The sequence below is a fragment of the Sus scrofa genome, chromosome 5 (genome assembly GCF_000003025.6).
Source record: "Sus scrofa isolate TJ Tabasco breed Duroc chromosome 5, Sscrofa11.1, whole genome shotgun sequence".
In the NCBI taxonomy this organism is placed as follows: domain Eukaryota; kingdom Metazoa; phylum Chordata; class Mammalia; order Artiodactyla; family Suidae; genus Sus; species Sus scrofa.
The window spans coordinates 57,672,880-57,950,544 of NC_010447.5; the positions used below are offsets into that span (position 1 = coordinate 57,672,880).

Sequence of the window (277,665 nt, forward strand, 5' to 3'; positions counted from 1 at the left end):
GTGTTGTAGCTCACAGATGTGGCTTGGATTCTGTGTTGCTGTGGCTGTGGTATAGGCCAGCAGCTGCAGCTATGATTCAACCCCTAGCCTGGGAAACTCCACAAGCCACAGGTGCAGCCCTAAAAAGTAAAAGCAAAAAAAAACCAACCAAAAAACAATATCTGAGTTACTTCTATGTTGGTTTCGATTGGTTGATTATTCTACTTATTTATGGATCATAATTTCCTAATTCTTTGAACACTGAGTAATCTTTTATTTGATGCCAGACTTTGCAAATTTTACCTTTTCATGTGTTGGATATTCCTGTATTTTTGTTAAGTATTCTTGAACTTTGTTCTGGGATGCAGTTAAATAACTTGCAAAAAACTTGATCATTTTAAGTTTTGTTTTTAAAACGGGACCGATGCAGTATTTATCCTCAGGAAAAGCATTTCTCCCACACTGAGACAAGACCTTCTATATAGTACACTCAATGTGTCATTACTGGAAGGTAGGAATAGACAATAATTCCAGCCCAGAGTCAGTGCCAACTACTGTTCCCTCTATTCCACTTGGACCATCAATTCCCCACATGTATGTGCCAATCAGTTTTCTGAAATATATGTGAGGGATGCCCTCCACAGATACCCCAAGACCCTCTCTCCTCTCCAGTATTTTGTCATGTGAACCCTAACTACCATATTTGCCCAAGACTTTCAACTCCATCTCACCTCAAAATGTCCACTTGGTTCCATCTTGGCTCCTGCTCCCTGAGCCATGGCCTGAAAACTTTCTTAATAAAATAAGTTATGGCGATCACAGGGTTCACTTAGTTTCCCATCTCTAAGAGATCACTCTTTCATTATTCGATGTCCAGAGACTTGAAAACTATTGTTTTATAGGTATTGTATGTTTCTTTAGTTGTTTCCAAAAAGACTGTAAATTCCACCCCTGGGACTCATTATTGGCTAAAACTCCATCATCAGGCACAGCTATTTCAAATGGTCATCCCAGTCTCAGAATTCCCTCATAGACTTGGCTGAGGCATTTATTGCAATTGCATAACAGTTCAAATGCCCTCTCTGCCTATTCTTACTGCCCTAACCCTTCTCAGGGTATACCCAAGAGTACTCCCCAAAAAAACATCAGCATACAAATTTCCAAGTCTTAAAATATGTTTCCCAGGAACCAGATCTATGACAGCCATTCAGATAGTAAATTGGGGGATCAAGATCCTCTAGCTTCAGACCTCTTATTTTATTTATTACACAACATAGATTCACAGTTTTGGAGCTGGCACGGAGTTCAGCAATAACCTAATTCAACTCTCTCATTTTAAGTTGAGTCATTTGAGAACTTAGAAGCTAAATGATTCCTTCAAGGGCAGGTATTTTTTTTTTTTTTTTTTGTCTTTTTGCTATTTCTTGGGCCGCTCCTGCGGCATGTGGAGGTTCCCAGGCTAGGGGTCGAATCGGAGCTGTAGCCACCGGCCTACGCCAGAGCCACAGCAACGCGGGATCCGAGCCGCGTCTGCAACCTACACCACAGCTCACGGCAACGCCGGATCCTTAACCCACTGAGCAAGGTTAGGGACCGAACCTGCAACCTCATGGTTTCTAGTCGGATTCGTTAACCACTGCTCCACGATGGGAACTCCCAAGGGCAGGTAATTCTAGTCTCTTAAGAAAATCACTTGTCCTGAACACATAAAATCTAATTTCTTAAGACAATATTTTTGAAGGGCTATTTACGAATGGTCCATATATTTACATCAATCTCCCACTGTGTATCGTTACACTTCCCCATCTAATGAAGCTATTTTTAATGTAGTTTCCATTTCAGTCAAAATTTTATTGATCTACTTCTCAGTTCTGTTTCTTTTTTGATAAAGTTTGTTTTTTTCAGAGCTAAGACACATGAAGTGATAGGTTACAGGTCTTATTTTCTTCCCTTTTCATGATCTTGGTAATGCCTTTCATGGAGAGGTACATCCTAGAAACCAAGGTGTGTTTAAACATAGGCAGAGTGCTCTGCTCCCTTCCCATAAAAGCAATTTAGCATTTTAGCTTAGCATTTGAGAATAAGGTCTTTGGGACTAGCCTCCCAGTTCTACCACTTTGAGCTGTGAAAATCTTGGTTAAGTTAATTAATCTTACTGGGCTTGAGTTTCCTTATCTATAAAGTAAGATGATTCTGGTTCTCACCTTAGAATTGTAAACATTAAATAAATAAATAAACATATGTAAAGTGCACAGAATACTACCTATCATAGAGTAAGTATTTAATAAGTGTTAGCTGTTTCTACTGTTATTTTCCATTGTACTATTGCTATTACTGTAATGCACAGTACTCTGGATATTAAGAAATGACAATCCCTCCTTGGGGATTCACATTTATACCTTGAAAGCAGCCAGCAGGACTTATATCCAAAAACTATTAATAGCACTGGCCAGCCTATCCCCACTCCACTCTTCCTCTCTTCTTATGTTGATGAAGCATGAATTTTTCAGAAGACTAGGCCAGAGAAATTCATTTTGATTTAAGGAAAATTCATGATCCTGGCTTTCATGATTAACTGGGTTTGGAATTCTTATAGCCGTACTTTTATGTAATAGTAAAATATCCACATTGGAATGTAGTTAAAGTTAGATACTTATATAGCAGTAGTAGCAGTATGTTCAAGTACTATTTTCATCTGTACATCTACCTTTTCAATCACAGAAACCTGCAAGTAATTTGTGGTTCTACATCTGAGTTCTTGAATACCTTGATTATCATTAGGAGTCATTCCTTAAATTCCTCAGTCCTACTGCTCCTGGCCTAATTCCTTGCCCTAATATAGAATTCTAATGAAAATAAATTCTATCCTGAACTCTTGATATGGAGCTCTAACTTTGCCTTAGATTGCCCCTGGCTTTTTGAATTGTGAAGTAGGGTTCTATTTCATCCTAGGTGGCCCTTCTCTGGACCCCAGAACTTGTTCCTCTCTGACTATCACCAGATATACCTTCTCCCATGCCCCTTCCCCCAGAAAGAATCCTTTGCAATCAATGCTACTTCACAACAAAGTACATTAATCCACCATGCTTTCCCTACAAGAATGGGGCACATTTATCCAGGCCGTGCTATACACCTTAAACTACCAAGCATTATATAGTGGTACATCTCCACTAAGAAGAATACATGGATCTGAGAATGAAGGTATGGAAGCAGGAATGGTTCTGCTTATTATATTTTGTAACCTACATGAGGAATGTATATTTTCTATCCTTAAAATTCTAACATCTGTGGCCCTGAAAATCCTGGTTCACAGAGAGAAAACAATTTCACCAGGGATGTTGGGAGCATCTTGGTTAAGCTCTAGCTGCTCCCTGGTCACTTCAGGCCCTTTATAAGAAGAGACCAGTTAACAAGTAAAGGATGGGGTTCCCCTCAGGGCTCAGCGGCAACAAACCCAACTAATATCCATGAGAATGTGGGCTGGAACCCTGGCCTTGCTCAGTGGGTTAAGGATCCAGCATTGCTGTGAGCTATGGTGTAGGTCACAGATGTGACTTAGATCCCAAGTTGCTGTGGCTGTGGCATAGGCCAGTAACTGCAGCTCCAATTCAACCCCCAGCCAGGGAACTTCCATGTGCTATAGGCACAGCCCTAAAAAGACAAAAAAAAAAAAAAAAAAAAAAAGAAGAAGTAAAGGAGTAATTTCCTAAAGGGAGGAATTATGCATGTTCATCAGGATAAGATAGAGCTTTTGAATCTAAGAAGGGGAAAAATGCATTGCTATCCAGGTAAACCATTGATCTATATCTCTCTGCCCAGTGGTGATAGTAAATGGGTAAGTATATAAGCCAAGATCTGAGAAGGGACCAGCTCATAATTCTCAGGAATGAAGATGTATTTCTCTTACCAACTTAGATACCTAGACTACAAGATGTGCTAAGAGGGAATCCATATACTCAATGAAATACTACACAGCCATAAAAAAGAATGAAATAATGCCATTTGCAGCATCATGGATGGACCTAGAGATTATCACACTAAGTGAAGTAAGTCAGACAAAGAAAGGCAAATACTATATGGTATCACTTATAGGTGGAATCTAAAATACCACACAAATGAACATGTCTATGAAGCAGAAACAGACTTCAGACATGGAGAACAGACTTGTGGTGGCAAAGGGAGGGGTGGGGAAAGGAGGGAGTGGGAGTTTGAGGTTAGTGAATGAATACTAACATACATGGAATGAATAAGCCACAAGGTACTGGTCTACAGCATAGGGAACTATATTCAATATCCTGTGATAAACCATAATGGAAAAGAATAGTTAAAAAGAACAGAGTTCCCGCTGTGGCACAATGGAATCGGAGGAGTTTTGGGAGTGCTGGGACACAGGCTCAATCCCCAGCCCAGCACAGTGGGTTAAGGATCCTGTGTTGCCGCAGCTGCAGCATAGATCACAACTGTGGCTCTGATCTGCTCCCTGGCCCAGGAACTCCATATGCTGTGGGGTGGCCAAAAAAAAAAAAAAAGAATGTGTATATGCGTATGCACATATGTATGTGTGTATGTGTGTGTGTGTATATATATAGATATAGATATGATTTTGCTGTACATCAGAAATTAACACAATGTTATAAATCAACTATACTTCAACTTTATTTCAATAAATAATAAATAAATGTATACCGACATAAATACATAAACAAAGAGGAAGGGAATCTAAAATCGTTAGTTAAAGAAGAATAAAATGAGTTTTAGTAATGGCTTGCAACCAGCTCCAGCAGCAGGGGCTTCATTTACTAACTTGCTCTGGGAACAAACCAGATTTCAAATGTGAATATACCAAATTACAGAGCTGGGAAAGAGGAAATCGTTGTTACGCTGAAACTGGGAAATACATTTCTATCGAACAGCCACAGCATCCAGCAAAGTGTGACTAGAACCCACCGATAGAAACTTTTTCCTGGAAAAGGGACCAACCAGAATCCTGGAGAAGCTGTCCCTGGAATATACTGTAAGCAAGTGGATGTAACAGAGTAAATATGGACTGTAATTGATTCTGTGGTGCTTTGCCCAGATCCCTTCTTCAGGACTGAGGCACTTGTTCCCTCAGATGCTGGCAGCTGATGGCTTTCAGGAGGCGGAGTTTCTCTCCTAAAGTTGCCCTTAGCTAAAAAAGAAGCTTGTCCCTTTCTAGAAACAGCCCACATCTAAAAATGGGTTGATGCAAGAGCATAAAGACCTAGCCCCCTTCCCCTGATGCTGACATTTTTTAAGTCTTGTGATTACTTACTTCTTTCTTATCTCCCTTCTCCTGCCACCTCAATGTTAAAGAGTCAGAATGTGTCATGGTTCAATGGCTCAGTTTATGAATATATGTATATCTCACACACACACACACACACACACACACACACACACACGATAGGGAAAGCTCTTGGTGAACTCTAATTTCTTCCTAGGATTGAAATAAGCCCCAATTCTTCTGAGTTTAAAATGTAGCTCCCTCCCAACCAACTACCCTCAAGTGAGTTGACGCCAGAGAGGACATTATGAGAGTCATCTCTTCGTTTCTTTAAAGAAATGAACTGGGTGACCCGTAGGGGTTTTTTTCCATCTCTCATTTCTCTGAATTCAGGCATTGAAAGCTAACCAACAAACAAGAAAGCCAGGAACATAAGTCATCTAGGGTTGTTAAAACATGAGGTTAAGCTTTGAAAATACCGTTCAAGAAATGTGCCCTTTTCTCAGTTAATACAGAGATTTTTATGGTGTTTGCCTAGAAACACTCTGACTCCTTTACTTTGGAGAAAGCAGTGTGCAAATTTTGCTTCTACCCATTTCTTCTAAGGGTAATGACCACTCCTTTGGACAACAAACCTGTGAAAAAGTGGGAAAATAATCATTCATATGAATGAATTAGTCCTCAAATATGAGAGTATATGAAACATTTTAGAGCTGAGAAAAAAGAGATAAATCCTTTTTCAGGCTGAATAATATTCAATTGTATATCACGTTTCCTTTTTCTACTCATCTGTAAATGGATAATTGACTTGTTTCCACATCTTGGCTATTTTGAATAGTACTGCATGAGCATGAAAGTACAATTATCTCTTCAATATCCTGGTTTCACTCTGTAAGTGGGATTGCTAAATCATATGATAATTTCATATTTAATATTTTTGAGGAGCCGCCATACTGCTTTTTTAATAGCTGCACTATTTTGCATTCCCACCAAGAGTGTGCAAGGATTTCAATTTCTTCACAACCTCACCAACACTTATCTCATGTCTTTCTGGTAATTACCGTCTTGACAGTTATGAGGTGATAGATCTGAGTGCTTTTGATTTACATTTCTCTAATAATTAGTGTTAGTATATTTTCACTTATCTGTTAGCCAGATGTTTGTCTTCCTTAGAGAAATATTTATTCAAGACCTCTGGCTATTTTTAAAAATCAATTTATTTATTTATATATTTATCTATTTGCTATTTAGTTCTAGGTATTTCTTACACATTTTGGAGACTAATCTCTTAACAACAATATGATTTGTGAATATTTTCTCCTATTCCCTAGGTAACCTTTTCACTCTGTTGATTTCTTCCTTTGTTGAACAGAAACTTTTTAGTTTGATGTAGTCTTAATTGTCTATTTCTGTTTGAAGTACCTGTGATTTAGTGTCATATTCATGAAATTATTGCCAAGACCAATGTCATGAAGATTTTCCTCTATATGTTCTTCTAGAAGTTTTTAACACATTTTGAATTGATTTTTGCATAGAATGTAATATAAGGGTCCAATTTCACTCTTTGGTATGTGGATATCCAGTTTCCCAAACACCGTTTATTGAAGAGAGAATCCTTTCCCCCATTACATATTCTTAGCACCTTTATTAAAGAATGATTGACCCTATTGTCATAGATCTATTTCTGGAATCTCTATTTTGTTCCATTGGTCTACATATTTGTCTTTATGCCAGTAACATACTATTTTGATTCCTATAATTATGTAATATATTTTGAAATCAGGAAGCATGATACTTTCATCTTTATTCTTCATAGGGTTGATTTAGCTATTCATGGACATTTGCAGTTCTTAGAATTTTCCCCTTTCTTTCTTCCTTCCTTCCTTTCTTGTGCCACATCTGTGGCATACATAAATTCTTGACCCAGTGATTGAACCTGAGCCACGGCAGTGACAAGGCCAAATCCTTACCCCCTAAGCCACCAGGAAACGCCAGAATTTTTATTTCTATCCAAAATGTCATTGGGATTTTTGATAAGAATTGCATTGGATCTGTAGATTTCTGTGGGTGGTATGAACTTTTTAACAATATTAATTCTTTTTATCCATGAACATGGGATGACTTTTCATTTGTGTCCTCAATTTCTTTCATCAATATTTTACAGTTTTCAGCATACAAGTCTTTTACCTCAGGTTTATTCCTAAGTGTTTTATTCTTTTTGGTACTATTATAAATTGTATTGCTTTCCAATAATATTGAAAAGTAGTATTCCATTGCGTGTGTGTGTGTGTGTCTGTGTGTGTGCACGTATATATATATATATATATATATATATATATATATATATATACCTTCTTTCCATCTGTCTGCAGATGGCCACTTGTTTAATATCCAGGTCTTGGCTCTTGCAAATAATGCTGCTATGAACATTGAGATGAATGTATCTTTTTGAATTATTGTTTTTGTCTTCTTTGGATAGATACTTAGGATTTCTATTTCATGTGGTATTTATGGATCATGTGGTATTTCTATTTTTAGTTTTTTAAGAAACTTCCATAATGTTCTCCATAGTGGCTGCACCAATTTATAATTCCAACAATGTACAAGTATTCTCTTGCTGTACAGATTATCCTAAGTTGCAGGTTTTTCCCTTTCAATACTTTAAAAATATGCCTTTTCCTTCTGGCCTGCTAAATTTCTGCAGGAAAATCAGAAATCAGCCTTATGAGGACTTCCTTGTATATAACTCTTTGTTTTCTTCTTACTGCCTTTAAGAATTCTCTCTTTATATTTAATTTTATTTATGGTATATCTTGGTGTGCTTGGTCTGTTTGGGTTCATCATGTTTGGGCCCCTCTGTGCTTCATGTTCATGGATATTTATTTCCTTCCTCAGGTTTGGGGAGTTTTCAGCCTTAACTTTCTCAGATACATTTTTTATTCCTTTCTTTCTCTCTCTCTTCTCCTTCTGGGACCCCTATATTGTGAATGTTGATATGCTTAATGTTATCTCAGGGATCTCTTTAAGTGTTTTCTTTTTTTTTAATTGTTTTTCTTCCTGCTGTTCTGATTGAGTGATTTCCATTATTTTATCTTCCAGATCGGTTATGCATCCTTCTGTACCACTTGACTACTGTTCATTTTTTTCCTAGTGTGTTCTTTTTATTTCAGTTATTGAACTCTTTGTTTCTGACTGGATCTTTTCTTACAACTTCTAGTTCCTTGCTAAAAATTTCACTATGTTCATCAATTCTTTTCCCTAATTTAGTTAACATTCTTATGACCAGTGCTTTGAATTCTTTGTCTGGTAAACTGTTTATTTCTGGTCATTGTTTATTTTTTTCCAGGTGTTTACTCTTGCTCTTAAAATTGAAAGCAGTTCTCTGCCATTCTATTGTTCTTAACTTTCTCTGCCTCTGTAAATTTAGGTGTAACAGTTACCTATTGAGGTTTTGAATCTTTTTTTTTTTTTTTTTTTTTTTTTGGTCTTTTTGCTATTTCTTTGGGCCGCTCCCTCGGCATATGGAGGTTCCCAGGCTAGGGGTTGAATAGGAGCCGCAGCCACCGGCCTATGCCAGAGCCACAGCAACGCGGGATCCGAGCCGCGTCTGCAACCTACACCACAGCTCACGGCAACGCCAGATCATTAACCCACTGAGCACGGGCAGGGACTGAACCCGCAACCTCATGGTTCCCAGTCGGATTCGTTAACCACTGCGCCACGACGGGAACTCCTATTGAGGTTTTGAAAGTGTCTTCTTATGTGGGAGCCTCTCTGTAGAGACAGCATGTGCCAAAAGCCTTTGGTGGGAGATATGTTATATGCCAGCTCCCTGGGTAGCCCCAGAGAAGTTGGAGTTCTGGGTACATGTACCAATTCTTGTCCTCCCCTGGAGAAGCTTAGAATCTGGTTATCCTGTGCTAAGCCAGGGAGAGGATTTCTGGCATCTACCTGCCCAATCCACCATCTCCATTCTCCCCCAGACAACTAGACTCTGCCCAACCCATCAACCCTCCAAGCCTGGCAAGACTGGCACAGGTTAGTTCTTTTGGAAGCCGTGGGAAAGTCTGGGGTACTAGAACATAGATCACTTTCATCTTCCTCAGGGTATAGCTGAAAGCTAGAATTTTTCATCCTATTCACTCTGTGTTGAGCAGGGAGAAGGATCTTTTGCATCCACCAGCTCAAGCTGTCATCTTTCCTGTCCTCTAGGCAGCTAGACTGTCCCAGACCTGTCAGACTTCCAAGATTAACAAGGCAGAAGAAGCCAGCCTTCTGCATTGTCCCCTCAGAAAAGCCGGGGTGCTGGATGTACAGGACAATGGCTGTTCTGGGGACAGGGACCTCAGTATGATGGTGTCCCAAGTCTCTCTATCAGCTTCACTGAGCCTGATTGTGTGTTTGCCCAGCATGCTGGAGCCTTCTCATTAGTCTGAATTTCTCACAAAGAGAATTTGCCTGTGAATTGTTGCTGAATTGGTGAGTTTGTGGAGAGAAGCGTCCAGGGCTTCCTACTACATCATCTTGCTTATATCACCCACCTCAATGCATCTGTTCCTGAATATATTCTAGTTTATCTGTATCTGTCCTATAGGACCCAAGCTGAAGCACAACACATTGTCTGGTGGTCTCAGAATGGAGCTAACTGTGACTTCTCACAACCCAAATCTTGTTGCATCTATGGGGAGTCTCAGCCTGCCTTTGTTTCTCTCATGGCCTGTTAAAACTTTTACGTGTTTTTAACATAAACCACTAGTAAGTCACATCCCTCATGTCCTGTCCTTGTGAGCACATTTTATAATCTAAATGCAAAGTATATTTTATCCCTTTTAAAATGTCATCTTGTTGGAAGTTTCCATTGTAGTTCAGCAGGTTAAGAACCTGACTGGTATCTGTGAGGATGTGGGTTTGAACCCTGGCAATCTCAGTGGGTTAAGGATCCAGTGTTGATGCAAGCTGTGGCACAGGTTGCAGATGCAGCTCAGATCTGGTGTTGGCTGGCAGCTGCAGCTCCAATTCAACCCCTAGCCTGGGAACTTCCATAATGCCAAAGGTGCAGCCATAAAAATAAAAAGAGAAAATGTCATCTTCTTGGATTCGAAAGTTGAATAATTTGTCATTTATTGTGTTGACTCCTTCATATTTGACTTACCTGAAAATCTGATGAGTATATCTTTATCTACACCTTTGAATAAAATGTATCCATCAATAGGAATTAGCGACAGATTTTTGGGGAGGAAAGAGCCAAAAGGGCAGAGTGAGAGAAGGCCTTGTCAGGCACCACTATGAAAGAGGGCTTGGCAATAAAATGCACTTCAAAGTTATTGCATCACCTGTTATGGCACAAGCATCCACATTAGTCTAGCATGCAACATGGGAGATCCCAACACAGATTTAGGGGAGCCCATAAGTTAGTAACACATGTTTTAAGTTCAGTCACTTGGCCCTTTTTGCTTTATTCCCTTATCATTCAAAATGCCGAACTGAGTTATGAGGGGCTACATAATGATTAGCTAACATATCATCCAGTATAAACCCAGCTAACTGGGCCAAGAGAACAGAAGACAAAGAAAGATCATTAAAAGTTTACAGTGAGGACTCCCATTGTGGCTCAGTGGGTTACGAACCTAACTAGTATCCATGAGGATGTGGGTTCCATCCCTGGCCTCTCTCAATAGGTTAAGGAGCCAGCATTGCTGTGAGAAGTGGTGTAGTTTGCAGACACAACTCAGATCCCACGTTGCTGGGCCTGTGGAGCAGGCCTGCAGCTGCACCTCCAATTCAACCCTAGCCTGGGAACCTCCGTATCCTTCGGGTGTGACCCTAAAAAGTTAAAAAAAGAAGAAGTTTACAATGAGTCAGATGAAGTTTCCTGGACAAAGGGCTATTTAGAGGATTTCCTGGGCCAGGACTTACTCCCTCCTCCCATTCCAGAGACTTAAGTCCACGTTAGACATTTCCTAACATGTGCTTTGCTTAGGATGACCTGAGACCAGGTCAGTCTGAGATAGAACTATGACAAAGAAAGAAAATATTGTCTTAAGCTTCCACACTTCTCCTTTCCAGTTTTTCTTTTTCTACCTTCTCCCTCCCCACTAGTGGCCAAAACAAGTTTGCCTTTGTCTTTCTAAGATGTCTGCATTTTAAAAATAGAGTTTGGAGAGGACTATGTTGACACACACACAAAAATGATTCTCAAATAGTGTCCTTAAAAGGCAAGACAAACTCCTAAACAAAATGTTTTGGGGGGCGTGGCTCCCAGAGTACCTCTCAGATCGTATTATTCATTAGCAACCTAGTCTACTGACAAGTAAAAGCTCTTCTTTGTCAGCTGAACTGCTAGACAGGTTTCTCAAGCTGTAAATTAAGAGTAAAGGAAAAAGATTCTCTAGATGAGAGGAAACCTGAAGATTATCTGGACCCCTGGCAATTGCTAGTTTTGTTAGGCTTCAGGTTCCCTTCAAGGAGATTAAACACAATGCATCTCTCCAAGACAAGAATTACCAGACCTTTCTCATGGCCCCACCCATCTCATTATAATGGGCCTTCCTCACCTTAAGCAACCAGGCCTATTCCTTCCTCCTCCTTACTGGGAAAGGTGAGTGGCCCACTCTTCACCCCACTTCTATGGGGGCAATAAGAACCCCCACAGGTACAACATCAAGGAACTCTCTGGGAAACTTCTCTATAACCTGTCCCACATGCAAATAAGGTATCCTGCTGGAGACCAGTCGGAAGATCAAATATGCCCCATACGGAGACCAATCAACACTCAGCTTTTATGCACACACAGTGGGCCAGGTGGGAAGAATCAGAAGTCTGGGGCAGCAGAACTCAGGCCCCCACTGAGAGCTGCAGCATAGGTATATAAGAAAAACCCAGCTGTAAAGCAGAGCCAGTCCCTACCCTCAGAGCAGCCTGCTCTTGCTCTGAGAGTGTACTTTCGCTTTAATAAACTTGCTATCACATGCCTATCATTTCAATTCTTTGCTACGGGGCAGGGCAAGAAATGAAGAAAACAACACAGCTCTAACAGTTTCTGGAGTCCCTGCATTTTCCCCTTATCTATAAAAAATCAAGATTGATTTGAAGATGCATGAAAGGCCTAACCTCTAGAATGTCAACTATAAATACAGGTCTAGAATAGAAATTGTATTTGCACATGTGTGCATGTGTGTGTGTGTGTGTGTGTGTGTGTGTGTGTGTGTGTAAAATGAAAGAAAAAGGAGAAGTAATTTCGGTGCAAACCAGTTCAAGGTCTTCTCACAAGCTTGGTCCTTATTTCTGCTCTAAGAGCCCTGGATTTTTTCTTTTATAAATGGATTTATTTTAAATGTTTTCACATAGATACAGTATTTCTGCGGTACTAACAGCATCTATGGATTGTAGGCAAAGTAAGAATTATTATCCATAATCAAGAGGTGTGAAAACTAAAAATTTTCTAGGTTAAAGTCATCTGTAAAATAAAAGCAAAACCAGCACTGGAACTCGATGTTCAATACCTATTTCCTTATTGACTATAGGTAAGAAGCTTTGGAAGTCTTTTTGCAAAAGAAAAAATTAGGGTTGAAGAATGTCTGCAAACTGACCAGACCTTCAACTGCACGGTAAAAGAGAAGGCCTAGCCCTAATGCCCCAAAAAAAAGTTTTGAAAGGAAAAGCTCTTGATAGTCATCTTTCAGTTTCTGTTAATCCTTCCTGGAGAACCACAAAGTCACAAGTCTGAAATCAATCTGAAAAACATTTTTCATTCCGTTGTTAACCTCCTGACTTACAACAAACTAGATCACTTGGACAAAATCAAATAATTCAATTTCAGTCTCTCAAGAGAGGAACATAAACCTGTTCTTCAAAAACATGTACCGTGTTGGGTTGGTTTTTTTCCTCTTTGCACTCAATGACCTGGAAGATGAAAAGAAGGCTTCCAGCCAAACCAAAATAGATCCATGGTTTTCCACAAGCTGAACTGGGGTTCTCCAAATGTTGCCCTTAGAAAACTTCAAAGTCTTAATTCCGGTTTGTGCCCGCCTGGTGTACACAGGCCTTGGAATTCTAAACAATGGCATAATTTATCACTTTCATCTTAAAAACAAACAGGTATTACTTGCAGAGGCTAAGGAGGATCTTGATGGATAAATGAGGTATTTAGATACTCAAGCTCTAGAATTAGCTCTATGTATATATTATGGTTTTTCCAGTATCCATATTTATAAGCCTCTAGGTTTCCAAGAACTTTCATACCTCTCTGTACCTCTGTAAGCTTAATTGAGATTTATTTGCAGTAGCCCTCTTCGGGTCATTTTCTACCTCAGTCGCCTGAACCAGAGTGTTAAAGTTAGAATCTAGAGCAGACACCCCCCTCCTTTGTTTGACCTCTCCTCACGGTATAATCTCAAGCAACCCACCATCCCCTTCAGAAAACTCAGATGTATGTGGCCCTTAAAACCCAATGGCTATCGGAGTTCCCGTTGTGGCTCAGTGGTTCACGAATCCGAGTAGGAACCATGAGGTTGAGGGTTCAATCCCTGGCCTTGCTCAGTGGGTTAAGGATCTGGTGTTGCCGTGAGCTGTGGTGTAGGTTGCAGACGCGGCTTGGATCCCACGTTGCTGGGATAGGCCAGCGGCTACGGCTCCAATTCGACCCCTAGCCTGGGAACCTCCATATGCCGCGGGTGCGGCCCTAGAAAAGGCAAAAAGACCAAAAAAATAAAAAATAAATAAATAAAATAAAATAAAAAACCACTGGCTGTCTTTATATTAGCGTATTTTATGGCTCTGTTTTACACCCCAGAGATGAACTCAGGAAATCAGGAGCACTATGTCCAGAGCAGAACAAACATGAAAAACAAAAGGAGTTTAAGCTATATGACCAATGTTTGCTTTGGAGCAAAGAAGGTATGTATTATGTATAACATCTAAATACAAACATGCAGGACATAGCCTGTAGGCACAGAAAAGACTTACATGTTATCCTAAGGGTAGGACTTATGAACAAAGGTAGAATAATAGAGGAAGAAAAATTTTTTTTCAATGAATATAAAATTAAGGGACAGCTTCAAATTTTTAAAGGGCTGTGGATCATCTCATCAAGGAATATGGGTATTTTTTTAAAATTTTATTGCTACTCCCAGGACATACGGAAGTTCCCAGGCCAGAGACTAAATCCAAGCTGCAGCTGCAACTACGCTGCACCTATGGCAATGCTGAGTCCCTTAACCCATGGTGCTAGGTAGGGGATTGAACCTGCGCTTCTGCAGCAACCTCAGCAGTAGCAATCGGATTCTTAACCCTCAGGACCACAACAGGAACTCCTCATCGTGGGATATGTTTAACATTGCTTGACAGGGAAAAGAAAAGGGGATTCCTGAGTGGATTGTCACATAGACCAGATGAACCTTTAATTTTTAATGTTTTATAATATTTATCTGTTCTCAACAAGGATAGATTATGGGAAGTCAATACTTATCCCCATAGGAGTTCCCATCATGGTGCAGTGGACTAGGAACCATGAGGTTGCAGGTTCTATCCCTGGCTTCGCTCAGTGGGTTAAGGATCCTGCGTTGCTGTGAGCTGTGGTGTGGGTCTCAGACGCAGCTCAGATCCCATATTGCTGCGGCTGTGGTATAGGCTGGCAGCTGTAGCTCTGATTAGACCCCTGGCCTGGGCACCTCTATATGAAAGCAAAAAAAACCAAAAAAAACCAAAAAAAACAAAAGCTAAAAAACAAAAAACACCTTCTCCCCATAAAATTAGCTGTTAGTTTCATTTTGTTCAGAAAAGGGAAAGGATTACATAGGATACAAAAAAAAAAAAAAAAAAAGGCTGAAGGAATTAAGTTATTACAGGACAGGTAGAATGAGCGAATGAAGTTAGTCAAATAAGGTGATGATCGTAATTGATCTGTTAGATTGCTGAATGGTCAGAGAAATAAAATTTAGTGACTCTTGCGCATTGTATTTTGATTTGGAATTTGACAGCTTAACTCTTAATATGCATAGATAACATATCTGTGAGATAGGCTTTTTTGGAGCCTGCATTTTCTTTTTCAGATGACTATTTAATTCTTTAGGTTTCATTGTAACTATAGCCTGGGGGTTTGAATTAATTGTGGTCAAATGCAGGTAAGGAAGGAAAGAATTTCTATTATTCTTTAAGCAATTCATGTCCCGTAATTTTAGGTGCAATTAGACTTTAAAAAAATGTATTATACATTTTATTTTGCTTTGGTTCATGCCATGTAGTAGAAATTAGTCTAGGCTTAAAAATAGTAAACAGGGAGTTCCCATCATGGCTCAGTGGTTAACGAATCCGATTAGGAACCATGAGGTGGCAGGTTAGATCCCTGGCCTCACTCAGTGGGTTAAGGATCCGGTGTTGCTGTGAGCTGTGGTGTAGGTCACAGACACAGCTCAGATCCCTCGTTGCTGTGTCTGTGGCGTAGGCCAGCAACTAGAGCTTCAATTAGACCCCTAGCCTGGGAACCTCCATATGCCGGGGTGCAGCCCTGGAAAGGACAAAAAAAAAAAAAAAAAAAAGTAAACAGTAGGAGTTCCCTGATGGCTCAGCTGGTTAAGGATCTGGTGTTGTCACTGCTGTGGATTGGGTCATCTCTGTGGCATGAGTTTCGTCCCTGGACCTAGAACTTCCACCTGCCACTAGGGGAGGGCAAAAAAAAAAAGTTGTAAACAGCAGATGTGGGTCTTATGCCTATTCCTAACATTCATTAGTTATGTGTAACTTAACAAAGCCACTTAGTCTATTTGACCCACATCTGGAAAAAAAGGCTAATAATGCCCATTCTACCTACTTTAGTCCTATTATTAGGATCAAATTGGATAATAAGAATTTTTAAACTGCTGAGTGCAAATTTAGTATATGAGTGGGGAAAACATGTGTGAAAAGAATTCTTGACCTAGGTTAGATATTTTTGTATACACTATTGCATACCTCTAGATATAGAACTTATAAAAATATACACTAGCTCAACCACCTTTTAGCAGACCATAAATCACTTCTCTTTTTAAAAGTTTCTAACACCAATCTTTAAAATGGGAGTTTTCTCTATGCTCTACACAGAAACATGAAAATATACTAATTCACATTTATCTGTTTTCTCATCATTCAATACTTCTCAATCTGAGAATGAAAGACCCTTCATCATACAAACTCAAGGTAAAAATCCCCAAATACTTTTTCATTTCCCTTCTGTCTATGCTTCCTTACATCATCACACCTTACTTCTAGATAAAGGGTGACTATGTGTCAATCCCTCTAACCACACCCCAATCAAAAATCTGTTGGGAAATAATCTGGGATCAGTATTGGGGACCTTGTTACGTGAAAGTCAATGCTTCATGCTTTTCACAGACACTTGCCTTTGGAAATGTATCCATAACTACAGACTGAAATCCTAGCTCTGTGTCATTTAAGGAAGATCAGGCATAAATGAGATGGTGGAGATCATGTGCTTAGTTGCCCAAAGCTTCTTTTTCAGCTGGCTCTTAAACCTCACAATTCATATCAATGAGAGAATTATAATAAGCTGTCCTGCTCAGCTAGTAAGTGAGCAACACTAAGCCTGAATCTTTGGTGTAAGTAGCTGTTTTCCCGACCATTAGCCATAAAATGTCAATGTTTATTTAACTACCATCAAAATCCAGAGGCACCAGCTTGTCCAAAACTTTCCTTCTCAATATTACTGTACAGTTCTGTTTTTGTATACAACTTACATGAATGTAGAACTGTGTGGTTATACTAAGTTGGCCGGAAAATTATGTTTTCCTTGACAGCAATTAGGGTTTTGCCCAAAGATCTTCCCTCCTGAAACAACATTTAAAGTCATATTTTTAAAATTAAGGGGAAAAAACTATCAATTGAGCAATGAAGCTGTACACCAGGTACAGAAAACCTATGTTATACATCAGGGAAAATATTCTTACTGCTCTCTACATGGGAACCATGATATAGTGTCTATCAACTAGCAGTTTTGTAATTAAATATATTAAATATTTGTTGAAATTACAAAAGATCTATTTGCAAAATGTACTATATTTTCTTCTATGAGAAAAAAATAATAATCCTTTAAACATTCATGGTTGCTTAAAAGAAAGAAAAGGGAACAATGATAAAATGTTGAGCGGTTGCAACTTAAAGGAATTATGTAATTTAAAATTTAAAAGAACCCTGGAGTTCCCGTTGTGGCGCAGTGGTTAACAAATCCGACTAGGAACCATGAGGTTGCGGATTCGATCCCTGGCCTTGCTCAGTGGCTTAAGGATCCAGCGTTGCCGTGAGCTGTGGTGTAGATCACAGACGCGGCTCGGATCCCACAATGCTGTGGCTCTGGCGTAGGCCAGCGGCTGTAGCTCCGATTCAACCCCTAGCCTGGGAACCTCCATATGCCACGGGAGTGGCCCTCAAAAAAAAAAAAGGCAAAAAGACCAAAAAAAAAAAAATTGAAAGAACCCTAAAGACCCCATTTCTGATGCTTGAATCTCTTTTACTTCCACTCATCTCCCCAAGGTCTTTGCTAAGCAGTCAACTGATTAAGTACAACTTAATCTATAAAAATGAGGATATGAAAATGTGAGGTCCATTTGTTAAAAAAATTATTGTGCAGATAGATGATTTTGACCGGTGTGATCTGCTGATGAGTCTATAGTACTAAGAACAATAAAGAAATAAATTTTCATCTAGACAACCTCCCTCTAAACAATAATAATCATAGTAATACAAGCTGTAGTAATAACTGCCGTTTGTTGAGCACTCCCTGTGTAACAGACACTGTCTTAGATACTTTATAAACTTGTTCACTCAGTCCTAATGGTGACCATTTCAGGTGGATAGTATTAACTCCATTTTCCAAAAGTGTAAGCTAAGACTCAGAGTGCATAAGTAATTTGCTCAGTGTTATCAGACTAGAAAAAGCAGGATCAGGGTTGAAGCCCACATCTGCCGGTCTCTTGAAAACTATATCCTTTGATCATACAGGACTCGAAAAACACAATGAACTTAAACATCAAAACTATAGGGCTGGCCAAGTTTAAAATTGTGTCCAGAATTCATCAAGACTAGATCAGAGAATCCCAAACCCTGCCCATCAGGGTTTGTGAACTTGACAAACCCCAAACCCTGCCCATCAGGGTTTGTGAAGTTCAGAGAAATAAGCTAAGTCAGAATGGAGCCACTAGGTACCATATTCATATGGTAATCAGAAATCTGCTAGATGCAGAAGGAAAAAAAAAAAAAAAAGCCACACAGGCTTGTACCACCACTTCAGGAAAATAAGATTCAGTATGCAAGAGGTCATAAACTCAAGTCAGGACAGTATGGACCAAACCCACCTCCAGGGGCCTCACCCCAACAATGGATCTGAAGAACAAGACGTAACAAAAATGAGGAAGAAGGTTGAAAGTTCCTTTAGTTCCTTCAAACCTCAGTTTCTTAGTCAACCTGGAATATTGATAATACTATTATCAAAAAGGGCTTTAAGGGAGAATTAAACATATACAGTACTTGGCACAATATCTGGCTTATTAAAGTTTCAATAAATGGTGGTGGTGGTTTTGTTGTTTAAGAGAGCCGCATTCAGCTTTCCAACACAGTGCAGTTTAATGCAAATACTCCTTGACTGGGAGTCAGAAGACCTGGTTGCAATCTTGTTTGCTGGGCATTTAAGAACCGTTTTAATTATTTAAGGTGAAAATATCTTTTGAATTCGACTGACAAGTTGTGACCTTGGTTAAGACATCTGCAAAATTAGGTACGTTCACACCTGGTTGAGCACCAGGTTGATGCATCATTAAAGAGAACTTGAAAATGCATAATTTTCAACCTACAAGGAAATTTCTGCCCAGGAATCGTTCCTTAACCCTGTGCAATTTTTAACATTTTCATTAAAGCTTTGATGAAGATATAAAAAGAATGGCATTCCAATTTTTGCATGAAACTAAACCAAGAGTCACACTTCATATTAGAATTAGGATTTTTGAAGTTATCAGCAGGTTAGAATAAAGGGGCTGATGGGAGTTCCCATCGTGGCCCAGCGGAAACGAACCCGACTAGGAACCATGAGGTTGCGGATTTGATCCATGGCCTCGTTCAGTGGGTTAAGGATCCGGTGTTGCAGTGAGCTGTGGTGTAGGTCGCAGACGTGGCTCAGATCCCATGTTGCTGTGGCTGTGGTGTAGGTGGTTGCTACAGCTCCAATTGGACCCCTCTCCTGGGAACCTCCATAATGCAGCAGGTGTGGCCCTAAAAAGACAAAAGATAAGTAAATAAATAAATAAATAAAGGGGCTGAGGATGCATAAATGTAAGATTCTAAAAATGAGCTTGCTTGGGAGTTCCCGTCGTGGCTCAGTGGTTAATGAATCGGACTAGGAACCATGAGGTTGTGGGTTCGATCCCTGGCCTTGCTCAGTGGGTTAAGGATCCAACATTGCCATGAGCTGTGGTGTAGGTCGCAGACGCGGCTCGGATCCCGCGTTGCTGTGGCTCTGGAGTAAGCCGGCAGCTATAGCGCCGATTAGACCCCTATATGGGAACCTCCATATGCCGCAGGAGCAGCCCCAGAAAAGGCAAAAAGACAAAAAATAAAAATAAATGTAAAAAATTAAAAATAAATAAAAATGAGCTTGCTAAATCTACTTCAAATTTACATGTGCACAGAATTGGCAATATCTGACTTAATAATAGAAGTTCATGTCCAAACAACTTTATGATTTCTTTTTTTTTTTGTCTTTTTGCCATTTCTTGGGCCACTTTCCTGGCATATGGAGGTTCCCAGCCTATACCACAGCTCATTGGCAACACCGGATCCTTAACCCAGTGAGCAAGGCCAGGGATCGAACCCTCAACCTCATGGTTCCTAGTCAGATTCGTTAACCACTGTGCCACGACGGGAACTCCCATGATTTCTAATAGATGCAAATTCAGCAAGCCAAAACCATGATATGGTTACCCAAAAAGCTGCTTCACCTTAGGCTGCATCAGTGAAGAAGAATGTTCAGAACAAAAGAAGTCTTTAGCCCCATTAATTGGATACATATGTGGTGTCTTCTTGCCACATTTCGCAAGAGTCACTGACTTACTAGAATTTAGAAAAGAAGATGGCCAGGATGATAGGGAGTCTGAAGAACATCTGAGCCAATGTGTTAAGTCTGTAAAGGGAAACCTAAAAGAACAGAACAGCATCGTCAAATATTAGAAAAGATCAGAGGCAGGGGGTGGGGGTGCGGGACACCCCGCACTGTTATTTTGATCTTTGGCCTCCATAGATCAAAACATAGTGAATGGCTTGGGATTCGATGAAACTGATAGAATAATATGTGTTATTTGATACATTATAACATTTGGGGTGGAGAAAACCAACATTTTCCCCTCAGGTCAAACAAAAAAAATGAATAATTAGAGAAATTTGATGTATGTTTGTACCCTTCATTGTCAGTTAATATAAGATTTGTAACATGTCTCAGAGCAGGAGAAGAGCAAAAAGTTCTGTTAGCATAAGGACAGGGTTATGAATTTCATAGAATAAGCCCAATATTATGATTGTGATTCAGATATTCATTTTTCAAGTAAAATATTAGTTTTTTCAAAGAAAATTTTTAAATTGGTGAAATACCAATTTAAAAATTTGACTTCAGATATTCATAGAACTTAGGAGGGAAGTGGCTTTCACATGATTGCTGCTTTATCCTCACCGTCATCCATGAGAAGATGGCTCAGTCTTCCTATCTCTTGAGGACCAGCAATGGACGTGTTAGCCACACTTCACCTCCCTTCTCAGGGAGGTGATACTTGGGTGGAGGAGAAAGCCCATCACTTTTTAGGAGAGGAAAGAGCTTCATATTTTTCCACATGCAGCCAGGACTGAGGGTACTAGAAGTAAATTATATTTCTAGGGAGTGGTTTGTGATCCCAGAGAAACAGGAGATGGGATCTGAGCTGTTATCTTTGGTGGGTAATAAGTCAAAAGAAAACTTCAAAAGGCAGACTTCTGTGCTACAGGATGCATTGATTCACTGTGACTATTGGGAGAAAAATAAGGTTCATCCTCCCTGAATTACACCCTTCTGCCCTGAGTATTAGAAACATGTCATGTAGAAAGTAAAAAGAAGGGCTCAGTCACACAAGAAACCTGGTAAAAAGCCCTCCAGGCCATTATATCTTAATGAACAGGTGTAAAGAAAAGATTATTGAATGTAAAGAGTGGAGAATGTGCAGAAAATGAAGGAATACAGCTCAATAGAAAATATTGTGGAGAACACTTGCCCCCAAAATATTATGTTATACCACACAACATAATATTTTATGAATAGACACGCACACTTCATACACACACATATTTTTTAATCCCTGTGGTCAAAGAATGTTGCCTGCCATATCAGTAAACACGGGATGTTTTTATCCATCATGCCATCAGTCACCGTAGCCACCCCCAATGCTGCACCCAGAGGGGATTCAGGATGCAGAGAACAAGATAGATAGTTAATTTTGATTTGCATTTCTCCAATAATTAGTGATGTTGAGCATTTTTTCACGTGCCTATTGGCCATCTGTATATCTTCTTTGGAAAAATGTCTGTTTGGGTTTTCTGCCCATTTTTCAATTAGGTTGTTGGGTTTTGTTTTTTGGGTTTTTTTTTTTTTTTTTTTTGCTGTTGAGTTGTACAAATTGTATATTTTAGAGATTATGCTCTTGTCAGTTGCATCATTTGAAACTATTTTCTTCCATTCCATAGGTTGTCTTTTTTTTTTTTTTTTTTATGGTTTCCCTTGCTGTGCAAAAGCTTGTAAGTTTGATTAGGTCCCATTGGTTTATTTTTGCTTTTATTTCTGTTGCCTTGGGAGACTGACCTAAGAAAACATTTGTATGGTTGATGTCAGAGAATGTTTTGCCTATGTAATCTTCTAGGAGTTTGATGGTGTCTTGTCTTATGTTTAAGTCTTTAAGCCATTTTGAGTTTATTTTTGTGCATAGTGTGAGGGTGTATTCTAGTTTCATTGATTTATAAGCAGCTGTCCAATTTTCCCAGCACCAGTTGCTGAAAAGACTGTCTTTTTCCCATTTTATAGTCTAGCCTCTTTTGTCAGAAGATTAATCGACTATAGGTGTCTGGGTTTATTTCTGGATTCTTGATCCTGTTCCCTTGGTCTGTATTCCTGTTTGGTACCAGTACCACTCTGTCTTGATTACTGTAGCTTTGTAATATTGCCTGAAGTCTGGGAGAGTTATGCCTCCTGCTTGTTTGTTTGTTTGTTTGTTTGTTTGTTTGTTTGTTTTTCCTCATGATTGCTTTGGCAATTCTCGGTATTTTATGGTTTCATATAAATTTCTGGATTGTCTGTTCTAGTTCTGTGAAAAATGTCATGGGTAATTTGATAGGGATTGCACTGAATCTGTAGATTGCTTTGGGTAGTATGGCCATTTTAATGAAATTAATTCTTCCAATCCAGGAGCATGAAATATCTTCCCGTTTCTTTGAACCCTCTCTAATTTTCTTGATTAATGTTTTCTATTTCTCAGTATATAAGTCTTTCACTCCTTAGGTCTATTCCTAGGTATTTAATTTTTGGGGGTGCAATTTTAAAAGGTATTGTGTCTTTATATTCCTTTTCTAATATTTCATTGTATACAGAAATGCAAATGATTTCTGAATGTTAATCTTGTATCCTGCTACTTTGCTGAATTCATTGATTAGTTCAAGTAATTTCAGTCAGAATGGCCATCATTAAGTCAACAAATAACAAATGCTGGAGAAGGTTTGGAGAAAGGGGTACCCTCCTTCACTATTGGGGGGAATGTAAATTGGTACAACCACTGTGGAAACCAGTATGAAGGTACCTCCAAAGACTAAACATAGAAGTACCACATGACCCAGCAATCCCACTCCTGGGCATATATCTGGACAAAGCTTTCATTCAAAAAGACACATGCACCCATATGTTCACTGCAGCACTATTCACAATAGTCAAGACATGGAAACAACCTAAATGTCCATTGACAGAGAAATGAATTAAGATGTGGTATACATACACAATGGGATGGTAATCAGCCATAAAAAAAGAACAAAATAATGCCATTTGCAGCCAAATGGATGAAGCTACTTACTCTCATACTAAGTGAAGTTAAGTCAGAAAGATAAAGACAAATACCATATGACATCACCTATGTCTGGAATCTGATATATGGCACAAATGAACGTTTCCACAGAAAAGAATCTCATGGACTTGGAGAATCGACTTGCAGTTGGCAAGGGGGAGGGAGTGGGATGGACTGGGAGTCTGGGATTAATAGATGCAAACTACTGCATTCAGAATGGATAAGCAATGAGAACCTGCTGTATAGCATGGGAACTATATCTAGTCACTTGTCAAGGAACATGATGGAGGTTAATGTGAGGAAAAAGAATATGACTTTTTTGACGGGTCACTTAGCTGTACAGCAGAAATTGACAGAACATTGTATATCAACTATAGTGGAAAAATTAAAATCTTTAAAAAAAAAAAAAGAAAGAGTAGCTAAAGAAAAAAAAAAAGATAGTTAAGATGCATGTCGAAGGAAGAATTTCACTGAGCCTAGACTCTTATTTCTTCCCGTACAAAGAGAAACGCTAAATTCATTAATTTAAGATGTCTGGTTTTCTCATTAGCAGTAACTTTTTGATGTTCTTACTACTTATTTTGTTGCTGTTTGCAAAAACTTCTAAATATCTTTATCCCGTTAGAGCAGTGCCTCAGAGCTATCTGAGAGACTATCTCCCCAGGCTCAAGTCCTCTGTAAGTCTGACAAATAAAACACAATTCTCAGCTCCTAGGTTCTACTGTTCTGTTTTGTGTTTTCAGTTTCCACCCCCAAACAGAAACATAAGAAACCTCATGGAGTAAAATCGCACAGCTCTTTGTGTTCCAAGGCCACCCTTTCCTTGCTCCCTCTCTTGCTTCTGCTGTCCTTACTTTCCCACAGGGGAGTCCATTCATTCCACCCCTGAGAAGCCCAGCCTGCTCCCTTCCCACCTGCTATACATGCTGCCTCCTATGGTGTGTGATGCAGGTGCCTTCTATTGCCATTCTCCCCATCCAGGAAATGCTTTCAAGACTTACCTGGGATCACAGATCCTCTCTAGTAATAGACTTAACTTTTAGTACTTTCGATCCCAACTAGGTCTTCAAAATTTTGTAGCTTCTACTCCCTACCAAAAACTGATTATCTTGGGAGTTCCCATTGCGGCTTAGTGGAAACAAACTTGAATAACATCCATGAGTATGCAGGTTCCATCCCTGGCCTCACTCAGTGGGTTAAGGATCTGGCATCACCCTGAGCTGTGGTGTAGGTCATAGACATGGCTCAGATCCCACTTTGCTGTGGCTGTGGTGTAGGCTAGAAGCTATAGCTCCAACTCAACCCCTAGCCTGGGAACCTCCATATGCCTCAGGCGCAACCCAAAAAAAAGCAAAAAAAAAAAGATGATCTTGGAATGACACCTCATTTCTAATCCCCATGCTGAAGTTAATCTGACTAGAATTTTTTTTCTCTTTTTTGGCATTCCTTTTGAAAAATGGAGTTTATCGCCTGAATTTCTTCCTAACTGTTAAGTGCCTGTTGCCTATAAGCTGACCTTCAAAATAGCATATGTCTAGGTTTCGTGGGTGCCAAGACCATATCTGGCTGTTTTCTGCTGTATCCCTAGGACCTCACACAGAGCTCAGTAAATATGTCAGAAACAAATGCATAGGTGGATGGCAGTTCCCAACCTGGTATCCTCAACTACTCTGTCCCAGCCAAGTAGGGAGCCAGTTTGAGTTATGTTAGATCTTCTGCTGCCCTTTGTATGCCCAGAGTTGTGAACGAACCAGCCAAAGTCCTCGGACCTATGCTTTCAGAGCTTCTTGTGGGCCACTAGGAATTCTGTCCTATCTGTCCAACCTCAGGCTCCTTCTGCCTTCTCCTCCTGCTTTAAGTGTCCTGGCCACCCAATCTCCTCCCAAACATTGCTTCATCCTCAAAGACAACACTGCCTATCAGAGAAAGACAAATACTATATCATACACTTACATTGGCAATCTAAAAAATAAAACAAATAGTGACTATAGTTTGTTTTATGGTAAATTTACTAGTTAATACAACAAAAAAGAACCATACAGATATAGAGAACAACTAGTGGTTACCAGTGGAGAGGGAAGGGGCACAGCTGTGGTAGGGAATTAAGAGGTACAAACTATCATGCATAAAATAAGTAAGTTGGAATTCCCATTGTGGATCAGCAGGTTTTGAACCCAACTTGTATCCTTGAGGATACAGGTTCATTCCCTGGCTTCGCTCAGTGGTTTAAGGATCCAGCATTGCCGTGAGCTATTGTAGAGGTCACAGATGTGGCTGTGGTATAGGCTGGCAGCTACAGCTCTGATTCGATCCCTAGCCTGGGAATTACATATGCTGCAGATGTGGCCCTAAAAAGCAAAAAGCAAAAACCAAAACAAACCCATGAAATAAATAAGCTACAAGAATATATTGTTCAACACAAGGAATATAACCAGTATTTTATAATAAGTGGAATAAAAATCTTTAAAAATTGCAAACCACTAGGTTGTACATCTGAAACTTACATAATATTATACATCAACTATACCTCAATTTTAAAAAAAGATACTCATTTCACCTTTATGGCTCTGGAGCTATTTCAGGAACTGGAAACCAAAGCTGCCCCTATAGCTCTGATCACTTCGGACATTACAAAGGTTTTAGGAGCTGTGTGCCAGGAACCATGGACAACACCAAACATATATTTATTATAAACCAAAATGAGAGGGATGGAGGAGGCACAGGTGGTTGTAGAAGTCCCAGTAAAGGATCACAGATAGAGAGGGACATCTAGGGGATGTTGGGAGATCACCTAAGTTAATAAATTGCTCAAAAAAGCCATCAGAACAAAGCAGACTTGCTTGACTAGTGTAGGAGTGAGACTTGCCTCAGGTTGTTGGGTTGAGGGTAGGATGAGGCCAGTATTCAGATTCAGACCAAGGGCAGGAGTTTGAGGACTGCCCTTCTGCTGACTTGAATACATACCTTATGGATACCAAGGAGGAGCTACTACCCCCAGAAAGGAAGAGGTGGGCTTTTCCGACCTCCGCTCCCCTGGGATGATAAAACTGTAGCCCACCTCTGGGCTGAGCTTCCTTGCCTGCCCTCTCGCATTTCTCACAAGCAGTCTATCCTAATAAATCTATTTCTCGCCTATCACTTTGTCTCTCGCTGAATTCCTTCCGCGTGGAGGCATAAAGAACCCGAACTTCAGTTCAGTCCGAACACAGGGTGAGTGATTCTACTTTAAAACTGTGGGTTCAAGTCCCAATCTGGGTTTTGGCCGGGTTTGAGTCCTGGCACGTGGGTTCAAGTCCCAATCTGGGTTCTGGCTAGGTTCAGGCTGTTAGTGCTGTCAGTTTCAACAGTATCACAGAACACACACAGCAGGTCACTCTGTCAAAAAGGTTGAGAAGGAGGTTCACAAAGCTCTTTCCCATCACTAAGACCCTACGCTTTAAAAAAAAATTTTTTTTTTAGTAGAAATGAGGAAGGTTAGATAACATGCTTCATAATGAAGCAATTGCTCTAAGAGCTAGTGTTAGAAAATACACTGAAACAATGGATGCAAGTGCCTCCTGAGAAAAGCACATCATTTCTGTGATGTCCCTGCCAAAACCTAACCCGAATCTAACAACCAGGAAATAACGGGCGAGCCTCAACTGAGAGACATTCTACAGAATAACTGACCTATAATTTTCAAAAACATCATGGTCAGAAAGCAAAATAAGTCCTGAGGAAATGTTTCAGTTTAAAAAAACCAAAAGGACCTGACAATGAAATGCAAATTGCGGTTCTGGAAAATTCCTGTAAAGAGCATTATGGGAAGAATTGATAAAACTGCCATATAGGCTATGGATTAGATAATAGTACTGGACAAATGCTAAATGTCTAGATATTGGCAATTGTACTGTGGTTGTGGCTGTATAAGAGAATGTCCTTGGAGTTCCCGTCGTGGCTCAGTGGTTTGCAAATCCGACTAGGAACCATGAGGTTGCAGGTTCGATCCCTGGCCTTGCTCAGTGGGTTGAGGTTCCAGCGTTGCCGTGAGCTGCGATGTAGGTTGCAGACACGGCTCGGATCCTGCGTTGCTGTGGCTCTGGTGTAGGCCGGTGACTACAGCTCTGATTAGACCCCTAGCCTGGGAACGTCCATATGCAGTGGGAGCGGCTCAAGAAATAGCAAAAAGACAAAAAAAAAAAAAAAAAAAAAAAAAAGTGTCCTAGACTTTAGGAGTTAAACCCTGGGGTATACAAGGGTAAAGTACCTGAAGGGGAGCAAGATAGGTCTCCCCCAAATGTGCCTCTTTGGCATGTGAATTGTTCTGAGCTGAGGGCAAACAAGACACTGCAGACTTTGACCTCTCCCTCAACTGGGCTGAAAGGAATTACATAGAGGACCTGCCAGAAAGAGAATTATTACCAGAGATAACTTTGTATCTGAAAGATTTACCTGCAGGGCAGGACAAACATCTCATCACCAAGCATCTGCTTTTCTCATCTTCCTGTGAACTGCCCTCCTGCCGCTTGAAGCCATGCGGCCATATCCCATTTCATAGCCAGAAGGGCATACGCATCTCACTTACCTGACAACTTTGGGTTTCACATTTTTTATAGGAATCCTTATGCATACAAAATTAAATTTGTTTTTCTCCTGTTAATTTGTCTTATATCAATCTGATTTTCAGACAGGCCAAAGACTCTGGAAAGGAAGAGGGAACATTTTCCTGCTCCTACAAATGTTAAATGCACTAAACAAGGAGCTGTGAAGCTGAGGTGGTGGTACTACCTCAACAGCCTATGCAAGCCAACCAAAACCTGAGTCTGTCCAGGCCTCAAGACTGAGCAATCAAAACCCAAGGACGACCCATCACAAAAAGCCAGTGAGGCCCATTGAAGCCACGTAAAACAAAAGCTTCAGCGACGGCCAATCAAACAACTTCCTTGCTTTGCTTCTGCCTTTTCTCTCTGTCTCTCCCCATTCCCATCAGTGAAGCATTCCTAACCACTTTAGTCTGCCACTGCCCAATTTGATCTGATTTTTGCTCAAACTCTTAATTTTTTTTTTTTCCTTTTTAGAGTCACACCTGCAGCATATGGCAGTTCCCCAGGCTAGGGGTGGAATCAGAGCTGCAGCTGCAGGCCTAGGCAACAGCCACAGCAATGCCAGATCCCAGCCACATCTACGACCTACACCTCAGCTTGCAGCTATGCTGGATTGTGACTCACTGAGCAAGGCCAGAGACTGAACCTGCATCCTCATGGATACTAGTCAGGTTCTTAACCCCCTGAGCCACAATAGGAACTCCTTAAATTTTTTTTTAATACGTCTCAGTTTATCTATTAACAAGGAGCATAACATTTGCAGCTTACTCAAATGGCTTAAAATAAAAAAGAGAGAGAATGATAGAGCAAGTGGGGCACAATATAAGCAATCCATGAATGTGGATGGTGTTACCAAAGCTAAGTTTGTGTGCTTGATACACAGTGAGAGCAAACAAACCAAAACATCAGAGTTTGGACTAGAGAAAGGATTACTGCAGGGCCATGCAAGGAGAATGGGTGGCTCTTGCCCCCCAAAACCCCCAACTCCTGAAAGGGTTTCAGCAAAGGCTCTTTAAAAGTCAGGTTGAGGTGGGGGTGGTGGGGTCGCAGGATATGTGATCAGTTCCTGCAAGGTTCTCTGATAGGTGGATGCTGAGGTAGCAGGGCAGTTAACATTATCAATCCTTAAGCACCAGATCATCAAGCCGTTATTTTTTTTCCAGTGTGGCAGCTGTTTTTAGCATCTGAAAAACTCAGGACATATGCATGAGAGACCATTATCTAGGTGTTTCAGAGAGGAGCTATAGCAGAGGACATGGGGGTGGGGTCTGTCCCAGGAAGGCCCCGTAGGGTCCTGCTTGGTTACAATCGCCATGGGACTTTCTTGGACATATGTATGTTCCTTGTACAGAAACCTGCAATGTGTCTATAAGTTTAAATTTTTAGCTAAATAAAAAGTCATAAAAAGATGAAATAATTGAAGAAGTTTTGCTCACTTCTGTAAGGGTTTGAGGGTAAAAGAGGACGAGTTAAAATGGTAAAACCATCCTGACCAACTTAACTTTCTCTATCAAACTACTTTTCTTTGGATAACAAGGACTTCTGGCAATACCCCCATTAAATTAACACGGATCCAGGAGTTCCCATTATGGCTCAGTGGATTAGGACACAATGTGATCTCCGTGAGGATGCGGGTTGGATCCCTGGCCTCACTCAGTGGATTAAGGGTCTGGTAACTCTACAAGCTGTGGCATAGCTCACAGACCCAGTGTGGACATGGCCTTGCCATGGCTGTGGCATAGGCCGGCAGGTGCAGCTCCAATTCGACCCCTAGCCTAGGAACTTCCATATGCCACAAGTGCAGCCATAAAAAGAAAAATAATAATAATACAGGTCCAAGGGAGTTCATCAAGATCCAAATAAGAAGCATCAAGAGGGAGTTCCTGCTGTGGTGCAGTAGAAATGAATCTGACTCGTATCCATGAGGATGAGGGTTCAATTACCAGCCCCACTCAGTAGGTTGGGGATCCGGCATTGCCATGAGCTCTGGTGTAGGTCACAGATGCAGCTAGAGCTGCTGTGGCTGTGGTGTAGGCCAGCAGCTGTCGTTCCAATTAGACCCCTAGCCTGGGAACTTCCATACGCCGTGGGTGCGGCCCTAAAAACAGAAAAAATAAAAAGGAAGAAGAAGAAAGAAGAAATACCAAGAGCCATTTCCAAACCTTGAGTCCAGTGGCAAGAGATACACACCCCACTCTGCTCCCACCTTCCCCTAAGGCCCTCTAGTGACCACTTCAACCCGTGCTCTGAAAAGTAGCTTTAGAAAACTAGTCTAGAATGTCCAGAATGTATTCTAGAAAATTAACATGTTTTCTTAAACATCTGTCTATAAAAAATTTAGTAGAAATTAACTTTCACTTCGTTAAACACCCTGTGATTTGTTGGTCTTTCAATACCTAAGTAGCCAACAGCTTTGGGCACCTGCTAAGTGTATGTGGCACCCAACTGAGGAAAGTGCAGAGCAAAGAGGTTAAGATACTGGCCCAGGTCAACTGTTAAAGAAGTGATAGAGGAGTTCCCGTCGTGGCGCAGTGGTTAACGAATCCGACTAGGAACCATGAGGTTGCGGGTTCGGTCCCTGCCCTTGCTCAGAGGGTTAACGATCCGGCGTTGCCGTGAGCTGTGGTGTAGGTTGCAGACGCGGCTCGGATCCCGCGTTGCTGTGGCTCTGGCGTAGGCCGGTGGCTGCAGCTCCGATTCAACCCCTGGCCTGGGAACCTCCATATACCGCAGGAGCGGCCCAAGAAATAGCAACAACAACAACAAAAGACAAAAGACAAAAGACAAAAAAAAAAAAAAAAAAAAAGAAGTGATAGAACACAGGATTGAACCAAGGTGTCTTTCTCAAGAGCCCATGTTCTACCTACAGTACCATCCACAGATCTAGTCCATGATGTTTTACAGAGTATCTCAATTTCATTGTCAACACAACCCTGCAAGAGTGGTGGTGTTATCTCTTCTTTTATATATAAAGAAGCTAAGAAGAACTAACATTTCTTATTCAAATTCACAAACGCTGGGAAGTCGGAGGTAAAATGCCAACACAGTTCTGTGCCACTTCAAAACTCATATATGTTTTGCTCATCGAGACAGCAAAAATGAATTTCTTTTTGAAGAACCGTGTAGCATCAAGAAAGTGTTGAGTGGGCCCCTCACTCTAAATTAGCTAATATTAAATTACCTCCTAGGAACTTTAGTAAAATAGCCCTCAAGGCAAAAGATGATTCCTTTTTCAGGGACTCTAAACATTGTCAGAAAACTTTTTAAATTTTTAATCAAAAATGTACACACACTCACACTCCAGACCTGCAGCCTTTCCCTACCCCAGATAGGATTGTTGGTGTTCTCCAGCTGCCCTCCTTCTTCCCCTTCCTCTGTCTCTGTCTCCTTTCTCTTCTGCCTTTTCTCTCTGTCCCTACCTCCCCCTTTTCCCTCGCTTCCTCTCCCCATTCCTTTATTCCAGTGGAGACGTTCCCTTTGTGACTCAGCGTAAATAAACCCGACTAGTATATCCCTGAGGACGCAGGTTCGATCCCTGGCCCTGATCAGTGGGTTAAGGATACTTTGTTGCCCTGAGCCATGGTGTGGGTCACAGACGCAGCTCAGATCCCATATTGCTGTGGCTGTGGTGTAGGCTGGAAGCTGTAGCTCTGGTTCGACCCCTAGCCTGGGAACCTCCATATGCCGCAGTTGCAGTCCTAAAAAAGCAAAAAAATAAATTCCTAAGGCGTTGTAGAACAAGGTTACAAAGCTTCCTGCTGCCCCCTAGTGGTCATATTTTGGAAGTGGCAGTCACTTCAGGAAAATTAGGGAAATCTTGGAGTTCCTGTCGTGGCACAGTGGTTAACGAATCCGACTAGGAACCGTGAGGTTGCAGGTTCAATTCCTGGCCTTGCTCAGTGGGTTAAGAATCCGTCGTAGCCGTGAGCTGTGGTATAGGTTGCAGACGCAGCTCGGATCCCATGTTGCTGTGGCTCTGCCATAGGCCGGTGGCTCCAGCTCCAATTAGACCCCTAGCCTGGGAATCTGCACATGCTGCAGAAGAGTCCTCAGAAAAGGCAAAAAGACCAAAAAAAAAAAAAAAAAAAAAAAAAAAAAAAAAAAATTATTAGGGAAATCTTTATAGACAGTAACAGTAAAATGATTCTTAGAGCCCTTTAGAGTTCTTCAGAGAGAGTGGTCCATGGAGGTAAGAGGAAAGTGTCTGTGATCCCTGGGGAGTTATTTGCCCTTACAGGGTTTCAGCTTTCAGCAAATGCCCCCATAAAGTGGAGGTTAAAATACCTCCTCATAGTCCAATTGTGGGTTGAAATAACATACTAAACGGTCTTGAAGCACAGCATTCTTTCCAAAAAAGTAATTATTAGCACATTATTTATTTTTGACAACTCTGTAAGGTTAAGGAAATGGAGACTCAGCGCAGCTTGCAAGGTTTTTGTTGTTGTTGTTTGCTTTTTAGGGCCACACCTGCAGCATATGGAGTCGAATTGGCGCTACAGCTGCCAGCCTACACCACAGCTGCAGCAATGCAAGATCTGAGCCACATCTGCCTACACCACAGCTCATGGCAATGCCGGGTACTTAACCTACTGAGTGAGGCCAGGGATCAAGCCCACATCCTCATGGATACCAGTCGGTTTTAATTTCCGCTGAGCCACAATGGGAACTCTCCAGGGTTGTTTTTTGTTTTTGTTCTAACTCTGCTATCAAGCTATAGAATTAGACTCATAATCAATCCAAGTTTTCAGACTCTAATTATAGTTTTTTCATGCAACCTCAGCATCCCAAATTAACAGTCGATAATGAGAAATCTTAAGAATGATTACAATCTTAAAGGGATATTTTTATACACTAATCCCATTTTCAATGATGTCCAAAATATATATACATTTCATTGGTCAGTGATCACATCTCTAAAATTGCCTTAAAAATTGCAAGAAGAAAAGCACACAAAGATATATGTCCAGGAGTTCCCGTCGTGGCGCAGTGGTTAACGAATCCGACTAGGAACCATGAGGTTGCGGGTTCGATCCCTGCCCTTGCTCAGTGGGTTAACGATCCGGCGTTGCAGTGAGCTGTGGTGTAGGTTGCAGAAGCGGCTTGGATCCCGCGTTGCTGTGGCTCTGGCGTAGGCCGGTGGCTACAGCTCCGATTCAACCCCTAGCCTGGGAACCTCCATATGCCGCGGGAGCGGCCCAAGAAATAGCAACAACAACAACAACAAAAGACAAAAAAAAAAAAAAAAAAAGATATATGTCCAAAACATATTCACAAGTTGTTCTTTATAACAATACCAAGTGGAAAGCAGGCTAAATATATTTATTCAATAAACTTTGGTACAAATAATAGTAATTCTTTTTATTTATTGAACAATTTCTCAGTGCCAGGTGCTGCGTTAAGGGTTATAAATGTATCAGAGCATTCATTGAAGTAGGTATTATTATCTCCTCTTAGCAAATGAGGAAACTAAGGGACAGAGAATTTTGGCATGAGGTCAAATGTTGGAGAGGAGAGCCAGGAATTGAACTGAGGTGTCTTTCTCAAGAGTCCATGTTCTATTTACTAACTAACCTGCTTCTGAAATAATATAGTCTATGCATCCACCCCATGTTTAATCACATGGTAACAATGATGGTAGAATATTATACAGCCATAAAAGAATTATGTTTTCAATAAGTATTAAGTTATATGGAGATGTGCTTACATTAAAACATTAAGGGAGGAGTTCCCCTTGCTGCTCAGTTGTAATGAATCCAACTAGTATTGATGAGGACTTGGGTTCAATCCCTGGCCTCGATCAGTGGGCTGGGTTCTGGCGTTGCCATGAGCTGTGATAAAGGTCCCACACGCTGCAGTGTAGGTCGAAGATGCGGGTCTGATCTGGCCTTGCTGTGGCTGTGGTGTAGGCCAGCAGTTGTAGCTCCAGTTTGACCCCTAGCCTGGGAACTTCCATATGCCATGGGTACAGCCCTAAAAAGACCAAAAAATAACAATAATCATAATAATAAAAGGGAAATCAACTATACTTCAATTTTTTAAAAAGAAACATAAGACATAGAAGAAAAAAAATTAAGAGGGAAGAAAGCATGCAAGATCACATTCATTATTTCTGTGCTAGAATGTGTGTATGTGTGTGCATATAAAACCAAAACCTAAATCTAAATAGTACCTTTATCCAGATGATGGGTCAAAAGTAATTTTATTTCCTCCTTTATACTTGTCTAGATATTCTGAACTTTTGTAATGAGACATAGCTGCTGTAACTGTCAGAAAATTTAAATTAAAAATATTTTCACGGAGTTCCCATGGTGGCGCAGTGGTTAACGAACCCGACTAGGAACCATGAGGTTGTGGGTTCAATCTCTGGCCTTGCTCAGTGGGTTAAGGATTCGGTGTTGCCGTGAGCTGTGGTGTAGGTTGCAGACCTGGCTCGGAACCCGCATTGCTGTGGCTCTGGCGTAGGCTGGTGCTACAGCTCCGATTAGACCCCTAGCCTGGGAATCTCCATATGCCGCGGGAGCAGCCCTAGAAAAGGTAAAAAGACAAAAAAAAAAAAAAAAAAGTATTTTCAGGAGTTCCCTTGTGTCTCAGCAAGTTCAGGATTCAGCATTGTCACTTCTGTGGCTTGGGTAACTGCTGTGGCATGGGGTCAGTCCTGATCCAGGGAACTTCTGTATGCTGTGAACATGGCTGAAAAGAGAGAGAGAGAGATAGATAGATAGATATTTGGGTACTGAAAAAAAAATACCAAAATTTTCAGAAAAAGATTTAGTTTCTCATCACAGTTAAATAATGAATTGGAATGTATAAGTGGGAAATACTTACAAGAATAATTACCCCAAGGGTTGGGAATAGAGGAAGGATGTTCAGACTAGAAAGGGATATGCCTAAGAGAGGGTTTTTCATAGGACATTTGTGCTGAATGAACTTGGCACACATAAAACTTTCTGGCAGGATGTCACTTACTTTTGAGTTTGAGTACTGAGTACTGTCAGATGTTCAGAGGCTGTCTTTTTTTTTTTTTTTTTTTTTGGCTTTTTAGGGACATACCCACAGCACATGGAGGTTCCCAGGCTAGGGGTCAAATTGGAGTTGCAGATGCTGGCCTGTACCACAGCCACAGCAATGCCAGATCCGAGCCACATCTGCGACCCACACCACAGCTCACGGCAACACAGGATCCTTAACCCACTGAGCGAGGCCAGGGATCAAACCCGTGTCCTCACATTTACTAGTCAGGTTCTTAACCCACTGAGTCACAACGGGAACTCCAGAGGCTGTTTCCTGACAGTAGTCATTTCAATTCATTACAAACTAAGCTAGTGTGGATTGAGACTCTGGTGCCTTCAGAAAAGAAAACAGAAGATCTGAGACCCCAACAGGTATGATTTCTGGAGTGGACGATTTTAAACGTTCAGTAGAAAAGCAGTAGAAGCATTCATGTTGTGGCTCAGTGGGTTAAGAACCCGACATCGTGTCTGTGAGGATGTGGTTTCAATCCCTGGCCTCACTCAGTGGGTTAAGGATCCAGCATTGCCATGACCTTCAGCATAGGTCACAGAGGCGGGTTAGATCTGGTGATGCTGCGGCTGCGGCATACACTGGCAGCTGCAGCTCTGATTCGACTCCTAGCCTGGGAACTTCCATATGCTGTACAAAGGAAAAAAATAAAAGTTAAAAAAATAAAAAAGAAAGAAAAGCAGCAGAGAGAGTCTTCTTTTTGATAGGAACTCTACTGTAGTACTTTGTGACAGCTTTTTCTGGGCAGGGCCTACCAGCAGCACCAGATAAGCCCACCAGAGATCCACCTTGAACTAGCATCTTCCTAGTGACCTGCATAACCCAATCCTATCACCCCCAGTGGAAGCTGCAGCTGAAGATAAGGCCACTTGGCCCCAGACACTGCACAGTGTGTGCTTTTCCTGCTTAGAAAGCCTGAACTGGTGAGGCTGACCCTTTACAAGCTAAGAAAGGCCAAGCTCGTGAGCCTGAACCTTAACAAGCTCTTGGAATTCATACAGACTAGAGCAGGATTTTTTTTTTCTACTGGAAACTAACGCATTCACTTTTAAAAATACCTTATTTGGTGCACAAGTCTGGCTATTTCACAGAGATTTCAGCTTTCCAAGTGAGCTGGAGCTCATCTCTTCCCTTGGAAGAGCTCCTATTTGATGGTGGTCAGCAGAAGTCTCAACATAGATGTGGGCAAGGAAGGTTCTCACTGAGACTCACCCAAAGAAAACCTCCAAGGAAGAGAGAGTTCATTTCAGGATGAAGTTGCAAGTACGAAGAAGTATTTTCAACCCAAGCAAAAGCCGTCCATTGACCCACAGAGGCAGGAGGACTCCTCTTCCAACTGCTGCAGCCCCTGAAGTGAGAATCTGGCTCCTGAAGGGACCACTGCCTCTCCTGCTGCTGTGCTCGAGTCTGCAGAGCCCCACGGTGAGTTCCCAGGTAGGAGGCGATCTCTTCATGATCGGAGCTTCCATACGGGGGTGCTCCTGGTGACAACTTTTAGTCCCTTGGAATGTGATTCCATTTAGACATTTTAACAAGGAATGCTAGCAAAGGGGTTGAAAACAAGGTTTAAAAATTGTGGAGTTCAGAGTTCCTGTCGTGGCATAGTGGTTAACGAATCCTACTAGGAACCATGAGGTTGCAGGTTCGATCCCTGGCCTTGCTCAGTGGATTAAGGATCCGGCGTTGCTGTGAGCTGTGGTGAAGTTTGCAGACTGCAGCTCGGATCCCGTGTTGCTGTGGCTCTGGCATGGGTCAGTGGCTACAGCTCCGATTCGACCCCTAGCCTGGGAACCTCCATATGCCGCGAGAGTGGCCCAAGAAATGACAAAAAGACAAAAAAAAAAAAAAATGTGGAGTTCTACAGTTCATATTGTGGCTCAGTGAGTTAAGTACCTGACATAGTGTTCCTGAGGATGCCGGTTTGATCCCTGGCCTCGCTCATGGCCATAAGCTGTGGTGTAGGTTGCAGGTGCAGCTCAGATTCCATATGGCTGTAGTTGTGTCGTAGTAGCTATAGCTCTGATTCAACCCCTAGCCCAGAAATTTCCATATGCTGTAAGTGTGGCAAGAAAGAAATAAAAGAAAAATTTCAGAGTTCTTTGCAGTTCACAAATGTGGCATCATGAAAGCTAGAGGCATAGCATTATTTTCTTGATGATCCATAAAACACTAAGTAAAACACTGTGTCTGTAGGACAAATAACATGAAATAAACCAAGTCTATTTCGCTTTCGCCTGTTCACATGGCTCAACTCAGAAGAAGCATTATAAAGTTCTATATAAGGAAAAATAACTCATATTAAGAGATAATGGAAGACACACTTGAGATCTAGTACTATACTAAAGTTTGAGAGTTCACAAGATTTAACAGAAAATGATATTTTTTATTTTGTTTTGGCTTAAACAGATTCTATAGAACTATTTGTAAACCTGCTTTAGTTATTAAGTCATTTAAGCAGTCTTAAATGTTTCTTTTAATTGATGTATAGTTGATTTACAATGTTGTGTCAATTTCTGCTATAGAGAAAAGTGTTTCATATATATATTACATATATACATACACAAACACACACATGTATATATATACTTTTTAGATTCATTTCCATTGTGGTTTATCTCAGGATACTGAATATAGTTCCGTGAATATAGCTTATACTAAAGCAGGAAGCATTCGTAAAATTTTATTCATTTTCACACAACCGGATGACTTCTCAACATAAATAACATAAATGGTATGTTTTTGAGTTCCAGCTGCAACATTGTTGACATTCACTGAGTGGAATCTTATCTCTTACTATGTTCCTTCACAACTACTCTTTATTAGAAAAGCATCATTTCTTTGCCAAGAAAGAAACATCTTGGAATTTAGATAATTGAAAATATGGCTCGGAATTATGAAATGATACTTAGTGAATTTGTATTCAAATCTCTAACGTCAATTTAATATGTGCTAGATATCAATAAGTAATATTCAGTTGGGTACCCATGAAAAAATGTCTTTTTCCCACTCCTGTTTTCTAAGAGGAAGGATTTTCCCAGGAACATGCTTGATCACTGTTTAACCCTTTCCTCACATGGCTCCCTTGGAGCTGGGTGAATTTACCTAATTGGTAACGTCAGAGAGAATAACTGGATGTGCTGAGTTTGACTCTGCTCTTCTTCCTCTTGGGAGTTAGAGTGATGGCAAAAGGCATGAGTTCTCTGTTCCTCTGTGATAAGAATCTTACCTGGATAGGCTGCAATCCAATACTGCCTACAGTAGGTGGGCAAGTCAGCCTCCTTCTGGGTTTACCCTTAACAAGCCCACCAGCCATCAGACCTCAAAATGTGTGCCCCAACAGGGCCTCATTCAGCAGTAAAAATAATATTTTAGCCCTTGCATTTGTTCTTTTTTTCTTCTCCCCTCATTTTTTTTAGGTCCCAGGCAGAGGAGAGGTCTGTCATTTACGGGGGATCCCCTTGGAGAACCCAGCATTACTCATCACTCAAGTCTTTTCTTAAATAAAATCCAGAGACTTAATACAGGCTTTAGGTGTTCCTGAAAGAGCTACTCCTTAAAACCCACTTGTCAAAGAATGTGAATGGGATCAGGAAAGAAAACAGAAAGTATAGTTAAATTTTAAGGTTATTAACTTTTTTCTTCAGAAAACTCAATATGCAAAAAAGACTGTTTTCAGTGATACAAAAAGAGTCACTTCCTCCCTGGGGAGATGAAGTTTTTTGGCGCTTTCAGTAACATTTGTCAAACCCAATTCGATATCTAGCACAGGTCACAGACACAGGAAGGACTGTCGCAATATAATGGTTATGAGTGAAACTTACGTCGGCAAATAGTGATTTTTAAGCAGAAGATGTGGTTTTAGAGAGTATAGCATATGGCTATGACGTAAAAATTTAAAAAAAGAAACCTCCACTAAATAGTCAGGAGACCCATAGGGGGAGCTCTCACACCCAGTGGCACAGCAGAGCCCAACAGAAAGACTTCTCTTCACCAAACCCATACCCCACCCCATCCCCGCCCCTCAAGGACTCAGCCCATGAAAAGCCAGTAACTCTTGGCGTACCATACCCTCCCATCTTCCTTTTCCTCTCTATGAAAGCATTCTCCTGCCCCTACCTATGGAGATTTGCATGTGGCTCTCCAGGGTTGCAAACTCTGGGTTGCAATTCTCTGCTGATTCTGAATAAACCCATCTTTCTGGAGAAATATCTAGCAATCTATGTATTTCCAGTCAACAAGATTCATCATCTGATATGGAAAATTAAAATCAAAATTTTTCTTTCCTGATAGGTTGCAGTTAAAATCGACTTTGACTTGGCACCAGTTTCCTTTGATGATCAGTACCAAGGCTGCAGCCAACAGGTCTTGGAGGAGCTGATTCTGGAGGATTATTTCACAAAAGAACTAGCAGCCCACGAGTACCACAAGGTCTGGCAACGTGCCCTCTTAGCCTGGTTGAACCAAGCAAAAGCACCCCCCAAGGACATGGCCATTGCACATGCTGTGGCCATCTTGGTTTATTCATCAAACAACAGTGTCCGCTCAGATTTCATCAGAGCCATGGCCAGTGCTGCCAGGTCTTCCCAGCAATATAAAAATTCATTCCATTTCAAATATCTGCACTACTACCTGACCACGGCAATCCAGCTGCTGAGGAAAGAGATGGTCAGGAGGAATGACTCTTTGTGTTATGAGGTGCACCATAAGGTAGAGGGTGTTTACTTGAGTGCCAGCACAGGTGCCACCATACGCTTTGGCCAATTCCTCTCCACTTCCCTCCTAAGAGAAGAGGCACAGAAGTTTGGGAAGCAAACTCTATTTACCATATTAACCTGCCTGGGTGCACCAGTACAAGACATCTCTCTCAAGAAAGAGGTCCTGGTCCCTCCCTATGAGTTGTTTGAAGTCGTAAATACGAGCTATCACCCAAGAGGAAATTGGTTGCAATTGCGGTCAACTGGGAACCTGAGCACGTATAATTGTCAGCTGCTGAAAGGTATTATTATGGATCCAAATTGAGTTCACTCTTACCAGGATGCAGGCCACTATTCTTTTATAAGTTGTTTTTATAGGAGTTCCTGTCGTGGCACAGTGGTTAACGAATCCGACTAGGAACCATGAGGTTGAGGGTTCGATCCCTGGCCTTGCTCAGTGGATTAAGGATCCGGCGTTGCCATGACCTGTGGTGTAGGTTGCAGACTCGGCTCGGATCCCACGTTGCTGTGGCTCTGGCATGGTTTGGTGGCTACAGCTCCAATTAGACCCCGAGTCTGGGAACCTTCATATGCCACGGGAACGGCCCAAGAAATGGCAAAAAGACAAAAAAAAAAGCTATTTTTATGGAGTTCCCACTGTGGCTCAGTGGTAAGGAACCTGACTAGCATCCATGAGGATGCAGATTTGATTCCTGGCCTCGCTCAGTGGGCTAAGGATCTAACATTGCTGTGAACTGTGGGTAGGTCATATATGCGGCTCAGATCTAGTGTTGCTGTAGCTGTGGCATAGGCTTGCAGGTGCACCTGCAATTCAACCCCTAGCTTGGGAATTTTCATATGCTGTGAGTGCGGCCCTAAAAAAAAAAACAAAAAAAAACAAACAAACAAAAAAAAAAAGCTGTTTTTCTGAGTGGGCTTGGGAGGAAAAGACCAAAACCATGGAAACAGGCCTTCAGTAATGGTGCAACTGACAGATGAGAGAAAACCCACCTTATGTCTTGGTTTCCCTTCTCTTCTTCCTCCTCAACCACCTCTTGGAAACTATGTCTCTGCAGTGGCACTAATATATGGGGCATTTTAGACAAAGAAAGTAGGTTATCGCTACTGGAAAAGACAGCGCATAAAATATGGCATTTTACTTTCTCCCTCACACTCTTTTTTTGTCATGGTCATTTCAAGAATAAGGAGTGCTAAAAGTAGAATAGGAGGTGTCATTTATTTATTACTCATCTTTTTTTTTTGGCCATGCCCAAAACTTGTGGAAGTTCCAGGGCCAGGGATAGAACCTGCACCAGAGCAGTGACCTGAGCCACAGCAGTGACAACACCAGATCCGAAAGCCACTATTCCACCAGGGAATTCCCATTCATTCTTATCTATTAACTGTCTTCTGTGTTTCAGGAACTAGGATAAGTGGACGTAGGAGATAGAGAATGAATAAAGCAAAATCACCATCCTAGGAGGATTTTTAGTTGAATGAGAAGTGGAAACATGAACATATGTCTACACACAAAAGTACTAAGTAATACGCCGGATTTAAGCAATGGTGGTGACTCAGTGCAGAAAGCTACTCATTCTCTCCGGGGCAAGTGAGAAGGCTTCACAATCAGGGGTCACATGGGACTGGACATAGGAATGGGGGGTTTCAGTGAAAGAAGAGAGAAAAAGTCATTTCAAGCAGAAACGCCATATGCTGAATCCCAGAGATTTCAAAGAGCCTGGTGTCTTGGGGGAAACTTGGAAATTCTGGAGGGCGGGAGTGTAGGAGGCGTGGGATGTAGGAAGAGGCCAGGAGAAAGGAAGCAGCAGATGCATTGGGGCTGGAGAATTCTGAGGTGTCGAGGTTGTAAAAACTCCTGTATCTCTAAGGGCTTTTGAATGTAGTGCTGTTAAGTAGTGAGAAATCGTGATACGTTTGTAAGGAGTGGGACATCTATCAGATCAGTATTTTAGCAAGAGCTCTGATGATAGTGTGAGAAATGAACGGAAACAGGAGAAATTAGAGATGTCATAGGACCAAAAAATAAAAAATAAAAGTTCTTCTTTAGAAAAACTGGTGACGGATTCCATTTTATCCCTGTATGTTACCAGCCACAGTCATTTGACAAAGCAAGTGCTGCTCAAATTCTGTAGTAAAGGCTGTGTCCTATTTAATTCAGAAGGAGGAAGACCATCCTTAACCACAGGTGCATTTGTTCACACTCAAAGTCAAATGCAACCCAGCTACAGGATCTACCTTTGAGAGATCCCTGAATCTTTCCCTACTCCATCATCACTGCTGCTGTGACTAATTCAGGCTGTCAGCCGTTCTCAACATTTCCACACTGCAGCTTTGCAAAGGTCCTCACACTGGCCTCCACCCTGAGGTCAAGGTCCTGCTCACTTGGGCCTATCTGTAAACACAGACACCCCACCCCACCCCCGAACCAGGGGAGCGGCGACCTATGAGGACTTTAACCCCCGCCCTCCTCTCCTTGGTAGACAGCAATAGGAATGAAATGAGTTTCTGCTCTACAGACTCAAGAGATGAGTGTTTGTAGAGGAGAATGAAAAACTAGAGTAGGATATGACCAAAACAGTGAGGTGTTTTTTTTTTTTTTAACTTTTTTCTTTCAGTTTTATTGGGATATAATTGACCTACAGCATTGCACAGGTTTAAGGCGTACGATGTTAAGGATTTGACTTACAAACATCATGAAATGATTATCATAAGTTTAATGAACATCCTTCATCTCATATAGATATCAAATTAAATAAACAGAAAAAAATTTGTGTGTGATGAGAATTCTTAGGATTTTCTCTCCTATCAATTTTCATATATAACACACAATAATGTTAATAATATTTATCATATTATACATTACAAAAAGAAATATTAGGCTCCTCCCTATAATTGTGACTTGTGTCAAATTCTCCTTTGCTATTTTTCTTTTTCTTTTGGCTGCATGCGAAGCATGTGGAAGTTGTCAGGCCAGGGATTGAACCTGAGCCACAGCAGCGACAATGCCAGACCCTTAACCCACTGAGCCATGAGCCACCAGGGAATTTCTAAAAACAGTGAGCTTTTGATAATAAATGAGAATATCTGTAGTCAGATTCCAGAATTCTTTGGAACTATACCTGCTTAGGATACTATTGAATTTGGGATGGATAATTTCTCTATTAGGTTAATAAGCACAGTAAAATATATTAAGTAAAAAAAAAATCATAATATTTATGCCCAGAGGCAGAAAACTAAGGGAGGGGAGACTAAAAGAGAAATTATTCCCCATGTTCTATTACTGTCTAAACTCCAAAGAAAAATACTTCAGGACCCTGATCCCTCCCCAAAAGGGTGATCTTTGCTTTTCTGGGATGAAACTACTCAAACACAACTTTAACTTGGTTTTGAGATGGCTTATCTGGGATAGCCACACAAACTACCAGCTTCTGGAAGTTTGGTTGATCTTGGGATATTTGACATTAGAAATCATACTTACATGAATCAATCATCCTGTATTTCTCTATAAATTCTTTGTGGGCAGGGGCTTGACTACATTGTATTTAAGAGCTTCACCTGGGGTTCCTGTTGTGGCTCAGTGGTAACGAACCCGACTAGTAGCCATAAGGATGCAGGTTCGATCCCTGGACTTGCTCAGTGGGTCAGGGAGACAGCGTTGCCCTCAGCTGTGGTGTAGTTTGCAGATGAGGCTTGGATCCGGCATTGCTGTGGCATAAGGCTGTGGCTAAAGCTCCATTTCAACCCCTAGCCTAGGAACTTCCATATGCTGTGGGTGCAGCCCTAAAAAGATTAAAAAAAAAAAAAAAGAGCTTGGCCTGAAATCCAGGCCATCTGACCCCAGATCCACCCTGTCTGGAACCATGCACCACTTTTTAGCTGTGTTCTCAGGCGAGTTGCTTAACATCTAACATAATGAGCAAAATGATAGAGCCCCATGGGACTCTTATGAGGATCAGATAAAATAAAATACCAAATTATTTCTACATTCCCTAGCACATAGTAAATGGTAAATAAGTGTGCACTATTATTGACTTTAGCCCCTGGCACATATGAGTGTCCAATCTATGTTGGTTGGATGAGAGAATGAAAAAGTAAAGCATTCTTTTTCACGCAGCTGAAAGATTTGTGCCTTGGGTCAGAGGACAATGTAGCTTAATTGAATAAAAAGAGTTCCGATTGCAAAAAGGGAAAATATTCTAGAAGGTTCAACCCCTAGTCTATAGTAAGGAGCTCTTGCTGCAGTGTAAATAGCCTGGAGTGGGGTCACTTGCAGCGTAAGTCACCGTATCTCCATTTTCGTTAGAAATTCGCCACTGAGCAGTTTTGGGAAAAGAGACTATAAATGCAGAATAAAAATAGCGCTGACCTTGGAGGGTAATATTTTTGTCGGAGACATCATGTGATAGGCAAAGAGCTGGCACTGGAGGATCTTCCTAGCCTGCACAGCTATAAAACTATCAGAAGGGAGGGAGTTCCCTGGTGGCACAATGGGTTAAGGATGTGATGTTGTCACTTCTGTGGCTTGGGTCGCTACTGTGGCATGGGTTCAGTCCCTGTCCCTGGGAATTCTGCAGGTCATGGGCCAAAAAAAAAAAAAAAAAAAAAAAATTTCCAGGAGAGGGAAGGGTAGAGCAGAATAAGCTGAAGTTGCAGTGAGGGCTGTGCTGAAAGTTGCAAGGGAGCCAGCTCCCTCCTCCGCTTCCACCATCCCTAAGCTTCACAGGGAAGCCATTTGAGGGAGGCCTCAAGTCTGCCTTGGCTATTTGTTGGCACAGACACAAAGGACCATATGGTCTAGGACTGGACACAAGCAATATTCACCTATCTCTACTGATTACAAAAAATAAGTCTGACTGACTTCAGAGTGCCTTCACCTGTTCACTGCAGCATTTTTTTTTTCTCAAGAGCTAAGCCTTTTGTGAAATCTGTCTTAAGTCACTTTTTTTTTTTTTTTGTCTTTTTTTGGGGGAAAGGGTGTCCATACCTGCAACACATGGAAGTTACCAGGCTAGGGGTCAAATCAGAGCTGCAGTTGCCGGCCTACACCACAGCCACAGCAACACAGGATCCAAGTTGCATCTGGAGACCTATCTACACCTTAGCTTGCAACAACACCAGATCCTTAACCCACTGAGTGAGGCCAGGAATCAAAACCATGTTCTTATGGATACTAGTCAGGTTCGTTACTGTTGAGCCACGATGGGAACTCCCTTAAGCCATTTCTATTAACTGCTAAGTAACCTCTACTTGTTGCAACATCCCAGAGCAGCATCAGATTGATCCATCCGTGAATGGTGGGAGGAGGGTGGTGGCGCGTTTTTCTTATCTGGGAGTCCTTCACTGGGACGGAGTCAGATTAGCATTTTTCTAGATGGCTGCTATGCCCACTTCACTTCTTCCATCCAATACCCGGAACCTCAGCCTAGGGAAGCCCAGAATCTAATTCCTCATGAAATCTGAATTCTCTCAGGAAACTGTTTCTTATCCTTTCAATTGTCTTACCCTTTCAACTGTTTCTTCCCTTTTCAGTTGTTTTACTAGCAGGACACACAGGCTAGTCTATGTCCCCCCAAATCCTCTAAGAGCCAGAGACTTTTGTTTACTCCATGGTTGCCTCTTAATCTGACACAAGCAATATGTAAGAAACAACATAAGGAGGCTTTTAAAATTGGTCAGCCAGGGCACTGCAGTTCTCCCAAAAGAGGAGATGGCAGGTTCAAGAGCACTGCTTCCCCAGCCCTTCACATATTTCAGGATTGCTTCCTCGAACTTGTAACTGTGGTTCTCAGATTCAAAGAGTTCCCAGAATCTGTTGCCTTCAGAATCAAGAGGTCAAACTGGTAGCATAATACATTGAAGGGAGAGAATTTGCAAAAGAAATATTGTTTAAGACATTCTAAACTAACAGCTTTTTCCCCTAATTCTTCTCTCACCCCTCACATGACCTATGCTTGTTACCATGGGAACAGCTGTTTTCATGCCCATTGAAAGACTTAAAGTATGTTAATTTGTCCTTAAATGTTGCTTCTTTCAGCAAAATAATCTGTGCCAAAAATCTGTACACACACAAATACATGCTCTGTTGTGTAAACACTGGATTCATAAAAAAAGAGGGGTTTATTTGTTAAAATGTTTCACATAATCGAAATTCTTAAGCATGTTTCTAGAAAAAATACAGTCAATTGTTTGCAGTAAGCCTGGTTTTACACATAAATCTTGCCAGTTCCTAGCAGTGAGAATTTAGGCAAATGGCTTAGTTTCTCTGTGCCTCGGTTTCTTTATATGTAAAATAGGAATGCTTTTTAAAAATGAAACCTACCTTAAAAGATTCTGACAAGGATTAAAAAAAAAAATGAATGCTTGCAAAAGCTCTTAGAACATTTGTGATGCATCTAAGTAAGTACTCAAAATTCTTTAGCTACTATTACCTTAAAATTATTTATTTAACTAACTTCCTATTTCCTATTTTCCAAATTTGGAGCTTCACGTATCCCAAAGTGGTTTTCCCCATTTGCAGCTTCGCACTTACCTTGAAGCTGAGTGTCTGTCTCAGACAAATGGAGAATTAAATGAATCTGGGCACCACGTGACAGGATGGGAGGAATAGAGACAGAGGAGCCATGTCTGTCAATAGAGACATTGAGCAAATGACAGCCCCTGAGCCTGTTTCTTCATTTATAAAACGGGGCAGTACTTGCCTGGAGGAAATGTAACAGCCCTTGGTACCCACTAACTCCAACACAATTGAAAAACTCCGGGGAGTTCCCGTCGTGGCGCAGTGGTTAACGAATCCGACTAGGAACCATGAGGTTGCGGATTCAGTCCCTGCCCTTGCTCAGTGGGTTGACGATCCGGCGTTGCCGTGAACTGTGGTGTAGGTTGCAGACGCGGCTCGGATCCCACGTTGCTGTGGCTCTGGCGTAGGCCGGTGGCTGCAGCTCCGATTGGACCCCTAGCCTGGGAAGCTCCATATGCCACGGGAGCGGCCCAAGAAATAGCAAAAAGACAAAAAAAAAAAAAAAAAAAAAAAAAAAAAAAGAAAGGAAAAAAAAGAAAAACTCCGGGAATGTACTTTGTACATGGAAGCAGGATAATAGTTTAATGGTGCCAATGTCTACTTCAGTGATATTCACGGGAAGAATAGAAAGAAAGGAAAAGACGGAAGAAAAACTGCTTCTGTGCTTGTAACCCACTTTTTGAGTGCCAACTTCTTCCAGGGTAACACTTTAAAAGATTAACACTCATCACTCTGAATTTTGACAGAAAGAGACTATGATTGCATTTGCCACCAAATACAAGATGAATTAGATATACCGCATGCCAGTTTTGCCTTTTCCTCGAAAAATTGAATACTTCTGTCTGAAAAAGCTGATATAATACACAGATTCAGACTTTGTGAGATAAAATATATAATAATTATCCAGTTTCCTCCAGACCGTATACCTAAGGCAGACATAACCAGATTTAGGCTGTAATACATCATTAAAATGATATTTGAGGGAGTTTCTGTTGTGGCTCAGAGGAAACGAATCTAACTAGGAACCATGAGGTTGCGGGTTCAATCCCTGTCCTCACTCAGTGGGTTAAGGATCTGGCATTGCCATGAGCTGTAGTGCAGGGCGCAGATGCAGCTCAGATCCCCTGTTGCTGTGACTGTGGTGTAAGCCAGCAGCTATAGCTCCGAATCAACCCCTAGCCTTCGAACCTCCTTATGCCGAGGGCGTGGCCCTATAAAAAGAAAAAAAAAGGATATTTGATAGCAATTTAGTTTACAAAAGACTTTCACACGCATTGTCTGTTTAATTCTTACAACTAACCTGGACATTGGAGTACTGACATCAATACTGAAATTTAGAAAGATTAAGTGGTTTCTGTAAGATTATTCAAACATGCTATAAATAACAAAAGTAGAACTCTTTCCTGTGTTTTCTGATAGAAATTCCAGAACAATTCTCTTTATAGGTTGCTTTCAGGAAACATACTTGTTCAAAAATATTATTGAGAACCTATCATTGTTTTCAATCTTCTGTGACAATAATTGCATTATAAACACACTTCACATTCACATAAATGTACATACACACAAATGCATATACAACAAGATAATAGTTGATCATTTCACATGCATTGTAACACTAGCGTTTTTGTTTGGTTTTGTTTTTATGCCTACACCTGTGGCAAATGGAACTTCCTGAGCCAGGCATTGAATCTGAGCAGTAGCTGTGAGCTGTGCCACTGAGGCAATGCCAGATACTAACCCACTCTTCCCCGGGCTGGATATTGAACTCACACTTCCTCAGTGACCCTAGCCACTACAGTTGGATTCTTCACCCTCTGTGTCAGAGTGGAAACTCCAGTAACTCTAGTGTTTTTTATTTTAACCTATGTTATTACATTATTAAAGATTGATGTTATTACATTATTAAAGGTTTTAACCTATGTTATTACATTATTAACCTATGTTATTACATTATTTAGTACATTGATGATGTACTAAACTGATGTCACATACCATTAATGGATCACGACCTCCAATTTGAAAAGTACTATACTAGGGGACCAAGGGAATAAAAAGCATGAAATAGATAGTCTAGAAGAAAAGACAAATACAAAGTAAAATTAACATGAGTTATCCTCAAATGAGAAATTTTGTAGATTGTAATGAATTCACAGATGGTTTTCATTTATTCACCTAAATATATTGTCTGGGAGTTCCCATTGAGGCACAGCAGAAACAAATCCCACTGGGAACCATGAGGTTGCAGGTTCAATCCCTGGCCTCGCTCAGTGGGTTAAGGAACCGGTGTTGCCCGTGAGCTGCACGGTGTAGGTTGCAGAGGTGGCTCGGATCTGGCATTGCTGTGGCTGTGGGTAGGCTGGCAGCAACAGCTCCGATTGGATTCCTAGCCTGGGAACCTCCATGTGTTGCGGGTGCAGCCTTAAAAGGACAAAAGCCAAAATATAAATATATATATTATATATATATATATATATATATATACACACACACACACACATATATATATATACACACACACATATATATATATATAGTCTGTGTGTGTAAAAAATAATAATAATATGAGATAGAAATTTTAATGGCTGTAAAAGAAGTAGAGAAAAAATAGGAGAATTAGGAAAGAAAAGTGACTTTAAGCTGATAAAATAAACTTAAAGTAAGCTATTTTTAATATCCCGGTTATTATAAAGAGGGCTTCAGAGGTGGTTTTGAAGGGTATGATTACAACATAGTAATGTTTCTGTGTTTATCTCTTTTGCAAACATTAGCACAAACACAGTGAAGCAAAGTAGAGATTAGTGGTGGTGATCGCAGTATTTCCCAAAACCTGGAGATGCTGTCATTTTACAGATGAGAAAACTGAGACCCAATGAAAGTAAGATGATCAAACATCTAGGGACAAACTTCAACACCAAAGGCCATCACCCCCAAACCATAATCTTTCTCTGTTATATTTTTTCCTTGTCTATCAATTTTCTAGTAACTCTTCAGTAGAATCTTATCCCATGAAAACAATGAGAAAGGGTGGGGTTAGAGATTCTTATGATCTCCAGCCTTAATGAAGCAAAAAAAAAAAAAAAAAAAAAAAAAAAAACAGAAAATGCTTAAGAATCATTCTAATGAGTTACCTGCTAAAGTGGTATTAATGGTTACTGGTTCTCAGATAATACAATTTTAACATAAACTTTGATAAAAGCTTAGAAACACATATGCGTTATTCACTTTTCTTGTCCAAGAAAATTGGAGGTTTGAAAATTACTATTGGTATATACAGAATTCTAAATAGAAATTCCAGGAAACTCAATGGATCTTATATATTATGTGAAAGGAATGGAAAAATATTTCCCCACAATCTGCTCATCTTTCCAGTCAATATTATTGTCAAATATTGAGACAATCAGGAAGTTGAATGGCTTCCTCTCCCAAATGTCTTTTCTATGCTAAATAATCAGTGAAGCTGATTGAAAATATTCTTTATCTAGAGTATTTTTTAAAGATTTCCATCTTCTACCTCATTCTATATACTCATCTCATTATGTTCCCAATTAATAGTTATATATGCAAATAATTCTTTGTGTTTCAGTTTTGCTTCCATCAGCCACAGCTTACCAACTGCTAACCTTTCCCGTGAAAATTGTGTACATGTAGGCAGCACACGTACACACACATACACCAAGCAGGATTATCTGAATACTTTTTGCCCACTTTGTAATAAAAGAAATTTAATGAACATGCAATACATGGAGAGACAATCAGTAGTTAAAAATGTGAGTTGAGGAGTTCCCGTCGTGGCGCAGTGGTTAACGAATCTGACTAGGAATCATGAGGTTGCGGGTTCGATCCCTGGCCTTGCTCAGTGGGTTAAGGATCCAGCGTTGCCATGAGCTGTGGTGTAGGTCCCAGACACGGCTCTGATCCGCGTTGCTGTGGCTGTGGCATAGGTCAGCAGCTACAGCTCCGACTAGACCCCTAGCCTGGGAACCTCCATATGCCACAGGAGTGGCCCTAGAAAAGGCAAAAAGACAAAAAAAAAAAAAAAAAAGTTGAACCATGTTACTATCTAAGTTTGACTGCTGCCTATACGACATACTAGATATGTGATGTTTTGCAAATTTCTTCACATCTCAGCGACATAGTTTTATCAACTAAAAAAACTGAGGATAATGAAAGGATAAATACCTCATAGTTTCGTTGTGTGGACTAAACAAGTTCATTTATAGCAAGTGTTTAAAACAGAATAAGCTTTTTTTTTTTTTTTTTTTTTTTTTGTCTTTTTGCCATTTCTTGGGTCGCTCCCGCAGCATATGGAGGTTCCCAGGCGAGGGGTCAAATCTGAGCTGTAACCAGGATAGGGGTCGAATCGGAGCTGTAGCCACCAGCCTACACCAGAGCCACAGCAACACGGGATCCGAGCCACGTCTGCGACCTACACCACAGCTCATGGCAACGCCGGATCGTTAACCCACTGAGCAAGGCCAGGGATCAAACCCGCAACCTCACGGTTCCTAGTAGGATTCCTTAACCATTGCACCACGACGGGAACTGCGCACAGATTAAGCTTTTAATCAATGTTAACTTTCATAATGGTGATAAAGATGATGATAATGAATATGGGGATAATGGTAATGGTAAGAATTCTGCTGCTGATGGTAATAAAGACATAAAAACTGGGAGATCTCAACCACTAACTTGCTGGGCCTGAGGTAAAGCTTAATTTCTTGGTACTTGTCTCATCATCTACAATATAAGTAAGCAGAGTTCTGCTAGAAAAATTTAAGAGGATATTTTTTTTTTCTAAGTTAAAAAATGAACCAGGATTTTTGGAAGAGCTTTGTTATGGTTGTAGGCTCTCCAATTCTGCAGGCTCAGGAAGCTGGGGACATGCCCTTAGACCCCTTAGACGCCACAGCTGATCCCTAGCTGTAGCTCCACAGTGGACTGTAATAGATTGCTGTGGCCTTTTAAGTGGTTGAATAGTGATGGAAATATATCCAAAGTGACTTGCCTACTGAAGCAGAAAATTCACATTAACTCAGTTCAGTCTTCAGGAAAGGGCAGAGACTTTGTTCCTGCTTGGCTAAATTTCTCAACACCATGGTCAGCTAAGTCACCTACAGCCAACTTCAAAAAACACAGAGAGCACTTACCCCGAGAAGATGGTGGTAGATTTGGAGTAAGCCCTCATCGACGTAATTCCACTGATGGCTTTTTTAACAATGGACCTCTACTAATGACAGGAGATTCCTGGCACCAGCCCACCCTGTTCTGCCATAATTCTTCGGACTCTGGTGTCTCAAAGGGAGCATGTGCTGGAATCACAGGGAATCTTTCTGGCTGGCATGGCTCTTCCAAAGGTCATGATGGCATAAGCCAGCATAGTGGGGGTGGTACAGGGAACCACGGCCACTGGAATGGCAGCTGCCACTCCCAGAAAGGCTTTGCCTTTCAGGAAAATCCATCTACAGAGTTTAGGGAAGAAAAGAAAAAAAGATAAGGTGGAAAGGTGGCAGTTTGAACAGGAAGACTTTCCTTCTTTGAATCCAGAGGCTGGCAAACAGAATCAACCATGCAGACTTATTGGAACCCCTTCTGGAGTATGGGAAAATCCACCTAGTGCCAAGCAACCCTCTGAAATGTTAGTCATCAAGAAAGTTTCCAAAGATCCTGCTGCTGCCTACTCTGCTGCATTCGCTTCACTAGGATCTCACCATGCAAATGGAAACAAATCCTCAACTATGGTTCCAAGTGTCTAGAAGTACCTGGTTCCTAAGCCTGTACCACCTCCATCCAAGCCCAGTGCATGGAAAACTAACAGAATGGAACACAAATCAGAATCCCTTTCCAGAGTTCCTGTCGTGGCACAGTGGTTAACGAATCCGACTAGGAACCATGAGGTTGTGGGTTCGATCCCTGCCCTTGCTCAGTGGGTCAAGGTTCCGGCGTTGCCGTGAGCTGTGGTGTAGGTCACAGACGCGGCTCGGATCCTGCGTTGCTGTGGCTCTGGCGTAGGCTGGCAGCTACAGATCCGATTTGACCCCTAGCCCGGGAACCTCCATATGCCGCAGGAGCGGCCCAAGAAATGGCAAAAAGACAAAAAAAAAAAAAAAAAATCCCTTTCCTCTAGCCAGGAGTCTGCTTATATCTGTCCAATCTCTGTTACCAAACCAGTAGTACTGGCTGGTGGTGTGGTTTTAAGTTCTCCCAAAGAGAGCCCCTCTAGCATCACTCCACCAATTGAGATCGGCTTCTCTGGTCTAATCAAGTTGACTCCCCGAACTAACCGAAAGGAAGAGGGAGTTCCTGAGGACTCTGAAGGATGACGGGAACAGAGACTTGGGAGAGCAGAGACTGTGAGAAGCTGGAGGATTTGGAGGATAACAGCACACCTGAACCCAAGGAAAATGGAGAGGAAGGCTGTCATCAGAATGGTCTTCCTCTCCCCATAGAAGAGGAAGAGGAGGTGCTCTCTCATTCTTTGGAAGCAGAGCACAGGTTATTGAAGACAATGGGATGGCAGGCATATCCTGAAAATGATGAGAATTGCCTTCCCCTCTCCAAGGATGAGCTCAGAGAGTGCCACATGAAGACAGAGCAGCTGAGAAGAAATGGCTTTGGGAAGAATGGCTTCTTACAGAACCAAAGTTCCAGTCTGTTCTCCCCTTGGAAAAACACTTGTAAAGCAGAATTTGAGGACTCAAAAGACATAGAAACGAGTAGCAGTGAAACATCTGATAACGATGCCTAGAAGTAGAGGCATATAAATGCTTACAGTTAAATCTGACCCAGTAAATTTAGCTTGTGTGTTTAGGGATTATGCAGAAGAAATCCTTCTTTTCCTTTTCCTTTTCTTATGTTGTTGAATACTTCATGCACGAGGGAAATTATCATATCCCAAAGAAAGAGCAAGCAATTGGCTTGTTTAGCTTTTGTTGTCTTTCCATTGGCTGCTTAATAGAACTTTGTGTGGTGGGAAAGGTTTTTAAAACACACACGTACACGCAGTATCTCTATGGGGCATTGCACAGGTAGGAGCTGCAGTGCAGAGAGGTCTGCAGAGGTCTGCAGCAAGAGCTTCTACCGCCAGCCCTTGAGGCCCTCACCCCTGTGCTCAAGCAATCATTGTCAATGACAAAGTAACTATTGAAGTTATAATTGTATTAAATTAATGCTAATAATTTGGGTATTTTATTTTATTTCTGGCTGCTTAGGTAATGTTAGCCCTTAACCAAGCATATATGGGTTTTTTCTTTTTCTTTTTCTTTTTTCCCTTTTTTTCTTTGTGGACACAACTGTAAAATATCTGGATATAGGAAGTGTTGTTATTCTTGCAGCCTTGATATTCAGGGAGGATTGTAAAATATAAATTTCTGTGAGATTTCAAAGATTAAGTTTATTTTATAACATTATTTATAGATTTAAAAGATGTGGTTATCAGAGGTCTGTTCAAGGGAAAAACTACTGCATAAAATAACTAACTTGGAATAAATATTTTGCATCATTAAAAAAAAAATGAATCAAGGAGTTCCTGGTGGCACAGCAGGTTAAGGATCCAGCATTATCATTGCTGTGCCTCTGCTTGCTGCTGTGGCTCAGGCTCCATGGCTGGCCCAGAACTTCTGTATGCCATGGATATGGCCCCCCCCAAAAAAATAATAATAATTAATTTAATTTAATTTAAAAAAATATTTAAGTGAATCAAAGGAGAAATGAGGGGTGTTTTTTTTTTTTAAATCTCTGCTACCAAAAACATCTCTAACTCTTTTTGTTTTTACAGCTTCCAGCAAAAAGTGCATCCCTACTCCTGCAGTTATTGCTTCACTCTCCTTTTTGACCAGTGTCATCATCTCTTCCAAAAGTGGAACATAAAGGAAGCTTATGATTTTGCCTTCCCTGGACCCTTTTGCTTCACTCCAATCAGGCTACCACCCTGAGCACCCAGAGGGAATTTTTGTGCTTAGATATCAATTGATGCAGAGCTGGCTTAGCCCACTGCCTATGTGTAGGTCCCTAATAGTATATTTCTTCTCCATGGATACAGAGATTCACCCTGTAATTGAAAATGACCAGTTGGAGCCTGTGAGATATAGTGAGGGTCCTTTACTGGAACTGGGGCTGAAAGTAGGGAAGCAGTCATTCTGGGGGCTGGAGATTAGTGAAAGCAGAATATAAGCCTAGAATCACTAGCCACTGTCTTGCCACCAAGAAGAGAGACTGTACCTTCCTAAGAATGGAAATAACACAATGAAAGAAGAGCTGAGAAATTAAAAGAAAGTGAATCCTGATGAGAGTGTATAAGCCCCTAGAGCCAACTCTGCCTGAAACTGGATAACCCCAAGCTTTTTCCTTACATAAAGCAAGAAATGATATTTTCTGGAGTTCCCCTTGTGGCGCAGTGGTTAACAAATCCGACTAGGAACCATGAGGTTGCGGGTTCAGTCCCCTGCCCTTGCTCAGTGGGTTGATGATCCGGCATTGCCGTGAGCTGTGGTGTAGGTTGCAGATGCGGCTCGGATCCCGCGTTGCGGTGGCTCTGGCGTAGGCTGGCAGCTACAGCTCGTTCAGACCCCTAGCCTGGGAATCTCCATATGCCGCAGGAGCGGCCCAAGAAATGGCAGAAAGACCAAAAAAAAAAAGATATTTTTGCTTAAATAATTTGTATTAAATGGTCTGCCTCAAGCAGTTGAAGGAGTTGTGAGGAATACAAGGACTCTCCCTTATTAAATAAAAATTTAGTGGCCCTAAATATTAGGAACAAATCAGAGACATTGAATTAGAAAGCAAAGGACAAATTATTCATCAAATACTAAAGCTTCGAGCCCCAGAGACATAGTTAAGGTGTGAACTTTCTTTAGAGATTTTTCTCAGCACTCAAGACCAAGTCAGTTTATTCTCAGATGGGAGGAAACATGGAAACCTGAGCAATAAAAGGGAAAGTTAATGAAAGATGTTAGTGGAATCTCATTCACTGCCAGTAATGGGTATTGCACACATTTCTTCAAAAATATTACAAAAATTAGAATTTAAATTCATATATTCATTTACAGAGGCCTCTATGGAAAATTGGATTTTAAGTCCTCATTGCAAATTTAAGTACATTTCCTAGGAAAGCAAATGTGGGTGGTGAGAAATGAGAAGATAATGGAGGAAAAACATCCAATTACCAAGCAAATATCAAAGATACATTGAGTCCCCATTATGTGCTAACAATTAGGTAAAAAGAAGTATAAATCATCAAATTTCACAGCTGGGAATGTTCTCCTTCTTTTCTCTCAGGTAGTAAACAAGATATGTTGGACAATGGAATGGTTAGGTCTCCAAGAACTCTAATCATTGAACTAAAAGGGGTGAAGGGAGTTCCCGTCAGGGCGCAGTGGTTAACAAATCCGACTAGGAACCATGAGGTGGCGGGTTCGGTCCCTGCCCTTGCTCAGTGGGTTAAGGATCCGGCGTTGCTGTGAGCTGTGGTGTAGGTTGCAGTCGCAGCTTGGATCCCGCGTTGCCGTGGCTCTGGCGTAGGCCAGCAGCTACAGCTCGTTTAGACCCCTAGCCTGGGAACCTCCATATGCCGCGGGAGTGGCCCAAGAAATGGCAAAAAGACGAAAAAAAAAAAAAAAAAAAAAAGGGTGAAGGTGAGAGCTTGTTCCATACCTTTGAATTCTGAAAGTCCATGCTATTTAGCTTCTCTGAGATTTAGATAAGAAGCAGCAAAAGTGGAAATCAGCTCACTGAGCCCCAGCAGTGCGTCCTGAAGGAGGTGGGTCATGCTAGAAAAGGCTGATGGGGAATTACCTGCAGAGATTCACCTGGCATAGAATTCAGACATCCATTCTTTTTTCCCCACCCTCCCTTTCCCCTTTGGTAACTGTAAGTTTGTTTTCTATGTCTGTGAGTCTGTTTCTGCTTTGTATATAGAGTCATTGTATTATTTTTAGATTCCTCATGTAAACTGTATCATATACCATTTGTCTTTGTCTGACCAACTTCATTAAGAATAACATTGTCTGGAGTTCCTGTCGTGGCGCAGTGGTTAACGAATCCGACTAGGAACCATGAGGTCGCGGGTTCGATCCCTGCCCTTGCTCAGTGGGTTAACGATCCGGCATTGCCGTGAGCTGTGGTGTAGGTTGCAGACGCGGCTCGGATCCTGCGTTGCTGTGGCTCTGGCGTAGGCTGGTGGCTACGGCTCCGATTAGACCCCTAGCCTGGGAACCACCATATGCCGCGGGAGCGGCCCAAAGAAATAGCAAAAAGACAAAAAAAAAAAAAAAGAATAACATTGTCTAAGTCCATCCGTGCTGCTGCAAATGGCAGTATTTCATTCTTGTTTATAGCTAAGTAATATACCATTGTATATGTACCACATCTTCTTAAGCCAATCACCTTTTGCTGGGTTGTTTCCATGTCTTGCTATTGTAAATACTGCTGCAACAAACATTGGGGTGCATGTATCTTTTCCAAGTAGAGGTTTTTGTCTTTTCTGGATATATACCCAGGAATAGGATTGCTGAATCATTTAATAGCTCTATTTTTAGTTTTTTTAACAACCTTCTTGGAGTTCTTGGCATCGCTCAGTGGAAATGAATCTGACTAGAATCTTCAATCCATGAGGACACAGGTTCAATCCCTGGGCTTGTTCAGTGGGTTAAGGATCCAGCATTTCCGTGAGCTATGGTGTAGGTTGCAGATAAGGCTTGGATCCCATGGTGTTGCTGTGTCTGTGGTGTAGGCTGGCAGCTGTAGCTCCAATTCGACCTCTAGCCTGGAAACTTCCATATGCTTTGGGTACAGCCCTTAAAAACAAAACAAAACAAAACAAAACAAACAAACAAAAAAACTTATGGGTTTCATGCTGGCTATACCAATTTATATTCTTACCAATGGTGTAGGAGAGTTCCCAGTATTGTCATTCTTTACGCTGGGATTTTGAGAAAAATAGGGCCAAATACACCTCTGTCCCATACATTGCATTGTCCTCTATACCCAATAAAGCATACATAAAATTGTCATAAACATATATTGTTTCCATAATTCATTGCCCAGCAACTTTGGCAGATTTTTTGCTACCCAGCAAGAGTCCTGAGGGCCTGGCTCTAGGGATGAACTTTGCAATGAGCCCTGATGAGGCAGTGGTGAAATGTGTTATATTTTTTCTCTGCCACGTAAATGCATTTGTTGAGCCATAAAGCACTTTGGGGATTTAAATATGGATACACTAGGACAGAGTTTCCATGAGTTTATCACCTCTTAGGAGAAATTAAGAAGAGAACACAAATGAGCCACAAAAGAAATACCAAAAGAAAGGGGAAAATCAAGTCTTCTGTTTGTGAGAGTTCAGAAGAGGGATTCCTATTAACAGAGGCAAGAGGAGAAGCCAGGAGGGCTTCAAGCAGGAGGCAGCATTTGAGCAAGGCCTTGGGATATTGGGATGGGAGCAAAAGGTAGGAGGAAGGGGAAAAGACAGTAAGTATGTGTGTGTCTCAAGTGCTTAGTGCCAAAAACAAGTACAAATAATAAGTGCCTGAAGTTTAGAGAAAAATGGGGTTCCCCTGGCCTAAAGGTGGATACAGCTTTCTATCAGAGATGAGGCTTAGGGGAGGATGTTCGGATGGATGGAAAAGAGAAAGCTAGGTAGAAGAAAATGTGGGATACAGGAACGATCAATATTTATGAGTCAGAAAATGGGTCTGACAGAGTGAAGGAGGAATGTAACTGGAGAAGAAAGTTGAAGCCATTCAGTTAAGCTAAAGAACTAGCCTAATGCATTTGATCTTCATGAGAAATCAGTTTTCTGAGTACGACCCTCAATCATGACTCAAAGCATGCTCCCAACACCAGCAGTGTCAGCATCCTTTAAAAGCCTGTTAGAAATGTGAATTTGGGGGCCTGATCCCAAAGCTATGGAATCAGAAACCTAGAAATCAGTGTTTAATAAGCCCTCCAGGGAGTTCCCATTACGTCTCAGCAGGTTATGAACCTGACTAGTATCCATGAGGATGCAGGTTCAGTCCCTGGCCTCACTCTGTGGGTTAAGGATCTGGTATTGCCATGAGCTGTGGTGTAGGCCACAGATGCAGCTCAGATCAGGCATTGCTGTGGCTGGAAGCTGCAGCTTGGGAACTTACATATGCTACAGGTACAGCCCTAAAAAGCAAAACAAACAAACAAACAAAAAAACCCTTCAGACTTGTGATTTATGTGATTATGATTATTAAGGGAATAACCAAGTTAAAAAAAAAAAAAAACTTAGTTCTTCCTCCTGCTGCTGCTTTACAGAACCAACCTCTGGAGACAGAATTTTTTCTCTTGAATTATGTAGATTTGTGGGTTTAGTTGAGGATGAAGCTACACAGTTTTGCATCCCCTCAATTTCTCCCTGTAGTCCAAAGGTTTTGTGCAAGAAGTCTATAAAGTGGACCCTTGATTTAAATTGATTAACAGTGTAAATTCATGAAATCTTAGGAGACCAATTTCAAAAAATTCACTGTAATTTCTGCTCCTTTGTTAGTCTGGATATCTTATAAAGACAAAATGGATCCTCAGTTGTGCATAAACTCACATGGATGGTTAAAAAGAATCCACACTATAAATTTGCATAGTACCTATCTGCTATAGTAAGTTTATTAAAACAATACACACAACTCTCCTTTTTGAAAATACAAAAAAATACTCTGGGCCAATTTATTATTTTACTTTTATCTTTATATAAAAAGTGTTTTATTATGCCTCTGATTGTTCTGAATTTTTCCATTTACTCCTACTTAAAAATAAATACATAAATCCAGTGAAAGAAAATTCTGTAGAGTTTAATTTGCTTGAGTTCTCTGATGATCTGCATCAAACTGACTTAACGCTGAATGAACTAGTTCTTGATTTGGTCAAGTTCACCAAGCATTTATTGAGCTACATGCTTTCAGAGATACCACGATGTACCAAACACTGGTGACTCACAAAAAGTGGAGAAAAAAGGATATTTCAAGTATTACAAGACACTCTTTTTCTTTCTTCCTTTTACTATAGCAAATGACTATATGTTTTGTTTTGTTTTGCTTTGCTTTACTTTGTGGCAGTTGACTTTTTCTCCCCACTACTGCTTCATTCATGTCACTAGGCCACATTGTGCTCAGGGTCTCAGAGATGGAATGAGATGAGGCATGAGGTAGAAACAGGTAAGCCTTCCTCACTTTGTCCTTCAAAACCTGAAGCAATTGAGAGGAAATGAGAGGAACCTCAAACCAAAGTATTTGAGGGAAATATTAAATAAGAGTAATAGATATAAGAATACAGCTTCCTCCCCTGTGCCCTCCCCCAATAATTCCACAAGCTGGGAACCAGCAGCAAACAAGAAGTCATCAGAGTGGGCAGATGGGTGGTGCCCAGTGGTAAGAAAGTGTCATGAGAGGCACTGTGAGTGATGGCAAGACTCACAAGAGCCACCAGCATCCGAAGACCACCCATCTTCATTTAAGTGGGCACACCCCATCTCTACAGCAAGGGGCTACACTGGCTGCCACTCCCATTGGCCTCCGGTGAAGATTTCCCTTGAACTGTCACCTGTCATTCTTCCAGTCATTTCACAAAAAGCCTCTGCCCCTGGACTTTTCTTAGTCCTTGTTATTTCCAAGAGTTACACCTTCTGCCTCCCATTTATATATGTGTATTTTTGAGAGGAGAGTAGCAAATGCATCCACTCAAGATCTCCCTCCAAATAAGGCAGCTATTCTGTGGTGTAGGTCGCAGACATGGCTTGGATCCCGAGTTGCTGTGGCTGTGGTGTAGGCTGGCGGCTACAGCTCTGATTGGACCCCTAGCCTGGGAACCTCCATATGCCGTGGGTGTGGCCCTAGAAAAGACCAAAAAATAAAAAATAAATTAAAAAAATAAACAAATAAGGCAGCTACTAATGGATATCTATTGCAAATGAGCAAGGCTTCAGCTTTGGAGTGGAGAGAAAAGGCAGAGTTAATGTATTGAAACTCATTATTCCTCCAGGCCCTCTGAACCCTGGAAATGCTCAAAATCCCCTTGACCCTCACCACCAGACATTTGGAAGGTCTTACTGCTAGGGACCATGGAAAGTAGTCTTTATTTAAACTTACAGAGTTTGCATTGTGGCTCCGCAGTACCAAACCCAACTAGTATCCATGAGGACTCAGTTTAGATCACTGGTCCCACTCAGTGGGTTAAGGATCTGGCATTGCCATGAGCCCTGATTCAACCCCTAGCCTAAAAACTTATATATGTTGCAGGTTCGGCCCTAAAAAGCAAAAAACAAATGAATGAATGAATAAATGAATAAACAAATATAAAGTTACAATGGTTATTGCAATGAGAGCCTTGACTTTGGAGTTGAGCTCTTGGGCTCTCGCCCCAAAGAAGTACAACTTCAAAGTCGCTATGAGGAGGGAGGTTATCTGACAACATTGGTGGAAGTGATCTAAGCAGCAGGCTAGAAAGTATGTAAATAGAGCACCTTTTTTTTCCCCTCTCCATCAAATGCTCACACTCAATTTCTATCCATCTTAGTTTTTCATGCTTCAGACTCTTTTTTTTTTTTTTAACAGAATACAGGGAAAAAATTTTAGGGAAAAAATGGGATTTAAAATTTTAAGCAAGAAAATGTTTAAATGAGGAAAATTCTTAGGTATTCTCAGAGGGAAAATTCCAATAGAGAACTAGACTTCACTGCTTTTAAATTAAGTAGTAAATTCAATACTTTCTAAAAAGAAAAAAACAATTGCACTAGATTTAATAAATGCTTTTCTTATTCCTAACAAAGTTCCTGTTAAATGAAGTACAACAATCTTGAGAGTACACACTCATTCGTAATCAGAGAGCCCAGGACTTTGTGGTAACCAAATGAATTTATCTAACTTTTTCCCCCAAAACAAGCACATCTCAGAAATCCTACTTCTGTTACAGTCAAGAAGCAAGTGTTATAGTCCTTTTTGGTGAAATGTTAGAACACCTCCATTTTTCAACCTCTAATATCTCCTAATCATAAGACCTCAGTCACAAAAAAAACAAGAATAACTCATCTTCTCTGATCTTAGGTACACAAGAAAATTCTATTACTTCTCACTCATTGTTCCTATTTACTTTTGGATAAATCACATCAAGAGTATTGAGTGATGGCTTATGATAGGCAAGGCACTAAAGTATGTCGAATTGATATATGAGCAACGAAAGTGCAGAACATTATATTTTGTTGTTTCTTAGGCTTAAATAGTGGTTTCTACCATATTATTTAGTTATAATGTATATTTCTACCTGGACCTGCACAGTAGTAACTAGAATTACTAAGGGTGGAAATTAGTTGAAGGTTATTTTAATTAAGCTTTAAGATGAAATATAAGGTTTAGAAACATCCTCAAATGTAATACCCTATTTGATTTTTTTGAACAATGTATTCTTTTCAGTTACTGCCATTTCAAGCACAATTTCTTTATTTTTACTTGAATAAAGCAAATTTGAGGTAATTGGTTGGCCAGGTGGACTCTTTGAACTCATGACCCAACAGAGCACATGTCTGGCATCCAAGGCCTTAGAAAGTACTATGAAAACTTGTAGGATTTGAATTGGTCTTCTGACAGAAATGAGTACTACTTTTATGGCATTCCTACTAGTTGTTGGCTTTCTTGAACCCAGAAAACTTGGTTTCTATAGTCTTTATGGCTTTTTGGAGGATCTCTAAGATTGGTTGCAGAGTTTTGACAATCTGCTCCAGCTGATCTGCGGCTGACTTGAGGGTATTCTTGGCAGTGCCGGTGTTTAGTGTATCCTGCAACTTTTTTAAGTTGTCAGTTGTAGTGGCTTTGGATGGACCTGGACTTGGGCTTTTCTCAGATGTGCTGGCATCTGGTTGCTCTTTGGTGTCTTTGCTATAGAAGTCATTGAATTGAAGATTCATGATGGGATATCTCATCAAGAGTGAAAGAGAAGATTCCAAACCCTTAAGGATATTCCCACTATTCAGCACAGAGACGATGGCTGGTGTTTGGACATTTTTTAACATTTCTTTAGCTGATTGTTGAAACTCCTTTAAACTGCTACTCTTCTCAGCCATAGAGGACACAGCTGTTGCTATCTTGGAACATATAGGTTCACTTTGCATTTTGTCCTGCATTGCCTCCACGGCAGAATGCATCTCCTTAAAAATTCTGAGCATTTGTTCAAAGACATCCTTAACACAGCCATCTTCTTTCATAGCTATCAAGAAGATCTGAGTGTTCATATTGCTGTTAAACAACTCAGTGAGAGCATTTGTGAAAGAAGCAAGATCTTGCATGTGAAAGAAGAACGTTTTGGCAGCTTGAACCAGCCTCTCTTTATCCTTTTCTGACTCTGAAGACATTTCCCCAGCAGAAAGGCTTCAGCACTGTAAAATAAACAGTAATCCAAATGTATATTTGTCAACCATAAAGACACTGAAAGTATAATCTAAACGTGCAGTTAATACCTATCAAAGGTTGGAAAGCATTACAAGCTTCAAAGCAAAAGTGATCTTGTGCTTTACCAAAAAAATAAATAAATAAATAGGAGTTCCCGTCGTGGCTCAGTGGTTAACGAATCCGACTAGGAACCATGAGGTTGAAGGTTCGATCCCCAGCCTTGTTTAGTGGGTTAAGGATCTGGCGTTACCGTGAGCTGTAGTGTAGGTTGCAGATGAAGCTCGGATCCTGCATTGCTGTGGCTCTGGCGTAGGCTGGTGGCTAAAGCTCTGATTAGACCCCTGGCCTGGGAACCTCCATATGCTGCAGGAGTGGCCCTAGAAATGGCAAAAAGACAACAACAACAACAAAATAACAATAATAATAATAATTTTAAAAGTAGAATAAGAGTGTTTTGTTAAACGTAAACCCATACCAAATACTGTGCACTAGATACTAAACTGGATATTCTGATACGTGGAGTGACACTATTCTCAGGTATTACCCTCAGTAACCATCTAATGCAGGGGAAAAGCTTGGATAAAGCATTAAAAATTAGGAGTTCCCATCATGGCTCAGTGGTTAACAAATCCGACTAGGAACCATGAGGTTGCGAGTTCGATCCCTCCCCTTGCTCAGTGGGTTAAGGATCCAGCATTGCCATGAGCTGTGGTGTAGGTTGCAGACATGGCTCAGATCCTGCGTTGCTGTGGCTGTGGTGTAGGCTGGCAGCTACAGCTCTGATTAGACCCCTAGCCTGGGAATCTCTATATGCCACAGAAGCGGCCCTAGAAATGGCAAAAAGACAAAAAAAAAAAAAAAAAATTATATAGAGGGGCTCAGGTTCCATTTAGGATAGAGCAAGCACATTCCATCCAATCTTTCCTACTGTCTACAACTAAAAATCCTGTACAGAATGTATAAAGTAATTATCAAATAACTCTGAAAGATGGATAACAGCAGACCAAGGAGATAGAGGAAGCTGCATTCCCAAGAAGATCAAAGCCATCTAACGCAAACTCACCATAAATCTGTCCTGTCTAAAAATGTTTCTGTACTTTTATTACAATTTGTCTTCTCCTCTAGAGAGAAATGGTAATGCCTCTAACCAATGTTCACAATCCTCTTTTGATATTTCCTCTAAAATTTTGCTCTATCAACCCTCTCCCCTTCCTCTTGTGCTGTAAACTGAAAGGTATCCTCCCAAAATTCCTATGTTGACACTCTAATTCCCAATATGACTATATTTGAAGATGGGGCCTACCAAGGGGTAATTAAGGTTAAAGGAAGCCATCAGGCAGGGCCCTAATACAATGGGATTAGTGCCCTTCTAAGAGGAGACATCAGAGAATTCCTTCCCTTCCTTCCTCCACTTTGTGTGGGTGCAGCATGAAGGGGCAGCCTGCAAACCAGGAAGAGAGCCCTCACCAAAAACTGAATGGGATGGCAGCTTGATCTTAGATTTCCTAGCTTCCAGAGCTGTGAGAAAAATAAATCTCTGTTGTTTAAGACCCCTGTCTATGGTATTTTGTTATGGCAGCCCAAACTGACCGATACATCTTGTAACCTCCATCTCTCCCTCTCCATTTTGCCTTCTCCTTTAGCTATAAACACGTACTCAATTCCCTACTCAGTTTACGGGGGGAAAAAAAAGTTTGACTCTGATTTCCCTTTGAGTAATGATTCCATCTCCTTCCTTCCTTTAATCCCCAAATTTCTCAAGAGAGAGATTCTTTACATCATTGTAATATGTTATGTCTCTCACTATTTTCCTATAGGGCACCAATAACTTCTAATCATCAAATCTCTTGGCCTATTTCCAGGCCCTAACCATCTTGAGTTCTCTGCATTATTTAAAATTGCTGAATACCTCTTTCTACTTCAAAATTTTCTGCTCCTGAGGCTTCTGTGGTGCTATATAAATCTGATCCTTCTACATCCTCTCTAAGCATTTATTTATTTTACAGGCTTCTCTTCCTTTTTTTTTTTTTTTTTTTTTTGGCATTTTCTTGGGCTGCTCTCACGGCACATGGAGATTCCTAGGCTAGAGGTCGAATCGGAGCTGCAGCTGCCGGCCTACACCAGAGCCACAGCAACATGGGATCAGAGCTGCGTCTGCGACCTACACCACAGGTCATGGCAACGCCGGATCGTTAACCCACTGAGCAAGGCCAGGGATCGAACCCTCAACCTCATGGTTCCTAGTCGGATTGGTTAACCACTGCGCCACGACGGGAACTCCCCAGGCTTCTCTTCCTTAACCACCAAGTTCTCGCTAGTCTCCTAAGCTCTGCAAAGCTGTCTTTGTGCCTCATTTTATTCTAAACTTTCTCCCTTTAAGATCTCATCTTAAAATCTCATCTGGCCCCATAACTACAAATGCCATCCATATTCAGATGACCCCTAAATCTCCTAGGGTAGCCTGGGCAATTCTCCCAATCACCAGAGCTACATTTCCATCTACCTATTGGGCATCTCCACATGGTGACTGCACCAATATATGCCACACAATTATCCAAAACTGCACTCATCTCCTCAAAAAACATTTTCTCCTCTAAACTCTTGCTTCATTGATGAAGCACCAGATCCATTTTCATTTTCTCTTTTCCAAAATGAATCAGTCCCTAAAACTTATTTCTCTCTGAACTTATCTCAATCTACCCCCTCTATTCCATTCTCATAGCTACTACTCTAGTTAATCTCACCAAGATAATTTTAATGGTTTTACACTTGATCACAATGTTTCCATCCAGGGATCACAAATTGGCAATCCACAGGCAAAAATCTAACCAGGAGATGTGCTTCATTTGACTCACAATGCTTTTTCAAAATTTGTATCAGTTGCAAATTTACAAATTGAAACAGATGAGTTCCCACTGTGGCATGGTGAGTTAAGAGCCCACTGCAGCAGCTCGTGTCCCTGTGGAGGCTCACGTTAAATCTCTGGCTCAATGCAGTGGGTTAAAGGATTCAGCTTTGCCACAGCTTGCGGTGCTGAAGCTGTGGCTTGGATTCAATCTCTGGCCCAGGAACTGCCATACACCATGGGTAGAGCCATAATAAATAAATAAATTTAATTTAATTAAAAATTAATGCATAGAAGTTCCCGTCATGGCGCAGTGGTTAACGAATCCGACTAGGAACCATGAGGTTGCGGGTTTGGTCCCTGCCCTTGCTCAGTGGGTTAACGATCCGGCGTTGCCATGAGCTGTGGTGTAGGTTGCAGACGCGGCTCGGATCCCGCGTTGCTGTGGCTCTGGCGTAGACCGGTGGCTACAGCTCCGATTCAACCCCTAGCCTGGGAATCTCCATATGCCACGGGAGTGGCCCAAGAAATGGCAAAAAGACAAAATAAAATAAAATAAAATAAAATATTATTTAAAAAATTAATGCATAGAAATCTGGATTTCTACTGACTACTGAAAAAGTGAAATTTGCATTTAGTTCATTTTCTGAATTGAAAAAATTTCCTAGAGCTGAAGTTGTCCCCTATAGGCTGGATTTTCACCCTCTATACTCTATTGTTTCACACTAAGTGTTTCAATTACTTACATATCTTGTCCAGCTACTACAGGCATTGGAGTTTGTAAACCCATGCTTTATTATCCATACCCACTAATCCAGTTTATATAAATTGACGTTTCCAAAATCCAAACCTCCCAATATTATCCCATTACAAAAACTTTCAATGGTTCAGTACTATCTAGAGAATAAAATACCATTTCTTAGCATGGCATCTAAGGCCATCTACAAGCTGCCCTCAATTTTCCATTACCTGCCTTCCCTTCACTGCTGTATCATCAGCATACTGGATTAATGTTTTTTCCCCTGAAAATGCTCCACAGCCTTTTGTTCATAGCATTCTCTTCACCTTAATCATCTCTTCCATATCCCACTCCAACACATCTATTGAAATCCTACTTATCCATCCACACATACTTCAGATACACTGACTTCAGGTACTTTTTCTCCTTTCTTCCCATGCTCCTACATGGTGGGACCTAGGATACATTAAGTTCACAATGACCTGGTGGGACAAAAGTAAAATAGTACCCCACTTTGTCCTTCTTCAGAACTAAAGGATAGTACCTCTAGATCTTATAAGCCTCCTAGCTATCATCTTGGTTCTGAATCCTCTACCTACTCAAAAACAACAAGAATTACTGTTATTTTTGCACCCTTGGCATATGGAAGTTCCCAGGCTAGGGGTCAAATCAGAGCTACAACTGAAGCTTACGCCACAGCCATATCAACACCAGACCCAAGCTGCATCTGTGACCTATACCAGCTTGTGGCAACACCAGATCCTTAACCCACTGAGCAAGGCCAGGGATTGAATCTGCATCCTCATGGATACCAGTCAGGTTCTTAACCTACTAAGCCATTAAAGAACAAAAAAATTGGAGTTCCCGTCATGGCGCAGTGGTTAACGAATCCAACTAGGAACCATGAGGTTGTGAGTTCGATCCTTGGCCTTGCTCAGAGGGTTAAGGATCTGGAGTCGCCGTGAGCTGTGATGTAGTTCGCAGACGCAGCTCGGATCCCGTGTTGCTGTGGCTCTGGCGTAGGCTTGGCAGGTACAGCTCTGATTAGACCCCTAGCCTGGGAACCTCCATATGATGCAGGAATGGCCCAAGAAATGACAAAAAGACAAAAAAAAAAAAAAAAAAGAACAAAAAAATCAACTGTTTCACTGTTGTATTAGTCTCTCAAATTATTTTACTTAATATATACTAATTTTATATTAATATAGGAAATAAAAGAATTCTGAGAACTAAGCCATGCAGAAACAGTTGATAAATCAGACAGGCAGAGGGACCCAGCAGAGACGGGCAAAGTCTGTAAGTCATCACATTCCATCAGAAAAATCCAGATGAAACCAGATGAAAAAGCACTGCAACAGTAATCCTAAACAACTCCTGGGACCACTGAACACAGAAACACGGCAAGGTAAGCAATTTGGGTATTTCTTTTAGTATTGGTATAATATTAATATTATGTTCTCCATATTTAAAGGATGTTTGCAATAACATGTCATACTTGAATCCTAGCCATATATTATTATAAATATTTTAAATGTTTTAAGTGGATCCCATAGCATGTTCCTTGGGATCATTTATGTCTCTGAAGACACAAAGAAAATTAACAACTTACATAATTATGTCAGAAGGGAAGATAAAGCAGTAAAGACATCAATTTTAGAAAAGAATAAGGATGAAATGACACCTGTATGAATGTGTGTGGTTCCCACGGACTATAACATTTCCTTTTATGTCTTTGGCATTAATTTAAGCATTCAGTACCTATGAAAGCATGAATGTGCTTTCTAATCCTAGTTAATGTATAGTGTTTATGCTCCTTCATAAATTATACCACATTTAAATATCACTGGGCATTTGCTGTGTCTCCCAGTAGACTGTTATCTTCCAGAGGGCAAGGAACATTGTCTATTTTTTTTAATGCCTTAAGGCATATGGCAGAAGTTTCTCAAGTAAATGTTTGGTAAATACTAATGAATGAACTTGATATTCTGCTTTCTGGTCAGAAATATTCTTTTAAAGAATTTACATCAGTGTCATCACACCATGATCAACTTTTTTTTTCAAGTAAAGGCCATGATTTTTATTTAAAGAACGAAGCTCAGAACTGGTTAGTGGCTGTTGTTTTCTCCTGAAGAGCTTGTAACTTTACCCACACCCCATACCCACCTTCCCAAATAAGTGTACCTTGCATGATAGCTGGACCCAATATGAATAGTGAGAACAAGGCGGCAGGAAGAAAGGTAGATAGTTCCTCAGAGAGCACTAATGACCAAACAGCAGAATCTTGGACAGTGTGGTGGGCTTTTTTCCTTTCTTTCTTTCTGTTTTTAATATTATCATGGGAACAGTTCAAACACGCACAGAAATGGAGACAACAATATAATAAACTCTCATGTGCCCATAACCCCATCTTCAAAAATCATCAAAACAAGGTTGATCTTATTTACTCTATAAACCTACTACAATCTCCCTTCTAGATTATGTGAAAGTGAATCTCAGTATCATTTCATCATTACCTTTTTTAGGATGTATTTCCACAAAGGCAAGAACTCTCCAAAATTTGAACTTATGCTCCCAAACCAAACCAACAGTATTTCACAGAACTGTCTTTGACTTTGAACCACACCCAGTGCCCTGCTATAAAAATATGCCTTTGACATCAGTGTAAAAGGTTTTGAAATGCATCTGCAATACATATCAAAAGTTATAAAAGTGTTCATTCCTATTGATTATATAAATTATACATTCATATAATCTGAATTTCCTCTGGAAATTTATCCTGGGGAAATAATCCAGATAATTAAAGAGGAAAAAAGAACTATTTGTATTAAAATGCTCATATTAAGATAGTGAAACAATTAAGGATTTATTAAATTATGGTAAAGATATATGAATATTTTATGAAATATTTCAGATATCATACATGTTATTTGGTAAATGCTAATGAATGAACTTGATATTCTGCTTTCTGGTCAGAAATGTTCTTTTAAAGAAATTATATCAGTGTCATCAAACCATAATCAACTTTTTTTTTCAATTAAAGGCCACGATTTTTATTTAAATTAAAGAACAAAGCTCAGAACTAGTATAAGGAAAACAATAATAATTGTTTGTTTAACAATTACTATTAACATGTTAATAACAATGTTAATATTATTGTTAACATGTTAATAACTTTATATTAACATGTATACTTTATATAACCATGTTAAATGATTACAAACTAGAGCTAGGGGAAAGTATTTAAGTAAATTAATATAAGATAAAATTTTATTTATGCTATTATTACAACTTTGTAAAAATACTAATGCATTTAAACAAACTTTGGAAAAGAAGAACAACAAAAAACTAAGATGTAGGTTTACAAGTAGTTTTTTTTCTTATATTTTAAAGTCTTTATATATTATTACTGTTAACTTTTTACTCTAGGGAGTTCCCATTGTAACTCAGCAGTAACAAATCTGACTAGCATCCTTGAGGACCAAGGGTGCAATTCCTGGTCTCACTCAGTGGATAAAGGATCCGGCCACAAGATAAGGCATAGGTCCCAGATGTGACTCAAATCCCCCGCTGCTGTGGCAGTGGCATAGGCTGGCTGTTACAGCTCCGATTCTACCCCTAGCCTAGGAACTTCCATATGCCATAGGTGCATATCCAAAAAGACAAAAAAATTTTTTTTACTTTAAAATACTTTGCTTTTTCAAATCTTTTAATTTCCTCATACATTACATAATCACATGTTGCCTTCTCCATGAATCTTCCTCTAATCACCTCAATATTAATTTTTCTCTTAAATTCCTATAGCACTTGACCATCAATGCACTACTGTTATTCACAAAAGTATCCTGAGAAATTTTTATTTAAATATGTGATAACTAATATACTTTTATTTTAAATAGTTGTTTCTTTCCTAAAAAACTAAAACAATTATGTAGTATCACTAAATAAACATTAATTTTTAGATAACCATTTCTTATTAGCTCTTTAATCGTGAATATTAACTTCTCATGTCAACAAAACTGATGAAATAACAATTCATCTGAAGCTTGTCTGTTTTCATTCCAAGTTCCTTCAACAAGTTGACCACTGGGATTAGCACTTCCAAATTTGTTTACTGTTTAGGTTTTTTTTTTTTTTAAGAAAATAACAAGTCAAAATACAGATGATTTCCAAACTTTGTCTTAGCAACAATACTCTCTCATCACATAAAAATTTTACACACCCGCTACCCAAACATAGCCACAAAGCAAGCATGGCTGCTTCAGCAAAGGCTGGGGTGAAACTGGCGCACCAGAGACCAAGCACTCCACCTGCTGGCTAGCAATTCCCCATCAGGCTGCCTCAGGGCTCTTTAGAAACTATTTCATGAACCACGCTAATAAAATGCTCAAATAACAGCAGAAACTCTGTGTACAGAAATGGATGTAACTGCCCATCACTAACTGGAGCACTGTCATGTGATAACAAATACTTAAACTTGTTATTGGCTCAAAATTATGGATATCTGGATACTGGGAAGAAGGTTATGGAAGAGTAGATGCAAAGGCTTGAGAATGTAAAGGAAAGAAAATATTTCTTGTGGTTGAAAAAGTACTGTGATTTCTGGTTAAGACTGAACTTCTTTCACCAATTTATTACTAGTATTTCTTCTTTTACTGTCTGTTCAGAGCTATTTGCATGGTCAGCTATTAGATTATTATTGTTTTCCTTATTAATAACTACACTCTCGAAATCAATACTTTTTCATTTTTCCTGCATTTTAACCAATTTACTTTCAGTTCTTTTTACACGGTCATCTTTGTTAGTCACATTTTGTGTGACTTTTCCCCATTGGCTTTAGACTTATGAAGCCTTCCCTACAGACATTTGAAAATTATCTATTTTCTTCTAGATATTTTATTATTTGATTATCTTACATATGTTACACTGATAACATTTTAATTAACTTTCAATCCCCCCCAAACTAGCTCATCATGCCAATATCATTTATGGAACACTAATTGCAATTATTATTGATTTGAGATTCTACATTTATTATATATTAAGTCAAATGTATAGAAGTGTCTCCTTTGGGGATTGTTTTGTTCCATGATTCCATCTACTCTTGCACCTGTACAATACTGGTTAATATTATGTTTTTGTGGTGTTTTAATGTTTGGTAAGGAAAAGGTCCCATCATTACTTTTCCAGAAAAAAAAAAAAAGTACTTTCACTAATTTAGACTTTCAGATGTATGTTATGCTGAATTTGTTGTGTTTAGACAATGAATTATTTGGGAAGAAACTGACCACTTGGAAACAGGCAACCTCCCATCAAGGAGGAAGCTTCCCTTCTCCATGTGTATCTAGGTAGATAGAACCACACACCTTTTCTAAAAGCTATGCCTTCGGATAATGGCATGTGACAGCTTTTAGAAAAATCTTCCACTTTTTCAGGGTAAGAAAGATTCCTCTCACCTAGATATCTGAATGGGGATGTAGTTGGTGAGCCTCTGAATTCAAAGTCAGAAACTGGAGTTTTTACTTCATGATAAGATCAGAAAACTAGGAGCCAAAAAAGAAAAAAGGTTAATGTAAAATTTCTAGGAGAAAAAAGTAAAATCATAGTCTCAGTTTGTGGCTATCAAATTGCAATTTGCAACCCAACGGTGAGATCGGGGCATATTTAATAGACGCTTGACAATTTCTTTAAATGGAATTGAGATATTTTCTAATTATTGATTTGGAGAAATTTGTGTCTGTCACGTGTGTGCGTGTCTGTGTGTGTGCATGTGTGTGTGTGTGTGTGTATACTGTATCTAAATCAAATATAAAAATGAATTTCTGACCATGATAAAAATTTATTCCACCAGGGATACCAGTACATTTTCCTAAAATCTAGGGCAAAAATTATATTCCTAATACATCTTTCAAACATTTCCCCCTTTCCATTTCCAAATTGTATCTTTAGAATTTGGAGGATATGTTATGTTCATGCTCATTTTCTTGAGAGAAAAATATCTTCATTCTTTCATCCCATGCATCTAAGTTTCCCAGTACCTAGGCTGAGAACTGTGGTCCTAGAAAAGGTAGGGCGCAAATTAATCTGGATGTTGTTTACCCAGAAGGAGAAATGTGCCAGATCCCAAGCAGGTATAAAGGACTCCACTTTCTCTTTCTTTTCTCCCAAGAGTTTAAAAGAAAAATAAAACTGTCAGGGACATAGGAAACCCACTCCAGGTGCACATATTGAGGGATATTGTTCTTAACTCGGCTCAAAGTTTCACCCAAATTCATTCAGAGGAATGATATTTGTTCCTTCTTTCTCTGAGCCCAAAGTGCAAATACAAGAAGGCTACAAACATCAGGCTTATTTTATTCATTCTACGGTGTACTCTTGCTTAAATACCTTTGTGAAACAGAATCTTCCTTATGAGATTAAATCTAGCGTATCTTGATGGCCAAGTGCAATATAGACAATTCTAAATTTATGAGATTTATAAATTTATAAGCTTTGCAAATAGAGAGCCAGAGTCATAACTTCCCTGTCCCTTCTACCATGCCCACTGCCTCCCCAAGTGAGATTTTATTCCAAGGACTCTTGAAAATATACTTTTATCATAAGGATTTCTGTAAAGATTCTAACGTTATATGTGTTGCCTTTGGATGTCCCTTAGATTTACAGAAAAAATACTTTGCCTGTAAATATATAAAGCGTGTTTTGAGTATTGTGAATGAAAAGTATACAAACAAAACTAGGTATTATTACCCAGTAAACTCAGAGATCTTAATATTTCTCTGGCCCTACTAATTTTTTTTTTTTGGCCCTACTAATTTAACTCCAAATATTAGAAACATTAATCTGGTAGGTCTATTCAACCTGGTGACTAGAGAGAGGTTGGGGAAATTAAGGAGCACTGGTAGTCCAGAGCTAACCATTTAAAACTGCAGTCTGTTTCAAATATGTCATTAAATATTACTTGGGAATAATCACATTTTTTAATAATCAGATGCTTGAGAAACACAAAAAAATCCCTATCTAGGATTCCCCCTCACCACAAAATCTAATGTCTTAATTAACACCTCACTAGGTTGTATTCTGTCACCCATATTTCCATAAACTGACTCCATGTTTCAAAACATTGTTTTGAAGAATCTGCTGTTTTCCAAAAAATTCCTTAGATTGCACACTAATTTGCCATTAATAAAGTAAAAGATTTCCTAGCCAAATCTATGCATACAGTAGATAGTTTTCAAGATTTTTTAGTAAAGATTTGCTACTGTATTTTTCAGAGATCATATTTGAAATATGGCTCAGAGTGACTTCCTCTATCCAGAGAACCCAAGAAGGCGGCAAGAAGTAAACCGTCTTCACCAGGAGCTCCTTGACTGCTTATCTGACAGCTTCCAGGCCACCAATAAGCTGATTGGAGTTTTAAATATGCACTTAGGGTGCAGGCTGGCCTCCATTGAAATGAAAAGAGATGGGACCATCAAAGAAAACTGTGATATCATCATTCAAGCCATGATGAAAATCCAAAAAGAATTGCAAAAGGTTGATGAAGCTCTAAAAGATAAGCTAGAGCCAACCCTTTATAGAAAACTTCAGGATATTAAGGAAAGAGAAACCGAGAAAATTGCCATAGTACAAAAGGTTATTTCAGTCATCTTGGGAGAAGCTACTTCTGCAGCCAGCGCAGTGGCTGTTAAACTTGTGGGCTCAAATGTCACAACTGGCATCATTAACAAGTTGGTCACTGTGTTAGCTCAAATTGGTGCATCGCTCCTTGGTAGCATAGGAGTTGCTGTTCTTGGCCTTGGCATAGATATGATTTTCCGTGCCATCCTGGGAGCAGTGGAGAAAACACAGCTTCAAGCAGCCATCAAAAGTTATGAGAAGCATCTGGTAGAATTCAAGTCGGCCTCAGAAAAATACCATCATGCCATTACTGAGGTCACCAACACAGTGAAACACCAAATGAAATAAACAGTTACTTTGTCACTGGAATATTTTTCTGCTTTCTCAATGATACTGTTGTGCTTCTTTGATTAGGCTGATTTACCATAAGCTTCCAACATGGACATAAATATGGTAAGCAACTCAGAAAGAGGAATCAGAGATGCTAAAACTAGATGACTCTAGAGAGTCTTCTATCACAATGAATGCCTGGATTGGCTGGTGCTAGATCCTCTAAGAGATCACATCCCAGGATGTCTTTTCACTGTGTTCGACAGATCAACATTAGGGTGAATGCTAGTGTAGAGCAGCAGGTGTAGGGGTTACCTTTTCCTTGTCTAAATTCCCACTCAAAATCTTCAAGAGGTTTTTCAAAGTTCCCCGTTGGAAAAGCTTTCCACACGACTCGAAAGGCCAATGCCCCTCTCAGGAAATGAGCCAATAACCTTTGACACCAGTGACCAGTCCAGTGAATCCTACCTTAATTCCACTAACCCTGGAGGCCCCCAAACAGGCAAGACTGACTCTTAAAACCATAACATCCAATGTGGCTCACTTAAGGTATTTCTTACTTTTCACCAAAGTATTTATAGGTTTGAATTTCATCAAATTTAACATTCAAGGATTCAGACTCCACCTACACATTTCTGATTTTATAATGATTAAACTATTTCCTTTAAAATCTACATCGAATGCATAGACTTTCATTTCTACCACTAGCTTCAGACATCATTTAGTTCTAAGGGACGTGCTTAACAACTTCTGCCTAAACACACAAACCCTGGGCCTTCAGATGGAATAGAAATACTACCGTAATTTTGGCCATCAATTTAAATTCATTTTTCTGTAAACTGGAAGAGATCGAAATATGGTTTGTAACAACTGACTTCGATGATAAAAGGAGCCAAGAGTTCTGTAAACGTCTCCTAACTACACACTGTAATCTGGATGAATTTTTAAAAGACAAAAGTATAAAAGAAAAAGTTATTTCTCTAATTGCAATCAACCCTGACCATCTGTGATGTGATGATTAAATACACCTCAAGTGAGTATTTACACACTCTGTAATATTTAAAAAACAAGAAAACCATATATATATTTTTTTCCACACACATATACTATATGCATGTACATAAATGTGTGTGTATATGTATACATGGCGTTTATAGAGAGAGAGGGAGAATTTAGGGTGCAGGAGAGGAACTTGCTACTCTTTTAAGAATTTGTCATTTACAGGAAACTTGTAATTTATTATTTGAGTTTTCAGAAAAATGAAACTTCATTTTCAATACTAGCAAAAAGGAAGAAGCTTCCCTTGCTCTATAAAACTTCAGGTGATCCATTTCATTACCTAATTTCAGGAAAATCCAAGGCTATGGAGGCTTAATGGTTCGAGTGAATTTCTGCAGATGCCAATAACTCCCCCGTTGAGACTTACAAAATTATTTTAAAAGTTATTGATGCAAGAGTGTGTTTGTTATACTTGATTCTTGCATTGAAGTACAAGAAATGTCTTGTGTAATTTTAAAAGTTCAACATACCTCAAAAATTAAAGCCAGATGAAATAGTTTTTCAAGTGTACTCTTCGTGTTCTTTCTCTTCTGTCACTGCTTTTTTAAATTAGTTGCAAAATATCACAATTTAGTTCACCTTCAAAATTAAGTTTTATCTCATGTTTTTTACCTGATTTATAAACATGTATCTTGTAACTAACTGTTCTTCTGGGACTCAAAATTCAGACTAAAACCAAATCAAGTGTTTTCTAAAGCAAGAGTTCCTTTAGATAAGGGACCGACTTTACAGGTTAAATGCCTATTTAAATACTCTCTAAAAGTTAATTATATACCTCCGTCAAGATTTTGGCATATTTATAACCGATAATAAGACTTGGCCTGTGTTAACATTTCCCTATAAGGGAAAGATTAAGGGGAGAAATAACCAAGGTGTCCTTATATTTTCTTAAATATTTAAACTTACCTTTAAAAGGAAAAGATATGGGAGGACTCTCAGATAAAGAGCCCATAAAAGCGAAGGAAAAGGACTGAGATTAGACCTAAGGAACTAAGTCCGTTAGCACAGTGACATCATAAAGGATTTTTGGTGAATGAAAAGAGCAGAAAAGAGCTGACATAAATCAATCTCACAACTCGTAAACTTAAAACTGACTGTACATGTACCCCACGTTCCCTCTTCAAAGAAAAATAGTCCTGCAGCAATCTGGGACTCTGATATGGGCACCGATTTGCTCAGGTCTACAAATGGTCTGTGTAAAAACTACTGAATTTCCAGGCGCACACCACGTTAGGCAAGTGCATCAAGCACAGCAAGAAGTGTTCTTGGGGGATTCTTTTTTATTTCATTTTATTTATTTATTTTTGTCTTTTTTGCCATTTCTTGGGCCGCTCCCGCGGCATATGGAGGTTCCCAGGCTCCGAATGGGAGATCGGAGCTATAGCGGCCCAGCCTACGCCAGAACCACAGCAAGGCGGGATCGGCGCCGCGTCTGTGACCTACACCACGCTCACGGCAACACCGGATTCTTAACCCACTGAGCAAAGCCAGGGATCGAACCCGCAACCTCATGGTTCCTACTCGGATTCGTTAACCACTGAGCCACGACAGGAACGCCCGGGATTCTTTTTTAAACAGAAACTCTCAAAAGACGGCAAGCGCTGGTCATGATCAAAGAAACTACAGAAACACAATCCCCGGTAACACAAACGGCGCTAAACTTCCCCATCCGGATTCCGCCCGCCTCAGGCGGTGAAATAAATGCGGATCCCGGAAATTAGGTCAGAATGCCTGAGGGTAGGACTGTCGTCGCATCAGCCAATCATATATCCCACCCGCTTAATTTTCTTATTCTTAACTGGGCTATAGGAGTGTCAATCAACATGCACTGCACTGAGTAATGAGGGCGGGCTCTCAGCCCCGACCAACCAATTCGGTACTGTACTCCAGCGGAAGAGACTCTGGTCCTGGAGTTGTCGGTTACTCTCTATGGTTTCAGGGCGCCGAAACGATGAGATTGTCGGCCCGTATGGAGAGGAAGTGACGTAAGGATGGCGGAGGGGCGCGAGGTTTCAAGATGGCGGTGGCTGGGTGGCTGACCGAGAGGCAGAGGTGAAGGCCTCTGCGAAGTCAAACAGGCCAAGAATCGTCCCCTCCCCGCTTCTCACAGCCCCAGGAGCCCAGCAGAGGTGTGAGTGTGCGGGATCGTTCCCCTGTGGTTCTTCATCCTTCGGGTCCCTTCCTGGGGCCCGCGCGGTTGCCCCGGGAACGCCAGGCCCCTGTGCCCCCGCTTTTCCTTTTCGCGGTTAGCGTCTACCAGACCGGGAACTAGGGGATCCCCGAGCCTGGAACGGAGCAGCGTCCGGCGGTCAAGCGCCTGACTTCTCCCGGGTTGGTCAGCGGAGCCTCCTGACGTTGACCGGGTTGCCTTAGGTTTGATGTGATGTCTATACCTGGAATCAGGGTCAACCGTCGCTATGGTTTCGGCAGTTGCTAATACTGTTGGCCCCTTGTTGGACCTGGGCTCCGTTCCTTTGAAGCCTCTTTGGAGGTTGAGAGTTCCGCTGAACAGCCCGTGACCCGATGTCTCTATCGCCTCTGCTTTTAGACAGGAAAGTAGTTTGTGCATAGTCAGGCTCCAGCATCTTCTGTAAAAATTCTCTGTACTTCGTACCTGTTTTAGGCTTCAGGCTGGGGAGAGGAGTGTCAACACCTAAGCCTGAGGGTAATTGAGAGAGGAAAGCAGAAAAGATAAAGCCATCAAAGATGCGAGAGCTTGTATTTGCACCAATTTTGCTTGTTTCCGCTTCCTTTCGCCCCTCACTCCCAGTTTTTGTGAGAAGGAAGCCCTTGACAGGGTGAATTAGTTGTTACTGGAACAGTTTTGAAGCTTTTTAGCAGAAATCCAGGCAGTTGAACACTTGCCGAAAGAGGTATTAACTAATAAACTTGCCTGAAAAAAACCTTCATGAAGGGAAGGGGGACTTACATGGTCTGCTAAAAAAGTGTACCTCATGATTTCTTTTCCACCTTTTATTATTTTCAAGAGCAAGCATCAAAAAGTTAAACCTCATTCATTTGGAATAACAGGAAGAAATAGTGTAATAGTGTCTTAAATTAATTAAAATTTTGACTTACAAAGTATTTTCCCTCAAACACAATTAACGCTTCCAGTGACCTTAAAAAAATACAAATCAGAAGTCAAGTTGATATTAGTAAGAAAAATATGTATCTTGATGTTTATGTGTTTAGAAGCTCTCATATACTTTCATTTTGAATATTTGTGTTTTTAGTTATGTTTTAAGCTTCTGCTTGAGAGTCAAGAATTATATCTGAATTCTAAATCTGCATTAAATAGGCTTAAATTAATGAGTTTTTACTGTCTTAGAGGTGTTGGGAAAACATGCCAGGAAACCAATGAAAGAGGCAAGGGTGAGCTATTTGTCGTTGAGCCCAGTTTTACACACACACCATCCCTTCTTATTCCTTTTCACCCTGCCTATAAATACAGGAAGGATATAGGAAAAGAACTAATAGCTTCTCATGCACATGGTTCATGTCATATTGTTGAAGCGTTTTCTGATTGATTTTTTTTTTTCTATTGATGAGTCAGTATTGTGATCCATAGAAGAAAGTTAACTGACGACTAACTGATATTCATAGTGATCTTCAGGCTCATTACCTTTGTAAATAATAATAGGAATCTGTTGGGGAAGTTGAGACTATCTTTCCTGGGCACTAAAGTCAAGACTAGGGAAAGAATAAGGTCTCAATCAAAGAAATGTTTCTTTTCAGAGTTTAGTAGGAAGAAAATTTTATCAGTATAAAAAGAAATTTTGTAAATATAGGAAAAATCAGTGTGGTTTTTTGTTTGTTTCTTTTTTTTTGTCTTTACAGGTTTTTAGGTTTTGGGCTTTTTTTTTTTTTAAACAAGTAAACCGTACAAATTGTCAACATGGGACGGAGATCAACATCATCCACCAAGAGTGGAAAATTTATGAACCCCACAGACCAAGCCAGTAAGTATCCATTAATGTGAAATGATAAGGAGGAGAAGTGGTAAAAATCACAAGGTTTAGGAAGTCTATTTTAAGCCTTAGAGATCAGCAGTGTTAGGAAGTATCAGTTATAAAATTACCTATTGTTCTCTTGGGCACATGATTAAAACTTTAAGCATACCAAAAAAAGTAGCACCTGTATTTCTAATTTGATTGACTTTCAAAGTAGAATTGGCTTAAAGCTTTCTTTTTGTATTTGGGATTTTAAACAAATTGTTTTTAAGTTTTTGTTTAGTATTTTTTGGCATCTTTTTTCTTCAGAATCATAGCTATTTTTTGAGGGACTTAACAATGTCTTGATTCATCTTGGGTTGATGTAATTGGAAGGGTGCTGTTGGCCTCTAATGGGTAAAATCAAGGAGTGCTGCTAAATCCTACAGTGCCCAGGGTCAACCTCCCACGTTAAAGAATTATCTGTATTAAATTGGAGAAAATGCTAATGTTCAAGACTTGAAAGTTTTATTTTCTTTCTGTCTCCCTCTCTTAAGGAAAAGAAGCTCGGAAGAGAGAATTAAAGAAGGTATGACTTCAGAAGCATCCTATTAGATATAAGTGTAGTTTGGCACATCTTATTATTTGCAATGAGTGGATTTAGAAAACATTTCCAGTTGTTTTTGAGAAAAGATACATTATGCTTCTCATAACAAACCATAAGATTTACTAAGCCAAAGTACTATACTTGCAAACTGAGGTATACAGTTACATTGTTTTTTGTAAGCCAAAATACTATACTTGCAAACTGAAGTATACAGTTACAGACAGATTATTGTAACATAGTTTTTTGGTTTTTGGTTTTTTAGGGCCGCACCTGTGGCATGCAGAGGTTCCCAGGCTAGGGGTTGAATTGGAGCTGTAGCTGCTAGCCTATGCCACAGCAACTCCAGATCCAAGCCTCGTCTGTGACCTACACCACAGCTCAAGGCAACGCCTGATCCTTAACCTGCTGAGCGAGAGGCCAGGGATCAAACCCAAGTTCTCATGGATACTAGAGTCCTTATGGATACTAGTCGTGTTCATTACCACTGAGCTCTATGGCAACTCCAGATTATCATAACATTGTTTATTTGATTACCTTTCCCAGTAACTTAAATAAATACTTTGTAAGACTAATTCTTTTTGCTTTTTATTATAGCATACTGCTTTATTAAAAGCTACTGAATTAGTGGATGGAAGTAAATATGATGCTAAATTCCTTTGGGCATCAATTTTCCTGATTATGTTATTGTGCTTGTGCAAGAAAGCTTCTTCTGAATAAGAAAGGATTTACTTTAGTATCATGTCTTGACATGTTGAAAGAACCTAGTTTTTTAATCATTTTCAACTGTGTTTCATTACTAACATTAAATTCTGTACAGCTTTTCTCTATAATTTTGAAATGTAGCTGCAGACATTGTTAAAAAAACATTTAAATAACTACTGAAGATCTCACAAGATTAAGAAAGCACTTCTAATAAATAACATTTATTTGTCTGAGGTTGAGACATTTTTGAGAGCAAAAAATTAAGTATCTCTGTTTCTGGTGGTTCCCCCCCGCCCCCCCGTAGTTTCTGATGGTTGAAACAGTTGATCAGAAACCAAGGACAAGTTCGACTTTAGTTTAAATGAATTTTTGAAACATTGAAATGAATACTCAGGAGTGTTCAACTTCTTGTAATTCTGCTGTTGTTTCATTTTTCTAAGAACAAAAAACAGCGCATGATGGTACGAGCTGCAGTTTTAAAGATGAAAGATCCCAAACAAATTATCCGGGACATGGAAAAATTGGATGAAATGGGTAAGAGTTTATTAAAGGCTTTTGATAAATTTTTGAGGATTTTAGAACAGGGATAATAGTCTGATACATAGAGACAGGCAGATAATGAGTAAAGCAGCACATACATAAGTAATATAGGAAAGCATGATGGCATGTGATGCTTGGATTTAGTTTTAGTGTTAGAAAAACAAGATGGAGTGGGGGGATATTACAAACTAGAAGTCTCATCTAGAATAAGAGGGAAACCGTTATTTTGCCTAGCTAATTGCTTTTGTAAGATAGCAAAAGCCAGTTTGGCCAGCTCATTTTTCAAGAGAAGCCTGAATCTGGTTTTTGAAATAATCTTGGCATTTTTTGTTTTGTGTTTTAATGTTGGCAACTGCCTTGTAAATCTAAATATTAGACCGCCATGAATATTAGTCAGTTTCCCTTTTTTTTCCAATGAGGAGATCCAAAGATAATTGACCATATAATGAGGATATAGAAGAAATCAAATACTTAAAATTTTATAAAATATCATATAAGGATTTCTTCCTTTTTCACATTTTATGAGATAATTTTATCTAGTCTCATTATGTGCATCTTCATTACCACTGCTTTGTCATAATTGGAATCATATGAAATAAGTGCAGGTTATCTTTTCTTGCATCCAGTTGCTTAAGAATCATCTGAGTGATGCTGCCACTGAAAGTTTTAACCCAACCCACAAATACCCATTCTCTTAACATAAGAACATGGGGTTTTTATTTTTCCTTTTTTAGTAGAAGTTTTCAAACATTCAAAAATAAAATACTCCAGTTACTTAGTGCTTTTTAGCTGTCTAGTTATTGCCGGTTCTGACTTCTGCCCCCTGCTGCCTTTTTTTACAATTGCATGTCAAAGTGATCTTTACAAATTCTGTCTACTAAAAGGTTTCTAAACAGGTTCAGTGGTTTGCCCCAAAACAGTGATAATGAGTGAAAGAGATACAGTGGAACTTATCAATGATGCATTAAATGAGGTTCAGAAAAATCCAGTTATGTGGGATTATGGTATTACAAGCTTTCCAAAATAATGTGTCAGAGCCTGTACAGCCAGCCTGGGCAGGAGTTTTGGGTCAGGCTGCATCATCCCACATCTTTCCCAGATCAACAATAACTAATTGTACTTGTTGCTTCTGGTGTAAATATTGATTGGTACAACTGCTATCCTAGGATGTCAGAATATTACCTATTAAATGACCCCAAATTGTGTGGTTTTCAAAGGAGACAGTAGTAATTAACAGTTTTATCGAGCTCTTACCTTGCTACGTACCAGCTTTTTTTCCATGTTTCCATTTAATCTTCACAGCAGCTTTTTTGGGTAGGTGTGCTGTCCCTATTTTACAGATGAGGAAACTCAGGCGCAGAGATGTTAGTACCTTTCTCAAGGCTACACTAGTAGGAAGTGGCAGCATTGGGATTAAAAGTCAAACATTTAGCACTTTCATTCATCACACTAAGAATAGTGTGGTTTGAGGCTACATTCTTGTGATAGATCATCAGGATTACTAGTTAATAGTATTTAATTTAAAAAAGATGACAGTTAATGCTTGTGATTCTTTAAGAAAAAGGAGGAAGGAACACTATTCATCAGGGCTTTAATTACAAATTACAAAACTCTGTAATACAAACTTAAGTAAAAAGTATGCATTGACTCCTATATTTGGGAAATCCCAGAGGGAAACTGGCCTCAGGAACCAGGATAACATCAGCAAGACTGTTGATCTGTCTGGCTGCTCTCTGTCAGCTAATGAATTTCTTGAGATTGAAGGTGGAACATGCATGTAGAATTGGTGGTGGTTGAGACGTGAGGCCATAGACAGCTCTAAGTTTATTTCATTCCTGCTTGTGAAAGCTTCTTTCTCTCATATTTAAAATCTCAGGAAAGCTCTGTTTCCAGTTTGGATTGTTGCCAGTTGATCTCTGAGTCAGCCACTGGCAAGGGTGAGGGAGATGGGCAAATATGGTGAGTCCTGTTTGTGGGGAGCAGACCTGAAATTAAGCTCCATGTTGAACATGTGGGAAGAGAAAGGCTTATATGGTAGCTAGGCAAAGAACACTAACCCATTTAAAAATAGTAGTTGAGTGGTGAGTGAGGCACTACTGGATATTTTATTTATGATCTCATTTGATCATCAGAGCTTGATTGTGAAGTCCCCATTTTCCAGATTAAGAAGCTGCAGATCAGACTGAGAATTCAAGTAAAGTGCCTAGGATCTCAGAATTAAATGACAGAGCCAGTGTAGTATGTAAACTCAGGTCTGACTATAGCTTCACTGCATCAGGTTGTTAGCATAGAGGAATGAAAATTGATTTTTTATATATATATATAATGATGGGAAAGTCAATTCAGTGACATTTCTTAGAAAAGAAAGTAAAATTAATGACCATCTTAAAGAGGTGGAATTTTAATAAATAGTGCAGTTCTTTTGACAAAAATATCTGATGTCTAGATCTCTTTCGAAAGATATATAATACATAAGAAGATTTTTATTAAGTGACATTTTTAAGTTTCATTTTATAATCTGTTCTTTCAGAGTTTAATCCAGTGCAACAGCCCCAGTTAAATGAGAAAGTGCTGAAAGACAAGCGTAAAAAGCTACGTGAAACCTTTGAACGTATTCTCCGACTCTATGAGAAAGAGAATCCAGATATTTACAAAGAGTTACGAAAGCTGGAAGTAGAATATGAACAGAAGAGGGCTCAACTTAGCCAATATTTTGATGCTGTCAAGGTAATCAAGTTTCTTACAAGAGCTAAACGAAAGTTTTGTGTTTAGATTTGCTCTTAAATTTGTTAATAGATTTGATCATGTTAACTCTCTTTATCTTGGCAGTTTTTTTGTCAAACTAAGCATACACCTACCCCGTTAGCCAACAAATCTAAACCTATGGATTTATGTAAGAGAAATTGATCTACCAACACAGTAATAGCTGAAGACTGGAAACAGCACAGCTGTCATTTTTGTTGTGTATTCATAAAATTGAGTTGTACTCAGTAATACAAAGGAATGGTCAACTGATACTCAAAACAACATAGGAAAAAATTTTTTTTAATGATTGAAGCTCAGAAACATGGTGTCCTTTCTTAATAGTCATGATTCCATTTGTATGAAATTCTACATCAGACAAAACTAATTTGTGGAGGAAAGAATTTGTAACAGTGGTTGCCTTGGAATAGTGTTGGGGATTGACTGGGAAGGAGTTATGAGTATATGCATTTGTCAAAACTCATTGGATTTGTACATGTCATTGTAAATTTTGGCTCTAGATAAAAATGTGAAAAAAAATAGTGCAATTTAGGTAAAGTATGGCTCCGCTTTTACAGATGGAAGCTAGGGGGTAACTTGCTTAGTCATATAGCTTACATATGACAGAAATTCAGCAAAGGCAGACTAATTTTAAAGCCCAGTCTCTACCACTGCATATATACTCTTTGGAAGTTTCAGTTCATTGGCAGTCTTTAGAAATACTGATTTGCAGCTCTCTGTTCTTGTTTTTCATATTTATGTTAAGCAGAAAGAGTCCAGGTTATGAAACAGCTGATATTGAATGTTTAGTGTTGAGGTTTTGGATTACTCTTATCTATCGAAAGCTTCTCTCTCTTTCAGAATGCTCAGCATGTGGAAGTGGAGAGTATTCCTTTGCCTGATATGCCACATGCTCCTTCCAACATCTTGATCCAGGACATTCCACTTCCTGGTGCCCAGCCACCCTCCATCCTTAAGAAAACCTCAGCCTATGGGTAAGGAAATAGAAACAGAATCAAATAGCACTTAGTAAAAGCCCCTCTTGACTGTCCAGTGCCAAAATTAATGCAGCGGGAAATAAAAGTGTGAATGTAAGCATTTCCTCATTTGATTAGATAGGGAATAAGAAATACTTTGAAAATTGTTTAGAAGGGGAAGTAGGTATCTCATTATCGTTAATGTAATTGCTGTAAAAAATTTTTTTGCAGACCTCCAACTCGGGCAGTTTCTATACTTCCTCTTCTTGGACACGGTGTCCCACGTTTGCCCCCTGGCAGGAAACCTCCTGGCCCTCCCCCTGGTCCACCTCCTCCTCAAGTCTTGCAAATGTATGGCCGTAAAGTGGGCTTTGCGTTAGATCTTCCCCCTCGTAGACGAGATGAAGACATGTTATACAGTCCTGAACTTGGTAAGGAGTGACTGTTCCTTTTGCTCTTAGAACCTTTCCACTTTCATTTTTTATGTTGGTTGTTTAACATCTTGTTCACCACCCTTAGAACTTGGGGAACAAATGAGGATATCAGAGTTCCTGTTATGGCTCAGTGGTGATGTACCCAACTGGTATCCACACGGACATGGGTTCGATCCCATGGCCTTGCTCACTGGGTTAAAAGATCCAGTGTTGCAGTTGGCTGTGATGCACGTGGCAGATGTGGCTCTGATCTGGCATTGCTGTGGCTGTGGCAAAGACTAGCAGCTGCAGTATCGATTCCACCCCTAGCTGGGGAACTTCCATGTGCTGCAGGCTCGGCCCTAAAAAGTGAAAAAAAGAAAAATGAGGATACCATGTTACATAAGAACAGGTGGATAAATCATAGAATCAAATCTACTGAAGCAAAAAGGTCATACATAAAGAAGTATAGAAATGTTTATTGTGTTTTCAATTAGACTTTTTTTGAAGGTGTTGCTCTCTTACCATCAGTTTCTTAAGACTTGGATAACGTGGATACCTGTTTCCCTTTTAGCTTCATCATAAGGCTAGAGCATCATTATATATATAGTTACAATGATTGTGTATATGTATGTCTAAGTGGAATTTGTTTTCAAACTTGAACGTTTTAAAAAAAGCTTACATTATCAAAAAGAATTTTAAACCATTGTCAAGTGGAATATTATCAGATTAGGAGTTCCCATCGTGGCACAGTGGTTAACGAATCTGACTAGGTACCATGAGATTGCAAACTTGATCCCTGGCCTTGCTCAGTGGGTTAAGGATCCGGCGTTGCTGTGAGCTGTGGTGTAGGTTACAGACGCGGCTCGGATCCTGAGTTGCTGTGGCTCTGGTGTAGGCCAGCAGCTACAGCTCCGATTGGACCTCTAGCCTGGGAACTTCCATATGCTGTGGGAGCGGCCCAGGAAATAGCAAAAAGACCAAAAAAAAAAAAAAAAAAAAAAAGAAATATTATCAGATTATATGCCTAGCTAATATCTATGTAGAAATTTTTAAAATAAATTAGAATTCTGAGTTAAATAGCATAATTTCTATATTTGGAGGTACCATGTAGTGGAGGATTCAAATATATAACTTGATCCTGGCTCTCTTGTCCCTTTTCAGCTCAACGGGGTCATGATGATGATGTTTCCAGCACCAGTGAAGATGATGGCTATCCTGAAGACATGGATCAAGATAAGCATGACGACAGTACTGATGACAGTGACACTGACAGATCAGATGGAGAAAGTGAAGGGGATGAATTTGTGCACCGTGATGATACTGAGAGAGAAAACAATGAAGAAAAAAAGTCAGGTATGTGCAGGTGCAAGTTCTGTGGTATTGGTCAGTAAAAAAGCATACAGGCTGCAGGCCCTGATTTGTTAGTGGATCTGTTAAAGTAATTGTGAGCTCAGGAGGGATCAGAACTTTATTCGTCTTTGTATCTCCAAAATCTCAAAGTGGTAAGTGGTTGACACATAGTAAGTACTAGATGGATGTTTGTGAGGAAAAATGAATAAATAAATTATGTAGAGTCCACTTAGGGAAAAAGATAATAGCTGTTCAATAGCATAAAGATGTCTTGTCATAGATATATATTGGAAAGAAAGAAGAATAACCACAGAATTATATTAAGAAAACCATATTCACATTGCTGGGTGTTTTTTTTTTAATTAGTCTGTTTATATACTTTATTTGAAGCCGTTTGAATTTCTCTGTTCATGGTCTCTTACATGAACCAAAACCATAATTAAAATAAAGGTACATCTGTGAGTGGAATCATGATTTAATGGAAACATATATTCATAATGTATGTTGTGTGTTTATTTGATTATGATAAATTCAGACTGAGTTACAAGTACTTTTTAAAAGTAGCTGTGGGACTTCCTTCGTGGCTCAGCAGTTAACAAACCCAACTAGGATCCATGAGGATGCGGGTTCGATCCCTGGCCTCACAGCCTGGAACTTCCGTGCGCCACTTTTTTGCTTGCTTTTTTTTTTTTTTTTTTTTTTTGCTTGCTTTTTAGGTGCAGCCCTGAAAAAAAAAAAAAAAAGCTATTTCATTCATTAAGAAAATTACAAAATGTGTATAATCTGTCACACCTCTGTAGTCTTGGTGTTTTGTTTTTTTTTTTTTTTTTTGTCTTTTTGCTATTTCTTGGGCCGCTCCCACGGCATTTGGAGGTTCCCAGGCTAGGGGTCCAATCGGAGTTGTAGCTGCTGGCCTACACCAGAGCCACAGCAACTCAGGATCCGAGCCGCGTCTGCAACCTACACCACAGCTCACGGCAACGCCAGATCATTAACCCACTGAACAAGGGCAGGGACTGAACCAGCAACCTCATGGTTCCTAGTCGGATTCGTTAACCACTGCGCCATGACGGGAACTCCGGTGCTTCTTATGTAATTGTTTTTGCAACCTGCAGCACAGTGTTTATCTGTTAGGAATATTACTAGTGTTAGTATTGAGAATAATGATGAATTTTTCTTTTGATCTTAAGATCTCTTAAGAATCATGGTTGCAAACCAAAAAACAAGTTTACAGGGGTGGGTAGAGAGAGCTGGTAATGAAAAAATGATGGAGGACTCTTAAACGTAGGAGCTAGTACTGGAAAGTAGAAAGCCTCTGGAGCCGCAACAGTTCCCTTTTTCTCTAGACTCATTTGCCTCATTTTCTTTTTTAGTCAGCTGATTTTTCTTAGACTTTTTTTTTTTAATTACTCAATGTATTTATTACGTTTATAGTTGTACAGTGATCATCACAATCCACTTTATAGGATTTCCATCCCACACCCCCCAGACTGTCTCCTTTGGAAACCATAAATTTTTCAAAGTCTATGAGTCAGTATCTGTTCTGCAAAGAAGTTCATTGTGTCCTTTTTTTAGATTCCACATGTCAGTGATAGCATTTTGTGTTGATGTCTCATTGTCTGACTAACTTCACTTAGCATGATAATTTCTAGATCCATCCATGTTGCTAAAAATGCCATTATTTCATTCCTTCTAATGGCTGAGTAATATTCCATTGTGTATATGTACCACATCTTCTTTACCCACTCCTCTGTCGGTGGACATTTAGGCTGGTTCCATGTCTCAGCTATTGCATATAGTGCTGCAATGAATATTGGAGTACATGTGTCTTAGACTTTTTCATTGATGCACATATGCTGGAAATAGTTATCCTGACTATGATTTGACATTCAGCTAATACTGAGTTTTTACTAATGCAAGGCATTTTTCTAGACACTAAGGATACAGAATAAACATGGAACTTTTACCCTCCTGTAAGTGGTTACCAACGAAGAATAAGAACGTTCCCTAATATTGCACCATTTAGCATGTTTAGGTGTCTAGTGGAGAGCCTTTTGTCAGGTTAAGAAGTTCCCTTGTAAGTCTAATTTGCTAAAAGCTTATTACAAAAAAATTTTAAGCATCTTGGGAGTTAGGATGTCGCTAGAGAGTTTTTTCAGAGGTTGTTTATATAATGAATTACATCCATGGCTTTTCTAATGTTAAACCATTTTGCATCTCTGGGACACCAACTCTACATGTTCATAATAGGTTTTTCTTTTAAAACACTATTGGAGTCAATTTGCTTATGATTTAGGTTGGCCAGCAGGTTAGTTTTAGTATTAGGATTATGCTAGCTTCGAGTTCTGGGTAGCATTCCATCTTTTCCTATGCCCTTTTACAGGAAATTTCTATAACTTAACATTTGGCTTGAATTTCCTTGTAAAATTATTTGGGCCAGGTGCCTTTATCACTTCTTTGGCCAGTTTTAAGTGATTAATATTTTTCTAGGAAATTATTTTTATCTGGGTGTTTGATTTTATTGGCATAAAAATGTTAATATTATTCTTTAAATTTGTAACTTTGAAATCACTGTAGCATATATTTACCACCAGTTGGCATTTGATTTACTATCTTTGGTATAGCTATGTCTTTCTGCCAAATAGTGGGTAGCGATTATATCTAATACTGTATAGCATTTGTTTTATAGTAAGTATTCACTGATTTTGTTGATCTCAATCCACTCCAATCTCCCTTCTCGGACCCTTTAGGTCTGAGTGTACGATTTGCAGATATGCCTGGAAAATCAAGGAAGAAGAAGAAGAACATGAAGGAGCTGACTCCTCTTCAAGCCATGATGCTTCGAATGGCAGGTAAGGTGGGGAAAGAACAGTGAATCACCTTTTGGTCTTTCCTTTCTTTGTTTTTCAAAAGTCAAGGTTTGGAGACATTAAGATAAGCTGTCCAAAGTTACATGGCTGCACTGATACTTAAATCCATTCTGTCTTCTTCTAAAACTTGGGCTCGTTCCACTCTGCTACACTAGCATAGAAAAGTAGAATACTATTTTATTCTTATGAATCTTAAGTATTATTAAAGAAGTGGTTTTTAATTTTAAGAAAGCATTTATTGAGCTTGTGTTTCAGGCATTGCTATTTTACAGTTTATAAACAATGAATCAACTCCATTTACCTGATTTAAAATTTTCTTTCAGGTCAGGAAATTCCTGAGGAAGGACGAGAAGTAGAGGAATTTTCAGAGGATGATGATGAAGATGATTCTGATGATTCTGAAGCAGAAAAGCAGTCACAAAAACAGCATAAAGAGGACTCTCTTTCTGACGGCACATCTGCTGCTTCTTCACAGCAGCAAGCTCCTCCACAGTCTGTTCCTCCTTCTCAGATACAAGCACCCCCCATGCCAGGACCACCTCCTCTTGGACCACCACCTGCTCCACCTTTACGGCCACCTGGACCACCTACAGGCCTTCCTCCTGGACCACCTCCAGGTAAGCATTTACATATTGTGAATAAAAAGTCTAAATGTGGTTAAAATGAAGTAATTCCCAAAACTATACATCATTTGCATTAATGATTACTTGTTTCCTCCTGTTATAATTCTGAAAAATATACAACATTTGTATTGATGATTACTTGTTTCCTCCTATTACTGTTCTGGAAGAAATCAAGGATTCTCAAAGGATAAGCACAACTTGCTCATTCTTTATTTACAAGTCATAGTACTTCTGACAGCTGTCTTTTTTCTCCAAAGCGCTTCCTTTTTCAGGATTCATTAATTCTGATATTAATAAGCCGAAGCTGGAGTATATAACTGGGGGTTTTTTTAGTATTACTTTTTTATATGACAAGTTGACCCATTTCTGAGTCGGTGTGAGCAGGACTAGAGCACAGTAAATACTATGGCAGATCCTTCTTCGGTTGGGAATTGTTGAATGTCAGTGTAATCTTGATAGTTAGAGACAGAAGCCATTAGTATAAAATTTTCAGCTTAAAAGTATAAAAAGTATATTTATAATTTGAAACAGCATATAAAACTCATTGGCTAGTTATGGTTTTAGTCCTTCATCCTGTACTCAGCCAATTGAGTCTTCAGTTGAGTTCATCCTCTTCTGATGGATGCAAAGCAACATTACCTACCTTGTGTCATTCTCAGTGGTCTTTGTCTGTATATCTTACTGAGTTTCAGGGGATCCTTAAAGCACCCTGCTTTATATTTTTGTTTCCAGCTTATACTGGAACGATTTAAGAAATCTCATCTTTATAAACTTCCAGCCCAGCAGAGCTGTGATTGAATATGTTTTTTTGGTCAGTGCTGGGAAATAAAGAGAAATGGTCCATAATAAAATTTGAAATTACCTGATTTCAAGCTAAAGTGATAAGTCAAATCATATCTGAGTTACCTTATACCCCAATTACTACTTCAAATATATTTGTGTGACATTAATCACTTTTCTCTTTTCAGGAGCTCCTCCATTCCTGAGACCTCCTGGAATGCCAGGACTCCGAGGGCCTTTACCCCGACTTTTACCTCCAGGGCCACCACCAGGCCGACCCCCTGGCCCTCCCCCAGGTCCACCTCCAGGTCTGCCTCCTGGCCCTCCTCCTCGGGGACCCCCACCAAGGCTACCTCCCCCTGCACCTCCAGGTGAAGCTTTGATTTCTATTTTAAAAGCTTGTCTGTTACATATTTTATTTGCTCTAAGACGTTTTCACACTTCAATATCTTGAAATGAAGGGGTATTTTTTAAATGATGATTTTTGTTCCTAGATTGAACTGCGTTCTTCCAGGTGGTATTTGTGTTTGATTCTGCCTGTCATATGAAAGACTTTTCCCAGCCAGAGACCACTTTGGATTAAATTGTTCATGGAAGACTTTTTTTTTGAGGACTACACTTAGAATTGTGGTCATTCCATACATCTGCATGGGTATCAACTTAAATCTTACAATCAGGAGCTCCCGTTGGTGGCTCAGTGGTAACCTGACTAGTATCCATGAGGATGCGGGTTCTATCCCTGGCCTCACTCAGTGGGTTAAGGATGCGATGTTGCCATGAGCTGTGGTATGGGTTGCAGATGTGGATTGGATCCCACATGGCTATGGCATAGGCTGGTGGCTACAGCTCCAAATCAATCTCTAGCCTGGGAATTTCCATATGCCACAGGTGTGGCTCTAAAAAGACACCCCCCCCCCAAAAAAAAACCACTTATATTCACAGGAAAGGTTTTTTTCCCCATTCTCTCTGCACTGTATCAAGGTTAGATTTGCTGATTTTCTTGCAGTGGTCTTATATGTGGCAGGTATATTTCTGGTTTTCTACACTGTTTCCGTTTATTGTAAAGCTCTTCTTTTAAGCTGCTTGGCTCAGACCTGGACTTTTTTTCTTTCTCTTAGTGGCATATAGAATAATTACAGGTCCATGTAAGCAATAGCATCTTAGGCATGATGAAATTTGGTACTTTACATTCAGTCTTTTTTTTTTTTTTTTTTTTTTTTTAAGGGCCGCACCCATGACATATGGAGGTTCCCAAGCTAGGGGTCGAATTAGAGCTGTAGCCCCCCACCTGTACCACATCCCCAGCAGCACCAGATCTGAGCCATGTCTGCAACCTACACCACAGCTCACGACAATGCTGGCCCACTGAGCGAGGCTAGGGATTGAACCTGCATCCTCATAGATGCTATTCAGATTCATTTCCACTGAGCCATGACAGGAACTCCCAATACCCGACCTTAAAAGAGGCCTCTGAAGAAAATTCAGTCTGCTCTTCCTGGTAAATAATGATGTATGTCTGAGCCATCAGTAGGATGTAAACTCTTTTCCAGTAATGGTTGGCATTGTGATTAGTTAGATTCTCTCATCCAGGGTTAACACTGTATTTCCTGCCCATTGAGTTACCTTTTGAGAGGAGAAGTATTGAGCAGGTCAGTAAGTAATGCAGGAGAATCAAATCCCAACCTTGGTCTTGATAGCATCTGCATTCTACAGGTGGAATGGGATAGACTCTTGGGCTCTCACATTTCAGATTTCACAAATTTGAGATGGTATTTGAAACCAGTTTGGTGTTGTTAATTTTACTTTATAGTTTAAAATAGCGCACTGTTGAGAGGAGAAGAAAACATAAGTACAGGGATACAGACTGAAGGTGAATACTATTTAATAATAAACTATATTCCTGAGTTTCAAATAGCAAGAGCATGATTTCAGCTTATTTTCTATACATTGTCCATTTTTTTTTTTTTTTTTTAATTGTTGAAGTTCCCTGGTGGCTCAGTGGATTAAGGATCCAGCATTGTCACTGCTGTGGCATAGGTGCAGTCCCTGGCTTAGAAACTTCCACATGCCACAGTCATGGCCAAAAAGAAAAATTGTCAACCTGTGTTTTTTAACATCCTTAATGGTAGTTAAATTTTGTTCTCATGATGTTCATCTGCCTGTTTTCTCCCTCATTTAGGTATCCCTCCACCTCGTCCTGGCATGATGCGCCCACCTTTGGTGCCTCCACTTGGACCTGCCCCACCTGGGCTTTTCCCACCAGCTCCCTTGCCGAACCCGGGGGTTTTAAGTGCTCCACCCAACTTGATTCAGCGACCCAAGGCGGATGATACAAGTGCAGCCACCATTGAGAAGAAAGCCACAGCAACCATCAGTGCCAAGCCACAGATCACTAATCCCAAGGCAGAGATTACTCGATTCGTGCCCACTGCACTGAGGGTTCGTCGGGAGAATAAAGGGGCTACTGCTACTCCCCAGAGAAAGTCAGAGGATGATTCTGCTGTGCCTCTTGCCAAAGCGGCCCCCAAATCTGGTCCAGCTGTTCCTGTCTCAGTACAAACTAAGGATGATGTTTATGAAGCTTTCATGAAAGAGATGGAAGGGCTACTGTGACAGTTTTTGATGCCAGAACAGGCTTCTCTTCTCATCGTGGTTCATGGAGAAAGAGGCTCTTATTAAACTTAGGTGAAAGAGCTGCTTTCACTGTCGGGTATTTTTAATTTCAGTTCAAGGAATATCCTAAAGTTTAGCCTTGTTCAGAATTTATTGCATATAAAAGAGGGTATTTCATTTAAAATAGATTGGTTATTGAAGCAGTGCTGCTAACATCCATCCCCTTTTCATACCATCATTTTCATCCCGTTTCTTCCCGTTCTCCACTTCTTTGAAAACTTGTGATCAAGGGGATCTTTGTTACTTATTTGTTTTGATTCTCTTCTTGTGTGCTGTGGGCACTGGAGTAGAGATTTATGGAAAACCAGTTTATTTTATTCCATCTTGCCTTTCATGTTGAGTTATTTTTAATATTTTCTTGTAAATATTTTGTAATATTGTAGTGAAATGGATCACAGTGTCATTTCCTAATACAAAGCAAGATATGTGGGAAGAAAATGTACAATTCTTTGATTAAAATTATTTCCCACTGACCTAAACTTTGAGTGTTTCATGGAATAAATAAATAAATGTTCAACACCAAGATAACTTCTGTGTTACTGATAATGTATAAATATAATATCGGAGTTGCCGTCATGGCACAGCAGAAATGAATCCGATTAGGAACCATGAGGTTGCAGGTTCGATCCCTGGCCTCGCTCAGTGGGTTAAGGATCCAGCGATGCTGTGAGCTGTGGTGTAGGTCATAGACACGGCTCAGATCCCATGTTCCTGTGGCTGTGGTGTAGACCAGCACCTGCAGCTCCGAGCAGACCCCTAGCCTGGGAACCTCCATATGCCACAGGTATGGCCCCAAAAAGCAAAAAGAATAATAATGATCTGTTTTATGAGCAGAAAAGAAGCAAGCATTTAAAACCTAGGTTTTAAGGAAATACCCTTTCTGGTATGGAATGAGAATTTCATTAAAAATGTAGTTAAAATGTAAGTTTCTTGTTTGTTTTGGTTTGGTTTTTTGTTTGGCTTTATCCACGGCATGCAGAAATGCCCAAGGCCAGGGACAAAACCCACACCACAGCAGTGACAATGCCAGATCTGCAGCCTGCTGAGCTGCAAGGTATTTAAATTTTAAAGGATAAAGATCATTATTTTAGGATCATTGTATCAGCTTTTGAGAAATAGAGAGGTTTTAATGATAAGATGATGAGTTTTGGGAGTCCCTTTGGTGGCTTGGCAGATTAGAAATCCAGTGTTGTCACTGCTATGGCTTGGGTCCCTGCTGTGTTTGAGCCCTGCCCCCAGAAATTTCTGTGTGCCACTGAAGGTGCAACCAAAAACTAACAGAAAAGATGATGAGTCTTATTTTTAAAGATTAGACTATTAGCCAGAAAAGGCTACAACTTTTTCTTTTTTGGATTTGACACTTATATGAGCTTTTATTAAAAGCACAGAAAATAAGAATGCTTAACCCTTCAAATTTATATTTTTCGTTACAACATGTTTTTTAACTAATATTGATCCAGTAATGCTGTGAAATGACTTTGACAGGTATTACCCCCATTTTATAGATGAAAGTATTGGAGCAAAAGGGATTATGTGATATATCCAGGGACCTAAATTGTGTGTTTCATACACAAAGACACACACCACATACATATACAGTGAGACAATGTATGCCTGGCCTAAAAGCCAGGTCTTCATGTTGTATCTTAAATGCCTTTCATGTGAATCCCTTACCATCAAAAACTGGTGATATCCTTAAAGGATAGTGCAATGATACACTGAAGTTTTTATTTTCTTACAGCTGATTTCTTTGATGGGTTTAGATTTGTTTACTCTTAGATCTTTTGTGTATGTGACTTGGAAATTACTTATTCTTTCAGATTAAAGTAAATCCTGCCAAAGCAGTCTACGGACCACTTTGGATTTTTTTTTTTTTTTTTCCAAAGTATAATCAAGGGATCAGCTGGCGAATTGAATTTTTCTTTAAATGCAAGGGTGGAATACAATTACATCATCAAATCAGTATTTAAATCTAAGTAAATAATTACTACTTGGTATTTGGTCTGCAATATTTCTTAGTGTTCTTCTTGAAATATATTTTTTCTGGGTGAGATTTGTTTCTCTTTAAAAAAGTTGTGTATATAGTTTACTGTAAAAATCATTTCCTAATATCACTAGTTTTATTTGCTGAAAGCTCTTTTATCAAAGTGTCAACTTATTAATTTCTCCTTAACATCATTTTGAAATTCCTTTAAGGTACTATAAAGTGAAATAAGGATCACAAGGTATGGAATAAACATAAAGCCCACAGGGAAAGACATTTTAAATCCATATTTGTGCTGAATTTGTTTATTCATAAAATACATGTTCATTTTAAAAACTTGAGGGTTAGGAGTTCCTGCTTGTGGCACAGTGGCTTAAGGATCTGGTATTGTCTCTGCAGAGGGTTGGGTAGCTGCGGAGGCACAGGTTTGATCCCCAGCCTGGGAACTTCCATATGCCATGGGTGAGGCTGATGAAACATAAAACATCCTGAAAAAACTTCAGGGTTAACATAAAAAAGAAAAGAGGAACATGAAAATACCACTTTCATGGAGAAAACCAAATAGAGCAACAGAAGTTATTTAATAAGATGCTGAGTATTTCTTTATCATTTTTTATTTTTGTTTGTTTCCACTAATAGAACAGGGATCAGCAAAATTTCCATAGATATTTGGGGCATTGGGAGCCACGAAGTCTCTGCCACAACTAATCAACGCTGTCTTCGAAGTGTGAGACCTGCAGTACCGTCAGGTGGTCCGTCACACTCCACAGCCACATGGAAAGGGACCCAGGAGAGAAAGAGGTGGGCCTGTGAGGGAATCTGGGCACTGCTGAAGGCTGGAGACCCAGAGTGTGTGGTTTCCCTGTTGGGAGGGCTGTGGGAAGGGGGATCCTCAGGACAAGTCAAGGCTGGAGTTCGCAGAGGGAATGTGTGTTCAGAGCACGTGGTTGGAGCAGAGGCTACCTGATGTCCTCATACCCTCACTGCTTAACTCACTACAACCAGGCAGAATCCTGAACCTTCCCTCTTGCAAAGGCCCTCTGATGCCCTCTACTCACAGAGCCTCCACTGAGCCACAGAATGATGTGATAACTTTCCCAGGGTTACACAACTAGGGGAGCAGAAATTCAAACTGAGGCAGTGGACTGGGGGAGGCAGGTGTAGAATGAAGGACACTGGTCCAGCTTAGAACAGCTGAGGTTGAACTCCCTGTGGAAATCTTAATTGGTGGGTAAAGTGTGAAGCTCAGGAGGCAGGTGGGGGATGTGTACCATAAACACTGAGAGACAAGGGAATACAAAAGTGAAGTAGAAAATATAAATACAACAATAGCAGTAGTTTATTCAGCTCTTACCATACATTAGACACTAAATACTTTATGATAAGGGAGAGAGATTATTATTCCAGCTTTATGCATGAGAAAACCAAGACTTAGCAAGCTTATAAATAAATCTCTCGATTTTTATTGGATTGAATGCTTTATTTTTCTGACCTGAGTTCAAATCAGAATAACTTATCGGTTTCTATTTGGACCAAACAATAGGAAGCAAGGTATTGGAAGAGGGGAGGAAAAGTGACATCATGGTATTTACTTAATATATACATTTAGATATATAAAAATTGTGTATAATTATGCATATATAAGGTATTTACAAATATAAACTTAAAGCATAATGTACTATTAGAAATACATGGATTATTATGTTAAAAATAGCAGGACTTTCTGACCCTATGTGAAGACACACAAAATGACAAATTCAAGATAAAATGTTCCTTGATGAACATGAAAACACGGAGATGGTGTCAGAGGATTTGGATGTTCACAGCACATAAATGTGGGACTGAAATACGCACAGACAGAAGTTTCCTTCTGTGCATGGTGCTTGGCCACTGCCAACATTCACCTTATGTTTTCATCCATTTCCACAGCCCAGCAAGCTCCCTTCTCCATGTCAGATTTTTTCCTTCAGTTACTGAGAAAGCGGAAAGCAGCCCATGACAACTTGAAACTGGCCTCGACCCTCAGTCAGGCCTTGGTTTTGCTGGGAGTTTGCCTGATACAGCTGCACCTTGGGGCTCTATGGACTATAAACTATTCCATACCCATGAGGTCATTCTGTGACCATGAAAAATCAAAACAAAAATACATCAGGAGGCAAAAACATGAGCATTGTCCAAACCACAAAAATGACCAAAGAGTCCCCTGTGCTGGTCAATATGCATTAGCATCTTCACCTGTTTCAGCTTTAGCCTCGCTTCCTTCCATGTACCCCATTAGACGTATTAAGCTACCAAGTCAAAAACTTAACTCTATTCCCAACAGCACGCAATCCTAGGCCAAGCTTCAAATCTATAATAAATCCTAATACTTTGAGTGAGATACCTCATACCTTCCCATTATGTGTGTTCCTTGCTACAAAGAGCAATAAAACCCAGCTTACTTAATAACAGGTATGTTCCTAATGGTCTTTGGCTAGAAAGCCAGGACGAAAATGCAGATTCAGCTAAAGTGCTCATTAAGTGGACTAGGACTCTCAAATGCGAACATCTGGGAGCCCTTGTGATTCCCTCTGGATGAGATGCCACCTGCTCAGGGCTAGGGAGTGAAGTTCACATGGAATTGAGTTCCTACATTTTGTTGTAGCACTTCAATGTTGTGTTTGTTTCCCTGGAGATAAGATCTCTTAGATTTTTATTTTTTACTTTAGTATTCTTCAGTAAAATTGTTTTTGTTCTTCCATTCCCAGCTTGCACTGCTTGTTAGCTTGCTTGATACTCAGAGTCATGTATAAGAGGCCAAGTCCACAGGGAGAGGATAGACAGAGGCTGGATAAGTCTGTTTTGGGGAGCTAAGTCTGAGGAGGTCATAGGTCTCTTCAGACCGGTGACCTTAGGACCAACTTGCTTTGGGGCATGGTTTCTAAATCTAATGAAGATTTCTTCACTCTTGTCCTTGTGTCTGAGAATTGGTCCATTTGGTTTTGTCCGCCTGGACCCATAATTGGTGATGACTGGCTATTGGCCAAGTCCTGAGGATCAAAAATTACACATCTTTACAAACCATTGTATTTCTCCTAGTCCTCACAATCTAGAACCTCACCTCTTCCAGGCCACGCACGTGCTTCTTTCATGTCTTTTCACTGTAACAGTAGTTTGTACACCAGCCTCACGAATAGACTCAATTTCATTAGTGATATTTTGGAGCTACTGTGGCCATTTGGGCTTTTAACATGAACAAGATAGCTCATTTGAGAAGTACTTTAAAACAGAAAGTAAACAAATCTTCATGAGCAGTTTGCTTGTCTAGTCTGTCTAAAAGAAAGACAATTTTGCTTAACATAGGCCTTATCCTTCCTTTGTTTCCATAATTTGGAGTTAAGTAGTGCTGGCTTTTTAATTGCATGGCTTGATAAAATTATCAAAGACCCCAGTTGCTATCCTAATGTGCTGTCATTCTTTTTGGGTGTAGATATAGGTTAAAATGTGTTTTTCAACACCGAAACTTTCTTTCCTCTCCTTGTAGAGAAAACAAAATAAAGCTTTACAGTAATAATTTCATGTCTGCCCGAAGCCCGGTGGCTTCCTTTCTTTCTTTCTTTCTTTCTGTTACTTTTGACCTCCATTTCTCTCTAAACATTGAAACATTAGCTAATTAACTTGTCAGGGTCAAATATCTTGTGCTAAATCATTCTAAAATAATGATATTGGCTTTATGAATTAGTAAGTTACCCCTATTTCTATAACTTCTTTAAAATTAAAACTTAAAATGAAAAAGCTGATTAAAATTAAAATACGTAAAAAGATTTATTCAAATAGATGGAATGATAACTACATTTTTTTCTTTTTTTTTTTTTTTTTAGGGCCACACCCAGGGTATATGGAAGTTCCCAGGACAAGGACTGAATCTGATCCACAACCAGGCTGTTGGATACTTTAACCCACTGCACTGGGCCGGAGATCAAACCCGAGCCTCCACAGCAGCCTGAGCCACAGCAGTCAGATTCTTAACCCACTGCACCACAGCAGGAACTCCAAAAGATATATTCTTAAATGTTACTTTACCAATATTCTTCTTGGCTTTTTTTTTTTTTTTAAGTGTTTTTTGCTGTCACTGTGTATACCTCGAATTTCTATTTGTGCAATGTGAAAAGGCATCTCCATTCCAGGGCACTGGTAGAGGGAGACTGCTTGCCAGTGGTTCCTGTGTGGGGAAATGGAATAACTTTTAAAGAACATTTTCTAAGGAGTTCCCACTGTGGCTCAGCAGGTTATGAACCCGACTAGTATCCATGAGGATGCAGGTTCAATCCCTGGCCCCGCTTAAGAGGGTTAAGGATCCAGCGTTGCTGTGAACTGTGGGGTAGGTCATAGACATGATTTGGATCCCTCGTTGCTGTGGCATAACCCAGCCTGGGAACTTCCATATGCCACAGGTGCAGCACTAAAAAGAAAAATATATACATATATATATATATATATATATATATATATATATTCTAGTTATATATCGAAGTAAATGCAAATCAGGAAGTGTCAGAGGGGCAGTGATCCAAATGTGAAAAGTCACTCTCTCCGAGTGTCCTTCAGGCCACATCCTCTCATTTCCTTTGTGACCCCTCTTCCTCTACAGTAGAAGAGTGCTCATAGGTCCCCACACGCCCTGTCAGCTGCGTGGACTCACACATATCTCTCTAGATCAATATTCCCTCTGGATGATTTTACCCACCCAGACCATTTTTGTCATGACTCCCAAATTCTGATCTCCAGGCCAGAGATTTTCCCCTGGATTCCCTCCCCTGGATCCTGCCACAGGTACTGCCTTTTGACCCTTGTGCTTCTGTGCAGGCATTTCTATGCCTAGGACATGGTCATGTAAGGCTAGCTCTGGCACTAGACCCATCATCTCAGATGCCACTCTCCCCACCAGGCCAAGGGACACAGGTGCCTCTTCCCTGTGACTCTGACATCCTAAACATCTTTCCCTTCTTGATACGGATCCTGCTAGATTATAATCATCTTTCTTATTATAATCACTTCTCTTGATAACTAGTTATCAATCATAGGCGTAACATGTAAATATATGCTCAATAAATTGCTGAACGAACAGGTTCCATTTTCAATCTGCATAGGTGCACTTAACAAGCTATTAGTTCCAAACTAGGTTGTCTGCAGGGAGAAAAATGCAAACTCAGGTTCATAAGCTTTCACTATTCATGACTCTTTTCTATTACAGAGTGAGTTGTGGATGTCCTATAATTAGTTAAACAGCCACTAAGCTTGGTTTTATGGTGTGTGATCAGAAAAGTCACAGAATTGCTAGAATACCAGATGTTTACCTATTCAATAGGTCCCATGATTATTGATACTTGCTCTAAATCCAATTTCACACATTAAGAGTTATTATTCATTGAGCACATTTTTATAGGGGAAACTCAGTGCCTTCATTCACATTATCTCATTGACTCTGTCCCAAACCCACTGAGGTATTTTGCCCAGTTAACAGATGGAACTGGGAGTTAAAGAGACTGAGTAACATTTCCAAAATCACCCAACTACTAAGGAGGTGAGCAGATTTGAACCTGGGTCTCATTCCAGAGAGTATGAGTTCTTAAACAGCAGGACCTACCTTTCAAGCATCAGAAAGAGTTTGCATATAGTAAGCCAGTCATCACCAACTATGGGGCCAGACTGAAACTTTTGATTCCAGGCAGACAAAACTAAACAGACCAGTTCTCAGGGCCACAAAGACAAGACTGGCCCTGCAGGAAAAACAAAGAACAAATCCTGGCCCAGTCACAGTCTGCCACACTGAATGGCTTATCTCTACAGGAAAGCACTTGTCTATACACCCAACTATGGATTAGAAATCTAAGACCTGAATTCAGGTCCCACCGATTTTTGTCCTCAGTCTTCTTCCATACCATCTTGTGTGTGAAAAACAAGCCTTTTACGTTAACAATCACATACTGGCAAGAACTGTTGGTGCATCAAAGATCAATAGGCTGAATTGCTTTGTCAAGGGGTATGCATTTTTAACTGCCAATATATTCAGGTTTAAAAACCCTTTAAAAAGAGAAAGGGTGAGGGACTCATTGCAGCAAGGGAAGCCTAAGCAACCTCTGGGACAGTGTTGGTCTAGGTAGATGAGGATGGAGGCAGCCACTGTACTTTGTGTCTTGCTTGTTTTTATCTTCAGGTAACAGAGTTAGACTCCTTTGAATGTTTACAGGGAAAAGAAAAAAGTGTTTTTTTCTTATAAACATCTTGATGGCCTTTGTCTTCATTTCTTTACTGCTTTGGTAATAATCTTTGAGAGGCCTCAAATATTTTAGGAAATTAAGACTTAAATGTCAAAACTGGTACCTGAAATATACTTTTAAAAAATTCCACTGCCAGAGTTCCCGTAGTGGCTCAGTGGTTAACGAATCCGACTAGGAACCATGAGGCTGCAGGTTCGATCCCTGACTTTGCTCAGTGGGTTAAAGACTGGCGTTGCCGCGAGCTGTGGTGTGGGTTGCAGAAGCAGCTCGGATCCCATGTTGCTGTGGCTCTGGTGTAGGCCAGTGGCCACAGCTCTGATTCGACCCCTAGCCTGGGAACCTCCACATGCTGCGGGAGCGGTCCTAGAAATGGCAAAAAGACCAAAAAAAAAAAAAAAAAAAGAAAGAAAGAAAGAAAAGAAAAGAAAAATTCCACTGCCTATCAGGCCTCCCAAGATGGTAACACTGAGAACTATCCCAAAAAATTGAGCATTAAAAATAAAAACAAAGGACTTCCCACTGTGACACAGTGGGATTGGTGGTTTTTCTGGAGCGCTGGGACTCAGGTTCAGTCCCCTGCCCTGGATGCACAGTGGATTAAGGATCCAGAGTAGGCTGCATCTGTGGCTTGGATTGATCCCTGGCCTAGGAACTCCTCCATATGCTATGGGGCAGCCAAAAAAAGAAAAATAGATAATAAAACCCAAAAAATCCTATTAGCTACAGTTACCTATAAGGGTATGCCCATATTGCTGTAGAAAACAGTACTTTCAATTTACTGAGCCCCCAACATCTGGACCGTAGTAATGAAAGAATCTCAGTCCTCAAAATGGATATTATTTTTAAATAATATTATTATATAATATTATAGATTATATATATATATATGATTTTAGATATGTTATAGATATTACTTTACATATGAGGAAGCCTTCTAGACAGAAGGTAAGGAGGAGAGTAAACAGCTGGATACCTTGGAAACTGCCCATGGTATATCCCCTTGGGGGACTATTCTCTTCAAGAACTGGGGAGTGATAATCTGCCTCCTAACAGGGGTATGTGTGGCCTGACCTTTGTATATACCTCAGTCATGACCACGTGGGAGAAGTGATCCCAGCATTTACTCCACAAGCAGCAGAGACACAAGTGCTAATGGAAGCTGAAGGGGAATCCTTTCTGATATTAACTTACTTGTTCATTGTCCTGTCTTCAGTTACCCAGAAAAAAACAAAAAAGTGAGCTTCAAGAATGGAAATCTAGTTGGGTCTCAGCCACAGCTAGACCACATTACTCATCACCTAGTACTGTGCTTGGCATATAGAGATGCTCAATAAATACTGGGGAAAAAATAAAATTCATATGGAAAATTGGCCAAACACTGCCAAGGATGAACACATACCCACTCTTTTGTTTCATTTGTTTTTTCAGGAAGACTTCAACTCTGACTCACAGGAAAGATGAATCCAAAGATGTGAAATCTGAACGGGGAACTTTTTTGTGGACCATGAGGGCAGGATGAATCTTGTAGAAAAGAGTGAAAAGGAAGGGTCAACCAAGAACTGAATGGGATTGCTAGTGTTTAACTTTTAAATGTAGATGGCTGATCTGAAATGTGTTTCCCTCCCTGCATCTGTATCACTTGTCCTTACCTTTGCGCACATCTCACATATTTACTAAAGCATGACTGTCATTAAGCAACACAATCCCTACAGGATTGGTTGGAATGGGGTCATTACTTCAGGCCAGTGGTAGATCATAAGGGATGTCCAGCGATCTGTCGTTACAAAGCAAAATCAAATCAATTACACTTCCAAAGAAATATAGTATGATGGAGAGAAGACCATTATGAAGCTGGAAACTTGAGAAAATCATTTTAAAAGCTCATAAACATATGTAACTCATGACTAAAGGCGCTGCACTGTTATGCAATGTGAGTGTCAGGGGAACACATTTCCAACCTCATGACTCATGCTTCTGTATTACACATATTATTGGATGTTTCCTTCATTTTCTAGAAATGTGAGCATAAGCGTGTACATCAAAATATCGGCTATTCGAAAGGCGAAAACACAACCATCAGGCTAAGAAGAATCTGTTGACACTGTGTCATTGGGACCACTCTTCGAAGACAGAAAGTTATTCTACCTTTTTAAAATAATGACCAGAGAGACAACTTCCTGCCCAAGGCCAGTTCGCTCGTTGTCACCGCTCCTTTTCCAGAACTGGTTCCTAAACTGCCCAAACAGGGCAGGAGAGCAAAAGCCTTGGCAAGGGGGCCTAAAAATTCCCCAGCCGCAGCCGCACCTACTTTGCCTTCAAGCCAGCTGGGAGAGTTCCCAACTCTGCCCACCTCCTGGGCAGTGGGTCCCTTCTGATAGCCCTTATCCGCCCGTAGCGCCTGGAAGGTGACCTACGGACCAAAGCAGCCCAGTTAGTGGCTCAAGCCGACCCACAAGTACCTCCTCCAAAGGTCTCCCGGTTGCCCCGTGGGTCATCCGGCAGGCGCCCGCGACTACATATCTCTATCGACCAGAGGATTTTCACTGACTTTATTGGCCTCCGACCCCGGTGGGCCCTTTGCCGCCCACCTCCCCACTAGACCAAGCCGGCCCTCCATAACATTAAGCATATTCAAAAACACTGCGGGGCGGCTGTGGGAAGAGGCTTGGCTGGGGAAGCCAGCTTCCCTAGCAGAGTCAGGGTCACTTGCTCTTCGTCTTCTGACTCTCCGTCTTCTTGGGTAGCAGCACGGCCTGGATGTTGGGCAGGACGCCGCCCTGAGCGATGGTCACTTTCCCCAGCAGCTTGTTTAGCTCCTCGTCGTTGCGGATGGCGAGTTGCAGGTGGCGAGGGATTATCCTGGTCTTCTTGTTGTCCCGCGCGGCATTGCCAGCCAACTCCAGGATCTCCGCGGTCAGGTACTCCAACACCGCCGCCAGGTACACCGGCGCGCCGGCGCCCACTCTCTCCGCGTAGTTACCTTTGCGCAGCAGTCTGTGCACTCTGCCCACCGGGAACTGCAGGCCCGCGCGGGAGGAGCGGGACTTGGCCTTTGCTCGCACTTTGCCTCCCTGCTTTCCGCGACCGGACATGTTTACCTCTCACCAAAAACTCCAGCGAGGAGAAAAAAATCCAGCGGTCCGGTTTCTAGTAAGGAAATGCGACGTATCACACCGGAACTGCCTCTACCAACACTTTGCTGACGCTAGTCAGAGCCTTCCCATTGGGCGCCGCAACATCCTCAGTTTAGGTGACCAATGACAGGCAGGCTCCGCTCCCAATTAGCGCGCTCTGCTGGCAGAAGGACCGCCTTTTCCAGCTCTCTCCAATCAGATGAGCAAATCCCTAGTCCTCATTTACATAATCACCCACCTGAAAATCTGCACCCGACTGCTCAGCGTATAGGGTTTCCACTGAATTTGTTGTATCCTGAGGTTTCAGCGTCCCGGCTGGCTCCCAGGAAAAGAACGTCTTAAGAATTAGGGAGGCACAGTTTGAAACATGCAGACGGAGAGTTACTCCACCCACAAGTACGAGATGCTCAAGGGAGAAATTCTAGTAATTAAGGTCGCAGGGTATGCCCGAAAATTTTAACCGAATGTCATTATTAACACTATTTTTCTTTTTATTCTTGTAAGTAAGATAAATCTCTTAACTTGAAAAATATGCTAACCTTGATTTATTTCTTTCTATTTCTTTTTTGGCCCCCCATGGGTATATGGAATTCCCTGGCCAGGGATCAGATCCCAGCTACACGTGCCACCTAAGCGGCAGCTGCAACACCACCTGGATCCTTAACCCGCTGTGCGAGCTGGGGATCAAATCTACTACCCGATGCTCCCAGGACACCGGGAATCCCATTTTGCCACAGCAGGAACTCATAACCTTGATTTCTTAGTCTTAGTAAATACTTAAAAACAAAAAAACAGCACCTCAACCTATTTTACCATTACAAGAATCCTGACACTTCAAGACTTTTCTTCCCTCAAATCAGAGATTAAAATCATGTAGTACAATATAACCTTTGAGGATTTTTTTCCCCCAGATACCCAGTGTTCTGAGGGTTCTGTTAATCCCGTGTGTGTGTGTGCGTGTGTCTTTTTGCCTTTTCTACGGCTGCACCCGCGGGATATGGAGGTTCCAGGCTAGGGATCTAATCGGAGCTGTAGCTACTGGCCTACACCACAGCCACAGCAACGTGGGATCCGAGCCGCATCTGTGACCTTCACCACAGCTCACGGCAACGCCAGATCCTTAACCCACTGAGCAAGGCCAGGGATCGAACCCTCAGCCTCACGGTTCCTAGTCGGATTCGTTAACCACTGCACCACCACAGGAACTCGTGTTAATCCTTCTTTAACAACAATAACAGCACCTTTTGTGCTATGGAGATGGGTAAGGATAGGTAAATAATAAGCATTTAATTATATGTAAGTATTTACCCTAAAGCTTTGCTGCTGGAAAGGCTTATTTGTCAGGAGTAGGGACAGCGAGCACAATTTACTAAAGTATTTGTCGCTCGAGGTATTAAGTGCCTGGAAAATAGTTATGAATCATCCTTCAAATACTGATGCCTTTTATCTCAGTAAAATCTTTCGGAAGACTGCTGTCTCCTAGATTGTTTTCGTTTTTGCTCAGGGATTGTCTTAAAAGTATTGAGAGACTTCTGATTGGGGTTCTGCGGTATAAAGCATTACTTAAATCCACGATCATGGTATCCATTATTTTTTGAATTTTTAAGTGGGAGATTTGAGAAACTTGAATTTTAATAAGAACATTATAAAATACTTCCACTAATTATAGAAACAGTTATTCAGTTGAAAAGCAAAAAACTCACTTGGGGTGGAGGGGGCAGAAGAGGTAGTAAAATCTGCAAATTGCTTAGAAGAAGTTGCAAGGGGAAAGTCTGAGGGAGCAGGCACATAGGATGAGACCTGTTAGCTATTTTGAAGGAATATTAATTCTTTCTCCATGGGGCCACAAAAGAGAAAAAAAGAACCACTAAAAGATGTCCTCCTCCCCAACTAGTGACTTTAAAACATCCACAGGTGTAAAGCAAGAGATTTGAAATTTAACAAGAAATAAAGCATTCGTGGTTCTTATTGATTTTCACATTGATCTGGGAATGGTGTCATCAGAGAAGGCATTCCATTTGGAAAACTATAGAATTAGAATTCCTGCCCACCCACCAGAGACAGAGACAGAGACACCGGGGCGGGCAGGGTGGTGGAAAGAGGGAAGGGAAACCCAGCGTGCATTGGATCTGGCCTGTTATTCAAGCGCTGAGAAAAAGCAAGGTATATTCTATTGAGTCTCCTCATTTTCTTGACAAAAATAACAAAAAGCTTGCCCCAAAGAGCGAACAGAAAATTTGGCAGAGAAGGAATAAAAATCTCCCAGGGCCCATAACTCTTCCCACTTTCTTGAGGTTTTCAAACAGGTTCGCCATAAGGCTACACATGCTCTGGTCTACAACTTTAAACTGCTAGCTGCTGCTTTTGCATTTAGGCTATCCTGCTGTGAAGGACGTCTGGCCAGAGTAAAGGTGGTACAGGTCTAGCCAAGGGAGGCGCTATACGCCACCTGGAAGGTCTTAACGGATAACATCCAAGGCATTAATTACGAAGACAGCTATCCGCTGTCTGGCCCGTCCTGGTGGTGTCAAGGGCATCTCTGGGCTCATATGGAAAGAGAACCGGGGAGTGCTCGAAGCGTCCCTGAAGAACGTGATCCGCAATGCGGTGACTTAACACTGAGCCCTCAAACGGTTGCGGTGTATGCGCTAAAACGGCAGGGCCGCATACTGGTCGGCCTCGGCGTCTGCACGGTGCTTGAAGTTTATCTCCTCACTCCAAAAGGCCCGTTTTAGGGCCCCCCAAAGGTCAAAAAACTAGTTGATATTGCTTAAATTGTGTATGAACGCGCACATGTCCTTCAAGCGCCTTGTGGGTGGAAGCTGCTGCTCTGGCGGGTGACTTGGGGCTTGGGGAGGAGGGGAGGTGTTAGTAGGGCTCCGAGCAGAGAGCCCAGGGCCTGCGCTTAGAACATAGCCCAGGAAGTGCGACGCAGGGCAGTAGTGACCTTGCTCTTCTCTGTTTCAGACACCAGACTGCTGACTTACAGCTCTGGGAGAAGGAAGCATTTCTACCTGGCAAAACCTACGTCTTCACGGTGGACACTTCTAAGCCGCGGAGGATTCCCGCCCTGAGCAATTATAGAGTGGCTTGTATGTAAATAGGACGAGTGGACTTTTCGTCTCCGATTGGATAGAAGGCGTCAGAGGGGGCGGCTCTCGCTTGTGCGGCCCGTCCCGTCTCTGGGACCAGAGATGTTGAGATGTCCAATAGGAAAGCGTGAGATGCCGGCCTAGTTTGGCGCGCCGTGGTCCGGCCGGGTTTGAATTATTTTATTTTTTCGCTGACTTTTTGAGTTAGAGGTAACCGAGCTCAGACGCCAGATGCAGGGCGGCCGAGTGCGGGCGAAGTCCAAGGCCGGGCCTGAGCCCGCGGCCCCTGCGCTACCCGTGGGTCCGCTGCACAAAGGTAGCCGCGCCGAGCAGGTGAGCAACCCGACCGCGGAGCACCTGGCGGCGGTGCTCGAACCCCTGACGATGGGAATCCAGAAGTTAGCCGGCAGCGGGGCCGAGGCTCAGGGCAGCGTCCTGCCCAACATCCAGGCCCTGATGTTGTTGCTCTGGATAGAGAGTCATGTGACCTGGTCGTAGCCATGAGTTAAGCCTTGGCTTCCCAGTCAAGGCTCTTTTCAGAATTGCTGGAGGGGCTGTGGAAAGGAGAGGGGCGGCAAGTTGGGTCCCAAGCTGTTCGGTGAAAATGTGACGAGAGTTGTGTAGTCGTGGAGGCCCCCCCAGTGATCCTGCCCGGGAGACTGAGCAAAGGGCGGCGCATTTGTTTGCACTATTCCGGGGCGTCTCAGGGCCTGGAGACTGGGGGCCTCATCTGCGTGCGGGCCGGCAGGGTCCGCCAGCGGAGGGAGGCGGGAACCCAAGTCACTTCGAGGGTCCAGTCTCTCCTAACCTGTTTATATGACGAAGGGGCCTAGGACCCCAAAATGCAGTGCGGTCCCATTCACCTTAGCTATTCTCCCCCAATTCTGACTTGTCTAGACATGGTGAAATCACTTAGTTTCTTGGAGGTGGTTGTTTGAAGTGGCTCTGGGGTAGTTTCCCAATTTTGACAGTGATGTACGTGTGTCTCATTTTAAACGACATATATCTCAGATGTACGCTAGCCAAGGAAACATTTCTTGTATTTCCCTCAGCAGAGGCTCGCATCATACCATTTATTGAGTATCAGACACTTTGCAACACATTGGGTTCCATTATTCTCCAGCAGATTTATTATAGTTTATTATTAATTACCATTTTACAGATGAGGAAACTGATACAGGGATCTAGGGGTGGGTGACTGGGGAGAACTGGAGCCCAGATTTGAACCCAGCCCTATTGGACCCTACACCCTTTGACCTTAATCCTTGTGTGCACTGCCTCTGCCCCCATCTCTGTTTGCTCACGTTTCACTTCTAAGAGCTTTCTTCTCCTCCATACTCAAGTGTACCCCTGGTGCTGTTATTAATTAAATTTCTGGGGTAGTGAGATAATCTGAGAAGCTCAACTTTCATTAATGTAAGTGAGAAAAACAAAAAACAAAAAGTGGAGTTACTTAAAAAAAAGTAGCAGGAGTTCCTGTTGTGACTTAGTGGTTGACGAATCACACTAGGAACCATGAGGTTGCAGGTTTGATCCCTGGCCTAGCTCAGTGGGTTAAGGATCTGGTATTGCCATGAGCTGTGGTGTAGGTTGCAGACACTGCTTGGATCCCGAGTGGCTATGGCTCTGGTGTAGGCCGGCAGCTACAGCTCCGATTAGACCCCTAGCCTAGGAACCTCCATATGCCACGGGTGCAGCCCTAGAAAAGGCAAAAAATAAAAATAAAAATAAGTAAGAAGTAGCATAGTCTGGTACACTTCTGTGCTTTTGTATTTGTTAAGTGAATGAATGAGTGAATTTGAGTAGATAGATAATGTACTTTTTTTTTTTTTGGGTCTTTTTTTTTTGTCTTTTTGCCTTTTCTAGGGCCGCTCCCGTGGCATATGGAGATTCCCAGGCCAGGGGTCCAATTGGAGCCATAGCTGCTGGCCTACACCAGAGCCACAGCAACGCAGGATCCAAGCCGCGACTGCAACCTACACCACAGCTCACGGCAACGAGGGATCCTTAACCCACTGAGCAAGGCCAGGGATCGAACACGTAACCCCATGGTTCCTAGTCAGATTTGCTAACCACTGCGCCACGACGGGAACTCCAGATAATGTACTTATTAAGTCCCCAAATTAGCATGAATCAGATTACTGAAGATGCAGGTAGGAGTGCAGTGGAGCATGGAAGTAAGTATTCATATGATAATTCAAAATATCTATTCTTTAAGTATTTAAGTTACTTGGAATTGCTACTTTTATAAAATTGTTATATTTTTGATGGTGGCCTCATTTTTTTTTTTAACCTGTCAAGTAGAATTTTATTTTCCCATGTAGCATAGCTTTTTTGTTGTTCATGTTTTATGTACTTTATAAAATAGAACCAAGTTATGTGAACATGGGAAATTTGTTTTTGTCTCTATGAGTCCCATGGTCATATCTAGTCCTGAAGTAATCATTTTCCAAACTAAAACTAGGTCATGTGATTTGAGGACACCAAGATAATCTAAAATTAGAACTGACTGAGATTTTCAGATGTTGACTAATAAAATGCCTTTGCTACAAAGTTTGTTAAATAAGCAACTTAAAGCTCTTTTATAAGGCTTTTCTTGCACTGTGAATGAATGCTGTTGAAATGTCATCTCTTCTGAATTTGAACAAAAGAAACATTAAACTTCTTTTGCCATATCTTTGAAGATTCAGAGATAAATAAGACATCAAGACACTTCTCTTTTCCAAGTAAGGGGGGGGATGATATCTGTGTAGTTGTACACATGTGGTTTGCTCTAATAGAGTAGCATGAGTGAAATGGTGTTTATTGGTGTACAGAACAAATTATATGTCTTAGGGGTATTTTTAAAGGTCAGATGACATTTGTTCTGAGCTGAAGGCCCCCTGGAGAAAGGGAATGCCACACCAAGCTTAGGGGACACACAGCATGAACAAATACCAGAGTAGTTTCCACATGAAATGTAGTTGAGAAACTTTCCAGTGTTGGGTATTTAATAATTTGTTCTGTTGCCCAGGTACACAGTTGGATAAAAATTGAAACCCAGTCCAAAGAAGAAAGATGAGCAAAAGCCAGCAGAAAATCATAGCCAGTAAGCATAGGAAGAGATGTTCAGTTTGATGAATCATCAGGGAGTTGCAAATCAAGACCACAATGAAATTTTCACCCACTAGATTGGTAAAAATTTTCAAGTGGCAATACCAAGTGTTGTACCAAATCTCTTAATAATGCTAGAATTATAAAGTGATTCGGCTGTTTTTGAAAAAAAGGTCATTATCCTGTGAACTTGAAAACAGATTCACATTGATGCTGAACCAGCAGTTCGACTCCCAGATATTTATCTGAGGGAAATGATAGATAGCACTTATGTACAGGGCACGCCTTCACTAAAGTTCTTGGCAGCACTGCTCACAGTAGCAAAAACAAAGAAACCAAATACACATGGACAAGAAACTAGATGAATAAATTATGGTGGAATATAATTTGGCAGTCAGAATGAACTGAAAGACAATACGTTCATGGTGGTCTCCATCAAGTGTTTTGTTTTCCTGCGGACACACGTGAAGACTTGTTTCTCCATATATTTGGCAAATAGATATTTTGAACTGATATTTGGTTGAAGATCATCTGTGGGAGTCCTGAGGAACTAACTGAGCCTTAGTTAAGAAAATTAGCATTTGCTTCAGCTTTGGGCTGGATACTGCTGTCAACCCATGACCCCTTTCCCCCCCTGTGGGTGTCTCAGCTTGCTGAAAAGTCTCCTATGCTATTTCACTACCTTACAGGAGACCTAAGACTTAATCTCTGTTGCAACCTTGGAGCTCTCACCTTCAGTTGTTATTTCACTGTCCTTTTATCTTTTATTTTTATGTCAAGATTCTCCTTATTTTCTTGTGACCATTATAATGCAATGCTTGTGCTAGAAGGTTCATTCAGATTGCGTAATTTGCCAAACTGCTGGAAGTCGGTTTCACTAACTACAGCGTTTTATTTCATGTGTTTTCCCTGACTAGTCTGTGAATTCCTGAAAAGCAAGAATCTGATTGGTATCTGTACCCCTAGAACCTCTGACCTTGAGGTTTGTATACATATAGCACTTATTAATGTGCAAATTATCAATTTGATAATATGTTCACATATCTTACTGAAATGACAATGGGTTTTCCATATATTTCTATACTCTGAAAAGAGTTTATACCCTGACAGTTATCTGTCCCTTAAATTTCCTAGTAAATCATTTGCCTTGAGTCTTGACCTGGAGGTTAATGTTTTGGTTATTTTTTCAGATTCTTTCAAACATTTTTATTTATTTATTTATTTTATTTTTGTCTTTTTGCTATTTCTTGGGCCGCTCCGGTGGCATATGGAGGTTCCCAGGCTAGGGGTTGAATCGGAGCTGTAGCCACCAGCCTACGCCAGAGCCACAGCAACGCAGGATCCGAGCCGCGACTGCAACCTACACCACAGCTCACGGCAACGCCGGATCGTTAACCCACTGAGCAAGGGCAGGGATCGAACCCGCAACCTCATGGTTCCTAGTCGGATTCGTTAACCACTGCTCCACGACCGGGAACTCCTCAAACATTTTTATTTTTGTTTATTTAGACTTCCTTTTTCTTGAGTTAAGATTGGTAATTGCTGCTTTCCTCTCAAGCCATATATTTTATCAAAAAATATTGGAACAAAATTATATACTCACCATATTTTCTTTTTTTTTGTCTTTTGTCTTTTGTTGTTGTTGTTGTTGCTATTTCTTGGGCCGCTCCCGAGGCATATGGAGGTTCCCAGGCTAGGGGTTGAATCGGAGCTGTAGCCACCGGCCTACGCCAGAGCCACAGCAACGCGGGATCCGAGCCGCGTCTGCAACCCATACCACAGCTCACGGCAACGCCGGATCGTTAACCCACTGAGCAAGGGCAGGGACCGAACCCGCAACCTCATGGTTCCTAGTCGGATTCGTTAACCACTGCGCCACGACGGGAACTCCCATATTTTCTAATATTAAAAAATTTCGGTATCTATCACCTTACTCATTTCTAATTTTATCTTATTATATTTTTCAGAAATCTGTTTATATATTATCTTCTTCAAAGAAGAATGACTTAATTTATCCTCTTAAAAACTTTTAGGGAGTTCCTGTCGTGGCTCAGAGGGAACAAATCTGACTAGTATCCATGAGGATGCAGGTTCAATCCCTGGCCTGGCTCAGTGGGTTAAGGATCCAACGTTGCCATGAGCTGTTGTGTAGGTTGCAGACTCTGCTCAGATCCTGCATTGCTGTCTGTGGCTGTTGTGTAGGCTGGCGGCTACTGCTGCAATTAGACCCCTAGCCTGGGACCCTCCATATGCCACAGTATAGCCCTAAAAAGGCAAAAAAAAACCCCAAAAAAACAAAAAACCTTTTAATTTTTACTCTTCTTAGGTCTTACCCTGTAATTTTCTCAATACTATTTTTTTTAACCATATCTCCAAAACCTATTATCCTCAGTTCATTTTACACTCTTTATTTTTAAAATAAAGGTATAATTTATGACTGTGGGTTTATTTGTATTTATTTGTATTACAGCTTTGGTCAGATGTCAAACTTTTGAAATGTTATGGCATATTTTATTATTTCCTTAGTAATCCATAATTTTATTTTTATTTTATCTCATCCTAACCCAGTCATTAAAGTGGTTAAAAATTTACCACAGCTGTAATGTTTTCTTGTTTTAGGTATTGGTATTAGTTTTTAGTTGTAAATTTGGACTAGTGAAATTTCTTCTTTTTGGAAATTATTGAAGTTTCATTTATGACCAATTTTTGAAAAGATCTTTTGGATCTTGAACAAGGAATCATAGTATATGTTTTAAAATTCAACAATTCAATTTATAGCTAGACTGTAGTGCTGTTTTTATCTACTTAATGTATTTAGTTCCTGATACTATCACATTGTCTCCTATTATATTTTTGTTTCTGTCAATTTATCCTCATATTTTAAATAGTGTTTATTTTATAGAATTTGCTTGTGTGATTTGGTATTTAGACTTCATGACTGCCATACCTTCTTTATAGGCTTTAACTTTTATCAATCTGAATAACTCTTTTTGAGTTAAATTTTTTAGTCCTTTGGGTTTCAATTAACTTGAATTCCTATTAGTTATTATTATCCTGATTTTACCTCACCTCAAGTGCTGTTTGGCACCTGCAATTCTTAATACACTAATACTATAATGTTTATCTCCTGCCAATTTTAACAATTTTACTTTGATTATTTGGGGTAATACATAAAATGTATACATTCTTAATTATGGAATTCGGGGGAAGTAGAATTATAAGGACAGTTTGACGTTACACAGACGACATCAGAAAAATAATCTTAAATTATTTGGAGTGAAGCATTGTCAGACATTGACTTTATTTCTCCTGTCCCAGGTGCATAACTTTCTCGAGATAATTCTTATGCAAAGAATGGTTCAAATAAATATTTGATCATCTGAATCTTTTGAATTTTGATCATATGAGTTCATATTAGAGTTTTTGATATTTCAGCTACCTGGGATGAGGCAGCTATTAAAATCTGCAGAGCATTAGTGATTTGATCTAATACCTAGTAAGCACTCAGTAATTGTTGATTTAATGAATGTATGATAAAGGGAGAATGGCAGAATACTTTCATTTACTGGCAAAGATTAACTCAATCACAGATGAAAGGAACTGAATTATTATGTTTTCTTATCCTAATTAGGATTCACTCCCTGAACTAGGGAAGCAGCCTGCTTCTCCTGATGCTCAGGACACTTGATACTTGAGCGAAAATAGGATTCTGTTAATAAGAAAGGCTGTTGGGGGAATAGGCCAAGTATTTTGAATTTACAATATACTGAGCTATTTGGTATGCTCTTAGTAAAATAAAGAAGAGGTTGAAGAACATTTATATGTGGTAACTTCAGCAGCACAAGGAGCAAAGTGGCCTCACAGGTGGAGAGAAGGGCTACTGAAAATGTCATATGTGGAATGTTAAAAACTAATAAACAAATATAATTTTAGTTGGTTTACCCTTAAGTAATTCTTTAATAACAGGCATTAAACATTATGATAATGAGTATATTCTGATACTAGGAAATGTTTTATTATTATCAAATCCAAAATTTTACCTAAATATGTACATACACACATATGTATATACATTTTACCTAAATATGTACATACACACATATGTATATACATAAATACCTACAGGATTTGTATTCTAAGGTTATCTTTCACAAAACTCTTTTCCATGAGCTGACTCAAAATGAAACGTCCCAAAATCCAAACAGCAGTTTTACTATCTTCAAGATTATAATCATGCATATCAATAAGTCCTTGGTGTCTAATACTATTTTATGAGATATTGAAATTTGGTTTAAAGCAATCTATCTTAGATGTAAACTTTATATTCATCCTGTAATTTGCTAAACCTTTTAACTAGCCATTCCAGATATATAGGAAATACTTTTATATTTTCAATTAAATACCTGCATTTTTGCATCATCTCTACTCATCTTCATTATCATCATCGTTGACCCTAAACTCTTGTTTGTTCATTGAAGGATAAGGTAAAGAAACTGGAGGAAGGTGCTGCCCGAGTTCAGCCTTTTTTGTAAAATAATTTTGTTTCTAAGCAACTTACAGTGGTTTTATATTTTAATGGAATCAGACAGCCTCTAGGCTTTTAATAGAATTCAGCCCATTCACATTTGAACAACTATAAACATGATTCTTTTTTTTTTTTTTTTTCCATCTTACTTTATGCTTTTCTATTGCTGTTTCTTTTTCCTGTTTTTTTCTAGTTTTATCATGACGTTCTTAGTACTGGAACCTAAATTTTGTTAGGAGTGATAAGGTAGTCAGTGGAAAAGTTGTATTTCCAAGGCCCCCTGTGCTGAGAGGAGGGGTTGTGTGTCTGAGTTCTGTGTGTGCAACTTAAGCGATGGAGCTTCTGGGAAACCTGATGAAACGTCTTCATTCCCTCTCCCTTGGGGTGTTCGAGTGATAATAGCCACGGAGCACTTAGGAGATGGTATTAAAATGGAAGTCAAATATTAAGGATATTGGTGTAAAAAGATTAAAGGAGCCTGGAGAGTGACAAACTCATGAAGCTTCTGTATCAGCCTTGAGGGGTCTACTTTCAGGGGCATAAGGGAAAAAGTAAACTCTTAAAGACCCTGTTATTTCAGGTTTCTGTTACTCATCATCCCAAAGTAATACCTACCTGGCAGAATGCGTATTCTCCTTTGTTCTTTGTTAACTTAAAAGTAATACTGTATTTTTCTACTTTATTAGTTGTTACATTTTTTTCTTGACATGCATAGTTAAACCATATTTCTTTACTCTTTTCTAAAATGCCAGCTCTTTGCACAACCAGCCCCCTCACTGCTGCCTCAGAAAGTGGAAACTTTACTTCTATCTTTTCTCTCATGTTAACACTTTTATTTCCTTTCTTTATATCCTGTCAACCCCAAAGATTTGATGCAGTGATTTAAAACTTTAATTATACACCGTTATAATTTCTCTCACAGGGAGCCCCCCCCTTTTTCCCCAAGAATCTTTATTTAGCATTTATATTACAAATTCCCAGTCACTATGTCATTATCTACTCAGACTTAATTATACAGACATTGCAGCAATCATTGCTCACTACTATTTGTTCTCTTCATCTCTCCTGATTTTGAAGTCTCTGTTCTGATTTATTTTTCAACTTGAGCAGTCCTTATGAGGAATTTCTCCTAAATGAGTAGTAGAGTAATGTGAGTAATAGAGTCTATGAAATTTCAGAGCTCTATGAATATCTCTCCTTCACCCTGTCTGGTAACTATTATCTTAATGATGTTTCAGACTCTTAGGTTGTAAATCTTTTTTATCCTCGGAAGTCTAGATAGTGTTGCATGGTTCATCAGCTTCCAAGGTGCAGCTAAGCAGTCCCATTCTAATTCTTTAGCCTTTATTATTTGTGAGATTTTATTTTTTAGCCTTGGAGGTCAGGCATTTTACCAGGATAAGTTTGAGGTTATTTTGTTTTTGTTTTCCATTTCTGTGGTAACTCCTTTTCAGTTTAATGGCTTCACTTAATTCTTCGGGTTAGGGAATTGTTTTTCCTGAAGCAGAGCCAAAGACAGGGATGTAGGTGCAGATGATTTATTGAGAGAGTCTCTTCAAGAAAAAGTGTGGGCATGAGGAAAGCCACCTAGGGAAAGGAAGTTATCTCCAAGGGCAGGGAAAGTCTAGCTTTGACCTGATCCACCGGATCTTCTAGAGAAGGAATTATACCTCTGAATGGCCCCCTCTTAAAGCAAAGGCCATAAAACATGATGTATAACATACACATATTTTAAAGTTTTCTGAGGTCAAAATATATTATTTTTAGGCATTCCCACTGTACACTATGGGTTAAGGATCTGGTGTTCTCACTGCAGTGGCTTGGGTCACGGCGTGGCGTGGGTTTTATCCCTGGCTTTGAAACTTTGACATGCATGGATGTGGCCAAAAAAATTATTTTTAATATGAGTAAAAATTATGATGAAATATTTTATTGTGATATGATCAAACATGGTTTTTTGTTTTGTTTTTTTTTTTTTTTGCCTTTTGTCTTTTTTTTTAGGGCTGCACCCACGGCACATGGAAGTTCCATAGGGTACTTAGGTTATTTCTGTATATTGACTATGGTAAATAATGCTGCTGTGAACATTGGTACAGCTATCGTTTCAAGTTAGTGTTTTTATTTCCTTTGGATATATTCCCAGAATTGGAAGTGCTAGAGCATGTAGTAGTTCTATTTTTAAGTTTTTGAGGACATTCCATATTGTTTTTCATAGTGGCCACTTCAATTTATAAGCCCACCCACAATGCACTAGGGTTCCCTTTTCTTCACATCCACGCCAACATTTGTTATCTCCTGTCTTTTTTTATGATGGCTCTAACAGGTATGAGGTGATATCTCATTGTGGTTTTAATCTGCATTTTCCTAGTGACTAGTGATGTTGAGCATCTTTTTCATGTACCAGTTGGCCATTTGTGTATCTTCTTTGGAAAAATGACTATTCAGGTTTTTGACATTTTTATTTGATTTAGTTGATTTCTTGCTTTTCAGTTATATAAGTTCTTTGTGTATTGTGGATAATAACCCTTTCTGAGATACATGGTTTACAAATATTTTTTCCATTCTCTAGGTTGTCTTCACTTCGTTGATGGTTACTTTTTACATTTTAATTTAATTTAATTTTTATTAGAGTATAGTTGATTAGCAATGTTGTGTCAATTTCTGCTGTACAGCATGGTGACCCAAGCATACGTATATATATATATACATTATTTTTCTCATAATATCTCCCATCATATTCTGTTCCAAGAGATTGGATATAGTTCCATGTGCTGCAAAGTAGGACCTCATTGCTTATCCATTGTAAACGTAAGAGTTTGTGTCTTTAATCCATTTAAAGTTAATTTTGGTGAATAGTATAAGATAGGGATCAATTTTTATTTTTTTAAAATATGAATATCCAATTTCCCCAGCAACATTTATTAAAGAGACTGTAATTGTTCCATTGAGAATCTCTTGTCAAATATTAGTTGAGGAGTTCCCGTCGTGGCGCAGTGGTTAACGAATCCGACTAGGAACCATGAGGTTGCGGGTTCGGTCCCTGCCCTTGCTCAGTGGGTTAACGATCCGGCGTTGCCATGAGCTGTGGTGTAGGTTGCAGACGCGGCTCCGATCCCACGTTGCTGTGGCTCTGGCGTAGGCCGGTGGCTGCAGCTCCGATTCGACCCCTAGCCTGGGAACCTCCATATGTCTCAGGAGCGGCCCAAGAAATAGCAACAACAACAACAACAACAACAAAAGACAAAAAAAAAAAAAAAAAAAAAAATTAGTTGACCATTTGTGCTTGAGGTATTTTTGGCTCTCAGTTCTTTTCCAGTGGTCTCTTGTCTGTTTCTGTGTCAATCCCACATTGTTTTAATTACTATGGTTTTATAGTATGGCTGGAAATCAGGAAATGAGACTCCTCCTGCTTTGTTTTTTTGTTTGTTTGTTTGTTTTTATTCCTTTGGCTATTTGGGGTCTTTTATGTTTCCATGTAAGTGTTTTGTTTTGTTTCTATTTTTATAAAAAATAGCACTGGGGGAGTTCCGTCGGGGTGCAGTGGAAACGAATCTGACTAGGAACCATGAGGTTGCAGGGTTCAATCGCTGGCCTCGCTCAGTCGGTAAAGGATCTGGCATTGCTGTGAGCTGTGTTGCAGGTCCCAGAAATGGCTTAGATCCAGCATTGCTGTGGCTGTAGTGTAGGCCACCAGCTATAGCTCCAATTCAACCCCTAGCCTGGGAACCTCCATATGCCACAGGTGTGGCCCTAAAAAGACAAAAAAGACCAAAAAATAAATGGCATTGGAATCTTGATAGAGATTGCACCAATCTGTAGATGGCTTTGGGGCATATTGACATTTTAACAGTATTAATTCTTCCAATCCGTGAAGGTGGGCTACCTTTCCATTTGTTTGTATCCTCTTTGATGTCTTTCAGCCGTGTCTTGTAATTTTCAGAAAAGTGTTCTTTCATCTCTTTGGTTAAATTTATTCTTAAGTATTTTATTGTTTTTGATGCTATTGTACATAGTATTTATTTCTTTTTCAGAAAACTTGATGTTAGAAATGCTACTGATTTTTTTATGTTCATTTTGTATTCTGCAACTTTACTGAATTCATTAATTAGTTCTAACAATTTTTTGGTTGAGTCTTTAGGGTTTTCTATATGTAAAATCATGTCAGATTAAGCACCCAAATTTGTCTCTCTGAGGATACACATTCAATCCTAGGCTTGCTCAAGAATCTGATGTTGCTGGTAAGCTGTGGCATAGGTTGCAGATGTGGCTCAGATCTGGTATTGCTGTGGCTGTGCCATGGGCTGCACTGCAGCTCCAGTTAGACCTCTGGCCTGGAAACTTACTTATGCTGCAGGTTCAGCCATAAAATGAATAAAATAAAATAAAATCATGTCATCTACAAATAGAGACAATTTTACTTCTTTACCAATTCTGACGATTTTAATTTTCTTGTCTGATTGCTCTATCTAGGACTTCAGCCTTTCACCATTGGGTAAGATGTTAGCTATAGGCTAGTCATATATGGCTTTATTATGTACGGACATGTTCCTTCTGTGCCTAATTTGTTGATTGTTTTCTTATCATAAACTGATGCCTTTTATTTGGGTTCTCTCTCTTTTTTCCTTGGTTAGTCTAGCTAAGGGTTTGTCAATTTTCTTTATCTTTTTAAAGAATCAGCTCTTAGTTTGGTTAATCTTTCCTATTGTTTTTCTGTTCTCAGTTTCATTTCTTTTTGATCTAATCTTTATTATTTTCTTCCTTCTGCTAAGTTTGGGCTCAGTTTGTTCTTTTTCAAGTTCACGAGGCATGGAGTTGGATTGTTATTGGCTATATAGTTATTTGGCTTCATGCAAATGGATAGCAGAACCTAGATTCTTATGCTAGTCACATGGCAGTCTCTTTTTCCCTTTGTCTTTGTAGAATAGAATATAAATGTTAGCAATCCAGACAATATAACTTTTACTTTTGGATGAAAGATGTGAAGGAACCATATAGGCAGTTATATAGAGGCCAATATTCTCAACTTGCAAAACAGGATTGAACTTAAAATTTCTATTATGGGAGTTCCCGTCGTGGCGCAGTGGTTAACGAATCCGACTAGGAACCATGAGGTTGCGGGTTCGGTCCCTGCCCTTGCTCAGTGGGTTAACGATCCGGCGTTGCCGTGAGCTGTGGTATGGGTTGCAGACGCGGCTCGGATCCTGCGTTGCTGTGGCTCTGGCGTAGGCCGGTGGCTACAGCTCCGATTCGACCCCTAGCCTGGGAACCTCCATATGCCGTGGGAGCAGCCCAAAGAAATAGCAAAAAAGACAAAAAAAAAAAAAAAAAAAAATTCTATTGTGTAAGTAGGACTGAGACAGCTGTAAAGACATCATAAGATTTTTTTTCTGTTTGGCTTGATACCATATAATCATATTACTTTGTCAACGTTTTTTAAGATTCATTTCGAGAAACATAGCAATTTATAATTTTTAGTGAGAGTAATGTAGTAATTACCCAGAAACATAAAATTTCTCTTTTATTTTTATATGTAAACCATTTACGAGGAATTTCTTCTTGGTCATTAATTATCTCTAACAATGCATATTAATATTTCAGTATCATCTCCAGTACTAAAGGAAAGATACAACTCAGTACCTCATCTTCAATCTATCTAAATCACTTCAGAGAGCCATTGTCTTTGATAAAGTTCCATATATAAGACTGGTTGAAAGACTAATTCCTGGAGTTCCCACTGTGTTTCAGCAGTAACAAACCTGACTAGTATCCATGAGGATGCAGGGTCTATCCCTAGCCTTGCTCAGTGGGTTAAGGATCTGGTGTTGCCATGAGCAGTGGTGTAGGTCACAGATGCAGCTCAGATCTGGATGTTGCCATGGCTGTAGTGTAGGCCAGCAGCTACAGCTCTGATTTGAACCTTAGTCTGGGAACCTCCATATGCTGTGGGTGCAGCCCTAAAAAGACAAAAAAGAAAAAAGAAAGGCTAATTTCTGTTATAAAGTGGATTGGGGCTTTTCAGTTAAATTTGCTTCAGTCACCAACCAAAGAGCTTGTTGCCAGGAGCAAACAAGAAGCTATGGTTCTAGTTGGAGATTAATTTGAAAATTGTGCCACCTTAAATCTCAAATAAATCCAAATTTTGAATTCTAGAAGGTGCCGAGACCAGCTCAGCAGGTTGGGGCTGAAGAACGGGTGTTGTGAAACTTAAGGAAAATAGTTAACATAAAACAAGACACAGAGACATTTATCTTAAGTAAAGGTGAGAACTGGGGGACCAAGAGCGCTGCCTCAAGAAACCACACTGCTTTTTTTGTGCACTTGAGGATTATGTCAAGTGAGGAAGGGGTTGTAGGTGCAAGATATTGGTTTTTTAAAGTTATTTTAAAAGTCACATAGCCGATTGCTGATTAAGCTTTTATTCTGACCTTTAGGCATTTAACAATCATTAGCATTGAGGAAACTTGGCATCGGCTATCTATGCACAGCATCTAGAGAATCACCATTGTGCTTCTGCAGGTGTGCCTATCTGCAGCAACCCTGAGTGCCTAGCTTTGCACTTCAGTTCTCTTTGCTAATGCATATCCTGCTAATGACCGCTCATAAACCCCTTGGGGCCATGAGGCTCCTCTTGTTTTATTCTTAAGAGGACATATCATGCTGTGCAAACAACGTGCCAATCTGCACAGGTCCGGCGTGCCTAGACTAACGCATTGTGTCCTCATTCAGCTGACCCTATGAATAACTTATGCCTTTAGGTCTTTGTTCTTAAGCTGAAGTCATTCACCAGCACTGCGACTGCTTTTCAAGCAGGAAGATGGGGTAAAGTAAAGCAGAACAAGATGGAGTTTTCAGCATAGAAAATAGAAGCAAAGAGGCTAAGAAAAGATTGTAGAAACATGTCTCTCGACAAGAAGGACCATGTACATGTGTGGGAGAGCATGGACTCTCCGGTGTCTCTTCTAATAAGGACACTAATCCCACCATGAGGGTCCCATCCTCATGACCTCATCTAACACCATTTTCCTCCCATAGGCCTCATCTTCAAAAATCATGATATTGGGGTTGGGGGGCTGGTTAGAGCATCAAGATATGAATTTTGGAGGAACACACGTTCAGACCATAACACCTCATATGTTCAAGGAATATACAGAGGGCCAATGAAGGTCAAGCAGAGTTGGTTAAAGAAAGACTAGAAAGAGATGAGATCAGAGGGTCTGTCGGCTTAAGATACTGGAAGGGCATTGCCCTTTATTCTGAATGAGATGAATCTTAAACCTAAGGGGAGTCTTAAGCTTAAGGGGAATAATATGATCTAATTTATGACTTATAAAGGCTAGTTTGTTGGCTGTGAGAAACATAAACTGTAGGGGGCAAGAATGCAGGGATGATAATAGTTTGAACCAATAGCAGTAGTTTGATTCTAAATGTATTTTGAAGGTAGAGCCAACACATTGGAAATTAGAGAGGAATTAGATGTAAGATATAAAAGAAAAAGAAGAACCAAGGAGGGCCTGAGAAAGTAGAGTGGTGAAGGAGTTATAATTACTGAGATGAGGACAACTAGGGGAGGAGCAAGACTGGAGAGGGGGCAGAGAAAAATGTACGGTAGTTTTGGACATGTGAGATTTAAAATATGTATCCGACATCCAGGTGGAAATGTCAAATCAGCAGTTCTATATAAAATTCTTGAGGTTAGGAGAGAGGTCACGGATAGAAATAAATGTATTTAGGTGTCATCAACATTTAGACAGCATTTGGAGCCTTGAGTCAGAAGAAGACCATCTCTTAATTCATAACTCTTTTTTAAGAGCAAAGAAACCTTTTCAGAGGTTCCTACAAAAAACCTCCCCACATGTCTCACTTGCCAGAATAATGTCACATGGCGACGACTAAGCTAATCATTACAAAGGGAATGGGGCCACTAAAGCTGAATCAGTTAATCAGGATCACCTCCTGGAGCAGGGGAGGAGCCAAGCCTCCCAGAAGCTCATGTTAATAATTAGCAGATATCATGGAATTCTCTTGTGGCGCAGTAGGTTAAGGCTCCAGCGTTGTCACTGCAGTGGCCAGGGTTGCTGCTCTGGTGCTAGCTTTATCCCTGGCCTGGGAATTTTCACATGCTGCAGGTGCAGCCAAATAAGAGAGAGAGAGAGAGAGAGAAAGGGAATGAGTAGATATCTGTACAAATTGTGATTCTGCCAGGAAAAAGGGGAGGGATGGGCTTTATAATCATTATAGATATCTTTAGAAGCAGATCAGATATAAGTGGGTGCTTTTAAAAGTATGGCATTTTCCTCCTTCTCCCAGCAGGTGGGAGTCTTTCCAGCAATCTTTCTTTTATATCTTCTACAGTATTTACTGTTACCTCCTCCTTTTCAGCTTTCTTCTGCTGCCAACAGAAAGTGAAAGGAAGTGTGACATATTACCTTTTACCTGTGTGGCAGTTTATTTTGTATTAAATCTTTTCATGAGCTAATCTCTAATGGGTATTTCACTTTAGTAAACTGTTAATTATGAATCCATTGATTTTGATATAGACTAAGCTGGGTTTATTCTTGCTTTGAGTTGTTTTGACAATTAATAAATAATTTTGGATATAAATTATTTAAATAAGTTTCCACAAAATACTTTATGGAAAATCAAAATTTCATTACTTAACATTAATTTGATTCTGAAAAAATTCAGGGAATCCTAGATACCCAAGTACGAAGTTGTCCTTTCCTTTATCTTCTAATTATTGCACTGTTGTTGCACTATTAATGCGAAATTAATTTTGTATGCAATATAGTTTTGTTTCATATATAAATTAGATTCCTACAGTTTCTTGACACGAGATTTACTTGCATTATTCACAGTTCAGACGCTCCTTCCATACTGTAAATATGGTAGACAGATAAATATTCATTGTGCACTTTCCTTATTATCCCCTTTCTTTTCTGTAATTCTCAGACCCACAGAATAGCTTTGTGCTAGGCCAATAATGCTATTTAAGGCAAAATTGTCACAAAATTGAGCAACTACTGCCATCTCAGGTCTTTAACAGTTTATTGTTCAGTTAATTGAATGCCATATAAAATTCAACTGGCCTTCTCACCCAGGCATGCTATAAAGTAACATCTGGGAGTCAGTTTAGTCATAGCGTAAAGGAAGAAAATTCAAAGACAAAACTCAGTAATGGATTGTCACGTCCCAAAAAATAAGGTAGATATACTTTGCCATATCCCTCCTGCCCAGCACACCAAAAACCCTGGATATTATATATAAAACAAACAAAAGTCTCTAAAAGGAGGAGAGAAAAAGACAAGTTGGCAAGGGAACTCAGAATCCAATGAACAACAAAGTGGAGAGTTCCTTGGGTTTTCTTTTTTTTTCTTTTCTTTTCTTTTTTTTTTTTTTGCATTTCAATAGAACTAGCTTTATTATTATTTTTTTAAATAAAAGAAATAGTCTAAAAAGTCAAAAAAAAAAGGGGGAGATTGTAAACAAATCTTTTAAAATCACTCCCCGAAAAATAAAATACTTAGGAATAAACCTGATTACGGAGGTGAAAGACATACACTGAACACTATAAAATGTTAATAAAGGAATTTGAAGACAATTTAAATAAGTGGAAAGATATCTCATGCTCTTGGATTGGAAGAATTAATATTGTTAAAATGGTCATACTACTCAAGCAATCTACAAATTTAATGTGATCCCTATCAAATTCCCATGATGTTTTTCACGGAACTAGAGCAAATAATCCTAAAATTTACATGGAACAATAAAAGACCCAGAATTGCAAAAGCAATCTTGAGGAAAAAGACAAAGCAAGAAGCATAACCCTCCCAGACTTCAGACAATACTACAAAGCTACAGTAATCGAAATAGCATGATATTGGTACAAAAACAGACATAGGGATTAATGGAACAGAATGGAGAGTCCAGAAATAAACACACACATCTATGGTTCATTAATCTTCAACAAAGGAGGCAAGAATATACAGTGGGCAAGTCTCTTCAGCAAGTCGTATTTGGAAAAGTTGGAGAGCCACATGCACTTCAGTGAAATTGGAACACATTCTCATACCATGCACAAAAATAAACTCAAAAAGTCTGAAACACTTGAACATAAGACATGACACTGTAAAATTCCTAGAGGAGATCATGGGCAAAACATTATCTGACATAAAGTGTACCAGTGATTTTTTTTTTTTTTTTTGGTTGTGCCCATAGCATGTGGAAATTCTTAAGGCAGGGATCAAACCTGCACCACAGCTGCAACCAGAGCCAAAGCTGTGATAACACCAGATCCTTAACCCACTGTGCCACCAGAGAATTGCCCAATGTTTTCTTCTGTCAGTCTCTCAAGGCAATAGAAATAAAAGCAAAAATAAACAAATGTGATCTAATCAAACTTACAAGCTTTTGTACAACAAAGGAAACCATAAACAAAATTAAAAGATAACCTATGGACTGGGAAAAAATATTTGCAAATGAAACGACTGACAAGGGCTTAATCTCCAAAATATACAAATAGCTCATACAACTCAACAATAAAAAAACAAACAACCCAATTAAAAAATGTGTAGATCCTTCAACAGACATTTTTCCAAATAAGAAATACAAGTGGCCAATAGGCACATGAAAAAATTCTCAACATCACTAACTAGAGAAATAAGATCAAAACTACAATGAGCTACCACCTCACACTAGTCAGAATGGACATCATTAAAAAGTCTACAAATGACAAATGTCGGAGAAGACTTGGAGAAAAGGGAACCCTACACTGTTAGTAGGAATGTAAGTTGGTACAGTATGGAAAACAGTATGAAGCTTCCTCAGAAAACTAAGGACAGAGTTATTGTATGATCCAGCAGTCCCACTCCTAAGCATATATCCAGACAAAACTATAATTCAAGAAGACACATGCATCCCTGTGTTTACAACAGCACTCTTTAGAATAGTCAAGACATGGAAACAACCTAAATGTCCACCAACAGATGAATGGATAAAGAAGTGGTACATATATACAGTTGAATACTAATTAGCCATAAAAAAACCAAAATAATGCCATTTGCAGTAACATGGATGCAACTAGAGATTATCATACTAAGTGCAGTGAGTCAGAAAGAGAAAGACAAATACCATGATATCACTTATATGTGGAATCTAAAATATGATACACAAGTTCAAAGGTCTAAGAGTCACTGATGCATTGGGTAGATTGCCAGTTGTGACAAAGAGGAATTTGTAGGGCATGTAGGCCTTGGTCTGGGGTGGACTTTGCTCTGCTCCCCTTGAAAGTTTTTGTTTTGTTTTGTTTTGTTTGCTTTTTAGAGCTGCACTGGAGGTATGTGGAGGTTCCCAGGCTAGGGGTCCAATCAGAGCTATCTATAAGGTGAGTGGATTCCAAAGAGGATAAATCCCCCTAAATCCTACCAAGACACATTAATTTTTTTTATTTAAAATTTTTTAAAAAGTATAGTTGATTTACAATGTTGTATCAATTTCAGCTGTACAGCAAAGTGACCCAGTCATGCATATATATACATTCTTTTTCTCATATGTCTTCTGTCATGTTCTGTCACAAGTGTTTGAATATAGTTCCCTGTGCTATACAGTGGGACCTCATTGCTTATCCATTCTAAATGTAATAGTTTGCATCTACTAACCCCAAACTCTCTGTCCATTCCATTCCTTTCCCTTCCCCCTTAGCAACCACAAGTCTATTCTCCATGCCTGTGAGTCTCTTTCTGATCTGTAGATGGGTTCATTTGTGCCATATTTTAGATTCCAATATAAGTGATATCATATGGTATTTGTCTCTTTCTGATTTACTTCACTTAGTATGAGAATCTCTAGTTGCATCCATGTTACTGCAAATGACTTTATTTCATTCTGTCGTATGGCTGATTAGTATTCCATTGCGTATATGTACCAGTTCTTCTTAATCCATTCATCTGTCGATGGACATGCTGTTGTGAATAGTGATGCTATGGATGTAAGGTGCCTGTATCTTTTTGAATAGTAGTTTTGTCTGGATATGTGCCAAGAAGTGGGGTTGCTAGAGTGTATGGTAGTTCTATATTTAATTTTCTGAGGAATCTCCATACTGTTTTCCATAGTGGTTGTACCAATTTACAGTCCCACCAGCAGTGTAGGAGGTCCCCTTCCTCCACATCCTCTCCAGCATTTGTTATTTATTGGCTTATTAATGATAGCCCTTCTGACAAGTGTGAGGTGGTGTAGCAATATACTTTTAATTTTCATTTCTCTAATAATTAATGATGTTGAACATTTTTTTCATGTGCCTGCTGGTCGTCTGTATGTCTTCTTTGGAGAAATGTCTATTTGGGTCTTCTGCCCTTTTTTTGATTGGTTTGTTTGTTTTTTTGCTGTTGAGTTGTATGAGTTGTTTGTATATCTTGGGGATTAAGCCCTTGTTGGTTGCATTATTTGTAACTATATTCTCCCATTCTGTAGGTTGTCTTTTCTTTTTCTTTTTTTTTTTTTTCCTTTTCTGGGGCCGCTTCCCAAGGCATATGGAGGGTCCAGGCTAGGGGTTGACTTGGAGCTGTAGTCACCGGCCTATGCCACAGCCACAGCCACAGCAATGCCACCTCCAAGCTATGTTTGCGACCTACACCACAGCTCATGGCAACACTGGATCCTTAACCCACTGAGCAAAGCCAAGGATCGAACCTGCATCCTCATGGATGCTAATCAGATTTGTTTCCACCAAGCCACGATGGGAACTCTGATTTTAACCTTTATACACACTATGCTCTAAAATTACTATGGAAGAAATTAATTTTTATAAGGATATTTTAAGTGCCTTTATAAGCTTCTTCGTCTGTATCTTAAAATATTTTGCATAATGGAGGGGGAAAATAGAATAATATAAGTTTTATATTGGTGTGTAAAGAATATTAAAATTGATTATATTAACATTTAAACAACAAAAAATGTTAGGAGACAATAATCATTGGGAGATTAATATTGAAAGCTATAATAAACTACCTTCTAAGGTTGTGCTTTTCAAATGACTGGAAATCCACTTTTTCTTTTACTTCCTCAAGGACTTTTAAAATATTTATTGAATTTTGACTGTACTGTTCTAGGAGATGGAAATAGAGAAATGAATAAGATGGCTCAATTCCTTGAATTCCTACATCTTAAATTCTAATGGAAGCAAATTAATTAATTAATAAACAAGGTAACATCACATCACGATAACTTTTGTAAAGAAAGTGAAGCAGAATAATGTAATAGAGAATGACTAGGGGAAGAGGTGCCCTTTAAACTGGTTAATCATACGTGTCTCTAGGAGGTGCCATTTGAGCTAAAAGCTAACAATAAAGATAGGAGTGGCAGAGAGTTGCCAGCAGAGGGAACAGTTGATGCAGATGTTCTTAAGCGAGTGGAATTTGGCAAGGCAGAAGAGGATAGGTGATGAGATCTGCAACATGGGAAAATCATTACCTTGTACAGTGGTAGTTTTCGAAGTGTGGTCCATAGACCCTTTGGGTGAGGGTCCTCAAGACACTTTAAAGGGTCAACAGAGTCAAAATGCTGTTAAAAAAAAATGCTAACATGTTATTTGCCTTTTTGTTGACGTTAGTGTTAATAGTTCAAAAGCAGTTGTGGGTAGAACTACTATAACCTCAGTACAAATCAAGGCAGTGGTACCTGAACTATGCTAGTAGCCACTATATTCTTCATCACATATCATGTGTATGACTGAGTTGCAAGCTGAACTAGTAACCTTTCTATGGCAACCATTTTTACTTGAAAGACAAATGGTGATTATTCAGACTTGAGTATTTGCAGACATTTTCTCAAAAAGTTAACTAATTGAGTCTGTCACTTCAAGGAACACAACTGACTGTATTTGTTACCAATGATAAAATGTCATGCATACAAGTGAAAGTTAAAATTTTGGAAAACACGGATTTGCCTCCATGAACTTGACATACTCTTGATATTTGACTTTTCAAATGAGAACAGCGGTGCCACAACAGATGTGATGTTTTGATAGCATATAATGTAAAGTATTAAAATTTGAAAGAACTACATAACTCAATAAAACAATATATTCCAAATTAAGCAATTCATTATATCACACATGAATGTGTGAAAGATTCAATCGAAGTGTATGATAGCTTAATAAGTTTTAATAGACCAGAATATGAAATTTCCTAGATGTGATTCCAGATCTCAAATTTCAACTAACTTTGAGAAGCTACCACTAGTCAAGTTTGGGTTTAAAATCAAAATATATCTGCCAATATCTGAAAAGGCTATGAAAATACTCCTTTTTTTTTTTCAGCTGCATATCTCTGAGGCCAGATTTTCTTCACATACTTCAACTAAAACAACAAATTAAAACAGATTGGGGAGTTCCTGTTGTGGCTCAGAGGGCTGTTAACCCAACGAGTATCCATGAGGATGCAAGTTGGATCCCTGGCCTTGCTCAGTGGGTTAAGGATCTGGCATTGCCATGAACTGTGGTGTAGGTTGTAGATGTGGCTCTGACCTGGAGTTGCTATGACTGTGGTGTAGGCCAGCAGCTGCAGCTCTGATTCGACTCCTAGCCCAGAACTTCCATATGCTGCAGGTGCCACCCTAAAAAAGCAACAATAATAACAATAATAATAATAATAACAGATTTGATGCAGAAGTAAATATAAGAATCCAGCTGTCTTTCTGTTAAAGAGACATCGGGGAGATCTGCAAAAATGTAAAACAATGTCACCCTACCCATCAACTTTTAAGTAGATAGTTATTTTTCATAAAAATATATTTTTATTGAAGTGTAATTTATTTACAATATTGTGTTGTTTTTAGCATACAGCATAGTGCTTCAGTTATACATATATATTTTTCAGATTATTTTCCATTGTAGAGTATTAAAAAATAATGAATATAGTTCCCTGTACTATACAGTAAATCCTTGTTATTTACCTATTGTGTGTATAGTAGTTTGTACCTGTTAACTCCATATTTCTAATTTATAACCCCCACTCCCTCCTTCCCCCTTTTCTATGTCTGTGGGTCTATTTCCTTTTTTTTTTTTTTTGTCTTTTTGTCTTTTTGCCATTTCTTTGGCTGCTCCCGTGGCATATGGAGGTTCCCAGGCTAGGGGTCTAATCGGAGTTGTAGCCACTGGCCTACACCACAGCCACAGCAACGCGGGATCCGAGCCGCGTCTGCGACCCACACCACAGCTCATGGCAATGCCAGATCCTTAATCCACTGAGCAAGGCCAGGGATCGAACCCTCAAACTCAACTCAAGGTTCTCAGTCGGATTCGTTAACCCCTGAGCCATGACGGGAACTCCTCTATTTCCATTTTGTATATAGATTCATTTGTATTATTTTTTTGTATTCCATATAGCGATATCATATAACATTTGTTTTTCTCTGTCCTGACTTCATTTAGTATAATGTAGTCTAGTTATATCCATGTTGCTGCAAATGGCAGTATTTCATTCTTTTTTATGACTGAGTAATGTTCCATCTTAAACCAAACCAACTTGGGTTGTTTCCATGTGTTGGCTATTGCAGTAGTGAGTGCTGCAATGAACATTGGGGTGCATGTATCTTTTCAACTTAGAGTTTTCATGTTTTCTGGATATATGCCCAGGAATGGAATTGCAGGATCTTATGGTAGTTCTATTTTTAGTGTTTTAAATTAAGGAAACTCCATTCTGTTTTCCATAGTGGCTGCACCAACATAAAATATATTTATGTTAACATGTCATGGGTTTAATATTATTTAAAATAAATGAACAAATAAATATTTAATTTTTCTCTTATTTTTAATGTGATAGGTGTCAATAGTTAAAAAACACATAAACAAAATTCGTAGGGTCCTCAGTAGTTTTTAAGAAGGGGTCCTGAGATCCAAAAGTTTAAGAACTGATAATGTGGAGTTCCCGTCATGGCGCAGTGGTCAACGAATCCGACTAGGAACCATGAGGTTGCGGGTTCCATCCCTGCCCTTGCTCAGTGGGTTAATGATCCGGCATTGCCGTGAGCTGTGGTGTAGGTTGCAGACGCGGCTCGGATCCTGCATTGCTGTGGCTCTGGCGTAGGCTGGCGGCTGCAGCTCCGATTTGACCCCTAGCCTGGGAACCTCCATTTGCCTCGGGAGCGGCCCAAGAAATGGCAAAAAGACAAAAAGACAAAAAAAAAAAAAAAAAAAGAACTGATAATGTAAACATGAATTCAGGTTCTGTTGAGAGACAGTACAATGTATTGCTTAAAAACACAGACTCTAGAGCTAGATTGCTTAGGTTTAAGTGCCAGAACCATCACTGAACATGGGTATGACCTCAGACAAAGTATTTAACCAGTCATGCTGCAGTTTCCCTGCCTGCAAAACAAGGGTAATAATGAAACTGATGTTATATATTTTAGAAATGATTGAATTAATTTACATAAAGCACTTAGATTATGTTTGGCTCTCGGTAAATACTATTTGAGGTCATTATTAAAATAAATATTATGGCAAGCTACTGAGAGTTTTAGGAAGCAGTAATATGCAATCTGATTTAGTTCTTAAAAAAATATGTTGGCTGTCATGTAGGAAATGGATTTTAAGAAGTCAGAAGCAAGGAGACGAGTTAGGAAACTCTGACAGTATCTCAGACAAGAGATGACGGTTTGGACCTGGGTGGTAATGATGGAGAGGGAAAGAGTGAACCTCTGGGGGGAAATGTGGCAGCAGAGCAGATAGGATTTGCATACCCTATTGGATGTGGAGGATGAAGGTAAGAAAAATCAAGGATTACTCCTAGGATTTTGATTGAACAATAGGGTGAAGGAAGACTGGAAGAGGAGCCTGGTGCAGGGAGATGCAACCCCAAATTCTGTTCTAGGCATGCTGTGTTTGAGGCTCTTATTCCCCATCTCAATAGAAATATCAAGATAGATTTTTGAATCTGTAGTTCAGGAGGAGGTCAGGGTTCAAGAATTACACTTAAATTCAGTTACCTTCTAGAGATTATAAAAAGCCACAGATGGGAAAGTACAGACAATGAAGAATAGCAGAATGTGCCACCCCCCAAAAAGTGTCACTTTGGTATAATGATCATTCTGAGTTGTAGGCAATTGCAAACCATCAAACACAAGGAGAGGCTTTATCTGAATTCCTCTTATCTTCCTAAAGACAGATCCTCCAAGAGAAACTCAGTTGTCCTAAGTCCCCTCCCTAAGAGTTTTATCAACCAGGGAAAATTGACTTTTTTCACAGAAGAGACTGAAAATGGGCACCACAGCCAGACAAGCTTTGTCACAAACTAACATCCTTCCCATTTATTCTTCTAAAGTTCCATTCAGGAGTTCCTGTTGTGGCTCAGCAGTTAAAAACATGAGTATCCCTGAGGACGCAGGTTCGATCTCTGGCCTCACTTACTCAGTGGATTAAAGATCCATCATTGCCGCAAACTGTGGTGTAGGACGCAGACAAGGCTTGGATCCTGTGTTGCTGTGGCTGTGGCGTAGGCCGACAGCTCTAGCTCTGATTGGACCCCTAGACTGGGAACCTCCATATGCCGCAGGTGCAGCCCTAAAAAGACAAAACACAAAAAATTAAAAAATTTTTAAAAATAGAAGTCCATTCATCTTTCCTAAAAAATCATTTACTCTCCTCAAGAGGTACACCTCCCCCCTCCCCTTTCCCTATTAAGATGGTATTTATGCCTGAATTCTAAATTAATCATTTTGTTCCCTGGGACTCTCCCATGTATATATAAAGTATACATATTTTGTTTTGAAATTTCGGGAGGGGTTTGAAAACATACTTTATTATTTATTTGTTCCCCCCTATTATTTATTTGTTTACTTATTTTAAATTATTTCTACTGATTTTATTTTATTTTTTTCAGTTTTATTGAACTATAATTGACATAGATTACTGTATAATTTTAAAGTCTACAACTTAATGACAACTTGCATCATGAAATCATCACAATAGATTTAGTGAACATCCGTCATCACATAGATACAGTGTTAAAGTAATGGGAAAAAAGTACTTCTTGTGATGAGAACACTTAGGATTTCTTCTCTTAACAACTTTCAAGTATAACATAGAGCAGTGTTAATTATAATTTATCATGTGTACATTACATCCCTAGGATTTATAATTTACAACTGAAAACGTGTACCTTTTGACTATTTTCACCTAATCCTCCCCTAACCCCGCACCCTCTCTGGTAACCACAAATCCGATCTCTTTTTGTATGAGTTTATTTTTGAAGTATAATTGACCTGCAACACTGTTACTTCCTGTTACACAACATAGTGATTCAATATTCAAAATGATCACCATGATAAGCCTAGCCATGATCTGTCTCCATATAAAGATATTACATAGTTTTGAGTGTATTCCCCACACAGAACATTTTATATCGGTGAGTCATTTATTTTTCAACTGGAAATTTTTCCCTCATCATCTCTCATGTATACATGCTCATCAACTTCTGTTTTTCTCTTGTTAATCTGTCCTTTATTATAGGGTTCTCAGCTAAGAACTCAGAAGAATAGAAAGTTATTTCTCTGCACCCCCCACACACAACAGGTAACTAGGGCAATTCATTTTTAGATTTTTTTTTGTAAAAGCTAACCAAACAAAATGCCTGTGTGGTGCATAAGCATATCCTTATAAATCAAGCACTCCCAAGTTTTTGCCATTTTCCCTTTACCTGTTTTGTTTTCCTATGTTCTTTTTCTTTTCCTTTTGTTTTTTGTTTGTTTGTATGGTTTTTAGGGCCACACCCACAGCATATGGAGGTTTGCAGGCTAGGGGTCGAATCAGAGCTATAGCCTACACCACAGCCACAGCAACTCGGGATCCAAGCCTCATCTGCAACATACAGCACGGCTCAGGGCAATGCTGATCCCACTGATCCGAGGCGAGGGACCGAACCTGCGTCCTCATGGATGATGGTCAGATTCATTTCCACTGAGCCATAATGGGAACTCCTGTTTTCCTATGTCTTTTAACCTTTTATACTCTTACATCCTTAGGTGTCAATTTTATTTCCTTCCATATTTCCTCACTGTCCTTCTATAAACTGCTTCTTTGTTATCTACGTTGTTCTCATTTGTTGCCCTCCAGAGGACTCACCACATCCTTCCGGCCACCTCCCAGCCCCCAGTCTCAACAGGCTGAGTGGAAAGGGCTTTACTACTGGAAAGTGGCAAAACCAATCCAAATTTTGGCTCTGCTCCTTACCACCCAAGTGGCCTTAGACCCAAAGAGTTTCCTTGCTCCTTAAAATGGAGATAGGAAAACTCTCCAAAATACTGCTGGGAATTTGGCAAAGTAATGACTATAAAGAGGACAGCTGGAGCGACAGGTACCAAGCAAATGTTAATTCTTACGGCATTGGAGTTTTCTCCCACTTCCACTTCAGTGACCCCTTGTCTTGATTTTCCAAATTTTATCTTCAAGCCCAATCTATTTTAAATACAGATATCTTGTTTGTTTGTTAGTGTCTGTCTCACACACAGACATTTACTAAGCAAATGCTGATCAGCAGGAAAGGCATAGCTGGTTTGACCAAGTTGAACTCTTGTTATTCGCTGAGCCCTTGATGTTTTCATCCTTTTTCTCCGAGGCTTTCATGAGCTTCCATTCTAGGTCCTCAGCCCTCTCCATTCTGTCAGGAATTTTCACCAGACTCTTTACTGCCTTCGACTTAGAAATTGCTTTTTTTTTTTTTTTTTTTTTTTGGTCTTTTGTCCTTTTAGGGCCGCACCTGTGGCGGGGCATATGGAGGTTCCCAGGCTAGGGGTCTAATCAGAGGTGTAGCCGCCGGCCTACACCAGAGCCACAGCAACTCGGGATCTGAGCTGCATCTGCAACCCACACCACAGCTCACGGCAACACCGGATCCTTAACCCACTGAGCAAGGGCAGGGATGGAACCCACAACCTCATGGTTCCTAGTCAGATTCGTTTCTGTGCCAGGACAGGAACTCCAGGAATTGTTTCTTATCTGAGGATACTGTTTCTGGAAAGCCTTCAACTTGAACTAGAGAATTTGAAACTTGTATCTCAGCAGCTGTCCACTTTTTCCTCCCTTCTTCAACTCAAAAGCATTAAACTCTAAAACTGTTTTGTTATTCCCAACCATCCTTCTTTCAAGAGCAAATGCGTAAACTTTTTATTGTTGTTGCTGTTTTTGGCCACACCTGCAGCATATGGAAGTTCCTGGGCCAGGCATCAAATCCGACCTATGTCGAAGCTGTGGCAATGCCAGATTCTTAACCCACCGCACCAGGCCCCGGATTAAACTCACACTACTGCAGAGACAATGCCAGGTCCTTAACTCACTGAACCACAGTGGGAATTCCCATAACCTGTTCTTTTTGAAGCCTCTAGTTCTTCTGTGAGGGTCATGCAGAAATCCCCCATCAGCAGCACCAAACTCCCCTGAGTGGCAACAGTACACAAGAAATTTAACATCAGAAACTTCTTGTTCCAACTTCCTCCATTTTTTCATGATAAAATTGTAATCAAACAGGACCCTATGGGGCTTTCCTGGGGGAGACCCCTCCCCCGTATCCTCTGCTTTAGCTCCTCTCTGAATTACCTAGATAACAGAACTGATGCTTGTTTCCTGCGTTGTTTTGCAGGTGCTAAACCCCCCAAATGGCAGAAGTTAACAACTTGATGACCATGAGCCCCCAGATCCCCTGGAGTCTGGGGATTGATAAACTTAACCCCTGTGACAGTGCTCTGTTACCTCACCATCAGCCCATCAGAGAACCGTGCATGAGCTGATTACATAAGCCTGCAAAGCTCCTCCCTCACCTGGGTTTTAAAAATGCCTCCCTGAAATCCACCAGGGAGTTTGGCTTTTCAGAGCATTAGCTGCCCCAGACTCCTGGTTTGGCTCTTTACAATACACCCTACACTTTCCTTCACCACAACCCAGCGTCAGTAGGTTGCCTTTACTTCATGCAGGAGAATGGACCCAAGTTTGGTTCAGTAGCAAAATCCAAACCTCCCGTGTCACTGTTATCATTCCTGCTGACTTCATGTTTAGGTTTCAGGCTACCCTTGCAAGCGTCTCTCTAAATGTGTGCTAAGAATTCTCACTAGCCTCCACGTTCACAGTTCAATACAATTGTACTTTCTTTCCTGACAAATTTATAGCTTTGTACTTTGTATTGACTCTTGGCCTCTATTTCTCTGACAAACACCTTAATTTAAATACTCTCTCCTTTTATTTCACAGGGATGTTGTGGGCGCCGGGTGTAAATGGGCTTGGCTTCTTTCTCACTATTTTACATCCTTTCTTATCAGGGACAGTTTATCACTGTCTAGCTCTCTAAGAGTTTTAACAGCCTATCCAGGCGTTTGAGACCTGAAAGAAATAAATCTTGCCTTCAAATACAAAAAAGATAACTACCAAATCAAAACTGAGATATTATTCTAATAGCAAAACTATACAACTGCTTTCAGTTTTTTATAGAAAAGTATGTGTGTAATATGGTCGCATTGAATATATTTGATATATGTTTTGGGGCAATCAGTTTCTGCAATCATGAAAGATTAATAAAACTCTCCTTAATCTTCTTATCGATTTCATCTAATCCTATTTTGTCAGGCATGTGTTCCCCCTTTAAATAATTTTGCCAAGTTTTAAGTATTCGACAAATTCATTTTTCCTTATCTCATACATAACGTCAAAAGGAGTATCTACCTCTGTCCATTTCAGAACTTCTGTTCTTTCTTTCACATTTTTCCTTTCAAATATATCCTACAGTTCACTTTAAATATATTTCAGGACTTCCTGTAGTGGCTCAGTGAAAGTGAATCTGACTAGTTCACAGCAACGCTGGATCCCCAACCCACTGAGCCAGGCCAGGGATCAAACCTGCATGGTCATGGATACTAGTTGGATTCCATTCCACTTGCCACAATGGGAACTCCCTTATGGATAATTTTTTAATCATCTCTAGCCATATAATTATTTGTGAATACAACTGAAATTTCAGGAGTTTCTGTCATGGCTCAGGGGAAACGAATCTGACTAGCGTCCATGAGGATGCAGGTTCAATCCCTGGCCAGCATTGCCGTGAGCTGTGGTGTAGGATGCAGACTCAGCTCAGACCTGGCATTGCTGTGGCTGTGGTGTAGCCTGGCAGCTACATCTCCCAATTGGACACCTAGCCTAGGAACCTCCATATGCAATGGGTGCAGCTGTAAAAATACAAAAAAAAAAAAAAAAAAAAAAAAAGAAGAAATTTGTTTCCAGTACCATTCTTTTCTGTCATATACTTAGCTTTTCAATTCAATTAATTTCATTAAATAAATTTTCAATTAAAATTAGAGAAGATGTACCTGCTATACACAAAAGTGACACAAAGGAAGGAAAAATTGATTATGCCTTTTAGAGAATGGCATCAAGAAATAACCATAGGAGTTCCCGCTGTGGTGCAGTGGGATCAGCAGCATCTCTGGAGTGCTGGGATGCAGGTTTGATCCCGAGCCTGGCATAGCACAGTGGGTTAAGGATTTGGCGTTGCCACAGCTGTGGTGTAGGTCACAACTGCAGCAAGCAATCTGATCCTTGGCCCAGGAACTCCATATGCCTAAGGATGGCCAAAAAAGGGGGAAAAAAAAAAGGAATAACCATAACTAATAGTTGTTGAATCCCTACTAGGTACCAGGAACTTTACAATACCATTTTCTTCTTTAATTAACCCAAACTTCCCCATGCTGGAATCTGAAGTTCACAGCAACAGTAGTAACTTAATTTTCATTTGTAGTTGCTTCTGTGAGTATTTCTAGAAGTTGTTAGTCTGTGTCTTGAATATTGCCCAATAAGCCTATTTGTTCCCAGCATCGCTATGGGCCCACTGAGCAGGAGGGTCTCCAGTGGGTTCTGCCCCCTGGTAGGTACAATTGCTAATACACTGAGGTCCCCCACCCAGTGCTGCCACAGCTTCAGCAGCCCCTGAAAACCACCATGGAGGAACCCTCAAAGTGCCAGAACGGCTGCCAGTTTTTGATGGAGTGAAGACCACACCTCCTTTATGTGATGGAGCCTGTTAGAAAGCCCCTAGGCAATTATATCTATGACTAAACATTCTACTGAGTTCTTTATATAAGATTATGCTTGCAATGTTTTATTCCAGATCCTTTTCTCTTTTGAACTAAGGCCTGTGTGTACAGGCTGGATGGGAGACAGGCTTGCACAATACAGCAACCGAGTTCTACAGTTCATTGTTTGGCTGTTATCCTGGGAGCAAATCACCCGTGGTGTGACTCTTCAACCCCAGGTGAGTGAACATTGTTGGGAAAATCCCATCAATCATCTGACACGCCTACCCACATCCAAACTCCAACAAGGTCACAGCTCAGCCTTTCTGGCTTGAATAGGAATTAAATTTATCTTATAAATAAGAATAATGAACATCAGCAGATGTAGGTGATCTTTCCAAGTTCACATGCTTAACCAACAGCTAAGACAAGATTCAAATCCAGCTTCAGGTTTTGTTGGGTTTGGCTTTTTTGTTTAAGAATATCACACTGCCTCCTGAAACTCAAAGAAGCTCTTCTTCCCCTCAAGATACACAATTCTGTTCTTTACATGCTTGCCTTACCTTTCTAGCTACCTAAAGAAGCACCATTAAACAAAATTGGCAATTCCTCTGTTCATAAGGAATTTACAATTCAGGAGACTGATCACTGTCTTTTTCCTTCTTTCCCAACTATTATTTTAACCCATATAATGGCAAGGAAGTAATCCTTTAGCTGCCGACAGGAGGGGAGAGGGAGGAGTGTGTTGCAGAAGAGCAGTATCTGGCTTCTCTACAGGAAAATAGAGTTCCTTTTTCAGGATGGACTTATTAGCCCAACTAACCACTCTTTGGCAGCCTGGGCCTATTTCCTTCCGTGTGTTGCGGGTAAGGAAAAACAAACAAAGCAATTTCCAAAGCACAGGGAACTTTATTACAGCTGAGACATTATTACTGTCTCCAGCACGTACTTCCTTTGGTACATAAACAGCCACCTGCACAGAGGAAGTTATTATCCAAGAGTCACTAGGAAATTGAACAGAATTCCAGCTACCCCTGCAAGTATCTAACAATCACCTACCCCAGCCTTTCCTGAGCACCTAAGAAGACTGCACAGAATGAGCTCAGAGAGGAGAGAGGGGAAGGCATTGCTCAAAGATTAAATAGTTTCTTTTGAAATGGGGGAGGGGAAGACTCCAGGAACCAGAGCTAATGAGGACAAGAAACAAGCCTGTCAGCCGAAAGCACCCAGGCTCTGTGCTAGATGTAGTTTGGCAGCGTTAGGGTACAATAGTGATTCAGGTGTCAGTTGGGTCACCCGACTTTGTGATCTAGATAAGTTGACTTTGAATTTCATTGCATCCTTGTAGAAAGTCCACAAACACTTCCCAATATTTCATCACACCCTGAAATCTTAAACTACCACAATTGTCTCTGACTTCAGACTCCTGCTTCTGAGAAACATCCAGCCACCCTGTTCCTGTTTTCACCGTATCAATCTAGACACTAGTCTGAGTACCTTTCCACAGTTCCCACGAGCGAGGCAGGTGGTATACGGCACAGACGTGACTGAAGGTTTGGGAAGAGTTACCCAGTTTTATGTTTTAAATTCCCACCAGAATACAGTTACGAAGGCAGAATTGTGCTCATTGAGTAACTCCAGTCCTGAGAACGATTAGAGGGCATTCAATAAGTATCTGTTGTATAGATCCAGCGTTGCCGTGAGCTGTGGTGTAGATCACACATGCAGCTCGGATCCCACGTTGCTATGACTCTGGCACAGGCTGCCGGCTATAGCTCTGATTCGACCCTTAGCCTGGGACCCTCCATATGCCTCGGGAGCAGCCCTAGAACAGGCGAAAAGACAACAACAACAAAAAACCTCACTTTGCATCTTCACTGAGATAAAGGAACAGAGGAAGCCTAGGACTGCTGCAGAGTGTAGAGATGCCCTGTGTTCTGATTGGCGTGAAGGTGAGCAAGAGCTCTTAATGGGAAACATTCAAAAGGGACCCAAAGTGTTGCCAGAAAAGAAAGAGTGGCACATGCAGGTGACTTGTTCAGCTGCCCCTTCCCTTATGGAGTAACTTCCTTTTTTCCCCTCCTATCTTTAGGGTGTTCTATTGAAGAGTGTATCCCATAAATCTGCCAACTCAATGTTCCATTATTTGCTTTTGACCCTTGAAACTTTCCCAGCAGAACCTGCCTCCCTTTAATTACGATCTACATGCTAGTAGTTTTACAATGTGAAGAAGCACATAATTTTTGCTTTGAAGGATCCAGGAAGGAATGCTATCTTATTCCTACCCCCTTTGAAAATCTTTTCCTGGTTACATGGTATAATCAGAGAAGTCCCAAAATTTCATATCTGAATTAAAAGCACTTGGCCCACTCACTACTTCATCCATCCCTTGATGTGGCTTTTTTTGTTTTGTTTTGTTTTGTTTTCATATTTGCAATTTGCAGACCAAACCAAAAAAAAAAAAAAAAAAAAAAAAAAAAAAAAGGAAAAACAAAAGCAGTTTTTCTACTCTTTCTCCTCCCACAGAAAGTGAGAATAGCAGCATATTAACAGTTGGTCAACCAGGTTTGCATCCACACTTGGCCATCAAATGGGAAACCCATAAAATTGTTACCTGTAGCAAAGGTTGATCACCCTTGTGATGGCCATGTGCCTCTCTGCAGTCTGGTGCTCCGTGCTTCCTGACATCCACTAAAAGTCTCCAGGGGACACCCACTTCTGACCACTGTCAATCACTCGTCACCACCTAGTCCACCCCAGACAGTAACCCCCCTGCCTTTCTTCTGAATCAAAGCTGAATACCATGAAGACTGAGTATACACCATCCTCCCTCCAGGAGACACTAGGATTGAACCTACCTTATTCCATATCAATCATCACCTCAAACATGGGTGTCACAAGGTCACATCACTTGGTTTCACATCTTCTCTAGTATTTTTTCATCCTCATACTGATATGACATGCTCAACAAACACCTCCATGTCCTTTATCTCTTCATTGGCTATTTCCTATACCTCCTGGCTAGGTTGGGAGTAGGAGGGGTGATGTGTTAGGGATGGGGCATACAGAGGTGCAAAGGCTCTAGTAATATTTTATTATTTTATTTTTGCTTTTTAGGGCTGTATCTGCAGCATATGGAAGTTTTCAGGCTAGGGGTCAAATCAGAGCTACAGATGCTGGTCTTTGCCACAGCCACAGCAATGTGGGATCTGAGCTGTGTCTGAGACCTACACCATAGCTCACAGCAACTCTGGATCCAAGATCCACTGAACGAGGCCAGGGATCTAACCTGTGTCCTCATGGATACTAGTCAGATTTGTTTCCGCTGCACCACAATGGGAACTCCTCTAGTAATACTTTATATCTTAGGTTAATGTATGTACATGAGTGTTCATTTTATTATTATTTTAATTTGAATATATTCCCTGCAGATATGTATGTCTGTAACGAATGTTAACAAATCCGACTAGGAACCATGAGGTTTCGGGTTTGATCCCTGGCCTTTCTCAGTGGGTTAAGGATCTGGCATTGCCGTGAGCTGTGGTGTAGGTTGCAGACTCAGCTCTGATCCCGCGTTGCTGTGGCTCTGGCGTAGGCTGGTGGCTACAGCTCCGATTCGACCCCTAGCCTGGGAACTTTCATATGCCACTGGAACGGCCCAAGAAATGGCAAAAAGACAAAAAAAAAAAAAAAAAAAAAATCCCTTCTCACTCATCACAGTAACTTTTCAAGTACCTCCCTTCTCTCCAGCTCTCCATTCATTTTCAGCCGATGATTCACCTCCTTCAGAAAATAAATGTAAACAATCATACAGAAGCAATCCCATCCTCTAGCCCACAAGTCTAGAAATACACATACATATATAAGATCAAGCAGAGCCCTGCAGAACCTTCCCAGCTGTAGACCCTTCTGTGTCCCACCCCATTCTGCCTTTATTTTTATTTATTTATTACTATTATTATTATTTTGCTTTTTAGAGCTGAACCCACAGCTTATGGAAGTTCCAAGGCTATGGGTCAAATCAGAGCTGCAGCTGCTGGCCTACGCCACAGCTACAGCAGCGCCAGATCCGAGCTACATCTGCAAGCTACCCCACAGCTCATGGCAATGCTGGATCCTTAATCCACTGAGTGGGGCCAGGGGTCAAACCTGCATCCTTATGGATACTAATCAGGTACAGTACTGCTGAGGCACAAAAGGAACTCCCCAATCCTGCCTTTAGGAAGAAAAGAACCTTAGTTTTCCTGGCCTCTTGAGTTTCAGAAAACAGACTCAAGCAATTAATCATTTAAGAAGGGGCAAAAAGGGAACTAAGAAAAGGCAGTCCAGCAGGGAAATAGATAACAACTTAAGTAGTAAGTAAAACTGAAGGGTGGGGTCACAATGTCCTAGTTCTCTGTGAGAAAAACAGATAACAATGTCTGACACACATTCTTAAGTTATTTCTTACAGAAACCAGACCCCTACTAGATGGAAACTGCTGACCCTAAACACATAGAGCCTAGACTGGTTGGAGCTAGAAAATTAATGATCAGAATTCCTTAAACACCACCCTGTCACCTCACTGTCTACCCATCAGAAAAGTGTCCATGAGATGATCACACACCCTGTGACCCTCACCCTTAACCCTGCCTTTAAAAACCTTTCTCTGAAAGCTGTTGGGGAGTTTGAGTCTTTTCAGCATTAGCTGCCTGTTCTGCTTGTTTGTTGCTCTGCAATAAACACTGTACTTTGCTTCACCACAACCCACTGACAGTGGATTGGCTTTGCTCCACATCTGGGCAAGAGGGCCTGAGTTCTGTTCAGTAACATATACAGTCATCCTACAACACTTTCTTTTATAAAGAGTTATTCTTTGCTCCATGTTTGGAATCCCATAGTCTCTCATCTTCTTGGAGCCATCTTCAGTGACCTCTTCTCTCTCACATATGCCACCTCCTCCTCTCCACCACCTCCTTCTTTTCAGCATGCCTCTAACTCAACTAACTTTCCCTCTTAAAAATTCTCTTCTAACCTCCCCGCCACCTTCTGATTATCACTGTTTCTCTCCTCTGCTTTTAATTCTGGTTGTTTTCAATCACCAAGTGGATTTATAGAATCAGCCAATTTTTAAAGTTTTGGTCCACTCTAAAATGAGGAGAATCACAAATATTGTATCATTCAGTTTTACTAATCTCTTCTATTGATGTTTGGTTCATTGAGTACCCAAAATGCCTTTCTCCTTTGGAGTGAACAGTAGAAGCAGCTGGGCTAAGTCAACGGAGTGTTACACCAGGCAATTCCTGTCTTGTCTCAAGAGTTCTGGAGGCAGCCTTCCCAAAATCACCCATAGGATCTCTTCCAGAGTTGCTGTTGTGGCTCAGCAGGTTAAGAACCCAACTAGTTTCCATGAGGATGCAAGTTCGATCCCTGGCCTCACTCAGTGGGTTAAGGATCCAGCATTGCTGTGGCTGTGGTGGAGCTGGCAGCTGCAGCTCCAATCTAATCCCCCCTTGCCCAGGAACTTCCATATGCCATAGATTCGGCTCTTAAAAAAAAAAAAAAAAAAAAAAAAAAAGGAGAATCTCTTCCACATCATGATCTCCATCCTCCTTATAGGCTCTGCAATGGAGGATGCAACTCCCAGTGCAGAGGTATCATCAACTGTGACATAGAAGGTCACTACAGGGCCACTAAAATTAACTTGAAGAGTGGAAACAGCCTAGATTTTATAAAACACACTTTGGAGGGTCACCACCACTTTGATTGATTGAATTCATCATCTCATGTATTGTATTTGGTGGATTTTAAGCCATAAATATCTTCTGGGGAAGAGTTGTAGTGCAAGTTTCTCTTGCTGTCTTCTTTTGCTGTTGATCACTTTCTTATTGTGGTTTGTTTCATTTTTTTCTCTTTATATTTTTGTATCTATCATCGTTTTTTTTTTCTTTGTAGTTAGCTAAAGGCTTGTACAAAATATCTTGTAGCTGTATCCATTTTCTTTTAGGTTGATACCAACTTAAGTTCAGTTGCATACAAGAACTTTATACTTTTACTCTGTTATCTCCACAGTGTGTGTTCTTACAGTCAGAGTGCTTCTTTTTATATTGTGTGCCCCAAAACACATTTTTATATTTTAACTTTTAGGCTTAAATATAACTTATGCACACCATTGCAGTGTTGCTTTATTCTGCATTTGTCTATTTGTCTATATATTTGCCTTTACCAGTGAGATTTGTGCTTTCATATGCTTTTGTATTGCTTTTTAGTATTTTTTCATTTCAATTTAGAGAACTCCCTTAAGCATTTCTGGAAAGCAGATCTAGTGATGATGAGCTGTCTCAGTTTTTGTTTGTCTGGGAAAGACTTTCTCTCACCTTCATTTTTAGGGGATTGTTTTGTTAGGTATACTATTCTTTATTGGAAGGGTTTTTTCTTTCAGTACTTTGAATATACCATCTCACTCTTTTCTGGCCTTCAAGAATTGTGCTGAGAAATCCACTGATAGTCTCAAGTGTTCCACTTCACACAATCAGTCGCTTTTCTCTTGCTGCTTTAAAAATTCTCTTTCTTCTTGACCTTTGAACGTTTGATTATAATGTGTCTCAGTGTAGTCTTCTCCAGGTTGATCATTTTTAGGGACTTTTGAGCTTCATTTTCTTTTCAAGATTTGGGACATTTTCAACCATTATTTCTTTAAATAATCTTTTCACCTCTTTAGCTCTCTCTTTTCCTCTGAGATTCCCATAATGCATATTTGACAGGTATATCATCTTTTTGTGCTTTATTGTGCTTAGCAGATATTGTATTTTTTTTTTTTTTTTACAAATTGAAGTTTTGTGGCTACCCTGCATTGAGCAAGTCTGTTGGTTTCATTTTTCCAACAGTATGTGCTCATTTTATGTCTCTTTAGGGTAATTTTCACAAAATATCTAACTTTTTCATTATTATTATATTCATTTTAGTGGTCTGTGATCAATAATCTATGATGTTATTATTATAATTTTTTTCAGGCATGACCAAATTAATAAATGTTATGTGTGTTCACAACTCCTCCACCCACTAGCTGTTCCCTGTCTCTCTCCCTCTCTTCAGGCTTCCTTACTCCCTGGGATACAACAATATAGAAATTAGGCCAATTAATAATTCTACAATGGCCTGTAAGTGTTCAAGTGAAAGAAAGATTCACACATCTCTCACTTTAAATCAAAAGCTAGAGATGATTAAGCTTTGTGGGGAAGGTGTCTTGAAAGCCAAGATACACTGAAAGCTATGCTTCTTGCCCCAAACAGTTAGCTGAGTCTGAATGCAAAGGAAAAGTTCTTGAAGGAAATTAAAAGTGCTACTCTAAGGAACACACAAATGATAAGAAAGCAAAACAGCCTTGTTGCTGATATGGAGAAATTTTCAGTGTTCTGGATAAGATTGAACCAGCCATAACATTTCCTTAAGCAAACGTGTAATCCTCAGCAAGGCCCTAACTCTCTTTAATTCTGTGAAGCCTGAGCAGGGCAAGAAAGCTTCAGAAGAAAAGTTTGAAGCTAGCAGAGGTTGGTTCATGTGGTTTAAGTAAAGATGCTCTCTTCATAACAAATGTATGAGAAGCAGCAAGTAGTAATGTAGAAGCTACACCAAACTATCCAGAAAATCCAGCTAAGATCATTAATGAAGGCAACTATAATAAACAACAGATTTTCAATGAAGACAGAACAGCTTTCTATTGGAAGAAGATGCCATCTCAGACTTACATAGCTAGAGGGGAAAGTCAATGCCTGGCTTCAGATCTTCAAAGAACAAGCTGACCCTCTTGTTAGGGGATAATGCAGCTGGCAACTTTAAGATGAAGCCAATGCTCATTTACATTCCTGAAATCTAAGAGCCCTTGAGAATTATGCTAAATCTACCCTGCCTGTGCTCTATAAAAGGAACAATAAAGCCTGGATGATAGCATATCTGTTTATAAATAATACATTGATTATTTTAAGCCCACTTTTGAGACCTGCTGCTCAGGAAAAAAAAAAATTTCCCCTCATTGTCAATGCAACTGGTCTTCCAAGAGCTCTGATAGAAATGTGCAGTGAGATAAATGTTGTTTTCATGCCTGCTTACACAACATCCATTCTGCAGCCCAGGGGTCAAGAAGTAACTTCTACTTTCAAGTCTTTTTATTAAGGAAACACACTTTGTAAGGCTATAGCTGCCATAGACAGTGATTCCACTGTTGGATCTGGGCAAAGTAAATAAAAAACCTCCTGGAAACAATTTATCATTCTAGATGCCATTAAAAATTTCATGATTCTGGGAGTTCCCACTGTGGCTCAGTGGTAATGAACCCAACTAGTATCCATGAGGACATGGGTCCCATCCCTGACCTCAATTAGTTAGTAAAGATCCCAGGTTGCCATGAGCTGTGGGTGTAGTGTGCAGACACTGCTCGGATGTGGCATTGCTGTGGTTATGGCATAGACTGGCATTTGCAGCTCCAATTCACCCCCTAGCCTGGGAGCTTCCATATGCTGCAGGTAGTGCCCTAAAAAGAAAAAAAGGGAGAGAGAAAGAGAGGGAGAGAAAGTTCATGATTCATGGGAAGAGGTCCAAGTATTAACATTAATAGGAGTTTGGAGGAAGGTGATTCCAACCCTTATGGATGACTTTGAGGGGTTCAAGATTGCAGTGGAGGAAGTAACTTCAGGTGTGGTAGAAATAGCAAGAGAACTAGAATGAGGAGTGGAACCTGAAGATGTGACTGAATTGCTGCAATCTCATGAGAAAACATTAACAGATGACCAAAGAAAGTGGTTTCTTGAAATGGAATCTACACCTGGTGAAGATTAGAATTTTACATAAACAGTTTGGTTGATAAAGCGGCAGCAGGGTTTGAGAAGATTAACTCCAACCTTGAAAGAAGTTCTACTGTGAGTAAAATTCTATCAAACAGCACTGCATGCTACTGAGAAATTGTCCATGAAGGGAAGAGTCAGTCAGTGTTGCAAACTTCATTGTCTTATTTTTAGAAATTGCTGCAGCTAACTCAGCCTTCAGTAACTACCACCTGGATCAGTCAGCAGTCATCAAAATTGAGACAAGACACCCCACCAACAAAAAGATTACAACTCACTGAAAGCTCAGATGATGATTAGAATTTTTTAGCAATAAAATATTTTAAAATTAAGGCATGTACATTGTTTTGTTAGATACAATGCTATTGCACATTTAATAGACTACAGTATAGTGTAAACTAACTTTTAAATCTACTGGGAAATCAAAAATGTGTATGGCTCACTTGATTTTGAAACCTACCTCATTACAGTGGTCTGGAAACCACCCTTCAATATTTCTGAGGTCTGCCTGTAGTTCCTTGATGATGTCATACAAATCCTGTAGGCTTTCTTCACTTTTTTTTTTCATTCTATTTTCTTTTTGTCTCATTTGACTAGATAATTTCAAATGACCTGTTTCTGAGTTCTCAGGTTCTCTACTTGATAGAGTCTGATGTTGCAGATTCTCTATTGCATTTTTTTCATTTTATTCATTGTATTCTTCAGCTCCAGACTTTCTATGGTTCTTTCTCCTGATTTATATCTCTTTATTGAATGTATTTTTTTGTTGTTGATGCATTATTTTTCTGATATCATTGAGTTGCCTCCCTATGTTCTCTTGTAACTTGCTGAGCTTCTTTAAAACAATTATTTTGAGTTATTTGTCAGGCAGTTCATAGATCTCTATTTTGAGGTGATCAGTTACTGGAAATTTATTGTGGGGTTTTTTTTTGGAGGTGTCATATTTCTTTGATTTTTCATGTTTCTTGTAGGCTTGTAATACTGTCTTCACATCTGAAGGAGCAGTCACCTCTTCTAGATTTTATAGATTGGCTTCCAGGGGAATAGACGTTAACCCATGGGTGGATGTGAAGGTGCTAGCTAAGTAGGGTGCAGTGGCTCTGGCTCTGAGGGAGCACAGTGTCAAGCCCTTCAAGACCTATTAGCTAAGGTCTGAATTGGCAAAGACCACAGGCATCCTTGGCACCAAGACTGCAGATGTAGTCCATGGTGGCTAAGTCTGCTGGGCTTCTCCTGCTCTCCTTTTACTCTATAGGGAAGTTCTGGCCAAGGAGATCCTTCTTGTTCTGGGGCCTGAGGTGCCGGCACGGTGGCACTGAAGCAAGGGGGTATAATGGCTCCAGTCCCAGGGCGAGGTGCTGCAGGCAGCCTTTCTCCAAGGAGGCACAGCAGCGTGGACCCCAGGCAGCTCTGTTACCTAGAGTCAGTGGTGATAAAGACTAGAAGTCCCCAGTGGCAAAGGCTGCAGGTATCCATAGCAGTGATAAGAGTTGTTGGATCCCTAACCCACTGAGCCAGGCCAGGGATCAAACCTATATCCTCACAGATGCTATGTTGAGTTCTTAACCTGCTGAGCTACAACAGACTCTCCGAGTTCCACATTCTTAATGCCTTACAGAAAACCCCATGGCCTGCCCTTGCCTACCCCTCTGGCATCCTTTATTGCATTGTACCGGCTTTCTTCACTCCAGCCATACCGTATCTCTTTTGGTTTCTCAAATATCCATACAGCCTCCTACCTCTGGATCTTAGCACAAGCTCTGCCCCCACCCCTTACATGCCCTCCATCACTTTCCATTCAGCTAACTCCTGTTCATCCTTTAGAGTTCAGCTCCAAGGACATTTCCTCAGGGAAGCATCCTTGCCTTTCTGGAAAAGGTGACGTTTATCTGTCATGTGCCCCCACAGCACTCTGCACCGTTTTTCATTGTTAAGTTTAGTTATTCCTAATTATCTATTTAATGTTTGACTTCCTCACAAGAGTGCATGTTCCATGAAGACATTAATGTATCGCTGTCACTCATGGCCATGTGCCTGGTACCTCACCAAAGCCCTGCACACAGTCAAGTTTCAATAAATACTTGCTGACAAGGTGATTGAGACACAGATCTTTCTAGTTAAGGATTCAGTTTCAGTGGGCAGCTATAATCTAAAAAATAATCCATCATATCTGTGCTTGCCTTAAACACGCTGACCTTTATTTTCCATTTTGCAAAGCTATTGTGGTGTCTCCAATACGGCCCTCTTCCTCTTCTCTCTCTTCTCAGGGATGTGTCACCAATTGATGTTTTTTTTTTTATTGGGCGAGGCGCAGGTAATCTCCCCGTTTATAACTCTGACCTTTCTGTGAGCAAACACACAAAGCGAACTTTGGTTTATCTCCTACTATAATGTAGCTGCTATTGCCAGCAGGCAGGCTGTATTCTCTGGTCCACGTGACCAGTGGGGTGACCAGACAGGAGCGTGGGGAAGAGTGGACAGAGGGACCCAGCTCCAGGCTGTGTGGCTGGAGCTCCTGCCTCCCTGAAAGCCCAGAGCGAAGCAAGTGAGCACGAGGAGTATGGTTCTGATGTGAGGGAGGTCATGAAGACCCCGCTGTTGGCCTTGGCTTTGTGGTCACTGCTCCTCCAACTGGGGCTAACATTCTGGCCCTCCTCCGTGAGTCAGAATTGCCACAATGGCAGCTACGAGATAAGCGTGCTGATGATGAACAACTCAGCCTTCCCGGAGTCCCTGGATAACTTGAAAGCAGTGGTGAATGAGGGAGTGAACATAGTGAGACAGCGTCTGCTTGAAGCTGGTAAGACTATGGTAACAGCATTCTTCTCCTCCTTCTTAGCACCTCTGGGGTCAGAGCATTGCTATGTGAAAACCTTGTGCTCTTTGCTTGATCACCCAACCTTCTCTGTGGGCTTGTCCCACAGCTTTTTTCTCTTTGAAGGCAATAGAGCCTCCGTGAGAAGGGTTTTGGGTCCTAATTCAATGAGTTCAGTCATGGTCCACTCTGTTCTTAGAATGGCCCTGACCCAGAGAATGCCAGGTGTTCACAGCAGCTGAAATGCCCCAGATAAAACTGGATTTATTAGTCAGTATCAGGGAGGCATTGTAGTTCCTTCTGCAGCTTCTCCGAAGCAAGATTTGGTCTGGACCTGAGATTTCACAGGGTTCCCGGTCCTGAAGATGAATGAAGTAAAATTCCACACAGATGCTGCATCTTTCTCTGGGATTTTTAATTCATCTATTCACTCTTTACATCTCTAGTGGCTATTATTGTAAGATATAGTCAATCTGATGAAGTTGCCATCAAATTCAGTGTTGCAGTTCTTTATCGTATCTTGTAATTATGAATATAAAATATAACACTAGATAAAACATGTAGAATATAGGGAATGAAATCACTCCTGATAATTTCCAGACACTTAGATATTTCCAGTGTCTTTTCATATGCTTCTGAGTTTCTTGTTTTTAAGAACATAGTTAGGGTCCCTACAGCATAGAAACAATTTTCGATAGATTTCATGAGTTCATTTCATGTTGTTCTACAAGTGACTTTCCTATAGCTGCATGATCTTTATAGCATCATGTGAATTAATATCTAATACTCCTTAGAAGACACATCCTCACAAATCATCTAATAATTCCCTACTGTAGGATACTCCATGGCGTTAAATTTCTCATGATGATTTTAAAAACACTGAAATAAACATTTTTGTATACATAGGTTTCTTCCCATTCTTTGAGACTGGATTGCCAGAAGTATAATTGCTGAGTCAATGGCTATTTCATACATCTTCATGGTTATGGTTTAAGGAGAGTATATCAATGTTCTCTATTTAAAATTCGTGGTAATAATAGCAATAGCTAGCATATATGTGTGTAACAATGGTTTTCTGTGGAATGTGCATTTCTTCAGTCCTGTCTGAGACTGGATTCAGATATAAATGGATGGATGTGATCTAGAGTTGTAATGGATCTAGGAGGTCATTAGATGAGATCCTCTTCTGACCTTAGGCAGTAGGATAAGGTGAAAAGAACATTTGATTTGAAGCCCGAGGCCCCAAATTGGAGTTCTTACCCCAGAGGTTTCCCTCTTTGTGAGCTATTTCCCTTGGTCTCCCTGAGCTTCATTTTCTTGTTTTTTGAGTACTTGTCAAGTGCTAAGTAAGATACATATAATCTCGAATCAGCACAGCTCTCTATAGTTAGCACTGTTGACATTCTCACCCAGCAGAGACAATAGTTTTGATGAAGTCATATGGGTTGTCTGTTTGAAATGAGAGTCAAACCCATATCTGTCTGATTTCACAGAGTGTATCTTGTCACCAGTGTAAGATCTTTAACTCACCTCGAACTAACTCCCTGCTTAAAATAAGGAGGCGGAACATTGTAGTTAGAAGCAGAGATTTGGGATCGGGCAGAGGCTGCTTCGTGTTCCAGCCTTTAATCCAACTATTTACCACCAGGGACCTCAAGCAAGTTCTTTAAGTTTTCTGAGCCTCAGTTCCCGCCCCTATGAAATCACAGTAGATAGTAATGGTTTCCTCATGTGGGTATGGTGTGAATTAAATGGGGAAATTCACCTGAAGTATCTAACTCACTGGCTGATACAGAGTGAGAACTCAGCAAATGGCAGTTGCATTCATTGTTGCCACTCTTATGGTTGCTCTTGTTGAGGATGTTGGTGTGGTTGTTGCTGTGCTATTGCTGCTGTTAGCAGAACAAGTTACTAGGCACGTCCTCTTAAGTTATCCCTCTCTGAACTCATATACCCTGAATTTGAATTTCTGCTCCATCATTTATTAAGCGGCATCGAATGAGTTATTGATTCTAAGTTTCACTCATCTCATTTGTAAAATAGAGTCAATAATGGTGAAGTTTTGAATGGATTCAATAAGAGGAGGCTGGGGCAGGGGGTGAAAGAATAAACATTGATACCCAGATATTTGCATTTGGTGATGTGTTTTGTTGGGTGTGTGTTCATTCACAGGAAACTCAAGAAGTGCAACTTGAGAGGAAAAGATTCATGGTCTAAACATCCTAGGCATTGTTATATGGGGAAAAAAATTTTTTTGTCTTTTTTTTTTTTTTAAGTGCCACACCCATGGCATATGGAGGTTCCTAGGCTAGCAGTCAAATCAGAGCTGCAGCTGCTGGCCTGCACCACAGCCACAGCAATGCAGAATCCGAGCTGAGTCTGCGACCTACACCACAGCTCACAGCAGCACTGGATCCTTAACCCACTGAGCAAGGCTAGAGGTTGAACCTGTGCCCTCATGGATGCTAGTCAGATTCTTTTTCCCTGAGCCATGACAAGAACTCCATATGGGGAAAATTTTAAGACAGTGTATGTAAGGGCTAACCTGAGGAAAATGGAGTTCAAATGTGGGTAATATCCAAATGGAAGAGATCAATATTTTTTCCTGGTACTTAGGAAAGCTTTGTAGGTTTTGAAGAATACATAGGATTTGGTGAATGACGTGAACGTAAAAAAAATTTTTTTTTTCAACCTTAGGAAGTCAGCTTCCCAAGAATGTATGTTCCATGGCTAAACACACGCAGTCCATACCCTCCTCATGCTCTCATGTGCCCAGGGGGTCTCTTCGTAGACTCCAGCACCTATTTCCAGATTCACTTTGGTCTGGTTGGTCTCATCCTCGAAGCCCTAGATAGGAGACAGAGCATCCTGAGATGACCCGATATTCTGTAGTGTTCCACTCACTGCACCCCGCCCCCCGCCTCCCCCAGGACAGAGTGTAGGGTGTGTGGAGGGGAGTGTGGGGAGTGCGAGCTGAACAGGGCTGAAACAGCACTGGGAGAACTGCTTATTTTACAAGTTAGGCTTTGATTTCAAGTCATATCATTGTCTGAAACATGTGCGATGTTTTCTTGAGAAATCATTTGGGATCTGGGGAGACAAAAGGGAAAAAATCTCCCCCTAAACTAGAAAGCAAAGCAAAAACTGTTCACATCATCAAAAAATCTTAAGAGGCAGGGAGTTCCCGTCGTGGCGCAGTGGTTAACGAATCCGACTAGGAACCCTGAGGTTGCGGGTTCGGTCCCTGCCCTTGCTCAGTGGGTTAACGATCCGGCGTTGCCGTGAGCTGTGGTGTAGTTCGCAGACGTGGCTCGGATCCCGCATTGCTGTGGCTCTGGCGTAGGCCGGCGGCTATGGCTCCGATTCGACCCCTAGCCTGGGAACCTCCATATGCTGCGGGAGCGGCCCAAGAAATAGCAGAAAGACAAAAAAAAAAAAAAAAAAAAAAAAAATCTTAAGAGGCAGGAGCTTACTATAGTTCATCCTGTGGTTTTCACACTTTTCTGTCTCAAGGCCTCTTTATATTCTTGAAAAGAATTGCGGGCTCTGAAGAGTGTTGTTTTATGTAGTTACATTTATGTGGTTATTATATGGAAAATTAAAAGCAAAAAAAGTTCCAAATATTTGCTTACTGATTCACTTAAAAATAGCAGTAAAGAATTTGTTAACATAAATAAAAAAAGTTTTTGGCCACACCTGCAGTATGTGGAAGTTCCCAGGCCAGGGATTGAATCCCCTCCACAGCAGCAACCCATGCCACAGCAGTGACAATGCTGGAGCCTTAACCCACTAAGCCACAAGGGAAGTCCTAAATAAAATTTCTTATTAAAAAAAAAAAACCTTATATATCTCAAACCAAAAAATAAAAGTAGGTGGGAAAAGTGGTATTGATTAACATTTTTGCAAACCTTTAATATCAGGCTTATTAGAAAATTGTTGGGGAGGTCCCATTGTGGCTCAACAGTAACAAACCCAACTAGCATCCATGAGGACTTGGGTTCAATCCCTGGCCTCACTTAGTGGGTTAAGAATCCAGCATTGGAGTTCCCGTCGTGGCGCAGTGGTTAACGAATCCGACTAGGAACCATGAGGTTGCGGGTTCGGTCCCTGCCCTTGCTCAGTGGGTTAACGATTCAGCGTTGCCGTGAGCTGTGGTGTAGGTTGCAGACGCGGCTCGGATCCCGCGTTGCTATGGCTCTGGTGTAGGCCGGTGGCTACAGCTCCGATTCAACTCCTAGCCTGGGAACCTCCATATGCCGTGGGAGCGGCCCAAGAAATAGCAACAACAACAACAAAAGACAAAAAAAAAAAAAAAAAAAAAAAAGAATCCAGCATTGGGTGACTGCAGTGTAGGTTGCAGACTTGGTTCAGATCTGGTGTTGCTGTGGCTGTGGCATAGGCCGGCAGCTGCGGCTCTAATTCAACGCCTAGCCTGGGAACTTCCATATGCTGTGGGTGTGGCCCTAAAAAGACAGAAAAAGAAAGAAGGAAAGGAAATGGTTGGATTCTCGTATCTGCTTCTGCAATTAAAATGTTGCCACACTACATAATATGTGGCCTCTGGAAAACTTCACTGTATGTTCATGAGAGAAGGAGAGTGGAAAAAAGCAAAGAATGTTTTGATATAGTCACAGAATAGCTTTGACCTCCTGGCCTTCTGAAAGAGCCTCAGGGGACCTCAGGGGTCTATGGCACATACTTTGAGAACTGCCGTTCTACAGCCCATCGGGTTCTAGAATCAGACTGCCCTGGGTTTAACATCCAGCTCCAGTGTTTGCCAGCTGGTCACCCTAAGCAAGTTAATCTACCTCTATGGATCTCCTTTTTCTCATTTTTAAATTGGAAAGATAAAATTTTCATTAACATCAGAGGATTCAGGAGAGGACCAAGTGAAGTAAAGCATGCAAAAACTCATAGCCCAGTGCCGAGCATACAATAAAAGAGACCATCTAGTTCTGTTCTGTCAATAAATGGAGGAACTGGGGCCCCACAGGTGAAGTCACCTGCCCGAGGTCACCCTCAGTAGATGTTGGTTCCCCTTCTCCAAGGCCTTGTGCAGGATTTACACTTGGGTTTTGCTACGTCATCATGAGCTGTCTGGAACCTAGGACTTTTCCTTCCTTCCTTTCTTTCTCTCTCTCTCTCTTTCTTTTTTATTTCTTTTTTCTTTTCTTTCCTTCCTTCCTTCCTTCTTCCTTCCTTCTTCCTTCCTTTCTTCTTTTCTTTCTTCCTTCCTTTCTTTCTTTCTTTCTTTCTTTCTTTCTTTCTTTCTTTCTTCCTTCCTTCCTTCCTTCCTTCCTCTCTCCCTCTCTCTCTCTCTCTTTCTTTCTTTCTTTCTTTCTCTCCTCTTTGCCACCCCACGGCATATGGAGTTCCCAGGTCAGGGATCAGATCCAAGCCGCAGTTGTGACCTATGCCACAGCTGCAGCAACGCCAGATTCTTAACCCACTGAGCCATCCTGAGGATTGAATCTGCGTCCCAGTGCTCCAAGATGCTGCCAATCCTGTTGCACCATAGCGGGAACTCCTAGCCTAGGAGTTTTAAGCTTATCATCCTCAGTGTTCTTCCCAACAGCAGGAGAGAGCAGAGACCCCATAGGGACAGGAGGTTGAGGGGAGGATAGTTTACACATTAACAGCTGGAAACGTGCCCATCTTCCCAGAGCCCTGTGTGTTGATCACATGACTGTGCACTGGCCTCCACTTCACTTCTCACTTTGCTGCTTTCCCAGACCTTCTCCAGCCCTACTGGCTGCTCTTCCCCACATGCACATCCCGTTGCCCCAGGCCCACCACAGCCTCATACTCTTCTCCTGACTTTGTATACTCTATATTCATCTTAGAGTTATGAGAGTCAAATAAGATAAAGGGTGGCACATGGCTACCATCAATTAAGTACGAGACCTGCTATTAAACCTATCACTTCTTCCATTAATTTTCTCTAACTGGTCTTATTACATTGACTTCTCCTATTTAGCTAGTCCTACCAAAAGTCCTACTTACTTTCATCTCTTATTTGGATCTTTTACTGAATGAACTATCAGACTAAGTGTTCTTGTATTCATCAAAGAAAGCAAGAGATGAAAGTGCTCCCTTGTTGGCAGACATCTCTGAGGAGGCTGTAAAAGTGCAAAAACTCTTCCATTCTCTGAAATAGCAGTAATCCCTCCTGAAAAACATTCTTACTTGGATGTAACAGCAACTTCTGTTGTTGACATGCTTTACTCTTTTAAAGGTATTAAAAATTATTCCATTTGATAGACCTGGTTTTAACTGTATTTTACATGTAAGCGAACTAAACTAGAGAAATTAAAATGGTTTGTGGCAAGGACACATAGAAAGTCACTTGTGCTGCCAGACTAGCAGCTGCTTCCAGACTTCCTGCATAAGGGCTTGGCAGAATTAAGGGCATCACTGTTTTGGAATCAGACATTTATCCTCAATATTCCTTTTTGGGGAGGAGACTAAAATGTGAGAGACAGAGCTTGATCAAATGGTTCTGCCCTCTTTATTCCTTTCAAAAATACCCAGGGATATGGCCATAGATGCTTTTTCCTTCATATGAAGGTGATCCATTATCCAAAAGTCCTAGCCTAGAATAGGCACACTTCGCCTTGGCTTTGGGGACAGACCCCACCGGTGTGTTTTTGGTTTTGGTTTTGGTTTTGGTTTTTTTGCCAATTTCTTGGGCCACTCCTGTGGCATATGGAGGTTCCCAGGCTAGGGGTCAAATCGGGGCTGTAGCCACCGGCCTACACCACAGCCACAGCAACGTGGGATCCGAGCCACGTCTGCAACCTACACCACAGCTCATGGCAACGCCGGATCCTTAACCCACTGAGTAAGGCCAGGGATCGAACCCGCAACCTCATGGTTCCTAGTCAGATTCATTAACCACTGAGCCAAGACGGGAACTCCCCAGACCCCACAGGTGTTGATGTGCACCTTGGTGGCAAACAAAACCAGCACCTTGGAAACTTGAAAGGACAGATATCCTAATGTCTATGTCTTTGCTTTCCTAATGTTCCCCAGACCCATATAGGGAACTTGCTGAATCTAGAGTGGTGAAACGAGGATGAAGAGGACTGTGCACATAATAAAAATGTTCTAAGGAGTTCCCGTTGTGGCTCAGCAGTGTCTGTGAGGATGCAGGTTCAATCCCAGGCCTCAATCAGTAGGTTAAGGATCTGGCGTTGCCTAAAGCTGCGACCTAAAGCACAGGTTGCAGATGCAGCTCAGATCCAGCATTGCTGTGGCTGTGGCATAGGTCTACAGCTGTAGATCCTATTCCACCCTAAGCCTGGGAACTTCCATATGCTGCAGGTGCAGCCATAAAAAGATTAAAAAATAAAAATTAAAATAAAATTTTAAAAGAGAGTCCCTGTTGTGGTTCAGCAGGTTAAGGATCCAACCATTGTCTCTGTGAGGATGTGGGTTTGATCCCTGGCCTCGCTCAGTGGGTTGAGGATCCAGCAATGCCTGTGGCATAGGGTCACAACTACAGCTCCAATTCGACCGCTAGCCTGGGACCTTCCATGTGCCACAAGTGTGACTATAAAAAAAATAAAAAATAAAAAAACTGGACTGTGGGATGGTTGCACAAATAGATGTATATAATTAAAAATCATTGAATTATATATTTCGAATAGGTGGGTTTTTTTTTGTTTTGTTTTGTTTTGTTTTGTTTTGTTTTTGGCCACACCCTTAGCATGTGAAAATTCCTGGGCCGGGGATCAAACCTGGTATCACAACACCAGATACTTAACTGCTGGGTCAACCAGGTGATTTTTATGGTGGGTAAATTATACATACCTCAATAAAACTGTTGAGGGAGAGACAGAGAGATAGAGCCAGACATAGGAAAGAAGTGACAGGGAGTTATAACAAGAACTCAGAACTCAACTAGTCCTAGGCCTGAAAGTAGATGTCCATTTTTTTCTCCCAGGATCAATTGGAAAAAGATAAGTCTCATGACTGCTATAAACTTGCTGAAAAATAACGCTTGTCTTCTCTTTTCCCTCATTCTGGATAACAGGCCTAACAGTGACTGTGAATGCCACCTTCGTCTATTCGGAAGGTGTGATTTATAAGTCCAGTGACTGTCGGAGTAGCACCTGTGAAGGTCTCGACCTCCTCAGGACAATTTCAGTAAGTACCCAACTCTGCAGACACAGCTCAGCGCCTCTTGGCACGGAGGGACCACAGCGTGAAGCCTGAGCACCTTCCCATAAGCATCTCTCACGTCACTTCCAGCTGTGCAGCTGAGTGACTTGGAGACAGGGTGCTCTGACTGCATCCTCTTATATTTCGCAAGAGATCAGGGTTCTCCAGGAATCCAGGAAAGTGGACAGAAACTTAGCTAGGTAATATCTGTACACTTTCAGTGGTGTGGAGGGAACCCTTTATTTTTTTGCTTTTTAGGGCCACACTCATGGCATATGGAGGTTCCCAGGCCCAATCAGAGCTACAGCTACCAGCCTACGCCACAACCACAGCAACGCAGGATCCGAGCCGTGTCTGTGACCTACACCACAGCTCATGGCAAAGCCGATCCTTAACCCACTGAGCGAGGCTGGGGCTCGAACCTGCAACCTCCTGGTTACTAGTCGGATTTGTTTACATTGAGCCACAACAGGAACTCCAACCCTTTTGTTTTTAATTGTTTTTAAGACTTAAAAAAATTTGAAATGTTGCTATTAACTGGTTTGTCTTTGAATCCATCAAGAAATGCCTGGGGTGCTCTATTAAAACAATATATTCCTGGAGTTCCTGCTGTGGCTCATTGGGTTAAGAACCCGACATAGTGTCCTTAAGAATGTGGTTTCCATCCCTGGCCTCACTCAGTGAGTTAGGATCTGGAGTTGCTGTGGCTGAGGTGTAGGTCTCAGCTGCGGTTCTGATTCAACCCCTAGCCTGGGAACTTCCATTTGCTGCAGGTGCAGCCACACACACACACACACACACACACACACACACACACTCACACACACAGAAGAAGAAAAGAAAAGAAGAGAAAAAGAGAGAGAGAGACTTATGGTAATTAGGAATAATATATAATGTATATATTATATATATTATAATATATATATATATTCCAAAGCCCGACTCCAGAGAGCTATTATAAGTCATCACCGTATGTATATGGTCCCAGGTTTATTGCTTAAGGGCTGAATCTGAAACCTAACTCTAAAGCAGTAACTGTGATGTCAAAGGGTAGAAATTGGGAAAGAGAGAGATTCTTGCCTAGTCCCTCCTCCCAACCCCAACCCCAGCCAGAACTTTAGGGAGCTAAAGAGTGTCAAGCTCTCTATGGGCAAGTAGTGTCCAGGATGCCCCTTTATACAGACACCTCAGGAAAGGCTCTCCAGGAAGCAGGTTCCTGGGCACAGAGCCCTGGTTCTAAAGCTCTAAGCAATAACATCACATGGACCAGATTGGCCGCACTCATATCAGCAAGCGTCATTCTCGTTGGTGGGAGGGGGAGGTGTGAGCAAGGGGAGTTGAATAAACTCCACTTTATAATTCTGAGAGGGCAAGCCTCCTCCCTGTATCTCTGCAGAGGGAGGTCTAACCTAGTTCGTTGGATGGGATGTTCCTAGTCAGGTTCCCCTTGAGAAAGAGTAAAAAATAAGATCTAGGAGTTCCCATTGTGGCTCAGTGGTAACGAACCCAACTAGTATCCATGAGGATACAGATTCAATCCTTGGCCTTGCGTAGTGGGTTAAGGATCCAATGTTGCTACAAGCTACAGTGTAGGTCACAAAAAACAAAAAAAAAAAAAAAAACAAGTGGTCACATTCATTTTGTTCTCTCCAGCCCCACTTTGTAGCTCTTCCTAAAACCAAAGCTTGCCCTCTCCCTCCACAGTGCCTCCAATTCTAGTCTCTTCACTACTTGGCCAACAGATACTGCTAATGTGATCGCAATCTGCCCATCCCTTGACATCCTCTTTTGTCTTTTCTTTTTTCTTTCTAGAGCTGCACCCATGGCATGTAGAAGTTCCCAGGCTAGGGGTCAACTTAGAGCGGCAGCTGCCAGCCTATGCCACAGCCACAGCAATGCCGGATCCAAGCTGCATCACAACCTACACTGCAGCTCGCAGCAACATTGGGTCCTTAACCCACTGAGTGAGGCCAGGGATTGAACCCAAGTCCTCATGTATACTAGTTGGGTTCTTAGCCCACTGAGCCACAACAGGAACTCCTCAACATCCTCTTCTTGATAGAGAAGCCAGGTTCACTCTTCAGTCACCTCACTTCTGTGGGATGTCCTTCTCTCCAACCCACAGCATCTCCCTGCTCAGAGCCCTTTATTCCTTGAGTGGCCTTATCCTGGCCCAAGGCACACACATGGCTCCTTTCTGTTCCACATGCTACCATCTCAAGAGACACACTTTCTAGCTTTCTGGGGACCTTCCCTTTGCCACGTCTTTCCTGAGTGTTGATTCATAGTTTTAGTTTTAGGGATTCATTTGTTTGTTTTTCTCTTACAGAGTGAAAAACGGATGGGCTGTGTCCTCCTGGGGCCCTCGTGTACCTATTCCACCTTCCAGATGTAGTAAGTAGTTTGATTTGTTGTTGTTTTAATGCCCCTGTGCATTGACGCCGGGACGTGCCATCACTGTTTAAATGATTCATCAGATAGCAGTCTAGTCAGGGCAAAGCTCAAGGGTGCTGGGACCCTTGTATTTTGCCACCTTTCTCTAACTGTCATCCCCTTATCCTGTAACCCTACCTTTGCTCAGTGTGGGGTGATTGACTGTAGTTGTTCTGGTTCAGTTACTAACATCTGAACTTGAAAAGCAAAACGGTTGAGAGGGAAAGGTTAGACTCTGGGCAGGAAACAGGGAAGATAATGAACTTGGCTAATTTGAGGAGTTTAATAAAGGAAGTCTTCCCAGAAGTATGAGCAGAAGGTACTCACACACACAAAGGAAAGTGAGGGCTTCATTGGACCCTTAGGTCTGGAAAAAACAGGGAAGGTAGCCAGGTCTTTGCTTCACAGTGCTATTTGAGGATTATATAAATAACATACTAAAGTACTTTGCATAGTGCCCTTATCAACTTAGAAAAAAAAAAGGTTTCCAATTTATTTTAGAAGGGAAATATTTCTCTAGATTTGGAAAAATTGCCCTCATTCTCTAAATTCGTTTTACTCAGTGTACTTCTCATCACCACAGAACACTTTGTTCTCCCAGATCACTCCTTCCCCAATCAGAATCCCTCTCTCATGCCTTTCTTCCACCAGTTTATTACCCCCTGGAATCCAGGGCCACACTGTGTCTCCACAGATAGGACTATGCTGAAGGACCCTTTGCAGTAGATTTTGAAGTGTAAACATTAGACTTGCAAAGTTTCTTTTGCAAAGTCTCTTTCTTGCACTTTCCAACCTGCTGTACAAACAAACTCAGATGCTTACGCCCACCACATACCACAGACACACCCCAGAGTACCTTTTGATCTCATTGTCCAGACCAAAATACAGATGGATACAGAATCTTCCTCTTCCTGGCACTCATTCCCAACTCTCACCCCACCTGACTGTTTATTGATATCGCTGGAAAGGGTACTCAGAGAGAAAGGAGGATGAGAAAATTGGTTCCCCATTGATGAGGAACTTCCATGTGCAAAGACATATTTTGGGTGTGTCAGAGCGGAGAGAACTGAGTGAAACAGGGAAGGTGACAAGAACACTTGGTGACCAATACAAGGCAGTGAGAGAAGTTCCATCAGAAAAGTATAGACAAGGTGCTGTGGATGCCCAGAAGGAAATGCTCCCTCTGGTTGGAAGGTTAAGCTCCAAGGGGAGAAAGGCTTCATGAAGGAGATGGTGTATGAGTTGTGTTGAAGAATGGGCAAAACGCAGTTGGGAGAGATGAGGCGATAAGCATCCCAGCCAGCAGAGGGAGAAGTACCTGTAAAAGCCAAGCAGCAGGGAATGGTGGGAAGTCTGTGAAAGTCTCTATTAACTGGAGGACCAGAGGTGTATAGGGGAATAATAGACCTAAACTGGAAAAATTCAGTAGCGCCGTGTTGGGGAGGTCATGCATTCTGAGTGAGGGAAGTATTTTTAATTAGACTTGCATCAGAAACGAAGGACTGAGCACAGAGGTGCCATCAGAAAGCAGTTCTACTTTAGGAAAAATAATTGACAAGAGGGTAGAGGAAAGACTGGAGCTCGTTGGGAGAGACGGAGGGAAGGAAACCCAATGGGGGAGGAGGAGGTCTGAGTTAACACAAAAACAGTTGACTCGGAATGGAGGATCCCTTTTAAGGATTTTTTTTTTTTTTCTTTTTAGGGCCACACCTGCAGCATATGAAGATTCCTGGGCTAGGGGTCAAATCGGAGCTGCAGCTGCCAGTCTACACCATAGCCACAGCAACGCAGGATCCAAGTCACATCTGTGACCTATACCACAGCTCATGGCAACACCAGATCCTTAACCCACTGATCAAGTCCAGAGATCGAACCCTCATCCTCATGGATACTAGTTGGGTTCGTTACTGCTGAGCCACATGGGAACCTGCCCCCCCCTTTTAAGGATATTTAAAGGTAGAATCAATAGCACTTGAAAACTGGTTGTATGTTGGAGTGAGAGACGAAAATCAGTTGAAAAGGGTTTGAGATCTCAAAACACTAAAAGAAATGAGAAAACCAAGATAAGGAACAGTTTTGAGAAATAAAAATGAAAGATACATTTGACTCTGTCCATGAGAAGTTTAAAATGCAAGCAGGACACCCAGTGAAACCTTTCAATGGAGCGTCAGAAATGGAAGGGCACGTTTTTTCCTTTCTGTATCCAATATATATTAAGCATCCACATATGAACCAGGCAGACCAGAGACACTGAGGTGAATAAGCCAAGTGTGATCCCACCTTTATGGTGCCTGAAGTCTACGGGAGGAGACAGATATTAAACAGATTCTCTCCCAAGTGATTACCTGGTCTTAGGTATCAAGGAGAGTTCTCCTGGCAGATAAAGAGATATTTAATCTAGGACTTGAGCAAGAATCAACTAATCAAAGAGACAGGGGAACAGCATCTCTGGCACTTGTAAAGACTCTGATAGGAAATAAAGCTTAATGGGTTTAAGGAACCACAAGAAGAGCCATGGTCTGAGCAGGGGAAGGAACATGGTAAAATCCACAGGTGACGTCTGGCTCAAAGGTAGTCCAGGGAAGAGCTGGAAATAAGGCAAAGCATGGAGGGAAATTGCAGAGGGCATCTTTGGTGCTTTACAGCATTTCTGGTAACTATGGTGGCCCATGGTCTGTTTTCTCAGCTCTATTGCCCAGAGTCCATATGTCCAAGCCAAGATGTTATGGCAACTGAATGACATCTCATTTTAGAATAAATCAAAGTAACCAACATATACATAAAGACACCTAGAGTATGCTTAGAACCTATATTCAAGATCCTGCTTGAAGGACCCTGCTTCATTCTTGTTACTTATACCTACACGCTAAAGAAGGATATTATTTGTGCTATTGAAATTAATCCTGATATTGATTTCTTTCTTACCTCCTGGCTTAGCCTTGACACAGATTTGAACTATCCCATGATTTCAGCTGGAAGTTTTGGATTGTCTTGTGACTACAAAGAAACTTTAACCAGGCTGATGTCTCCAGCAAGGAAGCTGATGTACTTCTTGGTTGACTTTTGGAAGGTCAATAATTTTCCATTCAAACCTTTTTCCTGGAACACTGCCTATGTTTTCAAGAATAGTACAGAGTCTGAGGACTGTTTCTGGTAAGCGGGACCATTGACATCCTTGTGGCATTTGGCATGGAGAGAGCCATAAACTCTTAGCAGACCACTCTTAGACACCCCTTCCATGAGTGACAGCATTAGGACTGGACACTAGCCCACTTTCCTACACACAGATGGTGCAGAGCTTACACTTAATCTATTTCATTCTTAAGCTGTAAATATATTTAGATAAAGCTGTCTGTTACTACTATTTGAAATAGATATATATTAAGCATAGATCTCTGAGGTATGCCTATTAACTTCAGGAAAAATTGAAATTTCATTTGGAAATGTATAACTGATTCCATGACCGAAGTCAGTAGCAACAGGTAAAAATGGATTTCCAAGAACATGTTTGAAAAGTTACCTAATATTTATTTCCTAAAAAGAGTAAGATTTCCCATTGTGGCTCAGGGGAACTGAATCTGACTAGCATCCATGAGGATGCAGGTTCAATCCCTGCTGGGTTAAGGATCCAGCATTGACATGAGCTGTGGTGTAGGTCATAGACATTGCTTGGATCCTCTGTTGCTGTGGCTGTGGCATAGGCCAGCAGTTACAGCTCTGATTTGACCCTTAGCCTGGGAACTTCAATATGCCGTGGGTGCGCCCCGCCCCCCAAAAGACAAAAACAAAAAGAGTACACAGAGTTATTCAAGGTGGCCACAATTTTCTTCCTGATCTCTACCCAAACCGTTATTAATTACGAGAATGCAGTAACCTAAGAAGGAGAATGCGACGTCAAGGTTGACAGTTTTAGGATAAGAGATCGTTAGATTCACTGGAATAAAGAACATTTATTCTATACAGTGTGCAACCAATGTTTCACATTAGTAAAAAGGAATCACATGGCATGTGTTACATATCTTGAGATTGCATTTTCTCTTAGAGTTTGTTGGTTAACACTGATTTGATTTCTTTCGTTGCCTTGGTGTGACTGGCATGAAGTGTTCATGTGCTGGTAAATACATTGACTACATTTTTTTTCTAATTCTTCCCAAATGCATAGGTGACCTAACAGTAAACATGTTTTTGATGAACAATTTAAAATAAAAAATAATTTAAAATAAACAAATAAATAAGTGAAAGCAAAGGGGCCAAAAGAAACATGGTGTCATTAAATATAATCAACATGCATTGCATATGCACCACTATTTCTAGTTTTCAAAGTACTTTCACATTAGCCTTATTGATTCCCTACAGGAAACCCTCTAAAGAAAAGGGAACAAGTACTCTGAGCTCCATTTTAGAGAAAAGGAAAATGGTAACGAAGTTAAGTGTTGTCACATTACTGTGTAAGATGTGATAGCAGAGAACATGAATCCTGCCTGTCCCACAACAAGTTAGAAATGATTTCTCTCCCAACTTTTCATAGGCATACGGGTGGTGGGGAGGACAGGATAGTGGGCAGCACGGCGAAAATAAAATCACAAGGTTCACATGATGCCGGCAAAGGTGGCAGAAAGCATCTCTTGAGGGCATCATCGGCAGTCTCTCTCTGCCAAAGAATAAAATGGGGTACCACTGGGGACACAGTCTTCCCTAAGGCCTCATCCTAGAAATTTTGCCTTTTTTTTTTTTTTTTTTTTTTTTTGTCTTTTTAGGGCCGCACCCGCGGCATATGGTGGTTCCCAGGCCAGGGATCTAATCGGAGCTGTAGCTGCCAGCCTACACCACAGCCACAGCAGTGCCAGATCCAAGCTAGTCTGTGACCTACACCACAGCTCACAGCAACACCAGATCCTTAACCCACTGAGTGAGGCCAGGGATGGAACCGGCAACCTCACAGCTCCCAGTTGGATTCGTTTCTGCTGCGCCATGACGGGAGCGCCTCATCCTATAAACTCTGGAGTGAACCTAGACCACACGAAAATCTGGTTCACACAGGAGGAGAAATTGTTCCTGTAAACTCTGAATTTTTGTACTATTAATTCAAAAATATCAGTTTATTTGCGGTAATGGGACTAGAGCAGAGTAGCCTTCCTTCAGCAAATAGCAAGATGCCATTATAAGGGATCTGTCAAATGTCTACTACTATTATGAAGATTCCCTAAAACTTCCCTGAATTAGCTGTCCATAGTCCTAACCATTGGTATTATGGTGTGTGTTGTCTATTGTGTTAATGGTGGAAATAAATTTTAGATGAACAAAATTGGACAGATCCGTAAACAGCAAACAACAGGGAAAGCCATGAAGAAAACTAAGTTGATTTCTTAGAGCTTCTGGTTTTTTCTTTTTTTTTTTTTTTTTTTCCTGTTCTAGGTACCTCAATGCTCTGGAGGCTGGAGTTTCCTATTTTTCTCAGAAACTTAGCTTCAAGGAGATGCTGAGAGGAAATGAGGAGTTTCAGAATATCTTAATGGACCAGAACAGGAAAAGCAATGGTGAGAAGACATGAAAATTTTTTTGCCAGCTACTTCCTCACAACTACCACTTCCCTATAAGTTACTTTGACAAAGCTCCCACCACAGAGCTCTCATCAAACCTCTGAATGTTTTTTATATTTGGGGAGTTCTGTAACCACATGCAACTCTATTACATTTCAACTTTCATTTATTAAAACTTTATCCTCTGAGAGAAATTAGTAGTGTTGAGCAAACCAGATTAACATCATGAAAGTAATGATGATGTTAAAATCCAGTTTTTATAAATTAAAACGATATCAAGGTCCACCATCAGTAAGCTGCTTTTTTCAATTCACCACAACCCAATATATTATTGGATTTGTGACTAATCCTCAAATGCTCTGAACCCTGACCTCCTGATAACCAAGCAGACGTATTTAGCCTTAGGCAAAATTACAAGGTAAGCTGCATTTGTCTCACTTTGCTTTAATCTATCTGTAGTTCACCTGCCCAGTGATCTCTCAGTTATAAACTAAGTGTGAAAGCCTAAAGGGATAAAGTCATTCTTGCTAAGTTATTAGGTGATTTATTTCAGTTTACACAATATTCTTTTTATAAATAAGAACATATCAGAAGCAAAATAAATCAAGTGTGGAATTTTCTACGAGGAAAGTTTCCTGCTTGGCAGGATTTCCTGCTATCACTCAAAACATCATTTGCTGTCATGATTAAGCATTTGCCATATTAAGAACCCACCATTTGAAATCTACTTAATATTCTATAGAAACCTATATGGGAAAAAAGAATGGATGTATTATATAATATATATATAATGTATCCATTCTCTCTCTATATATAATATACATCCATCCTTTATATATAAAGGATGGATGTATATTATATATATTACATATATAAAATAATCTATAGTATATTATAAAACTGATTCAGTTTGCTTTACACCTGAAACTAATACAAAATTGTAAGTCAACTATACTCCAATAAAATTTTAAAAAAAACACCATGATTTGCAAAACATTGACCAAGATAGGGGAAAAAAGAAATACATTCTTATTCAAGTCCCTGAAGTATTTACACTTCAACTGGACAACACAGTATATGGAAAGATCTGATGAAGTTTCCCCCCAACTCATCTTACTCACCAAGCCATTGGGAAATGTGGCTGCAGTGGTAGCAGAGCTTATAGAGTCAGACTGGAACTCTAGCCCTGAAATCCCTGACTTCGTTAAGAAGCTGCAAAAAAAACCACAAGAGAAGTTGCTTAGGAAGCCTTCAGAAATGCTCACATTAATTATACTATATCTTTTTCAACTACTTTACAAGTGATGAGTGCACTTCACTTATCAATGAAAATTGTTTTTGTAATTACTCCAGCCTCATCTAATGGAATAAGTACTAAACCCGACTCCCATACTTGAAGATCAGAACTATTTCAGTCATCTACCAGCTTTTTTTATCCCATTGACGTCTTGGCTCCTTAAATCAGTAAAATTAAGGAGATGGACTAGATGATTCTTTTTAAGATTCCCATGCAGCTCTTCTATGACTGTAAATGAAAAAGAAAAAAAGAGAGTTCCCGTCGTGGCTCAGTGGTTAGTGAATCCGACTAGGAACCATGAGGTTGCGGGTTTGATCCCTGGCCTTACTCAGTGGGTTAAAGATCCAGCGTTGCCGTGAGCTGTGGTGTAGGTCGCAGACGCGGCTCGGATCCCGCGTTGCTGTGGCCCTGGTGTAGGCTGGCGGCTACAGCTCTGATTAGACCCCTAGCCTGGGAACCTCCATATGCTGCGGGAGCGGCCCTAGAAATAGCAAAAAGACAAATAAGTAAATTAATTAATTAAAAAAGAAAAAGAAAAAAAAAAAGGAGGGGGAGGGGAGTGATATGAAGAATTGGTGTTAATCTTAAGACATGAATGTAGCATGGACTTACTGGGTTCAAATTCAGGCACCTGGTTCCTTTCCTGCTTGTGAGTGGACTCCTTATCTTGCTCTCTTTCCAGTCATTATTATGTGTGGTGCACCAGAAACCGTCCACACCCTCAAGGGTGGCCGGGCAGTGGCTGAAGACACCGTCATTATTCTAGTGGATTTATTCAAGTAGGTATAATATTTGAAAGAACTCTTCTCCTTTCAGAAGGGAAATACTCTAAGGATATTCAGAAGACATTCTCTTTTCCTCTGTTCTGCACAGCCTCAGATGGGATTCAGTATGAAGATAACATCTTAACCTGTTTCACTTATTCTTTATCACACCCTCCTTCTTATTTAATTACAGACTTAGCAGAGATGTCTGTCTGCCTTTGACATCACTACCATGTTTCAATATAGAAGGTTTATGAAAACCCCATTAAACCCACATGCCCATTCAACAAAGATCCTGTTCTTTTTTTTTAATTACTCAATGAATTTTATTACATTTATAGTGGTACAACAATCATCACAACTAAATTTTATAGCATTTCCATCCCAAATCTTCAGTGCATCCTCCACCCCACAACCTGTCTCATTTGGAAACTAAGTTTTTCAAAGTCTGTGAGTCAGTAGCTGTTCTGCAAAGAAGTTCATTGTGTCCTTTTTTTAGATTCCACATGTAAGTGATAGCATTTGATGTTGGTGTCTCATTGTCTAACTGACTTCATTTAGCACGATAATTTCTAGGTCCATCTATGTTGCTACAAATGCCGTTATTGCTTTCCTTTTTAATGGCTGAGTAATATTCCATTGTGTATATATATGTACCACATTGTCTTTATCCACTCCTTTGTTGATGGAAATTTAGGTTGTTTCCATGTCTTGGCTATTGCAAATAGTGCTGCAATGAACATTGGAGTACATATGTCTTTTCCAGTCATGGTTTTCTCTGAGTAGATGCCCAGGAATGGGACTGCTGGATCAAATGGTAGTTCTATTTTTAGTTTTATGAGGAATCTCCATACTGTTTTCTACAGTGGTTGCACCAACTTACATTCCCACCACAGTGTAATAGGGATCCCTTTTCTCCACACCCTCTCCAGCACTTATTGTTTGTAGACTTTTTGATGATGGCCATTCTGGCTGGTATAAGGTGGTATCTCATAATGGTTTTGATTTGCATTTCTTTCAAAGATCCTGTTCTTGAGCCTTATTTTAAGGTCTATTTCCAGGCAGTAATAAATCAACTAATATCCCAATCATATTTCTGCGAATGTGGGCCATATCTGTACCTTCAATTGCTAATGGCCTTTGGTCGCAGATTATTTTTCCTCCAGCCACCTTTGGTAAGAGGAAAGTTCCCGTTAAGTGAATTTGATTTACACAGTTATTCTTTGCCCTCGGGGGTGTAGTCACTGGGTGGTGTTGGTGATCTTTACCTCTGCACTTCCCTGGGACTAAAGGGAGAAAATGCTGGGGAACCGACACTACCTTTGATCACATCCCTTCTTTTTACCACTCATCTTCTAGTAGGGTTGGAGACCCCACAAACAAACTATGCCAGGTAATATCAGAGTCAGATGAAGCTTTAAAAAGGTGTTGCTGGTACATCTGTGTCCCTTGCCCCACCAGCTACATCACATGACTTCACTTATATGACTAGGTCATTAATCATTCCCCATCTGAGTTCAGACCAAAAGTGTTGCCTAGTCATTCCACCCACCTTGAATGTACTTGTCTAGTGTTAAGAAAAATGAAGCATAGGAACTGCAGGCCTGTCTTGTTCATGAAGATGATTTAGTTAACTTAGTCTTTTAGCTGGAATACAGAAAGAGGGCAAAATTATCAACATTTTATTCCTGCAACCAATTGAGGGCTGCTTTTTTTTTTTTTTTTTTTTTTTTAGGGCCACACCTGTGGCATATGGACATATCCAGGCTATGGGTTGAATTGGAGCCACAGCTGCTGGCCATAGCCACAGCCACAACAATGTGGGATCGAGCTGCATCGGCTACCTACACCACAGCTCGTGGCAATGCCTGATCCTTAACCCACTGAGCAAGGCCAGGGATCGAACCCGAGTCCTCATGGATCCTAGTCAGGTTTGTTACCACTGAGCCATGAAGGGAACTCCTTATGACTTTCAATAGCTGTTTTGCCTTCCAGAAGGAGGCCTCAGTGTAACCACATTGGTTTAATTTTATTTTCAACAAATCCTCCATCAGCTGCCAAAGTGTTAACATTCTTTTGTCACTATTCCCTAAGGACACCTGGCTATGTTTTGGGAAGATTGTGAGATTCATTAGAAATGAGACATAACTTGAGTTCAAATTATCATACTGACACTTCTGGTTCACTTGGCTCTTGGCTATTAGTATCTTGAGATTAAGTCTTCTCATTTGTAAAATGAGAATTAAAATGTCTACTTTTGAAATTGGCAGAACACTGTAAATCAACTATAATGGAAAAAATAAAAAATAAAATAATTCTTTAGAGATAAAATAAAATGAGCATTAAAAAAAGAAACAAGGGAATTCCCATCGTGGCTCAGTGGTTAACAAATCTGACTAGGAACCATGAGGTTGCGGGTTCGATCCCTGGCCTTGCTCAGTGGGTCAGGGACCCGGTGTTGCCGTGAGCTGTGGTGTAGGTTGCAGACTCGGCTCGGATCCCGTGTTGCTGTGGCTGCGGTGTAGGCCTGTGGCTACAGCTCCCATTGGGCCCCTAGCCTGGGAACCTCCACATGCCGCGGGAGCGGCCCAAAGAAATAGCAAAAAGACAAAAAAAAAAAAAAGAAAAAGAAAAAGAAACAAGTCTACTTTTTATAAGGATGCTGTTAGGATGAGATGTGATCATATGAGCCAACAATTAAACACAGTCCTCAGTACATAGATGTGTCCACCTACTGTTTGAATATTAAATGATGGTCATCCTAATTACAGTGGTTCAAGCATGTTAGATTATTTGCATATTAAAACATTAAAATGAGTAGGAAGCTTGGAATCCATATGGTTGGCAGCATAATCTCAGACAGCGTTGATGGTCCAAAATGTGCTGATTACCCAATAAACTAATGTTAAGAAGCTTACAGTGTTAGAGAAGATCTTTAGTCTTTTCATGCTTATGTTTCACCACCTGAAAAGTAATTTTAGTTCATATAATTTCTCTCTGTCGTATCTCTAAATCTCTAAAGTGTTTTGAGTATCTAAGGAAAAGAAAGTTCCCAGGGGTAAACCATGGGTTATCAAGCCTTGCAAGCAAGCTTACATGTCCAGAGCCCCCCACATCTTCTGTGTTCTGATCTTCTTTTCCATGTTATGTTGGGATGGCATGTGTATGTTAACCACAGCTGCCTAAGTGCTATCATTCAAGGTAGCAGGTGGAGAAGAAAATAAACGTATTGGGGGAAGGTAGAAAGTTTTGCAGGAAAAAAAATGTTTTAAATTATTTCAAGGCTGATGTATGACATTTTTTTGGAGGCACATAATTTCCATGAGAAACTTGTGCTTTTTAATTACAGTGATCATTACTTCATGGACAATGTCACAGCCCCTGACTATATGAAAAATGTTCTGGTTCTGACACTGCCTCCTGAAAATTCTGTCTCAAATAGCTCCTTCTCCAAGGATTTATCACTGGTAAGCTTACTACACATATATACTATTATTGTCTTTGTCAAGGGTGAGATATCGTTCTTTCATTTGGGACCCCAATTCTCAAATGAGCATTTTTTTTTCACTTACTCCAATTCGCTCAACAATTGTTAACTGAGACCAATTGTGTGGAAGAGCAGGATTCTTGCTATTTGAACTTTTAACCGTGGGTCCCTGCTGGGCTCTAGACAGGCACCACACTGCATGCTGCTGTAACATCCGAAGAGCAGTGATAGTGTGGGAAGATCAGAAGAAGCCCTGCTAACTCTGGGGAGGTAGAAATTAAATAATATAAAGTAAATGAAGTTCCCTGCATCCCAAAGCAAGTTTCTGCTGGCCGTAAATGTCAACATTCTACCTGTAGAGATACCTATTCCTAGACGTAGTCCTTTAGTATAATGAGGTTAACCATTGTCCAGATTTGTCCTGGTTTATTCCCCTAATCCCAGCATTCCATCTGGTTTAGCAGTTGTCCCAGAAAGAGAACCTCCACTGGACATCAGATCATTAATGTCCTGATTAAATGAGGACCCCCGACTCTGATACCACATTGGATTTTGTCAAGTCCCTGCACCTTAATGTGACCAAATTCATCAGATGCTTTCCACCCACAGAGACAACTGAGAGCAGTTTTGGAGGGGGACAAGGAGGGAGGAGTGGTCGGTCCTGAGGACCCTGAACAGCTTTGAGATGACAAGGGCCAGAGAGCTGTGAGGAACTCCTCCCAATGCAGACATTTGTGGTTTGAACTAACACCCAATCAGGACCTCCTCCCAGGGAAATCCAATCAAAACTCTTCCTGCCCCCATCAGGACACTCAAAGGCACTAGGGTTGTTTTTGTTGTTCTTTTTGACTCCTGAATGAAAGCATTATTTCTATATAAAAACTTACAAGAATTGAAAATGCTGTATGTTGTCCTTCCTCGGTGAAATAAAAATATTTTATCATCATGGAAAAGAAGTACAGCCACTTTTTATTTTATTTTATTTTATTTGCTTTTCAGGGCCACACCTGCGGCATATGGAAGTTCCCAGGCTAGGGGTCAAATCCAAGCTGCAGCTACCTGCCTACGACGCAGCTACAGCAGCAAGGAATCTGAGCTGCATCTGCAAACTATGCCACAGCTCAAGGCAATGCTGGATCCTTAACCCACTGAGCAGGGCCAGGGATCAAACCCACATCCTCATGGATACTAGTTGGATTCGTTTCTGCTGCACTACAAAGGGAACTCCCAGCATAGCCGCTTTTAGTTACTTCCTTAAAGTTACTTCTCATAAATTCTCAGTTTATGGATCCCAAGAGAAGACAGAATTGCGATATGGAGACAATAAAGACCCCTGGTTCAAGGAGAGTTATTTCTGTAATATAATCCCTACAATTCCCCTACTATTCCTTTACCTTTCCAGTTACCTGCTGACCCCAAGACATTTTTATTTTTCTCCAGGCTCAAGAGCAGAATCTTGGGGGAAGGGGTACTCATTTTAAGGTTTTCCTTTCTCACTCAGGTAAAAAATGATTTCACTCTCGCCTACATGAATGGAGTCTTGCTCTTCGGACACATGTTGAAGATATTTCTTGAAAAGAGAGAAGACGTTACCACCTCGAAGTTTGCTCATGCTTTCAGGAACATCACTTTTGAAGGTACTAGTTTCTAAGAGCAAACAACAGCACTTAACTAACAGTTTCTACAGTAATCTGATGAGATATGGGCCCTGCAGATGGACTTGGTGAAGCAAAGATAGGGTTTGGCCATAGATGGACCAAAAGCTAACAACCTTTAACGTAATTGGAGGCACACATAATTGCAGGAACTTTGGGGATGTGAAATCGGCGACTGGACCCCAGTTTAGGCTTCAGAATTTCAGAATCTTTGGATGTCAAAGAAAGCAGGTAACTCAGTCCCTGTACTTAGCAACAAGCTCACACAGGGCATTTTGGGCAGTGACGTCCTGACTCTGGACACCGGCAAGAAGAGAAATAGCTGCAGTTTAATTCTGGTCCTTCCTTATCTCCCTTTCTGTCCTTCAGGGATCAGATGTTACTCCTCTAACTACCAAACCTCTCATAGCAGTGCCATCTAAAATTCCCAACAAAATACATAATAAAAAATAAGTAAACAAATAAAATAAAATTCCTAACACATGCTCCTCCAAACCACATGGATCAGCATTCCCTTCCCACACAAGCCTCTCTGGAAACTTCTGTCTTTTAGGGCCACACCCACAGCATGTGGAAGTTCCCAGGCAAGGGATCAAATTGGAGCTGCACCTATCAGCCTACACCACAGCCACAGCAACACCAGATCTGAGCCACGTCTGTGACCTACACCACAGCTCCCGGCAGTGCTGGATCCTTAACCTACTGAGCAAAGCCAGGGATCAAACCTGCGTCCTCAGGGATACTAGTCAGGTTCATTAACCGCTGAGCCACGACGGGAACTCCCTGAAATTGACATTCTTAATTTTTTTTTCTGATAGTTCATTGTTAGTATATAGAAATACAGCTGATTTTTGTGTGTTGATTTTGTATATTGCTACTTTGCTGAACTCTGTTAGTTCTAAAAGGTTTTTTGTGGGTGAAATTTTGTGAGTTTCCTATGTGTAAAGTCATACTATCTGTGAACAGAGATAATTTTACTTCTTCCTTTCTGATTTGGATGTCTTTTTTCTTTTTTGTCTTGCCTAAATGTTCTGGCTAGGTCTTCTAGTACTATATTGAGTAGAAGTGCTGAAATTGGGCATCCTTGCCTTGTTCCTAATCTTAGAAGAAAAGCTTTTAGTCTTTCACCACAGAACATGATGTTTGCTGTGGGTTTTTCATACATGACTTTTATCATGTTGAGGTAGTTTCCTCCCATTACTAGTTTGTTGAATATTTTATCATGAAAGAGTATAGAATTTTGTAAAATATTTTTTCTGCATCAATTGATATGACCATGAGTTTTTCTCCTTCATTCTCTTGTGCTATAGTGATTAAATTTTTTTTTTTTTGTCTTTTTGTCTTTTGTTGTTGTTGTTGTTGCTATTTCTTGGGCCGCTCCCGCGGCATATGGAGGTTCCCAGGCTAGGGGTTGAATCGGAGCTGTAGCCCCCCGCCTACGCCAGAGCCACAGCAACGCGGGATCCGAGCCGCGTCTGCAACCTTCACCACAGCTCACGGCAACGCCGGATCGTTAAGGGCAGGGACCGAACCCGCAACCTCATGGTTCCTAGTCGGATTCGTTAACCACTGCGCCACGACGGGAACTCCTAATTTTTTTTTTTTTTTTTGTCTTTTTGCTATTTCTTTGGGCAGCTCCCGTGGCATATGGAGGTTCCCAGGCTAGGGGTCGAATCGGAGCTGTAGACACTGGCCTACGCCAGAGCCACAGCAACGCAGGATCCGAGCCGCGTCTGCAACCTACACCACAGCTCACAGCAACGCCGGATCGTTAACCCACTGAGCAAGGGCAGGGACCCAACCCGCAACCTCATGGTTCCTAGTCAGATTCGTTAACCACTGCGCCATGACGGGAACTCCCATAGTGATTAATTTTTATATGTTGAACCATTCTTTTATTTCAGGAATAAATCTTATTTGGTCATGTTGTGTACTCCTTTGAATATGCTGCTGAATTCTGTTTATAAGTGTTTTGTTGAGGATTTTTACATCAATGTTCATAAGGAATATTGAGTGTAGTTTTCTTTTTTCTTAGTGTCATTTTCTGTCTTTGGTATTAGAGTAATTCTAGCCTCATAGAATAAGTTAGAAAGTGTTTCTCCCTCTTCAGGTGTTTTGGCAAAGTTTGAGAGGGAATGGTGTTTATTATTTTTTAAATGTTTGGTAGAATTTGCTGGTTCAGTCGTTAGGTTCAGGACCATTTTTGGAGGGGAGGGAGACCTGTAGATTTTTGACCATTGATTCAGTTTCATTACTAGTTACAGGTCTATTCAGATTTTCTCTTTCTTCATGGTTTTGTTCCAATAGTGTGTGTTTCTAGAAATTTTTTTTTCATTTCATCTACGTTATCCAATTTGTTAGTATATAATCGCTCATGGTACTCCCTTATATTCCTTTTCATTTCAGTAGCATTGGTTATAATACCTCCACTTTCATTTATTTATTTATTTTGCTTTTTAGGGCTGCACCCACAGCATATGGAGGTTCCCAGGCTAGGGGTCTAATCGGAGCTGTAGCCACCGGCCTACGCCAGAGCCACAGCAACGCGGGATCCGAGCCGCGTCTGCAACCTACAGCACAGCTCACGGCAACGCTGGATCGTTAACCCACTGAGCAAGGGCAGGGACCAAACCCGCAACCTCATGGTTCCTAGTCGGATTCGTTAACCACTGCGCCACGACGGGAACTCCATTGTTATTTTTTAATGTAAGTATTTATAACTATAAATTTCCCCTTAGCACTGTTTTCACTGTGTGTGTCCCCTAAGTTTTGGTGTTTTATGCTTTTATTTTCACCTATCTCTAGGTTTTTAAAATTTTCTATTGTGATTTCTTCTTTGATCCATTGGTTGTTTAAAAGTGTGCTGTTTAATTTCTATAAACTGGTGAATATTCCGGTTTTCCTTCTGTTATTGATTTCTTACTTCATCCCATTGGGGTCATAGAAGGTACTTCTTATGATAGTTACCTTTTAAAATCTATTGAGACTTAATCTGTTTCTTAACATAGGGTCTATCCTAGAAAATGTCCTATGGCACTTGAGAAAAAATGTGCATTATATTGTTGGGAAGAGTGTCTGTATACGTCTGTTATATCTAATTGGTTTATTGTTTTGTTCAATTCCTCTGTTCCCTTACTTATCTTCTGTCTTGTTATTCTATCTATTAGTGAAAGTGAAATAATGAAATCTCTAACTATTATAGTGGAACTGTTTACTTTGTGCCAATTTTTGCTTCATATATTTTATTAATCTGTTAATGTTTAAAATTGTCATATATTTTGCTATATTAAACCTTTTAATAATATGTGATGAATGTCCTTCTTTGCCTCTTATAAATTTATTTGGTTTAAAATCTATTATATCTGATATTAGAACAGCCACCCCTGCTGTCTTTTGATTACTATTTACATTGAATGTCCTTTTCCATCCTTTCACTTTAAGCCCATTTGTATCTTTGGATTGAAACTGAATCTTTTATAGACATCATATAGTTGGATTACTTTTTATTTTTTGCCTTTTTGTTGTTGTTGTTGTTTTAGGGCTGCACTCACGGCATATGGAAGTTCCCAGGCTATGGGTTGAATTGGAGCTACAGCTGTTGGCCTATGCCACAGCCACAGCAACAGGGGATCCAAGCTGAGTCTTCGACTTGCACCACAGATGGCAACAACGCCGGATGACTGGCACACTGAGCAAGGCCAGGGATCAGACCTGCATCCTCATGGATACTAGTCAAATTTGTTTCCACTGCACCATTATTACTTTAAGCATTCTCTCTACCCTTCTCTCTCTCTCTCTTCTCCTGGGACTTCCACAACGCATGTGTTGGTCTGTTTGATCGTGTCTCATAGGTCCCTTGGTTTCTGTTCATTTTTCTTCAATCTTTTTTTTTTTCTGTTCTTCAGATTTGATAATTTCCATTTTCTGAATGAAATTGGTATTCTATAATTTAAAAGTAACACTGTCGATACCCTGATCCCTATGGAGGCTGTAATCCACCATTCTCACCCTGCCTCACCCCACTCCTGTAATAGCATTTGTGCATATTAATGCTGAAAAGTTAAATGTTTAAAGGGTTTAAATTTTGAAGGTGTTTGCTATGTATAATCGTTCTGCATTATTGTCAAGCATTTTCAAGGAAAAAAGTTCACTAATTCTTTCCTCTGCCTGCTCAAGTATGCCTTTGCTTCTTTATTTCAGTTACTAGTACTTTTCAGCTCCAGTTTTTCTTTCTGGCTTCTTTTTTAGATTTTTTATCTTTTTATTAATATTTACATTTTTCTCATATGTTATTTTCTTGAATTTATCCATCTCTTCCTTTAGTTCGTCCAGCAATTTTAAGATAGTTGTTTTAAAGCCTTTATCTAGCAGATCTGCCGTCAGGTCTTTTTCAGCTTCCACTTCCACTGGTTTATTTTTTTTTCTTTTGAACGAACTATACTTTCCTGCTTTTTTGTATGCTTTGTGATTTTGTTGTTGTTGAAAATTGAACATTTGAATCTCATAATGTGGTAATCCTGAAAATCATATGGCGAATGGGGAATTTTCCTACTCCCCAGGGTTTGCTAGCTTTTGTTTTTGTTTATTTTATTGTAGACTGTCTCTGCTTAGGATCAGCCTGAAATGGAAACTTAAGGTCTTCTCAGGTCTTTTCTGAGCCTTCTCCTAGGCATGTGTAGTCACTTTCTAATTTCCCTCATATATGTAGTTGCTTCAGTATTCTAATCTTCCATGTCTGGTTTAAAGGGAAAAAAGAGAAAAATGAAGTGGGGGTGAGGGGACACCAACCTTTTACATCCTCTGGGAGTCATATCGGCAGAGGGGGGAAGGGTTTCAACAGTGGGGGGAGGTGCAACAACAGTGGCTGCCACTTTTTGCCTGCACGTCTGTGATCACAAGCAGCAGTTAGCCACCTGCTAGTTGTACCTTTAACCTGGAGCAAGTTATTTAACATTTCTGACCTCAGATTTCTCATCAGTAAAACAGAAATAATGACAGCTTCTATGTCATGGTATTTGGGGAAGAATAAAATGATAAATGCATATAAAGCACTCAGCACAGAGCCTGGTACAGTAAACACACAATAAATATTAGCTATTAGATTGGACCACATGAAATTGTTGATATTTGGGGGGGTTGTTGTTTTTGTTTGTTTGTTTACCTAAACAGCCACTTCATAGGCTCATCCTATACAGCTATAATCTCATAGATGAGAAAACTGAGACGGAAAGAGATTAATTTTCTTGATGTGTTCAGCTAATAAATGATAGTGATGGTTTACAATCTAGGTTACAATTTAAGTTAGATTGTGGAGTGACTACACACTGTGCCATTGATAGATAAATACTCTTAGAAAATAACTTATCATTAATAATCAAGAGAAATCTATTGAAAAATTACATTTAGGATCAGCATCCTAAATTCAATGAAAACGAGTTTTCCTCTCAACTATATATCATCTCTCATAAAAATATCCTTCAGAGATCTCAGGGCCAATAATCAATCCAGAGGCCCTCTGATTATATCATTAAAGTCAACAATTTTTCAATAAAATAGAGCATTTTGAACCTATCTGATACCCTCTGTCAGGATGTAACTGGTCTTTCAGTCAGTCAAGAAGTCAACAATGGCCTCTAACTCTTTCTGATTTTGCCCTAGGGCACATGGGTCCTGTGACTTTGGACAACTGTGGGGATATTGACAATACTATGTTTCTCCTGTACACCTCTGTGGACACCAGCAAAGTATGTGACATCTTATCAGAAACTTGGGTTTAAGTGATGGGATGGGGTGGGTCATCCGGGAAGGTAATTAATAGAGAAAGGAATTAGAGAAGCCATGTTTGGAATCTATAATTTCATTTATTCAGATTTATAATTATCACCCCCCCCCTTGGGACTGCAGTCCTTAAACATTTTGACCCATAGAACTTTGTATGCGGAATATCTACTCCATGTACTATATAAAAAATACCCACCCAGAAGACACAGATATAAAGAATGGACTATTAATGGGATATGAGAAGATGGCAGTTTTCTCCTAAGAAGCATTTATTCATTTAAAAAAATTTTTTATTAATGATTTTTATTTTTTCCATTATAGTTGGTTTACAGTGTTCTATCAATTTTCTACTGTATAGCAAGCAAAGTGACCCAGTCACACATTATCCTCCATCATGCTCCATCAAAAGTGACTAGATATAGTTCCCAGTGCTATACAGCAGAATCTCATTGCTTATCCACTCCAAAGGCAATAGTTTGCATCTATTAACCCTAGATTCCCAGTCCATCCCAGGCCCTCCCCCTCCCCCTTGGAAGCCCCAAGTCTGTTCTCCAAGTCTATGAGTTTCTTTTCTGTGGAAAGGTTTATTTGTGCTTTATATTAGATTCCAAGTATGTGATATTATACGGTATTTATCTTTCTCTTTCTGACTTACTTCACTTAGTTTGAGAGTCTCTAGTTCCATCCATGTTGCTGCAAATGGCATTATTCATTTTTACAACTGGAAATTTCAGTGAAACTTTCACTGTTCTCTCCCTTTGAAGTCTCATGAAAATCATCAATTGTGTAATCTCTCTGGCATATATAAACCACCGCCTAATATTATGCTTTATATTCACACACTATATGGACATAGTGTATATATAGTCACACACCTATGTAGTAGGTTCTTTAAAGAAAAGGAGTGAATCTCATTTCTCCATGTCTCCTGTGCTTAGCTTCTTATCTGGCACATAGTTGAAGGCTGATAAGCATTTAAATTCAAACCTGTCTTTATGTCATCCAGAATTGTCTCATCGCAAACTAGAAGCTTCTGTTCTAACCAACTTCATGGTCAGTTGAAAGCCTTTTTTTCTTTGAGATTGGGTGCTGACATAACCAGGAATATACTTTAAAAATTTACTCATTTTTTCATGTAATTTTCCAACGTGAGCATTATGACATCCCTAACTAATACATTGAGCGTATAGATTGACCTGGCTTTGCAAAAGACATCTATAGTGGAAAATGTGGAATGCTAGAGAAAAAGATGCTCAGATTGAGAACATTAAATCAGAAGTTCCAGGTGTGTGGGAGGGAGCAGCATTTCAGAAAAGTAATCCATAGTTTTTAGTTACATTGTTTTAGTGATATTGAACCTTTAGTATATTGTTGTATTTGGCGACTTGGGAATACCTTCAAATGAGATCAGCTCAATACTTCTGTAACAACTACATGCTCTAAGTTATTTGCATCTGGAATATTGCCTTTGCCTCCCTTGGAGAGAAGCAGATGCATGCGTGAGATCTCTTGTCAGCTTCATGAGTGCTCTTTAAGAGAAAAAAGGTTCTATGTACTTACTCTCCCTGAAGGCAAATCTAGCTGAACTTTTAAAAATAATGCCATGACTTGTGCTGTATAATATGTACATATAGGGAAAACAGGGATTAATTCTCAAAATCTGGGGCTACTTATATGTTATTCCCTAACCAGAGTAGCTCTCAGTAAAGAGATAATCTATCAGCCTCTAATATATAAGATATTTCCTATCCTCAAAATATGCAAGTGTATGTTCTGCCTTCAAAATAAGAGTATAGTTTTGAGGATGTAGAACTTTTGTCCAGAATGTTTTGAGGGAGTGGTGGTGAATTTAGAAGGACGGTCATTTTCCAGATGTCTCTTACAAAGTTGATTCGATATATGCAGCAGTAATTTAAGGATATAGTAACATTTCCATTGGCAGATTACTTGAATAAGAGATCTTTTATCTTAGAAACCTAAGTAGTGTCATATATAAGACAGCACATTGGAGCATAGAGATAGAAGATATTTGAAAATTATATAACTGACAGAATTTAAGAAATATAGAATTTTCTAGGAGCCCCTTGATGTGTATAAATATGGATAACGGATAAGGTGCATTTTTCTCAAGCCATCATTTTCAATAGCAACTTAATATTGAGGAAAACACTGGTGCCTCCCTTTCATGTGACTTGGAGGTAGCCGTTTAATTTTTCTTGCCTCTCTTTTAACATTTGTAAAATGTAAGATTTGAACTAGTTTCCTGAAGACCCAAAGAATCTTGGTTGGACAGGCATGGTGTATAGTCATGAAAAAAACAGAAAACTAATCAGCCTGTGTGGAGCTTAAATTCATGTTCACACTGAGAACTGAATGGATCCTAACTAGCTCCCAGCTGGTTAACATTTACTTTGAGTGAGAAAGTATTACTGTGAAATTCAAATGTCACGGGGCAGGATAGTCAATCTCATCAGAAGTCATTCTAACATGTCTTTTTCTGTTCATCTTCTTTTTTTCATGCCCTGACACAGTACAAGGTCCTTTTGACCTATGATACCCGCAAAAACTATACAAACCCAGTGGATAAGAGCCCCACATTCATCTGGAAGAACCACAAACTTCCTAATGATATTCCGGGCCGGGGTAAGGTATCCTTCGTGAATTTTCTTGCCTTAAAATTGCTTTTTGGTAAGGATAGTGAATTCTATGGTTTATGCAATTAATTAGTGTAATTGCATAAACAATAAAACAAATAATGTTTGTTTTGTTTTTCTTATTGTCTGAATTAGATTTTGTTTTGCTTTGTTTATTGTCTGAATTTGATATGCCAAGTTTGTGGTTGTGGACGTTACTTCTCCGCCCAATGCATGATACTACAGTTCTGATTAAACACTGAAAATCTCCCATTCTGATTTAGCTATACCTATCTAATATGAGTCCTACCTCCCCTTTAACAAAAGTTATCCTATAGAAAACTAGGTTTGGGAGTTCCCCTTGGGGTGCAGAAGAAATCAATCTGGCTAGTATCCATGAGGATGAGGGTTCAATCCCTGGTCTTGCTCAGTGGGTTAAGTATCTGGCATTGCCATGAGCTGTGGTGTAGGTCGCAGACGTGGCTTAGATTTCGCGTTGATGTGGCTGTGGTGTAGGCTGGCCGCTGCAGCTCCAATTTGACCCCAAGCCTGGGAATTCCCATATGCCTCGGGTGCAGTTCAAAAAATTCAAAAAAAAAAGGGGGGGGGAATAAATAAAACTAGGTTTGGCAATTGGCAAAATGAACACAGAGACATATTTTCTCACTCCATTTACATTTTACTGCTGTTAACTCAAGAAATACTTACTTCAGCAAGGAATACCTGATGTCATCAGGCTGAAGGGTAGTCATTGAGCATGGACTCTAAACTGTCCCCATCCCTCAGAGGAGACATACTTGGGTCATAATGATGGTTACCCACTTAACTTGAGTTCCCATTAAATCCTAACATGGCCCGGCCTTCCCCTGTGCAACTTGCAATGTGTCTGTATAATACTGACCATCACTGGCCAGGACCAGCCACGTATCTCCTGGGCAACAAGGTCTCAGGACAGTCTGCCCATGGCTGGCTTGGCCAAGGCTTTCCACAGTGAATGGTAAGTAATTCCATGTTACTAATCTATTTTTAGGAAAAAAAGTTTAAATTTGGACAAATATTTATGCCCAAAGAAGCAAAAAAATGCGGAAACACTGTTAATAAATTGACTTAGAAAATGATGATACACTCATAAATGGAGTATCATGCTACTGATTAAAAATAATTGTTTACAAAAAATTTTAAGTGACATGGGAAAAGGTATAATGTAAAGTAATAGGAAAATACAGCTTTTTTAGTGAGATTCTAACTTTGTAAAGCAATGCATAGAAATAAAACTGTTAAAAAATACGCTAGTTGTTTTTTTTTTTTTTTTTTTTGTCTTTTTGCCATTTCTTGGGCCGCTCCTGCGGCATATGGAGGTTCCCAGGCTAGGGGTTGAATGGGAGCTGTAGCCGCTAGCCTACGCCAGAGCCACAGCAACGAGGGATCCGAGCTGCATCTGCGACCTACACCACAGCTCATGGCAATGCCAGATCATTAACCCACTGAGCAAGGGCAGGGATCGAACCCGCAACCTCATGGTTCCTAGTTGGATTCCTTAACCCCTGCGCCACGACGGGAACTCCCTTAATACGCTAGATTGTTAACAGTGCCTCCAAGTAATAATATCATAGATCTTTCTTTGCTTTTTATATTTGCGTTAATTTTCCAAATTTTCCACAATGAATGTATTAATTTACCATCTAAAAATATTAAAAATTATAAATTAGAAATATTTCTATCTTAGCTCTGTTTTACAGGCAGAAACTCTTAACTGAAAGGTTGATCTGACTTGAAGAGAATAGTTCTGACTGAATGTACTTGTTTATGTCAGATGTATAACTTTGTTTCTAGTATTCTTTTGTTCCATGAGTCAGATTGGTTACAGGTGATCCCCCTGTTTGTATCCAGTAGGCACAAGTAGTTGCCTAAAGCAAAGAGGGAGGGAGGGGAGTCCATTCTTCCAAACCACAAGCAGTGCTGAGCTGACTTCTAATTTACTGTCATTTACTTTCTATTTTTTTTTTTTTATTATTTTTCTTTTTAAGACCTCACCTGTGGCATATGGAAGATCCCAAGCTAGGGTCAAATCAGAGCTACAGCCGCCAGCCTACACAACGCTAGATCTTAGCCAAGTCTGCAATCTACACCATAGTTCATGGCAATGCTAGATCTTTAAGCCCACTGAGCAGGGCCAGGGATTGAACCCACATCCTCACGGATAGTAGTCAGATTTCTTACCACTGAGCCACAATGGGAACTCCTCAGATTTACTGTCATTTACTTTTAAAAGTTGATTTATTTTCTGTAGCAAGCTTTTTTAAAAAGTTGTCTCTAGAACCATTTTCAAGCCTCCCAGATTTAAACCAAACTTGAACTTCTGAAATGTATCTCTTTTCTCCCAGGCTTCTGCAACTCTCTACTTCTTCTTTTGTAACTTTTGAGTTAAAATTATTTTCCTCTTTCTTTAATTATAGCCCTCCATGACAGTTAGGTTTTTATTTTTAACATTTTTTAAGAGTTTAGATATTTTGGTTATGAACAGAAAGTCTCTACTTCGTAAAGTACTGAACTTTTCAAAAAGTGATTTTTGAGACGGCTCTCATTATTTACCTAAAAGAGAGCACATTCCATATTTATATTACATAGAACAGGGACGTTACCTCATCCTGGGCTGCTTCATCCTCAGTTAACTAGAAAATTCCATTAGTGCAGAGCTTTTCATTTTTAACTGTTACATTTAGTTTACAAATAAGTAACTCCATCTTTCAAATTGTATATGAATAAGGTATTCATGCCTGGTCTTTCATCTGTGGACACAACTGCCACCTGAGTAATGGAACCTGTCATCTGGAGATCATGCCATCACTGTCTTTTCATTCATTTGACAAATATTGACTTAGGACCAGCTGTGTTCTAAGCACCTGGGGCAGTGCAGTGGACAATGCGGATTTGGTCTGTGACCCTCACCCAAGCTTTCGCCATCACCTCCGGGGTTACAGGAACATAACATCCAACTGTCTTCCTACCTTAGTCTTGCCTCCTTCCCATCTCCCATCCAACTGACACTGCCACCAGAACGATGGTGAAAATCCAGTCATGTTCCCCAACTATTGCTAATGTTGACTGGCAGCTCCACTTTACCTGCAGAGTAGAGTCCAAATACCTCATTATAATAGCACACATGTCTGAGCTCTTCTTACTTATCCATCCTTTTTTTTTCTTTTTTTTTTGTTCTTTTTGTTGGTGTTATTTATTGATTGATTGATTGCTTTTTAGGGCTGCACCTGAGGCATATGGAAGGTCCCGGGCTAGGGGTCAAATTGGAGCTGCAGCTACCGGCCTACACCACAGTCGCAGCAACTTAGCATCCAAACCCACGTCTTCTACTCTACACCACAGCTCACGGCAATGCCAGACTGATCCTTAACTCGCTGAGCGAGGCTTCATGGATACTAGTTGGGTTCGTCATAACCCGCTGAGCCACAGCGGGAACTCCCCCATCCTTGTTTTTCATCTTAACCTGAAATCCCTTCCCTGTTCTCTCAACTTTCTCCTACTTCCTTAAAGAAAAGGTCTTGCAACTACATGTAAGTCGTCTTTACTGATGCTATTCCCTCTGACTAAAATTTATCACTCCCCACATGACTGGTCAACCACCACTCATCCTCAACATTTAACTCGGATTTCACCTTTCCTAAGCTTTTTCTTAACATCTCAGGAGGTTACTGATCTCACCCTTATTACACCAGAACTTCTAGCATGTTATTTACATCATATTTATTTGTACCTTTTTCTGCCAGACACCATATTCATGCAGGGTCCAATCTTTGCCCCAACATAGTGCCTTGGGAAGAGGAAAGAAGGAACAAATAAAGGAAAGGAGAAGGAAATGAAGGAAGAAAGAAGGAAGGAAAGAAGGAATGAAGGAAAGACAATATGAAATAAGGATGCATGTGGTCTAGTCAACATCTAGATGGTGTTAATTTTAGTCAGTTTGCTTCTCTGAGTATCTTCCTCTGTTAAGTCAGGAGATTTGTTAACTGATCTCAAAGTTCTTTCCAGCAATTATGCCATATGACACCTTGGGGTTATAAACTCAATCTCCATACACAGTGAATACAGTTAATTAGAATGTGATACCACAGCAGCCCCAGAAGGTAGCAGAAGCTTAGCCTTAGAAATGATGTGATGCTGTGGTTTATCTAACAAGCAAAACTGAAAAGCATGTTGATTTTTAAATTACCATATTTAAATAGCGTATAGTATATTTGAATATCACAATTCTATTTCGTGCAGTGTGATGTTCACACTATGGGAAGCAGATAGGAATTGAGAGGGGCTAAGGGCCCAACAGGTGTTTCCTCTCACTCATGCTCCAGTCTAGAGGGTGGGTGATTTTAGGTGACTGCGGAGTAGAATCATCTGCCCAGTTGAAACTGTATTTCTCATATTCACTGTTGTTTTTTTGTGTGGGGCTGGGAGGAGCATGGGGGTGGATGGTGGTGATGGGGATGGAAGTGATGATTACATTAATTAATGGAATTCACCAATGTCAGTATGCCCACAATGCAGCTCCACCTTCAAGGGAATCGTTTATTTATGCCCTGATGGGAAGAGAAATCCAAAGCTCACATTTTCACTGTTAAATAGTCCCCTAGGCAGAAAACAAAATAACAAGCAGAGGCAAAGTTATAAGTTAGCAAAACATAAATCCTTGAACTTCATCCCTTACAGAAAAGTGTTGAAGTGTGAACCTTACTAAACCTTCCATCTCAGAGATAAATAACTGGTTCAGTAGAAGGATATAATGCGATGAAACAAAAACAGTTTAAAAATACATGTGACATGTGAGCTAAGTCTAATAGCACACGAGATTTTTTAATATGAATTTATTTACATAAACTAACATTTGGGCACTTTTTCCCTGCCTCTTCTCAGACAGTGAGATGAGCAGGGCCAAGTGTTTATTCAATTTTCGATTTATTCAAGCATTTTTTTTTTTATTGATAGGTTACAAGGTACCAGGTCTCATGCTCTGTGCTAAAGGTGTCAGATGAACAAGCAGGACATGGGCCACACCCCCAAGGGTCTATATCACGGGGCTGGGAGAGAGAATACAGTGTGAGTTGTTGAGGTGCTACTTTAATGAGGAGGTCTTGGCATTCCAGGGGCACCTTCATTAGTTATATTTTTATTTGAAGAAAAATTCATGCACATGATTTTAAAATCCAAAAGCAGAAATATTCATACTAGAAAGTGAGTGTGCCCTGTCCCACTTCTGTATCCATGGTGTTTCTTCCCTTCTGCTTTTAGTATTTGCATATTTCTAAATAATATGCATGTCTTTCTTGATTTCTCAATTTTAGATATTTTCTGTTTATTTCTTATATTTTTTTGGCTGTGCCTGTGGCATGCCTAAGTTCCTGGGCTAGGGATCAAACCCACACTACAACAGTGACCCAAGCCTCAGCAACAATGATGCCTGATCCTCAAGTGCTAAGCCATTGGGAACTCCAGTTCCTTATATTGATAAATGAAGACTTAGTTCATTTTTACCAGCCATACATTACGCTAAGCTCTTCTCAATATAGTTATATCTTTTTGTCAAGACATTTATTAGGTGCCTTTGTGATTTTAATTAATCTGCATAAGCTTTGTGTTCTATCAAGTATCTATAAAACTTCATGCTTCCTATTCTATCCTTCCTTCTACCTTCTTCCCACCTCCCAAACTCACCTGTATTTTTCTTTAATTTGTCAAGGCTGATGATATGTGCTGTTCTTCTCTATCTGGGCTTATTCCTCTACATACTCAGATTCTGCTTCAATGCTTCCTTGGGTTGGATCTGCATTTTTCTGAATTCCACTTACTCTTCTGCAAGTCTCTCAAGTTCTTCTCTCTACACAACTTCACCTACATACTAATAAGTAAATAAAATAATAATAACAACAAATAAATAAAATTCCTTATATTCTTCATTGATTTCCCTCAGTGACCTGGTGGAGCTTGGAAAGGACCAGTGGCCAACTCTGTCATTCACTCCTCCACATTGACATACTTTTCCTCTGATTTGTTCTCTGTATTGAAAAATAGCTGTTAATGAGGTCCTATGTTATAGCACAGGGAACTATATCCAGTCTCCTGGGATAGAATGTGATGGAAGACAATGTGAGAAAAAGAATGTATGTATGTACATTTTGCTGTACAGCAGAAATTTGTACAACACTGTAAATCAACTATACTTTAATTAAGAAAAAAGAAGAAGAAAAATATTTGTCTCTTTCTTCTAGTATGAATCCTCATTAGGTATATTGATTTCAAAGACATCAGCTAGGCTTCCCACTGAAATTATTTGTATGCTGGAAACTATTTTATGTTCTTGTCACATTTGATGGTTCCTATAAGAAACAAGATGTATGAACCATGAAGCAGACGTTAAGCCACTCTGGGGCACATTCCAGACAGATTTCTTCAAAGAGCAAGGATGCAGAATCTATATTACCAGGGAAGAGATTAATAAAAGGTCAATATTTTATTTTATTTTATTTTATTATTTTATTTTATTTTATTTTTGTCCATGCCTTTAGCATGAGGAAGTTTCCAGGCCAGGGATCGAACCCACAGCACAGCAGCAACCACAGCAGGGACAATGCTGAATCTTTAACCACTAGGCCACTAGGGAATCCCAAAAGATAAATATTTTTAAAGGTGTCTCTTTTTCCCCTTCTTCAAATCATATTATACAACCTAGAATATTGTGAAGTGTGTTTCTTCTCTTTTCAAAGATCCTTACTGGTGAGACTTTTACTGTCTTTTCCACCCAGGCCCTCAAATCCTGATGATCGCCGTCTTCACTCTCACAGGGACCATAGTCCTGCTCCTGCTCATTGCCCTCCTGGTGCTCAGGTACCCACCACCCCTCCACCCTGATGTGCTCATCATGCAGAGAGGGCGGGGGGCCAGACAGAGAAGCCTGATGTCTGTTGATGATACTATACATTCTCAAGAAGGTCTTTAGCCATGAAGGCATTTCTGCACCAAAGACTCTATCAAGGACCGAATAGTACTGAGCAGATCCCTTAGAGCCTGCAGTTAGAGACACCTGAACGCAAATCCCAGTTCTGTAATATAACCAGTTGGTTGGTCTTAACCATATTATTAGCAACCTAGACATCTCACTTAGTTTCAATATCCTCATCTGAACTGCTGTGAGGTTGAAATATGGTGTCTTGATGACCCTATTAATAGGTATTCTTGAGGTGGAGATAGCTGTTTCTGCTGTTTTATTAGCATGTTGTGGGAAATTTCAGTCTCTCTCTATATTACATAATGTTCAGGTTGGAAGAGGCTTTAGAAATCATCTATTCCAAACCTCCTGTTATAACCTGGAGAAAGAGAGACCCAGAAAGCCAATGGCTTGTCTGGAATCAGTCCCAGATTGTGTGTTGGGCCAAAAGTAGAGCCCAGGCCTTCTGACCATCGGTTCCATGATGGTTCTACTCAGCTTGGACATATACAGAGCCTAATGCAGTGCCAGAGACATAGTGCATACTCAGAAATATTTGTTGACCATAAAAATGAATGAGCGAATTCCACACTACCTCCTAATCCATATATGTTAAAAACACAAAACTTTCTATCCTACTAAATTATCAGGATCACCCCCATTTCCTAACAAAACCAGACATTAGTTTTCTCTTTGTATCATGAGCTTTGGTTTTTCTGTGTCACTATACTTTCTCATAACATAGGTCCAGCCTGTTGCATGTCAGTTAAAGGTTTCTCCAGGAAAGGAGGTAAATGTTCTCTTTGGTCTGAAGGCAGAGCTTGACTCCTGTGACTCTGGGTGATCCAGAAATATAAGAGATGACCTTCAATGTACGGGGACCATTTAGTTGAAGGCAAGTGGAAACCAAAATTTGGGGAGAGTGAAGCCTGCCAATAGCAGGGTACTGTCCCTCAAACACCAAGTCCAAATGGGTGTGAATCACACAGTAACAGGCGGAAATAGGCATTTTCCATTTTCTCTAAGATCGGGAAGCAGAGATTGGGCTTCCTCATGGCCAGAACAGCAGTGTTTCCATGAGGAGATCTGGAAGATGGATGTTATTCTTATAGTTTTCCATTCCAACAGCTATACAAGAAAAGAAGTGAATAATTTATAGCATCTTCTAAATCAGCATGAATGGAGGTTGGCTCTGTTGGTTCCCAAGAGTCTTCTAGAATGCAGAGATGAGAGCCCAGGAGGCTTCAAGTCACCCCACTTCCCATCAGGTCTTAGGACCACAGTCTTTGGTCAATAATATTACTATTTTTTCTCAATCTAATGGAGGAATAGTCAGAGTCCAGTGGAAGCATAGGAAGAGAATAATCATGTCTGCTTAGAGGACATTAAGAATGTCATCATAGGAGTTCCCATCATGGCTCAGTGGTTAACGAATCCGATTAGGAACCATGAGGTTACGGGTTCGATCCCTGGCCTTGCTCATTGGGTTAAGGATCCAACGTTGCCGTGAGCTGTGGTGTAGGTCACAGGCACAGCTCGGATCCTATGTTGCTGTGGCTGTGGCGTAGGCCGGCGGCTACAGCTCCGATTAGACCCCTAGCCTGGGAACCTCCATATGCTGCAGGAGCAGCCCTAGAAAAGACGGAAAAAAAAAAAAAACAAAACAAAACACAAAACACACACACAAAAAATGTCATCATAAATGACCTTGAGAAAGTGAGTAGCAGTTTGTCAAATAAGCACAAGCAAAGGCAAACTCAGGGACAAACAATTCAGATACTGGAATCTGCTATGAGCAAGCATGAGAACTTGGTATATAATAGAGGTGCCATTATGAGTCTGTTGAGAAATGGTATTGGAACAGTAGGTTTCATCATGAAAAATGAAATGAAAGCCCTACCTGAAACAATACACAAAGAAAAAGTTCATTCCATGTGGGTTGTAAATGGATTAGAGACCTAAATGTGAAAAAGTAAACTTCAAAATTTTGAAGAAATTAATAGAAAATGACTTCATGACCTCAAGTAGAAAACTACCTCTCAGTCAAGATAAAAAGAAAAGTCAAAGAAGGGATGTTCCCATCATGGCGAAGCAGAAACGAATCTGACTAGGAACCATGAGGTTCGGGTTCGACCTCTGGTCTCATTCAGTGGGTTAAGGATCTAGTGTTGCCATGAATTGTGGTATAGGTTGCAGACACGGCTCAGATCCTGCATGGCTGTGGCTGTGGCTGGCAGCTACAGCTCTGATTCAACCCCTAGCCTTAGACCTCCATATGCTGCTGGTAAAAAAAAAAGACAAAAAAAGAAAAGTCAAAGAAGAAAAATATATAAACATGACTATAATAAAATAAAAACTTTTCATACAACAAAGCTAAATAAAACAATAAATAGAAGAAGGTATTTGCAGCACATGAAAGGAAAAAAAGACGTTTTTCAGAATATATAAGGAACTCATGTAAGTTAATAAGAAAAGACAATGCAAAAGATAAGCAAAGTTATGAATAGGCAACTCTATATAGTCAGCAAAATAACTAGAAAATATTTGAAATGATACTTAATCTCTAATAATCAAGAAAATGAAATGCAAAGCAATAATTAAACACTTTCACATACATCATAAGGGTAAAAAAAGTTAAATAATACCAAATATTGCTAAGAATATGGAGGAAACAGGAATTTTCACAACAGGAGGGTAAATTTGTGTAACTGCTTTAAGAGATAATTTGGCAATATCTGTAAAATTGTTGGTTGTAGGACAACCCAAGAATTCTGCTATATCTAAATTAACTGGGGGTAACAATCACAAATTCTTGACATTTCGAACATTGGCTTACATGTTGTCACATTTCCACTGTGCTGTTCTGTTTTCTTTGTACATTTTTAAAAGGCACAGACACGTCAGAGGAGCTGGCTTATTTAGGGATCTGATATATTCTCTGGTGGTTTAAAAATCAACATTTTTGCCTTTTGGCTTACAGTTTAAATTTTATAAAAATTAAAAAAAATTTTTAGTTAATTTTTTTTGTTGTTGTTCTCTCTCTGTATAATCAATTCAAATTGTTTACTATAATAAAGGGCTGCTTTAGTGAAGGATCTGAGAAAGTGGGTGGCCAGCACTCACCAGTTTGGAGAACATGGGCCAGGCTTACTCACACAGATATACCTGAGGACATCAGGGCTTTAGATTTCTCCTCATGTTCAGACACCAGATGGCATGAACACTGATAAAAGCTTATTGGCTTGTTCTGTTCCTTTCGCAGAAAATATAAAAGAGAATATGCACTTCGTCAGAAAAAGTGGTCCCACATTCCTCCTGAAAATATCTTTCCTCTGGAATCCAATGAGACCAACCACGTCAGCCTAAAGGTGAGGCATGCCTTACCTGTCGAAGAATGCAAGAGCTGGTGCAACCTGCCAGAGGTTTGCCAAGACTTTGGTAGCATTGTACGAAACGTGCCAGGCAGGGAGCATTTGGTTCAGAATCCAAGACTTAGATGTTTTCTAATTCTCAGGGTCCTGTCTTTCCCTTGATTGTCTCTGCCCTAAATGTCAGCTACTGGATCCGGTGAACACTTTGGTGGAGGCTGAGATAGTGGTGCATTACTCATTCTTTGCATTTGACCCAGAAGAGAAATGCACAGAGTGAGAATCTGTGATGGGTGGGGTATGAATGGGCAGATATTGGAGTTCCCCGAAACCTTGGGGAACTACTCTGCTCATCCTGTGGACGGGTGACTGACTTGCTCACTGCAGAAGAAAGAGGTCTCTGCTCCTCTTTGCCCACATTCTCCTAATCTCAGCAGCAGCCAGTGATCCCTCCTCCCATCCACTGCAGTCACTGCTGGACTTGTGCTGTCTTTTTCTTCTTAGGGCTGCACCCGAGGCATATGGAAGTTCCCAGGCTAGAGGAATCAGAGCTGCAACTGAGGCCTATGCCACAGTCACAGCAATGCAGGATCCCAGCCGTGACCGTGACTGACACCACAGCTCATGGCAATGCCGGATCCTTAACCACCTCAGCGAGGCCAGAGATCAAACCCTCATCTTCACAGACACTGTGTCAGGTTCTTCACCTGCTGAGCCACGGCGGGAACTCCTGGACCTATGTTGTCTTATCTCCTCCCCACTCGGACCTCATGAGGTGAATGTTATCATCATAACTTTGCTGATGAGGAGACTGAAGGACCATAGGGTGGAGAAGGAGTGGAGCCAGTCAGATTACTGCAAATAGTAACAGCTAAGGCTTCCCGAGCTCTTCTTAAGTGCCAGGCGTGTTCACCCATTTCATTTTCCCCCAGCCCCTTGAGGCAACAGGGCTAGAATTTTAGGAACAAGGGCACAGCTTGAACCCAGTCTGTGTAGCTGTGAAGACCACAATCCTGACACTCACCATACACAGAGTCTTACCAGAGTTTTTATTTATTTATGTTTCCTTTCTTTTCTTTCTTTCTTTCTTTCTTTTTTTTTTCTTTTCTTTTTTTTTTTTTTGGCTGTCCTGTGGCACATGAATTTCCTGAGACAGGGATCCTAAGCTGCAGCTGCAGCAACACCGGATCCTTAACCCACTGAGCCAGGCCGGGGATCGAAACTGTATCCCAGTGTTCCCAAGGTGTCATCTATCCCATTGTGCCACAGTGGGAACCCCCAGAGTTTTTATTTTTTAATTTTGTTGGTTGTGCCTATGGCAGGTGGAAGTTCTCAGGCCAGGGATCGAACCCGCATCACATCAGCACCCTAGTCACAGCAGTGACTCCTTAACCTCTGGACCACCAAGGAATTCCTCATCAGAGCTTTTGTAGCAAAGCAAAAGAGGAGATGGAGTGCCAGGACCTCCACAGGAAGGAATGAGTGTGGTCCCTCAGAGCAGGGCCATGTCAACAGGATAGTGTGACTTGAGATGCCTTCCTGCCTAAAAGCAGCAAAAGTAAAGCTGCATCCTGGGTCAGGTGTGTGCCTGGAGTCTGTCCTCCAGCTCTTGGCACTCCACCCCAAGTCTTGCACATTGCACTCTGAAGGCTCATATCCTCTCCCAAATACAAAAATCTTGGAATGGCGTAGGAAAATCCATATTATCAAGTCAGATGATCTGGCAACCCCAGGCTGAGCCCAGAGCTGATAGGACTGCCCTCTTAAGCCCCCAGCATGGTGTCCTCACTTCAGTTGGTACCTGGGCCTTTAGGTGTGAGTTCACAACTCAAATGCACAGCACACTCCCCTGAGAGCATGTCTATAGCTATAGGCAGTGGTTCCCAAGAGAAGGGGGACTGGGAGAGAAAGAAGCAAAGGAAAACCCTGGCCTAAATGGGCACAGGAAGAAGGGAGGAAACCCCTGAGTTACGCATGCATATGGCTGGAGGATACTTGCAAAGACGATACTGTTGGAGAGAGAAGGTGGCAGTGGAAGGAGAACACAGGTCAATTATAACAGGAGTTCTGAGCCTACACAGCCTGCTGTGCACAAACTACAGCAGATACAGCCCACCCGCAGCACAGCCTCTCAGCCTCTGGCTGGCAGGGCGGGGATGAGATCTGGAGCTTTGGGAATGATGAGCCTTTTCTTGTGCCAGATCGATGATGACAGGAGGCGAGATACCATCCAGAGACTACGACAGTGCAAATACGACAAAAAGGTGACTAGTCTCCTCTTCTCTGAACTCTCACCCCGGGGTGTGTGCTGAGCCTTCTGGTTCCCAACATGGGCAGTGCAGTGGCTGGGAGCCTGGCTGATCCCAGGGCTATTCTTAGAGCCCTTCTTGGGAATGGGCAGGGCTCTGCTTCAAGGGTTACAACGCTTACCGCCCTGGGTAAATTAAAGGAAAAATAGACTTTTTAAGAGGTGGAAAGTGTAGGAAGGAAAAGGAAAAATAAATGAGATTCAGAGCAATCTAGGCAAGCCTGTATTATATTTTGGTTCATTGCAGTGGGAATTTGATAATCCCATATGGGGGTTTTGTGTCCTCTCTTCTCTCCTTCCCTCCTTCCCTCTTTTCTTTTTCTTTCTTTCTTTCTTTCTTTCTTTCTTTCTTTCTTTCTTTCTTTCTTTCTTTCTTTCTTTCTTTCTTTCTTTCTTTCTTTCCTTCCTTCCTCCCTTCCTTCCTTCCTTCCTTCCTTTTCTTTCTTCCTTCCTTCTCTTTCTTTCTTTCTCTCTCTCTCCCTTCCTTCTTCTTTCCTCCCTCCCTTCCTTCCTTCCTTTCTTTCTTTCCTTCCTTCCTCCCTCTGTCCCTCCTTTCCTTGCTTCCTTCCTCTCTCCCTTCTTTCCTTCCTTCCATCCTTTTTATCTTGCCATTTTTAAAGAAACAGTCACATCTGAGCCTACCATATCCCAGGCACTAGGCACCAGGGATATAAACATCCATAAAATAGTGTGACCCCTCTCAAGAGCTTACGGTGGAGTGGGGAGACAGATGCACGGGCAGATTACATGCAAGTAAGTGGTCACGCTACATTATCTCTTCAATCCCACTGATCTTGGCAGCGAGTGATTCTAAAGGATCTCAAGCACAACGATGGCAATTTCACTGAGAAACAGAAGATAGAATTGAACAAGGTATGTGTCCTTTGCTTAAAACCCTCTAAGTGAGAAATAGCTTCATTCTGTTTTCCCCAAGCATCGAGGTCCCTGGTGGAGCAAGATGTTATTGGGGATGCAGACAGAGAAGCCCTCAGACCAGGACGTGGATGACCGTACTTGTTGAAAGTTTGACCAAAAGAAGTTGAAGAGTGATGCTTGATGGTGTAAAACATATTGGCAGTCTACCAGCATGTCCTAGAAAATGGTCCTAGTAGGATTTGAGAGTACACAAAGGATTGTGTTTAAATTCCTTTGCTGCCAAAAGAAAGGCTTTGAGGTAAGATGTAGTGCCAAGTGCAGTAGGAAATGCACTGGTGCTCCCATGTGTCAAGAGCAAAGATCTGAAACAGGACAAGTTTTATTAGCATATAAAATATTATATTAGCACAGCACTACTCTGGTGCTCCTTTCTGGCTATTTAGCTTTGTAAATATATTTTATATCTTATATCTTAGTTGCTTCAGATCGACTATTACAACCTAACCAAGTTCTACGGCACAGTGAAGCTTGATTCCATGATCTTTGGGGTGATTGAGTACTGCGAGAGAGGATCCCTCCGGGTAAGGAGCCATCGCTTCCAAGTCCCTGACTGGCCAACCACATGGAAAAAAAAAAAAATCCTAGTAGAAATTTTCAGTGCTCACTCTGTGAAGTAATATCAAAGAGTTATCAGGGAAAGTGGTTGGGGCCATATGCTTGCCAAACTAGATCACTCAGATTTTGCCACTCATCCCTATTACATCTGTATTTAAAAACAAATACCTAAAAATGATTCAGGATGGAGTTCCCATTGTGGCTCAGCAGTTTAAGAACCCAACTTGGTCTCTGTGAGTTTCGATCCCTGGCCTTGCTCAGTGGGTTAAAGATCCGGTGTTGCTGTAAGCTGCAGTGTTGGTTGCAGATGTGGCTCAGATCTGGTGTTGCTGTGGCTATGGTGTAGGCTGGCAGCTGTGGCTCTGATTCGACCCCTAGCCCATGAACTTCCATATGCCAGAGGTGTGGCCCGAAAAAGAAAAAAAAAAATTCTGGAATGTAGACTTGAAAAGACAGAGAACAGATATGGAAGAGTGATTGCCTCTAAATTCATTTTCTTTTACCTGCATAATTGTTTTTGTATTAAAAGAAAACCAGATGGTCATTATGATAGCACCAAATAACCATGAGGAGACTTGTTCATAAGTCCTACCCTTCTCTCCCTTGGGAAGGATTGAGGATTTGCCAGATGGGGCAGGTATTCTGGTCGAACAACTCCAAAACAGAAAAAGTAAGACAGGACTGAGTCAAGGTGTTGGGAAGAACTAAGCATCAAGCTAGGAATATACAATCGCTGGATAGTTCAGAAGGGCAGGCATGCACAGAAGCATTCATACAAGAAACAAAGTCAGGTGTCAGGAAAAGAGGAGGCACTCCTTACCTTGAGTGCTTTCTGGGTGTGTGTTATGAGGGCTTCCAGCCTTTTAAATACCTTTGGGTGTTTCAGGGTGACAATATAATTTCATTCCCAGGATCCTTTCCTAAAATAATTATGTTGTAACAGCAGACATAAACTGCACCTGGCCTCAAGCAAACCAGGATGTGTGGTCATGCTGCTGCCTATGGGCTACTTTTAGACCTAGTCTCCTTAAAAATCTTAATGCTTGGAGTTCCCATTGTCGCTCAGCGGAAATGAACCCAACTAGTATCCATGAGGACTCAGGTTCAATCCCAGGTCCTGCTCAGTGGGTTAGGTTACCCAGCATTGCTGTGAGCTGTGGTGTAGGCCAGCAGTTGTAGCTCCAATTCAGCCCCTAGCCTGAGAACTTCCATGTGCCTCAGGTGTGGCCCTAAAAAGCAAAACAAACAAACAAACAAACAAACAAACAAAAACCACCTGAAATGATCTCCCCCCTCACAAAGCCAGAATAGATACTAAGACTGGAGAAGCAGCAGCTTCAAAGAGGTCCAAACATTTATAATTCAATAAAGTTATAAAATAATAAAATATGTTAAGCTAGGAACTTTGAAATTTTTTTAAAACCAAGAGTGTAGTTTTCAGAATGTATGTGTGGCATAAAATCAAATCTGTCTTTCAAGAAAGAAAATCACAGCCCTAAATGCTATTCTCTCTTTAAAAAATAATCTAAATATTCAATGCAAAATTTAGAAGAATAACTAGGGCCTAAGGAAAGGAAACCCCCACATTTCAATTATTATAAAACTGGTAAATTTTTCAAATGCATTCTGAGTTTTTTGTTTAAAAAAAAATACAAGGCTCTCGTACTTCTAATTGAATCTTTAAAGCAAACATAAAAATACACAAAAGTGAAAATTAATAAAACTATGAAAAAGATTCTTTCAATTATGAAAGAATAATACATCATGACTATTAAATTATAAAATCTAAAAAAAGGAAAAATTTCAGGAACAATATAATCATGAAAACTTGACTCAAAAAGTAAAAACTGGAGTTCCCGTCGTGGCACAGTGGTTAACGAATCCGACTAGGAACCATGAGGTTGTGGGTTCGGTCCCTGCCCTTGCTCAGTGGGTTAATGATCCAGTGTTGCCGTGAGCTGTGGTGTAGGTTGCAGACGCGGCTCGGATCCTGCGTTGCTGTGGCTCTGGCGTAGGCTGGTGGCTATGGCTCCAATTCGACCCCTAGCCTGGGAACTCCATATGCCGCAGGGGTGGCCCAAGAAATAGCAAAAACACACACACGCACACAAAAAAAAAAAAAAAAAAAAGTAAAACTTAGGCTAATAATAATAGAGGAAAATATCACTTTTATTACAAAGAATACCAGATTCAGCTTTAATTTTTCTGAACCTCACTGAATAATTCTCATTGTCTATATAAACACTAAAGTTAAACAAAGATATGAACATTTTCAAAATTCATTTAACATTCAACAAGGCTAGCATAAAGTTGATACTAAAATGTGATTAAAGACTAATTACAGGAGTTCCCATCATGGCTCAGTGGTTAACGAATCTGACTAGGAACCATGAGATTGCGGGTTGGATCCCTGGCCTTGCTCAGTGGGTTAAGGATCCGGTGTTGCTGTGAGTTGTGGTGTAGGCCAGCGGCTGCAGCTCCGATTAGACCCCTAGCCTGGGAATCTCCATATACCGCGGGAGTGGCCCTAGAAAAGGCAAAACAACAAAAAAATTAAAAAAAAATAAAGACTAATTATAATTATGAATATAAATAGAAAAATTACAAATAAAACACTGGTAATCTAAGCTAGTTGGATACTAAAAGCATAATATAAGCAGATGTGATTAATTCTGTGAATGGAAAAATATTACTCTAATGCATCATATCAAAAGGTCTTTAGGGAAATACCATATGATCATTTTAGTTGATGCTAGAAATGATCACTTAAATTATACATTCCTAATAATAACACTTTCAGATCTTTCAAAATAAGAAATGTTTTCCATACGAGGACTAGACCATATCTGATTCATTTGATTTCAGTGCAATAGAAATTTTAGAATACCAATTAACAGAGCCTGGTCAAAGGCTTTCATGTGGTCTTCTAATCCCTAAATGCCCAGCTAACATTTAGATACCATGGGCGTGGTGTTTTGGGCTCTGTACGCTATGGTAGGAAATTTCAATTATCTGAGTGGTCTTGGGCCCCATCTGGCATTGCTTACTCACGTTGGGAACAGACAACAACAGAAGCTACTATAGGAAGCTTATCCACTCCTTTGTATCATGAACCTCAAAGCAAAGGCTGTGCCATTGCAAATACCACTCCATCTCTGATGTAATCTGTTTAGGCTCCAACTCAGAGTAAATCCCATCAGAACCTATTTTTGTGGGGAGACAAATGAGAAAGTCTCTCCCGGAACAGAGTAAAGACAATATGCTTTCCATCTTATAAACATACAGCAACCTCAGCTAACCTTGTTTACCAACAATTGATTCGTTCCTGGAGTTCCCCTCGTGGCTCAGTGGTTAACAAACCCGACTAGGAACCATGAGGTTGCAGGTTCGATCCCTGGCCTCGCTCAGTGGGTTAAGGATCCAACGTTGCTGTGAGCTGTGGTGTAGATCACAGATGCGGCTCAGATCCCACAATGCTGTGGCTCTGGCATAGACCAGTGGCTATAGCTCCGATTAGACTCCTAGCCTGGGAACCTCCACATGCCATGGGTATGGCCCTAGAAAAGACAAAAAACAAAAAACAAAAAACAATTGATTCATTCCTGCAATAAATATTATTGAACATCTGTTTTGATAGATGTTGCAGATATACCAGTAAATGAAGATAATCACAGAGCTTACCTTTTCATAGGGAGAAGAGGTAATAAATAAACAAAAGCATAAAATAGGTGCTAAGGGAAAGAGTTACTTCAGACTCTGTCTGCTCATAACTTCCCTCCCTTAACTTTCTGTTACCCACCACCCCACCAGCCTTATCTGAAATTAATTATGACTTTGGAACGCTTCTTGGAAATTATTGGTTCAGTACCTGAGTTAAAACTAAATGTCAAATTAGGATCTTTCCCAAAACAAAAAACTATTATTATGTTATCAGTTAGGATTCTGTTTAGAGTTTTACTGTGAAGAACAGTTATTAGCTTAGTTTAAAACCCTAAATCTTGACAGAACCATCACCATGTTAATACTGAGTTCAAAATTCTGGGCCAACTGACAAGGACTTGATCTCTAAAATATACAAACAGCTTATACAACTCAACAGCAAAAAAGCCAAGAACCCAATTGAAAAATGGGCAAAAGACCTGAATAGACATTTCTCCAAAGAAGATATACAGATGGCCAACAAGCACATGAAAAAATGCTCAATATCACTGATTATTAGAGAAATGCAAATCAAAACTACAATGAGGTACCACCTCATACCAGTCAGAATGGCCATCATTAATAAGTCCACAAATAACAAATGCTGGAGGGGGTGTAGAGAAAAGGGAACCCTCCTACACTGTTGGTGGGAATGTAAGCTGGTACAACCACTGTGGAAGACAGTATGGCAGTACCTTAGAAAACTATACATAGAACTACCATATGACCCAGCAATCCCACTCTTGGGCATATATCTGGACAAAACTTTCCTTGGAAAAGACACATGCACCTGCATGTTCATTGCAGCACTATTCACAGTAGCCATGACATGCAAACAACCTAAATGTCCATCAACAGATGAGTGGATTAAGAAGATATAGTATATATACTTGGATTAAGAAGATGTTGTATATATACACAATGGAATACTACTCAGCCATAAAAAAGAATGACAGTGCCATTTGCAGCAACATGGATGGAACTAGAGACTCTCATACTAAGTGAAGTAATTCAGAAAGAGAAAGACCAGTACCCTATGACATCACTTATAGCTGGAATCTAATATATGACACAAATGAACCTTTTCACAGAAAAGAAAATCATGGACATGGAGAAGAGACTTGTGGTTGCCAAGGGAGAGGAGGAGGGAGTGAGATGGACTGGGAATTTGGGGTTAATAGATGCAAACTATTGCCTTTGGAATGGATAAGCAATGAGATCCTGCTGTATAGCACTGGAAGCTATATCTAGTCACTTATGATGGAGCATGATAATGTGAGAAAAAATGTATACATGTATGTGTGATTGGGTCACCTTGCTGTACAGTAGAAAATTGACAGAACACTGTAAACCAGCTATAAAAATCATTATGAAATAAAAATTTAAAAAAACCAAAAAAAATTCGAGGTCAACCTGAAGCTAACACAATATTGTGAATCAAATCTACTTTAATAAAAATTTAAAAAAATTCTAGGTCATGCAAAAATCCAAGAACTCTCTCTTTTTCGGCCATACCTGCAGCATGCAAAAGTTCCCTGGCCAGGAGTAAAGTCACGTTATAGCAGTGACCCAAGCTGCAGTCTTGATAACAGCAGATCCTTAACCCACTGAGCCACAAGAGAACTCCCAAGAACTCTGCCTTAATGACTGAGAACTTAGTAAACTGAAGGAACACTTAGAGCTATTAGGCCAAAAGGTGCAATTGATCATGAGTGTAAAAACAATAAGCCTAATGAAGGAATTTCCTAATAGCAGTTGCTTGTTGAAAAACACTAGTGTAATTTTGAAGAGAGAGCCTGCAGTCTAGTCGCTTGTGAACTAGGCTCACCAGCGCCCTCTCCTGGCAGGTGACTGCTCATTCCTTTACCCCTGTCTGGTGGAGGAACTGGGATTTGGGACCTATGGGTATCTCCTGCTCATCTCTTTGTGAGAAGAACCACCTAATATTTCTCACATGGGATAGAGAAGAAACATATGTTCAGGAAAGCTAGGACAATGGAGTTCCAACTTGTTCCCCAGCCCAAGACCTCATGATTAGATCAGTTTGCCGTTAATAGTCTCTCCACAGTAGCCCTCCTACCTTAAAAAAAGGACTAACTTATCTTCCTTTTCTTATTCTCCTGCTCAGGAAGTTTTAAATGACACAATTTCCTATCCTGATGGTACATTCATGGATTGGGAGTTTAAGATCTCTGTCTTGTATGACATCGCTAAGGTAAGAGACCTACAAACGCAAAAGACATTTACAAAAGTTAAATACAGGGCGTTCCCGTCGTGGCGCAGTGGTTAACGAATCTGACTAGGAACCATGAGGTTGCGGGTTCGGTCCCTGCCCTTGCTCAGTGGGTTGACGATCCGGCGTTGCCGTGAGCTGTGGTGTAGGTTGCAGACGCGGCTCGGATCCCGCGTTGCTGTGGCTCTGGCGTAGGCTGGTTGCTACAGCTCCGATTTGACCCCTAGCCTGGGAACTTCCATATGCCGCGGGAGCGGCCCAAGAAATGTCAAAAAGACAAAAAAAAAAAAAAAAAAAAAAAAACCCAAAAAAACAAAAGTTAAATACAGGAAACCAGATCCAGCAAGCTATCACATTGGTTTCTTCATCTGTAAGATGATCATAAAAATAGTACCTGTGTTACAGGTTGTTGTGAGGATTTTAAGAAACAATGCTAATGCTCCGTATAAGGGCTGCCAAGCAAATGTTCAATATATATTGACTATTATTTTTTATTATTAAAGTCCTTCCATACTGGGCTTGGGGCACACGTTTTCATAGATTTGCCGGAAGTAAAAAAAAACACATAAAGTTTCAGGGAAGATGACCAAATCCTCAACTTTATAAGAGAAAATATTAAGGACAGGAATTCATCTTGCATGAGGCAATAATGTTTGGTCATTTATTTCCCAGACGTGCTATGAAAGAGAAGTAACTTGGGTCTCATTCAAGAGTAAAGAAAAATCAGTTCCGAGAATGAGCTATTTGATACAGCCTTAAATCTCATGAAAGTCACACAGGATCAGAGTCAGTTGGAAAAAAACTGACACAATACCCTATTTGCCACATTTCACTCCTGTGATCCAGGCCAAACATCAGTTTTGACAATACCACTTCTGGCCACCAGAGGGAAGCACATAAGCTCCCCAAGAGGGCTTCCTCTCAAAACAATGGAACATTCTGTTTCAAGACAGAATGAACTGCATTAGATTTTAGGAAATAATCTAGCCCACCCCTCCCTTCAGGAAAGCGAAGCCTTATTTTCCGTATTTTATACTTGGTGTAGCAGAGGATGAGAGACATACCCAAGATCACAGACAGAATAAATGCTAAGTAGAAACACTTTAAAAAAAATAAGATCAACTTTTGCTTCCTATTATATACAGCTATTTAACCAGAGTCTTTAGACAGTTCCCTTTTACTGTTTCATCTGAATGGACTTCAAAACTAGATGTAATGGTTAGGCACATATTAGGGCTTTAGCAATATTTTTATTTTATTTATTTATTTACTTTTAATGGTTTTTATTTTTTCCATTATAGTTGGTTTTACAGTATTCTGTCAAGTTATACTGTACAGCAAAGTGACCCAGTCATATATATACATATTCTTTTTCTTACATTATCCTCCATCATGTCCTATCACAAGTGACTAGATATAGCTTCTTATGCTATATAGCAGGATCTCATTGCTTACCCACTCCAAATGCAATAGTTTGCATCTATTCACCCCAGATTCCCTGTCCATCCATTCCCTCCCCCTCCCTCTTGGCAACCACAAGTCTGTTCTCCAAGTCTTTGAGTTTCTTTTCTGTGTAAAGTTTTATTTGTGCTATATATTGGATTCTAGATGTAAGTGATATCATAAGGTATTTGTCTTTCTCTTTCTGACATACTTCACTTAGTGTGAGAGTCTCTAGTTCCATCCATGTTGCTGCAAATGGCATTATTTTGTTCTTTATGGCTGAGTAATATTCCATTGTGTATGTATACCACATCTTCTTAATCCATTCATCTGTCAATGGACATTTAGGTTGTTTCCATGTCATGGCTACTGTGAATAGTGCTGCAATGAACATATTGGGTGAATGTATCTTTTTCAAGGAAAGTTTTGTCTGGAAGTATGCCCAAGAGTGGATTTGGGATTGCTGGGTCATGTGGTAGATCTATATTTAGTTTTCTAATGTACTTCCGTACTGTTTTCCATAGTGGTTGTATCAACTTACACTCCCAGCAACAGTGTAGGAGGGTACCCTTTTCTCTACACCTCCCCCAGCATTTGTTATTTGTTGGCTTGTTAATGATAATCATTCTGACTAGTGTGAAGTGGTACCTCATTGTAGTTTTGATTTGCATTTCTCTAATAATTGGTGATGTTGAGCATTTTTTCAGTAAAAAGTAATGGATTGAAACTTAAAATCTGCTGGTGTGATTCTATCTGCCTGCCAAAATGATTTTGAAATGTCATTTCTTTCCTTAAAATAATGAAGCAGCTGAATAGTGTCATATCTCACTGTTTTCCTGTCCTCTCTCTGAAAAACTACAGGGAATGTCCTATCTGCACTCCAGTAAGACAGAAGTCCATGGTCGCCTGAAATCCACCAACTGCGTGGTGGACAGTAGGATGGTGGTGAAGATCACTGACTTTGGCTGTAATTCCATTTTAGCTCCAAAAAAAGGTCTGTTGTAAATGGAATTTTTACTAGTTTTCCATTTAAAAATTTTTTTCTCATAAGCCCATGTAAGGTGCTCAGAAAATGGTGATACCAATCAGAAAAGCAACATATGGAGCCATAAGAGGCAGCGGCTGGCTCTTTCTCCAGCACTTCCTCCCCACTTCTCAGGGTTCAGCACAGGCGTACTGAGTTGAACAGATCGCCCCTGTGGATTTTCTTCATATATGTGTCCTTGATATCAGGGAGAAACCGCGAAAAGGTTATTGGCTTGTGGAAGCAGAACCGTGTGGAAAAATATAGACGGTTAGAGCAGAAAGAGACCTTAGAAGTTACCTTATCTAACCCCCTTCCTTTGTAGGAGACAGAATTGACGCTCAGAGAGGCTAAGAGATTTGCCCAAGAATATAGAGTACAAGGCTGAAGACCCATCTCCAAATTCTAGACTTCATTTACTTATCTGTAATAATGATAAAAAATGATAATGATGGGGGAAAAATCTTCTCAGTACAATATATTCTTATTCATCCCTTCCAGGATCATGTTGAAGGTCCAAAAAGTACCACAGGAGTTCCCAGTGTGATGCAGTGGGTTAAGAATCCCAGTGTGATGCAGTAGCTCAGGTTGCTGCAGGAGCTGTGGGTTCCATCCCTGGCCCAGTGCAGTGGGTTAAGCATCCGGCATTGCCGCACTTGGGGTGTAGGTCAAAGCTGCAGCTCAGTTTCAGTCTCTGGCCTGGAAATTTCCATATGCCATGGGTGAGGACATTAAAAAAAAAGTGACACAAAGAAAAGTGATGTGTAAAGTATAAAGAGCTTTTCATATTGAACGTTTAGGTGTTCTTCACTTTAACTCAGGGTTAAATAGTCTCAGAAGACTAGCGTTCATCGGTGCCTCAAAATACTGCCTAGATCCAAGAACTAAATCCTTCCTCTAACTCTACTTTGCAATCTTTAGTTTTCCCTTAAAAGATGAAAAATTGCAGTTATGCCCCCACTTCTTCAGTCACGTCAAGCATGCCAGGACATTGGACTCAATCCAGTTAAGCGGTAGTTGAGGACCTGCTGTGTGCCAAGCAGGGTTCATCATGGAGTGAGCCGATCTCCTTCATTAAACGACTCACCATGACACAGAATCAGACAAACTGCGGGTCAAATCCTACCCTCCTGAACTTCATCCATTTACCTATCTGTGGGGTTGGTGGATTGCATCCATTTACCTATCTTGGAACTTGAGCATAAGTAGATTTATTTCTCTTTCCTACAAGTCCAAGAACAAGCCATATAAACTCATGAGACAAATTCCAAAAGGCAGTGAACAGTTGGATGGAAAACCAAATGACGAAAATGTTCTTCATTATAAGCATGTCATGTGCCTAAACACACGCATGTATAGCTTTGTTTCATTGAAACTGCTGAAGGTAGAAATCTCAAAAAGTCTACCAGGAGCTAAGGGATCCTGGAAAATTTCCAAGGGATGGAAAATTAATTGTATACCCATTATTATAAACAAGATCTGTGATGGGGTCCAAACCCCAAGTGTTTCGAGGAGCCAAACACAGGACCCAGGAGTGCTTCACTCATGTGAAGTGAACTAGATGGACAGAGCAGGCACAACAGTAAAACGTGGGCAAATTGTGTGCATTAATTTGTTTAAAGAACACTGCGATAAATAAAACACATCTCCAGGTGATAGCTGACTTTGTGGCTGCCAGCGTGTCACACCTGAAAAATATCAGTGATGGTCTCTTTGTTTAAATGTGCTCTCTTGGAGTTCCCCTCGTAGCTAGTAGTTAGTGAACCTGACTAGCTTCCATGAGGACGCGGGTTTGATTCCTGGCCTCCCTCAGTAGGTTAAGGATCCGGTGTTGCCCTGAGCTGTGGTGTAAGTCACAGATGTGGCTCAGATCCATCATGGCTGTGGCTGTGGTGTAGGCTGGCGGCTACAGCTCTGATTGGACCCCTAGCCTGGGAACCTCCATGTGCCACAGGTGCACCCCTAAAAAGACAAAAAAAGTGCTCTTTTTATTTGTTTTTAATAAATATATATATCATATGTATATAATATATATACTTATATTATTACATATAGTATATATTTATACTTATATATATTTATATATAATTATATAAATAAATATATTTATATTTATATAATGCTTATGAACTATACATTTTATATAAATTATATAATTATATAAACTATATCTATATTTATAATTATATAAACCATATAATTTATATATAATTTATAGTTAATTTTATATTGTAAAAATTATGTACTATATATATGTATATATAGTCTTTTATATTACATAAAATAAATACATGATTTTAAAATATTTATGAAGGCTTTTCTGTTTATGCCACATGTTCTGTAAGCTGTTAAATGCTCAGCCTCTTAGATTCTACTGCATTCACCCCACAGACGTTTACTGAGCACTTCCTGTCCCCAGGTGCTAGTCTAGTTGACCTTGAGGGTTTTCAGAGCTCTGAGTCAAGCAGCTTAGGCAAGGCATTGCTGCATGCCCGCACCTGAATCCCGGCATTACACAGTCAGCTTAGAAGGCAAGCATGTGTGCTGCCCCCGTCACCGGCGTTAGCGCGGTGGAGGGACCTAAAAGCAAAAGCAAGTTGGAGACCCCTGAGCGGCTCGACCCCTCACCCTCTCCGTGTCACTGCTGAATGTGCAGACCTGTGGACGGCCCCGGAGCACCTACGCCGAGCCAGCGTCTCCCAGAAAGGAGATGTGTACAGCTACGGGATCATCGCCCAGGAGATCATCCTGCGAAGAGAAACCTTCTACACCCTCAGCTGTCGGGACCAGAAGGGTGAGTGAGACCCTCGGGGGGAGCCAGCGTGCTAGGCTGACCTAGACCCTGAGGTCCTGTGACCACCTATCAGTCCACTCCCCAGCAAAAGCAAGGACACACCCGCCCTCCATAGGGTAGCTGGAGGGATCCATCGCATCTGAAGGTTAGAGGGCTCTGAAAAGCATAGGACAGTATTCCTCTGCCAGCTGCCACTGCTGTCATATTATTGTGTCTGAAAGAATCTTGCCTTACCATTTCCTGATTTCCTTTTGATTCCAGTAGAAGACTTTGTGCCCGTTTCACACCTGGACTAGATCACTCTAGTGGGACAACATAGGCATTTCAGTTCTTACTGAAAGCAGATCAGTAGTTTTGCCACATGTCCCCTCAGGGGGGGAGTGTTTTATTCCATTCATCCAGTCCTCGATTTACTGAGCACTTAATTATGTGCCAGCTCTTAACCCTCTGGGGGATGGAGGTGGTAAAGGGATATAGTGGGGGCAAGCTGGCGTCTTGCTCAGAGAAAGCCTCCCTATGGCAGGTGTATCTGAGTTAAGTTTTAGAGGGTTAGTAGACTTAACTTAAGGTGACCTCCTGGTGTAAAGGGACACAAGACCCCTTCACCTGGAGACTCCTTCATTTGTTCACTTCTCTCTGTTGAGAACTGGCCTAGGCTCTGCCACAGCCCCACTGGGGACCTATCCAGGGTCGGTGAACCAATTCAGAGGCTGGCAGCCGCTGCTAAAATTTCTTCACACTGCTTTCTTTGTTGTCATTTGCATTATTCTTATCCCATCAGAGAAGATTTTCAGAGTGGAGAATTCCAACGGGGTGAAACCCTTCCGCCCAGATCTGTTCCTGGAAACAGCAGAGGAAAAAGAACTGGAAGTGAGTTCTATCTCCCAGCGTGAATGTCTTTGGGCTGCTGCAGCAAAGTACCACACACACACTGAATTAAAACAGAAACATACTGGTTTACAGTTCTGGAGGCCGGAAGTCTGCAGTGAGTTGTCGGCAGGTCATGCTCCCTCTAGTGGCTCGGGGGGAGAATGTATTCCCTGCTTCTTCCAGGAGCTTCCGGTGGCTTAGACGTTCCTTGGCTTCCGGATCCTCCTCTAATCTCTACCTCCAGGCCACTTTCTCCTCTTCAACTTTCCCTCTGCTTCTCTCTTCTGTAAGAATGCTTGCAACTACGTTCAGGCCCACCAAGATAATCCAGCATTACCTCCCCATCACAAGATCCTTTATCATATCTGCAAAGACCCTTTTTCTAAATAAGGTCAGCTTCACTGGCTCTAGGAGTGGGGACACATCCTTGGGAGCTACTGTCAGCCGCCCATACTCCCAAATCAGGAAAGAGTTCCTTAAGCGCACATGTCACATTCTCAAGGTTTAGGAGCTAAAAGTGTAAAATGTCCATGTGATACACTTACTAAGGTTATAAATATTACCTGCTGATTAAATAGCAAATATGGCAACATCTAGAAACAATAAAGAAATGTACTTTCACTCTTTCTATCCTTCCTCTGAAGAAAATGGAGATTTTTCTCTCTTTGTTTGCTTAATTTTTTTTAAACAATCTCTCACAAAGGCCTTTAAGACCTATGGGGAAAAAAAAATCTAATTTTGGGAGGGAATTTTTTCTGAGCTTTTATAATTCAGGAGATGATAAGTAAATGCTCACAAAATATTTATGGTCTTTTAAAAAAACCCATGTTTTTAACACTTTTGCTCTTTGAAAGGTAAAGATAAAAATATTTTGCTTCAGTTTACAGGCGACCTGCCAGATGAGGTTTAGGGCCAGACTCTGCTGGGCAGGAATGGGCCATTTTTACTTCTCTCTCTTTTTGTCAACATTAAAGGCAGGCTGTGGCCCCAAGGTTCTGAGATCCATCTGCCCCTATAATTGCCACCACCTCCTCCCTTCCTTTCCTCTTGCTTTTCTGAATGCTGGGATTCCTCCCTACACATCAGCATTTCTCTTCTAAAACCCTCCTTTCTAGTCTTTATATCCACATGTTGCTTAAGACCTCTTTCACCAAAGCATCTTCTCCTCAATTCACACATGTAGCTGGATTTGGTTCTGGAATTAGCAGTGAGGAATTAGATTCCGTATCTGGTAGGTGGTTCCCAAAGCATACAGGCCTGAAGCTGGATGACTTGGCAGTGCCTGACGAGCATCTGCTGTTCCATCTGTTGCAGCTTCTGTCCCCTCCTTTCCAAGGCAGGTAGCCTGCAGATCGTTTTCCCAGGCAAGAGCATCACCTAGTGGTGAATCTAGGCAACCACAGTTCTAGACTAGTCCTGTCACTCCCAGGGGACTTGATTAAGGCAAAGAGCACAGACAGGAACTGCTTCTCAAACCATTTGTGGTCCTGTTTTGGGTCATAGTGAAGAACGATCTTTATTTAAAACATGGTTTTTATTATGCTTTTTGATCCCACAAAAGCCGCAAACAGGTGGCACCAAAGGAGATGATGATTCCAAGGGCTTCCTTGTACCTCCCCTTCCTTGCTTCTCTTCTCCACTGCAGTGGGCATTGCATCACCTGGGGAACTTAAAAATGTATAGATTATTGGCCTTTGCCCTTGGAACAACTGGAACATACTTATGCTAAACGAATCATGCATTATCTGAAATTCAAGTTTACCTGAGTGTCCTGGATTTGTATTAGCTAAATCTGAGGACCCTAATAAGGCCCCTTCACAAATCAATTAATTCAGAATCTCCTGAAATCGTAACTTTTGTGAACACTGCTCCGACAATTGCACCATCAGGCATGGTTGAAAACTAATTTCATAGAGCCTCGCTCTCGTTTAGAGTTACTGGCCTCTTACTCACTGAGCTCCGATATTTATTGCCCTTCCCAAAATAAACCCTGCAAATGTCTGGAAAGCATTTTGTATCTCCCATCAACCTGACCTCATCAAAACCAGTACCACCATTTTTATTAGTTTAGGGCTGAAGGGAAGGGTGAGGCAAGGGAGTGCAGGTGGCTGTGACTGAGAGAGGCTACAGGGAACTGAGCCATCCCATCCTCTTTGTCAGAGTTGAGATTTTTTTTTTCTTTTTTGCTTTTTAGGGCCACGCGCATGGCATATGGATGTTCCCAGGCTAGGGGTCCCTTCGAAGCTGTAGCCGCTGACCTATGCCTTAACCCATTGGGAGAGGCCAGGGATCAAACCTGAAACCTCGCGGTGGTTCCTAGTCAGATTGTTTCCACTGTGCTTTTGGAACTCCTTTGTGTTTTTTTGTTTGTTTTTTGAGATGTTTTAAAACTATTCTCCCATCCCTGAACAGAATAAGATAGGATACAGCCCCCTGAGTTAATCTGCCTTGTCTGCCTTTCTAGGTCTATCTGCTTGTCAAAAACTGCTGGGAGGAAGATCCAGAAAAGAGACCAGACTTCAAGAAAATTGAGAATACGTTGGCCAAGATATTTGGGTATTGCTGAAATTTTTACTTTTCCTCACTAATTTCAGACTTTTCTAATAATAGTTGATACTCAGTGGCAGCTAAGTGTGAGAATGTCTTTTCTAATGAAAAATCTCAGACTGCAATTCCCCTCAAAAGAATTAAAGTGATCCAGAGACTAACAGACGATTTTTCTCAGGGAAATAATCACTTGAAAAGTTAAGAATTCGAGGGCAAAACTTGCCTGATTAGAAACTAAATTCCGACTGATCACAAATATATCTGTTAAGGAGTTCCCGTCGTGGCGCAGTGGTTAACGAATCTGACTAGGAACCATGAGGTTGTGGGTTCGGTCCCTGCCCTTGCTCAGTGGGTTAAGGATCCGGCGTTGCCGTGAGCTGTGGTGTAGGTTGCAGACGCGGCTCGGATCCCGCGTTGCTGTGGCTCTGGCGTAGGCCGGTGACTACAGCTCCGATTGGACCCCTAGCCTGGGAACCTCCATATGCCGTGGGAGCGGCCCAAGAAATAGCAACAACAACAACAACAACAACAAAAGACAAAAGACAAAAGAAAGACAAAAAAACAACAACAACAACAACAACAAATATATCTGTTAAAAATAGAGTTCCCTGACACTTCTGCTGGTGATTAGGATTTAGAAGTCTAGTATGAATCATGGAAATCTGCAGAGCCCCTGGATAATTCTTAAGATCCCCAAGTTTCTTAAATTTTTAAAATCTTTTTTTTTTGGTGGTGGTTGTTGTTTTTTATGGCCACACCCATTTCATATGGAGAGTCCCAGGCTAGGGATCAAATTGGAGCTGCAGCTGCAAGCCTACACCACAGCCACAACAACATGGGATCCTAGTTTCATCTGTGACCTACATGACAGCTCAGGGCAATGCCAGATCCCCAGTTCACTGAGTGAGGGCCAGGGATTAAACCCAAGTCCTCATGGATCCTAGTTGGGTTCATTACTGCTGAGCCACAAGGGGAACTCCCTAACAATTTTAAAATCCTAAAATCTGAAACTTTGACCTTAAGCACTTAAGACTGGAGCCATGAATCAGATTATAATTTGGGATCAAAAAAAATAGCACACAATTATCCAATAAGATTAAGTTTTAGATTTCTCATGTTTTCAGTTAGATACAATGCAGGGTGAGAAAAACAGCTCTGAGGTTAAGAGTTAGGTGATCCAGTTTCTAGACTAGGGTCTAATAATAGCTTGTTGGACTTTGGACAAGCCACTTACCCTAACTGGGTGTCAGTTTTGTTGCCAGTAAAATTGGAATGAACAAGATGATTTCTGCAGTTTCTTCCAGCTCTAACTTCTGGAGGTTCTCATTAAGTCAAAGACACAGATATTTAATGAGGCTAAAAAAAGTCCAGGGCTGAGATGAGGGGGAGTGAAGGCAATGAAAATGTGGCCATTGAGTGATAAATCTAAACCATCATTTGTAAGAAAAGGAGCGAGAAATAATAAATGGAATTATAAATGATTCCATTCTTATCCCTTTTCATTTCTTCGCAGATAAGATTGTATATGTGACAGACTGGGACACAGGTTTATCCCCAGTCTGGCATTGCCACAGCTGTCGCTAAGGTCGAAACTGTGGCTCGGATCTGATCCCTGGCCGGGGAGCTCCATATGCCGAGGGACAGCCAAAAAAAGAAAAAAAAAGATTGTATGTGTGACAGATGAAATGTAAGCTCATGAAGACAAAACTGGGCTCCTGATATTTAGCCTTTAATAGGGTGACTTTCAACTTGGCTGTACATTGTGATACCTGGGGAGATTTTTAAAATACTGTTGCCAGAATCATACCCTAGAGAGTCTGTTGTAATTGATCTGGGCACAGGCTGGCTTCAGGAGTTTAAGTAAGCTCCTCAAGTGATTAAAATACACAGCCAAGGTTGAGGAAACTGTTTTAATTGAATCAATTCATCATGAAGTAAAATAATTCATCTTCAGCCCTGACACCTGCTCCCTCACTCTTTCTACCCAGTGAGACTCCATAATGGTGTCTGGTAAGAATCTCCTAGGGAACTTGTTAAAAAATTCTCTTAATCCCAAGCCTAGCAGTTTCCAATCATAGAGATGTGTGATAGGACTCAGAAATGCTTTGTGTTGTTTTTTTTTGTTTGTTTGTTTGTTTGTTTGTTTTGTTTTTTTTTTATGGCTGCACCAGTGACATGTGCAAGTTCCTGGGCCAGGGATTGAACCCCTTCCTCAGCTGTGACCTACACCACAGTGCCTGGCGGGGGTTGAACAGCGCCTCCACAGCGACCCAAGCCACTGCCATCGGATTCTTAACCCATTGTGCCACAGTTGGAACTCCAGAGATGTGTTGGATTTTTAACAAACATCCCACCCACACCAAAGGAGATGACGATGTAGTCTGTTTTTTCGAGTACAAAAGTGGTCACTTTTAATTGCTGTGATGATGATATGATATGGTGTGGTTTATTCATCCCCTTCAACTCTGTTGTTTCCAAATCTCACAACAGTTGTACGAGAATTCCATGTGCCTCCCGCCTGGGCTCTGCACCAGGCATGTCATAGGATCACAAAAAGCAGGCATCTCATTTAAGTCATCTTGGTCTAACAAAATAATCCAGAGTTAGGACCATGACTTTGTTCGGAGGAAATAAGAAAAGGCTCAGCTTTACTTTTCTTGGTCCTTTTCTTATATTTTTTTTAATTGGAAAATGTTCATTATTAAAACTTTAGAAGAAATGAATGAGCAAGCAATGTTTAAATAGATGACCACGAGTTTTCAAAAATTAAAAATGAGATGATAATTTTTGCTGTTTTATAAACCAACTTTTTCCACTTAACATAGAGGTAGCATCTTTCCTGTATTTCATTCTAATTTGTGTATTTAATGATACATTCATATTCCATTGTATCATAATATTTAGCTACTTTCTGTTACACATTTAGGTTATTTTTTAATGTTTGCTATTGCAAACATTGCTTTCTTTGCAGTTTACTTTCAGTATACTCATGACTCTTTCCTTTGGATAATTCTTAGAAGTTGAGTTGATGGACTGATCAACATAAAATTCTTTTTGCTTGCACCTTCAGCATGTAGAAGTTCCCAGGTCAGGGATCCAATCCTCACCACAACAGCAACCTGAGCTGATGCAGTGACAATGCCAGATCCTTAACCACAAGGGAACTCAGGCATAAGCATTCTTAAAGCTTATTCTTAAAGCTTATTTCTCTCCAGGAAGGTGGTATTGTATATTTTTCTTCCATCTTACCTACATTGATGACCATTGTTCTAACATTTATTTTTCTTTTTTTAGTGTTGTATCTGTTTCTTTGATCCTTCCTAAAGTTAAAACTTTTTGTTATATTTGTTGGCCATTTTTATTCTCTCTTTGTTGAATTACCTGTTCATGACATTTGTCCAGTGTTTTAATGGATGTTCTTGTTTTCTTAATAATATGGAGAGCTCTTTATCTGTTACTACCCACAGCCTCTTCCATGACCAAAAAAATGAAAGTTATATGGATACCTTGATCCGACGTCTACAACTGTATTCCCGAAACCTGGAACATCTGGTGGAGGAAAGGACACAGCTGTACAAGGCAGAGAGGGACAGGGCTGACAGACTTAACTTCATGTTGCTCCCAAGGTAAGGAAGTCCTCCTGTGGATGAGATTTCCCAGACTCCACAGCCATACCTCAGCCCTCAAGGCTGAAAGCCAAAGCGTTCTTGTCTCTCATTGGTTTTCTCTGGATTTATATAGGATTGTTCTCTTTTGCATATTCTTCAACAGATTGTTGTGTTTAAAAACTGGAGTTCCCGTCATGGCGCAGTGGTTAACGAATCCGACTAAGAACCATGAGGTTGCGGGTTCGGTCCCTGCCCTTGCTCAGTGGGTTAAAGGATCTGACGTTGCCATGAGCTGTGGTGTAGGTTGCAGACGCGGCTCGGATCCCACGTTGCTGTGGCTCTGGCGTAGGCTGGTGGCTACAGCTCCAACTCGACCCCTAGCCTGGGAACCTCCATATGCTGCAGGAGCAGCCCAAGAAATGGCAAAAAGACAAAAAAATAAAAAAAATAAAAATGCATGTACCTTGCTAAGCCCTGTCCTTGTTTGCACTTTCTAAATAGCTGCAAGACAGAGGTTGTTTTCTAGCAGCCATATGGTGCCACGAAAAAAGTATGGATGGGTGAGTAAGATCTATCTGGATTGCAACACCTCTTGACCACTTATTACTAAGTCCGGGACTTTAGGCAAGTCACTGTCTTTCCTCAATCCAAAAACAGAAGTTAAAGGGAGTTCCCTGGTGGTACAGTGAGTTAAAGGTCCCGTGTTGTCACTGCTGTGGCTCTAGTTACTGCTATGGCTTGGGTTAAATCCCTGGCCTGGGAACTTCCGCATGCCACAACACAGTCAAAAAAAAAAGGAAGTTAAAGTTTTCCTACATAATCTATGAGCTGTAAGGCACTTTCAGGTACAAAATGTTAGTTTCTTTGCTTTCTTCTGTACAGCTCAAAGTAGAGGAGGCCAAATTACAAGAAGTGGGAGCCGTCTTTAGTGGAGGAGGTGAGGTCCTCCCCCAAGACGTCTCATCGAGGAGGCATATGTGCCAACCCCTATTCTGTGAAACAATATTATAGTCGTGACAGAATAGAAAGGAAGTAAGGTTAAAATCTCAAATAGTTTAATGTTTTATAAGTGTTGGTACTCAGGTAATAACTAAAAATGTTAAATAGGAGTTCTAATTGTGGTGCAGTGAAAATAAACCCAACTAGCATCCATGAGGATATGGGTTCAATCCTTGGCCTCACTCGGTGGGTTAAGGATCTGCATTGCCATGAGCTGTGGTATAGGTTGCAGATGCGGCTGAGATCCTGAGTTGCTGTGGCTGTTGCGTAGGCTGGCAGCTACAGCTCCAATTGGACCCCTAGCCTGGGAACTTCCATATGCAGCACATGCAGCCCTAAAAAGCAATAAAAGAATAAATAAATAAATAATTTTACAATGTTAAAATATGCAAGGAATTAAAATATGGACAGAGAGTTTGCATTTGGTAGATGCAAACTATTACATCTAGAATGAGTAAGCAATGAGGACCTACTGTGTAGCACAGGGAACTATATCCAATCTCTTGGGACAGAATATGATGGAAGGTAATATGAGAAAAAGAATATATGTATATATGTATGACTGGGTCACTATGCTGTGCAGCAGAAATTGACACAACACTGTAAATCAACTATACTCTAACTAAAGAAAATAAAAATAAAATAAAATATGGAGAGCTGAGAAATAGGTCGAACCAAGGGACCCACAACTGCCACAAGTGAGAAGTAATGTTCTCTTCCTATTAATATATAATAAACTATCCTATTAGATTAAGGACAGTAATGTATAATGAAGTGTATCTATTAGACTAAGGATAAGTGAGGCAGCCTAGCATTGGGCAAAATTGTGGAAATTTTTTTTTTTGAAGAAAAAAATATTTTTAAAATGGATGTGTGTATATGTATAACTGAATCAAGAAATCATGGAAACTGAGGTCAGCTAGAGCTGATCTCAGCTTATAGTTCCACCAGCTACCAGTGATCTTCAACCTTGGAAAAGTTATCTAAATGCTGCAAGCCTCCGTTTCCCATCTACCTATAGGCTGGCTCAAAAAATCCCCGGAAATAATGTGCATGATGCAAGGTACTTAGCACAGTGTCTGGAACCTTCATGGTTGTAATTATTATACATAGTAGTCATCACTTTTATAAATTACGTGGATTAATTATTTTATTTTGAACCCATTCTTCATTTACCATATCAGCTCTACATTAATAAAGGAATGATTTTGTGCTCATATGAGCTGTTTTCTATATGAAGAAAGGCTTTCTCTTTTACAAGCCTGGGTGAAGAGGTAGCAGTTACACACATGCTCCGTTCAGTCATCCGGTCCTGCAGGAAGCCTAATGCAGGACCCATGTGCTCTCAGAGTGCCCAGGAACAGCCTGGCTTAGGGACCTTGGGACTCTTGATGTACACTTTAGAGACGGCAACTTCTGTTAGAGTGCCATGAATGGCCGTTATATGATGCAAAATTCCTTGCCTGGCCCTAAATGCTGAGTTGTGACAAGAACAACATCCTGATTATTTAGCTGCATCCCCAGGGTTTTATCGTTGATGATTTTAGCCAATAGTGACACACACGATTTTTGAAACCACTGGCTCTGCACCTCAGATGTTTTCCTCCCTTTGGTTCAATGCACCACTTTGACCACTAGATGGTAGGTGTTTTTATGGCATGGCCAAAGGTGATATAGCAAGGGCTGCAATACAAAATGAAAAATGACTACACAGCAACTTGCTTTGATCATTTATGTACAAGTTCTTTATATTTGCAAAAGAAAACTAAGATATACGTGGATATGCTTTAGAAGATAGGTGTTTTTATTGGATTGCCAAAGATGATATAGTAAGGGCTGCAATACACAATGACTGCAGGGCAACTCATTTTGATCATTTATGTGCAAGTTCTTTATATTCGCAAAGGAAAACTAAAATATACATGGATGCACATTAGAAGAATCAAAAAGAAATATTTACAGCAAAATGGTAAATAAACAGACTGCATGTAGGAGTCCTCCACATACTACTTAGGCACTTATTTCCCAATACTCCTTGGGGTTTTGAAACACATTAAATTAGAAGTTTTCTCTACTTATGGGAAGCACTTCTAATTCTACACCGATTCTGTGTCAGCACCAACCTGTTATCAGCACCCACCAGGTGAAGCCATAGCTCTTCATTTGTCACCCCCATTGGTTTCTCTCTCAGGTAACACACTATTTTCCATGCTTATCTGACTTTGCAGCCATAAGCAGTTAAATGATGGGCAAAAGATGGCCAAATATCCAATCTTATTATTACATCTACATAGCCTCCAAAATAATATGCACCCTTATACTGGGCATGTCAAGAACCACCACCCCAGAAGTGCCTCTGAGAAAGACATGGCTCAGCCATCTGAACAGATCCCAGGGTAGTCAAACCACCCCTATGAGGTGCCAGACACGAGGCCATCTCAGATCTTCCTGTCCCCGTCCAGGTGTACCAGCCAATACCATGTGGAATAGCAATATAGCAACAAGCCACCTGGCTGAGTCCTCCCTGAACTCCTAACCCACAGAATTGCAAATAATGAAATATTTGTTTTAAGACACACACACACACACACACAAAAGAACTACCACCCCAGAAGTGCCCCTGCAGATCTAACTGGTAGCACTGAAGGGGTGTTTTTCAAAGATCCCAGGTTTCATCACTGCACCAATGGAAAGGACCTCTGCTCATGCTCTGGAGTTTCTCTCAATGAATGCTGGTAATCCTTGTACTTTGATTGGCTTCCTGTTTTCCAGGAAAGTGCCAGATATTCCTCCTTCATTCGAGGCAGCACACCTCCAACTCTTCCCTAGGCCTGGGTGGTTGAGGAAATGTGATTCGGTAAAAAGGCTGAAGTTGTGGGAGTTACTGTGGCCAAGGACTGCCTCTGCCCTCATTGGCTCTGGGACCTCGTGAACCTCATGCTTTCTTTTTGAGCCTCAGCTTTCTCATCTGTAAAAATAATCAGTTTATTCTCAGTGGCCTTTATCGTACCTCCCAGCTTACAGGAGTCTGTAGGCTCGTCCTTTACAAAGTGATCTCAAGGGAAGATTGGGAACACGCAGCCTCATGTCTCCCCCCGACCCCATTCCCCCAATGAAAAGGCAGCTTGCACCTAAAGGAAGTGCAGAGTCCCTTCTTGTAGGTTTCCATTCTTAATTCTGAGTCTGATATGTTGCTCTTTATATCCGTTCAATAAAGATATTCTAAGTTGCTTCTATTTGACTTCTAGCAGAATTTTAACTTGTTTACAAGGTTATTGACACTGCTTCTTCTTCTTTTTTTTTTTGGCCACACCCCCAAAGGTTCCCCAGCCAGGGATCGAACCTGTGCCACAACAGGAACCTGTGCCACAACAGTAACCTGAGCCACAGCAGTGACAGTGCTGAGTCCTTAACCACTAGACCACCAGGATACTCTGGCCTTCATTTTTAAAGAACCCAATTCAGGTCCAAAATATTTCAAATGCATTCTGGTTTGGAACATATCAAAATTCATTTTTAAATGTATAATTCCTTCAGAGGGATATTAAACAAAGCCATGTTAAATATGCAAGGGAAGTAAAACTATTTACTGCTGAGGAAATTGGATCTGCTAGCTCTGGTGAGTCAAGTTCTTCCATCAATGGCACACTTTCCTTCACAGCTTCTGGATAGAAAGCTCTATCTAGAAGAAGCTGATTATCAGTAGAGAGGTGAAGAGTGAGCAAGTATTAGGGTTTTGCAGATATTCAAGTTATGTGTGTGTGTATATTGGGTTATAACCAAGTATTAATACTGAATCTCCTATTCATCTGATATCAAATAAATACATGTATTATGTGTGTGTGTAATATGTTCATATATATGGTGTATGCAAACAATCTTTGCTTCCTAGCCATATAATTCACTGGGAATCCCTAATTCTAGAATTCCTGGTGGACAATTACTACTGTCACAAAGATTTACACAGGGGAAGAAAAAGTGTGCTGAAGCTGAAGGCTTTGTTTTCTTCTTCCTTAACCTAGGCTGGTGGTCAAGTCTCTGAAGGAGAAAGGCATCGTGGAGCCTGAACTGTATGAGGAAGTTACAATCTACTTCAGTGACATTGTAGGATTCACTACCATCTGCAAGTACAGCACCCCCATGGAAGTGGTGGACATGCTCAACGACATCTATAAGAGTTTTGACCACATTCTCGACCACCATGACGTGTACAAGGTAACCACTTCACCCAACAGGCGAGATGATGGTTTGGCCCCAAGTCAGCAGAGTGGGAATTGGTTGTTTCTGTTGTTACAGTCTTCCTTAGATACCCCCGTGCCCTTTGCCCTAGGATTGGTTTCAGGACATCCATAAATCCCCGAATCCCCAGATGCTCAATTCCCTTGTATAAAATAACATGGTATTTGCATGTAACTGATGTACATTCTCCTTTATAGTTATTTTATCAATCGAGGCTATAAAAACCCCGAAGAAATTAGCAGAGAACTGGGCTTGAACTAGATCCAGAAAAAGAGCTTAGTCCCAGGGCTCTGCTCATACCAAGTTCTCAAAATTGTTCGTATATGATATGCAATTAACTGCTTCTGTTTAATTTCTTGGGCCATGAGAAGGGGCAGCTTCACTGATCAGCAAATTACTTCCACAGGTGGAGACCATTGGCGATGCCTACATGGTGGCCAGTGGCTTGCCTAAGAGAAACGGCAACCGGCATGCAATAGACATTGCCAAGATGGCCTTGGATATCCTCAGCTTCATGGGGACCTTCGAGCTGGAGCATCTTCCCGGCCTCCCAATATGGATCCGCATTGGAATTCACTCAGGTATGGCAGGTTGAGCGTGGTAGCAAACAGGAACTATGTGAACCTCAAATAGACCAGAAAGGCCAAAGGATCTTCAGATGTGATCAGTTTTCATAGGTTTACTCTTGGACCCTGTCTGCCAGATACAAGATCCTGTTACACATCCTGACATAATTACATCTATAATTAGTCTCTGGAGAGTTCTAGGAAACAAGAGCTATGATAGCACTCAGGGAATCATAGACACCAACCACAAACTAAAATAACAAGCTCCAGACTTTCTATTTAAGTCACCCTATTTACTATGTCATTTATCTCTTCCCCATTCCCGCCCTCTTCCCCTCCCCCAACTTCTGTACATTTTTTTCCCACTAAAATATTACAGTATCTTAAATAGATTAGATTATCTATGGGGGGGAATATCTGGTCAGATTCCTATAATAAAAAGGCAATTCTGGAGTTCCCATTGTGGCACAGTGGTAACAAATCTGACTAGTATCCATGAGGATGCGAGTTCAATCCCTGTCCTTACCCAGTGGGTTAGGGATCTGGTGTTACTGTGAGCTGTGTTGTAGGTCACAGACAGGGCTCAGATCCAAAGCTGCTGTGGCTGTGGTGTAGGCCAGCAGCTGTAGCTCCTTTTCCCTAGCCTAGGAACTTCCATATGCTAAAAAGCAAAAAATAAAAACAAACAAACAAAAAAAAACAGTCATTTCTATCCCCACCCCCACCCCAACCCCCTCAGGGATACAGAAAATACATGGATCACTTCAAAGACATGGAAGTTACCCAACTTGAGAAGATTTGTATTGCGTTACAAATACTATAGAAAAATATAGTTGGTTGGATAGGAACTCAGAAGTCATCTAGATTAATCCTTTTCAGGGCACAAATTATCTATAGTTTCTAAGATAAGTAATATTAGAGCCACTTTTAGAATAATCCCAGGACTCCCTGAAAACTCACTATTTCCAAAGTCAACTCATTCCATGATTGAAGAGTTGTAATTGTTAGACAGTCTTTGCTTGTGTTAAAGTAGATCACGTCTCCCTATAATTTCTTGTCATTGTCCCTTTTTCTGCCCTACAAGCTTCACAAAAGACAGAGGTAGAGAAAACCTGAGAGGTCACCCAGGCTTTGTGGCAAGGACCTGACAACTGCATTTGCAAAAGTCATCCTGTATCCACAGTGCCTAGCGCAGAGCCAGGAAACAAATATTTATTGATTGAGTAATGAATCAGTGAGAGTTTCAAAGTGACAAAGAATAGAAATTAAAAACTTCTGCCACATCTCTGACAACCAGGAACATCACTGTGGCCTTCCCCTGTCAAGTCACAACCATATGTCATAGGTGTTTCCATATATACATAAGGGAACTTCTTGGGCATCTCTCTGACCCGTCACAAATTGTCAGGCCTGGGGGAAGGGACAGCATGGGGACTGACAGAACCAAGCAGGAAGAAAGGTCCTGGTCCCCCCTCTTTCTCTCCATAACCTACTCAATGCCTGAGTGACTGCCAGGACCTATGTGCTGCCACATTGGGCTGGAAAGAGCAGATAGTAGATACACATGCCTGGAGGGGTTTATCCCTAAAAAATTAAAAGGTTGCAGGTATATATTGACAGCTGAAAACAAGACAAGGTATCTGCAGAGATTTTCCACCTTCCAGGCCCTTCTCAGCTTTATCCCTCCAGTTTTGAAGTGACAAGTCGAGGCACAGCCTTGCAATGTAGTGTGGTTGGAAAGCTCAGGGATCTTTTCTTCTTTAAATTGATTTTATCAAAGTATAGTTGATTTATAATGTTGTGTTAGTTTCTGGTATACAGCAAAATGATTCAGTTATACATATATGTAATAGTATTTGCTAGTCCCAGATTCGCAATCCACCCCTCCCCCACCTTGGCAACCACAAGTCTATCCTCTCAGCCGGTGAGTCTTCTATTGTGTCATATTTTAGATTCCAAGAAGCTCAGAGATCTTTTAACCAAGTAGCTGCTGCTGCTACTGTTTTTTTTTGTTTGTTTGTTTGTTTGTCATTTGTTTTGTATTTTTGCATTGAACCTAACAAGGAAGGGTTTTTCACTCAGCATTTTAACATTTTTTCAATGTTCATAAACAATAAACTCAATGTTTATTTATGTTCAATTTTGTTCAGTGTTCGTAAAAACAGAGTAGTTGTAGGACAACTTTATAAAGAAACTCATATAGATCAAAACTCATAAGCCAACCAGAAAATCAATAGTTACCTCTATCCAAAACCCAGTTTGGCAGTTTCTGAGTTAATCTTTAACTTCTGACATTTTAACTTCTTGCGTTCAGTGGGTCCACACAAATACTTGATTGAAACCCTTCTTTCCTATTGAATGTACCATCGTATATCTCCTTGCCTTGGCTTTTCTTCTTCTTTTTAGAATGTCCTTGTGCCACAGTTTCCCCCCTCCTGCTGCCTTCACATGGTGCATGAAATGCTCAGGGAAGGTGATGCCAGGTCCTCATCTTCTGGGTCTTCTATCATCAGGCCACCAATTCCAAAAATGCTACTCTGACTTAGATAAAGATGATATAAAACAACCCTGGGCCACTGAGCCTTCGAGTGTACTGTGCCCTCTAGGAGTTCAGAGTTCTGGGCTGTGTGGCTGGCCCAGCAAGCAAGCAGTGGGCAAGCCTTCATCCCTCCTGAAAGCCTCTGTTTAAAACATAAAGGAGGACTTTCCACCTTTATGGGCTGGATCTCTGGTGCCTTCCTGTTTTCATGCAAATGTTCTTACTGGGCTAGAGCAAAATATTTTCTGAAAGCATAATTTGGATAATGGTATGGCGCTTCCCCCAGTGAATGTATTTTTTAATTTTTTATTAAAGTGTAGTGTATTTACAATGTTGTGCCAATTTCTGCTGCATAGCAGAGTGACTCAGTTTTTTATATGTGTGTATATGTATATATAAATATTTGTATATATTTATATATATAAATATATATGTATTTGTATATATTTATATATATCTTATTCCCTTTCTTATATTATTTTCCATCATGGTCTATATATAAAAATTTATATATTTATGTAAATATTTTTTATATATTTTTATATATATCTTATTCCCTTTCTTATATTATTTTCCATCATGGTCTATCCCAGGAGATTGGATATAGTTCTCTGTGGCATACAGCAGGACCTCACTGCTTATCCATTATAAATGTAATAATTTGTATCTACTAACCCTAGACTCCAAGTCCATCCCACTCCCTCTCCCCTCCCGCTTGGCAATCACAAATCTGTTCTCTACATCCATGAGTCTGTTTCTGTTCTGTAGATAGGTTCACTTTGTGCTATATTTAGATTACACATATAAGTGATATCATGTGGTATTTGTCTTTCCCTTTCTGACTTAGTATGAGAATCTCTAGTTGTATCCATGTTGCTGTGAATGTCATTATTTTATTCTTTTTAATGGCTGAGTAGTATGCCACTGTATATATGTACCACATCTTCTTAATCCATTCATCTATCAATGGACATTTAGGTTGTCTCCATGTCTTGGCTATTGTAAATAGTGCTGCTATGAACACAGAGGTGCATGTATCTTTTTGAATTAGTTTTGTCTAATTCAACTCCTGTATGCACAGGAGTGGAATTGCTGGGTCATACGGTAATTCTATTTTCAGTTTTCTAAGGAACCTCCATAATGGTTGTACCAACTTACATTCTCACTGACAGTGTAGGAGGGTTCCCTTTTCTCCACACCCTCTCCAGCATTTGTTATTTGTAGACTTATTAATGATGGCCATTCTGACTGGTGTGAGGTGGTGCCTCACTGAAGTTTTGATTCGCAACGAATGCATTCATTTAAAGCAAAAGCCACAGCTCACATTTTACATCTTTAACCACTTTTCCATAAAATGAGGTATTGAGCACAGTGACCCTGAGAAGAGGCTCACCAACCGCTTGATACCGCTCTGTGATTTCTGTTGCCTCCACCTCTTGCTTCCTGTCCCTTTCAGGTCCCTGTGCTGCTGGAGTTGTGGGGATCAAGATGCCTCGTTATTGCCTGTTTGGAGATACAGTCAACACAGCCTCTCGGATGGAATCCACTGGCCTCCGTAAGAAGGGAGACTGCTTTTCTTAGAGGGCAAAGATTCTGCCTTCTAGCACAGGGGAATTGTATGATAAGATGCATCACTGCTGGTGAGATGAAGGATGACTCTACACTGAATGTGAACCTGGGTCAATCCAGTCCTTGCTGCATATTGCCATTTTCTGATAATTATTTTATTCTTCCTTTTTGGTTCAGTTTTAGACTGTTCTTCATTTGGGCTCATTGGCCACGCATTCAGGCATGCTCTACCTGGAATAGTCATGAAATTCAGCGTAGATCCATGTTAAGTTAAAACCTCAGTGGGTTAGATATGGAGTATATACCCTAGTTCACTTTTCTATTCCTCTTTTATTTGGTTTTCCTGGGAATTGGTTTTAGTAAAGAAAAATATAAGTATTTGTTGTATGCAAAAGCCTATATAGTATTTGCCCTGCAAGGTAGAGGCACTGTGTGTTACATGTAGTAAAAGCTCAATAGATAGTGATGACCATGAAGGCATTAAAAACATATACTAGAGAAAAAGAAAGCACTGGTAATGTATGTGGGGACTTACAAGACACAGCAGGTAACATGATGTCTTGGCAGTCTGCTGACAACCTGATACTGATTTGAACTAGAAAATCATGGTATAAAAGAAAGAATAAGGTTGCAGCCAAACAGACTTGGGTTAAAACCATAGCTATACATGTCACTAGCTGTAAGCTCAGGGGTAAGTGACCTCATCCTTCTAGGCATCAGAAAGTGAAGATATACATTGAGGATGGGATGCCAACTTTGCTGAAAGGGTTTCTAGAAGGAGCTGTGGTGATGTGCATTGAGCATTTAGCGATCCTTTGCTACATGGTAGGCACGCAGTATGGGATTGCTATTGTTCTTACTATTGTTACCAGTCATGGCACCCAGAGTGGGAAAGGGGGTGTATAGTAAAGAACCTATGAGTGAGATTGTTAGAACAACACCTGCTGATTAGAAGGATAACATTATCCTGGAAGAGTAAAATATGAGACAATCAAGACTCTGTAACTCTCTCCTGCATCGTCACTTTGCCGCCTACAATTTGCTGCTTATTGGAACTTTTACACCGAGACTCCAAATCAAATTGCAACTCTGAAACTCAGTACCCAGGCCTGGGGCCCCCACTTGGAGCTGGGGGGAGGATCTCTGGGGCATGACCTAGGGAGCCCCTTCACTCAGGACCCTGAAAAACAGCTCCAGACCCTCTCCCTTCCCATGTAGTTCTTATCTCATGCATGGTATTTTAAGTGATTTTTTTACTACACTAAGTAGTCAAGATCACCTGTCATAAATGTTCTAGACCAAGAGGAAACAAATGGGGCCCTGTGAAAACTTTCCCAACAGACGGCGATGATGATTCATCTGTTTTGCATTCCCAGCCTTGAGAATTCATGTGAGCGGCTCCACGATAGCCATCCTGAAGAGAACCGAGTGCCAGTTCCTGTATGAAGTGAGAGGGGAAACGTACTTAAAGGTAAGGAATCTGCAGAGACAGCACCCGGAAAAACCCCTCACCCACACCCGGAGACCCCTCCTTTGAGATTGAACATCCAGGGTCCATAATGTTGTTGAGTGTGAAGATGAAGGATGCTTTTTCTGTTCTTCCCACGACGATCACCCACTGTCTCCTGTGGGTATAGGAGAAGCCACCACTGAAGACTCTAAATGCAGAACTCTCCTTTACTCGCAAGACCCCTTTTAATAGTTTGGACTGTGGCCACTGTGTTATAAAATGCTGCCACCATTTCTTCCACCTGTTTCCCAGGTGTTTTTTGGTTTTCTTTTTTTTTGCTTTTGTTGCTCCTATGGCATATAGAAATTCCCAGGCTAGTGGTCACATCAGAGCTGCACCTTCCAGCCTACACCACAGCAGCAGCAATGCAGGATCCAGGGCACATCTGTGACCTACACTGCAATGCGTGTCAATGCCGGATCTCCAACCCACTACGCGAGGCCAGGGATTGAACCTACATCCTCATGGACACTAGTCAGGTTCTTAACCCGCTGATCCACAACAAGAGTTCCTCACCAATTTCCAAGTTTGTCCCTTGTCCCTCCTGCCCTCCCAAGAGCTAGTCTGCTGCAGCATTTTTCTCCCCACTTATGTCCTCGCTCTCACAGCAAGACAATGCTACCCTCTAAGGCCACCTCTCCTGCTGTTGTGTTCTGAGTCTGTCAAGGTGTGGCCTCAGACTCTGGCTCGGCATCATCCAGGTACATGTGAAGAAAGCATATTCAGACTTGCCCCGGGTGTAGTTCAGGACTCTGTATTCTAAACACGTGTTCTCAGCAACCGTGATGCCTAGGGAAGTGTGAGAATCCCTGCTCCAGACGCACTGTGCTGTCCCACACATTTAGGGCAACTACCCCCAGAGCCACCAAATGTCTCCAGGTGGTCCCCAGGCTGCCTTTTGAAGGCGATCACACCCCTTGGTCTGAAGCCGTCAATTGACTAAGGCCATCTGCCTCCACTAGCCATGGTGCTTGCCCTATACACTATGATTGCAACTCGGAAAAGCCTCTTTCTGGGGGGCAGTGGGGTGGGGTTGGCTGCACCTGCAGCATGAAGAAATTCTCGGGCCACAGAGCAAACCCAAACCACAGCAGTGACCCGCGCCACAATAGTGACAACTCTGGATCCTTAACCTGCTAGGCCACCAAGGAACTCTGGGAAAGCCTCTTTTTAGGTAGTTGTGTCCAAACATCAGAGTGGCTTTTTCAATTCTCTGTAAATACATTTTCTGCAGAGTGCTCCCCCCAAAATAGAAGTGGTCTATGAATTATTACCATCCAAATGCAGCCCCAAACTGCTATCTTTTTAAGTGAGTGATTTTAAAAAATATAACCATCTAGTCTCCTTTTCAAATACAAGATCTAACAAAAACAGACTTTCCTGATTCCATTCATTTTATAACCTCCAGATAGGTCCGGAGAATGTCGCTTAGTGAATGTTTATTATGATCCTCACTTAAGCTGAGGAAACTGTGGCACAAGTTTTGTGGCAAAAGGGGCTAGAATAAAATGTGGGTGATGGAGACCCTGTTAGCTTGTTAGCATAGCAGGATTGTAGATGAATTTTCTTCCTTCTTCATTTAAGGTTCTTGTGTTGTTTGCTGTGGTGATAGTTTGAAATGTCTTTTGGGGAAAAAAGAAAACTAAGGAAAAAAAAACATGTCTGGGGAATGAGAAACATTTTTAAAAAGGCACTTGGAAATAAAGATGAGTCTAAAGCTAATGTAAATCTTATTAGGTGCTATTCTCAATTATAGGCACTGATGAGAAACTTGGAAGTGAAATGTCTTGGAAACAGATACTTGTCAAAACGGTGGGTCGGAAGGGTGAGTTAGAGTGTTTCTCATTGGCCTGCGTGGTCCACATCTTTCTTGTCTCACTAGGGAAGAGGAACTGAGACCACCTATTGGCTGACCGGGGTGAAGGACCAGGAGTACAACCTGCCAACCCCACCTACCGCGTAAGCTGCTGGGAGGGGGTCGGGGTGGGGTGGCGGGTGGGAGGTTGTCTTGGTACATTGTGCCACCTGAAGCCAGTTCAACTGTTGGCAAGTGCTTTGCCTATAGCAGTGATGGACCGACCACAAGGAAAGAAACTACACACATGAAAAGGCTTGGAGGAGTTCCTGTTGTGACTCATTGGTAACGAACCCAACTAGTATCCATGAGGATGCAGGTTCAATCCCTGGCCTTGCTCAGTGGGTTAAGGATCTGGCATTGCTGTGAGCTGTGGTGTAGGTCTTGGATGCAGCTCAGATTCCAGGTTGCTGTGGCTGTGGCAAAAGCCGGCAGCTGCAGCTCTGATGTGATCCCTAGCCTGGAAACTTCCATATGCCTCAGGTACGGCCCTAAAAAGAAAAAAAAAAGGGAAAAAACAAGGCTTGGAAACCTTCCTTCTCTGGCTGCTAGATACTGGGTGTTCCAGGCCTGCTCAAGAGAGCAGAGGACAGTTTAGGGCTCACTCCCTACATATCTAGTGGTGACAAGAATAGCACACACAAGCAAGGGGCCTCTGCATTCCCCCCCCCCCGCCCCCGCTTCAGTGTTCTGCCAAGTCACCTGATGGAAACGAGGTCTCCCCCAGCTCCAGAACTGTGGTCTGGGTCTCCACAGGAAGTCTGTTCTCCCTGACATGAGGAAGACAGGTTTCAGGTCTAAGTAACCAGTTTCAGTTCCCTTAAATGTCATCCAGCTGCACCATGGCCACTGCCATCAGTCACATGGCCATTGATGTGGCTTTGCCTGTGGTAGAAAAATCCTACTTGGAAGACTCCTAGATGCTGGACCCAGACAGATGGCAGGACCATAGAGATGCCAAAATAACCCAGATGGCCCCTGGGGCATGGGGGCGGGGGAGCTGGATCCTTCCTAAGAGCACCCCAAGCCCATTCTAAACTCTTGAAACCCTCCATCCATTCTGAGTCCTTACACAAGCCCCACACTCCTAGGAAGGTGTGGGATCAACACGTTTGCATCCTCCTGGCTTCTTTTCCCCACCCTGCAGTGGTTAAGGGTCAACCTAACCACACCTCCAAATTCTACAGTCTGTGGTTCCACTTTGAAAGTGAAATATAATTTCCTGCTCGAAATATCTTCTGCTTCTACAATTATCCAGAGCAGGGATGAGAGTTCCTTAAGCTCCTCAAAGGAAGGCAAGGATTGTTTTGTGTTCTCTGGATGTCCTGTGTTCAGCACAGAGTAGGCATTCAGCAAGTAATCGGTGAAGTGCACTGATGGTTCTAGAGCTGAGGGCTATTGTGCAGGAATTGCTGAGAAGTTCCGTTTCCCTCCACACTCTCTTCAGGGAGAATCAACAGCGCTTGCAAGCCGAGTTTGTAGACATGATCGCCAGCTCTTTACAGAAGAGACAGGCCTCCGGGATAAAGAACCGAAAACCAACCCGGGTAGCCAGCTACAAGAAAGGCACCCTGGAGTACTTGCAACTCAACACAACAGACAATGAGAGCACCCACTTTTAAACCTCACTGAGGGCGAAGGACTCAGGCAAATGAAGTCCAGCTGCGACCTCAAGCGCCCTGAAGCTTGCATTTCCAGGAGACCTCAGTGGAACAGAAGATCTTAGCTGCAACCTGCTCAGCCTCAGCTGCCCTGTCTGGAACGTAGACTTGCCTCTGTGAATCAGATATGCGCTCTAGGGCCTGATAACAGTTTCCCCAGGGAGTTTCGACCTGGGAAAGAAGAGGAATGGAAGGTACCATCTCAAAGCTGAGGAGATTCTTCTTCTCATTTCGCTTATTTTGTTTGCCTTTTTTTGGTTTACTGGCTTCTTTTCCTTCTGTGTTCATGATAAGATGTTAAATTGTCACAATTGTATTTTAAGTACTTTATCTCCATTAAATTATATTTAACTTGTCATTTTTGCAGAAAAGATGCTGTATATGAGGCAGGAATAAAAGTTCAATGTTTCCTAGGTCTGTGGATGTGTTTCTGTCTATTCCGCCCATTTTCCTGGAAGGCACCAGCTATCGCCTTGTGCTCGCTGAAACACTGACTTAGTTCCTGCATCCCAAAGCGGGGCAAAACTTGCTGGGGGTACCAACCTTGACATTCAGCATCACTAGTTTGCATGTGGGGATTTTGTGTCTAGCCCTCCACCATTGGCGCTGTCTTAGGTCTGGGATAAATTCAAATCCTGTTTTCCTGTAAAGACACGGTCTTTCAAAGTCTACCAGTATCCCCCTCCCACATCCAGCAGCCATCTGCCCTTTCTAATGGAGCCTCCAGCTGACTCATCTGCTTGGAATCTCTGGGGCAATGACAGAAGTCAGGTTAAGTAGACTAGTATCCTCAAGGGCAAGAACCAGCATGTAACACCCTGGCTCCCATCTTTACAATTAAAACAACTGCTCCAACAGCATTATTCCTCCCCCAGGCGTACCACGAAAACCAGTCCACAACTTAAGAAACAGATGATGTCTTCTCCATCACTTGGAAAAGCAGGCAATCCAAAAGTGAGAAATGATCTCCTCATGTGTAGGTTGAGCATTTAATATGCAACGAGAGTCCTTATTTGGTCTGAAGGTTTGGAATCTGTTTGTGCCTCTGTGTCCAGCATAAGAACACTTTCCACACAGGGATGAGGTTGCGGCATGGTTCTGGGTTATTCATTCAGTGAACAGAGAATGAGCTTCTCTTTTTCCAGGAAGGGGGCTAAGCATAGGCAGTATAGACACACGGTCTCTGCCGAGCTTTGAGTCTTAGAGGAGAGAGAGAATTGTAAAGAGAGAAGTGGGTTTGGGGACTAAGCAGCATTCTTGACCAACATGCAAACTTAGCAACTCTAAGACAGTTTAGAAAATGCTTAGTGGAGTTCCCATTGTGGTGCAGCGGAAACAAATCCGACTAGGAACCATAAGGTTGTGGGTTCGATCCCTGACCTCGCTCAGTGAGTCAAGGATCTGGTGTTGTCGTCAGCTGTGGTGCAGGTCGCATATGCGGCTCAGATCTGGTGTTGCTGTGGCATAGGCCAGCAGCTGTGGCTCTGATTGGACCTGTAGCTGGGAACCTCCATATGCTGTGAGTGTAGCCCTAAAAAGCAAAAGCAAAAAAAAAAAATCCTTTGTAATGCTCATCAGTGAAAGATTTCTCTGGTGAAGGCTCTAGGGTTTATGTTTTATGTCAGAACCTGCATGGTTGTGAAACATTTCTTGACCTTTAAACAGACGTGTGGCCTCAGCTTGTCCACTTAACAATGTGGGTATAAATACCAGTGATGACAGTAACTAAGAACAGCAGCGTCAAATTCCTACCCTGCTCTTTTCTAGTTGTAAATTAATTAATGTCTCTAGCCCCAATGTTTCATTAATAAATCATTAATCATAATACCTACTCTTGGAGTTGTTATAATGATCTTTTAAATGAAATTTGTCAAGAACCTAGCACGGTGGCAGTCATATGGTAGGTTTTCAATAAATAACCTCTACCTTCCATTCCCCCGCCCCCCACCACATGCTTAATGAATCAGAACTAAAGAATTTCAAGGAACTAAGGACTTCCACTAAGTATACATAAGATGATTTTTTTGCTGGGTTTTTTTTTTTTTTTTGTCTTTTTCTAGGGCCACATCCGCGGCATATAGAGGTTCCCAGTCTAGGGGTCTAATCAGAGCTGTAGCTGCTGGCCTACACCATAGCCACAGCAATGGGGAATCTGAGTCATGTCTGAGACCTACACCACAGCTCATGGCAACGCCAGATCCTTAACCCACTGAGCAAGGCCAGGGATCGAACGTGCAACCTAATGGTTCCTCGTCAGATTTGCTAACCATTGAGCCACGATGGGAACTCCAAGATGATTTTTTTCAAATGGACACAAAAGTAGAGTGAAAAGCTAAAGAATCTGCATCGAATAATCAGTTTCAAGAACTACTAGTATTTTCCCAATCTGGTTTCATCTACCTACCACCAATCTTGTTTGTTTTGCCAGATTATTTTAAAGGAAATTCCAAATAGCATGTTTTTCACCAATAAATACCTCAATATATCCTTTTAAAAATTTTTGTAAATTGAGGTATAGTTGATTTACAATGTTTTATTAATTTCAGGTGTACAACAAATATATACATATATAATTCAGTGTATATATATATATATATATATATATACACACATATATATATAATTCAGTGTATATATATACACACACACACATATATACATTCTTTTTCAGATTCTTTTCCATTATAGATTATTATAAGATATATTGAATATCCCCTGTGCTATAAGTCCTTATTGTTTATCTGTTTTATATATAGTAGTGTATATCTGTTAATCCCAAACTCCTAATTGATCCCTCTTCCCTTCTAACTGACAAACGGTTTCTGAAACCATATGCTTTGCAGGCCACCCTGTTCTGTTGCAACTACTCATCTCTACTGTTGTAGCACACAAGCCGCCATAGACAACATGCAAGGGAATGGGCAGCATGTGTTTCAGCAAAAGTTGACTTTTTAATTTTACTTTTTGTCTTTTTAGGGATGCACTTGTGGCATATGGAGGTTCCCAGGCAAGGGGACGAATCAGAGCTGTAGCCTCTGGCCTGTACCACCACCACAGCAGTGAAAGATCCCAGCCTGCGATCCACAGCTCACAGCAACGTCGGGTCCTTAACCCACTGAGTGAGGCCAGGGATCAAACCTGTGTCCTTATGGTTACTAGTCAGATTCATTCCCACTGAGCCACAACAGTAACTCCTAAAAGTATATTTTTGTTTGCAGCTATCATTTGCTTACCCATGCTCAAGCAGATACAGAATTTTTAAAACAAACTAAAGTATCATTATCATAACAAATGAAATTAATAATTCCTTAATATCAACTATTAACAAGTTTATATTTATTAAAAATTTCCCTGGTTGTTTCAAAAAAAATTTTTAATAGGTTTGTTCAAATTGGGACCCCCAAAAGTACATATGCTTGCACGTGTTTGAAATGTCACTCTAGCCTCTTTTAGTCTATACCAATTCACCCATTCACACTTTTTTTTCTTATGGTATTTATTTGTGGAAAAAACTGAGTCATTTTCAAAAAGAATTTAGATGATTGATTATTCATGGTTGTTTAATTTGTTCTTATGTTTTCCAAGTTTCCTGAAATTTGGTAGTTAGACCTAGAAGATAGCCAGGGTCAGGTTTATTTTATTTTTATTTATTTTTTATTTCTTATTGTTTTTGCTTTTTAGGGACGCACCCACAGCATGTGGAGGTTCCCAGGCTAGGGGTCTAATTGGAGCTGCTGGCCTACACCATAGCCACAGCAACACAGGATCTGAGCCACGTCTGCACCCTATACCACAGCTCACAGCAATGCCAGATCCTTAACCCACTGAGTGAGGCTAGGGATGGAACCCACAGCCTCATGGTTCTTAGTCAGATTCGTTTCCACTGCCCCATGACAGGAACTCCCAGAATCAGATTTAATATTTGCCCAAGATAATTTACACAGCCAGTCTCCCAGAGAAGAATTTAGGTGTGGAGAATTATACACTGAGATTCCAACTCCAATATCAGTAGATGCCATATCTGATACAAGTTTAATTGCCCACTCCTACAACATACCCCCTAAAATGACAGAAAATTATTTACATAAAGAATTGGAACAGAATTCCCATCGTGGCGCAGTGGTTAACAAATTCGACTAGGAACCACGAGGTTTCGGGTTTGATCCCTGGCTTTTCTCAGTGGGTTAAGGATCCGGCGTAGCTGTGAGCTGTGGTGTAGGTTGCAGATACGGCTCGGATCCCGCATTGCTGTGGCTCTGGCGTAGGCTGGTGGCTACAGCTCCGATTTGACCCCTAGCCTGGTAACCTCCATATGCCTCAGGAGCAGCCCAAGAAATGGGCCCTCAAAAAAGACAAAAAGACAAGGAAAAAAAAAAAAAAAAAGAATTGGGAAACAGGTGAGAATATCCTCAGTGAACTAGTAATTATGTGGCAGTTCTGAAAGAAAAAAACCAGTAGGATCAGGCTAAATGAAGGAATACTAGCCCAAAGCAACTATGGGAGAGGATAGAAAAGGTAGGAAGGGTTCTGGGGAAGTTCCCAGCTCACAGGGAGCAAAGGGCAGGAAAGAATCTTAGTGCTGATCAACCCCAGGGTGTAGGCTACCATTGCCAGTGAGAGTGCACACACTTGGGGGGGATGGAGCCAGCGCAGACCCTGGTTCTGCCTCTGACCCAGGCTGAGGCAGCCCTCACCAGCATGCACATCCCTGCCTCCACTTGGAAGGAGGGGGACTAGCTCCAGGGTAGAGACCACCATAACTGGCAAGAGTGAAACCAGCTGAGTAGCGTGGCATCGGCTCCTCTGACCTGACCCAGCCTCTGACCAAGTCACACATACCAGGGAAAAAGTGAAACCAGCACAGAAGTGTAGCCCCAAGCCCTCAGGTCCTGGCTATGATGCAAACCAAGGTGGAGATTGTCATCACATCTGAGAGAAATCCAACCCCCTCCAGGCTCCTACTTCAGCACCTCGGGCCCCAACTCCACCTCCTGATAAGGTGATAACAGCCACTGAGCATAGGAGAAACCCCAGATTACACCTGGCTCTAGTTCTAGTCTAATTCCTTTAACTCTACTTCCCACCAAGATGGTGGCTGCCCCCGACTCTAGGAAAAGACATGACCCGTGTTCACTCCAGAACCAGCTCCCTGACCAAAGCCACTGGGCACAGGTAGACTGCATAGGGAGCTCCCATGTTAAGACACCTTTTCAAGATTCCAGTAGTTAACTGTTGACTTCACCTAATTTCATGGGGACAGAGAAAGTTAAACAAATTGAAAAGACAGAAGAATTTGCTTAAAACGAAAGAATAAGAGAGTTCCTGTCATGGCTCAGTGGTTAACCTGGCTAGTATCCATGAGGACGCGTGTTTGATCCCTGGCCCCGCTCATTGCTGCAAGCTGCAGCGTAAGTTGAAGATGCCCCTTGGATCTGGTGTTGCCATGGCTGTAGTGTATGTTGGCAGCTGCAGCTCTGATTTGACCCCCTAGCTCAGGATCTTCCATATGCTGCAGGTGCCGCCATAAAAAGAAAAAAAAAATCTGATTGCAGCAGCTCAGGTCACAACAGAGATGCCAGTTCGATCCCCAGCCCTGAGCAGTTGATTAAAAATCCAGCATTGCCACCGCTGCAGCATGGGTTGCAGCTGTGGCTCAGATTTAATCTCTGGCCTGAAAACTTCCATAGGCCACAAGTGTGGCCATAAAATAAAGATAAAATAAAATGTGCTAAATAGGAAATCCTACAACTTAAGATAATATACCTTCAATATTATCATTTGGAATTGAGAGAGAAAGAGCTTCTCAGAAAAGCAAGAACTAAAAGAGAGCATCAGTTCTAAATCAACATTACAAGAAATGTTAAAGGATCTTCTTTAAGAGAAACAAGAAAAAGCTATAAGAAAGAAGAAATTATAGGAAAGGAAAAATCTCACTGGTTAAAGGCCAAGAGGCTGTGGATCAACCACTTAAATAAGCTGGTATGAAGGTAAAAAGACAGAAATTGTAAAATCAACTACAGCTACACTAAACAGTTAAGGGATAAACATGAAGATGTAAAAAATATCAAAAACACAAAACCTAGGGGAAGAGAGCCAAAAACGTAGCTCTATTAGAATGTTCATTTGAACTTAAATGAACCACCAGTTTAAAACTAGCAGATATAGTTATAGGTCAATGTATATGAACTCTACAGTAACCAAAAATCAAAAACCTTTAATAGGAGTTCCCATCGTGGCTCAGTGGAAACGAACCTGACTAGAATCCATGAGGACGTGGGTTCAATCCCTGACCTTGCTCAGTGTGTTAAGGATCTGGCGTTGCCATGTGCTCTGGTGTAGTTCACAGAGGCAGCTTGGATCCCACATTGCTGTGACTGTGATATAGGCCAGCAGCTACAGCTCTGATTTGACCCCTAGCCTATAAACTTCCATATGCCATGGGTGCCCTAAAAAGACAAAAACAAACACACTTTTAATAGATACACAAAAACAGAGAAAAAGGAACACAAACATAAGGCTAAAGAGAATCACCAGACCACAAAGGAAAAGACAAGAAGCACAGAGAAGAACTACAAAAACAATGAGAAAACAAGTGACAAATGGCAATAAGTACATACCTATCAAATATATATTAGGCATTTCCACTGTGGCACAGTGATAACAAACCCGACATATCCATGAGGATGTGGGTTCGATCCCTGGCCTTGCTCAGTGGGTTAAAGGTCCAGCATTGCTGTGAGCTGTGGTGTAGGTAACAGATGCAGCTCAGTTCCTGCATTGCTGTGGCTGTGGCATAGGCAAGCAGCTTCAGCTCCAATTTGACCCCTAGCCTGGGAACTTCCATATGCCATGGACATGGCCCTAAGACAAAAAAACTACTTTAAATCTCAGTGGACGATATGCTCCAGTCAAAAGACATAGAGTGATTGATTGGATAAAAAATAAGACCCATCTATATGCTGCCTACAAGAGACTCACTTCAGAGCTAAAGAAACACACAGACTAAAATTGAGGGGATTAAAAAATGTATTCCATACAAATGGAAATGAAACAGATTTGGGATACCAATTCTTACACCAAAGTATACTTTAAAACAGGATAGATAGATAGAGACAGATAAAAGTACATATGTCTATATACTAACCCACTGGTAGGACCTAGAAATCATGACATCCAAATAGCAATGAATACAACTAGTGTCCAGATTGTGGCTTCTAAATACCATGAAATAAAGTATGAGGAATGAGGGGTCCTTGCAGAAGTGATTGATTTTAAGACTGGGGAAGGAAATGTATAAAATAAACCTGGAACATGTTGTGTTGACAGAAAGTAATGAAGTGCTCAAAGACAAAAGTTGGTGGCATGTCAAAATGACATAAACCAACTTAAAAGAACTCCCAATGGTTAAAGCTAGAAGAAATTTAACACCAAAATAAATAATGAAAGGAAGTTCCTATCATGGCTCGGTGGTTAACAAAACTGACTAGTATCCATGAGGACACAGGTTCGATCTCTGGCCTGGCTCAGTGGGTCAAGGATCCAGCGTTGCCATGAGCTGTGGTGTAGGTCCCAGACATGGGTCAGATCCCACATTGCTGTGGCTGTAGCTTAGGCTGGCAGCTACAGCTCCAATTAGACCCCTAGCCTGGGAACCTCCATATGCCAAAAGAAAGAAAGAAAGAAAGAGAGAGACAGGGAGAGAGAGAGAGAGAAAGAGAGAGAGAGAGGGAGAGAGAGAGAGAGAGAGAGAGAGAGAAGAGAGAGAGAGAGAGAGAGAGAGAGAGAGAGAGAGAAAGAAAAGAAAGAAAAGGAAAGAAAAAGAAAGAAAGAAAGAGAGAGAGAGAGAAAGAAAGAGAAAGAAAGAAAGAAAAGAAAAAGGGAAAGAACAGGAAGGAAGGAAAAATATCCATTATTTCATACCAAAATAAACAAGTGGTTAAATACATAAATAAATGAAGGAGATGGGACTTTTCCTTATAGGAGAGGGGCAATATAGGGGTAGGGAACTAAGAGATACAAACTATTAGGTATAAAATAAGCTATAAGGATATATTGTACAACATGGGGAATATATCAAATATTTTATAATAACTCTAAAGGGAATATAGCCTTTAAAAATGGCGAATCACTATATTGTACACCTGCGACTTAAATAATGTTATACATCAATTATATTTCAACCAAAAATAATTTTTTTTTTTTTTTTTTTTTAGGGTTGCACTTGTGGCATATAGAAGTTCCCAGGCTAGGGGTTGAATCAGAGCTACAGTTGCCGGCCTATGCCACGGTCACAGCAATGCCACATCGGAGCCGTGTCTGTGACCTACACCACAGCTCATGGCAACACCAAATCCTTAACCCACTGAGCAAGGCCAGGGATTGAACCCAAAACCTCACGGTTCCCAGTTGGATTCATTTCTACTGCGCCACAACAGGAACTCCAACCAAAAATAAATTTTAAAAAATATAAAAATAAATAGCATTCCATAAAAATTGGACTACTGGGAGGTCCCGTCGTGGCTCAGTGGTTAACAAAACCAACTAGGAACCATGAGGTTCCGGGTTCGATCCCTGGCCTTGCTCAGTGCACTGCTGTGAACTGTGGTCTAGGTTGCAGACACGGCTCAGATCCTGTGTGGCTGTGGCTGTGGTGTAGGTCTCAGACATGGCTCGGATCCTGCGTTGCTGTGGCTCTGGTGTAGGCCGGCGGCTACAGCTCTGATTCGACCCCTAGCCTGGGAACCTCCATATGCCACGTGAGCAGCCCTAGAAAAGGTGAAAAAGACAAAAAAAAGACCAAAAAAAAAAAAAAATATATATATATATATATTTGGACTACTATGTTTTTAAAAGATTCACAGTAACATTTGTTTAAAAATTAGATGTTTCCCATCATAGAAAATGAGATTAAATAATATATGGAAAAAATAATTCAAAATTTTTTTCAGAAACCTTCCTATTGCACAGAATGAAGTACACCTGTCTTTCTCAGAGCATCTTTTAAGTGATCACATAGCCTTTATTTTTGTAACTGAAGAAAGAACAACAACAGACATGATGTGGGAAATTGCTCTTTTTATGCCAGAGTCATATGAATTTTTTATTCAGGCAGATGGTAGACCAGATGTTGGATAATGTGTTCTCAAAATGACCTTGTTCCATTAAGTGGTGATAAGTTGGCCATGATAGAAATAGAAGACTTTCCAGCCTAGAATTCTCATGGAGACTTTGTATTTGCAGCAACAGCACATTTTTTTCATATTTGCTAAAAATACCATTATCTTTATTTCTCTATTTTTATAGACTATAAAACTTTGTTATTTGCTTACACACACACTTATAATGCAATCCCAGTTAAAATACATCTTATCTAGCACCTTAAAATAATGGCAATTTGATGTCCCGTAGATTATTCCATCAAATTGTTTTAATGTATTAACCTCACCCCAGGGTAGATAGAGTTCACAGCAGAGAAACCAGTGACATGCTCCTGGTTTGTGTCCCGATATTTAGACAGACTTGTGAGTCAAAATTCACTTTTGGTACCGCAAACATGACTTATCACTTCCAGTTCTGTATTCGTTTTGAAACAACTAATCAAAACTTGTGGTTTGCAATAGGACAGATGTTTTGTAAGGATGGGAATTGCACAATAAGATTCTGCAACTTCTAAAGAGATCCTGAATTACTTAGTCACCCCACAAAATTATATACAGTTCGCACTCTGTAATTCTGATTAAGGATATTTGTGGGGGTCATTTCAAATCACTCTCAAGAATAATATTTTATAAAACACATAAGCACATGTTCAGATGTTGTAACAACATCCAGCTGTCATTGCAGACTAGAGCCCCCAAGCACTGGCAGAAAGGACCACACATTCAGACATGTAGCTTTCAGTCTCAGCTTTGCCACAAACTAAACCAAGAGCCTTTGGGTTAGTCGCTTAACATCACAGAGTTGCTGTGAGGATAAGAGTTTTTAGAGATGAAAGCTTTGTCAATAGTGGAGAATTATATTCATATTAGCTACTAGTCTTAACCTCTCTGGACCTCAGTTTCAATCTCACTTAAAGAAAATTGAATGAGGTGACCTATAAAGTACTTTAAACTTGAATGATTTTGTGTATTGATGCATTTGTTTAAATAAAGCAAGAGGTTGGATGGTGTGTCAATACAATGCACTGCCAAGAGGTTTCTAAAGAACTGGGCGTAGACCGATCGTGCCTGTCCTGTCTCCTTGGCTTCTGTTCCTAAAGCTTGTGGTGACTGATAAGAACACATCACAACAAAGGCTGCTCTTGGACACTGACAGGTCCCACTTGGAAGAGAATGTGAATCCTAACCAGTAAATTGGGCTCATGACTCAACGTTATCATGGGAGCAAGAATTCCCATAGCCCACCACCCAGTCCCCCCAACAAGGCCTTCCATCCTTTCCAGAAAAAATGGTTTCCTGCCTTGATTCTTCCCTGCTGCTTGTAAACTTCTTACCCAGTTAGAAGGCCCTCTTAACCAGTTACTTTCTCAGGTGCAGAGAAGAAAGTCCACTCCAGCTAGTTTAAAAGTAAGTTTATCAGGGAGCTTTCCCAGTCTCTGGAAGAACAGGATAACTGGACTTAAGAGACCACAAAACCAGGAGTCTGAACTATCACAACAGAAAGCTGCTAAGGCAAAACCCCACAGGGCCCTGCCACCCAGCACTATTAGGAGCCATAATCCAGAAACCCCACTACTGTTGCCCTGAAGTACCAGTCACAAGACTGCCTCCAGTGCAGGCACCTCACATGTTCCAGAAGGCCACCAATTCTTCTGATCAAATGACTATAATTCAGAGGTTCTCACTATCCTTCTCAGGGTTGATAATTTCCTAGGACAATTCACAGAAATTTACTTATGTATAACCATTTATTATTCTTAAAAAAGAAACAACAGGCCCCAAATGGAGTCACTTGTGCTAAGCCCATGTCACCATGGGCTGAGACTTACTACCTAACTTAACTGTAATCCCAACCCCTCAGGAACCTTTAACCAGTCAATCTGGAATTACCTGGTCAGCACTATATAAGGTTATCTGCCCTATAGCCTCTTCCATTCCCTTTAGGAGGGTGTCCTTGCCTGTAATACTGCATTACTTGCTAATAATTTCCCTTTTCTGCCCCCTTTCTGCCTTTAAAAATCTTTCCTTTTGTACAGCTTAGCAGAGCTTCTTTCTATTTGCAAGATGGGATATTGCCTGATTCATTAATTATTTAATAAGGCCTATTTGAGCCTTAAACTTACTGAGTTGTTTGTGTTATTTAACAGTTTGATGGCAACAGCAGGGCTGAGGAGACTTCCAGAGGCTTCAAAGACAACAAGAAACACAGATGTGATGCCCTGTGAATTGTTTGAGTTCACTGTCTTTCTCACCATTTCCGAGGGCCATGGGTAAGTGCCCCCTTGGTTCTCAGCTTTGCCCTCTTTGCACTGAGTTCCTGATCTAATTGACTTTCCACAGTTACTTATTTGGTTGGAAACCCCAGTCCTTGGTTTTGTCCCCAGATTTCATTTTGGCCAGAGTTGGAACTGTGTCTGACTTAACAACTGAACTGGGTCTAGAATTGGATGAGCTCTGATTTAAACTGGACTGGGTTCAGAGTGAGGCCTTTGGCGAACAAAATTTTAAGCAAAGACTATTGCTAATGGGAATCTCAGAAGAAGGGGGAAAAAAAATCACAAAATTGGTGGACATGGGAAGAACATTTAAAAGCAGTAAGAGGACATTCCCATTGTGGCTCAACAGTAATGAACCCAACTAGTATCCACAAGGATGTAGGTTCGATCCCTGGCCTTGCTCAGTGGGTTAGGGATCCGGCATTGCTGTGAGCTGTGGTGTAGGTTGCAGATGAGGCTCGGATTCTGCAGAGCTGTGGCAATGGTGTAGGCCAGAAGCTGCAGCTCCGATTGAATCCCTAGCCTGCGAACTTCCATGTGCCACACATGTGGCCCTAAAGAGTTAAAAAAAAAAAAAAAAAGTAGTTAGAGTATTGATGACCTAACCTAAAGACTGGTTTTAGGACAAGTTGGTCGTGGAATGGGTTAGATCAACACTAGGCCACCTAGCAACTGAAAGAATATTTCTGTATAGATAGATACACTGCAAAACACTGCAACTCTTAACCCAGCAGCACATCCCTTTTAGGTATTGTTTTAGCTCTGAAAGATCCAAAATTTTCTCAAATAAATAAACACGACAATGGGAGAAAAAAATTATGTATACATGTATGTGTAACTGGGTTCCCATGCTGTACAGTGGGGGAAAAAAGTGTGTTGGGGGAAATAACAATAAATAAATAAATACTGGAATTCTTAAAATCCAAGGAGTTAAGTATGCCCCCCCCACCTACTTGAGAACTATGAAGATATATATAGCCACCAAAAAGTGGTCAAAATCTTATTAAAGGCAATCTAGAATTTTGTGTCCTGAGAACTTGCCTTGGAAACCATCAGGTTGGAGGCCCCAAAATATGGCCAGACAGAAATGTGGGTTGAATACCACTGGCAGCTAAGAGTCCTACCAAACTGCTGCCAGTCCTCAGGGAATTATAATGACCATTATGAGGAATGCTCTACTTGGATAATATCATTTAAGACTTGCATTTAAAATGCAAAGGAGGAGTTCCCGTCATGGCGCAATGGTTAACGAATCCGACTAGGAACCATGAGGTTGTGGGTTCGATCCCTGGCCTTGCTCAGTGGGTTGACGGTCCAGCATTGCCATGAGCTGTGGTGTAGGTCACAGACACAGCTCGGATCCCGCGTTGCTGTGGCTCTGGTGTAGGCTGGTGGCTTCAGCTCTGATTCAACCCCTAGCCTGGGAACTCCATATGCCACGGGAGTGGCCCTAGAAAAGGCAAAAAGATTTAAAAAAATAAATAAATAAAAATAAAATGCAAGGGATACATAGGTTAATTGGTAATGCAGAAGCCTCCAAATGTCTCAAAATTCTAAAATGGCTTATTAAAAGATTCATTGCAAAAGGCTAAAATGAAAAGATTATAGACATAAAAGTTACCTAAAACAAAGACCATAGGACTGATGTAACTCCTACTACCTGCTGTCTTCCTTTATTGAATCCTTATTCTAGCAGTCCTCTCTTTGAATTAGCTTTCTAGGCTGAAAAGACGTTTGCCTTTTAAAATAAGTGCTTGGCTTGACTTTCTGCCCACCTGGGACATGCATGCTGTTGGTTATTACTTCAGGCTATCCTTGGGGGTGACTCTGGGTCTTGGGAAGGAAGTAAATTTTTTTTTTTTGTGGGTTTTTTTGGTCTTTTCTAGGGCCTCACCTGTGGCACATGGAGGTTCCCAGCCTAGGGGTCAAATCAGAGCTGTAGCTGCTGGCCTATACCACAGCCATAGCAATGCAGGATCTGAGCCACAGCTGCAACCCACACCACAGCTCACAGCAATGCCAGATCCTTAACCCACTGAGCGAGGCCAGGGATTGAACCTGCAGCCTCATGGTTCCTAGTCAGATTCGTTAACCACTGCACCACGATGGGGAACTCCAAGGAAATAAATTTTGTTCCGTCTTTGAAGATGCCTTTAGGTCCATGAGATAGTTTAATTCTGCTAGAAATATGTTCTATTTGCCCAGGGTGAAGACTGACAAGGAAGCTGATATTCAGAGCCTAATAGGATTTTTTTTTAAAGCCTCCTCCCCTAAGCAAATTAGAGATAATGGAGCTGGATTAGTAGATTAACCCATAATGTCATTTAGGCTTCAACCCGATTCCTTAAAGAATTTAGAGCAACTGTGCCTATCTTACACATCTTTACAAAACTAGAAAGACAGCTCTAGAGACAATTCAGAGTTCACTGTTCTTTTTACCAATCCCCAGACCTCCCCGATTTATCTTAAAAGGCGTATAACTTGCATTGTTTCCCTGTGTCTCCGAGATGTGTATGTTGAAGCACAAACTTTAGGAATGTAATTCTTCTTTTTTTACCATAAGAAAAATAAAAGAGGGAAAGGTCACATGAAACTTAGAATCAACAACGACAACAACCAAAAAACTCCAACAACTTAGATCCAACTTCTATTACTAGTAAAATGAAAACTCTAAGGTCTTTGTGTTTGGCTGTGTTCATGTATGTATTGTAGATGTGTGGTATTTTATACCTCGGGATGGTATTTCTAAAATTAATAGTTTGTAAAAGAGCTTTATTTTATTGGCTTAAGTGCTTATATAAATTTAGTTCTCATAAAAATTCTCATAAACATAATAGAGAGACCTTTAAGCTGACATACTCTAGGAAAATATTCAGTATTCTAGTTTAAGTTTGTTGGTTTAGTTAAAGCAGGCATGTTTTTAGGATTATCAACATTAAATGCAAAACTTTTTATTCTTCCTGGATTTACCAATCAAATAAGTTCCTATTGCCTCCATTACAAAATTTGTGTGCCAGAAAAATAAGGTTAGATGGTGATGACTTTGTCTAATAGCTCATGAAGTTCTTTTGAGTGGACTAACATAAATGATGAAAACAAATAAATTAAATAGAGTTTCTGGGCAAAACTTTTAGCCATTTTTCCAAATCCTTTTGATAACCTAAAACCTTAGAACTTTGCTAAGTTAAATTAAACAATGGAAATTCATTGAATTATTTAGATCATTTCTAAATATGACAAAATACTGATATTAATTACTGAACATAAGTTTGTTCACTTTTGGCTTCCTTTTTTAACAGAGGAATTAGAGATATTTTGGTCAATTAGTAAACATGTTTTATGCCAAGCTGAGAAATTTATTATAAAAAAGAATATTTCTCCAGAAGTTACAAAAAGCATAAATTTTGCAGGCCACAGAATGCTAATATAAAGGACAGTTTACAATTGCTTATTTATTAGCTTCCACTAAAAATTAAGGGCTTCTGAGGGTTAAAAATAATTCTAGTAGGAGTTCCCATCATGGCGCAGTGGTTAATGAATCCGACTAGGAACCATGAGTTTGTAGGTTCGATCCCTGGCCTCGCTCAGTGGGTCAAGGATCCAGTGTTGCCATGAGCTGTGGTGTAGGTCACAGATGCAACTGGGATCCTGTGTTGCTGCTGTGGCTCTGGTGTAGGGTGGTGGCTACAGCTCCGATTCGACCCCTAGCCTGGAAACCTCCATATGCCATAGGAAGCAGCCCTAGAAAGCCAAAAAGCCAATAATAATAATAATAATAATATATATATATATATATATATATGATTGAAACTACTAAAAATAAGGGAAACATCTCCATATACAGGAAAAGATGTGTGTTTTCAGCAAAATAGATATAAGGGATGGGAATTCGTTTTGTTAAAGGAAAATAAAGTATTTTTGTCCTAAAGACAACCTGGTAATATGGGAAAAAATAGGACAAAATATAAATTAAAGAGAAAGTTGGAGGTTTGTGAAAAAGGAGTCTTTGAAAAGGAATTGTATATGTTTAGAAAGGCCTGTCTATGATTTGAAATAAATTTAAGTAAATGAGCTTTCATCTCAAAAGTAAGCTGATTTTCTCTCTCTTTTTTTACAAAGTTTTCTTGGACTTTTTGTCTGCTCTTCATAAAAACAGATTGTAAAAGATTTTCCTTTATCTTCTAAGTAATGTGCCCAGAAAACAAAGATTTTGTGTGCTGTCAAAATAGTTTCCTGTGCTTCACGTTATCTTTATCATCAGGTCTCTGATTACTTAAGTTAACCAAGTCTTTCCAATATTATAAAGTTTTTACTCAGAAGTATGTAATTTTCTTTGCCTGTGAAGTCTTTGTCACTTTGGTTACGTAACTTAGTTTTCATAGTAACCTATGATCCTGTATTTGACCAAGTGTTTTAAAACCTCTTGTGACATTTTTGGCACTTTCCAAAATTTAAATTCTAAATAATGTCTTTTTGACCTTGAACTAATTTCCAACTTAGAAAAACCCAATTTCAAATCACTCAAAATATTCATTCTTTCTCCTTATAAAAAGAAAGATGTTACACTAATTAGACTTATTTGATGTATTAAAGTACATGGGAAGCATTGGGAAATAAGTGATAATAAACCTTAGGTTATATTGTATAGGTGAATGTTATTAATATAAGTGTTCTAGAATTGTATAAAATTTCTAAAATTTAGATGTGTCCAGCCATGATGTTACCAGCCATAAGTCTACTTTTCTTGATATGTTATGTGTCACAGAAATAACCAAATTTCCTTGTCAATTCCATTATAATGAACTCTCATTGGATCTTTAATAATGGGCATTTTTAAGCCTTCTGTCATTTACAGATAGTTATTGCTTACTGTAACAAATTTGCACGTGTTCCTACAAATGTGTTTGATCTTCGGAAAAATTCATGGGAAGGATTCTGATAGCTACTATATAAAACAAGTACCTGTATTTAAATACAAGTACCTATATTTATTTATATAAAAGTTTCTGAAGAGTTCCCGTTGTGGCACAGCACAAACGAATCCAACTAGGAACCATGAGGTTGCAGCTTCGATCCCGGTCTTGCTCAGTGGGTTACGGATCCGGTGTTGCCCTGGGCTGTGGTGTAGGTCACAGATGCAGCTCAGATCTGGCGTTGCTGTGGCTGTGTCTCAGGCTGGCCGCTACAGCTCCAATTCCACCCCTAGCCTGGGAACCTCCATATGCTGTGGGTGTGGCCCTAGAAAGCAAAAAAAAAAAAAAGTTTCTGATAACTTTTAAGATCATAGCACTGAACTGGGTAAAAATTTCAAGAATAAATGGAAAACAATTCAAGCATAACAAGAATTAATAACGGGAATTAATGAATGATGAAGATGATTATAATTTTTATGGATTTTGCTGGTTCCTTTATATTTTATTTTTCCACATTTAAAGAAACTTTTCTCTTTTTTGTCTTAAAGCTATCAAGAACTTAGTAAGATATGACTTTGTAAACAAAGATGAAACATTTACTTTTTCTTCCTACCTAATCCCTTCAGAATTTGGAAATTTGTTAAGTATTCTTTTCGTGGCAAAAGAGTTAGTTATTTGTTAAGTTCAATAAGAATCTATCCTTGTAACAGAACACAGTTGGAAACTTTGACTGTATTAACAAGGCTTTGCCTGGAATATCATATTTGAGAGAGATACAGGTAGACTTAGATATGACTAGGAGTTTCCAATGTGGCTCAGTGGCAATGAACCAGACTAGTGTCCATGAGGACACGGGTTTGATCCCTGGCCCCACTCAGTGGGTTCAGTATCTGGCATTACCGTGAGCTTCAGTGTAGGTTGCAGATGTGACTCAGATCTGATGTTGCTTTGGCTGTAGCCCTAAAAAAAAATATATATGACCAGATAGCTTTAAAGAACTGCTTGACTTTGGCTTGGCTTCTTGACTACGATAGTTTTTTTTTAAGAGTTCAGTCTATTATTCGTTTTAAAAAGCCCTAGTCAAACAGTCTTTTGAAAAACTTATATAGTCAAGCACTATTCTTACTGCACTCATGTAATAATTAGGCCAAGTTTACTGCAAATAAATTAGTTTTACTGTGATTATATTTTATAAAAATTGGGGTAATTTAGAAAAAAGATTATTTTTGCACTTTTTTTAATATTAGATTTTAGTCCTGTTAATTGTCTTCGAGGGTTTTGTTACGTACCTGTAACTGGACTGGATCCTGAAATTCTTCTGCTTTCCTCAAACATCTGGCTACAACTCTCCAAACTAATGTTTTCCAATTTCCTCCTACCCTTCTGATTTACCATCACTAAGAACAAAGACTGCTCTCGAATCTCCCCAGACAAGACTATACTAGGCCCTCCTTATGACCCAGATGGCAGCCAAACTCAGTCTCCAGTCCCTCTCCTCCTCCTTGAGCTGGAGAGGCAAGTCTGAAAATTCTAACCCTCTAGTCCCCTGGGTGGTTTTTCTGGGGACCAGCCCTCATCCTGAAACTCTCTAGGGGACTCCAGCTTTGGGTCATCTCATCAGTATACAAAAGATACTCATTGCTCTGGAAGTTCTCAGGGTCTTAGGAGCTCTGTGCCAGGAACAGGGGGAAAAGATCAGATCAGTTTTTTGTTGTTTTTTTTTAATTTTTATTTTATTTTATTACTCAAATGAATTTATCACATCTGTAGTTGTATAATGATCATCACAATCCAATTTCACAGGATTTCCATCCCACAACCCAAGCACATCCCCCCACCCCCCTTGTTTGTTGTTTTTTTTTTTTAATGTCACAGTATGGTTTGCTGAGGGTGGACATCTTGCAACTAGAATTAGGAGCCAACTTGCAACTCCCAGAAACCGCTGCCTTGAATATAATGCTCAGCAGATGGAAGACAGAAATGGTGGAAGTTCTACCCTCATTATTTATGATTAATGTTGAGTGGATACTGCAGGGATTCCTAGGGCTGGTTGTCACAAACAGTCACAAACTGGGTGGCTTAAAACAACAGGCATTTCATCTCTCACAATTCTAGATACCAGAAGTCAGAAATCAAGGTGTTGGCAGGGTTGTGCTTCCTCTAAAGCCTTTGAAGGAGAATTCTCCTCATGGCCTCCAGCTTCTGGTGGGCTCCATGACTCCGTTTTTATCTGGGCTTCTCCTCTTCTCTCCAAGTCTGTCCTCTTTATCTCTTGTCTCTTATAAGGACATTTGCCATTGAATTTAGGGCCCACCCAGATAATTCAGAATGATCTCCTCTCAAGACTTTTTAAATTCAATTACATACACAAAGATTCTTTTGCCAGCCAAGGTCACATTCACAGAACATGGATGTTCCTTGGGGGCCATGATTCAATTTACTATAGGTGCATCTGCCCTACTCATGTAATCTCAAAAGGGGGACACAGGGCTTCCTCTTTTGCTTTAGAAGGGAAGCACCACGAGTCTTCTGCTTTAACTTTAGTCATTCTTAAGACAGAGAAGTTTAGACACAGTCTGGATGAAAGCCAGTGAGGAACCAGAACATCCCTTCAGGGGATGTGAATGCCAATCCTTGTTCCTTTCTTCTTCTTGACTCTCTTCTTCCAGAACCTCTGTGACCAGGAAGGCCCAGGGAACAAGGGTAAAATCCATAGAAAAGTGCCACAGTGCTGGCTGCCAGACATAGGGGATTATTAGGCTTTCGCTGAGAAGGAGAAACGGAATTGAGATTTCTTTCTTTTTTTTTTTTTTTTTTGTCTTTTTGTCTTTTCCAGGGCCACTTCCCGCAGCATAGGGGGGTGCCCAGGCTAGGGGTCCAATCAGAGCTGTAGCCGCTGCCTACGCCACAGCCACAGCAATTCGGGACCCAAGCTGCGTCTGCAACCTACACCACAGCTCACAGCAACGCCAGATCCTTAACCCACTGAGCGATGCCAGGGATCGTACCCGCAACCTCATGGTTCCTAGTTGGATTCGTTAACCACTGCGCCACGACAGGAACTCCAAAACTGAGATTTCTAAGTCCAGCTCAGCTCTTGAGAGTGGCAGATCAGACAGAAATCTGAGCAGCTCCCTGGCACTTTATCAACATTATCTCATCAATCTTCATGGCAATACTGCATTTTTTTTTAAGTGAGAAAACTATGGCTCAGGGGTCTTAGAGCAACTTGGCACTACTAATTGATGGAGGCAGGACTTGAAGCCAAGGCTGCCTGTCTGCAAAGTCTCTGCTCTTTCTGTCAAGCCCAGCAGGGAAATTGAATTATTCTCTGAAGAATGGTTATACTCAGCAGAAGTAACCATCTATGCTGCTGTACGGGAAAATCTCCTAACTACAAGAGTTCTAAAACTATGGGATAACCATTTCCCTTTTCCAGAGATCTTACAGAATTAGGGCTTTTCTCAACTCATCCATTTTTATCTGCAACCCCAGCTTTTCTTCAATTTTCCTATGTTTATTAAACACCCCTAATTATTAGGGATGTCCTTTAATTCAATTCACTACAACCTCTTAAGAAACCATTCTCCTTGCTTTACAGACTCTGTAGCAATAAAAATGAGCAGTTTGCCTAACATTACACAACTATTGTTAAGTCCAGGCCAGTGTTGGGACAGGTTGGCCAGACGCCAAAGCCAATGATGGAATTAAAACTTGGGGGGTGATTATTCACTCTCTCATCAATACTACTCATTTGGTGTTTGAATTTATTCCTTTTTTTTTTTTAATTTGGTATTTTTAGGCCCACACCTGAGCACATGGATGGTCCCAGGCTAGGGGGCTAGAGGTTGAATTGGAGCCGAGGCCAAAGCAACACAGGATCTGAGCCATGTCTGCAACCTATATACCACAGCTCATAGCAATGCCAGATCTTTAACCCACTGAGCAAGGCCAGGTATCAAATCTTCGTCCTCATGGAGCTAGTCAGATTCGTTTCCACTGCGCCACAACTAGAACTTCTGTGTTTATTCTTTAGTCATATTGGAGATGCATCTATATTAAGTCATCATCATTCATCTAAAATTTTCTTGCAGACAGGATATTTGTCTTATATCTCCCTCACTTTTCTGTCACACAGATACAGAAGTTTATAGAGATAAATTTCTTCTACACTTATTTGGTCTGGATATCTTCTTTCTGTTCCTCTTCTTTAATCTACACCCTTCTTTACTCTGTTTTGTGTCCCAGAATCTGGTCTTCAGCAAATAAGCTTCTTTGAGTTCTGGTTACCAGTTGGGTTTGGCTACTGGCGAGCTTCAACAGAAAACCGGAAAGATGGCAGGAGGGTAGGACCAGCTACATGGGCGTGTGACCCTTACTGTAGGGGCTTGGAAAGACCCCCACCCTTGATTTAATGTTCTGTTCTTGATTTAGTTTCACTGTCTTGAAATTCCTAATATTTTTTCAATAAGGAGCCTTGCATTTTTCATTTTGTACTGAGTCCTGAAATTATGTCATCAATCCTGGAAGAAAGTGAGTTTAGAGGGCCATGATCACACCTCCTGTACCCTCTCCACACAGCATCCCTTGTTCACCCTTCAGATCCCGGGGTGATAACAGAGCCCCCGTTTTTGCTAATCCCAGGGTGCTACAACCTTGTGGTGTCCCTACACCAGGCCCACAACTTTGTTAATCCTCTCTTTGACTGATTTGAGTTGGCTATCAGTTTCCTGCCAGACCTCCTGACAATAAAGAAAAAAAAATATTCTTTTATATATTCAATAAATATTTACTGAGCACTTAGTTTAAGTCAAGCCACTGTTCTAGCAACTGGAGATATAGCAAAGGAACTAAAGTACAAAACAAACAAACAAAGCAGATAGCATGCCTGCTCTGTAGGAATTTATATACTGGACGAGGAGAAGAAGGAGACAAAAAATACATACTTATATACATACTTACCTACTTACATAGAGTCATCTCTTGGCATCTGAGGGGGATTGGCTCCAGGACCTCCCCCACCAAGGATACCAAAATCAGCAAATGTTCAAGTCTCTTGTAGAAAATGCTATAGTATTTGCATATGACCTATGCACATCCTCCCCGGTACTTTAAATCATCTCTAGATTACTTGTAATGTGTAATACAATGTAAATGCTACATAAATAGTTGCCAGCATGTGACAAATTCAGGTTTTGGTTTTTGGAACTTTCCAGAATATTTTTTTCCTACCCCTTATTGATTGAATCCGCAGATGCAGAACCCACGGATACAAAGGGCTGACTGTAGATACACAAATGATATATCAGGTGGTAATATGTGCTCTCAAGAAAATAAAGTAGGGAGAAGGGCTGAGGTGTACAGGAGGAGAGCTATTTTAGACTGGGGAGTCGGGCTGAACCTCTTGGATGAGAGCTGAGTAAGGTGAGGGAGTGAGCTGTGCATCTGTCTGGGGGCAGAATGTTGCAGGTAAAGAAAATAGCAAGTGCAAAGCTCTAGTCAGTAGCGTTCTTGGCATGTTGGAGAAAAATTAAGACAGCCCTGTGGCTGCAGCAAGGGTGCAAGAGGGAGCATGCTGAGAGACAGCCAAGCACCATGTCCTCTGGGACCCTCTCAAATGTGTCACAGATTTTAGATTCATATTCTGGGTGAGATAGGAAGTCATTGGAAGTTCTTAAAAAGAAGAGTGGCGTAATCGTATTTCTATTCTCTGGTTAAAGATCGATCCCTGTGGCTGGTGTGTGTGGTGTGGATGGTGGGGAAGGGGGTGGGGATAGAAAGTGTGAGACAATTTAAGATGCTCTTACAATAGTCCACGTAAAAGCCCAGTGTGGCAGCCACTGCCAGGTGTATTTTGAAGGCAGATCCAGCAGGATAGGCTGACAGTTTAGAAGCAGTGATGAAAGACTGAAGGTCCACTCGATGAACTTGAAGCTATTTGTCCCGAGGAGCTGTTCAAAGGAGTGGCCCTTTACCAAGCTGAGGACAACTGAGGGAGGAGCAGTTTGAAGGGATCAGTAGAAGTGACGGCAGGGCTGGACAATGAGAAGATGGGGTCCAATCACAGAGGCCCTTGAACTCAAGATTCATGGCTTTGGCCTGTGTTTTGTAAAGTCAGAGACACCAGAGAGGTGAATTACACAATGAATTCTGTGACTTAGGAAGATAAGTCTACATGGAGGGAAGATGAAATAAAGTGGCAGAGAACAGGAGTTCCCGTCATGGCGCAGTGGTTAATGAATCCAACTAGGAACCGTGAGGTTGTGGGTTTGATCCCTGGCCTTGCTCAGTAGGTTAAGGACCCCGTGTTGCCGTGAGCTGTGGTGTAGGTCGCAGACACAGCTCAGATCCCGCATTGCTGTGGCTCTGCCATAGGCCGGCGGCTACAGCTCCAATTAGACCCCTAGCCTGGGAACCTCCATATGCTGTGGGAGCAGCCCTAGAAAAGGCAAAAAACAAAAACAAAAAAAAAAGTGGCAGAGAACAAAACCTCTTCCATTTTGGGCATCCATCAGGAGAAGGTTTCCAGAGTCCAGGCATGAGAAAACATGTCTCTGGTATAACAGCATGAGAACTTAAAAATCCAAATAGGGAATCAACAGGATTTAGTCACTGGTTAGAACTGGGGTATAAGAAAATGGGAAAAGTTAAGTGAAACTCCAAGTTTTTGAGCCTGTGTAAGTGGGAGATGTTGTATGGCTGGTAGAGAAATTATGTTACCTCAGGGGGCGTGATGTTGAATGTGACTGTGTGAGCTTCTGGAGGGTGGCCACCTTGTCTTATTCACCCAAATACACCCCAAGTGCATGATGGGAAGCCAAATATAATTGTTAAATATTTTTAAATGGTCAAATAAATGAATTAGGAGGTGGTGGAACAGATGGGAACTTAATGTTAGAAAGCAAATAATAGCAAGGCTCAAGAGTTCCCTGGCAGTACTCCAGGTTAAGGATCTGACATTGTCACTGCTGTGGCATAGGTTAGATCCCTGGCCCGAGAACTTCCACATGCCCCCCCCCAAAAAAAAAATCAAGACTCATACTTAGTAGTCTTAGAAATATATTTGCATAGGTTAATAGTTGAGGTCTGTCTGTAGTGTAAACCCTGATAGATGTTTCCTTTTTTCTTTTTTGTAATGCAAGTGTCTGGCTTAAGCTTTGATTGCTGAGGCAACCACTTCCAAGATAGATATCCTGAATAAACACAAGGCCAGCCACAACTAGATAAGAACCAGACACCTCCCAGCACTGAGGCGCCTTAGTTTTAGAGATCTCGGCTGATTCAGTAACTGTTGGGGCCACTTGTTTTTTCTCTCCCCGTACTTATTTATTTATTTATTTATTTATTTATTCATTTGCTTTTTAGGGCCACCCCCTTGGCATATGGAGGTCCAGGCTAGGTCAAATCAGAGCTGCAGCTGCTATCCTACAACCACAACCACAGCAACGCCAGATCCAAGCCGTGTCTGCCACCTACACTACAGTTCATGGCAATGCCGGATTCTTAACCCACTGAGGAAAGGCAGGGATTGAACCCATGTCCTCATGGATATTGATCAGGTTTATCACCACTGAGCCACAAGGGGAACTCCCCTCCCCACACTTTAAATTCCTGCTCTTATGTTTTAAAATTATCAATAATGAATGAACTTATGGACCCCCATAGGACCTCCACCCTCAACCTCAATGAAAACCCCAGGGCCTCCCACTCCCTGCTCTCAGCAACCTCACTGTGTGGGCCCAGGTGTGCTGTGTAATTTCTAGGCCCTCTAAGCAATAACCTTTATTTTTTCAAAGATTCCTGATGGTTATTGCTGAAGGGTATCTTTTGAGATCGTAATGAAAAACCACAATAATAACATTGGTTATTGATAAGTTGAGTCAGGGACCCAATGAAATCTCTGTGGAAAATGAAGGACAAGACCAGAAACTTAAGGTCACCGGCCTGTAGGAGGCAGGAAGCCAAAGGTCAGTGAAAATGAGTGAAAGAAAACAAGAGGTACCCTCATAAATGCCAAAAAAGGAAGATGTTTGAACATAGGCACCTGTTATCTGAGCCAGATGTTACAGAGGCCCCAAAGAATCCAGATTTAAATTAAAAATCAATGGTATAGCAGTTAGGAGTAGACTTGTGAACCTGAAGAAGTTTCTGGAGTGTTCGATAAGGAAAGACTCACTGTCAGATCCCAGACTCCCGCCTGCCCTTGAGCCCTCCATGAATCCTTAACGTCATAATTTTAATGTTAGCAAAAAATTCCTCCTGCATCTCGACAAAGAGAATTACAAAGTCATGCTGAGATGTTAGGACTATTAGGCCATCTGCTGGCCTCATCCCATTTGATCTAGGCTTTGTGCCTCAGCAAAACCTCTAATGGCTATATACCATGGATATTTGGGATCCCTCTTTGATAATTTAAACTATGACTATGGAATCCACAAAGGGCAGAGGTTTTCTGTATATCATAGGACACTACTCTGGAAGCTCCTAATTAAGATCTAACATGGGGAGTTCCTGCTGCGACACAACAGGCTAAGAATCTGGTGTAGCTGCAGCTGTGGCATAGCCCTGCAGCTGTAGCTCAAATTCAGTCCCTGGCCTGGGAACTTCCATATGCTGCAAGTGTGACCAAACAAACAAACCAACAAAACCCAAAACAGGAGTTCCCGTCGTGGCGCAGTGGTTAACGAATCCAACTAGGAACCATGAGGTTGCGGGTTGGGTCCCTGCCCTTGCTCAGTGGGTTAAGGATCCCGCGTTGCCATGACCTATGGTGTAGGTTGCAGACTCGGCTCGGATCCCGCATTGCTGTGGCTCTGGCGTAGGCTGGTGGCTACAGCTCCAATTTGACCCCTAGCCTGGGAACCTCCATATGCTGCGGGAGCGGCCCAAAGAAATAGCAAAAAGACAAAAAAAAAAAAAAAAAAAAAAAACCAAAACAACAACAACAACAAAGAAAAACCACTTAACTAGGGTTGGGTAAAGACTTGCTGTGTGCCCAACAAATCTACTTAAGTCAGTGGTTCTTCATCTTTGATTAGATTCCTAAGACCTGCTGTAGAAATTCTTTGCCGTAAACACCAGGACTCTTCATTTTTGATAAGGATCTCAGCTGGTTCTGATGCTGGTGGTTGTTAGAACTGTTATTTGTGATGCAATCAGAAATCCCCCAAAGCTTATTATTTTAAAACTGATATCCCAAGAGTCATGTCTAAGTTTGTTTTCTTGCTACAGTTTCAGTCTTAGTCCAATGATCATTCTTTCCTGTCTTGTAAAGTTCCTCTTTTATGCACAAGAACTGGATTGTTTTCACTTGACTCCAAAGCCAAGGAGAGGATTTTTCAGGGAGGACACGAGTTAGCCCTGAGGACAAGGGGAAAAAATCTTAGGTATGAGCTTAATTATGCATCTCCCAAGCAGGCCCTCCATCAGCCCAGGGTCTGGACCTTTCACACAGATCTACTTGTTCACCTGGTTGCATACCTCTTCACCAAGGTGAGGATCTCTGGGGCCGAACCCAGGTATGAGGGCTCAGAAGGGGCAGTGCAGGATTTACACCACTCTCAGGCAGCCCTTTCCAACTTGGGCTCCTTATCTGAACCATAAGATGCAGACAATTATTTGAGTGACTATTAACTTAATTCCCCCAAAGATGGTACATAACTAACTCTATTCAGATGCATAAGAGAGGTTAACTCATTACATACAGAAGATGCCTTTGGCCTTTAGGCCTCAATTTTCTCAAAGAATCCTGTTGGAAAAGGCTGGAAAACGTCCAGGATACAATCCTCGCTCACCCTGTCTAGGCATCTACACTCCTTAGAAGTGAGTCCTGGGAGTTCCCGTTGTGGCTCATTGGTTAACGAATCCAACTAGGAACCATGAGGTTTCGGGTTCGATCCCTGGCCTCGCTCAGTGGGTTAAGGATCCGGCGTTGCCAGTGAGCTGTGGTGTAGGTTGCAGATGCAGCTTGGATCCTATGCTGCTGTGGCTGTGGTGTAGGCCCGCGGCTACAGCTCCGATTGGACCCCTAGCCTGGGAACCTCCATATGCCATGGGAAGCGGCCCTGGAAAAGGCAAAAAGACAAAAAAAAAAAAAAAAAGAAGTGAGTCCTAAGAGAGCCCTACCCCACCCCCAACTCTCAATGGAAAACTTCCTCAGTCCCAGAATTGCCGTACTACTTCTGAAATCAGAAACTGACATCCATAATTGGCCCTTAAATTAACATTAATTTTAAATTTGGCAATAGATACTATATTAATACATAATATACATAAATATAAATAATATAGAAAATAAAATTGATGAGGCCTAATTAAAAGGCCTAGTGCACATTAAAAGCTCTGTCACACCACTTCCCTGAGGGAAACTTGCCCATCTTGCAAGTTGTGACAAGTAGCTTATTCAGTATCCCTGAGTTTTTGGTTTTTTTTCTTTTGTCCTTTTAGGGCCGCACCTGAGACGTGGGTCCTAGTCAGATTTGTTTCTGCTGTGCTACAACGGGAACTCCTCCCTGAGTTGTTTTTTTTTTTTTTTTTTTTTTTGCCATTTTTTGGGCCGCTCCCATGGCATATGGAAGTTCCCAGGCTAGGGGTCCAATCAGAGCTATAGCTGCCGGCCTACACCAGTGCCACAGCAACGCGGGATCCGAGCTGCATCTTCGACCTACACCACAGCTCACGGCAACACTGGATCCTTAACCCACTGAGCAAGGCCAGGGATCGACCCTGCAACCTCATGGTTCCTAGTCAGATTTGTTAACCACTGCCGCACTACGGAAACTCCTCCTCCCTGAGTTTTAAGTGTTGTCAAAGTTCCCTTATGATTTCTTCTGTCATCTATGAAGAATTATTTATTTATTTTGGGGGATGGGAAGGTAAATGAGAAAAAGATAGCTTTATTGCTTTGCCAGGCAAAGGGGACCAGAGCAGTCTAATGCCTTAAAAATTGTGCCCATCCATGAAGAATTATTTAAATATGTATTTCTTTAACTTGAAAATGTTTGGGGGAGGTTTTTACAATGTTTGTGTTATCAATTCTTATTTAATTTTATTGTGATCTATATGCCATTGTTCTCTGTAAGTTGTAGATACTTGCTTTGTAGCCTAGAACATGCTCCATTTACATAAGTGATTCTAGTGTGCTCAAAAAATAAAGCGTGCATTTTTAAAGAATTTTATGGCTGCATCCATGGAATAGGGATTTCCTGGGCCAGGGATTGAATCCGAGCTGCAGCTGTGACCTACGCCACAGCGGGAATGCAAACACATGCATTTTTTTATGCAGGATAAATATATTTGGCATTGGCTGTGCAATGGGAAGGGCATCTTAAACTCTCCTATTAAAAATAGTCCCCCCCTGTTTTTCAGTCCAAACCAAAAAGAAATTCCTTTCTGTGCCCCTCCTACAGGATTTTCAATAGTACCCCATTTCACTTTCCTTCTCAGTGTTCCTGTGGTCTTATTCATATCTAAATATCTCCATCCAAGCTACACTACTAGCAGTAGTTCCACTGCATATGGGAGACAGTCAGTCTTTTTTTTTCTCATGCTCCTGTTTTCTAACTTTCTATTTCTTTATTGCACAAGTAATGCAATTTTTATTATAGAAATTTTTGAAATCACAGACCAAGCAAAAATAAAGAACACTCGTGTTTCCATGTAGGTTTCTTTATTAGGAAAACCACTCCTTATAGTGTATATACACAGCATACCTGTGCATCTATGCATCTGCATGTAATTATTTTATGTACATAAGATATTATGCATAATGCTCTGAATTTACGTTAATATCATTTATCTAGCTCTCAAAGGCACAGAGATATCCCATTTCACAGCTAATATTGCACTAATAATTTGGTAGGTATATGTTCCCATGCTAATTTCTTTCCCCTGATGTTTTCACGTGACCTCAGCTGGTGATGCTGCCTCAGCAGGTACTGTTTGTGCCTTTTCCTAAGTGTATTCTCATTAGATGCTTATCAGCTTAAGACCTGCCCATTTCCCAATCTCATCTTTTAAATAACCATAATCATGAAAATCTTTACATCTGTGTGACATTACATAGATTAAAGTTTTGAAGAATCAGTACTAGAAATTGAGCCCATGTTCTGCACCAGGCAGCTGCCTGCTCTAGCTAACCCCTTTTGCTCTGAATTCAGGATGTCAAGACCACCGTTTAACCTGTCTGCATGGAGCAAATGTACCAGTCACAACAACATGAGTATTGCAGTTTGTACAAATGTCCTATCTCTTATTGTAAGGGAATACATCAGAGTTAATATATTCATCTCCTCTTTTTAAATTGAACCCATCCTCAAGAGTTGGTCACCTTTTATTAGCTGATAACTCTCTGCACCCTCAAAGCAGAGGGCTATATGACATCAGCTAGGCAATTTCATCATTGGTTGTAGCCTATCTGGGCTCCCAGCCACCAGGTTCCTTAAAACACATTGTATCACTTTGCCGACAGCAATTCCTGCTAAATTCCATTCCGAATGAAACAAGTTTTGCCTCATCCTTGCATAATCATTTAATACTTTATTCTTTACTTATCACTCAAATAGGGCAGTGATTTTCATATAAGTTTTTAGTGGTACAGTTTTTAAAATTAAATAATGCGTAGAATTCTTGTGCTTTCGAGTCGAACTGTATGGACAGGGGAACTTTAAAGCCTTTCTCCTGTCTACCTCCTCTCTTTCTTCTGCTCCCCACTAACTTTAAGAATCAGCTGCAGGATTTCCCACTGTGGCTCAGTGGGGCAACTAGTATCCATGAGGAGGCGGGTTCCATCCCTGGCCTCTCTCCGTGGGTTAAGGATCCGCCAATGCTGTGAGCTGTGGTATAGGTCGCAGATGCGGCTTGGATCCTGCATTATTGTGGCTAGGATGTAGGCCAACAGCTGCAGCTCCAATTCAGCCCCTAGCTTGGGAATTTCCATATGCTGTGGACACAGCCCTAAAAAGACAAAAAAGAAAGAAGAAAAGAGAATCAGCTGCAGTTTCACCTTAACTAGGAAGATTTATTTGATGCACCTCACCCCCAGCTATATGCTTCTTACTTTGAACTTCAAAAAGTACCCTGTGTTTATCAATCACTGCACTTACCACACTGTACTGTAATTACATGTTTCTGCCTGACTCCCCTAAGACTGTGAGATCCCTGAAAGCAGAGACTTTGTCTTCTTTGTAATCCCAAAGGTCTGGCAGAGTTTCTGATACATACATATGTTTCTTTATGAATGAATGTCTAAGGCACTAGTCAAATTTATAGGTCAAAGATAGCTACATTACTTTATATTTATTTCCCTATTGAATATACTTTCATATTTAGTTGCACAAACCTGCCCCCTCTGACAGCATAATTACAATTACAAAAATAATAATAGATGACATTTCTTGGGCATGTAACATGGTAAGTAGCTTTATACCCATTAGCTCATTTAATCTTCAAAACAAAGCTGCAGCTATTGTTATTTTAAATTTTCAAATAAAGAAATTGATTCTAGACCCACACGTATGCCATGTTGCTTATATTGCCTAGTTCACCATGGGAAGCATGTCACCTGTGTCGGCAGCCTGCCACCAGCCCCTCAGATCAAATGTAACCCCAAAGCCCAGGTACACTGTGGTAGCCTTCAGCTGTCCCCATATTTTCTTCAAACTCTCCATCTTCTCAGTGACTGTACAGTGCTATATCCATGAAGGATCTTTTTATTTCACCTCACAAAATCCTGCGACTTAAGAAATGAGGCTATGAAGGAGAAATATGGCCATTGCTAGGAGGGAAAACAAGATGAAGGATTTTGTTTTGCTTTTAATGAAAGATTTCACCAGATTTCTATGTTTTGCAAAAAAAAAAAAAAAAAATAGCAAGAGAGGCCAAAGATAGAGAGGAGACATAAATACTTGATATTGTTAGATTGAATTCAGGGTAAAAACGGGAAAGAAGATAGGAGGACCAGATACAGGTGGTGAAGTTGGTCTTAGATGATGAGAGGAAGAATTCCTCCTTCATTGTAACAGGCTGCAACAAAGAGATGGGTGGAAATCCAGGTGCTTGTGTAAGGTTGCTGAGGGAAAATGAGGGCGTTCCAACATTCTGACCTGTACTTTCTCTCTATAGTAGGAGGTAGGGCCGTCTGCTCAGAACAAGGGAAATAATAAGGCTAATATGAAGACAGTGAAGAGAACCGAAGTAGTTTTTGGAAGGGAGAAAGCAAGCAGACAAAAGAAACATATTAGCATGATAGGTAGAGAGAGGGTCAGTTTGAGGTTGAGACTTAGGAAAACTTAATGGCACCAAACTTTTCTATTGATTGGTTTTCTCCATCAGAGTTTAGACAGGGAGTGGAGGCACGGAGCAAACAGATAGCTGGATTCTTCCAGGTCTTTCATCAACTGCATTAAGCTGGTAATTGTGATGCCTTTAAGAATGCCTCAGTAGGTCTACTGTGATGCTAGGCGGTCCTGCTGAAGCTCCAGCAACTCTAAGGTGCCAGTTCAGTCCTTTTTAGAGCAAACCATTACAATGCAAAGAGGTTTATTTAGAAAAGTGTGAACATAAAGTAGAACCATAGCAAACCTTCACCACTTTAAGCATCACACATCTAAAAACTTAGCTACTTTGACATGAATGTCTTAAATCTAATGGAGACACACATGTCTCCATTATCTTTCATTTATCTATGTTATATAAAATCTAAAACTATCTTACTCACATCAACATTACCTGACACATGTTAAATGTACAGTAAATATTTAGTGAATGAAGTTACAATATGACTTGCTATTGAAATAAGTAAAAATTTTCTTAGAAACCATGGTGTTGGATAAGGTGATCCTATGTCATAAGGATGTTAATTCTCCCTAAACTAACTATTAAAATAAACACAATTTCAATAAAATACCAACAAAAGTTTTATGGATTTAGATAATTTTTTACTAAAGTTCATATAAAAAAATACGTATTCAGGAATAGATAAAACAACACAAATAGAAACAAAAGTAGGGAGTTCCCTGATATGGGTTAAGGATCCAGCCTTGTCACTGCTGGGGTGCAGGTTCGATCCCTGGCCCAGGAACTTATGTATACCCTGGACATGGCCAAAAGAGAAAAAAAAAAAAATTAAATAAAGAGTAGTAGCTTGGAGTTCCCATAGTGGCTCAGTAGTTAGGAATCCGACTAGGAACCATGAGGTTGTGGGTTCGATCCCTGGCCTTGCTCAGTGGGTTAAGGATCTGGCATTGCCATGAGCTGTGGTGTAGGTCACAGATGTGGTTCAGATCCTGAGTTGCTGTGGCCCTGACATAGGCCGGTGGCTACAGCTCCCATTGGACCCCTAGCCTGGGAACCTCCATATGCCATGGGAGCAGCCCTAGAAAAGGCAAAAAAAAACCAAAAAAAAAGTAAATAAATAAAAATTTTAAAAAAATTTAATAAAATAAAAAAAAGAGGATTAGCTCAGCCAAATATTAAAATATATTATGGAGCCTCTATAATTAAAACAATGTGGTAATTGGAAGATGCATATTTTGGCCAGTGGAATAGAATAAATCCAAGTACATATGGAGATTAGCATATGATAAAGATGGCATCTCAAATCATTTGCAGGGAAGATGGACATTTGTAATAAATGATGCTGGGGCAACAGTTTAGCCACATGGAAAAAAATCAGTTATATCCATGAATAATGGTGTACACAAGAGTAAACTTCAAATACATCAGGAATATAAAAGTAAAAAACAAAGGTATACAAGTATTAGAATAAAATATGGGTAAACTCTTCTTTAATATCAGTGTAAGAAAAAACTTTGAAATGACCAAAAGTTATTAAATTATCAAAATCGAGACAATAAAATTAAACATTTACAACTGCAACTATGCAAAACCACAAAATTTCACATGGCAAAACAATTTACCATTAAAAACCCAAAAAACAGCTACAAACTGGGGGAAAAATATTTGCAACATGTGCCAACAATAAAGATCTAATATCCCTAATATCCAGAGAACTCTCAAAATCTGAGGAACAAATGACAAAAATTCTGTAACAAAATGAGAAAAAGATATGAACAAATAATTAGAAAAAAGAGATATAACAATGACTCAAATATATAAAATCTCTATCAATCATATAGATGTGGAAGTTAAAGTAATACTAAGATACCAGTTTTCACCTCTCTGATTGGCATACATTCCATTGAAAAGGCTTTGTGGAAGCAGGCGCTCTCCTATTTGGTGATGGAAATACAAAATGGCACAACCTTTTGGAGAGGAATTTGGCAAATAAGTCGGTATAACAAAACTGCCCATGTACTTACCCTTTGACTCAGCAATCCCACTTCTAGGATTTCCCCAAGAAGAACTTCCAACAGTATGAAAATAGATAGTCATACTGCAGCTTTGTAATTGCAAAATATTTGAAATAACCTAAACACCCATACATGGCAAACTCTTTTAAAAACTATGGTAATCCAGAAAATGCTGTGAGAAAGAAAGATCTCTATGAACTGCTGAGGATATATTTTTAAGTGAAATAAGCAATGTGTCAAAGAGTATTTAGTATGATACTTTTCAGTAAGAAAAAAGGGAAAATTTTAAAGTGAGTATATCAGCTTATATATAAAAAAGAATCAGAAAGGATAAACTCAAACCTAATAATATTGGTTATATACATGGGATAGATGGGGATGGGGTGTAAAAAATGGGGGAATTGGGACAAGATGAAGGGGAGGGGAGGGGAGGTGTGGCACTTCTTTGAGTATAATATTCTGTGTCCTGAATTTTAGAACCATATTAATGTTTCAACTACTCAAAAAATAGATATAATTTATAAACCAGGATTAGGGAGGGAGGACAGATTAAAACTAGAATAGCAGGAGTTCCCATGTGGCTCAGAAGTTAACAAACCCAACTAGTATCCATGAGGACATGGCTTCGATCCCTGGCCTCATTCAGTGGATTAAGGATCCAGTGTTGCCATAAGCTGTGATGTAGGTCACAGACGTGGCTCGGATCTGGTATTGCTGTGGCTGTGGCTGTGGCCATTCTCTGTGAGTATGCAAGTTTGTGGCCATCAGGCTGCAGCTCCGATTAGACCCCTAGCCTGGGAACCTCTATATGTCACAAAGTGCAGCCCTAAAAAGACAAAAATAAAAATAAAAAAACTAGGAGTTCCCATGGTGGCTCAGTGGCTAATGAATCCAACTAGGAACCATGAGGTTGTGGGTTCGATCCCTGGCCTAGCTCAGTGGGTTAGGGATCTGGCATTGCCGTGAGCTGTGGTGTAGACCGGCGGCTGTAGCTCTGACTAGACCCCTAGCCTGGGAACCTCCATATGCCGAGGGAGTGGCCCTAGAAAAAGCAAAAAGATAAAAAAAACAAAAACCCTAGAATAACAGCAGCAATAGCAATAAAGGAACTTGGATGTATTACACATGAATGGCATAACCACAATGAAGGAATTGGGAAAGAAGAAAATGAACCAACAAGGGAGGGGAGCAGTTTTGTTTTGTTTTACTTAAAATTGGAATTTACTATGAAAATCTGAAACCTTAGAAGAGCTTTGAAATTTTAATGTCAACATTTAGAAGTGCATTCCACCCAATTCATTAATGCCATTAGGTTTCAAAGTGCTAACTCAAAATACGTTTTTCCGGCTGCCATCCAATCAAGTAAAAATAAAAACTGGGTCACCATGCTGTACGGTAGAAAAAAAATTGTATTGGGGAAATAACTATTAAAAAATAATAATAATTAAAAAAATATTTCTTGGAGATGTCCCTTGCCTATCTTCCAGGACTGTTAAAGTTGCAGTTGTTGCTGAAACTCGTCCTCTGTGCACTGGCACTGGATTTAATCATAGAGACAGGGTTTGGGGTGAAACAGAAAAGAATAGCTTTATTGCTTTGCCAGGCAAAGGGGGCCACAATGGGCTAGCGCCTTCAAAATTGTATTCCACCCTGGAGGGGATAGTGAGGATTCTTACAGTGTTCATGGAGCAGGGCATGGTCAGTTAGTGGACATTCTTCTCATTGGTTGGTGGTGAGGTAATCGGGACTCAGTGTAATTAACCTTCTTCTGGTTGCACAAGTCTGGGGTCTACATGCCTTGTGGACAGCACACAGTTGACTTCTTCCACCTGGTGGGGGGGTTTCAGTATCTGCAAAATAGCTCAAAAGACATGGCTCAGAATATTATCTATAGTCCTTGAAGAAGAACTAAATGTCCTTGACTCTGTTGAATGGCTAAACTATTATTTTGTCTTGCGTGACTGTTTCTCTTTCTTTCTGCATTTTTTTTTTTACTTCTCTGATTAAATTTATTTGACTAAAGTCAAAGATAAAAGGCAGGGAGTTCCCACTGGGTTCACTGGGTTAAGGACCCAACATTCTCTGTGAGTATGCAAGTTTGATCCCTGGCCCCACTCAGTGGGTTAAGGATCCAGTGTTGCTGCAAGCTGCAGCATAGGTCGCAGATGCAGCTTGGATCTGGTGTTGCTGTGGCCGTGGTGTAGGCCTCAGCTGCAGCTCCAATTCATTCCCTAGTCCAGGAACTTCTTCATGCCATGGGTGCAGCTAAAGCCAAAACAAAACAAACCCAACAAAAAAACAAAGACAAACTAAAACTGAAATAACCTTTCTTTTGAGATGAGCTCCAATCTAAAGGTTAAATAATTTGAATTCTTAAAAGCCATAGTCTTGCAACATTTGTGTGCACAGAGTTTTATATAAATTGGAAATAGAAAGCCCCCTTTTTTATAAAAGGTAAAATTTACTGAGTGCTTAACACAGACTAGATTTTTTCATAATTATTTGATATTAGGTATGATTATAGTTTCTTTGGACAGCCAGACATAGCACAGTGACACATGGATGAAAGGCAGTGTTTTTGTTACAGCTCCAGACTGCAACAGGCTGCCATGCAGGACAACAGTGGTTTTCACCTGGGGACATGGTCAGCAAGCTGGAGCTGTAATGACAATTTTGTAGCAAATGGGGTGGTGTTAGCTAGGTTTTATGGCTTCCCAGGGACTGGGCATTTTGAATAATTCCAAGGGCCCAAAGAAAAAGAGACCATCCCTGGGTGTTAGGTATCTGGGGAGTCTCTGACAGTTGGATATTGAATACTGTAACCCAGGGGTGTTAGAGTCTGACAAGGAAAGCAATTGGGATGGGAGCTTAGGAAACTGCCTGCAAAAGGAATGGAGAGTGTTTAGCCCTGACTTAAAAACTGGATCAAAACAGTACTTGTGAAATATTATTATCTGTGTAATAATGATACACAGATATTGTCAATCACCTTTGTTCTATCTGCTCATGTTACTTATAACACACCTATGAGGTAGATACTAGCATGATTATTCCCACTAGATAGGCAAGAAAACAAAGGCATAGAGAAGTACAGTTATTTGCCTAATTAGTGGCAAAGTGGAGATTTGAAACCCTATGATTTGGTTCTAGAAACAATATAGTGGTTACATTATGTCTCACCTACTAGAATAGGGCAGTAAGAAGGAAAGTAAGAATAAGTCATTTCTTAGACCATCAGATCCTAGTGTCAACAAGAGTCATTTGATGGAAAACATAATGGTTCGAAAGGCAGAGTGTCATTCTCTTAGGAGCATCAGAATGTACACACCTGAAGTCAATGAAGCAGTGTGGTTGGGAGGAGCAGCCAGGGATAGGTCTTGGAGATCAAAAAGTAAGCTTATTGCTTTTACCTAACCGATAATTTTTTTTTTTTTTTTTTTTGGAGAGGCTTAGTGATGTCTCTTTTTTAAAAGAGCTTGGGGCATTTAAAGTCATTCCTCCAATACAACAGTTACGTGACAGTCATCAACGCTGTTAGGCAATCCACCTAAGCTGGAATTCGATTCCACACATACCCCACTGTTTGGGGCTACTCTGGGGGAAAACAAAATTCATTTAAGACAGTCCCTTGGAGTTCCCATTGTGGCGCAGTGGAAACGCATCTGACTAGGAACCAGGAGATTGAAGGTTTGATCCCTGGCCTTGCTCAGTTGGTTAAGGATCCGGCATTGCCCTGAGCTGTGGTGTAGGTTGCAGATGTAGCTCGGATCCTGAGTTGCTATGGCTGTGGCGTAGGCTGGCAGCTGTAGCTCTGATTCGACCCCTAGCCTGGGAACCTCCATATGCCGCAGGTGTGACCCTGAAAAGACAAAAAGACAAAAAATAATAAAATAAAATAAAATAAAATACTGTCCCTTGATTTCAAGATATTTAGGGAAAGTATACACACACACATGAAATTGAAAATAAGGGCCAAAATTAGTAGTATAAATAGTAATGCAACAATAGTTCAGGGAAGGCAAAGGTGGACATGGATCAAAGCTGCTTCAGGGCAGAGCTCATTCTGCCCTCCCTGAATGTCATAGAACTCCTACTTGTGTGGCACTTAGTATTAGTCTCTCTGGCATTGTAGTTAATTTGTGTCTTACCTAAATCCCATTATCAGATAGTGAGTTTTTAATCCAGGGCAATATCTACAAACTATTGTAGCTACTACAAACTTTTTTTTTTTTTTGTCTTTTTGTCTTTTTGTCTTTTTGTCTTTTTAGGGCCACACGCATAGCATAAGGAAGTTCCCAGACTAGGGGTCGAATGGGAGATGCGGCTGCCAGTGTACACCACAGCCACAGCAACACCAGATCTAAGCCGCCTCTGTGACCTACATCACAGGTCACAGCAACACCAGATCCTTAACACACTCAGCAAGGCCAGGGATCAAACCCATGTCCTCATGGATACTAGTAAGGTTCATTACCTCCGAGCCTCAACAGGAACTCTGCTACAAACTTTCTAATTGGAACTCTTACAGTATCTAGCATAGACTTATTTTTTGCCAGGCATTCCAAAGTGTTGTTGCACATATCTAATATGGACTTAAAGCTGAGCCTTACATGATAGATCGTTTTCTGAAAGGAAGAGAGGAGACGGATAAGCTAGGAGAACGATCTCATCAAAAATGGAAGAAAAGGGCAAGATATTTCAGATCCAGTGGTCAACCAGGAAAGGGTTTAGCGAAGAGAGAGAAAATGAGAGGGGAAGGCATGCAGAGTCACATTGTAAAGGCTGAGCTATGAAATTTCAACTTTTTCATACAGGCTGATCAATTTCAACTACACAGGCTAGGTGACGTTTAAGTCTTCTGGGAAGGTTTTTGAACCCTTAGCCCAGAGTGAATCAGATTGATAGGAGGGCATTAAGTAACCATGATCGTTCTGAAAATGCTTCTTCCTAGATGATTCATTCATACACCCAGCTGTTATTTTGGGCAATGAAAGAGGCTTTGAAAAAAAGTATAACAACTACAAAAATGATATGAATAAATTAAAATGTTTACTCAAGGAGTTCCCATCGTGGCTCAGTGGCTAACAAATCTGAACCATGAGGTTGTGGGTTCAATCCCTGACCTCGTTCAGTGGGTTAAGGATCCAGCATTGCTGTGAGCTGTGGTGTAGGTCGCAGACATGGCTCGGGTCCCATGTTGCTGTGGCTCTGGCGTAGGCCAGCGGCTACATCTCCAATTCAACTCCTAGACTGGGAACCTCCATATGCCGGGGGTGCGGCCCTAGAAAAGGCAAAAAAAAAAAAAAAAAAAAAAAAAAAGCACAGGCTCTAATGGCTCCAAAACTCTACAAATCCTTCTTGAAATCTAGTTCTTCTTCATCCTGAAGCCCCTTTCTCTTCCAAGAGCAGAAATCAAGTTAACAAGGCAAACACATTATGGAAGAGACATCATGCTTTTCTCCCCACCCCTTCATCTTTCTCTCCACTCACTCTGCTTTCCCCCAGTGGTCCACACACAAACCTGCTCCTACGGTTTCCTTCCTCAGAACAACCCAATTCAGGTAGATAGATACACGTGGACTCATGCATTCACCAGACACATCTGAACATGAATCCTAGTTTAGGTCAGCCAAAAGACCCCACATTACCTAAACGTAATTATGCTTAATTAATTAATAAGGTCATTCCCTAGAAGAAGAACAGAGGACGGGCTTCATGGCTGTTAACAGATTGCGCCTGAGTCATTTGTTTTTCACAGCCAATTTTTAAAGACACAATGCGTTGTTCAAGAGGAGTTGTCAGGATGTAGAACATCATTGCTCAATTTATTTGGCCATGAAAATGGCCATTATGGTTTTTGTGCAACTTTGCTTCTGTTGTGTAATTCTTGTTGACACGGTGTTTTAACCACATTACTTGTAGCAAATGCTGAAAAGGAAGGCACCTATAAGTTATCAACCCTAGCAAGGAATCAATCCACATTGTGCTGTGAAAAATGCAGCATGGGAAATGCACCTAGTGTCACGGGGCAAGAAGAGGAAGCAGGAAAAAACAGTCCTGCTCATGGAAACCCTTAGGGGCAAGCTGCCTCCTGGGTTGCAGGATCCACCTGACAATACAGACAGAACCCACTAGATTCCTGAATGCGGCATCCTCAATTTACTCACCTGAGGGAAAGGTTCCCCTCTAAATGGTTACATTATGGCTTCCCTATTCTTCTCAATTTGGACTTGTCATTCAGTCTGTTGAAATATACAAAAGTAATTCTTTCAAAAACGATTCATGTAAGTTCTATATTGAGTCATTGAACACTTGTTACCTTAACACGTGAACTAAAATTAACTAGTATAAAGTTTCATGGTCCCAACCTCCCAACCTCTCAAAAAGAGTCTGTAGATGGGAGTTCCCATCATGGCTCAGCAGAAAGGAATCTGACTAGCATCCATGAGGACACAGGTTTGATTCCTGGCCTCGATCACTGGGTTAAAGATCTGGTGTTGCTGTGGTGCAGGTCTCAGATACGGCTCAGATCTGGCCTTGCTGTGGCTGTGGCTTAAGCTGGCGGTTACAGCTCTGATTCGACACCTAAACTGGGAACCTCCATATGCTGCAGGTGCGTCCCTAAAAAGACCAAAAGATTAAAAAAAAAAAAAAAAAAGAGTCTGTAGATGATTCTTCAGTGGCAAAGTTAAACTGATTTTTATTTGGTAACATTTTCCAGTTTCCTTTCACTGGACTGTTCATAGTTCTTTCCATTTTTTTCCCCTTACATACCAATTCAGAACCTACAATTTTCTTAATATTTGGTATTCAATTACCACTGAAGAGAGACTTACTTTTGTTGAGTGAAGGTTTTGAGAAGCTTAAAAGGTAAATGTTTTACCTCCAGGACCAGGACCCATAAACTGATGATTTTAGACTTGAAAGAATCTGTGTTTAAGAGTAGTTTGCTGGGCGCTGAAAGAGGCCAGGGAAGAGGTGCCCAGTCTTAGGTGGCAGCATAGAAAGGGAGATTCTGGAGATTTAAACCAGCTAGAAAGCCAGTAGAAAAATACTCATTTAAAACTACCCCCAAGGAGTTCCCTGGTGGACTAGTGGTTAAGGATCCAGTGTTGTCACTGTTGTGGCTTGGGTTCAATCCCTGGCTTGGAGATTTCCTCATGCCTCCAGCATGGATCTCCCTGCCCCCTCCCCCCAAAAAACCAACAACAAACTACTCCTAAAAAAGTTTGCTACGGAGTTCCCATTGTGGCTAAGTGGTAACAAACCCAACTAGTGCCCATGAGGGTGTGGGTTCAATCCCCGGCCTCGCTCTGTGGGTTGAGGATCCAGCATTGCCATGAGCTGTGGTGTAGGTCGCAGACATGGCTCAGATCCCATGTTGCTGTGGCAGTGGTATAGACAGGCAGCTATACTTTCAACTCAACTCCTAGCCTGGGAACATCCATATGCTTCAGGTGCATCCCTATAAAGCAAAAAAAGTTTGCTGCAAGAATTATTGTGGGGGTTTATGGCACATTTATTTTGTGTCCATATATATATATATATATTTATTTATTTATTTATTTTTACCAAACCATTTGAAAGTAAATTGCAGACATCATGACACTTTACCACAGGAGGTATTCTCTAAAAACTAGGACATCCTTCTATATATCCAGAATACAATTTTCATACCCAATAATTTTTTAAAATATGCAATGCCATCTAATATACAGGCCTCATTTATTTAAATTTGTCCAAATAGTCTCCCCAAAATGTCTTGTAGATATCCACCCACCCATACCCCCACCCATACACACATGCCCACTCAGGATCCAGTTAAAGATTACACATTGTTTTTGTTTGTCAAGTCTCTAATTGCCTTTAAACTAGAAGAATAGATTTTCATGCTTTTTCTGTGGGGATTTTTTTTTGGGGGGGTGTCTATTAAGTAACTGATATTTTAAAAAATAATATCGGACAGTTGTCTCGTAGAATGTCACACAATCTAGATTTGCCAGATTCAGGAATGGCTACATAATTTGTGAGGCCTGGTGCAAAATGAAAATGCAGGCACCTTTGTTCAGAAATTAGGAAGAATTTCAAGACAGTGATAGCAGGAGTTTCCATTGTGGCTCAGTGGGTTAAGAACCTGACTAGTATCCATAAGGATGCAGATTCAATCCCTGGCCTCAATCAGTGGGTTAAAGATCCGCTTTGCCATGAGCTATGGAGTAGATCACAGATGTGGCTCAGATCCTGCATTGCTGTGGCTGTGGTGTAGGCTGACAGCTATAGGTCTGATTTGACCCCTAGCCTGGGAACTTCCATACGCTGCAGGTGCAGCCCTAAAAAGACACACACACACTCACACACAAAAAACAGGCAGTGATAGTAGAGCATTAAACCAAGCGTGGATCCCTTCTAAGGATGGGGATCTTTGACTGCATGTGTCACATGCCCAAGAAGCTGGTCCCAGCAAGATATGATCCTCAGGATTTGATTTAGGCAAAAAGTTTTACCAGGACTACTGCACAGGTGATGCTGTGCACCTCTCACCACATTATGTCAGGAGAAACGGCTTTGTTTATTCAGCTCAGGGAAGTTTTCTTTTTTTTTTTTTTTTCCTTCTTTTTTTGTTTGCTTGCTTTTTAGGGCTACACCCTCGGCAAATGGAAGGTCCCAGCAGAGGGGTCGAATCAGAATTAATACATGCCATAGCCACAGCAACACCAGATGCAAGCTGCATCTGCACCTACTTCACAGCTCATGGCAACACCAGATTGCTGACCCACTGAGCAAGGCCAGGGATTGAACCCGCTTTCTCATGGATACTAGTCAGATTGTTTCCACTGCACCACGATGGGAATTCCTAGGGATGTTTTCTTGACAGTGCCTTGATCAGGGCTTCTATTCTATTTAGTTGGAGTTCATCTTCAGGAACACATACCATGCTTGGTTGGACTTTAAAGTTTTTTGTGTCTCTTGCCTTTACCTCACTTTCGTTTTTATCTTTTCCCTCTCTTTTTTGGAAGGTCTTATCAATTTTTCCTTCAAATGACTGAGTCCATTTTCAACAGTGTCAATTTCAGCTCTTTACTGTTAGCCTCCAATGGAAATGTCTATTGTACTATGAATTTATTAGTTTTCCATCAAACCTTTCTTATTCTATCCATCTCCCCTTTCATTTTATGCATTTTCCTTTTCTTTTTTTTCTTTTTATGGCTGCACCGATGGCATATGGAAGCTCCTGGTCCATGGATTGAATCTGAGCTGCAGCTGCAGCAATGCTGGATCCTTTAACACACCGTGCCCTGCTGGGGATCAAACCCACACCTCCAGAGCAACTCGAGCAGCTGCGGTCAGATTCTTAACCCAATGCGCCACAACAGGAACTTCTCATGCATTTTTTTTTTCTCTCCACCGGTTTTTCTTTGTAAGTTTTCTCCTCTTGGTAAATAGAGGCTGTTTTCCCATATCCTATAGAAGATGCCAAATTTTCTTCCTAAATTTTCTTTGGGTTCCTAAAATTGGTAGTTCTTAGAAATCTGAGATTGCAGAATGATGTCCCCATCCCCTCATTCTGCAAGATTCTTCAAAGACTCCATGTTGTGCTGGTTCTCATTTCCAATCACTCATCTTTAAATTGAAAGATCCAGCAGAAGGAGTGTGTTTCTCAATAGAGAGATTATTCAAATTTCTCTTGGCATCAATCCTTGGAACTCTCTTCTCAGACTGTAGTTTTCTGGAAGATTGATATGTACTGTTTAGAATACAATTCCCTGTATTTGAGAGATGTTCATCTAGTTTACTCAGCTAGACTGAAATAGAATCTTTTTGTAGTAACATTTTCTTGAATTTTGACCCTGGGTTATATTTACATGTTAATTTCTAGCCATGTTTCAAGAAATAACTGCCTGATTTGTATCTTCATTGTCTTCATTTTAAAAATATTGGTAGCACCCAGATTTACCAAATATTTATCACTTTTCATTTATTCATTGTTACACACCATTCAGGCTTCAGTCCTTTCTTAGAACCTGAAAAAAAGATTGGGGACATTTAATACAGGAATATTTTGCATCTGCTGTCAAGGTTAAAAACCACTACCAAAGGGATGTATTTTGCTAATTGTTTTAACTTGGCATTTGTACTTCTGTCTATAGAATGAAGAGAAAATGCTAAGATATTAAGAGTGGGAGAGGAGTTCTCTGGTGGCTCAATGGGTTAAGGATTCATCATTGTCACTGCAGTGGCTAGGGTTGCTGCTGTGGCAGAGGTTTGATCCCTGGCCCAGGAACTTCCACATGTCACAGGTGCGGCCCCTCCCAAAAAAGGGTGGGAGAAGTAAATAGAAGAAGTTGGTGGCAGTTACTCTAGGATATAGCCACTTAATTTAGAAAAGAGGTAGAAAAGGAGAAATTATGAAAAAAGAACTGTCAGGCCAAAAAAAAAAAAAAAAGTTACATTCCTTAATGTAGAAAATGCTCTTAGTCCCAAAAGTATTCAGGAATGCCTTTTTCATCCTCTTTGGAGATAAAGATGGGGACCAAGATGTCTATCAGTAGAGTAAAAAGCTTAAAGTTGTCATCTGTAGAAAAAATAATACTAAACCATCCAATCAATAGTCAACATACACAGAAATTTCTCTCTTAACTGCTACTCATCCTGCTTCAGTCAACCCATTCAGTCTCACCCTTACACCATTGTCCTAAAGCCAAGACACCCTAGTAGCCTTACAATCACTGACCAATGGCAGTATGTCTTTTATGTATACAATTAATAAGACACTTGCAGTCTGGAAATTATAATGGATGGCAGCTTATATAAAGCAGGAGTAAGTGAGTAGAAGAGAAGACAGTACCCAACTGTGTTATAAGAGATCAAAACCAGCTCTGCAGGCATCAGGTCTGAGCCCAGGGATTTCTGAGGAATGTCTGTCGTTTCTTTGGTTCTGCAGCAATTTGTTCATTTTTTTATTTTTTAAATTTTTATTTTAGGGCTGCACCCACAGCATATGGAAGTTCCCAGGTGAGGGGTCAAATCCAAGCCACAGCTGCTGACCCATGCCATAGCCACAGCAATGCCAGATCCAAGCCACATCTTCGACAACCACAGCTCGTGGCAAAGCTGGATCCTTAACCCAATGAGTGGGGCCAGGGGTCAAACCTGCATCCTCATGGATACTAGTTGGGTTGATTACCACTGAGCCACAATGGGAGCCCTGGTTCTGTAGCAGTTCGAACCCCACATTCTGATTCCCATGGACCAAATGTTGAGCTTAACTACCAAAACAACCTACGTGAAAATAAATGGAGGAGGAGGAAAAAAAAAAAAAGGAAAATCAACTACAGAAGTAAATATACAGAAGTTGAATAGTAGCCTAAAATATTACCCTACACATTTTTTTCTTCTGAGAAGTTCTTGTTTAACTTAGTAAAGTTTCCACTACTAGATTAGTTCCAAGAAGCAAAGGGTTATTGCTCAAGGAAGGAGGACATAAAAGTAATGAAAGACCAGAGAATAAAATGTATGGCTTTTTGAGGTCTTGAGTAGACACAAGCCATAATCTTCAAAGCCATTAAAATGTAAGATTTAAGCTTACATTTTAAGAGAGAGGGAGAGAAAATATTTTGAAATTTTTCAAAAGCTTGGCTTAGACAATTGAAAGACATAAGAATTAAGTGTGTAAAGAATATATTTGAGAACAATAAATTGGAATGACGACATATAATAATGTATGTAGTATATAATAAATGTTTAAAAGGTAATATTGTATGAGAATGTGTAATAACTCTTATCCAAACAACTAAGAGGTCTGAAGAGCTGATAAGAGAAATACACAGAGGTTGATGCAAAGGCCAGCACCACCCTTCCTCTAGGGGATGAGTCGCCCATTTGATGGGTGGGGCAGGATGTGGGGACATTCGGTGATAGAAACTCCAATAGGTCTAGAGTTCTTGGAACCAAGGAGATCATGTTTAAACTTTCCAGCATGCAGCTCATGAATTTACAGAGTTATGTGTTCCACACGATACCCGAGATGTAAACTAGCACTAATCGACGGAGGTGGGGTGGGGGCACCGACTGATGCACCCCAAATCAGAGAATCATTGAGTCGCTATTGCCAACACCCCCTCTACTCCCTCACCCCTCCACCCACCCCAGGGTTCAGAGGGGTCTAAGATTGAGCCAAAGGACCCAGCAGAATCCAAGTCTGGATGGAGAAGTTGCCAAGAGTACCAGAAGCCTTCCAAAAAAAAGTGTGGTTTATTTCCATACTGAAAGGTGACATCTCAGCTGGAGGCTGCATTTCCAAGCCTCTTTAGCACATAGGGTTTTGTTTTGTTTTGTTTTGTTTTGTTTTGTTTGCCTTTTCTAGGGCCGCTCCCACGACATATGGAGGTTCCCAGGCTAGGGGTCCAATCGGGGCTGTAGCCACCTACCTACTCCAGAGCCACAGCAAAGCAAGATCCGAGCCGCATCTGCGACCTACACCACAGCTCATGGCAACGCTGGATCCTTAACCCATTGAGCAAGGCCAGGGATGGAACCTGCAACCTCATGGTTCCTAGTCAGATTTGTTAACCACTGTGCCACGATGGGAACTCCAAGCACATAGGTTTGACAGTATATCTGGTTATTGCCAATGGAATGTGAGAGGAAGTCACTGAGAAGCAGGAGTGCTTTCCCCGTTATTCTTTCCCTGTCTTCTGACTGGAAGAAAAAATTCCAGGTGCCCCAGAATCGGCATTCAGATTTGACAGTCATAATATGGTCTCTGCATACAGTTTGACAATCACAATAAATTCGCAAGGGGTACCTAGGATATACTAACTATTCACAGGAAATAGTACCATCAGTAAATACAGCATAATGAACCAAAGGGGGAATCTGCCACATAAACATTTGAACGAACCATAGTACCATCCAGGACATGGAGCAAATTACTACTTTTAAATTGTTTGGCCCTAACTTCTTAATGAACGAAACTGTTAGATGTTTCTTTTGGCCTGCAGCCTCAAGAACATATTACTGAGACTCTAAGGGCGCTATGAATTAAGACATATGGAACATCATCTGCCTTAAGGAATGGTGGAACCGCAAAGTGAAAGGACACTGAGTTCTTACATTTCTACATGAAAGAAAGCCAACCACCAACTAAGAACTCTCATATCAGACTGGTATATGAGCCAGAAATACACTTCAGTTGCATTAACCCGTTGAACTTTTGGCATTTATTTGTCATGGTAGCTAGTATTACCTAACTAATACACAGAGTATGTAGGAATCCAGACCTAAAGCCAAGGGTCTCAGACGTCAACAGTGGAATCCTATCATGGTTGTACCACAATAAGGACCAGAAGAAATAAACTACATCTCACTGGCAGCCACCAAGCCAAGAAGATGACTCACAGAGCAGATGCCCTTTACCCAATATCCAGTCAATACATAAGCCCCCGAAATGAAGACCAACCTCAAGAAATGGGGAAGAATATGGAGGAGGTGCAAGAAGCTTAGATTTAGCCCAAATGAGACTGAATAACCTTCACCTTGACATTCTAAAATTTCTACCACTGGTGGATAGGTGTTTGAATACTAAGTTGATATTATAACTTTGGGGAAAAAAAACAAACTTACATGTTGTACATTTCATTCTGGAAGTGTAGAATTTTGAATCCACCACATACATGTTACAGAAAAGATAGAAATATAGACAGAGATTGATGCAAAGGCCAGCACCACCCTTCCTCTAGGGGATGAGTCACCCATTTGATAGATGGGGTGGGATGTGGGAACATTTGGTAATAGAAACTCCTATAGGTCTAGGCCATAGACAGAGGTCATGGTCTCTGTTTCTACAACTGATCACCCAGATATAGATATTTGCGACTTCTCTCTTCCACCCTCTTTCCTGCTCCCTTGGCTTTGAGCCCGCACCTCAGCTGGTTAGGGTTCCTTGCCCACTTTGGCGAGGAGCCTGAGTCTCTGGTGGTGCTGTCCAGGCAAAGTGATGGCACTTCAGTTAACCTTTTCTTCCTTTTTTAAATTTTTTAATGTTGTATCAAAGTAGAGTTGATTTACAATGTTGTGATAATTTCTGCTGTACAGCAAAGTGATTCAGTTAACCTGTCCAAGAGGACATGCTGATACAGGGACTCTCCTGAGTTCTTCCTACTGGTCCCTCTGGCTGGGTTGTTATTTCCATTCTGTTATCAGGCACAATCACTCTGACCAACATCATAATCTTCTTCTTGCTCATTTTTTTTTTTTCCAGAGGAGCCCAATAAAGTCCAGGCAGCAATTTCAAACTCCCAATTCGGTGAAGTGGTTATTGTGTCTCCTGGTGGAAACATACTTCCTTCTTTGCTCACTAAAACTTCTACACCTGTAGAGTCCAGATTCATGAAAAGCTGGTCCCAGGAAGGACCAATGAGGGGTAAGTAACCCCAAACCCCACACATTTATCTACTACAGAATTGATAAAACCACTTCATAGTCAACATCTCTTATGGTCTTCCTCCCCTCAGCTTTGCTATGAATTTGGGGGCTCCTCTCCCTCCCAGATATGCAAAGTGCATGATTTAAAGAAGACAAGATTTACTGTCTTCAGATTCCATGATTCTCACCTGAAGATTCCCTTGGGGAACACATGGCAAAGTCTGAAGACATTTTTGATGGTCACAACTTGGAGAGTGAGAGGTGCTGACACTGACATCCAGTGGATAAAGACCAGAGGATGCATATAGGACCACCCCTCACAACCAAGACTTGTATGGCTCCAAATGTCACAAAGCTGAGGTTGAGAAATTCCAATCCAGTTTGTTCACATTTATAATTTGCTTCCTGCGCTAGAATGCAAGCTCTGAGAGGGCAGGGACTTTTGTTTACTGTTCTGTGCCTGGAACATACTCAACAAATATGTGATGACTACATAACAGATGAATGAGTGTCTCTCCTAGTTCACATCAGGCTTTCCTACACATGATTGCATCCCAACACTTGGCTCCTTAGATTGGAGGGGTTATAAAGTGAAGGAGGATGAGAGAGGGTAACACAACTTCCTTGAATGGCCTAACATAGTTCTCTTCCCAACATGGCACAAAATGTTCATAATTTTCTCCACTTTTGTTTTCTGACTTGAAAAATGTGCAGATTTCCTGTTGTGGCTCAGTGGTAACAAACCCCACTAGTATCCATGAGGTTTCAGGTTTGATCCCTGTCCCTGCTCAGCGGGTTAAGGATCTGGTGTTGTGAGCTGTGGTGTAGGCCAGCAGCTACAGCCCCAATTTGACCCCTAGCTGGGAACTTCCATATGCAGCTTGTGCATCGGCCCTCTCCCCCACCCCCACCCCCCGCAAAAGAAAAATGTGCAGTTTTTACAATGTTCTCAGTTCCCTCACTCATATCACTCATTACAGGATATTATCATCCAACGTACTGTCACCAAACAAAAATTAATGACTTGGGACTCACGTTTACCAGTCTACACAGAGATCTGATGTAATTATTCTGTAACTTTTCTAGTAATTACAACTGTGTTTCCCCCCACCATCTAGAAAAGCTGACTCTTGTCCTCTCTTCCCATCTCCCCTTAACACATCAATTAAGCTTGGAAAAAAGACGAAGAGAGAAGGAGGGGGTGCTTAGGGCCCCAGGTGGGTTCCCTCCGTGTCCCTTCAGAGTGGCTCAATTATAGTACTAACAGCAACTCTCAGTACCTGTTAATTTATATGGCTTTGTGCCTCTTTGCCTGTTGTGTGCCATGCTCTTAATGGCCTTTATATCACTGCTTTGTGGCACATAAGGCGAGCTCAACAGATGCTTATTCAATAAATAAAATACC

The 277,665-nt window shown here is 40.7% G+C and overlaps 6 protein-coding genes and 1 pseudogene across 10 annotated transcripts; 5 read left to right on the top strand and 2 right to left on the bottom strand.

Moving 5' to 3' along the window:
* On the top strand, window positions 35,584-54,799 carry ART4 (ADP-ribosyltransferase 4 (Dombrock blood group)). 4 transcript variants are annotated; one of them, XM_013997805.2, is made up of 3 exons: window positions 35,584-36,365; window positions 39,222-39,927; window positions 41,047-41,702. In XM_013997805.2, exons 1-3 carry the CDS (start codon window positions 36,111-36,113, stop codon window positions 41,073-41,075), a joined length of 990 nt encoding a protein of 329 aa, XP_013853259.1. In that variant the 5' UTR covers window positions 35,584-36,110; the 3' UTR covers window positions 41,076-41,702. The 4 variants fall into 4 exon arrangements, with proteins under 4 accessions (XP_013853259.1, XP_020946575.1, NP_001259023.1 ...); XM_021090916.1 differs by having other exon boundaries at window positions 35,589-36,353; NM_001272094.1 differs by lacking the exon at window positions 41,047-41,702 and adding an exon at window positions 53,941-54,799 and having other exon boundaries at window positions 35,973-36,365.
* LOC102167811 lies at window positions 50,786-53,664 on the top strand (annotated as a pseudogene).
* Window positions 61,576-62,733, bottom strand: C5H12orf60 (chromosome 5 C12orf60 homolog). The gene has a single exon (XM_021092308.1). The coding sequence runs from the start codon at window positions 62,515-62,517 to the stop codon at window positions 61,786-61,788; it is 732 nt and encodes a 243-aa protein (XP_020947967.1). The 5' UTR covers window positions 62,518-62,733; the 3' UTR covers window positions 61,576-61,785.
* SMCO3 (single-pass membrane protein with coiled-coil domains 3) lies at window positions 67,352-75,640 on the top strand. Its single transcript, XM_003126459.4, has 2 exons — window positions 67,352-67,543; window positions 73,407-75,640. The coding sequence occupies exon 2, from the start codon at window positions 73,423-73,425 to the stop codon at window positions 74,098-74,100; it is 678 nt and encodes a 225-aa protein (XP_003126507.1). The 5' UTR covers window positions 67,352-67,543; window positions 73,407-73,422; the 3' UTR covers window positions 74,101-75,640.
* WBP11 (WW domain binding protein 11) lies at window positions 77,069-93,909 on the top strand. The gene is made up of 12 exons (XM_003481683.4): window positions 77,069-77,272; window positions 78,979-79,100; window positions 79,628-79,659; window positions 80,820-80,913; window positions 83,450-83,646; window positions 84,523-84,656; window positions 84,870-85,069; window positions 86,216-86,407; window positions 89,155-89,256; window positions 89,598-89,891; window positions 90,866-91,048; window positions 92,857-93,909. The coding sequence occupies exons 2-12, from the start codon at window positions 79,037-79,039 to the stop codon at window positions 93,288-93,290; spliced, it is 1,926 nt and encodes a 641-aa protein (XP_003481731.2). The 5' UTR covers window positions 77,069-77,272; window positions 78,979-79,036; the 3' UTR covers window positions 93,291-93,909.
* LOC100625850 (histone H2A.J) lies at window positions 104,129-104,794 on the bottom strand. Its single transcript, XM_013997814.2, has one exon. The coding sequence runs from the start codon at window positions 104,684-104,686 to the stop codon at window positions 104,297-104,299; it is 390 nt and encodes a 129-aa protein (XP_013853268.2). The 5' UTR covers window positions 104,687-104,794; the 3' UTR covers window positions 104,129-104,296.
* Window positions 107,605-229,596, top strand: GUCY2C (guanylate cyclase 2C (heat stable enterotoxin receptor)). 2 transcript variants are annotated; one of them, XM_021091130.1, is made up of 28 exons: window positions 107,605-108,153; window positions 138,577-138,720; window positions 158,151-158,263; window positions 160,608-160,672; window positions 163,649-163,864; window positions 166,127-166,248; window positions 168,231-168,327; window positions 171,662-171,779; window positions 173,301-173,436; window positions 179,113-179,198; window positions 181,767-181,878; window positions 188,675-188,756; window positions 192,119-192,224; window positions 194,426-194,488; window positions 195,334-195,405; window positions 195,885-195,989; window positions 201,851-201,937; window positions 204,260-204,392; window positions 207,079-207,216; window positions 207,998-208,086; window positions 210,551-210,642; window positions 214,101-214,259; window positions 219,263-219,455; window positions 219,886-220,060; window positions 224,041-224,139; window positions 225,530-225,624; window positions 227,546-227,622; window positions 228,966-229,596. In XM_021091130.1, exons 4-28 carry the CDS (start codon window positions 160,620-160,622, stop codon window positions 229,138-229,140), a joined length of 2,880 nt encoding a protein of 959 aa, XP_020946789.1. In that variant the 5' UTR covers window positions 107,605-108,153; window positions 138,577-138,720; window positions 158,151-158,263; window positions 160,608-160,619; the 3' UTR covers window positions 229,141-229,596.

What these genes read in the sequence shown, in the direction of transcription:
- LOC100625850 (XM_013997814.2), bottom strand. Translation starts at nt 104,686, where the DNA reads ATGTCCGGTCGCGGAAAGCAGGGAGGCAAAGTGCGAGCAAAGGCCAAG.
- C5H12orf60 (XM_021092308.1), bottom strand. Translation starts at nt 62,517, where the DNA reads ATGTCTTCAGAGTCAGAAAAGGATAAAGAGAGGCTGGTTCAAGCTGCC.
- SMCO3 (XM_003126459.4), top strand. Translation starts at nt 73,423, where the DNA reads ATGGCTCAGAGTGACTTCCTCTATCCAGAGAACCCAAGAAGGCGGCAA.
- ART4 (XM_013997805.2), top strand. Translation starts at nt 36,111, where the DNA reads ATGTGGGCAAGGAAGGTTCTCACTGAGACTCACCCAAAGAAAACCTCC. An exon ending in GCCCCACGGTGAGTTCCCAG is followed by an intron (nt 36,366 to 39,221) that starts GTAGGAGGCGAT and finishes CTTTCCTGATAG; the next exon opens with GTTGCAGTTAAAATCGACTT. An exon ending in TAATTGTCAGCTGCTGAAAG is followed by an intron (nt 39,928 to 41,046) that starts GTATTATTATGG and finishes TCTGTGTTTCAG; the next exon opens with GAACTAGGATAAGTGGACGT.
- GUCY2C (XM_021091130.1), top strand. Translation starts at nt 160,620, where the DNA reads ATGGGCTGTGTCCTCCTGGGGCCCTCGTGTACCTATTCCACCTTCCAG. An exon ending in AGTGCAAATACGACAAAAAG is followed by an intron (nt 194,489 to 195,333) that starts GTGACTAGTCTC and finishes TGATCTTGGCAG; the next exon opens with CGAGTGATTCTAAAGGATCT. An exon ending in CAGAGGAAAAAGAACTGGAA is followed by an intron (nt 208,087 to 210,550) that starts GTGAGTTCTATC and finishes CTGCCTTTCTAG; the next exon opens with GTCTATCTGCTTGTCAAAAA.
- WBP11 (XM_003481683.4), top strand. Translation starts at nt 79,037, where the DNA reads ATGGGACGGAGATCAACATCATCCACCAAGAGTGGAAAATTTATGAAC. An exon ending in GAACCCCACAGACCAAGCCA is followed by an intron (nt 79,101 to 79,627) that starts GTAAGTATCCAT and finishes CCCTCTCTTAAG; the next exon opens with GAAAAGAAGCTCGGAAGAGA. An exon ending in CATGATGCTTCGAATGGCAG is followed by an intron (nt 89,257 to 89,597) that starts GTAAGGTGGGGA and finishes ATTTTCTTTCAG; the next exon opens with GTCAGGAAATTCCTGAGGAA.